This window comes from Eleutherodactylus coqui, chromosome 12, assembly GCF_035609145.1.
Source record: "Eleutherodactylus coqui strain aEleCoq1 chromosome 12, aEleCoq1.hap1, whole genome shotgun sequence".
NCBI lineage: Eukaryota > Metazoa > Chordata > Amphibia > Anura > Eleutherodactylidae > Eleutherodactylus > Eleutherodactylus coqui.
The window spans coordinates 31,855,739-32,144,096 of record NC_089848.1 but is presented as its reverse complement, the minus strand read 5'-3'; the positions used below and the strand labels follow the sequence as shown (position 1 = coordinate 32,144,096).

Sequence of the window (288,358 nt, the reverse complement as noted above, 5' to 3'; positions counted from 1 at the left end):
AGGCGGGCCGGGCAAGAAGCAACCTGGACAAACCCGAGGTTGTTCGCCCTCCTCTCCGTTCGGGTTTGATGGGGAGCGTCCTGCCTCTCCGTCTAACCCTGGCCCTTAAAACTAGCCCTAACGGGCACGACCGTCCTCCTACGAGACACTAAGCTAAAAACTGATTAGCCTGCTGTCGGCAGGAGGGATATAGCCAGAGGGCGGAGCTAACTTTTTGTGCTTAGTGTCGCCTCCTAGTGGCAGAAGCTATATCCCACGGTCTTTGCTGTGTACCCCAATGACACGAGCGAGAAATGTAAAATGACACTCACCAGTAATCACCGGTAAATGTAATTGTAACATTTGTAATATGTTATGAAGTATATGTATACGGTAACACTATACATATAGTATCACATCATCATCCTATTGGGCATGTGGTGCGTCTGACATGGTCAGGCACATCCTAATACCCCACATTAAAAAAAAAAAAAAGGTCCGGCCTCCTCCACCCCTTAATAGCCAGCCAGCTCTCACCTTATTTCCCCGTCGTCGATGATAATACTAATAGTTGTCATAGAGGAAGGGGAAATATAAAATTACACTCACCAGTAGCCACTGGTAAATGTAATTATATGTTTAGTAATTTATGGAGTATATATAAAGGGTAACACTCTATATATAGTACCATAATATCAATGTACTCTGGGCATGCGTTGCGTCTGACATAGTCAGGCACATCCTCATGCCATACATATTAAACAAGGTATACCACCTGTATGCCAGATATAGACACCCTGGCAGTTATCATCCAGCTTGATCTGATGGAATTGCTGGGCTGTCCTCGGCGTTCTTCTGCTTCTCTTGATGGTCTTCTTCTTCTTGACGGTCTTCTTGGGGCTTCAGAGATCTGGCTCTGATGATCTTAAAGAGCCGGTGTGCTGTCCGGGGTTTTCCAGTTAGTTCTGACAAATGAAAACCCTGTGAATAAGGCCTGGTGGTCTGCCGATATGGCGGAGTGGTGGGCTTCTGCTGCCTCCATCCTCTCGAGATTGAATGGTCTGGAGCCGCGCCGGATGTTGTTGGACTACAAGAAGAGGAAGCAGAGGGATTAGCTGGTATGGTAACTTCAAAAAGAAAAACTAATTCCAATATAATTGTATCACCCGAAGACTACCTGCACACGGACAAATGTAAACTTGTGCCTGAGATTCTTGGACGCAGCTCACATCAGACCGCACCCAGACATCATCCATGTACTGTCCGATGTGCGGGACATCACACATGTTTATGTGCCATTCTTGTTCAAAAATCAGACAAGATTAGGACATGCTGCAATTTTTTTACCATGGACTATTTGTCCAAGTAGTAAACATCCCCTGTAAATATATCCATTCCCATGAATGGGCTTCACAATCGGTCTGAAAGTCAGATGAAAAAATCTTCTGTATGAAAGTGGCCTAAATCAGGTTACTGGAAGTTATCACTGATACAGGAATTCAAGTGCTTTTCCTCTTAGGAAAAGGATATCACATCCTAAACATTCAAGACATATACAGTATATAGACCAAGAAAGCTCATGGAGGTGGTATTAGGGTCACCGCCCATGTCTAACGCCACAGTGAGGCTTCGGCATCTGCTACTCAGCTTCGTTAGCACTACTATGGCGCTATAACATACAAAGCTGAACCAATACAATCTCCACACTTCTACTTACTGGTACAGGGATGTGTGGTGGTCGCATCTTCAGGGATTCTACCAAATCCCAATTGATATGCCGGAAAAACTTCTGGGCTCTGATGTCACCGTGGATCCCTAAGCGCTTCGTAGGATCTTCCCGGAGGAGCTGAAAGGGAAACAAATTTAATCTAGTGGTTTGAAGTATTATTACTGCCCTGGTCTAGTATAACATGTATTACATAGAGAATATATTCACCTTCTTGATGATGTTCTTCGCCTCGATGTTGGAGGCATTAAATCGTCCTCGATGATACTTGGACCTGCTGGTAACCATGATATTTAGAATGATACCTAAAGCATACCAGTCGATGGCAGCATTGTACTCCTCCCCGCTTAGCATCTCAGGAGCCATGAAGCCCGGTGTTCCAGCATATCCGGAGGCTGTGCGGTCTCCATAGATGTCCTCGAGGGCCAACCCGAAGTCGGCGATCTTTAGATGGCCCGCTGAAGTCACCAGGATGTTATCCGGCTTGAGATCTCTGTGAAGTAGAGGAAACAATGGCTTATTCCCATTCATACTGCTAAGAAGGAATCCGTCACATTAGCTGGTTTGCTTTATAAGTATATGAAGATGTTACCTAATGTGCGCACAAACACTCATAATTAATATACCTAAGTATGTTTTATATCAGATTCCAAACCAGCCTCTATAATATGATCTGGGATTACAGACCGGGCCTGAGTCTATTACACCTAAAGAAGACAACAAGAATATATTTACCGGTGGACGATGCCCTTCGCATGCAGGTGTTGGATACCGCATACAAGTTCCGCTGAGTAGAAACTGGCACGAAGGGAAGACAATTAGTATCCGGAGGCTGACAGAAAGCTCTGAACAATACATAGTACAGAACAGAAGGGCAGAATATCTGAGCATGTGATGTATTACTATAGACTGGAGGGATCACACATCTCATTCTTCATGCTACATGTTCTCTAGTCCTATCTTATTCCACATACTAGAGACATGTGGTTAAGGACTCCTGCACAGGGCAGCGCCATATGTGTGACACCCTATAGAGCCTTGAGAAGATATAGTATCCACCGTATTTCCGGACGGCAAAATGCAGGCCCTATAGGTGCGGACAAATCTCCGCACCTGCCAGAGAAAGAACATATTGCTGGCAATGGAGCTGGTCATGCGGAGATTCGTCTGCATGCGGTGCGGGCATTTTGCTGTCTGGCAATACGGGCGGATCGCCGCCCGTGTGACTAAGCCCTTAGGGCTTTTACCCACTAGCGATATTTTTCCCAGCGATGATTATGATTTTCAATGGTTTCATACACATTTGCGATTTTTCACTCTAGCTTCATATCTCAGAGAAGAAATCTGCAATATCGCTCAGTGTTTTCAACGGGTCCAGCGGCAGCAGCGCTAGCCCCATTGAAAACATAGGGAGTATATCGCTGACTTCTGCTACAGCTGTGGCAGGGGTTTCCTTCATCCCCACAGGGATCGGGGATGAAGTCAGCGATATTATACCATTGCTTTCAATGGGGTCGGCGCTGCTGCTGACGACCCTATTGAAAGCTGTGGGTTGTAGGCAACCCCCACAGCTTGATTTTCGGGGGAAAGCTTGAAATATAAGCCTTTCCCTGAAAATCATTCCTAAGCGGTGAAAAAAAAAATTATATACTCCCCTCTCTGCCGCTCAGGCACGTCCTCCAACTGGCTCCCCTGCACTGCTGTCAAGCTTAGACAATTACAGGCAGCGCTTAGCTATGCATTGATGAGTATAACACTGTATTCTTCTGTACAGTCCCTTAATGAATGGAGGCCATCATTGGACCTTGTACGTGGGCAGGAAGGCTAACAATCTAAAGGTTCCTTTACACGGGACTACTATAGGTTGCATAAGCACCCAACAGCCATTCCACGAACAGCCACCCAACTATCGCTCCTGTGCTTTACAAGGGGTGATAGTCGTTCTGTGAATGGAGATGGGGCAGTTGGAGATCATTCTATCCCGCCACCTCCATTCACAGTTCTGCTAAAAACCAAACGACTCTGACCAGTGAGCGATTTCTTGCTCAGTACCCAGTACACGGGGCGGCTATTGCCCAAATTTGTTGTTTCCAGCGATAATTGCCCCGTGTAAAGGTAACTTTACTCATGTCCTCGTTATGTATAAACTGTTAATTAGCCTACGACTACATTACCGTGCACAGGGGCTGTCGAGACACCCCTTCCGCTGTAGAAGTTCATCGAAGTCTCCGCAGTTGATGTACTCCATTCCGAGCAGCACCAGGTCCTGCCATACAGAACAAAGATACAAGAATGTTGATGTCTATCATCAAGTTAGTTCAAAACCTTTTTTTTAGCCATGAGGGCATTTTTTGCTAGAAAAGTTGCATTTTTAATGTTATCATTTAGTTTACTATATAATATATTGTAACATTTTTACACATTTAAGTGGGGCGGAATAGGAAAAACACAATGATGCCATTTTCTTGCAGATCTTACAATATTCATGGTGCTGTGAGAATGGCATAATGTTGTTCTATGGGTCGGTACGAAGATGGCGATTAGCAAGCTTATATTAGTTTTTATTAAGTTTTACCTTTTTTAACATGGAATACCAAACTTTCAAAATTCTTAACACCAGAGGGCTATTAATTAAATTTCTTTTATGACACCAAAACTGTATTGAGCTTTCATTGGCTGCCGTTGTCTCGTAATTTCCTGTGATATCATGTGTCACAACAATCACCTGGACCACAGCAGGCTGCAGCGCTGGATCCCGGAGGCTGCATATGGGGTAAGTACATCTTAATGCAGGGGGTCTTATTGAAGAGGGATTGTCCAATAACTGGACAACCCCTTTAATTTCAAGTGACACAGGCTGCCATTTAGAATGCTATGTGAGAGAAATACAATGAGAGCAGCCTGTATTGTGGAGAGGGGGGTCTGCAGACCCTCAGCTTAGGGGCCTCATCACAACAATTACATACTGTGCTTCCCCAAAAGTAGCACCTATCCCGATAAGACCTAAGCCCGGTTTTCGGGGGAGGCTTGAAATATATGCCTTCCCCCGAAAATAGGACCTAGCTAACCTGCTTTAAAAAAAATCAATACTCACCTGGTCTGCAGCGTCCTGATGCCTCGCGATGGTCTCCGGCAGCACTGCGCCAAACTGCAGTGTCCTCTCCGTCTGACATCTCATTCATTGTGGATGTCAGTCAAGGTCAATGAGTGACGTCCACAGGAAAATCTGCACCAAAGTCTGCAAAATGTTTGGTGCAGATTTACTCCACGAAGTATGCACAAACCCTTAGGCTGTGGTCACATGGGGCGGATATCCCGCAGAATGTTAGCAGCGGGACCGCACAGAAATTTCGCAGCTTGAAGTCCCGCAGGTTATTAAGCAGCCTATTCCACTACATCCATAGAATGTCGGCTCCCTTATCCCTGTACAGCTATACTAGGACATTAATAAGCATAGCATTGTACACCTACAAACTGAATAGTGGGCATCCAATCTAATACAGTTATAGTATATTTAATGGCCCTCAGTGCGGCGGGGCCCATCCTGACTATTGCTATGTCAGCCTCAGATCTCTGTGTATGGACATGTGTTATTGTTACACGCTCACAGATACTTTGTATCACTACAGCATCAGGTACATATACTGGTGGTTGTTCATTTGGAAGTAGTCATAGATGTACCTTGGTCTGGAAAGCAAATTGTCCATGTAGAAGAAAGGGGCTGCCAGATGCCAGTTGTAGCACCCGCCGCTCCACCATCACGCGGTCCTCTCCTTCGGTAAGCAGGCTTCTCTTGGCGATGACTTTCACAGCAAACTTCTGGTGAGTAGAGTTGTTTTCTGCCAGCACCACCTAGAAAAATAGTCATTTATAAGGAAACTTCATGACCTTAAGGCCTTAGTCAGACGGGCGTTTTTTCGCGTGATTTGCGGATCGCATGACGGATGCGCATCCGCAAATCGCGTGACCGGTGTGCGCAAGTCGCCCGCAAATCGCCCGAAAATCTGCTCCTAGCCGCGTTTCATTAGAAACGGGCCGGAGCTGTCCAGCGCATTGCATTCAATGGAGACGGCAATAGAGCCGGCTCCATTTAAAGCAATGCGCTGCGGGCGAGCCCGGGATGAATTGTCGGGAGGGGCTTAAATATATAAGCCCTTCCCTGCAATTCATCCTAAAATGTGTAAAAAAAAAAATATATATATATGTACTCACCTTCTCCCGGCAGCCGGAGCTCCGCGCGGCCGTCCTGCAGTGGGTGTGAAGGGGGTGTGAGTCAGACCTGCCCCCTGATTGGCTCAGCGCTGAGCCAATCAGAGGCATGTCTCACTCACACCCATTCATGAATTCATGAATGGATGTGAGTCAGACCTGCCCCTGATTGGCTCAGCGCTGAGAGGCAGCAGTCACTCACCCATTCATGAATTCATGAGGAGACTTAATAGCAGTCTACAAATATCTGAAGGGCTGTCACAGTGCAGAGGGATCAGCCCTATTCTCATTTGTATAAGGAAAGACTAGAAGCAATGGGATGAAACTGAAAGGGAGGAGACACAGATTATATATTTGACAGTGAAGGGGATCAATGAGTGGAACAGGTTGCCACGGGAGGTGGGGAGTTCTCCTTCAATGGAAGTGTTCACACAAAGGCTGGACAGATATCTGTCTGGGATGATTTAGTAAATCCTGTACAGAGCAGGGGGTTGGACTAGATGACCCTGGAGGTCCCTTCCAACTCTACCATTCTAGGATTCTATGAGGGCTTATTTTTTTGCAGAATGAGCTTTAGTCTTCATTTATTCCTTTTTTGAGAAATATAATATTTTGATCCCTTTTTATTCCACTTTTTCTATAATTTTAATAAAATCTGCAGTTCTGGCATGTCCTCTTTTTTCCAGCTGTTCACAATATGTCAACCCATTATATTGGGCAAAAATAGTGACATTTTCAATAAATCAAAATCTATAATTAGGTTATCGGCACATTATAGATAAAACAATATGTGTTTTTATTTATTGGTGCGAGTCAATAACTCACAAATCCACCAGACATATATAGAGGCAGCATACAATATCATGTTATTCAGACATATAGAATAAATAAAACACCACATAGCATAACAGCGCATCACAAATAGTGTATATTTACATGTCAACGCAGGAAAGCAGATTTGTAAATCTGTTTAGACATACGAGACTCATGACAACGTTTATTATTATACTAACCAAGCGTATATGTAATATGTGTGATGCAAATACTAAATACATACAAAATGTGGATACCAATCATTCAATATGATAGTTGAACATGTATATAGTATAAATATCACGTGGGTACGGTACCATGTCATATTACATTATTGTACAGTGGAAAAACAAGATCATTCTCTCCATGGCGGCGAGCGCAGTTGCACATACCGCTGTGTGAAACCGCCCCAATAGGGCATCTCAAATCCATCCCACTAAGATCAAATATGCTTGAACACCACAAAGATGCTAATAAGCTCTATAGGACCCTAGGTAATCATGATAAAGCCATACCCTCCAGAGATATTCCATTATAAGATCACGCGGCGGCATTAGGAGTCACATGACACAATCCAAATTACATAGATACACATTCCAAAAACACTAAATATGGCAAAACATTTACATTGGGTCCAGAGAGGGGTAAATACAAAATGGTCAACCAAAATAAGATAATACAAATGGGAGGCCAAGACAGCAGAGAATACTTAGAATTTAACCCCCGCCCCTCCATCATCTCCCCACAGAGCAAAGTAGAGTCCAAACATGATCGTAGACAAAAGTTGGTCAGTTAATCCAAAAATCCTGAGGAGCGTCATAGTCCAAGTCTGAACAGTCCAATTAAGACCAAGGAATTGTCTTCGGAGCCCATGAAGTCCAAGATCACAAAGTTCCTTCAGCTTAAGGGACAATCCACCAATGATTCCAAGACCTGACAAAGTAGGGCCAGAAAGAAATCAGAACTCCAGCGGTCAAAGAGTATTACCGACGGGATCCCAAAGAGGCGGGAAAAGCCCCAAATAGGTGACCTGAGGGAGAATAGAGAGGAGACCTATAACAAATATATATACAGATGTAAGTGCCAAAACAGATCTATAACACAAGGGATCCTGGGAATAAGATCGGCATGGATCCCCGATAGGACAACGATTGGCACCTAAAATATCCACCTGGATTCATAGTTTTTACGCGGGTCATTATGGATGCAGCAATAGTGAGGGGGAAGGTCTCACACGGACAGAGTCTAATGGCGGAATGGCGGGACCGATCATTCTCACACACACGGGGCGGGACCGATCATTCTCACACACACGGGGCGGGACCGATCATTCTCACACACACGGGGCGGGACCGATCATTCTCACACACACGGAGCAGGACCAATCATTCTCACACACACGGGGCAGGACCGATCATTCTCACACACACGGGGCAGGACCGATCATTCTCACACACACGGGGCAGGACCGATCATTCTCACACACACGGGGCAGGACCGTTCATTCTCACACACACGGGGCAGGACCGATCATTCTCACACACACGGGGCAGGACCGATCATTCTCACACACACGGGGCAGGACCGATCATTCTCTCACACACGGGGCAGGACCGATCATTCTCTCACACACGGGGCAGGACCGATCATTCTCTCACACACGGGGCAGGACCGATCATTCTCTCACACACGGGGCAGGACCGATCATTCTCTCACACACGGGGCAGGACCGATCATTCTCTCACACACGGGGCAGGACCGATCATTCTCTCACACACGGGGCAGGACCGATCACTCTCACACATTGGGCAGGACCGATCATTCTCACACGGGGCAGGACCGATCACTCTCACACATTGAGCAGGACCGACAATCTTTCTGCTTTTCTTAACCGCGTGCAATAGGCCAAAATTTAAAGGGTAAAGGAAAAAGAACTTTTCACTGGTTCATGCGCAAAGACGCTCCGTGGCGGCACGTGTATTTGTACATGCCCTTCTGTGTATTAAAGCCCTCAGAAGCAGTAACTGATATTTTGGTTCAGTACATGATTTCTAACCTGTCCGAAACTACCCCGGCCGAGCACATGATGGAAAGTGAGTCTTCTGATGTCATCCAAGGTTGTGCTGCCGGGGTGCGATGGCCGAGCACCGATGTCTCCTACAAGGAAGAGAAAAGGGAGACATTAGGAAGAATGGACAATTTGCAGGTAGCTACAATAATAATATCACCGATGTAGAAGCATTGTAAACCCACATTATTGAGGATAAAGTGCCGGTTTTAGGAGAATACTGAGATTTTGGATAAAAATACATAATACCTGTTATCGATAAAAATGTGATTGTTCCCAGCAAGAGAAACCAAGTAATCTTGTAGATATGATACCTTGTAATGGCTAACAAAAATACATGATGTTACCGCGAGCTTCCAAACCAACGCAGGTTCTTCTTCAGGCTTAAATGGAATCGATCCAAAGAGCCATGAATATTACTGATGAGGAAGTGACAGATTTATGGTCCCTGAATTACTGTTGGGGGGTCACCAGGCTCACAAGATTACCTGGTTTCTCTTGCTGGGAACAATCACATTTTGCTCTACTGGCAAACACCGGACCAAACCGTTGTTCTCACTTTTACTGATGGGGACACACTTTGTTTCACAGTTTTCTCATTTATATTTGGTGAATCCTTAACCCTTAAACGCCATGTAATCATGAAGGGTGTATAAAGTGGGATCAGAAGCAGAGTGCGCACCATACCTGACAGCTATCGGCTGTTTTGGACAGCTGTCAACCATCGGCAACTGTTTACACACACTCAACTTTCATGCGGCATCTAAATAGTTACCGTATATTCCGGCATATAAGACGATCTTTTAACCCCCAAAAATCAGCTCTGCAGTTGGGGATCGTCTTACACGCCGGGTGTACAGTTGTCCGGAAAAAGAAATGAATACTCACCTCCCGCGGCGCTGCTACGGGCTGTCTCTCCTCTGTGCACACCGGCAAAGCATTGCTTTCTGCAAGTGGGGCTTGAAATCAATGACATCATTGAATGGCTGTGATTGGCTAACGCAGCACCAGCTTTCGTTGGCTGACACCGCCTGAGTTAGCCATTGAGAGCATTAGCTTTCTGCAAGCGGGGCATTCAAGCCCCGCTTGCAGAAAGCAATTCTCTGCCATCGTGTACGGGGGAGCGAGAGGCTGCAGCAACGCCGCCGGAGAAGAATATTCATTTTTTTTCACACTGTATTCCCGGCATATAAGATGAAAAGTCGGGGGTCGTCTTATACGTCCCTTCGTCTTATATACCGGAATATACGGTAAATTACCAACATCCAGAAGGAGGCCAATGTCTTCCCTATCGTACTTCCACCCCCACAGAATGCAATCATGGGTACCAATGGGCTAGCTTTGCAACGTGGAGACTATTAGTATATATTGCAATACTAAACTGATCATGAGTTCAAGTTCCCCATGGGGACTATTATAAACATTTACTAAACTTTTTTTTTATAGTTTTATAAACAGCAAAAGGTTCAAAAAACCACCAGATTTTTTGTCTTGCTGGGTTTGTAAAATTCCGAACTGTTAAAATATTGTACCATTCGCCCTGTGAACACTGTAAAAAAAGTACAGAATGCCAGAATTACTTTTTTTTTTGTTCAGCTTCCAAAAAATAGTGCAGACAAGATGTATGTACCCCAAAATGGGGCATTGGGATCGTTCGTAATCCCGTGACAAAGGATAAATATCTTTTAGTGGACACATTCGGTCCATCTCTGACTGTTCACGCATTAGAAAAGCTAATTAAACTATTCTCCCTGCCAAAACCAAGGCCCTCTTGTTACTTTACCATTTTTGAAAAAAGCCAAAAGAAGCAGAGAAAGTGGAACTGCGGCTCAGAACCCCTAACAAATCTCTTCTCATCTATAACCCCATCAATGTACTGTTTATTACATGGGCCAGTTACAGCTTTTGATACAAAGTTTAAAGGATTTGTCCGTCCGCGCAGAGCGACATTTTTTAGAATAATAATGCTTTCCTTTCACTAAGCATTGAAAAACTGCATACATGGGTTCAAAACGCCGGGCATATTACCAGTAATGTCTCTTACTTTGTAAACTGAGGTTGCAATCCCACAATGCCCTGCACCTCCCCCCTCTGTGTGTGCGCTACCGATGAAGGCAGGATGCGGTGAACAAAAAAAGCAGTCTCTCCTGGCCCCACCCACCTCCATTGAACTCATCCGTAGTGTCCTAGCCCCGCCCAACTCCTACCAACCTCAATTGAACCCATCCGTAGTGTCCTGGGCCGTTTCGTGACCCCCCCCCCCCCCCATAATTGCCCCAGAGGCAATAGTGACCCCCTATAATTGCCCCAGCGGTAATAGTGACCCGCCCCATAATTGCTCCAGCGGTAATAGTGACCCCCCATAATTGCCCCAGCAATAGAGACCCCCAATAATTGCTCCACCAGTAATAGAGACCCCAATAGTTGCCCCAGCAGTAATAGAGACCCCCAATAGTCGCTCCAGCAGTAATAGAAACCCCCAATAGTCGCTCCAGCAGTAATAGAGACCCTCAATAGTTGCGCCAGTAGTTATAGTGACACCTGACCCCATCCAACCCACTTATCCTTCAGCTGAGGACAGTCGGTCGGTGAACGCAGCTGTGAATCGGCTTCAGAGCTATAAGAAGGAGGAGGCAGACAAGAAAGAAGCTGCAATGAGGCAGCGATGGACTGTGCGTTCCTCAGAAGCCGACAAGCCGGCTCAGGTAAGTATATAGCTTCTGTATGGCTCGTTTACAAAGCACACATTATATTACAAGGTGCTTTGTAATGGCCATACAGAAGTGCTTACATGAACTCATCACGGCCAGGCAACCCCTTTACCAAGACTGCATTCACCTGCATTAGGGCTCAGTTCATGGTTTACATCCCTCCGCTCTGTTTTTGGAGGATAGAAACAGAAAAAAAGGATCTGATCTTTTTTTCCATTGAATTTAATGGAGTTTCAAAAAAAAAAAAAAAAAAGAAGGAACAGAAAGTAAACAGAAAGTAAACAGACGTCTCCCATTTGTTTCCATTCCGGCAGGTTTGTTTTTTTAGCAGGAAAAATAACGCTGCAGAATGCACTATTTTTCTATCCAAAAAGCATTCTATAAGTAACAGAATAGCTTCACCTTGTAGTTAGTCCCACTTGTGTATGAGCATCCATAGGTGTTCTGGCCCTCCATGCCCCCCAGCCTGTAGTTCCCTACCTGAGCTCCGGGGGTCTTCTGTCTTTTCCTCTTCTTTCTTGATTGCAGGGTTCTCCTCCTCACTTGAGTCCAAGATAAGGATCACCTCCGCTTCTCCACATCCTCCTCCTCTCTGGCCTTCATGATGTTCCTCCTGCCAGATCTGTCCTGAGCCAATCCTCCTCTTCCTCCCATGGCTCTTCTTCAGAGACATCTCCTCATCTTCCGATGAATCAATGACGTCTCTTCTCCGCTTCCCTCCTCTTCTTACAATCTCCTCCTCCATTTTTAGTCGCTGCTGCATAAAGCTGCTCTGCATCCAGTCTCTGACAACTGTCACCTGGACTGCCAACTGCCACTCAGGATTCAAACTGCCCGCATGCCGCTGGTCATGTGACTGATAACTGACCAATAGCAATCACTTATATGCGCTATATACTGTATACATGAAGCGTCATTTTATCTCTACAGGAATTATACACAGTCTTCATGTATCAATATAAACTCTAATGGTCTTCATTCCGATGTCTCCATCCATTTGGTCATCCTTTTATGTCATTGATTAAACCAGCTAGTCTTAGCAGAGACAAAGGGTTTTACGTTTTTTCTCTGTGGTTTATGACCACATTACCCCTGATAACGTTTTTACTGCAGTGTTTTTCAGGTTTTTTTAATTCTTTATTAAAAAATAGCCTTATGCAGCAAAAACTATTTTGGCAGGCAAGTAAAAAAAATAAATAGGGCAATAAAACCACCACAAGGGTAAAATCGCTTCGATGTGTTTGGTCCTTTAGAGGGTTAAAGGGGTTTCCAGGAAAATACTACTGACGGCGTATTCCCAGGATAAGTCATCAATAGCTGATCGGGTGGGCTGCACCACTGGGGATCTGGGCGATCAGCAGACTAGGCGCCCGCTGTCACAGGGATATAAAGCAGAAGCAGTTCGCTCCAACCGCTGTGTATTTGCCCAGAAAACCCCTTTAACCCCTTCCCTCTATAGGGCATAGATTTGCATCCTCTGGGGTCAGGGTATGTATGAAGGGAGATCGCGGGATGACTGCCCTTCATACAGTGCTGGTGGCGGCTGTTTATGATAGCCGACAACCGCTTTAGCCAGCCACATGGCTGAGCGGAGCCATTAACCCTTTAAATGCCGCTGTCAATTCTGACATTGGCATTTAAATCTCCCGAACGGCCCCGTGCAAAGAGATCGTAGGGAGCAGTGCGGATGTCACGGCAGCTGAGGCCTTCTGAAAGGCCCCAGGGATATCTTAGCAGACTGCCTATCAAGCTATCTCTGTGGGGTTGGCTTGATAGACCGCCTGCCCGAATGCAGTATGATGTGATGCTTTGTCATTTTTGCTGCACTTTCTGTACCGTAGAAACAAGAGGCACTGCAAGATGGCAGAATGTCATTTTTTCCCATTTTGCTCCACTTACAATTTTTTAAAAGTTTTTTTTAGTACATTATATGGTACATGAAATAGCACCATTGAAAAATACAATTCGTCCCACAAAAAGCCAGCCCTCAGATGGCGATGGATAAAGGAGTTACGATTTCTTAAAAGGGGGAGGGAAAAAAGAAAATGGAAAGAAAAACAAAGGGCCGCCTGGTTAAGGGTTAGAGCACTGCTCCGGTAGGTGCGCATACTGTATGTAGTACGGCTTTAATGCCGCTTATTGCCATTTTTGTCTAGATGTGTTTTGCTGCAGATCGAACTGACTGCTTAGCTGATAATGATGTTCTTTCATATTTTACTTTAATCTCTATTAGTGTTTTACACGACGAGAAAGAGCGGCTTGAATCAGGAGATCTCTTCGTTTATGAAAGAATGCAGGAGGACAGACCTTCTGATGGTTTCTGCAGGGCTCGTTGCTGAACCTGAGGACCACAACTGGTTAATATGGAGAGGTGAGCGGACGGATTCCTCCTAAAAGGAAAATAAAAATAATTGCCGTAAAATGAAATGAAAACAACCATAAAACATAAAAATACTAATAAAACAGGATGCTACTAATCTCATGGTTTGTGTCCTTAAAGGGAACCTGACATCACGTTTGGGCCACAAACTATGTTATGGGGTCCAAAATTGACCGAAGTGGGGGGGGGGGGGGTGTTGTTTTCGATCCACTGAACGCCCCGCTGCTGCGCTGTGTCTGATCTTTATTCATCTGGTGGGATTCTAATCATTTCAGACCAGTTCAGCAATAGGGGATACAGCTTTCATCACAATTCATGATTAAATTTAATCCGCCGAACAAGAAATCTTCAGAGTTAATCAAGTATTCCATCTCCTCCATTACGCATCTCTCCCACCACCAATTGCTAAACTCACTCTGTATAAAAGCGGCGTACGTCTGCAGGTCTCCTTCGGAGGGTGAACTTCTGCATACGCGGGGATGGGAGTCGCATCTGCAAATGTCCATGGAAAGATGAGGGGGAAAAGGGACTTGTTATTTGTATAGCGCCATCTTATTCTGCAGCGCTTACAGGTAATTTGTAGATTAACCCCCAGCAAGCTGGGTGCTCATTTTACCGACATTGGAAGGAAGGAAGACCGAGTCAATGTTGAGCCGGCTTCCTGAACCACGCGGGGATTGAACCTGCAAGCTTGGGCCACCGCCTGGTATGATAGTCCTGCCCTCTCCTAGCTTCTATGGTGGCAGGTAATGTCCGTTATGGTCCCTGGTTATGGCTGGAGCTCTAATATATGAGATCTTATGGGGTGCACGGCATATATGGGGGTGCTGTCATTGTCCCAAGTCTGGTGTTAGTATAACCGGAGCAGTGATTGTGGGTCTGTCTCTGCTGGGTAGTCCGCTGTAGAGTTGAATTCCTGGAAAGTGTATTGGTCATGGATGGAAACTACTTTAGTAACTTTAATAAGTGCAGACTATAAGTAAGGGTGGTTTCACATCTGTGGATTTTTTTGTTTTTTTTGCTCCGTTTAGGAAGCAGAAAAAGGGAATCCCGGACGGTTCCGTCCCTGGGCGTACCTCATTGACTATAGTGTGGTCCGTCTGCATTTCACACAGCTGCCTGACTTCTGGATGGAGGAAAAAGCGCAGCATGCATGGTTTGATAGGCAATCTTCAATCACAGCCCTAGGGCCTTTCAGAAGGCCCCCAGCTGCTATTGCAACAGCACATGGGGCAAGCTGGGAGCCCTGAACATCGGTCAAGTCATTTAAGGGGTTAACAGCTGCGATGAGCGGCGCAGCTTATCGGAGCTGTTGCAGGCTGGTGTCAGCTGTAAGAAACAGCCAGCACCTGCATTGTATGGAGCGGGATCGACCCATAATCCTCCTCCATACACACCCCACCCCTGCAGGACGTAACTGTATGGCTTGTAGCGTTAAGTGATAACATGTACATCCTTCTGTAGAATATAACAGTATTAGGGGTCAGTGAGATGAAAACATCCCGCTTCTCACCTGAATCTCTGATAGACCGCTCCCTGGATTCCAGTTTCTCCATAAATTCATGTTCCCGGGTCACTCGTACTGCGAATCTCAGACCCTTGAAGACCCTCAGGGATTTGGACCTCACTGGAGACGCTGTAGGGTCTGTCAGGATCATCAGCCATTGATTCAGTAATGATACGTCGTCTTCTGATCCTCCCACTCTGCATGTCCATGTAATCTAAAAAGTTCTCCAAACTGAGTGACTACTTCCTCTCTCCAGAGATAAGCAGACTTCTCATTACCACCGGGACAGCCTGGGCTTTACTGGTAGGTGAAGCACAGCCAAATGCACATGAGTTCTAGTAATAAACGGACTGGAGAGTCTATTGCGGAAGCGGAACATTCCCATTATTAGTAGACTCTTGCAGAGTGAAGGTTGTTTTTATGTTATACTTAACTCGTCCCACCAAAGTTAGTTATCTCCTTATGCCCTATCCACAAGATAGCGGACAACTTACTGTTCAGTGGGACCCTCGCCAATCCTAAATATGGCCATTCAAGTGTCCCTCTGTGACGTTATCGGGCTCTCCCGATGTAATCGCAGACAGCTGGTTGGTTGCCATGATAACAGGATGCCACCTACAGGCGTCCTGTATTACCATTGCCTATGATCGCTGTAATAAGCGATAAGACATTGCAGGAAAGAAGTCCTGCAATGCTTTATCATAGGGATCATCGGTGGTATGCTGTAAGTCCCCCACAGGGACACAAATGGTGTAAAAAAAAAAAAAGCTAAAAATGCCCTTTTGTGCTTTTTCTCATATTAGCATAAAAAAAATGTGAAATCCCACATAAATATGGCCATTCAAAAGTCCCTAAATAAACAAAGTAGCGGTCGCACAGGAGCATTGAAGCTCCATTAATTTCAATTGAACTGATTGAGAACAGCCATTCTGGAGATCAGTGGGGGTCTCAGTTGTCTTTCAAGGAAACATCTTCCCATCATTATGCTGATTGCAGACACCTCTACAGGGAAAGGTCACATCTTTGCGTCTTTCCATATGTGATATGAGCTCAGTGATGTTACATACCGATGTCCCTCTCGTTGTCATTTGGTGCCATAGCATGTATCCAGTAAACTCTTCCTCATCCGAGACGTCTGGATCTCCTGGACCTGTCCAGCTCCTCTCATCAGCCACATCACACTGAGGTCCGCGGGGCAGTTGGCCACTGTACAGTACAAGGCGGCTTCTTCTGCATCCATCAGCTTAGGAGGACCCTTAATGTCTCTTATGATGGAAGATCCAATAGCTGTAGGTACAGGATAAAATAATCAGACATTACATGTACAACAACATGAAGCCGCAGTATGGATATCCATCTGATATATTGTCACATGGGCTCATCAGAAGGTTCTCCTACTCTCTCTACATTACCTTTCCTCCTCAGTTTTAGTTTCCACCACAGCGCGGCAGTAATAATCATCAGTATGGACCCAATGATACGAGCAGGGCTGGTCCCGGCCGAGGACTCTACTGTGGAAATAACAGAAAAGCAGAATTATAGAGAGCGTAGATTTCTTCATAGTCAATATTAACTATTCTTCACCTATCTGTAATTTCTTCAATAACTTTCCCTTCATCATCAGTTTGGAGACAGCAATTTGTAAGATTAGATGGACCCCATACACTTCCTTCAGATGCTAACAGATAATCTACACCCAAGTGATTCCGATATATTCCAGGGTGTAGCTGATTATTCTGTTGTGCAAGCATCTTTAAAGCTTTCGCCCCTCCTGGGTCAAATCTCCAGACTCTGGGATCTCCGTGTCGGGCTATCACTGCAGTTTTCTTCCTGGACAATACCTGGCACTTTCCTAGCTGCCACCTCTCGACCCGCATCTCCTGCTACAACTCATCTTTCTCATTCCTGATTTGCTGTTGGTTCTTCAGTTGCTTCTCTACCGATCCTTGTGTAAAGTCTGCCTCTACTGTTTGCCGGTGGCAAGTCCTTGCAGGACCAGAGGATCGCAGACAGTGGAGACGAGTAGCTTCAAGTCCTGAGGAAGAGAAAGAATAAGATAATATTTTTCTCCTCCTCTTGAAAAATAAGAAGCAGAAGAATAAAGATGGAAGCTTGATGGCTCAGTGGCCAGCACTTCTGTATTGTCCTACTGGGATTCTAGGTTCATGTCTGACTACAGACAACATATGCATGGAGTTTGTATGTTCTCAATGTTTGGTGGCTCAGTTGTTAGCACTGTTGCCTTGTATCGCTGGAGTCTTAGTTTCAAGTCTGTCCAAGGACATCAACTGTGTTGAATTTTTATCTTCTCTTTGTAATCCTTATCCTGCTCTGAAGAAGCCTGGTGGCTCAGTTGTTAGCACTGCTGCCTTGCAGTGTTGCAGTTCTAGGATCAAATCTAACCAATGGAAAAATCAATGTGGAGTTTTTCAAAGTCCATGCAGATGTTGTTCTTGGCCTTGATGAGATTTGAACCTAGGATGATAGCACTCCAAGGCAACAGCGCTAACCCCTGAACCACATTAATTAAAGAGCCAGCATGTTCCGTAGATGTGCGATTGTATTCCCATTCAATTTGGGGGCATTTGGGACCTTCTAAAGGGCAAATGAGTGAATCTGACTTTTACTCCCATTGACTTTAATGGGAATTAGGATCAGGTCGTCCCGATTCCCTATTTTTGGAAGATTAAGCCGATCATTCCGGACTCAATTATTCCAATAACCGCTCATCACTACGTCTGACATTAGCAGTGATCACTTTTTATAACTATATGTATATACTCAGACATTAGTAACAAGCTGCCTTCATACACTGTGACCAGACGGAAGTCTTCCTGGAGAGGCTTTAGAGATTCATACTGGACTCTGCATGAAGTCCCGCTCTGTCCTCGGTGGATATTATGGTCACGATGCTGTCCATGCTGGACCTTCCATCTAAGTTCCTCCGGGGTTTATCCTCAGATATCTCGCTGCCCCTGAACCATTTAATGCTGATGTCTACGGGGTAGAATCCAGTGACGGGGCGGTGCAGGGCGCTCTTCATTCAGCACAGCGGTCTCACCTGTGGAGGAGCTGATAAACATGGGAAGACAGTTAGCATCTTCACACAGATACAATATTTGAAATATATTGTGGGACATAAAGAGGAAGATTTACTAAGACTGGTGTCTTATATGCTGGCGTTACTGCAATGCCTGTGGGTGTTAGATGGGACTAATTTATTAGGAGGCACCTGTAGAAGTCACAGCCAAAAACAGCACCCCAAATCCAGAGATTCAATGTAGAACCACGGTTGATATTGCTGTGCGGTTCTCAGCAGTGTGGCGCACCTCCACCCTGCACCATTATTGTGTCCGAGCTCCCGGAACAGATACATGTAAGACCCTGTACATAGTACAGCTTTCATTGCTGACCAAATATACACTAATCAGGTAAAATGTATTGTACTGCATATAGGAAACAATTCAGGCTCGGTGCTAGATAGGCTCAACTGTAGCAAGTTGTGCCAGGCAGCTGCTACTAAGCCCATAGGATCATGGGATGCAGATGACAAAAACACCACAATGGAGACTTCTGCTGCTATTTTACATTTTGTAGTAGTAGCAGCAAAATTATCTGTCATGTGTAACTTCGCTTTACCGCTGAGGTCACGCGGTTCGGCAGGGCACGCAGCCAAAGCCCCGCCCACCTGTGTTAGCCAAGGATTGTACAGTTTTACCACAAAATCGTTCGTCCATTGGCTGCCACTGGTGGGTGTGGCTTAGCCACATGCGGACAAGTTGGACCGTGTCCTTGGCCTACTTCTTCTCTGCACCAGTTCTGACAGATCTCCTCATAGTTTTCATTACTTTTATGTAATTATCTGCCCCGCAGATGAAACATTGTGTCCAGCGTTGGTCTCTGGGATCTAAAGGTAGTCTGGCAGCAGTTTTACCCCCCAAAACTTCTGAAAGTTGCCCTCGCCCCACGATCACAAGTGCCCCGGAGGCTGTCTCTTCATATGCAGTGCCTCGGCCCGCCGCCCCTTACCTCCGCGTCTCCTGATTGGATCTCACGGCCATGCACCCCTCATGATAATTACCTGAGGTCCCGATGTGACCTCCATCACTTTAGCTCAGATTTGGTTCAGGACTGCAATCTCTTATAAAAATATATACAATACAATAACATGACATGCCGGTACCAAGGCTTTCACTCACTGCAACGCACATCATAGCCACTGGGTGGCAGCAACAGACACACATAGGATAGAGATCTTGTGACAAATTATTGCAAACTCATGTTGTTGCGACACACATAAGCAGACATGTCCAGTATGCACCCCGGATAGTTATGGTACGTGGTTTGTTTCATACATACTGATGGCCTCCACCATCCTTCTACAGGCCCTGGGGATCTGCTTACTCTGGATTAAAGAGCGATCCCTGACAATCAGCTCATCGTCCGGCCTGCTGTCAGTGCAATGAGGCCAGACATAGTCATTGGTCCGGGGAGGAAGTGTAAGTGCTGCTTCGCTCCCATTTAAATCAATGGGGGCAATGCTTCATATAACACTTCTGGCTCCTGATTATGGACCGGACATTAGTCAGGACCAAAATGAGGAGCAGGAAGTGTAACAGAAGTGAAGCGATCCCGTTGAGTTCAACAGGAGTGAAGCTAGCGCTTACACTTCCTCTCCTGACCACTGATGACGGGCCGGACGATGAGCTGATCAACTGGGATCCCAACGAAAAGAAAGAAGAAAAAAAAGGAGATTGTTTTTTATGCGCAGTTAGAATGTGAATAGCAGCAGAGCGATGTTCTGCATGTGGCTGCTTGGAATCGAGGAGAATTGGAAGGGCTTTCATGGATGCACAAGGAACAAGAAGGAATCTGGGGATAAAATAACCATAGGTGTGTCTGCGAATGAAATACTTGTTTCCATTCCCATTGTCACTGCCGCTCCCACTTAGCTGTATTGTTGACACGTTATTGAGAAAAAGTGCAGCAATCAGTCAAGGTCCAGCTTAGGCCAATAATTGTATATACTAAAAAAGTATAATATATGAAGGAAAACCTATAAAGAAGAGTCCAGTGAGGCGACACATAGTAGTGACCCGAGGGGCCTTAGTGGCATGCATGGGCTCAGACGTATCCTGCCTCTCTGACTACTCAGTAATACACAATAGCGTTTCTCTATTACGCACTCAATCAGGACAGGATGAGAACAGTGACGCAGTGACGTCTTATATGCGTCCATCATGAATAGAGGAGAGGCGGAAAAGGCTTTTATGGGTGTAGAAGAAACAGGGGATTCAGTAAGGAGATATAATAAAAACAATCTCAAATAAACTATTAAAGCACAAAATGCTGCACTGTCTATAGTGAGCCGGGATATGTATGGGAACATAAGATGCCGCGATGTATCCCTATATCCTCCAGTGCTCCGTCATCCACTGCTCACATGAAACAATCCATTGCTGCGGCATCCAACAAGTAGATATATGAGGTTTAATATGGGATTTAGGAATAGATATATTTTAACATATTTATTGAAGACCTGTAACTAACCCGGGCGTGAATGACTGGAGTGCGGATCCACCCAGCGATTAGTCTGCAGCCGGCACAAGCGATCAAGCTCTACATCTGTTGGTCTTTAGACTTGGTTACATAAGACGGTTTGTCAGCGTGTGCATCGCTGTTGGAAAGGCTGCAGAACGAGCCGAAACGCCTCCAGCTCCTTGTCTATCTGTCTATGTGGTGTGTCTTCCCTGAAATAAAGAAGATTTTAGACATTGAAGCGACCTTTTTTCTTCGTTTATAGATCAACTGTGGAGGACGTATCCAGAGGAGAGATCACCAGTTGTAGAAGAGCAGAATACTCCTTTAGCTATAGGTAGATGGACAAACACATTTATATTTCTTCAGCCTCTCTAACATATAGGATAAATCACTGCAAATAACTGACTTACCTCCAATGTCCGACCTGACCTCCTTCCTGTCTGACCTGTAGATCACTGAACACTTGTACATCCCACCATCAGGTATTCGGATATTGGAAGCAGATCAGCGATCCTGGTTCTTAAAGCTTCGGTGCTCAGGGAATATCTAGAAGACGTTCTCCTCAGTTTCATTGCAGCTCAGGATTTCCTTATCTTGAAAAATTAGAACATAGTCAGATGTGTGAGATCTTCAGGACTGTCCAGTGTGAAGGTGCCGGGAACCAGAGCGTCAGATCCCAGCCTGGCGGGGTGTACAGATGGGCCAGTCAGAGCAAGTGATGACCCTGCTGACAATAACGTGTATATAGTCAGTATGTAATCACCAGCTATTACTGATGAAGTGTAAGGATGCGCAGAGCACTGAGGGATACACAAATATATATAACGCCCCGGCAGTCACCCGGCACAGTGTAACAGAACATGCTGCGGCAGCACTAACCTCCCAGCCTGGCGGGGTGTACAGATGGGCCAGTCAGGACAAGTGATGACCCTGCTGAGAATAACGTGTATATAGTCAGTATGTAATCACCGGCTATTACTGATGAAGTGTAAGGATGTGCAGAACACTGAGGCGGCCACTAATATATATATAACGCCCCGGCAGTCACCCGGCACAATGTAACAGAACATGCTGCGGCTGCACTAACCTCCCAGCCTGGCGGGGTGTACAGAAGGACCAGTCAGGACAAGTGGTGACCCTGCTGACAATAACGTGTATATAGTCAGTATGTAATCACCAGCTATTACTGATGAAGTGTAAGGATGTGCAGAGCACTGAGGGGGCCACTAATATATATATAACGCCCCGGCAGTCACCCGGGACAGTGTAACAGAACATGCTGTGGCTGCACTAACCTCCCAGCCTGGTGGGGTGTACAGATGGACCAGTCAGGACAAGTGGTGACCCTGCCGACAATAATGTGTATATAGTCAGTATGTAATCACCGGCTATGACTGATGAAGTGTAAGGATGTGCAGAACACTGAGGCGGCCACTAATATATATATAACGCCCCGGCAGTCACCCGGCACAGTGTAACAGAACATGCTGCGGCTGCACTAACCTCCCAGCCTGGCAGGGTGTACAGATGGGCCAGTCAGGACAAGTGATGACCCTGCCGACAATAACGTGTATATAGTCAGTATGTAATCACCGGCTATTACTGATGTAGCGTAAGGATGTGCAGAACATTGAGGGATACACTAATATATATAACGCCCGGCAGTCACCCGGCACAGTGTAACAGAACATGCTGCGGCTGCACTAACCTCCCAGCCTGGCAGGGTGTACAGATGGGCCAGTCAGGACAAGTGATGACCCTGCCGACAATAACGTGTATATAGTCAGTATGTAATCACCAGCTATTACTGATGAAGTGTAAGGATGTGCAGAGCACTGAGGGGGCCACTAATATATATATAGCGCCCCGGCAGTCACCCGGCACAGCGTAACAGAACATGCTGCGGCAGCACTAACCTCCCAGCCTGGCGGGGTATACAGATGGGCCAGTTAGGACAAGTGATGACCCTGCTGACAATAACGTGTATATAGTCAGTATGTAATCACCGGCTATTACTGATGAAGTGTAAGGATGTGCAGAACACTGAGGCGGCCACTAATATATATATAACGCCCCGGCAGTCACCCGGCACAGTGTAACAGAACATGCTACGGCAGCACTAACCTCCCAGCCTGGCGGGGTGTACAGATGGACCAGTCAGGACAAGTGATGACCCTGCCGACAATAACGTGTATATAGTCAGTATGTAATCACCGGCTATTACTGATGAAGTGTAAGGATGTGCAGAGCACTGAGGGGGCCACTAATATATATATAACGCCCCGGCAGTCATCCGACACAGTGTAACAGAACATGCTGTGGCTGCACTAACCTCCCAGCCTGGCGGGGTGTACAGATGGGCCAGTCAGGACAAGTGATGACCCTGCCGACAATAACGTGTATATAGTCAGTATGTAATCACCGGCTATTACTGATGAAGTGTAAGGATGTGCAGAACACTGAGGGATACACTAATATATATATAACGCCCCGGCAGTCACTCGGCACAATGTAACAGAACATGCTACAGCAGCATTAACCTCCCAGCCTGGCGGGGTAAACAGATGGACCAGTCAGGACAAGTGATGACCCTGCTAAGAATAACGTGTATATAGTCAGTATGTAATAACCAGCTATTACTGATGAAGTGTAATGATGTGCAGAACACTGAGGGATACACTAATATATATATAACGCCCCGGCAGTCACCCGGCACAGTGTAACAGAACATGCTACAGCAGCATTAACCTCCCAGCCTGGCAGGGTGTACAGATGGACCAGTCAGGACAAGTGATGACCCTGCTGACAATAACGTGTATATAGTCAGTATGTAATCACCGGCTATCACTGATGAAGTGTAAGGATGTGCAGAACACTGAGGGATACACTAATATATATATAACGCCCCGGCAGTCACCCGGCACAGTGTAACAGAACATGCTGCGGCAGCACTAACCTCCCAGCCTGGCGGGGTGTACAGATGGACCAGTCAGGACAAGTGATGACCCTGCCGACAATAACGTGTATATAGTCAGTATTAGAGATGAGCGAGCACCAAAATGCTCGGGTGCTCGTTACTCGAGACGAACTTTTCACGATGCTTGAGGGTTCGTTTCCACTAACGAACCCTATTGAAGTCAATGGGCGACTCGAGCATTTTTGTATATCGCCGATGCTCGCTAAGGTTTTCATTTGTGAAAATCGGGGCAATTCAAGAAAGTGATGGGAACGACACAGCAACGGATAGGGCAGGCGAGGGGCTACATGTTGGGCTGCATCTCAAGTTCCCAGGTCCCACTATTAAGCCACAATAGCGGCAAGAGTGGGCCCCCCCCCTCCCAACAACTTGTACTTCTGAAAAGCCCTCATTAGCAATGCATACCTTAGCTAAGCACCACACTACCTCCAACAAAGCACAATCACTGCCTGCATGACACTCCGCTGCCACTTCTCCTGGGTCACATGCTGACCAACCCCCCCCCCCCCCCCCCCCAGGGCAGCGACCCTCTTTAAAAGGGGCGGGACGATAGCCCACAGTGCTGTACAGAAGCAATGAAAAATATAATCCTGTGCCACCGCCATCAGGAGCTGCACACGTGGGCATAGCAATGGGGAACCTATGTGCCACACACTATTCATTCTGTCAAGGTGTCTGCATGCCCCAGTCAGACCGCGGTTTTTTATAAATAGTCACAGGCAGGTACAACTGGGAATCCCCAACTCCGCAATGGGAATTCCGTGTGCACCCACAGCATGGGTGGCTCCTTGGAACCCACCCGCTGTACATAAATGTATCCCATTGCAGTGCCCTGGACAGCAGAGCTAACGTCAGATGAAATGCAGGTGGGCTTCGGCCCACACTGCATGCCCCAGTCAGACTGGGGTTCTTTAGAAGTGGACACAGATGCATTTACAACTCCCTGTGGACCCACAGCATGGGTGGGTGCCAGGAACCCACCGGCGGTACATAAAAATATCCCATTGAATTGCCCATCACAGCTGATGTTACGTCAGCTGCAATGCAGGTGGGCAAAAAATTAATTGGATTACACTGTAGGCGAGGGCCCACAAAAATTGGTGTACCAACAGTACTAATGTACGTCAGAAAAATTGCCCATGCCCAACCGAGAGGGCAGGTGAAACCCATTAATCGCTTTGGTTAATGTGGCTTAATTGGTAACTAGGCCTGGAGGCAGCCCAGTTAAAATAAAAATTGGTTGAGGTGAAAGTTTCAACGCTTTAATGAGCATTGAAACGTATGTGGCCCTAAGAAAAATTGCCCGTTCGGCGTGATTACGTCAGGTTTCAGGAGGAGGAGCAGGAGGAGGAGGAGGAATATTATACACAGATTGATGAAGCAAAAAGGTCCCTGTTTTGGATGGTGATAGAGAACGATGCTTCCATCCGCGGGTGCAGCCTACGTATTGCTTAGGTATCGCTGCTGTCCGCTGGTGGAGAAGAGAAGTCTGGGGAAATCCAGGCTTTGTTCATCTTGATGAGTGTTAGCCTGTCGGCACTGTCAGTTGACAGGCGGGTACGCTTATCTGTGATGATTCCCCTAGCCGCACTAAACACCCTCTCTGACAAGACGCTAGCCACAGGACAAGCAAGCACCTCCAGGGCATACAGCGCGAGTTCAGGCCACGTGTGCAGCTGCAACACCCAGTAGTTGTAGGGGGCAGAGGCGTCACCGAGGACGGTCGTGCAATCGGCTACGTACTCCCTCACCATCCTTTTACAGTGCTCCCGCCGACTAAGCCTTGACTGGGGATCGGTGACACAGTCTTGCTGGGGAGCCATAAAGCTGTCAAAGGCCTTAGAGAGTGTTCCCCTGCCTGCGCTGTACATGCTGCCTGATCTCTGCGCCTCCCCTGCTACCTGGGCCGCGGAAATGCGCCTTCGGCCACTAGCGCTGTCGGATGGGAAGTTTACCATCAGCTTGTCCACCAGCGCCCTGTGGTATAGCATCATTCTCGAACCCCTTTCCTCTTCGGGAATGAGAGTGGAAAGGCTCTCCTTATACCGTGGGTCGAGCAGTGTGTACACCCAGTAATCCGTAGTGGCCAGAATGCGTGTAACGCGAGGGTCACGAGAAAGGCATCCTAACATGAAGTCAGCCATGTGTGCCTGGGTACCTGTACGCAACACATGGCTGTCCTCACTAGGAAGATCACTTTCAGGATCCTCCTCCTCCAGCCATACACGCTGAAAGGATGACAGGCAAGCTGCATCTGTACCCTCAGCAGTGGGCCAAGCTGTCTCTTCCCCCTCCTCCTCATGCTCATCCCCCTCCTCCTCCTCCTCCTCTGGCCATACACGCTGAAAGGATGACAGGCAAGCAGGCTCTGTCCCCTCAGCAGTGGGCCAAGCTGTCTCTTCCCCCTCCTCCTCATGCTCCTCCCCCACCTCCTCCTCCTCCTCCTCAGGCCATACACGCTGAAAGGATGACAGGCAAGCAGGCTCTGTCCCCTCAGCAGTGGGCCAAGCTGTCTCATCCCCCTCCTCCTCATGCTCCTCCCCCTCCTCCTCAACGCGCTGAGATATAGACATGAGGTTGCTCTGACTATCCAGCGACATACTGTCTTACCCCGCCTCCGTTTCTGATTCCAAAGCGTCTGCCTTTATGCTTTGCAGGGAACTTCTCAAGAGGCATAGCAGAGGAATGGTGACGCTAATGATTGCAGCATCCCCGCTCACCATCTGGTCATGTGACCGGCGCGATGACGTGGGCCTGCTATAACACGCCCCCAAGATGGCCGCTGACACCGGATCCCATCAGCACTGAGGGAATGTCATGTGACCGGCGTGATGACGCTGGAAAATTGAGACACACCTCCAATATGGCCGCGGCCACTGAGGAACATGCAATGTAAGTGACTCTTACACTATATATATGTAATGATCATACTGTCTTGTTATGGCTTGAGAAAGGTGCCTGTGCGCACTGAAACGCGTTGCCCATTATTTTACTGAAGTCTGAGAATAAAAGGTGTTATTGTTTCATCTCGTATACGTGTGGAAACATCTATTTGGAGACATCACTTCAAGGAGGGGGCTCATGGTCATCATACCCCCCTCCTCCCCAGTAAGTGTAACTCCTATGCATTTTCCTTGACAGATTACTATTTGTGGATGCGCACTATTTTGTGAGCGCAGAAAATATTCTTGTTTGCTGATAGCTTTTTTTGCGCTCACCATCTGGGTAGACTCCTCAAAGTTTCCAAGGACCTGGCAGATGGCTGCCAACCAGGCCCACTCTTCTGTAAATAATTGAGGAGGCTGACTCCCACTGCGCCGCCCATGTTGGAGTTGGTATTCCACTATAGCTCTACGCTGCTCATAGAGTCTGGCCAACATGTGGAGCGTAGAGTTCCACTGTGTGGGCACGTCGCACAGCAGTCGGTGCACTGGCCGATTAAACCGATGTTGCAGTGTTCGCAGGGTGGCAGCGTCCGTGTGGGATTTGCGGAAATGTGCGCAGAGCTGGCGCACCGTTCCGAGCAGGTATGACAAGTGGGGGTAGCTTTTCAGAAAGCGTTGAACCACCAAATTAAAGACATGGGCCAGGCATGGCACGTGCATGAGGCTGCCGAGCTGCAGAGCCGCCACCAGGTTACAGCCGTTGTCACACACGACCATGCCCGGTTGGAGGCTCAGCGGCGCAAGCCAGCGGTCGGTCTGCTCTGTCAGACCCTGCAGCAGTTCGTGGGCCGTGTGGCTCTTCTCTCCTAAGCTGAGTAGTTTCAGCACGGCCTGCTGACGCTTGCCCACCGCTGTGCTGCCACGCCGCGTGACACCGATTGCTGACGACGTGCTGCTGCTGCTGACACATCTTGATTGCGAGACAGAGGTTGCGTAGGAGGAGGAGGAGGGTGGTTTAGTGGAGGAAGCATACACCGCCGCAGATACCACCACCGAGCTGGGGCACGCAATTCTGGGAGTGGGTAGGACGTGAGCGGTCCCAGGCTCTGACTCTGTCCCAGCCTCCACTAAATTCACCCAATGTGCCGTCAGGGAGATATAGTGGCCCTGCCCGCCTGTGCTTGTCCACGTGTCTGTTGTTAAGTGGACCTTGGCAGTAACCGCGTTGGTGAGTGCGCGTACAATGTTGCGGGAGACGTGGTCGTGCAGGGCTGGGACGGCACATAGGGAAAAGTAGTGGCGACTGGGAACTGAGTAGCGCGGGGCCGCCGCCACCATCATGCTTTTGAAAGCCTCCGTTTCCACAAGCCTATACGGCAGTATCTCTAGGCTGATCAATTTTGCAATGTGCACGTTTAACGCTTGAGCGTGCGGGTGCGTGGCGGCGTACTTGCGCTTGCGCTCAAACTGTGGCGCTAGCGACGTCTGGACGCTACGCTGAGAGACATTGCTGGATGGGGCCGAGGACAGCGGAGGTGAGGGTGTGGGTGCAGGCCAGGAGACGGTACTGCCTGTGTCCTCAGAGGGGGGTTGGATCTCAGTGGCAGGTTGGGGCACAGGGGGAGAGGCAGTGGTGCAAACCGGAGGCGGTGAACGGGCATCGTCCCACCTTGTGGGGTGCTTGGCCATCACATGCCTGCGCATGCTGGTGGTGGTGCCTCCCCAGCTGATCTTGGCGCGACAAAGGTTGCACACCACTGTTCGTCGGTCGTCAGGCGTCTCTGTGAAAAACTGCCACACCGTAGAGCACCTTGACCTCTGCAGGGTGGCATGGCGCGAGGGGGCGCTTTGGGAACCAGTTGGTGGATTATTCGGTCTGGCCCTGCCTCTACCCCTGGCCACCGCACTGGCTCGGCCTGTGCCCACACCCTGACTTGGGCCTCTGCGTCCTCGCCCGCGTCCACGTCCTATAGGCCTACCCCTATCCCTCAGCATGGTGTATTAGCAGTAGTGCAGAAACAGAACGCTGTAATTAAATGTGCCGCTTATTGGCCTGTGGTTGGAGGCTGACTTCGTTTACGGAACGCCAGGAAATAATTTGGCGCACGCTTGCTGTAACACTTAGCTGGCTGCGTATTTATTTGTAGAACTACTACCCCCAGCACACACGGACCCAGAACACTGAGCACAGTGACAGGCAGGCCAAATAGATTTTTTGCCCAAGATTTTTTTCCAAAGGACCACTGCGTATATTCAATCTATAATATATGTCTTCTGGCCCTGCCTACACAATTCTATCCCTGGAGTATTACTGCAGGGCGCAATGCTCTGCACGGTCGATATACCAAAAAAAAAAAATTGTGCAACACTGCAAAAAAGCAGCCTCCACAGTACTGCACACGGTTAGATGTGGCCCTAAGAAGGACCGCTGGGGTTCTTGAAGCTCCTAACACTCTCCCTAAACTCCTAACACTCTCCCTACAGCAGCTCCAACACGATACCACTGTCCCTCAGCTATGTCACAACGCATCTGAGGCGAGCCGCGGGAGGGGCCGATTTTTATACTCGGGTGACACCTGATCTCGCCAGCCACTCACTGCAGGGGGGTGGTATAGGGCTTGAACGTCGCAGGGGGAAGTTGTAATGCCTTCCCTGTCTTTCAATTGGCCAGAAAAGCGCGCTAACTAGAGATGAGCGAACGTACTCAGATAAGCACTACTCGTCCGAGTAATGTGCCTTATCCGAGTGCCGCTGTACTCGTGCTGAAAGATTCGGGGGGCTCCGCTGCTGACAGGTGAGTCGCAGCGGGGAGCGGGGCAGAGCGGGCGGGAGAGAGGGAGAGAAAGATCTCCCCTCCGTTCCTCCCCGCTCTCCCCTGCAGCTCCCCGCTTTGCAGCGCGTCCCGAATCTTTCAGCACGAGTACAGCGGTACTCGGATAAGGCACATTACTCGGACGAGTAGTGCTTATCCGAGTACGTTCGCTCATCTCTAGCGCTAACGTCTCAGAGAAGAAAGTGAAAGTAACCCGAACATCGCGTGGTGCTCGTTACGAGTAACGAGCATCCCGAACACGCTAATACTCGAACGAGTATCAAGCTCGGACGAGTACGTTCGCTCATCTCTAGTCAGTATGTAATGACCAGCTATTACTGGGCTGGTTGAGTGGGGGCTGCATATAAGTCTGCAGTGGACACTGTAGCTCCTCTGGTTTATAGTCTGGCTTGCTGCACATTGTTCGGTCCTATGGCCATTGTGCCTGCTTAGCGGCTATCGTGCCTGCTCTGCACCTTATCAGGTATTGCATTTTTGGTTCTTTTTCAGTGAAATATGTTTTTGTATCCCCCCTCACCTCTGTGATTTTATATTATAATGTATATATTTATTTACAGCATCTCCCGCTGAAGAGGTTCCGCGTCGCGCTGCTCCTATGCCTGCTGACTACCGCATGTGCAATAATAATCTCCTGCAGTGCTTGGGCCTCTTTATTAAGAGGCGATGCCCAAAACTGGATATTCCTAGTGCCATAGAGCCCGTCATGTGGCTGAAGAATATTGACTATAATCTCTCTATGGAAGGTGCACAACACAGGAGCATATTCACCCCGAGGACCATCACATTCCTCTATATGCTTGCCGCGAACTGATCTCTCCAGAGATAGACAATGTAGCAGAGCTACTGGCAGCGCTATATGTATGTTTTTATTTAACATACTGCTATGTTGGCCAGGAAATCTCCTACCCAGTAAGGCCCTTCTTAGTAAAGAATTCTAGGCAGGACTTTTGGGACCGCTGCCTGTCTTACATTCAGAAAATGAGTTTCAAAATGCTGCTCATCCACAACAGCCGCAAGATTTACAAGTTTCTTCTTTATGAGCTGAAGGCCTACGGTACACATTGAATATACAATCTGTCACCACCACCCTGCCAAAGTTACCATCCGTCACCACCAGCCTGCCAAAGTTACCATCCGTCACCACCAGCCAAAATTACCATCTGTCACCACCACCAGCCAAAATTACCATCTGTCACCACCACCAGCCAAAATTACCATCTGTCACCAGCAGCTTGCCAAAATTACCATCCGTCACCACCAGCCAAAATTACCATCTGTCACCACCAGCCAAAATTACTATCCTTCACCACCAGCCAAAAATACCATCCGTCACCACCAGCCAAAATTACCATCCGTCACCACCAGCCTGCCAAAGTTACCATCCGTCACCACCAGCCAAAATTACCATCTGTCACCACCACCAGCCAAAATTACCATCTGTCACCACCACCAGCCAAAATTACCATCTGTCACCAGCAGCTTGCCAAAATTACCATCCGTCACCACCAGCCAAAATTACCATCTGTCACCACCAGCCAAAATTACTATCCTTCACCACCAGCCAAAAATACCATCCGTCACCACCAGCCAAAATTACCATCTGTCATCACCAGCCAAATTGACCATCTGTCACCACCAGCCAAAATTACCATCTGTCACCACCAGCGTACCAAAATTACCATCCATCACCACCAGCCAAAATTACCATCTGTCTCCACCAGCCAAATTTACCATCTGTCACCACCAGCCAAAATTACCATCTGTCACCACCAGCCAAAATTACCATCTGTCACCACCAGCGTACCAAAATTACCATCTATCACCACCAGCGTACCAAAGTTACCATCCATCACCACCAGCCAAAATTACCATCTGTCTCCACCAGCCAAAATTACCATCTGTCACCACCAGCCAAAATTACTATCCTTCACCACCAGCCAAAAATACCATCCGTCACCACCAGCCAAAATTACCATCTGTCATCACCAGCCAAATTGAGCATCTGTCACCACCAGCCAAAATTACCATCTGTCACCACCAGCCAAAATTACCATCTGTCACCACCAGCCAAAATTACCATCTGTCACCACCAGCCAAAATTACCATCTGTTTTCACCAGCGTACCAAAATTACCATCTATCACCACCAGTTAAAATTATCATCTGTGACCACCAGCGTACCAAAATTACCATCTGTCACCATCAGCCAAATTACCATCTGTCACCACCAGCCAAATTGACCGTCTGTCACCAGCAGCCAAAATTACCATCTGTCACCACCAGCCTGCCAAAATTACCATCTGTCACCACCAGCCTGCCAAAATTACCATCTATGACCACCAGCGTACCAAAATTACCATCTGTCACCATCAGCCAAATTACCATCTGTCACCATCAGCCAAATTACCATCTGTCACCACCAGCGTACTAAAATTACCATCTGTCACCACCAGCCAAAATTACCATCTGTCACCACCAGCCAAAATTACCATCTGTCACCAGCAGCCTGACAAAATTACGATCCCTCACCACCAGCCTGACAAAATTACCATCAGTTTCCACCTGTATATTCTACTAGAATATATTTTTATATTTATAACTTTTTTTGCAATTAATATACTCATTAAATATATATTTTGTGATATAAATAATATATTTTATAAAATAAATAATTTTGATTAAACCCTTTTCTCCTCTCTGCTGTATTTATCCCATCACATCTGCCACAAGAGAACACGGGGGGGTTAGGGGGCTTTACATGGGACAACTAGCAGCCGAAAAACATCTCAGATGAGTGCTAGTGTACATCCGGGACCCCGCAGGCCGCCATGTGAGGAAGCGCTCAGTAGTTGCTGGTCACTACTTTTCAGCTCACTTAGGGCTTAGTTAGGGTGACTACCCATTACAGCTCTTTTTCACTGCGAAATTCGCAGCGTTTTTTTTTCTCCAGGGGTCTATGGGACCTGTTAATGTTAAAATCGCATCTCGCAAAATCGCGATTTCGCTGTAAACTGCGGTTTTGCTGCAATGCATTTTTAACATTAAAAAGCCCCATAGACACCTAGGGGGAAAAAAACGCAGCAAATTCACAACAACGCTAGTGGGTAGTCACCCTTACACGAGCGTATATCGACTGGTGTTTTCACGGCCGGCTGATATGCGCTTCCATCTAAGCAGTTCCCCCCCTTCTCTCCCACTCACCGGCTCTCTGCCTCTCTCCTCCTCTCCGAGCGTTTTGCAAAGGGGGAAGGCGGAATGGGGGTGGAGCTAAGCTCCCACCCCCTCCCCACACCTTGTCTATTGCCACCTCTGCCCGCCTCTTATTGCAGACGCCGGATTGGAGGATAGAGGCAGAGAGTCGGTGAGTGGGAGAGAAGGGGGGGACTGTTTAGATGGACGTGTATATGGGCTGGCTATGAAAACGCCGGCTGATATACGCTTGTCTAAATAAGCCCTTAAACGAAGTGAATAGTGAGATCTCCCTAAGTGCAAACAGGCAGCCATTCATCAACAACTGCCTGTTCACGGCAAATGGAGGCGGACAGCTGAAGAAACCTCTGGCGAGCATCGCCTCTATTCACTGAAAAACTAGCTCTCCGGAGAGAAAATCTTGGCATTGAAATGGATGGAATCCACAGTGAATTCCCCACAAGTAGAGCATGCTGGGGACTGGAGAATCCACAGTGAATTCCCCACAAGTAGAGCATGCTGGGGACTGGAGAATCCACAGTGAATTCCCCACAAGTAGAGCATGCTGGGGACTGGAGAATCCACAGTGAATTCCCCACAAGTAGAGCATGCTGGGGACTGGAGAATCCACAGTGAATTCCCCACAAGTAGAGCATGCTGGGGACTGGAGAATCCACAGTGAATTCCCCACAAGTAGAGCATGCTGGGGACTGGAGAATCCACAGTGAATTCCCCACAAGTAGAGCATGCTGGGGACTGGAGAATCCACAGTGAATTCCCCACAAGTAGAGCATGCTGGGGACTGGAGAATCCACAGTGAATTTCCCACAAGTAGAGCATGCTGGGGACCGGAGAATCCACAGTGAATTCCCTACACGTAGAGCATGCTGGGGACCGGAGAATCCATAGTAAATTCCCCACAAGTAGAGCATGCTGGGGACTGGAGAATCCACAGTGAATTCCCCACAAGTAGAGCATGCTGGGGACTGGAGAATCCACAGTGAATTTCCCACAAGTAGAGCATGCTTTGGACTGGAGAATCCATAGTGAATTCCCCACAAGTAGAGCATGCTGGGGACTGGAGAATCCACAGTGAATTCCCCACAAGTAGAGCATGCTGGGGACTGGAGAATCCATAGTGAATTCCGGACAAGTAGAGCATGCTGGAACCAGAGAATCCACAGTGGATAGTTTACACTGTTAGTAAATAGGGGTTAAAACTGCGCATTGTTGCAGAATTTTGTGAATTGTAAGGGCTGGAATATATTTCTTCTGGTCGGACTGTTTTAACCCTTTGGTGATCGCCGATACACCTTTGGACAGCCTGGATCGGAGGTCTATGTATGAAGGGAGATCGCAGGGTGATCTTCCTCCATAAATGGCAGCTGCCGGCTGTTTATTAGAACTGACACCCAGCGGCAACAGCTCCGATCATCTGCGTAGCTGATCGGAGATGTGAGCCCTTTAAATGACATTGTCATTTCTGACAGCGGCATTTAAATCCCCCGAACATCTATGAGATTGCAGGGAGTCGTGCGGGTGTCATGGCAGCCGGGGGCCTTTTTAAAGCACCCCAGGGCTGTCATGGCAGAATGCCTATCAAGTAGGGATGAGCGAGTATACTCGCTAAAGGCAATTGCTCGAGCGAGCATTGCCTTTAGCGAGTACCTGCCCGCTCGAGACTGAAGGTTCGGGTGCCGGCGGCGGGCAGGGAGCTGCGGGGGAGAGCGGGGAGGAACGGAGGGGAGATCTCTCTCTCCCTCTCTCCCCCCTGCTCCCTCCAGCTGACTGCTGTTACTCACCGCTCCCCCGCACTGGCACCCGAACCTTCAGTCTCGATCGGGCAGGTACTCGCTAAAGGCAATGCTCGCTCGAGCAATTGCCTTTAGCGAGTATACTCGCTCATCTCTACTATCAAGTCATCCCCGTGGGGTCCCTGCCCAATCGCTTTACAATTTGCTGTTCCCTCTGGGAACAAAAAAAAAGGAAAAATAAGTGTTTTTGTTTTTTTTTAATAAAGTAATAAAAGTTTTAAAAAAACTAACTTTTGCCATTTTTATAATGAAAATCTAAATAAAACAAAAATACATTTGGTATCGCTGCATCCGTAAAGGTCCGATCTATCAAAGTAACGCATTATTTACCACATACGATGAACTTAGTCAGAAAGAAAAAGGTGGGAAGAAAAAACATATAAAAGCTCAGTCACTAAGTGGTTAAAGGCACGTCCAAGAAAAACATTTCTCTTAAAAAGATGTTCTCCATGATAGACAATAAACCTCTTTATACCCGCCCCTGGCAGCGCCCTGCACCTCCTGCGCCGATAGTGCCCTGTGACATAATATTACAGGATGCAGCAGCCTGTAATCACAGACCCAGCGAGGGGGAATATAAGGCGGCTTGTTATTTTCTATCATGGGGAACCTCTTTCTAATAGAAACATGTTATGTTGGACAACCCCTTTAATGGATAAAGTTGAAGGGTTAATCCCTTAGTGACCGCTGATACGCCTTATGACGACCTCACTGACTGGGCTCTATTCCACAAGGCCATCAACTGACAGCCTCACTGTGACAGCCCCGGGGTCTGTGTGACTGACAGCTCCCTACTATCGGCTGCTGTGGTGAGCAGCTCCTGGTCATGCCATCACTGGTATTCAATTGGGGGGGAGGCATTATTTTAGGGAGTCAATTTTTTTCTGCGCAACTGAACAATGGGGCCTGGAATTTATTCAGTTGTGCCCTGAAATCCAACGGGTGTTCCTACCATTATAGGCCGAGCCATGTGTCCTGTAAGTAGATTGGGGCCACAACGGAAATGTTTCTGAATGCGGGACAAACAGGGGGATCAATTTTGGGGCGGAAGTCTTCATTTATATGTGTGCTGTACAAAAAGAACGTTTGCCAATTGCCAAAAAAAATTAAAATCCTAATTTTCTTTTGTTCAACAACGGTGGGGTCAAAATATGCTTTACCCCTCTAGATGAATTCGTTAAGGGGGCTAGTTTCCAAAATGGGGTCATTTGTGGGGGTTCTCCATTGTTTAGGCCGCTCAGGGGCTCTACAAGTGGGCAATGGGGCTTAAAACACCTTCAAGCAAAATGTCTGTTCTGAAAGCCACCAGCTGCTCCTTTCGGTTTGGGCCCCATTGTGCATAAAGACATAATATTAGGGCCACAATGGGGATGTTTCTGAACACGGGACAAACAGGGGGATCCTATTTTGTGGTGTAAATCCTCATTTTCATGTGCATTATTGAAAAAAACTGCTTTTAAAATGGCATATTTGCAAATGTGTATGTTATTTTTTCTACTCTAAATTACATTAACTCCTGAAAAGAAACTGTGGGGTCAAAATACTCCTGACCCCCTCAGTGAATATATAAAATTGGGTCATTTGTGGGGGGATCCATCATTCTGACACCTATGAGCCTTTGCAATCTTGGCTTGGTGTAAGAAAACAAAACGTTCCTCAAAATGTAAATGTTAAATTTGTACGTCTCCTTAAAGGAGATGTCCCGAGGCAGCAAGTGGGGTTATACACTTCTGTATGGCCATAATAATGCACTTTGTAATGTACATTGTGCATTAATTATGAGCCATACAGAAGTTATAAAAAGTTTTATACTTACCTGCTCCGTTGCTAGCGTCCTCGTCTCCATGGTGCCGACTAATTTTCGGCCTCCGATGGCCAAATTAGCCGCGCTTGCGCAGTCCGGGTCTTCTGTAGTCTTCTATGGAGCCGCTCGTGCCAGAGAGCGGCTCCGTGTAGCTCCGCCCCGTCACGTGCCGATTCCAGCCAATCAGGAGGCTGGAATCGGCAGTGGACCGCACAGAAGAGCTGCGGTCCACGAAGACAGAGGATCCCGGCGGCCATCTTCAGCAGGTGAGTATGAAGACGCCGGACCGCTGGGATTCAGGTAAGCGCTGTGCGGGTGGGTTTTTTAACCCCTGCATCGGGGTTGTCTCGCGCCGAACGGGGGGGGGGTTTAAAAAAAAAAAAAACCCGTTTCGGCGCGGGACATCTCCTTTAATGGTTAAAAACACTAAAGTGTTTCCAATGTGCTTCCAGAATAAAGTAACCAGATGGAAGTAAACATCCTACAAACAGCTGGATCAGCACACTGGTGTAGAAAAAGTAAAACTTCTTAATTCCTCCAGCAAGTAAAAGCTGCAACGTTTGTGTGCAGAATGTTTGCACCTATTTGAGATATTGCAGTTGAAAATGTGAAATTTTTGATTTTTCTTTTTTTGCAAAAGATTGGCACTTTTAGTAAATATGCACAATTTGTACAATTTGGAGCAGGCAGTGAAATCAGTAGGACCCATTAGGTTTCCGATAACATCAGCATGTCTGAAATGGCTGATAACAGATAGTATGAACAACACAGAGATGGACTATAGGTTAAGAGAATCTAAAGGCCCATTTAGACCCAACGATCCTCGCTCAAAAATCACTCAAAGCTGTCTTTGGAGGGAGAATGGTTGGATCTAACTGCACGGACATCATACAGTTTTCGTTGACTAGTTGTTCATCATTCACTTTTAGCAAGCTGAAAGAGAATGATGAGCCTCATCAGTGCCATGCATTGAGTTCACAGCGGGATACCGCTGATACTATTGTTTCAGCTGGTTATACCGCTTTGTGTACACTGCAGGATTATAGGATGCCAGCACCTCTGCAGTGATTTTCGGGGGAAAATCATCCTTAGCTGGTGTAAAAAAAAATATTTGTATATACAGTATATATACTCACCTCTCTGCTACTGTCGGGGCTCAGGCGCATGTAGCTGTATCTTCTCCCTGCACTGCTCTAAAGTTCTTTCATCAGGTGGCGATTTAATATCTCCGCCTGCTGAAAGAGCTGTATCTGATTGGCTGAGCACTCAACCAATCACAGGCAGCGCTTGGCCATTCATTGTAACGGGTGATGAGGTGTGTTAAAAAGCTGTAAAATGCACAGAAAGAGTAGACAGCGCTTGAAAATCAAGGCGCTAGAAACGCAGCAGTGGAGCACAGGTCTGCAGAGCCCCAGTGAAATCAATGAAGGCATTGCACTGCAATTAGCGTGGAGCTTGAAATGCTGTGCTAATCAAGGTAAAAAGCGAGCTGTGTGACAGCGGCCATAGGCTACAAAAAAAAAAAGAGGGATCCGTCCATATAGTTCAGCCTATTACACCCCCAATGTTGATGCAGAGGAAGGCAAAAATCCACAATGAGGTAAAAGCCAATATTCCTTAACTAAAAAAAAAATCCTTCCCAATGTCAATCTGGCAAACAAAATAATCCCCGGATCACCGACCCTTCCGAGTAATCAGTGATATAATATTGTTAAAACTCAAGAAAGGCATCCAGGCCCCTTTTGGACTCTTAGTGAGTTTGCCATCACCATGTCCTCAGGCAATAGTCTCACTGCTCTTACAGTAAAGAACCCCTTTCTATGTTGGTGTAGAAACCTTTCCTCTAGACCATGGATTCCCAAACTGTACTCAGCAGAGCCCTTGGGGCTCCGCCAGCGATTGTCAGGGGCTCCGATGGAGGGTCTAGGTCCCCACTATACTCACCGCTGTAGTGGTGTCCCAACAGGCTGCGCTGAGGAAAGCAACCATATCTTCCTGCGATATCGCCTATTGTCCTCAATACGGGTGGCAGCAGTGCCAGCCACATTGAAAGCAATGGGAGAAGTCCGCAATCCTCTGCTGTGGCAGGGATTCCCATCAGCCACCAGTATAGGGGACACTATTCATACTGAGGCCATCGATATAGGAGGTCACTACTACTACTACCAGGGCCACCAATATAGGTGGTCACTACTGCTACTAACCCCATGGTCACCAATATAGGGGGTGGGTCACTACTACTACTACTGGGGCCACCAATATAGGGGGGTCACTACTACTTGGGCCACCAATATAGGGGATCACTACTACTACTACTGGGGCCACCAATATAGGGGATCACTATTACTAGTGATGTCTTTCTCTGAATGTCTTTGATTGGTTTAGACCCTTGGCTCCGATTGAGTCAGCCACGGTGCTCGATGAACCAATCACAGCACTCTCTTGCTGTAGGCAGGGTATTTATGCTCCGTTACTGGCAAGAGATGCTGTGTCAGCCCCAACGAGTACAATGAACCCTGCCGCAGCGCAGCAGCTCAGCGTGAGGGATCCAGACGCAGCCTGCTAGATAAGTATTTAGACCCCCCCAAAAAATAAGACACTGTACCTATTTTGAGGCAAAAATTAGTATAAGACAGTGTCTTATGTTTGGGGAAGCACGGTACCTGCCCATGTGCATAACCTTACATTTACCAGCGTTAAACCTAATTTATCACTTCTCTGCCCCAACTTATCCAGGTCCGTGTGCGGCTGCATTCTGTCCTCTCGTGTTAATTACTTTACATTGTTTTGTATCTGCTATTTTACTGTACAATCCCCCACAATGCAGTGAACAGTGACCCAATCAGAGCATGTACCATTAACCCTTTACAACCCAATTTCCCAGTGACCTGCACACTCCCCAACTCTCATTTAGGCCGGCTGCACACAGGTGTATTTGCATTGCAGAATCCAGGGTGGGCGTCCGCCTCCGCATCCCGCAGCAAATACTGCCCATAAACATGCTAGTGAAAATCGCTTTTTCCTGTTTACGAGCGGAAATCAATTGTGATTTTCCACTCGCGGAGGAGAAATCGCAGCATGTTCTATTTTGGCGCAGATGGCTTCCATTGAAGTCAATGGAAGCTGTCCGATCCGTGGCTGCGGAATCTCCGTCATAGCCTAGCGATGACACGGTGTCACTTGTACTGCCCATGTGCTCCGGCCGGGCACCGGGGCCATTTATCTACGCTGGAAATTAAATATCTATGAAAAAACTAAAGCAAAAAAAAAGCTATAAATTTCAGATCGTAGTAATCGTACCGACCCATAGAATAAAGTTATGTTTGTTGCAGTATGTGCGCCATAGAAACAAGAACCCCGGAGATGGCGGAATTTCGTTTTCTTTCCATTTCACTCCACTAATAATTTTTAAGAGGGTTTTTAGTACATGATATGGTACGACTGAAGCATACACCCCGTCCAGCAAACAACAAGCCCTAAGGCCTCCTGCCCACGGCCGTGACGGACTCCGCCAGTGGAATATTGTAGCGGAGTCTGTCCCGGCGCCCGCTAAAGACCCCATACTCCCCTCTCCGGATCCGCTGCACACGTTCCGCCTGGCGGGCCAGCACGCATGCGCAGTACAGCGTGTAATGTGCCTGCAGTGCAGGATGACGCGGTAGGGGGGACGCTACAGCAGAAGTATAGCGTGGCGGCCGGCTTCCATTGACTACAATGACTACAATGGAAGCCGGCTGCACATATGAGATTGCAGGGAGTCATTATGTTGCCCTGGCAACCGGGGGCCTTCTGAAAGCCTCCAGCGCTGCCTTTGCAGATTGCCTGTGGTAAGGCTTGATAGATTGCCGGATGGCGGTATTATGTAACACCACGGTACGCGGACGCTCTCACACAAGCTTTATACAGTGTTTAGCGCAGCGCTTGTAACACTCTCTAGCAGTAATATAAAGCGCCTCCACCGATGTCACTGGGGCTTCTCAGATGGGCATTTCACTATGGCGTTTCTAACGTTGCGCTTTTCAAATGCTGTTTGCTCTATTTTAGAGCGTTTCAGCTATTTTTAACGCATCCCATCACCCTCTACAATGATTGGATGCGTTAAAAATGCTGTCGAACACCTTAGCAAAAACACTGCTTGAAGACCCTATGAGAGCGGACTCACATCATACAGCAGGGGCGATCAGAACATCGCAAGTTCAGGTCCCACATGTGGACTACGAAAAACAGATGTAAGAGGTTAAAAAGTTTTATTAATTAAAATAAATTAAAAAGGTAGTAAAAGTCTTAACCCCGCCCCCGTCCATATTTATAATAGAATGTAAATAAAATAATAAATAAAAAACACACTTGTAGCAGAAAAGTGCGATCTATCAAAGTAACGCATTTACCGCACGGCGATTGTCAGGGAAAAAATACACGTTATAATTGCGCTTTTTTGGTCGCCCCCTCAAAAAAATAAATTAATAAAAAGTAATAAAAGTCATATGTACTACAAAAAAAAGAAACTACAGGACATTGCACTAAAAGCGACCCCGCGCACAACTAGGTCGACGGATAAATAACGTTACGGCTGTCAGAAGATGGCGCCAGAAAATACATCATCTTTGGGAAAAAATGTAAAAAGTAGCGCAGCAAATAAACCGAAGCCCCGATATAAATTTGGTGTGGTAGTAATCGTAAAGACCCTTAGAATAAAGTTACCATGCCATCTTCCCTGCCGTGTGCACGCCGTCAGAGCAAGATCCGCCCTCAGACATTTACGTTGATGGATAAATAAAGGGTTACATTTTTTTAACAGTGGGGGAGCAAAAACAAAAAAAATTGAAAAAAAAGGCCGCGTCCTTAAAGAGTTAAACACTTTCAAATAAAAAAAAAAACACACTTCTGACGTTCCATAGAGCATCCGATGCAACGCTCCCCACTGATAGCCAAATGGAACAGGCAGGAGTCACTCAGCAGCTGCTCCGAGCAGTCTACCGGCTCCATGTAAAGTCTCTACAGTCTGCACTCCGCACCCGCACCACCACTCAGCCAAACTTTTGGCAAGTCACTGATTTCTGCATTGCGTCTGACCGCCGCGGCTCGCAGTCGCTCATGTGCTGTACGGATTAATTCCCCCAATATTTATACTTCCCAAGCCGTCGCTTAGCGATGTCGTGGGTAACCGCGGCCCATATGCAATGTTAATTGCGCTGCGATTTATCCTCCCCTCGCCAAATACGCAATTTGTATCTGCGAATGTGAGACAAAAAACGAAAGTACATGCCTCCAATGTGTGCGATTTGCTGTGGATCCTGCAAGCGGACGCCCATCGGGGATCCACAATAGGAATGCAGTGGTGTGAGGCCGGCCTTAGGCCGTCATACTGGAGACACATTTCTGTAGTTTACAGGTTTGGGCACTATATGGCCAGAAGCCCAACTACAGGGTGAACACTCCCAACTGATAGCATAGGGAGCAGAGGGGACATTTGGCGGGGTTTTCCCGATACTAATCCAATGGGAACATTTGCTGATAGGTTTCCGACTGCTAGGATCCCCAGCGATCCCAAGGAATGGGCTACTGAACATTCTGAAGTGACGCGCATGCGCACCGATGCTTATCGGGTCTGAACAGCTCCACCAGAAACAGTGCAGTGCTTGAAGTCTATCGCCTGCTGCAGTCCCATTGACATGCATGGAGCCGTGTTCACATCTGCAGCCACTGCTGCCTTCATGGCAAGATTCAGGTTCTCGGGATCAGACGCCATCCCAGGAGTCAAACTTATCAGCAAGTTACCCCCCAACCTGTGGAAATGGTATCACCTGTCTTCATGGAACCCCCTAGAGGGTGTAGAACCCTTTTTATCATCTTGTCTGCAGTCGTTTCCTGCTCCGCACTAACAGACCTCTAAGGCCCAAGCTGTTTTTTTCCGCCACGGCCCATCGCGGTGTACGGCGGTGATATTGTACCGTATGGCAGTATCTCACACGCACCGCCATGCGCCGTCTTCCTGGTGTCACTTTACCACAGCACGTATACACGCTGCCCGCACGCATTGTACTTGTTCGTGGGTGCTGTTGATTACGTGCCATAGAGAACAATGGCGCTATCGCACAATCCGCAGCTAAACAGAACATACTGTGTTTTTGCATAATGTGTAATTCCTACATGCAAATGTGAGCGAAACTGTGTGAGACAATGCATCTGATGGCCGGTGATTAATGCCTATCACGCCGGCGTAATAAGTGGGAGCCCGGCCTACACTGCGATTTTCGAGCTCTGATGCTCTGTTTTCATGCATTCTGGCGCTTTTTAACACACACCCTCACCAGTCACAATGATGGGCTGCATGAGGAAACATGGTCAAGCGCTGTAACATGCGTTTTCGGATGTGGTGTTTTGCGCACGTATGTGTGGGAGGGGTTTAAGACTTGGATTTTGGTGCAGATTTGTCTGTGGCTGATTTTTTTCACGTCTTGGGGCATCCTTAGGCTGAATGCCCACGGCCATATTTGCACTGCGGGATCCGGAGCGGGCGTCCGCCTGCAGATCGCGCAGCAAATACTGCCCATAGCATGCTACGGAAAATCGCTTTTCCCTGCCCACGAGTGGAAATCAACAGCGATTGTTACTGCTCGCGGGAAGAAGATCGCAGCATGTTCTATTCTGTGCAGATTCCTGCCTAGACGGCTTCTATTGAAGTCTATGAAAGCTGCCCATCCCGCAGCCCTTCTGTAGTGAGCACTGCAGGAGTATCGTGAGAATCCGCGTCATAGCCCATCGCAGCCACCTACTGGGAATGTGCGCCGGAGCGCCGGCCAGCACATCCGCAGAACAGAAGCCGCAGCGCCAGACAGGTATGCAGGGGTCAACGCCGGGGCACAGGGTTGGGTTCTGCTGCAAGATTTCGCAGTGGGAATACGACCCGTCCGCGGGTAGGAGGCCTTAGGGCTCATGTCCACGGGCAAAATATGATTTAAGATCCGCAGCGGATCTCCCGCATGCGGATCCGCATCCCATAGGGATGCATTGACCACCCGCGGGTAGATAAATACCCGCGGATCGTCAATAAAAGGGATTTTTAAAAAAATGGAGCATGAAAAAATCCGGACCATGCTCCATTTTCGTGCGGGTCTCCCGCGGGGACGGCTCCCGCGGGCTTCTATTGAAGCCTATGGAAGCCGTCCGGATCCGCGGGAGACCTAAAATAGGAATTTAAAGTATTTACCATCCGGCGCGGGCGGGGAAGGTCAGCTGTTCCTCACGGCCGCATCTTCCTTGCTTCGGCTCGGCGGATGTGCCCGGCGCATGCGCGTCGGCGACGTGCCGGCGACGTGCCGCCGGCGTCAGGAATTCATCCGCCGGCCGAAAATGAAGATCCGGCCGTGAGGAACAGCTGATCTTCTCCGCCCGCGCCGGATGGTAAATACTTTTAAATTCTTATTTTCGGCGCTCATGTCCGCGGGGCAGGAGGGACCCGCTGCAGATTCTACATGTAGAATCTGCAGCGGATCTGATTTTCCCCGTGGACATGAGGCCTTAAAGGGAATATCAAGTAAAAAGTCTGATCTCAGGAAACACTAATTTCCAGAAGGAGAGTCTCCAGAGACCTCAAATACCTTGGAGACTCTTCTGTTAGCAACATGTTAGAATCCAAGCAATCCCTGAGTTTTGGTAAAAACCCTGCAGAATCCACTGCGACTCTCCGACTGCCCCGCACCTGGCAGTGCTGGCACTTACTGACAGCTTCACTTACTACCGGCAGCAGGCAAGAGCAGATACAAGCAGCACTACCCAGCAGATGTCCCTACAGACCCGCATGGCACAAGATACTGGTACTGTTGTATCTTGACACACCAGAAGTGGTGGGTGGAGACCACAGTTAGGCTGCTTGACAGCCAGGTGACGCCCCCAGTGCCTGATTGACCGGCTGCCGTGCCATGGTGCGTGGAGCGGGTGACCTCTCCTTGCTTCACCACTACCATATTTAGTGCACTTGTTGGCGTTGCCAGTGCAAATGATGTAGTCGGTGTGCAGCAGTCGGCGCCTTCCAAAATCCCCGCAGGAAAATAAAAGTCTAGTTGGCAGCAGAGGGGGCATGTATATTAGCCTCTTACTCCCCACTTCTACATGAGCCAAACCAAATAACCAATCACCATGAATGAGTAAATCCAAACAACCTATCAGGTTGCAAATGCTGTGCATTTGGGGAGTAATATAGATTTAGGCCCCCTGTCTACTGGCATTGCGGTACCCCGCAGTGAACCTTCGCCGCGGCAGCCGCCTGGTAGCAGGAGCCGCCACCGAATCCACCTCGGTCAGCCCTATCTGATAGATAGGCTGACTGCGGAGAATCGGGTCAATTTGCAGCACCTTCCAAAATCCCTGTGGTAAATGTAACTGTGTGAGATGTCATACGTAGTGCCAGCTCACACGGTGGCAGAACGTTACCTAATACACATACAGCCTGTGAGTGAGCCAGGAGGCTGTGGTCACACATTGCAGATCTTCCACAGAGCAAAAAAACTCCCCCAGGTAAAACAATGACAACTAGAAAGCACCATAAGTGAGAAAGTCCTGCTGGGACCGCTAGTAAGTTGTGTCAGACATAAAATCAGACAATAGATACCAAGCGGCACTTACTGTGAAGGAGGGGGCACTCCGCTTCCATCTTCACCGCAGGGAGGCTGATGGTGCCCTCATGGGGCTCTGTGTTCAGTGGCAGACCAGATGGGAGACCCTTCCCCGCTCTCACTCCCTTTTATACCCTCTCTCATACCACATGACAAGACAGACTGATACATTTACATGCAGGCTGTGGAGTTTATTAAACATTTAACCCTTCTAGCGCTGCAGCTGAGATGACAGGACAGGTTGGCACAGCGCACCCACATAAGACATACTTAATTTTTTTATGATAACAAGGAGAAAAAACGCATCAATTGTTTTTTGTTTTCAGCTCGTTAATCACGCAGCACAAATGACACAACACATCTTTTCTGCGGGTCGGTACGATTATGAAGATACCAAAATTCTTATTATTTTTAGGTCTTTCCACTTTTCCGCCTTACAAAAAGCCTTTTTTGGAAATGATTTTTTTTTTAAGTCGCTGCATTCAAAGTCTTATAACTGTTTTATTTTTCCATGGGCGGCGCTCTGTGAGGGCTTATTTTTTGCAAGACGAGCTGTAGTTTTTATTGGTACCATTTTGTTGTCATGGCAACCCGTCAGGCTCTCCACGATTACATCACAAGAGTCCAATGACGTTAGATGCCTGCAGTTTGGACAGTGTGTTCTAACACAAAGACTCCCCGTAAGTTGTACAGCACATATATACCCCAAAACAGTACTAATAAAAACTGCAGCTCGCCATGCAAAGCACCAGTCCTCACATGGCGATGCCAGCAGAACAAATACAAAACGTTATGCTTTTGAAAAGTGAATATGAAATTTCAGAAACAAAAAAAATATTGCCAAGTCTTAAGGTCTAAATAGGCCCCATCATTAAAGGGGTTTTCCCATTTTGGCTTTTCATAGCCAGAAAGGGAAAACCTGGCCCCTCCATTCTGGCCCCAGAGCTGAGCGCAGCGCTGTTCCCGGAGCGCCCACTGAAAGTCAACAGAAGCTAAGAAAAACAAAGTGTTGCGGTGAGCTGGGCTGATTCTGTAACTTGGCCCGTTACACAAATGGTGCAGTGCGCTGTACTACACTGTTTCTGTAGCGCCCATTCACTTCAATGAGAACTACAGAAATAGCACTTGTCTCTGTCCGTAGTGAGGCGCCCCAAGGATGTCTAACAACCTCCTAACTAGTTACACCGAGGTAGTGAGGCGCCCCAAGGATGTCTAACAACCACCTAACTAGTTACACCGAGGTAGTGAGGCGCCCCAAGGATGTCTAACAACCACCTCACTAGTTACACTGAGGTAGTGAGGTGCCCCAAGGATGTCTAACAACCACCTCACTAGTTACACCGAGGTAGTGAGGCGCCCCAAGGATGTCTAAGACCACCTAATTCGTTACACCGAGGTAGTGAGCCACCCCAAGGATGTCTAACAACCACCTAACTAGTTACACCGAGATAGTAAGGCGCCCCAAGGATGTCTAAGACCACCTAACTAGTTACACCGAGGTAGTGAGGCGCCCCAAGGATGTCTAACAACCACCTAACTAGTTACACCGAGGTAGTGAGGCCCCCAAGGATGTCTAAGACCACCTAATTCGTTACACCGAGGTAGTGAGCCACCCCAAGGATGTCTAACAACCACCTAACTAGTTACACCGAGATAGTAAGGCGCCCCAAGGATGTCTAAGACCACCTAACTAGTTACACCGAGGTAGTGAGGCGCCCCAAGGATGTCTAACAACCACCTAACTAGTTACACCGAGGTAGTGAGGCGCCCCCATGCCCAGCACCTTGTGAGCCAAAGCCAGGAGAAGAGAGAAAGTATAATGGAAAGATTAACATGTCTCCCCTATAATGGACCCGCTCCTGGCTCCGGACCGCCAAAAAAACCGAACACAAAAACCACCGTTCGAAATCGCTCCCAGCTGGTACACAAGCTAAATCCATCTATACACAGGTGCCAGTAACCAGGGGTACCACCTGGTTACCGGGGGTCTTACCATCCTGTAGAGCTTCACCTGTACCCTGTGCCGGCAGCAGCACAGGACTTGGTGTTGGCATCTGCTGGGCACTGTTCCTGCTGGCGTGGCATCTGCTGGGCACTGTTCCTGCTGGCGTGGCATCTGCTGGGCACTGTTCCTGCTGGCGTGGCATCTGCTGGGCACTGTCCCCACTGCCAGGTTTCAGTTGCCTCCGATCGGATGAAGGTAAAGGCAGCCCCTGCGTTCGCTTCCCTGGTGGTTCTCTACTGACAAGTCCTCCTCTGATACAAGCGTTCACACGATGTCCTCTGCAGCTCCTCCTGGCTGGCGCTTCTGACAAGTCCAGAGCTGAAGCGCAGGGGATTCCAGACATCTCCCTATCTATTTACACCAAGGTAGTGAGGCGCCCCAAGGATGTCTAACAACCACCTGACTAGTTACACCGAGGAAGTGAGGCGCCCCAAGGATGTCTAACAACCACCTGACTAGTTTCAAAGAGGTAGTGAGGCCCCCAAGGATGTCTAACAACCACCTAACTAGTTACACTGAGGTAGTGAGGCGCCCTAAGTATGTCTAAGACCACCTAATTAGTTACACCGAGGTAGTGAGGCGCCCCAAGGATCTCTAAGACCACCTAATTAGTTACACCGAGGTAGTGAGGCGCCCCAAGGATGTCTAAGACCACCTAAATAGTTACACCGAGGTAGTGAGGCGCCCCAAGGATGTCTAACAACCACCTAACTAGTCACACCGAGGTAGTGTGGTGCCCCAAGGATGTCTAACAACCACCTAACTAGTTACACCGAGGTAGTGAGGCGCCTCAAGGATGTCTAACAACCACCCAACTAGCTACACCGAGGTAGTGAGGCGCCCCAAGGATGTCTAAGACCACCTAATTAGTTACACCGAGGTAGTGAGGCGCCCAAGGATGTCTAACAACCACCTAACTAGTTACACCGAGGTAGTGAGGCGCCCCAAGGATGTCTAAGACCACCTAAATAGTTACACTGAGGTAGTGATGCGCCCCAAGGATGTCTAACAAACACCTAACATTTTACACCAAGGTAGTGAGGCGCCCCAAGGATGTCTAACAACCACCTGACTAGTTACACCGAGGTAGTGAGGCGCTCCAAGGATGTTTAACAACCACCTGACTTGTTACACCGAGGTAGTGAGGCCCCCAAGGATGTCTAACAACCACCCAACTAGTTACACCGAGGTGGTGAGGCGCCGCAAGTATGTCTAAGACCACCTAATTAGTTACACCGAGGTAGTGAGGCGCCCCAAGGATGTCTAAGACCACCTAATTAGTTACACCGAGGTAGTGAGGCGCCCCAAGGATGTCTAACAACCACCTAACTAGTCACACCGAGGTAGTGTGGCGCCCCAAGGATGTCTAACAACCACCTAACTAGTTACACCGATGTAGTGAGGCGCCCCAAGGATGTACAACAACCACCTAACTAGTTACACCGAGGTAGTGAGGCGCCTCAAGGATGTCTAACAACCACCTAACTAGTTACACCGAGGTAGTGAGGCGCCCCAAGGATGTCTAAGACCACCTAATTAGTTACACACGAGGTAGTGAGGCGCCCCAAGGATGTCTAACAACCACCTAACTAGTTACACCGAGGTAGTGAGGCGCCCCAAGGATGTCTAAGACCACCTAAATAGTTACACTGAGGTAGTGATGCGCCCCAAGGATGTCTAACAACCACCTAAGATTTTACACCAAGGTAGTGATGCGCCCCAAGGATGTCTAACAACACCTAACTATTTACACCAAGGTACTGAGGCGCCCTAAGGATGTCTAACAACCACGTGACGAGTTACACCGAGGTAGTGAGGTGCCCCAAGGATGTCTAACAACCACCTAACTAGTTACACCGAGGTAGTGAGGCCCCCAAGGATGTCTAACAACCACCCAACTAGTTACACCGAGGTAGTGAGGCGCCCCAAGTATGTCTAAGACCACCTAATTAGTTACACCGAGGTAGTGAGGCGCCCCAAGGATGTCTAACAACCAGCTAACTAGTTACACCGAGGTAGTGAGGCACCCCAAAGATGTCTAACAACCACCTAACTAGTTACACCGAGGCAGTGAGGCGCCCCAAGGATGTCTAACAACCACCTAACTAGTTACACCGAGGTAGTGAGTCGCCCCAAGGACGTCTAACAACCACTTGACTAGTCACACCGAGGAGGTGAGGCGCCCCAAGAATGTCTAACAACCTCCTAACTAGTTACACCAAGATAGGAAGGCGCCCCAAAGAAGTGTCTAACAACCACATAACTAGTTACACCGAGGTAGTGAGGTGCCCCAAGAATGTCTAACAACCACTTGACTAGTCACACCGAGGAAGTGAGGCGCCCCAAGAATGTCTAACAACCTCCTAACTAGTTACACCAAGGTAGTGAGGCGCCCCAAGGGTGTCTAACAACCACCTAACTAGTTACACCGAGGCAGTGAGGCGCCCCAAGGATGTCTAACAACCACCTAACTAGTTACACCGAGGTAGTGAGTCGCCCCAAGGACGTCTAACAACCACTTGACTAGTCACACCGAGGAGGTGAGGCGCCCCAAGAATGTCTAACAACCTCCTAACTAGTTACACCAAGATAGGAAGGCGCCCCAAAGAAGTGTCTAACAACCACATAACTAGTTACACCGAGGTAGTGAGGTGCCCCAAGAATGTCTAACAACCACTTGACTAGTCACACCGAGGAAGTGAGGCGCCCCAAGAATGTCTAACAACCTCCTAACTAGTTACACCAAGGTAGTGAGGCGCCCCAAGGGTGTCTAACAACCACATAACTAGTTACACCAAGGTAGTGAGGTACCCCAAGGATGTCTAACAACCTCCTAACTAGAAACACCGAGATAGTGAGGTGCCCCAAGGATGTCTAAGACCACCTAATTACTTACACCGAGGTAGTGAGGCGCCCAAGGATGTCTAACAACCACCTAACTAGTTACACCGAGGTAGTGAGGCGCCCCAAGGATGTCTAAGACCACCTAAATAGTTACACTGAGGTAGTGATGCGCCCCAAGGATGTCTAACAAACACCTAACATTTTACACCAAGGTAGTGAGGCGCCCCAAGGATGTCTAACAACCACCTGACTAGTTACACCGAGGTAGTGAGGCGCTCCAAGGATGTTTAACAACCACCTGACTTCTTACACCGAGGTAGTGAGGCCCCCAAGGATGTCTAACAACCACCCAACTTGTTACACCGAGGTAGTGAGGCGCCCCAAGTATGTCTAAGACCACCTAATTAGTTACACCGAGGTAGTGAGGCGCCCCAAGGATGTCTAAGACCACCTAATTAGTTACACCGAGGTAGTGAGGCGCCCCAAGGATGTCTAACAACCACCTAACTAGTTACACCGAGGTAGTGAGGCGCCCCAAGGATGTCTAACAACCACCTAACTAGTCACACCGAGGTAGTGTGGCGCCCCAAGGATGTCTAACAACCACCTAACTAGTTACACCGATGTAGTGAGGCGCCCCAAGGATGTACAACAACCACCTAACTAGTTACACCGAGGTAGTGAGGCGCCTCAAGGATGTCTAACAACCACCTAACTAGTTACACCGAGGTAGTGAGGTGCCCCAAGGATGTCTAAGACCACCTAATTAGTTACACACGAGGTAGTGAGGCGCCCCAAGGATGTCTAACAACCACCTAACTAGTTACACCGAGGTAGTGAGGCGCCCCAAGGATGTCTAAGACCACCTAAATAGTTACACTGAGGTAGTGATGCGCCCCAAGGATGTCTAACAACCACCTAAGATTTTACACCAAGGTAGTGATGCGCCCCAAGGATGTCTAACAACACCTAACTATTTACACCAAGGTACTGAGGCGCCCTAAGGATGTCTAACAACCACGTGACGAGTTACACCGAGGTAGTGAGGTGCCCCAAGGATGTCTAACAACCACCTAACTAGTTACACCGAGGTAGTGAGGCCCCCAAGGATGTCTAACAACCACCCAACTAGTTACACCGAGGTAGTGAGGCGCCCCAAGTATGTCTAAGACCATCTAATTAGTTACACCGAGGTAGTGAGGCGCCCCAAGGATGTCTAAGACCACCTAATTAGTTACACCGAGGTAGTGAGGTGCCCCAAGGATGTCCAACAACCACCTAACTAGTTACACCGAGGTAGTGAGGCGCCCCAAGGATGTCTAACAACCACCTAACTAGTTACACCGAGGTAGTGAGGCGCCTCAAGGATGTCTAACAACCACCTAACTAGTTACACCGAGGTAGTGAGGCGCCCCAAGGATGTCTAAGACCACCTAATTAGTTACACACGAGGTAGTGAGGCGCCCCAAGGATGTCTAACAACCACCTAACTAGTTACACCGAGGTAGTGAGGCGCCCCAAGGATGTCTAAGACCACCTAAATAGTTACACTGAGGTAGTGATGCACCCCAAGGATGTCTAACAACCACCTAAGATTTTACACCAAGGTAGTGAGGCGCCCCAAGGATGTCTAACAACCACCTGACTAGTTTCACCGAGGTAGTGAGGCGCTCCAAGGATGTCTAACAACCACCTGACTTGTTACACCGAGGTAGTGAGGCCCCCAAGGATGTCTAACAACCACCCAACTAGTTACACCGAGGTAGTGAGGCGCCCCAAGTATGTCTAAGACCATCTAATTAGTTACACCGAGGTAGTGAGGCGCCCCAAGGATGTCTAAGACCACCTAATTAGTTACACCGAGGTAGTGAGGTGCCCCAAGGATGTCCAACAACCACCTAACTAGTTACACCGAGGTAGTGAGGCGCCCCAAGGATGTCTAACAACCACCTAACTAGTTACACCGAGGTAGTGAGGCGCCTCAAGGATGTCTAACAACCACCTAACTAGTTACACCGAGGTAGTGAGGCGCCCCAAGGATGTCTAAGACCACCTAATTAGTTACACACGAGGTAGTGAGGCGCCCCAAGGATGTCTAACAACCACCTAACTAGTTACACCGAGGTAGTGAGGCGCCCCAAGGATGTCTAAGACCACCTAAATAGTTACACTGAGGTAGTGATGCACCCCAAGGATGTCTAACAACCACCTAAGATTTTACACCAAGGTAGTGATGCGCCAAAAGGATGTCTAACAACCACCTAACTATTTACACCAAGGTACTGAGGCGCCCTAAGGATGTCTAACAACCACCTGACGAGTTACACCGAGGTAGTGAGGTGCCCCAAGAATGTCTAACAACCACCTAACTAGTTACACCGAGGTAGTGAGGCCCCCAAGGATGTCTAACAACCACCCAACTAGTTACACCGAGGTAGTGAGGCGCCCCAAGTATGTCTAAGACCACCTAATTAGTTACACCGAGGTAGTGAGGCGCCCCAAGGATGTCTAACAACCAGCTAACTAGTTACACCGAGGTAGTGAGGCGCCCCAAAGATGTCTAACAACCACCTAACTAGTTACACCGAGGCAGTGAGGTGCCCCAAGGATGTCTAACAACCACCTAACTAGTTACACCGAGGTAGTGAGTCGCCCCAAGGACGTCTAACAACCACTTGACTAGTCACACCGAGGCAGTGAGGCGCCCCAAGGATGTCTAACAACCACCTAACTAGTCACACCGAGGTAGTGTGGCGCCCCAAGGATGTCTAACAGCCACCTAACTAGTTACACCGAGGTAGTGAGGCGCCCCAAGGATGTACAACAACCACCTAACTAGTTACACCGAGGTAGTGAGGCGCCTCAAGGATGTCTAACAACCACCTAACTAGTTACACCGAGGTAGTGAGGCGCCCCAAGAATGTCTAAGACCACCTAATTAGTTACACACGAGGTAGTGAGGCGCCCCAAGGATGTCTAACAACCACCTAACTAGTTACACCGAGGTAGTGAGGCGCCCCAAGGATGTCTAAGACCACCTAAATAGTTACACTGAGGTAGTGATGCGCCCCAAGGATGTCTAACAACCACCTAAGATTTTACACCAAGGTAGTGATGCGCCCCAAGGATGTCTAACAACCACCTAACTATTTACACCAAGCTACTGAGGCGCCCTAAGGATGTCTAACAACCACCTGACGAGTTACACCGAGGTAGTGAGGTGCCCCAAGGATGTCTAACAACCACCCAACTAGTTACACCGAGGTAGTGAGGCGCCCCAAGTATGTCTAAGACCACCTAATTAGTTACACCGAGGTAGTGAGGCGCCCCAAGGATGTCTAACAACCAGCTAACTAGTTACACCGAGGTAGTGAGGCGCCCCAAAGATGTCTAACAACCACCTAACTAGTTACACCGAGGGAACACCAGCATCCCGGTAACCATTATTAACCATCTCTGTTCCTCCGGTCATCATTAGATTCTGATTCTTTATATAAAAGTAACAGTTATAAAATAACAAGTAACTATAAACCAAATCTGATTAACAGCAGCAGCCGCCTCAACCACAGACTGCATACAGTGGCTACCTCACAGCTGACAGACTGCATACAGTGGCCATTTACCTCACAGCTGACAGTCTACATGCAGTGCTCAGCTACCTCAGCGCAGCGCTCAGTCACCTCAGAGCTCAGTTACCTCAGCGCAGCGCTCAGTCGCCCCAGAGCTCAGTTACCTCAGTGCAGCGCTCAGTTACCTCAGAGCTGACAGTCTCCTGCAGCGCCCAGCTACCTCAGTGCAGCACTCAGTTACCTCAGAGCTGATAGTCTCCTGCAGTGCTCAGCTACCTCAGTGCAGCGCTCAGTTACCTCAGTGCAGAGCTCAGTTACCTCAGTGCAGCGCTCAGTTACCTCAGTGCAGCGCTCAGTTACCTCAGTGCAGCGCTCAGCTACCTCAGTGCAGAGCTCAGTTACCTCAGTGCAGCGCTCAGTTACCTCAGTGCAGCTCTCAGTTACCTCAGTGCAGCGCTCAGTTACCTCAGTGCAGCGCTCAGTTAGCTCAGCTCAGACATGATACCATTAATAACACACAATTGTTAAGCAGACATACATTCCCCATCATCACCCTGACCAGCCCTTTCTTTACAGCCTAGTAAGGGTTAACACTAACACATTTAAAACTGACCAATCTACCTTAGGGGGCACTCACACGACGGCCCCCATGGCCAGCCCCTTGTGAGCCAAAGCCAGGAGCAGAGAGAAAGTCTAATGGAAAGATTCACATGTCTCCCCTATAATGGACCCGCTCCTGGCTCCGGACCGCCAAAAAAACCGAACACAAAAAGCACCGTGCGAAATCGCTCCCAGCTGGTACACAAGCTAAATCCATCTATACACAGGTGCCAGTAACCAGGGGTACCACCTGGTTACCGGGGGTCTTACCATCCTGTAGAGCTTCACCTGTACGCTGCGTCGGCAGCATCACAGGACTTGGTGTTAGCATCTGCTGGGCACTGTTCCTGCTGCCATGGTTTCTGCTGGGCACTGTTCCTGCTGGCGTGGCATCTGCTGGGCACTGTTTCTGCTGCCGTGGCATCTGCTGGGCACTGTCCCCGCTGCCAGGTTTCAGTTGCCTCCGATCGGATGAAGGTAAAGGCAGCCCCTGCGTTCGCTTCCCTGGTGGTTCTCTACTGACAAGTCCTCCTCTGATACAAGCGTTCACACGATGTCCTCTGCAGCTCCTCCTGGCCGGCGCTTCTGACAAGTCCTAAGCTGAAGCGCAGGGGATTCCAGACATCTCCCCAGCTATTCCTCACTGCCACTTCATACACGCCGACGCTGCAGAAGGTCCTCCATCTTCACAGAGGATCTAAAGCTGTGACAGGAATGGTGAGGGAAGCTGACAGGAACAGGGATCTGTCACCGGGATGCTGCATGCTGCTTTCTTTCCAGATGATGATGGCCCACATCTCTGCACCTCCATATCTCCCTGTTGCTCCTCTCAGCTTGTTCCTCTGGACCAATCACCAGCCACTGTCAGGCCACCAGATTCTGCCTGACAACCACAGGCATTTCCCGCCATTTTTCTTTAGCCAATCAGCTGCTGCTGCCAGCCACTCCATCACTGGGCAGAACTCACTCTGTGCCATCTCATCTGACCCAGTAATGACCTTTGTAACATATCATGGTAAACCAGAAAACCTCCTCTATAGAAGGTGACATATCATCCATCCATCATGTACATAAAGCTCCCAGATCCCATGAGGCTCCATAGAGAGTGACATATCATCCATCCATCATGTACATAAAGCTCCCAGATCCCATGAGGCTCCATAGAAGGTGACATATCATCCATCCATCATGTACATAAAGCTCCCAGATCCCACGAGGCTCCATAGAGAGTGAAATATCATCCATCCATCATGTACATAAAGCTCCCAGATCCCAGAGGCTTTCCCTCTAGAGATGAGCAAACGTACTCGTCCGAGCTTGATACTCGTTCGAGTATTAGCGTGTTCGAGATGCTCGTTACTCGTGACGAGTACTACGCAATGTTCGGGTTACTTTCACTTTCATCTCTGAGACGTTAGCGCGCTTTTCTGGCCAATAGAAAGACAGGGAAGGCATTACAACTTCCCCCTGCGACGTTCAAGCCCTATACCACCCCCCTGCAGTGAGTGCCTGGCGAGATCAGGTGTCACCCGAGTATAAAAATCGGCCCCTCCCGCGGCTCGCCTCAGATGCGTTGTGACATAGAGGAGGGAAAGTGCTATCTTGTTGGAGCTGCTATAGGGAGAGTGTTAGGAGTATTTTAGGCTTCAAGAACCCCAACGGTCCTTCTTAGGGTGACATCTAACCATGTGCAGTACTGTGGAGGCTGCTTTTTGCAGTGTTGCACTTTTTTTTTTTTTGGTATATCGGCCGTGCGGAGCATTGCGCCCTGCAGTAATACTCCAGGGCCAGAAGCGCTTAGGCAGGGACAGAAGACATATTTATTGATTATAGGCAGTGGGCCTTTGTAAAAAAATTTTGGGAAAAAAATCTATTTGGGCTGCCTGTGACTGTCCTCAGTGTTCTGGGTCTCTGCTGGGTGTAGTAGTTCTCCAAATTCATACGCAGCCAGCTAAGTGTTACAGCAGGCTTGCGCAAAATTATTTCCTGGCGTTCCGTAAGCGAAGTCCGCCTTCAACCACAGGCCAATAAGCGGCACATTTAATTACAGCGTTCTGTTTCTGCACTACTGGTAATACAGCATGCTGAGGGGTAGGGGTAGGCCTAGAGCAGTGTTGGCGAACCTATGGCACGCGTGCCGGAGAGGGCACGCCGAGCCCTTTCTGCCGGCACGCGTGCTGTTCGCTAGTATCACCCGCTCCTCCGCACTGCAGCTCAATAGGAGAGCTTCCTCCCCTGTCAGAAGTACAGGCGGGCAGTTCAAATCCAGAGCTGACGGCAGCCTGAGGTGAAGGGGATTGCCGGCACACGCTGTTATCTAGCAGCTCCTCGTTCCCCCCTCCCCTCCGCACAGCAGCCTAATCAGAGCGCTTCCTCCCCTGTCAGAACGAAGGCGGGCAATTCATATGCGGAGCCGACGGCAGCCTGCACTCAGTGTGATTGTCCTGTGAGCAGGGTGGAGCGGAGCTGGAGTGCAGCAGTAAGGAAAACCTGGGAGGAGGTTAAAAGGAAGACCAAGACGATAGCTGCCTGGGTAATGGAAGATAACAGCACGTACTGCAAAGATAAGGGCAGCATTAGTATAAGATCCTGTAAGAAACACCTGAATGTACAGAAGCTTGAGGAAGAAAGTAACTGACAGAAGGGTTTCACTTCTCAGCTCACCAACTGCCCGCTGCACACATGAGCACGGGCGGATTTGCACTGCGGAATCTGGAGCGGACATCCGCCTCCGGATTCCACAGCAAATACTGCGCAGACACGCTGTGGAAAATCACTTTTCCAAGTCCACGAGCGGAAGTCAATTGCGACTTTTCGCTCGCGGATGGAAAATCGCAGCATGTTCTATTTTGGCCAAACGCACACAGCGGATTTGCATTTCGGAGTCCACAGCGGGCGACCACCTCCGGACTCCACAGCAAATACCGCCCCATAGCATGCCAGGGAAATACGTGGTTTCACTTCCATTAACAGAAATTGCAATTTTCTGCTCGCAGAGGATAAATCGCAGCATGCAGCAATTCTGTGAGGGCTACGCACGGACGGCTCCATTGAAGTCAATGGAAGCAGTTTGTCCTGCACCCATTTTGCAGTCATGATTGCAGAATGGCCACAGGACCCGTGTCGACGCGACATAATCTGTACTGCCATACGTGCTGTCTGACACATCCGCTGTACAGATTATGAAGAATCCAGATAGGTACGCGGAGGTCACTGGCCAGGCACAGGGTTGGATTCCGCTGCGGGATCTGACCCAGCTGTGTGCAGGTGTCTCAAAGGTCACATTTAACCCCTTAATGACGCCGCCCCTTTTTTCCATTTTCGTTTTTTCCTCCCCCCCTTTTAAAAAATCGTAACTCCTTTATTTATGCATCGACGTCACTGTATAAGGGCTTGTTTTTGTGGGACGAGTTGTGTTTTTCAAGGGTGCTATTTAACGCACCATATAATGTGCTGAAAAACTTTTAAAAAATTCTAAGTGAAGTAAATGAAAAAAAAACTACATTCCGTCATCTTTCACTGCATTTTGATTCTACGGCGCACAAACTGCAACAAAAATGACCTGTTACCTTTATACTACGGATCAGTACAATTACTGCAATACCAAACTAATAGTTTATTTTTTCTGTATTTTTATTTTTTTTCAAACACATTAAATTTTTTAAAATTAAATAGCATTACATCATACTGTGATCTGACAGGCAGCCTATCAAGCCATCTCACACAGGAGGTGGGCGTACGGGACACCCAAACATCGTTTGCAGGAATTTAAAAGTTGCTGCCAATTGCATCTATTGCCCGTGGGATTCAGCTGTAGTAAACAGCTTTCACCCATGCTGTATGAAGTGAGGTCGCCCCGCAATCTCTCTTCATACATACCCCGCACCTGCGTGACCTAAATGTACGTTATATAGCAGGAAGGCGTTAATAAGCGAACTGTAAACATATCGGTGGGGTTCACACGGAGTGGTATTCTGCAATATTTACAGTATTGGCAAAGTGGACAAGAAAATCTCGTCCACAAGCTGCGGAAATAACCCGGACAAAACATGTGCGAAACTGACTTGTGGTGCGGAATTTAATCTGCGACCTGTCAATTTTATCGCTGTCTTTGTTGCACAGTTCACCCCTCTCAATGAGGGCGCACACCCACTTGTGTTTTTTTTAACGCTGCGATATCGCTGAGATTGTCAATGGGACTTTCTAATGTTAAAAACACATCACAAGTTGGTGCTTTGTGATTTTAGTGCAATGCGCTTTTAACATTAGAAAGTCCCATTGACAATCGCGTTAAAAAAACACAGCGATAACACAGCATTAAAAAAACGCAAGTGGGTGGGGGCCCTAAGCCTACCTTATCTCTGCCTACACAACTGAGCTGAAGACCAGAGTAGGCCATTTAGGGTGAAAACAGATGGCCGTATGCGCACCCCCGCTCACCAGTACAGGGCGTGGGTGCGCCTGAATGAGGGCAATTTCTTCCCTTTTGCTGGTCATTCACACTCTGCACCAGAGCGCAGGAGTTGGAAAAAAACTGTGGGAAATTAGGCATTGCCCGATCTTCCCCGCACAACCTATTTACTACAGAGCAGGGCTAATCTTTTCTCGGCCATAGTATTAAAGGGCAAGTAAAGAACTAGTTAAAACAAAACCACTGAAATCCATTGGCTTCAGTGGGTTTTTTGTCCCGTTATACGGCCGTGTATATTACAGCAGCATAAGGGGGGAAAGCATGTTCGCCTAAAAACTACCCCTAAGGGTTAAAACAGAAGGCCATATGTGTAATTATGTTCGCCACTACAGAGCATAGTTGCGCATGAACCGTTTGTTTTTTTTTAATCAGGCCATTCAAACTCCTCTGAAACCGCCCTTCTGGTTACATTGCCGTATTGGCACTTTGCAATAAATAAGTCGGTGTTGGGTTGCAAATTGGGCACTCGGTCTCTAAAAGGTTCGCCATCACTGGCCTAGAGGATGTGGATGCGGGCGAGGACGCGGAGGCCCAAGTCAGGGTGTGGGCACAGGCCGAGCCAGTGCGGTGGCCAGGGGTAGAGGCAGGGCCAGACCGAATAATCCACCAACTGTTTCCCAAAGCGCCCCCTCGCGCCATGCCACCCTGCAGAGGCCGAGGTGCTCTAAGGTCTGGCAGTTTTTCACAGAGACGCCTGACGACCGACGAACAGTGGTGTGCAACCTTTGTTGCGCCAAGATCAGCTGGGGAGCCACCACCACCAGCATGCGCAGGCATATGATGGCCAAGCCCCCCACAAGGTGGGACGAAGGCCGTTCACCGCCTCCGGTTTGCACCACTGCCTCTCCCCCTGTACCCCAACCTGCCACTGAGATCCAACCCCCCTCTGAGGACACAGGCAGTACCGTCTCCTGGCCTGCACCCACACCCTCACCTCCGCTGTCCTCGGCCCCATCCAGCAATGTCTCTCAGCGCAGCGTCCAGACATCGCTAGCGCCACTGTTTGAGCGCAAGCGCAAGTACGCCGCCACGCACCCCCACGCTCAAGCGTTAAACGTGCACATTGCCAAATTGATCAGCCTGGAGATGCTGCCGTATAGGCTTGTGGAAATGGAGGCTTTCAAAAGCATGATGGCGGCGGCGGCCCCTCGCTACTCGGTTCCCAGTTGCCACTACTTTTCCCGATGTGCCGTCCCAGCCCTGCACGACCACGTCTCCCGCAACATTGTACGCGCCCTCACCAACGCGGTTACTGCCAAGGTCCACTTAACAACAGACACGTGGACAAGCACAGGCGGGCAGGGCCACTATATCTCCCTGATGGCACATTGGGTGACTTTAGTGGAGGCTGGGACAGAGTCAGAGCCTGGGACCGCTCACGTCCTACCCACCCCCCGAATTGCGTGCCCCAGCTCGGTGGTGGTATCTGCGGCGGTGTATGCTTCCTCCACTAAACCACCCTCCTCCTCCTCCTACGCAACCTCTGTCTCGCAATCAACATGTGTCAGCAGCAGCACGTTGCCAGCAGTCGGTGTCGCGCGGCATGGCAGCACAGCGGTGGGCAAGCGTCAGCAGGCCGTGCTGAAACTACTCAGCTTAGGAGAGAAGAGGCAGACGACCCACGAACTGCTGCAGGGTCTGACAGAGCAGACCGACCGCTGGCTTGCGCCGCTGAGCCTCCAACCGGGCATGGTCGTGTGTGACAACGGCCGTAACCTGGTGGCGGCTCTGCAGCTCGGCAGCCTCACGCACATGCTATGCCTGGCCCACGTCTTTAATTTGGTGGTTCAGCGCTTTCTGAAAAGCTACCCACACTTGTCATACCTGCTCGGAAAGGTGCGCCGGGTCAGCGCACATTTCCGCAACTCCAAGACGGACGCTGCCACCCTGCGGACCCTGCAACATCGGTTTCATCTGCCAGTGCACCGATTGCTGTGCGATGTGCCCACACAGTGGAACTCTACGCTCCACATGTTGGCCAGGCTCTATGAGCAGCGTAGAGCTATTGCGGAATACCAACTCCAACATGGGCGACGTAGTGGGAGTCAGCCTCCTCAATTATTTACAGAAGAGTGGGCCTGGTTGGCAGACATCTGCCAGGTCCTTGGAAACCTTGAGGAGTCTACCCAGATGCTGAGCGGGGATGCTGCAATCATTAGCGTCACCATTCCTCTGCTATGCCTCTTGAGAAGTTCCCTGCAAAGCATAAAGGCAGGTGCTTTGCACTCGGAAACGGAGGCGGGGGAAGACAGTATGTCGCTGGATAGTCAGAGCACCCTCATGTCTATATCTCAGTGCGTTGAGGAGGAGGAGAAGGGGGAGGAGCATGAGGAGGAGAGGGAAGAGACAGCTTGGCCCACTGCTGAGGGTACACATGCTTCTTGCCTGTCATCCTTTCAGCGTGTATGGCCAGAGGAGGAGGAGGAGGAGGAGGAGGATCCTGAAAGTTATCTTCCGAGTGAGGACAGCCATGTGTTGCGTACAGGTACCCTGGCACACATGGCTGACTTCATGTTAGGATGCCTTTCTCGTGACCCTCGCGTTACACGCATTCTGGCCACTACGGATTACTGGGTGTACACACTGCTCGACCCACGGTATAAGGAGAGCCTTTCCACTCTCATTTCCGAAGAGGAAAGGGGTTCGAGAATGATGCTATACCACAGGGCGCTGGTGGACAAACTGATGGTAAACTTCCCATCCGACAGCGCTAGTGGCCGAAGGCGCATTTCCGCGGCCCAGGTAGCAGGGGAGGCGCAGAGATCAGGCAGCATGTACAGCGCAGGCAGGGGACCATTCTCCAAGGCCTTTGCCTTTGTGTCACCGATCCCCAGTCAAGACTGAGTTGGCGGGAGCACTGTAAAAGGATGGTGAGGGAGTACGTAGCCGATCGCATGACCGTCCTCGGTGATGCCTCTGCCCCCTACAACTACTGGGTGTCGAAGCTGGACACGTGGCCTGAACTCGCGCTGTATGCCCTGGGGGTGCTTGCTTGTCCTGCGGCTAGCGTCTTGTCAGAGAGTGTGTTTAGTGTGGCTGGGGGAATCATCACAGATAAGCGTACCCGCCTGTCAACCGACAGTGTCGACAGGCTTACACTCATCAAGATGAACAAAGCCTGGATTTCCCCAGACTTCTCTTCTCCACCAGCGGACAGCAGCGATACCTAAGCAATACGTAGGCTGCACCCGCGGATGGAAGCATCGTTCTGTATCCCCATCAAAACGGGGACCTTTTCGCTTCATCAATCTGTGTATAATATTCCTCCTCCTCCGCCTGCTCCTCCTCCTGAAACCTCACATAATCACGCCGAACGGGCAATTTTTCTTAGGCCCACAAGGCTCAGTCATATAATTTTTCTAAACAAGTTTTATACGTTTCAATGCTCATTAAAGCGTTGAAACTTTCACCTCAACCAATTTTTATTTTAACTGGGCTGCCTCCAGGCCTAGTTACCAATTAAGCCACATTAACCAAAGCGATTAATGGGTTTCACCTGGCCTCTTGGTTGGGCATGGGCAATTTTTCTCAGGTACATTAGTACTGTTGGTACACCAATTTTTGGGGGCCCTCGCCTACAGTGTAATCCAATTAATTTTTAGCCCACCTGCATTATAGCTGACGTTACATCAGCTGTGCTGGGCACTGCAATGGGATATATTTATGTACCGCCGGTGGCTTCCTGGCACCCACCCATGCTGTGGGTCCACAGGGAGTTGTAACTGCATGTGTCCACTTCTAAAGAACCCCAGTCTGACTGGGGCATGCAGTGTGGGCCGAAGCCCACCTGCATTAAACATGACATTACCTCAGCTGTGATGGGCAATGCAATGGGATATATTTATGTACCGCCGGTGGCTTCCTGGCACCCACCCATGCTGTCGGTCCACAGGGACTTCACAATAGGGAGTTGTACCTGCCTGTGTCTATGAATTAAAAACCCCGGTCAGGTTGGGGCATGCAGTGTGGGCCGAAGCCCACCTGCATTTAACATGACATTACCTCAGCTGTGATGGGCAATGCAATGGGATATATTTATGTACAGCTGGTGGGTTCCAGGGAGCCACCCATGCTGTGGGTGCACACGGAATTCCCATTGCGGAGTTGTACCTGCCTGTGACTATTTATAAAAAAAGCGGTCTGACTGGGGCATGCAGACACCTTGACAGAATGAATAGTGTGTGGCACATAGGTTCCCCATTGCTATGCCCACATGTGCAGCTCCAGATGGAGGTGGCACAGGATTGGATTTCTCATTGCTTCTGTACAGCATTGTGGGCTATCGCCCCGCCCCTTTTAAAGAGGGTCGCTGCCTAGCCGTGCCAACCCTCTGCAGTGTGTGCCTGCTTCTCGGGTCGCCCATTGACTTCAATGGGGTTTGTTACTCGAAACGAACCCTCGAGCATCGCGAAAAGTTCGTCTCGAGTAACGAGCACCCGAGCATTTTGGTGCTCGCTCATCTCTATTTCCCTCCTAACTGTCCCTCAAGCCTTACATTACATCTATCACCAAAATTACATTAAAAACATTTTTTTAAATCTAAATAGCAGTTTTCTATTCATTTCACTTCCCCAAAAGAGAAATCAAGTTTATAAAGTTTTACATCCCTCAAAATGGCACCAATAAAATGGCACCTACAAGTTCTTCCACAAAAAAGCACTCACTTCTTCATTTACATATTATGGTACATTTTTTCTACAGCAATTACAGCACCAAAATAACATAATTTTTGCAAAATTGGGGCAAAACTGCGGCATTTCGGTGCCTTTTAGGACTCCTTCACAGGAGCGTGCGGTAAATCGCCTGCAGATAGGGGGTCTCACCACTCACAGACCCACCGATGCCCTTCTGCCTGTCAGCTCTGGGGGGGAGGAAGGGGGGGGGGCGGCTCCTGCCCCGCAGTGACACCATTGTGAATAGGATACCAGCCAAGAAAGTCCTCCATACATGTCAGTGGGGCAGATGGACAGACCCAGCTAACAGTAGCCCCATGTACAATGTGTGAAGTGTCAGCACCCCCGTGTGACTGGCTATCAGCAGCCCCATGTAAAATGCGTGGAGTGTTAGCGCCCCTGTGTTCCTGGCTATCAGCAGCCCCATGTGAAGTGTTAGTGCCCCCGTGTGAGTGGATCTCCAGCATCCCAATGTAAAGAGTGTGGAGTTTTAGCACCCCTGTGTGATCGGCTATCAGCAGTCCCATGTAAAGTGTGTGAAATGTTAGCACCCCTGTGCTCCCAGCTATCAGCAGCCCAATGTAAAGTGCAAGGAGCATCAGCGCCCCGTGTGACCAGCTATCAGGAGCCACATATAAAGTGCGTGGAGTGTTAGTGCACCTGTGTGCCCGGCTATCAGCAGCCCCATGTAAAAAGCGAGGATTGTCAGGGCCCCTGTGGGCCCGGCTATCAGCAGCCCCATGTAAAGTGCGTGGAGTCTTAGCGTCCTTGTGTGCCCAGCTATCATCACCCCCATGTAAAGTGCGTGGAGTGTCAGCGCCCCGTATGATTGGCTATCAGCAGCCCCATGTAAAGTGTGTGGAGTGTTAGCGTCCCTGTGTTCCAGGCTATCAGCAGCCCCATGTAAGGGGAGTCTTAGCGCCCTTGTGTGCTCGGCTATCAGCAGCCCCATGTAAAGTGCATGGAGTGTTAGCGTCCCTGTGTTCCCGGCTATCAGCAGCCCCATGTAAAGTGCATGGAGTCTTAGCGCCCTTGTGTGCCCAGCTATCAGCAGTCCCATGTAAAGTGCATGGAATGTTAGCACCCCTGTGTTCCCGGCTATCAGCATCCCCATGTCAAGTGTGTGGTGTCTTAGCGCCCCTGTAAGCTTGCCTCTGCAGCGTCCCTGTGTGAAGTGCGTGGAGTGTTAGCGCACTTGTGTGCCCGGCTATCAGCAGGCGTCCTCCTGGTTCCGTGTTTTCCCGCTCGGTCGCCGGGTGACATTGCGTATAAACAGCGCACAGATGTGATATAATTGTGTACAGCGGTTTATACCCCGCCGTACAGAACAGTCCACCCCATGTAATACAACACGCTGCGCTCTATGTGTGTATTGTATGCAGTGAAGACAGAAGAACATATTCCACGGGGGCCCCACACACAATACACTGCTGTGAAGGGGCCCCGGGGAAGATGAAGGTACCTCACAGACAACGGCCATACTGCCTGTCAGCCTCTATCTCATTTATATGTATTTGTACATCTATCTCATATATCTACGGCTGGTATGAGTTATACACAACAGTGTATGCTGTGCGCCTCACGGGCTATGAGTGACTCTATGTGGGGTTCAGGGCTGCGGCCGCCATTGCTGGTCTTATTATAATGGAAGCCATAGCAGGTCTTACCTCAGTGTAGTTTATCATTGGCGGCAGTGTATGAGGAGCCTGTCTGACGTCAGGGCAGCTCCTGGGGGTCCTTATGTGTCAGCTGTGGGCAATCATTGGCCATCTTGGTCAGATATGTAATCTGGTTGTATGATACGGCCTACTCAGTACTGACAATACAACTACACCGCTCTGCAGCCCTACATGACCCCTGCGGTTGGGCTCTGTGTTGCCCGGTGGCTTAACTGCGTCACTGAGGTTGGATATTTTTGCGCTGTGTAGTTTGTTGTCATGGCAACTTACGACTAAATCTTCGACCCCATCGACCGCAGTGAGTGTGCGGTTGGAGGACGACACAAGATCTCTGGCCGCACGGCTACAAGCTGCTGTGTCCCTCTACACTTCAAGCGCCCCACCACCATGACTGATACATACTGTGCCGAGTACATATCCATAGTCCAAAGCCCCAGGCACACCGCCATGTTTGTGCGCACAATACGTGAATTTCATGGGCTCGTTCACATGTGCGCGTATTTGGCATACTCAATAAAATATGAAGCCGTTCCTGCGCATTTGTGCGCGGAGCGAACATTTTAACCCCATGAAACGATCGGCTGTTTAGATGGCGGGGAGCTCTGACGCCTGTTTTTTTGCACATGCCGAAAGTACTATAAATTACACCGATACGCACACAAATACGCAACTCCGTTCACGAATATGCTTACACTTGTGACTCCGACCGGAGATGCTACACACTGGTCTGAATGGGCGGCGCTGGTTCCTTGGGTGGAATGTCTCAGATGCACAGAGTGAAGCCGGTAATCCCAGAAACTGGTGTGGCCATCTTTATTTCTGTATCTCCTATCCACAGGAGCCCCCGTGAACGGCGCGCTCTGAACACACCATGTGACCGAAGTAGCGGTGTGCCTGCTTGAGCGCCATTCCATTCCCTTCTATGAGATGGAGGGAGCTTGCTCAGTCACGTGTGCACTGCTGCTCCTGTCCATGAGACATGGGGGTGCTGCTCTCTGGACCGATAGGGGTCTCAGCAGTTGGATCATCAGTGATCAGACATTTATTCTTTATTTTGTGGGGTTTTCTAGAAGTGAATTAACCCCTTGAGAACTTATTCACAGGAGCGTATATCAGTCGCTGTTTTCACAGCCGGCCGATATACGCTACCATCTGATGCATTGGATTCCAATGCATCAGATCACAAAGACGTATTCCCGCGGCGTAAAAGCGCCCAGCTGGGCAATATAGCGCCAGGTGCCTTTACACCAGGCAGGGAAGATAGTCCTGGAACTATCTTCCCGTCCAGAATAAGTCGTCCGCTGCATAGACTCCTATGGGAGCCAATGACAGCGGCCAGAGAAGGGAGGTGGGAGGGAGTTTAACAGCATGACTGCTAAACTCCCTCTCTCTTCCTCTCTCCTCCCCACCAGCTGTTTGCAATGGGAGGGGGCAGGGCTAAGCTCCCATTGCTGGCTGTGGACAAGGAGAGGGGGCGGAGCTGAGCTCTGCAAACAGCTAGGGGGGAGGAAAGTGGCAGAGAGTCAGCTAGGGGGAGGGAAGGGGGAGTTGGCGTAGGAGAGCTAAAACGTCTCCCAATGTCATTGCGGCCTCGGTGTATATGCACCGTGCCTGTGCAGTCTAAACAGGCGCGCAAACATTAGATTTGTGCGCCCATTCACGTGTTTTTAAGGCAGCGGCGGGCGCACATAAAAACGCCTACGGCCATGTGAAAGAGCCCAAAGGATGCATTCTGACAGGCAGTCTAGCAAGACATGCCACAGGCACACCTTGATGACGTTAACCCTATAAGGACATGGCTTTTATTTCCATCGTTTTTCCCCTCTCCCCGCCTCCCTCTCTTTAAAAAAAACTTTATTTTTCTAATCAATCGCCGTGGCTGTCTGAGGGCTTGTTCTTCGCGGGATGAGTTGTAATTTATAATGGTACTTATTAATGTATCATGTAATGTACTGAAAAACTTAAAAAAAATTAAGTGGAGTCAAATGGAAAAAAACTAAATTCCACCTTTTTAAGGGCTCATGTCCACGGGGAAAATAGGATTTAAGATCCGCAGCGGATCTCCCGCGCGCGGATCCGCACCCCATAGGGATGCATTGACCACCCGCGGGTACATAAATACCCGCGGATCGTCAATAAAAGTGATTTTAAAAAAAATGGAGCATGAAAAAATCTGGACCATGCTCCATTTTCATGCGGGTCTCCCGCGGGGACGGCTCCCGCGGGCTTCTATTGAAGCCTATGGAAGCCGTCCGGATCCGCGGGAGACCTAAAATAGGAATTTAAAGCATTTACTCACCCGCAGCGGACCGCGAAGCTCTTCTCTTCCTCACGGCCGCATCTTCCTTGCTTCGGCTCGGCGGATGTGCCCGGCGCATGCGCGCGGCACGTCGACGACGTGCCGCCGGCGTCAGGAATTCATCCGCCGGCCGAAAATGAAGATCCGGCCGTGAGGAACAGCTGACCTTCGTCGCCCGCGCCGGATAGGTAAATTCTTTTAAATTGCTATTTTCGGCGCTCATGTCCGCGGGGCAGGAGGGACCCGCTGCAGATTCTCCATGGAGAATCTGCAGCGGATCTGATTTTCCCCGTGGACATGAGGCCTAAGTGCATCTTGTTTCTACGGCGTGCACACTGCAACAACAATGGCGAGTTAATTCTATTCAGTGGGTCAGTGCGATCACTATAATAACAAACAGATATATTTTTTGCTACACTTTTTATTCAGAGATATTTAATGTTTTAACATTTTCTATCGCCGTCTTTTGACCGCAATAACTTCTTATTTTTCTGCTGACGCGCTTGTCTGAGGGCTCATTTTGTGCGGGACGTCCTGTGTCCATTGGTGACATTTTTTAATACATACAACTTTTTAATTGCTTTTTATTACTTTTTCACTTAGAATGACTTTTTGTTACAATTTTTTGAGACTGGGTGACCAAAAAAGCAAAATTCAGGCATTCTTTATTTTATTTTTTCTGATGTTCACCGTGCGGGGTAAATGCGTTACTTTGATAGATCGGACTTTTACGGACGCAGCGATAACAAATGTGTTTTGGTTTTATTTAGATTATTTTATTATAAATATAGCAAAATTTTTTTTATAAACTTTATTACTTTTTTTTTCTAATAATTAGTAAAACTCTTTTACTTTTTTTTTAGTCCCAAGAGGGGACAAGAACTTGCATGTCTCTGACGGCTCCTGTAGTATGATGTGCCATAGCATTACATTATACCGTGATCTTACAGGCATTCTATCAAGCCATGCCATAGGTATTCTGTCACGACAGCCCTCGGGCCTTTCAGAAGGATGCTTGCTGTCATGACAACCGCACGGCAGCCCGTGATCTCATAGCGGGTGGGGGAGGTCAGGACATTTAAATGCCGATGTGCATGGAGTAAGATTGGCTTCCGATCCCGCTCTATGCTAATCCCACAACCAGAGGACGTAACTGTAGGTTTATTTGGATGAAGGGGTTAATGAGCCTTCTGCTTGATGGCTCATTAACCCCCAGTATTTGATTGGTGTGGGTCTGTTGCTGAGTACCTGCCCCCCTCCCCCTTCCCTTCATGCTCAGCTGATTGCTAGGGTTGATTAAATGAAACTGTGCCTGCAATACCATCCCAGAAGGGTGCTGCAGTGTACAGAGATCCAGCAACACAGCAGCTCTACACACTGGTGCTGTGTCTGGTGCTCAGCGGGTCCACATGCTGGTGCAGAGGCCTGGGGCTCAGCGGGTCCACGTGCTGGTGCAGAGGCCTGGGGCTCAGCGGGTCCACGTGCTGGTGCAGAGGCCTGGGGCTCAGCGGGTCCACGTGCTGGTGCAGAGGCCTGGGGCTCAGCGGGTCCACGTGCTGGTGCAGAGGCCTGGGGCTCAGCGGGTCCACGTGCTGGTGCAGAGGCCTGGGGCTCAGCGGGTCCACGTGCTGGTGCAGAGGCCTGGTGCTCAGCGGGTCTACGTGCTGGTGCAGAGGCCTGGGGCTCAGCGGCTCCACACACTGGTGCGGAAGTCTGGTGCTCAGCAGGTCCACGTGCTGGTGCAGAGGCCTAGTGCTCAGTGGGTCTACATGCTGGTGCAGAGGCCTAGTGCTCAGCGGGTCCACACACTGGTGCAGAGGCCTGTGCTCAGCGGCTCCACACACTGGTGCGGAAGTCTGGTGCTCAGCAGGTCCACATGCTGGTGAAGAGGCCTGGGGCTCAGCGGGTCCACGCGCTGGTGCAGAGGCCTAGTGCTCAGTGGGTCTACATGCTGGTGCAGAGGCCTAGTGCTCAGTGGGTCTACATGCTGGTGCAGAGGCCTAGTGCTCAGTGGGTCTACATGCTGGTGCAGAGGCCTAGTGCTCAGTGGGTCTACATGCTGGTGCAAAGGCCTAGTGCTCAGTGGGTCTACGTGCTGGTGCAGAGGCCTAGTGCTCAGTGGGTCTACGTGCTGGTGCAGAGGCCTAGTGCTCAGTGGGTCTACGTGCTGGTGCAGAGGCCTAGTGCTCAGTGGGTCTACGTGCTGGCGCAGAGGCCTAGTGCTCAGCGGGTCTACGTGCTGGCGCAGAGGCCTAGTGCTCAGCGGGTCTACGTGCTGGCGCAGAGGCCTAGTGCTCAGCGGGTCTACGTGCTGGCGCAGAGGCCTGGAGCTCAGCGGGTCCACGTGCTGGCGCAGAGGCCTGGAGCTCAGCGGGTCCACGTGCTGGCGCAGAGGCCTGGAGCTCAGCGGGTCCACGTGCTGGCGCAGAGGCCTGGAGCTCAGCGGGTCCACGTGCTGGCGCAGAGGCCTGGAGCTCAGCGGGTCCACGTGCTGGCGCAGAGGCCTGGAGCTCAGCGGGTCCACGTGCTGGCGCAGAGGCCTGGAGCTCAGCGGGTCCACGTGCTGGCGCAGAGGCCTGGAGCTCAGCGGGTCCACGTGCTGGCGCAGAGGCCTGGAGCTCAGCGGGTCCACGTGCTGGCGCAGAGGCCTGGAGCTCAGCGGGTCCACGTGCTGGCGCAGAGGCCTGGAGCTCAGCGGGTCCACGTGCTGGCGCAGAGGCCTGGAGCTCAGCGGGTCCACGTGCTGGCGCAGAGGCCTGGAGCTCAGCGGGTCCACGTGCTGGCGCAGAGGCCTGGAGCTCAGCGGGTCCACGTGCTGGCGCAGAGGCCTGGAGCTCAGCGGGTCCACGTGCTGGCGCAGAGGCCTGGAGCTCAGCGGGTCCACGTGCTGGCGCAGAGGCCTGGAGCTCAGCGGGTCCACGTGCTGGCGCAGAGGCCTGGAGCTCAGCGGGTCCACGTGCTGGCGCAGAGGCCTGGAGCTCAGCGGGTCCACGTGCTGGCGCAGAGGCCTGGAGCTCAGCGGGTCCACGTGCTGGCGCAGAGGCCTGGAGCTCAGCGGGTCCACGTGCTGGCGCAGAGGCCTGGAGCTCAGCGGGTCCACGTGCTGGCGCAGAGGCCTGGAGCTCAGCGGGTCCACGTGCTGGCGCAGAGGCCTGGAGCTCAGCGGGTCCACGTGCTGGCGCAGAGGCCTGGAGCTCAGCGGGTCCACGTGCTGGCGCAGAGGCCTGGAGCTCAGCGGGTCCACGTGCTGGCGCAGAGGCCTGGAGCTCAGCGGGTCCACGTGCTGGCGCAGAGGCCTGGAGCTCAGCGGGTCCACGTGCTGGCGCAGAGGCCTGGAGCTCAGCGGGTCCACGTGCTGGCGCAGAGGCCTGGAGCTCAGCGGGTCCACGTGCTGGCGCAGAGGCCTGGAGCTCAGCGGGTCCACGTGCTGGCGCAGAGGCCTGGTGCTCAGCGGGTCCACGTGCTGGCGCAGAGGCCTGGAGCTCAGCGGGTCCACGTGCTGGCGCAGAGGCCTGGTGCTCAGCGGGTCCACGTGCTGGCGCAGAGGCCTGGTGCTCAGCGGGTCCACGTGCTGGCGCAGAGGCCTGGTGCTCAGCGGGTCCACGTGCTGGCGCAGAGGCCTGGTGCTCAGCGGGTCCACGTGCTGGCGCAGAGGCCTGGTGCTCAGCGGTTCCACACGCTGGCGCAGAGGCCTGGTGCTCAGCGGTTCCACACGCTGGCGCAGAGGCCTGGTGCTCAGCGGTTCCACACGCTGGCGCAGAGGCCTGGTGCTCAGCGGTTCCACACGCTGGCGCAGAGGCCTGGTGCTCAGCGGTTCCACACGCTGGCGCAGAGGCCTGGTGCTCAGCGGTTCCACACGCTGGCGCAGAGGCCTGGTGCTCAGCGGTTCCACACGCTGGCGCAGAGGCCTGGTGCTCAGCGGTTCCACACGCTGGCGCAGAGGCCTGGTGCTCAGCGGTTCCACACGCTGGTGCAGAAGGCTGATGATCAGCGCTCACATCTTGAGCACCGAAGCTGCAGTTTTGCATTGTCTAATCGGCAGCCTGCCTGTTTCAGTAGGGATTTCTCAAAGATTTCTGTCACCCTCCGCAGTGTAATGCGGGGCTCACGCGGCCGTAAACAGAACCCGCTGCAGGCCTCTTGCACCAGATTCCAGCTGTGAGCCTGATGGTGACCCTGCATACGGCTATTAAATTGTATTGCGCATGACCGCGTACTCACACAGGCGGTCATGTATAGTACAGCTTTTCTTTGTTTGTTTCATTTCCCGTCGATTAGCGATGGCGTGGATACCCGCCGTCCATACGCAATGTGATTGTGTATGTGCTGCAGGTATATCTGTGACCACAGGGAACAATGGGCTCTGTCGCGGGTATACACGGTAATATAGAACATGCTGCATTTTATTTTCTGCTTGAGGATTATGCAATTCCTAAACGCAAAAGTGATCGGAACTGAGTAAGTCAATGCATTTGTTTGATCCGAGTGTTACCAGGGATCATACGCTTGGGGAATCTGCAATTCAAATCCGGTTGTGTGAGAGCAGCCTAAATCGCCAATAAAATGAACATCTAACACATTTGCAGCAAAATCCAATGTCTGAATTCGCAATAACATTTCCCCCAAGGCAAGGTTCACACGGGGCGGAAATATGGCGGTATGATCCCCACATGCTGCCAGCATTAGTAAAAGTGACCCCCCCCCCAAATGGTGCCTTCAGTAGTAAAAGTTATCCCCAAATGGTGCCAGGATGAATAATAATGACCCATATGGTGCCTTCAGTAGTAAAAGTGATCCCTGCATGATACCAGCATTAGTAATAATCCCACATGGTGCCTTTAGTAGTAAAAGTGATTCCCACATGGTGCCAGCATTATTAATAGTAACCCCACATTCTGCCAGCATTAGTAATAGTGACCCCCCCCCCCCCCCCCATGGCGCCTTCAGTAGTAAAAGTGATTCCCACATAGTGCCAGCATTTGTAAAAGTAATCCCGCATGGTGCCAGCATTTGTAAAAGTAACCCCGCATGTTGCCAGCATTTGTAAAAGTAACCCCGCATGGTGCCAGCATTAGTAAAAGTGACCCTGCATGGTGCCTTTAGTAGTAAGAGTGATCCCCACATGGTACCAGCGTTAATAATAATGACCCCACATAGAACCTTTAGTAGTAAAAGTGATCCAACACAGTGCCAGTATTAGTAAAAGTGACCCCACATGGTGCCAGCATTAGTAATAATCACCCAATATGGTGCCTTCAGCAGTAAAAGTGACCCCACATAGTGCCTTCAGTAGTAAAAGTGACCCCACATGCTGCCTTTAGTAGTAAGAGTGATCCCCACATGGTACCAGCGTTAATAATAATGACCCCACATAGAACCTTTAGTAGTAAAAGTGATCCAACACGGTGCCAGTATTAGTAAAAGTGACCCCACATGGTGCCAGCATTAGTAATAATCACCCAATATGGTGCCTTCAGCAGTAAAAGTGACCCCACATACTGCCTTCAGTAGTAAAAGTGACCCCACATGCTACCTTTAGTAGTAAGAGTGATCCCCACATGGTAACAGCGTTAGTAATAATCACCCAATATGGTGCCTTCAGTAGTAAAATTGATTCCATATGCTGTGAGGTACAAATGCTCAATGCACCCCTTGATAAAATTCCTTGAGGGGGTCAAGCTTCCAAAAAGCGGTCACTTTTGAGGGGTTTCCACTGTACTGCTATCTTAGGAGGCTCTGTCAGTGTGGCATAGCAACCAGGCATTATTACAGCAAAATCTGTCCTCCAAAAACCAAATAAAAAGCAGTTTAAGGCCACATTTGGGACTTTGGAGAAATTGGGCAGCAAGCTGTGAAGTGCTTTTTTCCCTTCCTGTCTCTCCTCAAGATGAAATATTTGAGACTAAAACTACATATTGTGGAATATAACGCAATGTTAAACTCCTCGAAACACCAGTGGGGTCAAAATGGTCACATTGGCCATAGATGAAGTCATCGAGAGGTGGAGATTCCAAAATGTTTTTATTATGTGAGATTCCTTATGTTTTGTAACCTCATCGCCTCTGTAACCCTAAAATGCTGCCTAGAAAACACCATAATAATAAGGAGGCCTCCAACTCCACAAGGTGTTCCTTCAGTTTTCAGACCTTTGTTTGAGTCATCTTGTGTACTTCTTTCACTTCAATGGGAACTCTGCCTCTTGTACCCCGCGTGATCACTGCAGGGGGAACAGAGTTTATGTTTGATCATTAAAGCTTGTTTCCGGAATGCATCCTACACTGCATGTACCTGGCACCGGATGTACCTGGCGCCGGATACACCTAGCACTGGATGTACCTGGCGCCGGATATACCTAGCACTGGATGTACCTGGTGTGGGATGTACCTAGCACTGGATTTACCTGGCGTGGGATGTACCTGGCGCCGGATATACCTAGCGCGGGATGTACCTGGCACCGGATGTACCTGGCGCCGGATGTACCTGGCGCCGGATGTACCTGGCACTTGGCTTATGAACAGCTGGATACCTGAGCAATCTGCCTAAGAAATGGTTAAATTGCAGGGTTTCCATGACTGTGATTATAGCTTAGGACACCCTCCTCATCTGGGTGGTCGGCTGTCCCTATATGCTCATGTGACTGGTTACATCGCAGGCCTGTACACTCAGACGCCCAGGACAATTAGTAACGGCACCAGACAAGTGTCCCGCGTCCCACTAATATCTGTGCTAATAATGGCTACATTAGAACATCTTCAGACGTCTCCGTGATCCGTGTGGCACTAAAGAGCATCAAATAGCACTTTATGCTGATGGTTATTCTAGTTCTGACTCAGCCAATCACTTCCCTGTTAGCAAAGAACAGAAGTGAAACGTTTTCTGTGGTTTCTTCTTACAAGGTTAATACTTCTAAATCACAAATCCTTCATGTTGGTATTAAAAACTCCTAAATTATCGACCTCCTGCAGAAATATTGTTCGGTTGAATGTAACCCCCCCCCCCCCTTATCTAAACAGTTTGATCCCAATTTTAAGCCCCTCTCCTCATCTGTTATAATGAACTGAGCTCAGTAAGCCGTGTGGGATCTCTGGGCTGGGGAAGATTCAGCCATCACAGCGATGATTCTCCCAAAGATACTTTACTTTTTACTCAATCTCCTTTTTTCCTTACCAACTTCCTACCTCAAGAACATTCAAACCACTTGCACGAGTAGCCGAGAGCAGGGAGATGTCATCGGGCCGCAGTACGTGGTCACATGATCATCATTGTCCAATGGGTAACGGCAATCATGTAAAGTAAAAAAGAAAAGCTTAAAGGGGTTGTCCCGCGGCAGCAAGTGGGTCTATACACTTCTGTATGGCCATATTAATGCACTTTGTAATGTACATTGTGCATTAATTATGAGCCATACAGAAGTTATTCACTTACCTGTTCCGTTGCTAGCGTCCACGTCTCCATGGTGCCGTCTAATTTTCGGCGTCTAATCTCCAGATTAGACGCGCTTGCGCAGTCCGGTCTTCTGCTTTTCTCAATGGGGCCGCTCGTGCCGGAGAGCGGCTCCGTGTAGCTCCGCCCCGTCACGTGCCGATTCCAGCCAATCAGGAGGCTGGAATCGGCAATGGACCGCACAGAAGAGCTGCGGTCCACCGAGGGAGAAGATCCCGGCGGCCAGCTTCAACCGGTAAGTAAGAAGTCACCGGAGCGCGGGGATTCAGTTTTAGGTCCCTGCATCTGGTTTGTCTCGCGCCGAACGGGGGGGGCTGTTGAAAAAAAAAAAAAAACGTTTCGGCGCGGGACAACCCCTTTAAGTTACATCTCCCCTCATGAATCGTATCCGTGAGGGGAGATGAAGTTACGTACCTAAAGCCCCTGGATTTATCAGCGGACCTTACTCCAGCTTCTACGCATGCGCCTGTTAGCAAAATGGCGGACACATGCGCAAAAGCTGAGTATTGTTGGGGTAATTTAAATTCTTCCTGCTCCTACATAACGGAGAGCCTGGAGATTTCACGGGGGGCCACGGAATGCGGTCCCTGGTCATGTGATCTCCGTTATCCAATGGATAACAGCAATGATGTAAAGGTAAAAAAAAGTTAAAGTTTCACCTCTCGTCACAGATTGGATCCATGAGGGGAGGTGAAATTACTTACCTAAAGCCTCCTGTAATGTCCCCGGACAGGATCTGCATCTGTAGACCTTTTCCCAGCTTCTGCGCATGCTCCCGTTGCAAAATGGCGGATGCAAGCGCAGAAGTGCAACAGGTCCAGGGCGGACTATAGAACGCCACTGCTGCAAGCCCACTTACCATGGGTATGGCTGGAGGCCTAGTCCTTTGTCACGGAGTAACCGAGTGGTAACACAGGGGGAATATTTATGGAAGTCTATATGTATATCATGTCGTGACGCCTCCGTTCCCACACCATTATTTTCCATGCGGCGCAGTAATAAACACTGGACAAGTGTGTCCTACCTCGGGTCCTCAGGAACCCGAGGTACGACTGCTGGGGCCCAGTAAAACTTTACCTGAATAAACTTAGCATACAGGTGATTACAGGTAGATTCACGGCAGCAGTTACAGGCAGAAGCTCAGAGGTTGGGAGGAGAAATACACAGGAACAATACGGCCCTATAGTCCACGTTATCTATAGGTCACCGGTCCTGGACATGAAATATACTCTGGAGGAGGTAAAAAGACAAGATCCTCTCCACATACTCTCTGGGAAGACAAAATTACGTAGAAGAAGACTTGGCTTAAATGCACCCCGCATATTCTTCGCGTGGCTGTCACAATCACGTACCTCTGTGTGGAGATCCTATTGGCGGACAGCCACACAGGAAAATAATGCCTGTAGTGTGAATGGGGACCTGGTTTGTGTGAAGGAGGTTGGGGGTTGTGCGCTTTCTCTCTCTCTCTCAAATGGACTCACTCCTTCTACATCCACTTTACATGCACTACGGGTAGTCATTCCTCCTCTTCCATCTTCACCACCATGGAAGCTGAGGGTGCTCCCATGCAGCTCTGTTTTAGCTCCGAGCAGCAGGTAAGATGGAACCCTGCTCCAACACAGAAAGAAGAAGACCCCTTCCTGCTCTCAGACACTGACTCATTAACCTCACTTGTACCACATGACACTGTAAGATAGATACATTCAGCAGCAGACAGAGCTGACAGGCAATGATTTTAAGGGAGTTAACCCTTCAGATGCTACAGCTGTGCAACACATACAGAAAATAGACATAACAGATTTGCACAGTGCATCCACATAAGACAATACATGTATGACAATTATGTAGGGGACCAGGATGTTGCTCTGGGACACTACAGAAGCTAGGGAGGGCATGGGAAATTTAAAATCTCCTTGCTCCTGGCTACTAAAGGCACAGATTAACATATTACAGTTGAAAATGTGAAAAAATTAGATTTTTTTCAAAACTTTCCTAATTTTAATAAAAGTACACAATATTCATTGGTCTATTTTTACCACCTGAATGAAGTACAATCTGTTGTGAAAAAACAATGTCAGAATCACTTGGATATGCAAAACCTTTACAGTTATTCTATATTAAAGTGAAATGTCAGATTTCCAAAATTTGGCCCGGTCATTAAGGTGCAAATAGGCTTGGTCCCCAAGGGGTTGTCCAGGGTTAGAAAAACATAGCTGCTTTCTTCCAAACACAGCGCCACCCTTGACAGTAGGGTTGTGTGTGGTATTGCAGGTCAGCTCCATTGAAGAGAATGTGAGCTAAGCTGCAATACCAGACACAACCCACAGACAGAAGTGGCACTGACTTTAGAAGAAAGCAGACGTGTTTCTCTATCCCTGGACAACCTCTTGAAAGGGGTTCTGCCAGCTTGCATTCCCTGTCTACATGCCGTAGATGTAATTCCAGGATTAAAGTGCGGGAAAAAAGTGCAAGAAATCTCACCAATGTTCTGCTGTTATAAAAGCTATAAAAACTGCATTATTTGACAAAATCCGCATCTGTGCTGCATCCCGCAGCCTAATTCTGCCAGTAAAAAGCATCCTAAAGGGATTAATATTCTGTCAGGCTCAAAAGTTTTCAGACTCAAACTTTGGTTTTCACAAAATTTCCTGCTTCAGTGTTTTCAGATCTTTAAGGCTACAATCACAAGGGTGAGAATCTCGCATGAGTTGTGTGTTGTGAGACGCACTAAACGCGCACAAATATGACCTCCATTCTTGTGAATGGACTTATTCACATGAGCGACATGTTCTATCTTGTGGCGCTCCCTCGGAATGCTTCACTCATTGTTTTCAGCAGGACCTTAAAAGACGTTCCATGCCGTGCGATGTGCATGCCAGCGCAATGTTTCCAGTTATAACTATGGGAAACACTTGTGATCCCCTGACGAGCAGGAAATATGTGCCTGAGGATCGCAACTCCACAGAAGCAACGCAAGGAGATTTTAAACGTAAAATGCCTCTCATCAGCATGAAAAATGCACGTTGACAAGCGTGATATCCGACCTTGCTCAGATGTCTCTATGGCAGTGGTGGCGAACCTATTGCACGCATGCCAGAGGCGGCATGGAGAGCCCTCCCTGCTGGCACGCACTGCCGTCGGCCGCTCACCACTTTAGTGAATACCGGCAGGGCCACGGTTCCATGAGAGGAGCAGAAGAGAAGTGGTGCTTCCACGAGGAGGAGGTAAGTATATGGGAGTCAGGGGGCACTATTACTGCTGGGGCTATTGTGGGATGTCACTATTACTACTGGGGCCACTGTGAGGTGTTACTACTATTACTGGGGCCGCTGTGGGATGTCACTATTACACTGGGGCACTGTGGGGTGTCACTATTACTACTGGTGACTGCTGTGGGATGTCACTATTACTACTGGGGGCTGCTGTGGGATATCCCTATTACTACTGGGGCAGCTGTGAGGGTCACTATTACCATTGGGGTCGCTGTGGGAGGTAACTATTACTACTGGGGGCCACTGTGGGGGATTACTATTATTACTGGGGCCACTGTGGGGGGGGGGGAGGTCACTATTACCGCTGGGGCCACTGTGAGGGGTCACTATTACAGCATATTCTATTTTGTGCAGAAAATTCGCCTAGACAGATTACAGTGCAGTCAATGGAAGCCATCCGTCCTGCGATACTTCCACAATGAGCACAACTGTGGCAGAGGTCCGCAATGCTATCCCATTGCTTTCAATGGGGCCAGCGCTGCTGCCGCCCCAATGAGAGCAGTGGGTTGCAGACAAAGGGCTTGAAAATCATCCCTAGCTATGAAAAGAGATAAAAAAAAAAAATTTACTCACCTTCAAGAGCCGTGCAGCTCTTCACTGCGGCCCGGCAGTTGCCTTCTGGCTTTTGGAGGCCGGGAGTTGAAAAATTCCCAACTTCAAAAAGCGCTGTCTTTGATTGGCTGAGCGCTGTGACCAATCAGAGGCAGCGCACAGCAGTCATTGAATGACAGCTGAGCGCTGCCTGTGATTGGTCACAGCGCTCAGCCAATCATAAGCAGCACTCAGCCATTCATTGAATTCCCGCGGGGATGAAGGAATTCCCTGCCATTGCTGTCACAGATGTGTCAGGGGAACGCAGTGTATTCCCTATGATTTCAATGGGGCAGGCGCTGCTGCCTCTGGCCCCATTAAAAGGAATGGGTGATAGCACAGATTTTTCTTAGCGCTGCGAGGCTTGAATGCACAAATCGCAAATGAGTATGAAACCACTGAAAATCATTGGCTTCATAATCATGCATTTTCACTCGCTCTCGCATCACAAGAAAACCCATCGCTAGTGGATTAGAGCCCTAAGTGTTGTGTGGCTTCTGCCAATAATGTACTGGAATTTACAGATAAGTAAAAGTCCACTTCTGGGACTATAAATGTGTTAAACAAAAATAAATTAATACAAATAAAATTAGTGAAACAAGAATAATTTTTTAAGAAACTAATTTTATTAATTAAATAATTGGCACAAATATAAAAGCATACAGTTGGAAATAAGGTCCGGCCTCCTCCACCCCTCAATAGCCGGCCAGCTCTCACCTTATTTGCCCGTCGCTGATGTCAATACCAAGAAATGCCATAGCAGAGGAGCAAATATAAAACTACGCTCACCGGTAATCGGTAAATGTAATTGTATTCCTAATATCTTATGAAGTATAGATATAGTGTAATACTATACATATAGTACCATAATATCGTATTCTAAGCATGTGGTGCGCCCGGTACGGCACATCCTAATGCCAAACATTTATATTCCTGGAAACAAAATGTTATAGTAATTAAAAAAATAAAATAAAAGGTCCGGCCTCCTCCACCCCTTAATAGCCGGCCAGCTCTCACCTTATTTCCCTGTCGCCGATGACAAAACTAAGGAATGTCATAGAAGAGGGAGAAATGTAAAATGACACTCACCAGTAATCACCGGTAAATGTAATTGTAACATTTGTAATATGTTATGAAGTATATGTATACGGTAACACTATACATATAGTATCACATCATCATCCTATTGGGCATGTGGTGCGTCTGACATGGTCAGGCACATCCTAATACCCCACATTTAAAAAAAAAAAAAAAAAAAAAAAGGTCCGGCCTCCTCCACCCCTTAATAGCCGGCCAGCTCTCACCTTATTTCCCCGTCGTCGATGATAATACTAATAGTTGTCATAGAGGAAGGGGAAATATAAAATTACACTCACCAGTAGCCACTGGTAAAAGTAATTATATGTTTAGTAATTTATGGAGTATATATAAAGTGTAACACTGTATATATAGTACCATAATATCAATATACTCTGGGCATGCGTTGTGTCTGACATGCTCAGGCACATCCTCATGCCATACATATTAAAAGAAAGAAAGGTATACCACCTGTATGCCAGATATAGACACCCTGGCAGTTATCATCCAGCTTGATCTGATGGAATTGCTGGGCTGCTCCTGATGATGTTCTCGGCGTTCTTCTGCTTCTCTTGATGGTCTTCTTGGGGCTTCGGAGATCTGGCTCTGCTGATCTTAAAGAGCCGGTGTGCTGTCCGGGGTTTTCCAGTTAGTTCTGACAAATGAAAACCCTGTGAATAAGGCCTGGTGGTCTGCCGATATGGCGGAGTGGTGGGCTTCTGCTGCCTCCATCCTCTCGAGATTGAATGGTCTGGAGCCGCGCCGGATGTTGTTGGACTACAAGAAGAGGAAGCAGAGGGATTAGCTGGTATGGTAACTTCAAAAAGACAAACTAATTCCAATATAATTGTATCACCCGAAGACTACCTGCACACGGACAAATGTAAACTTGTGCCTGAGATTCTTGGACGCAGCTCACATCAGACCGCACCCAGACATCATCCATGTACTGTCCGATGTGCGGGACATCACACATGTTTATGTGCTATTCTTGTTCAAAAATCAGACAAGATTAGGACATGCTGCAATTTTTTTACCATGGACTATTTGTCCAAGTAGTAAACATCCCCTGTAAATATATCCATTCCCATGAATGGGCTTCACAATCGGTCTGAAAGTCAGATGAAAAAATCTTCTGTATGAAAGTGGCCTAAATCAGGTTACTGGAAGTTATCACTGATACAGAAATTCAAGTGCTTTTCCTCTTAGGATAAGGATATTACATCCGAAACATTCAAGACATATACAGTATATAGACCAAGAAAGCTCATGGAGGCAGTATTAGGGCGACCGCCCATGTCTAGCGCCACAGTGAGGCTTCGGCATCTGCTACTCAGCTTCGTTAGCACTACTATGGTGCTATAACATACAAAGCTGAACCAATACAATCTCCGCACTTCTACTTACTGGTACAGGGATGTGTGGTGGTCGCATCTTCAGGGATTCTACCAAATCCCAATTGATATGCCGGAAAAACTTCTGGGCTCTGATGTCACCGCGGACCCCTAAGCGCTTCGTAGGATCTTCCCGGAGGAGCTGAAAGGGAAACAAATTTCATCTAGTGCTCTGAGCTATTATTACTGCCCTGGTCTAGTATAACATGTATTACATAGAGAATATATTCACCTTCTTGATGATGTTCTTCGCCTCGATGTTGGAGGCATTAAATCGTCCTCGATGATACTTGGACCTGCTGGTAACCATGATATTTAGAATGATACCTAAAGCATACCAGTCGATGGCAGCATTGTACTCCTCCCCGCTCAGCATCTCAGGAGCCATGAAGCCCGGTGTTCCAGCATATCCGGAGGCTGTGCGGTCTCCATAGATGTCCTCGAGGGCCAACCCGAAGTCGGCGATCTTTAGATGGCCCGCTGAAGTCACCAGGATGTTATCCGGCTTGAGATCTCTGTGAAGTAGAGGAAACAATGGTTTATTCCCATTCATACTGCTAAGAAGGAATCCGTCACATTAGCTGGTTTGCTTTATAAGTATATGAAGATGTTACCTAATGTTACCTAATGTGCGCACAAACACTCATAATTAATATACCTAAGTATGTTTTATATCAGATTCCAAACCAGCCTCTATAATATGATCTGGGATTACAGACCGGGCCTGAGTCTATTACACCAAAAGAAGACAAGAATATATTTACCGGTGGACGATGCCCTTCGCATGCAGGTGTTGGATACCGCATACAAGTTCTGCTGTGTAGAAACTGGCACGAAGGGAAGGGAAGAGAATTAGTATCCGGAGGCTGACAGAAAGCTCTGAACAATACATAGTACAGAACAGAAGGGCAGAATATCTGAGCATGTGATGTATTACTATAGACTGGAGGGATCACACATCTCATTCTTCATGCTACATGTTCTCTAGTCCTATCTTATTCCACATACTAGAGACATGGGGTTAAGGACTCCTGCACAGGGCAGCCCATATGTGTGACACCCTATAGAGCCTTGAGAAGATATAGTATCCACCGTATTTCCGGACGGCAAAACGCAGGCACTATAGGTGCGGACAAATCTCCGCACCTGCCAGAGAAAGAACATATTGCTGGCAATGGAGCTGGTCATGCGGAGATTCGTCTGCATGCGGTGCGGGCATTTTGCTGTCTGGCAATACGTGCGGATCGCCGCCCGTGTGACTAAGCCCTTAGGGCTTTTACCCACTAGCGATATTTTTCCCAGCGATGATTATGATTTTCAATGGTTTCATACACATTTGCGATTTTTCACTCTAGCTTCATATCTCAGAGAAGAAATCTGCGATATCGCTCAGTGTTTTCAACGGGTCCAGCAGCAGAAGTGGTAGCCCCATTGAAAACATAGGGAGTATATCGCTGACTTCTGCTACAGCTGTGGCAGGGGTTTCCTTCATCCCCACAGGGATCAGGAATGAAGTCAGCGATATTATACTATTGCTTTCAATGGGGTCGGCGCTGCTGCTGACGACCCTATTGAAAGCTGTGGGTTGTAGGCAACCCCCACAGCTTGATTTTCGGGGGAAAGCTTGAAATATAAGCCTTTCCCTGAAAATCATTCCTAAGGGGTGAAAAAAAAATTATATACTCACCTCTCTGCGCTCAGGCACGTCCTCCAACTGGCTCCCCTGCACTGCTGTCAAGCTTAGACAATTACAGGCAGTGCTTAGCTATTCACTGATGAGTATAACACTGTATTCTATGTACAGTCCCTTAATGAATGGAGGCCATCATTGGACCTTGTACGTGGGCAGGAAGGCTAACAATCTAAAGGTTCCTTTACACGGGACTACTATAGGTTGCATAAGCACCCAACAGCCATTCCACGAACAGCCACCCAACTATCGCTCCTGTGCTTTACAAGGGGTGATAGTCGTTCTGTGAATGGAGATGGGGCAGTTGGAGATCATTCTATCCCGCCACCTCCATTCACAGTTCTGCTAAAAACCAAACGACTCTGACCAGTGAGCGATTTCTTGCTCAGTACCCAGTACACGGGGCGGCTATTGCCCAAATTTGTTGTTTCCAGCGATAATTGCCCCGTGTAAAGGTAACTTTACTTATGTCCTCGTTATGTATAAACTGTAGTGAGCTGTTAATTAGCCTACGACTACATTACCGTGCACAGGGGCTGTCGAGACACCCCTTCCGCTGTAGAAGTTCATCGAAGTCTCCGCAGTTGATGTACTCCATTCCGAGCAGCACCAGGTCCTGCCATACAGAACAAAGATACAAGAATGTTGATGTCTATCATCAAGTTAGTTCAAAACCTTTTTTTTAGCCATGAGGGCATTTTTTGCTAGAAAAGTTGCATTTTTAATGTTATCATTTAGTTTTCTATATAATATATTGTAACATTTTTACACATTTAAGTGGGGTGGAATAGGAAAAACACAATGATGCCATTTTCTTGCAGATCTTACAATATTCATGGTGCTGTGAGAATGGCATAATGTTGTTCTATGGGTCGGTACGAAGATGGCGATTAGCAAGCTTATATTAGTTTTTATTAAGTTTTATCTTTTTTAACATGGAATACCAAACTTTCAAAATTCTTAACAACAGATGGCTATTAATTAAATTTCTTTTATGACACCAAAACTGTATTGAGCTTTCATTGGCTGCCGTTGTCTCGTAATTTCCTGTGATATCATGTGTCACAACAATCACCTGGACCACAGCAGGCTGCAGCGCTGGATCCCGGAGGCTGCATAGGGGTAAGTACATCTTAATGCAGGGTGTCTTATTGAAGAGGGATTGTCCAATAACTGGACAACCCCTTTAATTTCAAGTGACACAGGCTGCCATTTAGAATGCTATGTGAGAGAAATACAATGAGAGCAGCCTGTATTGTGGAGAGGGGGGTCTGCAGACCCTCAGCTTAGGGGCCTCATCACAACAATTACATACTGTGCTTCCCCAAAAGTAGCACCTATCCCGATAAGACCTAAGCCCGGTTTTCGGGGGAGGCTTGAAATATATGCCTTCCCCCGAAAATAGGACCTAGCTAACCTGCTTTAAAAAAAATCAATACTCACCTGGTCTGCAGCGTCCTGATGCCTCGTGATGGTCTCCGGCGGCGCTGCACCAAACTGCAGTGTCCTCTCCGTCTGACATCTCATTCATTGTGGATGTCAGTCAAGGTCAATGAGTGACGTCCACAGGAAAATCTGCACCAAAGTCTGCAAAATGTTTGGTGAAGATTTACTCCACGAAGTATGCACAAACCCTTAGGCTGCGGTTACATGAGGCGGATATCCCGCAGAATGTTAGCAGCGGGACCGCACAGAAATTTCGCAGCTTGAAGTCCCGCAGGTTATTAAGCAGCCTATTCCACTGCATCCATAGAATGTCGACTCCCTTATCCCTGTACAGATATACTAGGACATTAATAAGCATAGCATTGTACACCTACAAACTGAATAGTGGGCATCCATTCTAATACAGTTATAGTATATTTAATGGCCCTCAGTGCGGCGGGGCCCATCCTGACTATTGCTGTGTCAGCCTCAGATCTCTGTGTATGGACATGTGTTATTGTTACGCGCTCACAGATACTTTGTATCACTACAGCATCAGGTACATATACTGGTGGTTGTTCATTTGGAAGTAGTCATAGATGTACCTTGGTCTGGAAAGCAAATTGTCCATGTAGAAGAAAGGGGCTGCCAGATGCCAGTTGTAGCACCCGCCGCTCCACCATCACGCGGTCCTCTCCTTCGGTAAGCAGGCTTCTCTTGGCGATGACTTTCACAGCAAACTTCTGGTGAGTAGAGTTGTTTTCTGCCAGCACCACCTAGAAAAATAGTCATTTATAAGGAAACTTCATGACCTTAAGGCCTTAGTCAGATGGGCGTTTTTTCGCGCGATTTGCGGATCGCATGACGGATGCGCATCCGCAAATCGCGTGACCGGTGCGCGCAAGTCGCCCGCAAATCGCCCGAAAATCTGCTCCTAGCCGCGTTTCATTAGAAACGGGCCGGAGCTGTCCAGCGCATTGCATTCAATGGAGACGGCAATAGAGCCGGCTCCATTTAAAGCAATGCGCTGCGGGCGAGCCCGGGATGAATTGTCGGGAGGGGCTTAAATATATAAGCCCTTCCCTGCAATTCATCCTAAAATGTGTAAAAAAAATATATATATGTACTCACCTTCTCCCGGCAGCCGGAGCTCCGCGCGGCCGTCCTGCAGTGGGTGTGAAGGGGGTGTGAGTGAGACCTGCCCCCTGATTGGCTCAGCGCTGAGCCAATCAGAGGCATGTCTCACTCACACCCATTCATGAATTCATGAATGGATGTGAGTCAGACCTGCCCCTGATTGGCTCAGCGCTGAGAGGCAGCAGTCACTCACCCATTCATGAATTCATGAGGAGACTTAATAGCAGTCTACAAATATCTGAAGGGCTGTCACAGTGCAGAGGGATCAGCCCTATTCTCATTTGTATAAGGAAAGACTAGAAGCAATGGGATGAAACTGAAAGGGAGGAGACACAGATTATATATTTGACAGTGAAGGGGATCAATGAGTGGAACAGGTTGCCACGGGAGGTGGGGAGTTCTCCTTCAATGGAAGTGTTCACACAAAGGCTGGACAGATATCTGTCTGGGATGATTTAGTAAATCCTGTACAGAGCAGGGGGTTGGACTAGATGACCCTGGAGGTCCCTTCCAACTCTACCATTCTAGGATTCTATGAGGGCTTATTTTTTTGCAGAATGAGCTTTAGTCTTCATTTATTCCTTTTTTGAGAAATATAATATTTTGATCCCTTTTTATTCCACTTTTTCTATAATTTTAATAAAATCTGCAGTTCTGGCATGTCCTCTTTTTTCCAGCTGTTCACAATATGTCAACCCATTATATTGGGCAAAAATAGTGACATTTTCAATAAATCAAAATCTATAATTAGGTTATCGGCACATTATAGATAAAACAATATGTGTTTTTATTTATTGGTGCGAGTCAATAACTCACAAATCCACCAGACATATATAGAGGCGGCATACAATATCATGTTATTCAGACATATAGAATAAATAAAACACCACATAGCATAACAGCGCATCACAAATAGTGTATATTTACATGTCAACGCAGGAAAGCAGATTTGTAAATCTGTTTAGACATACGAGACTCATGACAACGTTTATTATTATACTAACCAAGCGTATATGTAATATGTGTGATGCAAATACTAAATACATACAAAATGTGGATACCAATCATTCAATATGATAGTTGAACATGTATATAGTATAAATATCACGTGGGTACCGTACCATGTCATATTACATTATTGTACAGTGGAAAAACAAGATCATTCTCTCCATGGCGGCGAGCGCAGTTGCACATACCGCTGTGTGAAACCGCCCCAATAGGGCATCTCAAATCCAACCCACTAAGATCAAATATGCTTGAACACCACAAAGATGCTAATAAGCTCTATAGGACCCTAGGTAATCATGATAAAGCCATACCCTCCAGAGATATTCCATTATAAGATCACGCGGCGGCATTAGGAGTCACATGACACAATCCAAATTACATAGATACACATTCCAAAAACACTAAATATGGCAAAACATTTACAGAGGGTCGAGAGAGGGGTAAATACAAAATGGTCATGCAAAATAAGATAATACAAATGGGAGGCCAAGACAGCAGAGAATACTTAGAAGTTAACCCCCGCCCCTCCATCATCTCCCCACAGAGCAAAGTAGAGTCCAAACATGATCGGAGACAAAAGTTGGTCAGTTAATCCAAAAATCCTGAGGAGCGTCATAGTCCAAGTCTGAACAGCCCAATTAAGACCAAGGAATTGTCTTCGGAGCCCATGAAGTCCAAGATCACAAAGTTCCTTCAGCTTAAGGGACAATCCACCAATGAATTCAAGACCTGACAAAGCAGGGCCAGAAAGAAATCAGAACTCCAGCGGTCAAAGAGTATTACCGACGGGATCCCAAAGAGGCGGAAAAAGCCCCAAATAGGTGACCTGAGGGGGAACAGAGAGGAGACCTATAACAAATATATATACAGATGTAAGTGCCAAAACAGATCTAACACAAGGGATCCTGGGAATAAGATCGTCATGGATCCCCGATGGGACAACGATTGGCACCTAAAATATCCACCTGGATTCATAGTTTTTACGCGGGTCATTATGGATGCAGCAATAGTGAGGGGGAAGGTCTCACACGGACAGAGTCTAATGGAGGAATCTGCGATCGCCTTCCGTGCGGAGCCCATAGAACATGCTGGAATAGGATTGTGGAAATGGGAATATTCCTTTAAGAGGTCCGGTCTGTTGTATCAATTAGTTTAGAGGGTCTGAAGGAATTTGTATTCAAGGGCTTTGAGGTGGTCTGTATTTGTTTAGGGGGTCGTGCCTGGAGTTGTATAGATACATATATACTCGTTTTGGCATATTCTCTGTACAAATACAACTACATGGATATATATTTGTTGTTTTATTCCATCATTATTTGGACTGTTGACTAATTATTTTATGTTAGTAGATGATAAAGAATACATTTTTTGGAGCAAAGCATATTTCCAAATACAAACTGGCGCAATTTTAGCACACATAGTAGTTTCATGCAGGAACTGACCCATTTTGTGGTGCAAAATAAACTATATGAATAGAGTAGTTTTTTTTTATGTTTTTGCCTTTATTTTATGTGTTCAGATGAATAATTTGACGGCGGACTCATTTGTATATATTAGTAAATAAAGCAGAATTTAATTTGTGGTGCAAACATTTCAGAATACAAATTGGCGCATACTTTGGCACATTTTTCCTATTTTGGTGCCTCGTAAATTGTGGCAATTTTACAAGTTTATGCTTAACCTTTGTAAATTTGCCACAATTTAGGACTGTCGAGTTCCATAAACAATTGGTGCAAATGCGCCAATAGTTTATAAATGAGGGCCGATGGATAAATCTGCACCAAAGGCCACAAGAATATCTGCCAGTTGATTTTGGTGGGATTTCCTCCACAACATGTGACCGCACCCTGAGGGCGCTTTAGCAAGCAGATGATTTGCTGCAGATTTTCCGCAGCTAAAAAAAATGCAGCAATTCCACAACAAAATCTACGTCAAAATCTGCACCATGTGACACGGATTTTATGTGGATCCACAGCAGATTTCCTCCATTTGAAGGAGTGAAATCTGCTTCAATCCCCACCAACTAATTCTGCGCCTTTTGCTGCCTATTTTGGTGCAAATTTGCTGCAGACTTTTTTAGCAGCATAAAATCTGTAGCAAATCCCCCACATGAGAACTCATCTTATGGCCTGATGTCCACGGGCCCACACAATTTCCCCACACAGAATCCTGTAGTGGATCCACCTGGCCCGTAGACATGAGGCCAAAAAATACATTATACTCACCTGTCCGGGTGAGTGTCGCTGTCACTTCAGTCCATATCAAGCACAGTGCCACACTTTGTATATTGGCTTTGCCTGGTATTGCAGTCTGATTTGCTCTTAGCCCATGTGACTGATGAACATAACATGACTGGCCTGGGAAGAGGCTGCAGCATTCACCCGAGTGCATGCCCTCTTCAATCAACTGATCGCTGGAGAGTCCAAGCAACAGACCCCACTCATCTGATATTGATAGGCTATCCTGGGGATAGGGCATCAATATTGTAGTCCCAGAAAAACAATTTAAATGTGTTGCCCCATTTGGAAAATCCCTCAATGGTCATGACTCCATCATCGTAGTAGTTCTTGTGTTTGCCTGGGTGCCATGTATTACAGCATTCTCTGCATGGACACACGAGCGGCCGCAATAAGCATTATAAGCGATATCAGCTGACCATTGGCACAGCAAAATTCTACACAAGAAATGTCCTGATGGGTGAATGTCATTCACTGCAGAGTCTCAGGGCTCAAACAGAGGAGCGTGATGGCCGCAAGATGCGACAAAACCAAACCAATGATGTCAATAGTTTAGTTTTGACTAGAGTGATTCTGGCGTAATATTACTACAAGCGAGAAAAGATAGGTCTTCCCAATCATTCTCACACACACGGGGCAGGACCGATCATTCTCACACACACGGGGCAGGACCGATCATTCTCACACACACGGGGCAGGACCGATGATTCTCACACACACGGGGCAGGACCAATGATTCTCACACACACGGGGCAGGACCGATCATTCTCTCACACGGGGCAGGACCGATCATTCTCTCACACACGGGGCAGGACCGATCATTCTCTCACACACGGGGCAGGACCGGTCATTCTCACACACACGGGGCGGGACCGATCATTCTCACATACACGGGGCAGGACCGATCATTCTCACACACACGGGGCAGGACCGATCATTCTCACACACACGGGGCGGGACCGATCATTCTCACACACACGGGGCGGAACCGATCATTCTCACACACATGGGGCGGGACCGATCATTCTCACACACACGGGGCGGGACCGATCATTCTCACACACACGGGGCAGGACCGATCATTCTCACACACACGGGGCAGGACCGATCACTCTCACACACGGGGCAGGCCCGATCACTCTCACACACGGGGCAGGCCCGATCACTCTCACGCATTGGACAGGACCGATCACTCTCACGCATTAGGCAGGACCGATCATTCTCACGCATTGGGCAGGACCGATCATTCTCACGCATTGGGCAGGACCGATCATTCTCACGCATTGGGCAGGACCGATCTTTCTGCTTTTCTTAACCACGTGCAATAGGCCAAAATTTAAAGGGTAAAGGAAAAAGAACTTTTTACTGGTTCATGCGCAAAGACGCTCCGTGGCGGCACGTGTATTTGTGCATGCCCTTCTGTGTATTAAAGCCCTCAGAAGCAGTAACTGATATTTTGGTTCAGTACATGATTTCTAACCTGTCCGAAACTACCCCGGCCGAGCACATGATGGAAAGTGAGTCTTCTGATGTCATCCAAGGTTGTGCTGCCGGGGTGCGATGGCCGAGCACCGATGTCTCCTACAAGGAAGAGAAAAGGGAGACATTAGGAAGAATGGACAATTTGCAGGTAGCTACAATAATAATATCACCGATGTAGAAGCATTGTAAACCCACATTATTGAGGATAAAGTGCCGGTTTTAGGAGAATACTGAGATTTTGGATAAAAATACATAATACCTGTTATCGATAAAAATGTGATTGTTCCCAGCAAGAGAAACCAAGTAATCTTGTAGATATGATACCTTGTAATGGCTAACAAAAATACATGATGTTACAGCGAGCTTCCAAACCAACGCAGGGTTCTTCTTCAGGCTTAAATGGAATCGTTCCAAAGAGCCATGAATATTACTGATGAGGGAGTGACAGATTTGTGGTCCCTGAATTACTGTTGGGGGGTCACCAGGCTCACAAGATTACCTGTTTTCTCTTGCTGGGAACAATCACATTTTGCTCTACTGGCAAACACCGGACCAAACCTTTGTTCTCACTTTTACTGATGGGGACACACTTTGTTTCACAGTTTTCTCTTTTATATTTGGTGAATCCTTAACCCTTAAACGCCATGTAATCATGAAGGGTGTATAAAGTGGGATCAGATGCAGAGTGCGCACCATACCTGACAGCTATCGGCTGTTTTGGACAGCTGTCAACCATCGGCAACTGTTTACACACACTCAACTTTCATGCGGCATCCGAATAGTTACCGTATATTCCGGCATATAAGACGATCTTTTAACCCCAAAAAATCTGCTCTGCAGTCGAGGATCGTCTTACACGCCGGGTATACAGTTGTCAGGAAAAAGAAATGAATACTCACCTCCCGCGGTGCTGCTGCAGGCTGTCTCTCCTCTGTGCACACCGGCAGAGCATTGCTTTCTGCAAGCGGGGCTTGAAATCAATGACATCATTGAATGGCTGTGATTGGCTAACGCAGCACCAGCTTTCGTTGGCTGACACCGCCTGAATTAGCCATTCAGAGCATTAGCTTTCTGCAAGCGGGGTATTCAAGCCCCGCTTGCAGAAAGCAATTCTCTGCCATCGTGTACGGGGGAGCGAGAGTCTGCAGCAACGCCGCCGGAGAAGAATATTCATTTTTTTTCACACTGTATTCCCGGCATATAAGATGAAAAGTCGGGGGTCGTCTTATACGTCCCTTCGTCTTATATGCCAGAATATACGGTAAATTACCAACATCCAGAAGGAGGCCAACGTCTTCCCTATCATACCCCCACTCCCACAGAATGCAATCATGGGTACCAATGGGCTAGCATTGCAACGTGGAGACTATTAGTATATATTGCAATACTCAACTGATCATGAGTTCAAGTTCCCCATGGGGACTATTATAAACATTTACTAAACTTTTTTTTAATAGTTTTATAAACAGCAAAAGGTTCAAAAAACCACCAGATTTTTGCTGGGTTTGTAAAATTCCGAACTGTTAATATTGTACCATTCGCCCTGTGAACACTGTAAAAAAAGTACAGAATGCCAGAATTACTTTTTTTTTGTTCAGCTTCCAAAAAATAGCGCTCACAAGATGTATGTACCCCAAAATGGGGCATTGGGATCGTTCGTAATCCCGTGACAAAGGATAAATATCTTTTAGTGGACACATTCAGTCCATCTCTGACTGTTCACGCATTAGAAAAGCTAATTAAACTATTCTCCCTGCTAAACCAAGGCCCTCTTGTTACTTTGCCATTTTTGAAAAAAGCCAAAAGAAGCAGAGAAAGTGGAGCTGCGGCTCAGAACCCCTAACAAATCTCTTCTCATCTATAACCCCATCAATGTACTGTTTATTACATGGGCCAGTTACAGCTTTTGATACAAAGTTTAAAGGATTTGTCCGTCCGCGCAGAACGACATTTTTTAGAATAATAATGCTTTCCTTTCACTAAGCATTGAAAAACCGCATACATGGGTTCAAAACGCCGGGCATATTACCAGTAATGTCTCTTACTTTGTAAACTGAGGTTGCAATCCCACAATGCCCTGCGCCTCCCCCCTCTGTGTGCGCGCTACTGATGAAGGCAGGATGCGGTGAACAAAAAAAGCAGTCTCTCCTGGCCCCACCCACCTCCATTGAACTCATCCGTAGTGTCCTAGCCCCGTTCAGCTCCTACCAACCTCAATTGAACCCATCCGTAGTGTCCTGGGCCGTTTCGTGACCCCCCCCTATAATTGCCCCAGCGGCAATAGTGACCCCCTATAATTGCCCCAGCGGTAATAGTGACTCCCCCCATAATTGCTCCAGCGGTAATAGTGACCCCCCATAATTGCTCCAGCGGTAATAGTGACCCCCCATAATTGCCCCAGCAATAATAGAGACCCCCAATAATTGCTTCAGCAGTAATAGAGACCCCCAATAGTTGCCCCAGCAGTAATAGAGACCCCCAATAGTCGCTCCAGCAGTAATAGAAACCCCCAATAGTCGCCCCAGCAGTAATAGAGACCCTCAATAGTTGCCCCAGTAGTTATAGTGACACCTGACCCCATCCAACCCACTTATCCTTCAGCCGAGGACAGTCGGTCGGTGAACGCAGCTGTGAATCGGCTTCAGAGCTATTAGGAGGAGGAGGCAGACAAGAAAGAAGCTGCAATGAGGAAGCGATGGACTGCGCGTTCCCGAGAAGCCGACAAGCCGGGTTAGGTAAGTATATATCTTCTGTATGGCTCGTTTACAAAGCACACATTATATTACAAGGTGCTTTGTAATGGCCATACAGAAGTGCTTACATGAACTCATCAGGGCCGGACAACCCCTTTACCAAGACCGCATTCACCTGCATTAGGGCTCAGTTCAGGGTTTACATCCCTCCGCTCTGTTTTTGGAGGATAGAAACAGAAAAAAAGGATCTGATCTTTTTTTCCATTGAATTTAATGGAGTTTCAAAAAAAGAAAAAAAAAAAAAAGAAGGAACAGAAAGTAAACAGAAAGTAAACAGACGTCTCCCATTTGTTTCCATTCCGGCAGGTTTGTTTTTTTAGAGGGAAAAATAACGCTGCAGAATGCACTATTTTTCTATCCAAAAAGCATTCTATAAGTAACAGAATAGCTTCACCTTGTAGTTAGTCCCACTTGTGTATGAGCATCCATAGGTGTTCTGGCCCTCCATGCCCCCCAGCCTGTAGTTCCCTACCTGAGCTCCGGGGGTCTTCTGTCTTTTCCTCTTCTTTCTTGATTGCAGGGTTCTCCTCCTCACTTGAGTCCAAGATAAGGATCACCTCCGCTTCTCCACATCCTCCTCCTCTCTGGCCTTCATGATGTTCCTCCTGCCAGATCTGTCCTGAGCCAATCCTCCTCTTCCTCCCATGGCTCTTCTTCAGAGACGTCTCCTCATCTTCCGATGAATCAATGACGTCTCTTCTCCGCTTCCCTCCTCTTCTTACAATCTCCTCCTCCATTTTTAGTCGCTGCTGCATAAAGCTGCTCTGCATCCAGTCTCTGACAACTGTCACCTGGACTGCCAACTGCCACTCAGGATTCAAACTGCCCGCATGCCGCTGGTCATGTGACTGATAACTGACCAATAGCAATCACTTATATGCGCTACATACTGTATACATGAAGCGTCATTTCATCTCTACAGGAATTATACACAGTCTTCATGTATCAATATAAACTCTAATGGTCTTCATTCCGATGTCTCCATCCATTTGGTCATCCTTTTATGTCATTGATTAAACCAGCTAGTCTTAGCAGAGACAAAGGGTTTTACGTTTTTTCTCTGTGGTTTATGACCACATTACCCCTGATAATGGTTTTACTGCAATGTTTTTCAGTTTTTTTTATTCTTTATTAAAAAATAGCCTTATGCAGCAAAAACTATTTTGGCAGGCAAGTAAAAAAAATAAATAGGGCAATAAAACCACCACAAGGGTAAAATCGCTTCGATGTGTTTGGTCCTTTAGAGGGTTAACCCCTTGAGTGGCGGGTTTCCTACCACCCTGTCGTGCCCACCAGGGCAGGTTTTTTAAAATGGTCTAATCATTGAATTTCAACTAATTTTGCAGTTGCGTCTCAAGAGCCATTACTTTTTCATTTTTCCATTGACATGGCCATATAAGGGCTTGTTTTTTGCGGGACAAGTTGTGATTTTTTAAACAGGGGGGAGGAAAAAAAAATGGGGAAAAAGAAAAGAAGGGGCCATGTCATTAAGGGGTTAAATAATGTATTAACTTCCTTCTCTGGGTCATTACGACGCATGGATACCACATGTGTGATTGTATTTTTGATTTTTTTTACAAAGTAAAGGGAGACAAGTGTTTTTATTATTTTTTTTATAATTTTTTAACTTTTTTTTTTGTCCCTTTAGGGGTCTTCCACAGGGACCCATCAGGACCCCTGATCACATTCCGGGGGTCCGATGGTGACAGCCCTTTACATGCTGCAGTGACAGCCCTTTACATGCTGCAGTCACATATTCTGCAGCATGTAAAGGGTTAACACAGCAGAGATCGGAGGTTTTCTCTGATCTCTGCTGTAAGAGCAGGTACCTAGCTGTCCTCTGACAGCCAAGCACCAGCTCTCCCTGCCACAGAGACCATTGGCTTGCTTCTGACAAGCCGATGGTCTCTATGGCAACCTGTAAACAAAGCAGGAGATATTGCCGACATATCGGCAATATCTTCTGCTGGTTTTTCAAAGCCCTTGCTTTGTTCTCTGTGGGTCTGTGCAGGCAGAGCACACTGTCACAGCTTGTGGCATTGTGCTCTGCAGCTCCCATAGTGATACATAGCCCGGAAATCTTCCGGGGTATATCACTATGGGCAGTGGAGCTCGTCCCGGAAATTTTCCGGGCGTGCCACTCAAGGGGTTAAAGGGGTTTCCAGGAAAATACTACTGACGGCCTATTCCCAGGATAAGTCATCAATAGCTGATCGGGTGGGCTGCACCACTGGGGATCTGGGCGATCAGCAGACTAGGCGCCCGCTGTCACAGGGATATAAAGCAGAAGCAGTTCGCTCCAACCGCTGTGTATTTGCCCAGAAAACCTCTTTAACCCCTTCCCTCTAAAGGGCATAGATTTGCATCCTCTGGGGTCAGGGTATGTATGAAGGGAGATCGCGGGACGACTGCCCTTCATACAGTGCTGGTAGCGGCTGTTTATTATAGCTGTAGCCAGCCACATGGCTGAGTGGAGCCATTAACCCTTTAAATGCCGCTGTCAATTCTGACATTGGCATTTAAATCTCCCGAACGGCCCCGTGCAAAGAGATCGTAGGGAGCAGTGCGGATGTCACGGCAGCTGAGGCCTTCTGAAAGGCCCCAGGGATATCTTAGCAGACTGCCTATCAAGCCATCTCTGTGGGGTTGGCTTGATAGACCGCCTGCCGGATCGCAGTATGATGTACTGCTATGTCATTTTTGTTGCACTTTCTGCACCCTAGAAACAAGAGGCACTGCAATATGGCAGAATGTCGTTTTTTTTCCCATTTTGCTCCACTTACAATTTTTTAAAAGTTTTTTTAGTACATTATATGGTACATGAAATAGCACCATTGAAAAATACAACTCGTCCCACAAAAAGCCAGCCCTCAGATGGCGATGGATAAAGGAGTTACGATTTCTTAAAAGGGGGAGGGAAAAAAAGAAAATGGAAAGAAAAACAAAGGGCCGCCTGGTTAGGGGTTAAGCACTGCTCCGGTAGGTGCGCATACTGTATGTAGTACGGCTTTAATGCCGCTTATTGCCATTTTTGTCTAGATGTGTTTTGCTGCAGATCGAACTGACTGCTTAGCTGATAATGATGTTCTTTCATATTTTACTTTAATCTCTATTAGTGTTTTACACGACGAGAAAGAGCGGCTTGAATCAGGAGATCTCTTCGTTTATGAAAGAATGAAGGAGGACAGACCTTCTGATGGTTTCTGCAGGGCTCGTTGCTGAACCTGAGGACCACAACTGGTTAATATGGAGAGGTGAGCGGACGGATTCCTCCTAAAAGGAAAATAAAAATAATTGCCGTAAAATTAAATGAAAACAACCATAAAACATAAAAATACTAATAAAACAGGATGCTACTAATCTCATGGTTTGTGTCCTTAAAGGGAACCTGACATCACGTTTGGGCCACAAACTACGTTAAGGGGTTCAAAATTGACCGAAGTGGGGGGGATGTTGTTTTCGATCCACTGAACGCCCCGCTGCTGCGCTGTGTCTGATCTTTATTCATCTGGTGGGATTCTAATCATTTCAGACCAGTTCAGCAATAGGGGATACAGCTTTCATCACAATTCATGATTAAATTTAATCCGCCGAACAAGAAATCTTCAGAGTTAATCAAGTATTCCATCTCCTCCATTACGCATCTCTCCCACCACCAATTGCTAAACTCACTCTGTATAAAAGCGGCGTACGTCTGCAAATCTCCTTCGGAGGGTGAACTTCTGCATACGCGGGGATGGGAGTCGCATCTGCAAATGTCCATGGAAAGATGAGGGGGAAAAGGGACTTGTTATTTGTATAGCGCCAACTTATTCCGCAGTGCTTACAGGTAATTTGTATATTAACCCCCAGCAAGCTGGGTGCTCATTTTACCGACATTGGAAGGACGGAAGACCGAGTCAACGTTGAGCCGGCTTCCTGAACCATGCGGGGATTGAACCTGCAAGCTTGGGCCACCGCCTGGTATGATAGTCCTGCCCTCTCCTAGCTTCTATGGTGGCAGGTAATGTCCTTTATGGTCCCTGGTTATGGCTGGAGCTCTAATATATGAGATCTCATGGGGTGCACGGCATATATGGGTGTGCTGTCATTGTCCCAAGTCTGGTGTTAGTATAACCGGAGCAGTGATTGCGGGTCTGTCTCTGCTGGGTAGTCCGCTGTAGAGTTGAATTGCTGGAAAGTGTATTGGTCATGGATGGAAACTACTTTAGTAACTTTAATAAGTGCAGACTATAAGTAAGGGTGGTTTCACATCTGTGGATTGTTTTGTTTTTTTTGCTCCGTTTAGGAAGCAGAAAAAGGGAATCCCGGACGGTTCCGTCCCTGGGCGTACCTCATTGACTATAGTGTGGTCCGCCTGCATTTCACACAGCTGCCTGGATGGAAGAAAAAGCGCAGCATGCATGGTTTGATAGGCAATCGTCAATCACAGCCCTGGGGCCTTTCAGAAGGCCCCCAGCTGCTATTGCAACAGCACATGGGGCAAGCCGGGAGTCCTGAACATCGGTCAAGTCATTTAAGGGGTTAACAGCTGCGATGAGCGGCGCAGCTTATCGGAGCTGTTGCAGGCTGGTGTCAGCTGTAAGAAACAGACAGCACCTGCATTGTATGGAGCGGGATCGACCCATAATCCTCCTCCATACACACCCCACCCCTGCAGGACGTAACTGTATGGCTTGTAGCGTTAAGTGATAACATGTACATCCTTCTGTAGAACATAACAGTATTAGGGGTCAGTGAGATGAAAACATCCCGCTTCTCACCTGAATCTCTGATAGACGGCTCCCTGGATTCCAGTTTCTCCATAAATTCATGTTCCCGGGTCACTCGTACTGCGAATCCCAGACCCTTGAAGACCCTCAGGGATTTGGACCTCACTGGAGACGCTGTAGGGTCTGTCAGGATCATCAGCTATTGATTCAGTAATGATACGTCGTCTTCTGATCCTCCCACTCCGCACTTCCATGTAATCTAAAAAGTTCTCCAAACTGAGTGACTACTTCCTCTCTCCAGAGATAAGCAGACTTCTCATTACCATCGGGACAGCCTGGGCTTTACTGGAAGGTGAAGCAGAGCCAAATGCACATGAGTTCTAGTAATAAACGGACTGGAGAGTCTATTGCGGAAGCGGAACATTCCCATTATTAGTAGACTCTTGCAGAGTGAAGGTTGTTTTTATGTTATACTTAAAGGGGTTGTCCCGCGCCGAAACGTTTTTTTTTTTCTTTCAATAGCCCCCCCGTTCGGCGCGAGACAAACCCGATGCAGGGTTTTAAAAAAAAAAACGGATAGTACTTACCCGAATCCCCGCGCTCCGGTGACTTCTTACTTACCTTGCGAAGATGGCCGCCGGGATCTTCACCCTCGGTGGACTGCAGGTCTTCTGTGCGGTCCATTGCCGATTCCAGCCTCCTGATTGGCTGGAATCGGCACACGTGACGGGGCGGAGCTACGAGGAGCAGCTCTCTGGCACGAGCGGCCCCATTCAGAAGGGAGAAGACCGGACTGAAAATTAGACAGCACCATGGAGACGAGGACGCTAGCAACGGAACAGGTAAGTGAATAACTTCTGTTTGGCTCATATTTAATGCACGATGTATATTACAAAGTGCATTAATATGGCCATACAGAAGTGTATACCCCAACTTTGTTTCGCGGGACAACCCCTTTAACTCGTCCCACCACAGTAAGTTATCTCCTTATGTCCTATCCACAAGATAGCGGACAACTTACTGTTCAGTGGGACCCTCACCAATCCTAAATATGGCCATTCAAGCGTCCCTCTGTGATGTTATCAGGCTCTCACGATGTAATCCCAGACAGCTGGTTGGTTGCCATGGTAACAGGATGCCACCTACAGGCATCCTGTATTACCATTGCATATGATCGCTGTAATAAGCGATAAGGCATTGCAGGAGGGAAGTCCTGCAATGCTTTATCATAGCGATCATCGGTGGTATGCTGTAAGTCCCCCACAGGGACACAAATAGTGTAAGAAAAAAGTAAAAAATACCCTTTTGTGCTTTTTCTCATATTAGCATAAAAAAATGTAAAATCCCACATAAATATGGCCATTCAAGAGTCCCTGAATAAACAAAGTAGCGGTCGCACAGGAGCATTGAAGCTCCATTAATTTCAATTGAACTACCAGAGTTAGCCAAGTGCTTGAGCTTGACTATCTACAGCTATCCCATTAAAATGAATGGAGCTGCAATGCCCAAGTGCAACCACTACTGATTGAGAACGGCCATTCTTGAGATCAGTGGGGGTCTCAGTTGTCTTCCAGGGAAACATCTTCCCATCATTATGCTGATTGCAGACACCTCTACAGGGAAAGGTCACATCTTTGCGTCTTTCCATATGTGATATGAGCTCAGTGATGTTACATACCGATGTCCCTCCCGTTGTGATTTGATCCCATAGGATGTATCCAGTAAACTCTTACTCGTGTGAGACGTCTGGATCTCCTGGACCTGTCCAGCTCCTCTCATCAGCCACATCACACTGAGGTCCGCGGGGCAGTTGGCCACTGTACAGTACAAGGCGGCTTCTTCTGCATCCATCAGCTTAGGAGGACCCTTAATGTCTCTTATGATGGAAGATCCAATAGCTGTAGGTACAGGATAAAATAATCAGACATTACATGTACAACAACATGAAGCCGCAGTATGGATATCCATCTGATATATTGTCACATGGGCTCATCAGAAGGTTCTCCTACTCTCTCTACATTACCTTTCCTCCTCAGTTTTAGTTTCCACCACAGCGCGGCAGTAATAATCATCAGTATGGACCCAATGATACGAGCAGCGCTGGTCCCGGCCGAGGACTCTACTGCGGAAATAACAGAAATGCAGAATTATAGAGAGCGTAGATTTCTTCATAGTCAATATTAACTATTCTTCACCTATCTGTAATTTCTTCAATAACTTTGCCTTCATCAATTTGGAGACAGCAATTTGTAAGATTAGATGGACCCCATACACTTCCTTCAGATGCTAACAGATAATCTACACCCAAGTGATTCCGATATATTCCAGGGTGTAGCTGGTTATTCTGTTGTGCAAGCATCTTTAAAGCTTTTGCCCCTCCTGGGTCAAATCTCCAGACTCTGGGATCTCCGTGTCGGGCTATCACTGCAGTTTTCTTCCTGGACAATACCTGGCACTTTCCTAGCTGCCACCTCTCGCCCCCTCATCTCCTGCTACAACTCATCTTTCTCATTTCCGATCTGCTGTTGGTTCTTCAGTTGCTTCTCTACCGATCCTTGTGTGAAGTCTGCCTCTGCTGTTTGCCGGCGCAGATCCTTGCAGACCATTTTTCTCCTCCTCTTCTTGAGAAATAAGAAGCAGGAGGATGAAGATGGAAGAAGCTTGATGGCTCAGTGGCCAGCACTTCTGTATTGTCCTACTGGGGTTCTAGGTTCATGTCTGACTACAGACAACATATGCATGGAGTTTGTATGTTCTCGGTGTTTATTTCTTCTTTCTCTTCTCCTTATCCGCCTCTGGAGAAGGAAGGAGTGTGGTGTCTCAGTTGTTAGCACTGTTGCCTTGCATCGCTGGAGTCCCAGTTTCAAGTCTGTCCAAGGACATCAACTGTGTTGAATTTTTATCTTCTCTTTGTAATCCTTATCCTGCTCTGAAGAAGCCTGGTGGCTCAGTTGTTAGCACTGCTGCCTTGCAGTGTTGCAGTTCTAGGATCAAATCTAAACAATGGCAAAATCAATGTAGAGGTTTCCAAGTTCATGCAGATGTTGTTCTTGACCTTGATGAGATTTGAACCTAGGATGATAGCACTGCAAGGCAACAGTGCTAACCCCTGAACCACATTAATTAAAGAGCCACCATAACATTCCAGCATGTTCCGTAGATGTGCGATTGTATTCCCATTCAATTTGGGGGCATATGGGACCTTCTGAAGGGCAAATGAGTGAATCTAACTTTTACTCCCATTGACTTTAATGGGAATTAGGATCAGGTCGTCCCGATTCCCTATTTTTGGAAAATCAGGCCGATCATTCCGGACTCAATTATTCCAATAACCGCTCATCACTACGTCTGACATTAGCAGTGATCACTTTTTATAACTATATGTATATACTCAGACATTAGTAACAAGCTGCCTTCATACACTGTGACCAGACGGAAGTCTTCCTGGAGAGGCTTTAGAGATTCATACTGGACTCTGCATGAAGTCCCGCTCTGTCCTCGGTGGATATTATGGCCACGATGCTGTCCATGCTGGACCTTCCATCTGAGTTCCTTCGGGGTTCATCCTCAGACATCTCGCTGCCCCTGAACCATTTAATGCTGATGTCTACGGGGTAGAATCCAGTGACGGGGCGATGCAGGGCGCTCTTCATTCAGCACAGCGGTCTCACCTGTGGAGGAGCTGATAAACATGGGAAGACAGTTAGCATTTTCACACAGATACAATATTTGAAATATATTGTGGGACATGAAGAGGAAGATTTACTAAGACTGGTGTCTTATATGCTGGCGTTACTGCAATGCCTGTGGGTGTTAGATGGGACTAATTTATTAGGAGGCACCTGCAGAAGTCACATCCAAAAACAGAACCCCAAATCCAGAGATTCAATGTAGAACCACGGTTGATATTGCTGTGCGGTTGTCAGCAGTGTGGCGCACTTCCACCCTGCACCATTATTGTGTCCGAGCTCCCGGAACAGATACATGTAAGACCCTGTACATAGTACAGCTTTCACTGCTGACCAAATATACACTAATCAGGTAAAATGTATTGTACTGCATATAGGAAACAATTCAGGCTCAGTGCTAGATAGGCTCAACTGTAGCAAGTTGTGCCAGGCAGCTGCTACTAAGCCCATAAGATCACGGGATGCAGATGACAAAAACATCACAATGGAGACTTCTGCTGCTATTTTACATTTTGTAGTAGTAGCAGCAAAATTATCTGTCATGTGCAACTTCGCTTTACCGCTGAGGTCACGCGGTTCGGCACGGCACGCAGCCAAAGCCCCGCCACCTGTGTTAGCCAAGGATTGTACAGTTTTACCACAAAATCGTTCGTCTATTGGCTGCCACTGGTGGGTGTGGCTTAGCCACATGCGGACAAGTTGGACCGTGTCCTTGGCCTACTTCTTCTCTGCACCAGTTCTGACAGATCTCCTCATAGTTTTCATTACTTTTATGTAATTATCTGACCCGCAGATAAAACATTGTGTCCAGCGTTGGTCTCTGGGATCTAAAGGTAGTCTGGCAGCAGTTTTACCCCCCAAAACTTCTGAAAGTTGCCCCCGCCCCACGATCACAAGTGCCCCGGAGGCTGTCTCTTCATATGCAGTGCCTCGGCCCGCCGCCCCTTACCTCCGCGTCTCCTGATTGGATCTCACGGCCATGCACCCCTCATGATAATCACCTGAGGTCCCGATGTGCCCTCCATCACTTTAGCTCAGATTTGGTTCAGGACTGCAATTTTTTATAAAAATATATACAATACAATAACATGACATGCCGGCACCAAGGCTTTCACTCACCGCAACGCACATCATAGCCACTGGGTGGCAGCAACAGACACACATAGGATAGAGATCTTGTGACAAATTATTGCAAACTCATGTTGTTGCGACACACATAAGCAGATATGTCCAGTATGCACCCCGGATAGTTATGGTACGTGGTTTGTTTCATACATACTGATGGCCTCCACCATCCTTTTACCGGCCCTGGGGATCTGCTTACTCTGGATTAAAGAGCGATCCCTGACAATCAGCTCATCGTCCGGTCCGCTGTCAGTGCAATGAGGCCAGACATAGTCATTGGTCCGGGGAGGAAGTGTAAGTGCTGCTTCACTCCCATTTAAATCAATGGGGGCAATGCTTCATATAACACTCCTGGCTCCTGATTATGGACCGGACATTAGTCAGGACCAAAATGAGGAGCAGGAAGTGTAACAGAAGTGAAGCGATCCCGTTGAGTTCAACAGGAGTGAAGCTAGCGCTTACACTTCCTCTCCTGACCACTGATGACGGGCCGGACGATGAGCTGATCAACTGGCATCCCAACGAAAAGAAAGAAGAAAAAAAAGGAGATTGTTTTTTATGCGCAGTTAGAATGTGAATAGCAGCAGAGCGATGTTCTGCATGTGGCTGCTTGGAATCGAGGAGAATTGGAAGGGCTTTCATGGATGCACAAGGAACAAGAAGGGATCTGGGGATAAAATAACCATAGATGTGTCTGCGAATGAAATACTTGTTTCCATTCCCATTGTCACTGCCGCTCCCACTTAGCTATATTGTTGACACGTTATTGAGAAAAAGTGTAGCAATCAGTCAAGGTCCAGCTTAGGCCAATAATTGTATATACTAAAAAAGTATAATATATGAAGGAAAACCTATAAAGAAGAGTCCAGTGAGGCGACACATAGTAGTGACCCGAGGGGCCTTAGTGGCATGCATGGGCTCAGACGTATCCTGTCTCTCTGACTACTCAGTAATACACATGACCCGGGTATAACGTAGTCGTTGCTGCTAATGACCTTACCTCCCCTTTACCCCCCCCCCCCCCCCACCATTCGTCGAACAAACCACCGACACCGTCTGTTGGATAAATTTGGCCACAGCAGCCATTTATTAACACAAACAACATAAAATACATTTTAACTTATTTCAACATCAACCTTAATGATGACCATATCCCGGTACCTGGGAAGGACCTTGGAGCCCACCCCTGTGCCTGCCACCTACTGCCGCCTCACCCCTACAAGGAGATAGCTGTCCCGGTCACCCGCCGCAACTTGGCCGACTCAGGCGACGCTATCCCCAAGAACTTTTTTAACTATTTCCTCCCGCCGCAGGTCGGCAGACTCGGGAGCGCAACGACACTCCCCATTAACCTCTGGCTGCCATCTCTTACCGACCCCGAGGCCGGCTAGCCAGGCCTGGCTAGCCTCTCCTACCGCCTATCAGGGCTCCGCCCTATACCCTGGAGGCGACAGGTCCCAAATTCGAAAAAGGAGAGGAACGGGGGGGGCTAGGTAGCCCCCACTATTCCCCTCACTACCTTCTATACGGGCTCCAAGGGTCCCTCTCCATCCCCCGCCACCGCAAGCGAGGCTCGACCCCCTTGAGCCTGCGCCGCCCTCCACACTGACAGCGCTCGCTCAATGCCTTCTTGTAAACCTTCCATCCATAGGTCCATCCCTATGTCGTTCAGATGAACGCCGTCCGACCTCCAATAGTTGCCCGTGCCTTTCTCCAGGTCTATGTGCCGCACTGCTATGCCCCCTTTTCCACCCACAAAACGAGAGACTTCTTTATTTAGCTTTACTCTCGCCCTGTTCAGCCCCTTTTCTGAGCGCGCTCCCCTCCATACTTTTCTCGGCACTAGCTCCGACCAAACCACGACTATTCCCGGGTATGACTCCTGTAACCTAAGGAAGTCATACCGAATGTCTCTCGATAGGTCCCTAAATCTCCTCTTCCCCAAGTCATTCCCCCCCGCATGAATGACTAATACGTCCGCTGCTCTATCCCATCTCACCCTCCTTTCTACCTCCTCCAAGACCGCGCCCCAGGACATGCCTCTAATGCCCATCCACCTTATCCGTGCTTCGTTCTTAGGGAACCGTAATTGCCTGCCGTTGGGCCGTGCCCCCGCTCTCTCAGCCCCCCAGAAGACATAAGAATGGCCTAAGATCCACACTAACGCTGGATGCCCATCTGTAAAACAAAATTACTGGTATAATTTAGTAACGGTCGCTCCTACTTTTTTACTCCCCCCCCCCCCACCCTCACCCTGACCCTTAGCCTTAAAGTAGGTGAGGGCGTACATAGGATCCAAAACGTCTTGACTCCCATCGACCTATTCTTTTTATAGCTTCCACCCCCATACCTCTCACTGATGCCTCTGTCGCTGCTCCCACCCTAAATGAATGTGACCCAAACTGTTCCTTATTAAACCCTGCTGTTTCCAGTGTACGCTTAAATATAGTTATAAATTGGAAGCGAGATAAAAATTGGCCATTCTCATGGCACAACAGGGGGCCTGTTCTAGATTCTAACCCTCCCCTATACTGCTCCCATGTCCTCTTAGGGCACATGAGGGCCCCTGGCACCTCGCCCAATTTAATTATCTTTCCCCGCCCTTGCTGATCCGTCTTCGACCGACGGATCCGCAACTCCAGCCTCCCTTCAACTAACCTTACGTCCTCCGCCTGCAAACCCCCCCCGGACTTTTTGCTGGGAGACACCAATTCATTTATCCTGAATGCTCCAAAGAATGCCAGAGAAAACGCCGTCCTGAACAACCGCCTCTCAAATTCGCTTCCGCACACAGTATCTAATGCTCTACCCAATTTTTCTAATATGTCAAAGGAAACCGGTCGCCTAGTGTCTACACTCTCCCTACCTCTCCTGAACCCCTTCAGCGCCTGTGTTACTAAAAACTTTTTAGTCACATCCCCCATCCCCCTTAACTTAAACCCAAATGCTAGCCCTGCTATAAATTGGTTTACTTGCGCCACTGACCTACCCCCTTCCGCACTTCTACCCAACCAACTCAGCAGCAGACCTACTCTGTCTTCCTCTGAGTGCGCGCCCCCCTCCTTTCTCACCCATTCTTCCCACTCGTTCCACGCTGCGCTATACGCTACCCTGGTTCGCCGAGCCAATGACCGCTCTAACAGGCCCCCCACTGCTCGCTTACCACGCTCCAAATTAGATCCGGGCACTCTCTTCCTTTCCTCTCTGCACCCGGCGCCAGTGTCCGGAACCGCTCCCACTGAAACCGAGAGAGAGCATCCGCAATTGAATTTTCAACACCGGGAACATGAGCCGCCACTATCCACATGTTTAGCGACAATGCTTCGAGCACTAAGTGACGCAGCAAGTTTACCACCGGGGGGGATGATGCCGAAAGGGTGTTAATCACTTGCACCACCCCCAAGTTGTCACAGTGAAATTTTACTTTTTTGTCCCGGAACTGGTCCCCCCACAGCATGATGGCCACCACTATTGGAAATAACTCCAGTAGCACTAAGTTCCGTATCAATCCTTCCTGCTTCCACTTCTCCGGCCACTCCCCCGCGCACCATTTCCCTTGGAAATAGGCCCCGAACCCAGCGCTGCCTGCCGCGTCAGTATATAGCTCCCAGTCCACATTGTTACTAACCTCGCCCATGATTACCGACCTGCCATTATATTTATCCAGGAAGGTAGACCATATCGTCAGGTCTGCCTTGTGGCTGGCCAGCAAACGAATGAAATGGTGGGGTGCCCGAATGCCCGCTGTTGCTGACGCCAGCCGTCTACAAAACACCCGACCCATGGGCATGATCCTGCAGGCAAAGTTCAGTTTGCCTAACAGTGACTGCAGCCCTCTTAGCGTAATTTTCTTACTTCCTAGCGCCGCGCGCACCTCCTCCCGTAAGTCATCCAATTTATTCTTAGGTAAACGACAGACCATCGCAATTGAATCGATGGTGATGCCCAGAAAGCTTAAACACGTAGTAGGCCCCTCCGTCTTATCGGGAGCTAACGGCACCCCGAACTGCCTTGTCACACATTGTAAAGTACCCAGCAGGCTCGCACACACGGGCGATCCCCCAGGGCCCACACACAGAAAATCATCTAAGTAATGAATGATCGACTGCACCGCAGCCGCATCCTTCACCACCCATTCTAAAAAGGAACTGAACGCTTCGAAGTATGCACACGAGATGGAACATCCCATGGGTAAACAACGATCCGCAAAATAATCCCCTTCCCAAAAGCACCCCAACAACCTCACGCTTTCCTGTGAAACCGGGAGCAGGCGAAAAGCCGATTCTACGTCAGCCTTTGCCATCAATGCTCCCTTCCTGTACCTTCTTATCCATTGCAATGCCGCATCGAACGACGTATACACCACCGAACAAAGCTCCGGGTCTATTCCGTCGTTCACCGATGCGCCCTTTGGATAAGATAAGTGGTGTATAAGCCGAAATTTTTTCGGCTCCTTCTTTGGGACCACCCCCAAAGGAGACACCACGAAATCTTGCACCAGCGGTTCTTTAAACGGCCCTGCCATGCGCCCCAACCTTACTTCCTTTCTTATCTTCTCCGTCACCACCTCCGGATACTCTAACGCTGATCGCAAGTTTTTTAACGAAAAGGGGACCCCATGCAACGGGGCTGGGATGTGAAACCCATCCCTAAAACCCTTAAACAGCAATTCCGCCTTCTCTCTATCAGTGTACCTACTTAGATGAGGTACCATCTCTTCCAAAATCACCGGGGTCATCCCTTTTTGTAAAACCGCCGGGACCTTTTCCCTTTCCTTTCTTAAAACACCGTGCCGCTCCGTGGGAGCCTGCACTGCAATGGGAGCAGGCATGACGAAACTTGCATGTTGCCCCAAACTTACACTGTCCCTCATTGTACTGCCAACAGTACCCGAGCCTGTTCCCCCCCGCTGTGCTGCCTTGGCCCCCTGCTGAACTAGGGGCCAGGCCGAATGACCCGGCACTTCCCTGAAAGGGCTGTCCAAATCGTGCGGGGGCCATTACCCTCAACCATAGGCCTATATCTTTGTGCTCCCATCTGATAGATGGGCGCACCGCCTTACGCTGCCTAAATTGCTCATCGTAGCGTAGCCATGTCTGCCCCCCGTATACCCTATAAGCCTCCCCTATTGAGTCCATGTAGCAAAAAAGGCCGGAACAATTTTCCGGTGCTTTTTCTCCTATCACGCTGGCTAAAATGGCGAACGCTTGTAGCCAATTAGCAAACGTCTGGGGAATCAAGCGCCATCTCCTCTTCTCTTCCTCCTCTTTTTTAAAGTCCGTTCTCTTCCCCTTGTCCAAATTAAATTTTTCCAAGGGGAGGAGGGAGAATATCTCAACATATTCATCCTTCCAAATCTTTTCCCTCACCTCTTTTTTGAGATGCGCACCCAGAGGTCCCTCAAAGCAGACGTATACTTCGCCCTTCGCTTTGTCGTCTAACCTTACTCCCTCCCCGTCTTTTTCTGTCTGTACTGCCACCGCGACGCCTGCTGCTGCACCTACCTCTGTAGCCCCCAATATTGCCCCCGTCTGGAGGTTTTCCCCGGCAACAAATGATGTCGCCGTGGCTACCCGCTCTACTGTAAGGGGGGTTTGTGTGCTTCCTACCGCCTGTCCTGCCCCAGTCCCCCCAGCAAGGGGTCCTATCCGACCTTCCTCTATGCTGGATGACGCACTGCCCGGTGAGCTCCATGCAGTGACAGGCGATGGGTTAACAACCCCCCCCCCCCCTGACGTCTCAAAAATTCTACCATGATACCAAGCAGCGCAGATGCATCGCTGCTTACGCTTGTTGTAGCTGCCCTACCCCCAGATCGTTGCCCAAAAATGCTCCCAGCAAGCACCCCCCGGTTAACATTACTAGGCATCCCGCACATATCCCCCACATGTTCAGCAAGGTTAACATTACTAGGCATGGTATACATATCCCCCACATTTTCTGCACGGTTAACATTACTAAACATCGTATACATATTACCCACATTTTCTGTATTATTAATATTACTAGACATACTGTACATGGAGCGTGACTCACCTGGCCGCGTGGGAGCTGTGGGCCCACCAGCCGCCGGACCTCCAGATCGAGCTTCTTCCTGACCCCCGCTGCGCTGCGACCGCTCTGCTGGCCCTGCAACCGCCTCCCTTCTTCTTGTGTCCGCTAGACCATGGGGCACTTCTGTAACCGAACACCGCCTTCCCGATGGGGTTGCCGCCAGACCCGTAGATGTCCCGGGCCGCTGTACTCCTGACTCGCTGCAGGGTTGTTCTTGCTCTGCAGCGCCGCCTCCTTCTCTCCTTCTGCTCTTTGCCTGCCGACTAGCGGTAGGTCCCGCCCCCCTCTCAGCACGGGACCCAGCGCTGCCCGCCGTCCTCCTTTTCCTCGCAGGAGTTCTCCCCGCCTTGCTTCCCCTGCCTGTTGGTGTTGCCGGCGGAAGCGTGCTATGTGGGGGGGCCGGGGAGCCACTCCGCCTCCTTTGGCCCCGCGAGGGACCGTGCTCGGGGCTAAACCTTTCTGGTGCACGGGCCCTCCGCGGCCTTAGCTCTTTCGTGTGCCCCGCTGGTGCTGCCGCCGCCGGCCCCGCACCCTTTGCCAACCTGCTTTCCTCCACAGGTATTGCTCCTGAAGCCTCGACGCTCCCTGCCGTCATGTCCTGTGTTGCTGCGTCCCTCATGTCCGCAGACATTGCAGTTGCTCCATCCCCTGTGCTGAGTCCATGGGCTGAGAGCTGTAGTAGCCATTCCAGCCCTCTTTCCTCCGCCGCCGCCCGAATTCGTGCCAGAACCGCCTCCATTCCTTCAGCTGCTGAGATCTTCGGGTGCTTCCTTTTTTCTTCTGTGACTTCCGGTTCTTCGATTTAGCTCCGCCTCCTCCGGACTCCTTCCGCTTGTGGATCAATGCCCAGACTAGGCCGCTCTTGACTTTAGTCGCTTGCCGCCTTCCGATCGCCGCTACTGACTCTACCTTCAGCGCTCAGCCTTCTTCAGCACGTTCACCCGACAATTCCAGCTTCAGCGCACCCCGGCCTCTTCAGCGCTCGCCGCTCCGCTGCCGCACTCCCGATCTTCGTTCTTCGTTCTCCGCTCGCCACTCTCCGCTCTCCTAACTCCGCTGTGCTTCTCCTGTCGTCTTCTCTCTCTTGCCTTCACTCTTTTGCTTGTTCTCCTCTTCTTCTTTTCGCCGCTCTGAGCTCTCCCGTGCTTGCTCCCCCTTATATAGGGCCTCCCGACGGAGGCCCCGCCCCCTCCCAGAATCCACTGCGCCCGATGACGTCACTCCTCCCCATTCACCCTTTCATGCCGCCTCCCGCCTATCGCTCTGCGGGCTTCCGGCTCCGGCGGTTCTATAGCGTTTCTCTATTACGCACTCAATCAGGACAGGATGAGAACAGTGACGCAATGACGTCTTATATGTGTCCATCATGAATAGAGGAGAGACGGAAAAGGCTTTTATGGGTGTAGAAGAAACAGGGGATTCAGTAAGGAGATATAATAAAAACAATCTCAAATAAACTATTAAAGCACAAAATGCTGCACTGTCTATAGTGAGCGGGGATATGTATGGGAACATAAGATGCCGCGATGTATCCCAATATCCTCCAGTGCTCCGTCATCCACTGCTCACATGAAACAATCCATTGCTGCGGCATCCAACAAGTAGATATATGAGGTTTAATATGGGATTTAGGAATAGATATATTTTAACATATTTATTGAAGACCTGTAACTAACCCGGGCGTGAATGACTGGAGTGCGGATCCACCCAGCGATTAGTCTGCAGCCGGCACAAGTGATCAAGCTCTACATCTGTTGGTCTTTAGACTTGGTTACATAAGACGGTTTGTCAGCGTGTGCATCGCTGTTGGAAAGGCTGCAGAACGCGCCGAAACGCCTCCAGCTCCTTGTCTATCTGTCTATGTGGTGTGTCTTCCCTGAAATAAAGAAGATTTTAGACATTGAAGCGACCTTTTTTCTTCGTTTATAGATCAACTGTGGAGGACGTATCCAGAGGAGAGATCACCAGTTGTAGAAGAGCAGAATACTCCTTTAGCTATAGGTAGATGGACATACACATTTATATTTCTTCAGCCTCTCTAACAAAGCTGATTTAGGATAAATCACTGAAAATAACTGACTTACCTCCAATGTCCGACCTGACCTCCTTCCTGTCTGACCTGTAGATCACTGAACACTTGTACATCCCACCATCAGGTATTCGGATATTGGAAGCAGATCAGCGATCCTGGTTCTTAAAGCTTCGGTGCTCAGGGAATATCTAGAAGACGTTCTCCTCAGTTTCATTGCAGCTCAGGATTTCCTTACCTTGAAAAATTAGAACATAGTCAGATGTGTGAGATCTGCAGGACTGTCCAGTGAGAAGGTGCCGGGAACCAGAGCGTCAGATCCCAGCCTGGCGGGGTGTACAGATGGGCCAGTCAGAGCAAGTGATGACCCTGCTCACCGGTTATTACTGATGAAGTGTAAGGATGTGCAGAACACTGAGGGATACACTAATATATATAACGCCCCAGCAGTCACCCGGCACAGTGTAACAGAACATGCTGCGGCAGCACTAACCTCCCAGCCTGCTTCCATTTACACTCCTGCTAATTCATTTATCATTGCTTCGTGAAACTAAACAAGAAAAATGACATCATAGCTGCCAAGTAGTCACTTCTCAGGCCGACTGGCGCTATGGGTAATAGGCTAATCAAAGCAAAGTGTCCAGAAATGTATCCACAATAAGATATTTAGGAGCCCGAGTCCTTCCTGAGGAACAAGCTGACACCAACCAGCAGTCTGGGTTCTTCATCTTCTCAGCATGGAACATACTGATCACTCAAGGGGCCAGACACTCAGTGCTCAGGGCCCGAGAGGACAATGAGAGGACAAAGGCTACAAGATACATGCCTGATAACAAATACACACATTTACGTCCCCAACACCAGATATAGATTACACAAACTAGAATCCCTGAAGAATCCGCCTCGGTGTCTTTGGATCCTGCAACAAGCTTGCCCTGCTGAATCCACATCCCATCAGTAATATGTGACGCTCCGGGGTAGACTCCAGCGACGGGGTTATACCTGCACGTTACTGGCACGGCCCCGGCTATAGCAGAGTCTAAATCCAGACCCACTTATTCTCTCCAGCCCAAAGAACTGGTGCAGAAGCAAAGGTTACATCCTCCACATTCTCCCCAATACACCCAGATTATTAGTCTTGTAGAACATCACTTACTTCTCGTCTCAGGATGGGATTTTACATAAAAAATGTGAGCAGCGGTTTTCACGGCGCAACAAAAAACCCCTCTGAATTTGGGCAATCTTGTCTCCGAGTCTCTTTAAATCCTGACAATTCTGTTCCTCCTGGTTCCAGTATGAAGGTTGCTTTAGGTGTGGATACAGTCAGTGGGGAACCTGAAAATACATGTAAAAATCTACTATTTTCACATCAGATCTTACTAGGAAATCATATCCTGTCAAGAAGAAGATTAATGCTGCCCCATCTTGTGCAGTAGGTCTCATTGTGCCATGTTCAGCATATGGGATGTAACATGTAAGCTTCGGGTTAGACTATCGGCCATGTGCTGGCGGCCCCCCGTTACCCCACGCAGGCAGTATGGGGCCTCTTCACCATCTGGGTAATACAAGTTGGTTATGTTATTTGCTCATACCTACAACTGTGACATGCCCATCAGACAGAAGAGCCCCAGAGAAAGAGCTTGAATTCTGCATTAGCTGGCATTATTGGCACAGATGACTCCAGAATGATCACTGAGTCAGCCGCCCAGATGATCACAACTCTAGTTACCGCAGGAGCTCTACTGCTTTGTTATGTGATACGGGGGCCAGAGATAATCCTTTATGGATACGGTAGACTCACTTACATATGATGTGGCACGGTCCAAAATGGAACAGATATTGGCTGGAAGTACACCGCTTAATTAATGCTGTATAAAGGGTTAACTTGGACCTTACTCTATTAGTATGACTACTTGTATATGTACAAGATTTACCAGCAGAGGAGCAGATAGCAATAGCAAGGCTCCTGTACACTGCAAGGAAATTAATAGCCTGTGTCTGAGAGATAGGAGGGATCTGTAGAAGGGATCTATCTCTCAGACATGGCACACCAATACAGCGTGCCCGTGCCTCATTCAAACCCTTCCCCTAACTATGACGTGGCACGTATATCCCACGTGACCAAGATGCCGATTAGGCCACGCCCCCCGCAATTCACACGGCCCAATTTTCTCCACAATGACGCGGCACAGAAACAACACGTGACCGCAGCGCAGCAGGCCACGCCCCCCGCAGTTTACACGGCCCGCTTTCTTATATCCCCACAATTTCCTTCAACTGCCCTCTTTTACTCATATGTGGGCACAACCACATTGGTATACCCCCTCTCCCAATTTTCCCCCTTTCCCCTCCCCCCCTTGGCTCTTCATGCGTTCCAACGCTGGCTCCTCCCCCACCATTACGTCATACGCTGTCACAGTTGATCCCGCCCACAATATGGCGCTACCCACGGATGTAATGAGGTTTCATTTTCAGTTTTATTATAAAAGTGAGTATGCTATGTATATGTCTTTTATACTTCATTGACTTGAGAAAGGTGTCACTTAGACACCGAAACGCGTTGCCTGTTACGTTTTCCACAATCGGTGGATTATGAAATAAACCTTGGATTTTACCCAGTACACCGGTGTGTACCTTCGTCAGTGATTGGAGTCAGCACTTCAAGGAGGGGGCTTCTGTACCTCACACACCCCCCTCCTTCCCAGGATGTGTCTTTTCTTCTTATACCGCTACTCGCCTTTATGCTTACCGCTAAAGATAAAGAGTACCCACACATATAACTCAAGTACCACGCAGCGCGGAGACATATCTTCTAACATCACTGTGTTATATATTTCTTTGTGAGGGTCACCTTCCATGAGGGAAACCCTTTTTAATGTCCTGCAGCTCTCCTGTTAATACGCGGATCGGGTACTTGTGATGCTACGTCGGAGTTTTGAAGACCCTGTGGCGCATTCCTACCCTACTTAGTTGTTACCAAATAGAGAATGACTGTCCTTGTTACACCTAATGATGAACAGTTAGATCTGGGTTATTCCAAGGAGAAATACCCAAACTGTCCCTCTGCGCCCGTCGCCTCCACCGCATGCAGCTGCATTAACTCTTTAAAGGGGTTGTCCCGCGCCGAAACGGGTTTTTTTTTTTTTCAACCCCCCCCTTCCCCCCCGTTCGGCGCGAGACAACCCCGATGCAGGGACGTACAGAAAGCTTACCGGAGCGCTTACCTTAATCCCGGCGCTCCGGTGACTTCTATACTTACCTGTGAAGATGGCCGCCGGAATCCTCTTCCTCCGTGGACCGCAGCTCTTCTGTGCGGTCCATTGCCGATTCCAGCCTCCTGATTGGCTGGAATCGGCACGTGACGGGACGGAGCTACACGGAGCTACACGGAGCCCCATAGAGAACAGGAGAAGACCCGGACTGCGCAAGCGCGGCTAATTTGGCCATCGGAGGGCGAAAATTAGTCGGCACCATGGAGACGAGGACGCTAGCAACGGAGCAGGTAAGTAAAAAACTTTTTATAACTTCTGTATGGCTCATAATTAATGCACAATGTACATTACAAAGTGCATTAATATGGCCATACAGAAGTGTATAGACCCACTTGCTGCCGCGGGACAACCCCTTTAAATGCCCTAAACGTTTAAGTAAAAGGAAGCCCCGTTCTGGACCTCAGCAAAGTGGGGAGAAGCTACAGTACATGTTTGGCACGGATTTTGGGAATGTTAGATAAAAGTCAATGGATCCATATTTTCAGGCTGCCGGCAGTGCAGCTAACATTGTAATGTGCGCCGCTCACATGTCTGCAGTGTTGGAACTGATACATTGTGGCATGCAGATGTAAATTGTTGGGAGACTTGCAACACCTTGTAGTAGATATATATATACCCTTATAATGTAACCATGTGGCTCCTATCAGACAACAAACTGGAAGAGAACATTTTGTAGCGCATTTCATCTTCCATATTGACCGATAGCGAACATCTGGACGCCGGTGTCAAAACCACAAAAAACATGATATTTGTGAAGAGACTTCATGTGACAGCGGTCTGGGAAAGGATTCCACTTGATGATACTGCGCCTTTAAGAAAAGCCCTTCCAGTAACTCTCTGCGCTGTGATGTCAGTGACGATTGTTCTGTATGCGGTTCTAGAACACTGACCGCCAGAACATATGTGACCGACACATGGATATTCCTCACACTTTATCCTTTACCGGTGAAGTGAATACACCCCGTGTGTACCCACCTGCGACCGCTTCATTCCTGAAGTTCCGTGATTTGTCTATCCGCGAGCCAGAAGTGATCTCCACATCTGATAAGGTACAGTAGAGGTGTAATAACTGCATTACATCACTTGTGGGTTTATTTGAATGCAGATTTCTCAATCCTTATTGATTTCAAAGGGGAAAATCTGCAACAAATCTGCCCTCATCGCTGTGGAAACGGACATATTGTGGATATAATAATCCGCACTACGCGCCAATTTCCGCAGCCGGTGGATATTTGTTGGGATCTCATCGACTTTACTGCTACTGAATTCTGGGCATTTTCTGTCCACAAATTCTGTATAATTTCTGTCCCATATGGATGTTCTTAGGCGAACGGGAGCGCCAGGAGGCGGGGCTTACGCAGATTTTCTTAGTAGGACATTTAGAGTGAATGTTCTGTCATTTTGTATCAAGGTGTGAGAAATAAATATTGTGCGGATTAACAATTTCTCTTCCACAAAAAAGGATTCCACTTAATGATGATTGGTGCCCCATTACAAAACAACAGCTAACTGACAGGTGCTGTTGCCATAGCAACGGCTGTCATTGTTCTGTATTTGAATATTAACCATGAGGTGACTGACAAAGCTTTTCTTTCCACTTCATACATTACTGTGCAGTGAGCGTATCCTCCGTGTATCCCTACCGTGTGACTGCGCCACTATTACTGACGGGAAGGTTCTAGAACTATTGCTGTTATGTATGTAATATATATAGTCAGGAATGCTGATGTCCAGATTTCTCCACCTCCCTTGGCTTCAATACGGAGAATCCGCAGCATGCTGCACTTAATTACTTTTAGGACATTTTTCAAGATAGACTTAAGAAAATGCTACAAGTACAAAATCACAGGCATTAAAGTAGTTCTAGGGGTCGTAGAGGATGCAACTGCTACCGGGTCCCTATGCTTGGGGGGCTGCAGCCCACCTTTAAACATTATGTTTAGTATGGTTTAGTTGGGCAGATTACTATGGGGGGCACTGAGAGGGTTATTAGATGTAGCGGCTGGATGGGGACAATGTGCAGAGCTGAACTACGGCTGGAAGAAATGTTCATGGCGGTCTGCAACCAGATAGTGAAGAAAAACGGAGACGTCACCTGTGAACACTGGCGGAATCTATGTAATCACTATCGGGCCAGTTGTAGACAAGTAGAATGTGGATGAGTGTTTTGGCCCAATCGTAGTCCGCTAACCAAAACTCCCGAAAGCTAACGACTAGAGATGAGCGAACGCGTTCGTCCGAGCTTGATATTCGTGCGAATATTAGGGTGTTCGGGATGTTCGTTATTCGTAACGAACACCATGCGGTGTTCTGGTTACTTTCACTTCCTTCCCTGAGACGTTAGCGCGCTTTTCTGGCCAATTGAAAGACAGGGAAGGCATTACAACTTCCCCCTGCAACGTTTAAGCCCTATACCACCCCCCTGCTGTGAGTGGCTGGCGAGATCAGGTGTTCGCCTAATATAAAAGTCGGCCCCTCCCGCGGCTCGCCTCAGATGCGGTGTGAGTTAGATGAGGGACAGTGCTGTTTATACCGGAGCTGCTGTAGGGAAAGAATTGGTAGTTAGTGTAGGCTTCAAGACCCCCCAAAGGTCCTTATTAGGGCCACTGATAGCTGTGTGTTGGCTGCCGTTAGCAGTGGAATTTTTTTTTCTCTCAAAATCGGCTCTGCAGAGCGTTGCACCTGGCATTAGGGACAGAAGTGCTGCATAGGCAGGGAGAGTGTTAGGAGTGAGTGTAGCCTTCAAGAACCTCAACGGTCCTTTCTAGGGCCATATTTATCCGTGTGCAGTACTGTCCAGGCTGCTGTTAGCTGTGCTGCATTTTTTTTGGGCTTCTCAAAATCGCCTCTGCAGAGCATTCCACCCTCCATTGATACTGCAGGGAAAGAATTGTATAGGCAGGGCCACAACACAGTTATTATTCATAGAATATACGCAGTGCTGCCTTTTGGTGGAAAAACAAGTGGAAACAAATCTATTTGTCCAGCCTGTGTCCGTCCTTACGGGCGGTGGAGACGTGTGAGCTGCGTGAAAAACATTGCTAAATCATACGCACCCAGCTACGCTTTACTGCTGGCTTCGCCATTTGCTTTCCTTAATTGGGAAAAAAAATACCTGCTCTGCCAGAGTTATAATAACTCTGCTACCCCCACGTTCTGTGACACATAAGCAGGGACACAGCACAGTTATTACACTTCTCATGTTCATTGAATATACGCAGTGCTGCCTTTTGGTGGGAAAAAACTGAAAACAAATCTATTTGTCCAGCCTCTGTCCGTCCTAACGCCTGTGGACACGTGTGAGCTGCGTGAAAAACATTGCTAAATCATACGCACCCAGCTACGCTTTACTGCTGGCTTCGCCATTTGCTTTCCTTAATTGGGAAAAAAAATACCTGCTCTGCCAGAGTTATAATAACTCTGCTACCCTCACGTTCTGTGACACATAAGCAGGGACACAGCACAGTTATTACACTTCTCATGTTCATTGAATATACGCAGTGCTGCCTTTTGGTGGGAAAAAACTGAAAACAAATCTATTTGTCCAGCCTCTGTCCGTCCTAACGCCTGTGGACACGTGTGAGCTGCGTGAAAAACATTGCTAAATCATACGCACCCAGCTACGCTTTACTGCTGGCTTCGCCATTTGCTTTCCTTAATTGGGAAAAAAAATACCTGCTCTGCCAGAGTTATAATAACTCTGCTACCCTCACGTTCTGTGACACATAAGCAGGGACACAGCACAGTTATTAAACTTAGATTATTCATTCACTAGAGGCAGTGGGGCCTTTCGTTTTCCCAAAAGGGCAAAAATTATATTTGGCCTGCAGTCTTGCGCCAATTTATTTCCTGCCTGTTAAATCAAATCACTGGTAATACAGCATGCTGAGGGGTAGGGGTAGGCCTAGAGGACGTGGACGCGGCCGAGGACGCGGAGGGCCAAGTCAGGGTGTGGGCACAGCCCGAGCTCCTGATCCCGGTGTGTCGCAGCCGACTGCTGCGCGATTAGGAGAGAGGCACGTTTCTGGCGTCCCCACATTCATCGCCCAATTAATGGGTCCACGCGGGAGACGGTTATTAGAAAATGAGCAGTGTGAGCAGGTCCTGTCCTGGATGGCAGAAAGTGCTTCGAGCAACCTATCGTCAACACGCAGTTCTGCGCCGTCCACTGCTGCAAATCCGAATCCTCTGTCTGCTGCTCCTCCTTCCTCCCAGCCTCCTCACTCCACTACAATGACACCTGCTCAGGAGCGGGAACACTCCCAGGAACTGTTCTCGGGCCCCTGCTTAGATTGGGCAGCAGCGGTTCCTCTCCCACCAGAGGAGTTTATCGTCACTGATGCCCAACCATTCGAAAGTTCCCGGGGTCCGAGGGAAGAGGCTGGGGACTTCCGCCAACTGTCTCAACAACTTTCTGTGGGTGAGGAGGATGATGACGATCAGACACAGTTGTCTTGCAGTGAGGTAGTAGTAAGGGCAGTAAGTCCAAGGGAGCAGCGCACAGAGGATTCGGAGGAAGAGCAGCAGGACGATGAGGTGACTGACCCCACCTGGTGTGCAACGCTTACTCAGGAGGACAGGTCTTCAGAGGGGGAGTCAAGGGCATCAGCAGGGCAGGTTGCAAGAGGCAGTGCGGTGTCCAGGGGTAGAGGCAGGGCCAGACCGAATAATCCACCAAGTGTTTCCCAAAGCGCCCCCTCGCGCCATGCCACCCTGCAGAGGCCGAGGTGCTCTAAGGTCTGGCAGTTTTTCACAGAGACGCCTGACGACCGACGAACAGTGGTGTGCAACCTTTGTTGCGCAAAGCTCAGCCGGGGAGCCAACACCAACAGCCTCACCACCACCACCATGCGCAGACATATGATGGCCAAGCACCCCACAAGGTGGGACGAAGGCCGTTCACCGCCTCCGGTTTGCACCCCTGCCTCTCCCCCTGTGCCCCAACCTGCCACTGAGATGCAACCCCCCTCTCAGGACACAGGCACTACCGCCTCATGGCCTGCACCCACACCCTCATCTCCGCTGTCCTCGGCCCCATCCAGCAGTGTAGTTCAGCGCACCGTTCAGCCGTCGCTTGCGCAAGTGTTCGAGCGCAAGCGCAAGTACGCCGCCACGCACCCGCACGCTCAAACGTTAACCGTCCGCATAGCAAAATTCATCAGCCTTGAGATGCTGCCGTATAGGGTTGTGGAAACTGAGTCCTTCAAAAGTATCATGGAGGCGGCGGCTCCGCGCTACTCAGTTCCCAGTCGCCACTACTTTTCCCGATGTGCCGTCCCAGCCCTGCACGACCACGTCTCCCGCAACATTGTGCGCGCCCTCACCAACGCGGTTACTGCCACAGTCCACTTAACTACGGACACGTGGACAAGCACAGGCGGGCAGGGCCACTACATCTCCCTGACGGCACATTGGGTGAATTTAGTGGAGGCTGGGACAGAGTCAGAGCCTGGGACCGCTCACGTCCTACCCACCCCCAGAATTGCGGGCCCCAGCTCGGTGGTGGTATCTGCGGAGGTGTATGCTTCCTCCACTAAAGCACCCTCCTCCTCCTCCTCCTCTGTCTCGCAATCAAGATGTGTTAGCAGCAGCATGTCGCCAGCAGTCGGTGTCGCGCGGTGTGGCAGCACAGCGGTGGGCAAGCGTCAGCAGGCCGTGCTGAAACTACTCAGCTTAGGCGATAAGAGGCACACGGCCCACGAACTGCTGCAGGGTCTGACACAGCAGACCGACCGCTGGCTTGCGCCGCTGAGCCTCCAACCGGGCATGGTCGTGTGTGACAACGGGCGTAACCTGGTGGCGGCTCTGCAGCTTGGCAGCCTCACGCACGTGCCATGCCTGGCCCACGTCTTTAATTTGGTGGTTCAGCGGTTTCTGAAAAGCTACCCACGCTTGTCAGACCTGCTCGTAAAGGCGCGCCGGCTCTGCGCACATTTCCGCAAGTCCCACACGGACGCTGCCACCCTGCGCACCCTGCAACATCACTTTAAGCTGCCAGTGCACCGACTGCTGTGCGACGTGCCCACACGGTGGAACTCTACGCTCCACATGTTGGCCAGGCTCTATGAACAACGTAGAGCTATAGTCGAATACCAACTCCAACATGGGCGGCGCAGTGGGAGTCAGCCTCCTCAATTCCTTTCAGAAGAGTGGGCCTGGTTGGCAGACATCTGCCATGTCCTTGGTAATTTTGAGGAGTCTACCCAGGTGGTGAGCGGCGATGCTACAATCATTAGCGTCACCATTCCTCTGCTATGCATCTTGAGAAATTCCCTGCAAACCATAAAGGCAGCTGCTTTGCGCTCGGAAACGGGGGCGGGGGAAGACAGTATGCCGCTGGATAGTCAGGGCACCCTCCTGTCTATTTCTCAGCGCGTACAGGAGGAGGAGGAGGAGCATGAGGAGGATGAGGGGGAAGAGACAGCTTGGGCCGCTGCTGACGGTACACCGGCTGATTGCCTGTCATCCTTTCAGCGTGTATGGCCTGAGGAGGAGGAGGAGGAGGAGGATCCTGAAAGTGATCTTCCTAGTGAGGACAGCCATGTGTTGCGTACTGGTACCCTGGCACACATGGCTGACTTCATGTTAGGATGCCTTTCTCGTGACCCTCGCGTTGCACGCATTCTGGCCACGACGGATTACTGGGTGTACACACTGCTCGATCCACGGTATAAGGAGAACCTGCCCACTCTGATTCCCGAAGAGGAAAGGGGTTCGAGAGTGTTGCTATACCACAGGACCCTTGCGGACAAGCTGATGGTAAAATTCCCAGCCGACAGCGCTAGTGGCAGAAGGCGCAGTTCCGAGGGCCATGTTGCAGGGGATGTGCGTAGATCGAGCAGCATGTACATCCCAGGCAGTGCAACAGTCTTTAAGGGCCTGGCCAGCTTTATGGCTCCCCACCAAGACTGTGTCACCGCTCCCCAGTCACGGCTGAGTCGGCGGGAGCACTGCAAAAGGATGGTGAGGGAGTACGTAGCGGATCGCACGACCATCCTTGGTGACGCCTCTGCCCCCTACAACTACTGGGTGTCGAAGCTGGACACGTGGCCTGAACTAGCCCTGTATGCCCTTGAGGTGCTTGCTTGTCCTGCGGCTAGCGTCTTGTCGGAAAGGGTGTTTAGTGCGGCTGGGGGAATCATCACAGATAAGCGTAGCCGCTTGTCAACCGACAGTGCCGACAGGCTAACACTCATCAAGATGAACAAAGGCTGGATTTCCCCAGACTTCTGTTCTCCACCAGCGGACAGCAGCGATACGTAAGCAATACGTAGGCTGCACCCGCGGATGGAAGCTACGTTCTCTCTCACCATCCAAAACGGGGACATTTCTGCTTCATCAATCTGTGTCTAATATTCCTCCTCCTCCTCCTCCTGCTCCTCCTCCTGAAACCTCACGTAATCACGCTGAACGGGCAATTTTTCTTAGGCCCACAAGGCTCACTCAAATAATTTTTCAGAACAATTTTTATAAGTTTCAATTAGCTTAAAAGCGTTGGAACTTTAACTTGAACCAATTTTTCGTTACACTGGGCTGCCTCCAGGCCTAGTTACCACTTAAGCCACATTAACCAAAGCGATTCACCTGCCATCTTGGTTGGGCATGGCCAATTTTTACTGAGGTACATTAGTACTGTTGGTACACCAATTTTTTGGGGCCCTCACCTACAGTGTAATCATAGTAATTTCTATGTTCTTCGCCTGCACTCATGGTACAGAAAGGTGTGTGGGGTTGGCCTACACTTTAGCTACATAAATGTCACTTGTGCCTTGGCTATACTAAGGCTACTGAAATGGAACTAAGACTGCGCTCCCGCTATACTGCTGCTTCAGAATTGTTACTGGGGCCTGTCTTGAGTGCTACTATTGCTTACATGGAACGAAGACTGCGCTCCCGCTATACTGCTGCTTCAGAATTGTTACTGGGGCCTGTCTTGAGTGCTACTATTGCTTACATGGAACGGACACGTGGAGAGGACACGTAGTGCCTCAAAAACATCCCCCTCCTCCTCCAACAGGGAAAACATTGTTGGCAAATGCCTTTGCATTGGTTCGTCTGGTGGCAGTCCAAGAATTTCACCTTTACCGACACTACAAGAGAGCCCCCCCACCATCCCCCCGCCACGGCCCACTTAATCCTGGCCACATTCCGAAAACCAACAAAATACAACCGTGGTACTAGGTCCGCAGTCACCACCACATTACCACCAACGCGGTTACTGTTAAGGTGCATATAACCACGGACACGTGGAGAGGACACGTAGTGCCTCAAAAACATCCCCCTCCTCCTCCAACAGGGAAAACATTGTTGGCAAATGCCTTTGCATTGGTTCGTCTGGTGGCAGTCCAAGAATTTCACCTTTACCGACACTACAAGAGAGCCCCCCCACCATCCCCCCGCCACGGCCCACTTAATCCTGGCCACATTCCGAAAACCAACAAAATACAACCGTGGTACTAGGTCCGCAGTCACCACCACATTACCACCAACGCGGTTACTGTTAAGGTGCATATAACCAGTCTGACTGGGGCATGCAGACACCTTGACAGAATGAATAGTGTGTGGCACATAGGTTCCCCATTGCTATGCCCACGTGTGCAGCTCCTGATGGCGGTGGCACAGGATTATATTTCTCATTGCTTCTGTACAGCATTGTGGGCTATCGCCCCGCCCCTTTTAAAGAGGGTCGCTGCCTAGCCGTGCCAACCCTGTGCAGTGTGTGCCTGCGGTCCCTCGTCGTGGCAGACGCACTTCTAAATAGACATGAGGGTGGTGTGGCATGAGGGCAGCTGAAGGCTGCGCAGGGACAGTTTGGTGTGCGCTGTGGGGGGGAGGGGGTGTGGTTGGGCAGCATGTAACACAGGAGAAGTGGCAGTGGAGTGTCATGCAGGCGGTGATTGTGCTTTGTTGGAGGTAGTGTGGTGCTTAGCAAAGGTATGCCATGCTAATGAGGGCTTTTCAGAAGTAAAAGTTGTTGGGGGGGGGGGGGGCCACTCTTGCCGCTATTGTGGCTTAATAGTGGGACCTGTGAACTTGAGATGCAGCCCAACATGTAGCCCCTCGCCTGCCCTATCCGTTTCTGTGTCATTCCCATCACTTTCCTGAATTGCCCAGATTTTCACACATGAAAACCTTAGCGAGCATCGGCGAAATACAAAAATGTTCTGGTCGCCCATTGACTTCAATGGGGTTCGTTGTTCGAAACGAACCCTCGAGCATCGCGGGAAGTTCGTTCCGAATCACGAACACCCGAACATTTTGGTGTTCGCTCATCTCTACTAACGACGTCTTTGTTTCAAACTCTGCAGATGGGAAATCTAGTCGGCAAATGTTTCTCTGGTCAGCCAGATGAAACTGAAGGTCCCAAGCCACTGACCATCAGCGAAGACGTCACCTGTAAGTCACATTTATTGTTTCTTCTGCATCTAGTCAGTATTTTATTACGCCTCTAGTCTGCAGAGGGGTGATGCTCTGCAGCCGCCTGGGTGGTATTGGACCACTACATGATCGCTGCAGTCAGCCTCATGGTGGGGGTTATATTCTCGTAGTGTTCTTACTCATAGTGGTATTATTCCCTCCCATTATGGCAGCATTGTACAGCACCTGTATGATGGCATTATTTAGTCACTTCATGATAGTGATTAACAGTCACGGTCTGACGATGCTGTTCGGTATGGCGATGTTATCTAGTCACAGTATGGCAGTAATGTGGAGCGGTGGGGTAAGCTGAATGTTTGCCCACGGGCCTGTAGCTCCATCCTGGATGAAAGGCCTCATGATATAACAGGCAAAGTGCCCCCATTAGCAGTGCACTCAGGGGGCCCCCCATACACAGTATCAGCAGAGTCCCCCCTAACTGCTGTAATGGAGTAAGCAGCAAGTTGGAAGTCGTCTTCTTATTGTATAAATGTATTGGTCTCAGTGATAGCAATGATGAATCCATATGTAGCGAGCTCCTCCTCATGGCGTCTGCCCGCTCTTCCATTATTTTTGAAATCTCGGACAATCGAAGCGCAGACAAGTACAATATACAGAAGTAGCAAACTTTAACATGACTTTTCTTGATGGCTTGTGTTTTCTATGTCAATTTAAAGTTTGATACAATTCTGTATTTAACGCTTTGTTGCCAAGTGAACGCTTTCTACAGTTTGTCTGTAATCCAACCCCGCTGACTTGTTGGCCGGTCACTAAGGTAATATCACAGGGACCGGACTGAATTATAATAGATTATTATGGGGCATTAAAATGAAAGGAAAATGAACTTTGTTTAGAGTTTTGCCAGTTCAGGGAAGCAGCAGCAAATACTAGTACATTTTTAACCTAAAAACCGCGGGTGAAAGTGAGTACCGGTGATAATGAAGACCCCCTTCCCTGCGAGGTCATTGTATCACATGGATTGGTTTATGAGTGTTCCTCTTATAATGTATATTTCACTGAAAAAGAACCAAATATGCAATACCTAATAAGGTGCAGAGCCGGCATGATCGCCATAAGACTGACACAATGGCCATAGGACCTAACAATAAGCAGCAAGCCATACTATAAACCAGAGGAGCTACACTGTCCACTGCAGACTTATATGCAGCCCCCACTCAACCAGCCCAGATTGGGGAGGAGGGACTGCATGCAACTAAATCTGCAATGTGACGATACCACAGAAGGCAGCCAACAGATGGGTGCATCCCACAATACAGGATTACAGCTCACACTGACATGGCAGTGGGTTGCCCCGTATCTCAGCAGTGGGCCGCACTGGCTGACATCTTGGGCTCCCCTAGAAGTCCACAGCAAATTGCATAAAGGAACTATTGATACACACTAATAAAATGTGGGTGTTAGTTAGCATTTTGGCCAAGACACATAAGCTGACGGGCCTGACGCATCCATCTATTGGCTGGCTTCTGTGGTATCGTTCACATTGCAGATTTAGTTGCATGCAGTCCCTCCTCCCCAATCTGGGCTGGTTGAGTGGGGGCTGCATATAAGTCTGCAGTGGACAGTGTAGCTCCTCTGGTTTATAGTCTGGCTTGCTGCACATTGTTCGGTCCTATGGCCATTGTGCCTGCTTAGCGGCTATCGTGCCTGCTCTGCACCTTATCAGGTATTGCATTTTTGGTTCTTTTTCAGTGAAATATGTTTTTGTATCCCCCCCTCACCTCTGTGATTTTATATTATAATGTATATATTTATTTACAGCATCTCTCGCTGAAGAGGTTCCGCGTTGCGCTGCTCCTATATAGGCCTGCTGACTACCGCATGTGCAATAATGATCTCCTGCAATGCTTGGGCCTCTTTATTAAGAGGCGATGCCCAAAAGTGGATATTCCTAGTGCCATAGAGCCCGTCATGTGGCTGAAGAATATTGACTATAATCTCTCTATGGAAGGCGCACAACACAGGAGCATATTCACCCCCAGGACCATCACATTCCTCTATATGCTGTGCCGCGAACTGATCTCTCCAGAGATAGACAATGTAACAGAGCTACGGGCAGCGCTATATGTATGTTTTTATTTAACATACTGCTATGTTGGCCAGGAAATCTCCTACCCAGTAAGGACCTTCTTAGTAAAGAATTCCAGGCAGGACTTTTGGGACCGCTGCCTGTCTTACATTCAGAAAATGAGTTTCAAAATGCTGCTCATCCACAACAGCCGCAAGATTTACAAGTTTCTTCTTTATGAGCTGAAGGCCTACGGTACACATTGAATATACAATCTGTCACCACCACCCTGCCAAAGTTACCATCCGTCACCACCAGCCAAAATTACCATCTGTCACCACCACCAGCCAAAATTACCATCTGTCACCACCAGCCAAAATTACCATCTGTCACCAGCAGCTTGCCAAAATTACCATCTGTCACCACCAGCCAAAATTACCATCCGTCACCACCAGCCAAAATTACCATCTGTCACCACCAGCCAAAATTACCATCTGTCACCACCAGCGTACCAGAATTACCATCTGTCTCCACCAGCCTGCCAAAATTACCATCTGTCACCATCATCACCACCAGCGTACTAAAATTACCATCTGTTACCATCAGCCTCTCAAAATTACCATCTGTCACCACCAGCCAAAATTACCATGTGTCACCACCAGCCAAAATTACTATCCTTCACCACCAGCCAAAAATACCATCCGTCACCACCAGCCAAAATTACCATCTGTCATCACCAGCCAAATTGACCTTTAGTCACCACCAGCCAAAATTACCATCCGTCACCACCAGCGTACCAAATTTACCATCCATCACCACCAGCCAAAATTACCATCTGTCTCCACCAGCCAAATTTACCATCTGTCACCACCAGCCAAAATTACCATCTGTCACCACCAGCGTACCAAAATTACGATCTATCACTACCAGCGTACCAAAATTACCATCTGTCTCCACCAGCCTGCCAAAATTACCATCTGTCACCATCATCACCACCAGCGTACTAAAATTACCATCTGTTACCATCAGCCTCTCAAAATTACCATCTGTCACCACCAGCCAAAATTACCATCTGTCACCACCAGCGTACCAAAATTACCATCCATCACCACCAGCCAAAATTACCATCTGTCTCCACCAGCCAAAATTACCATCTGTCACCACCAGCCAAAATTACCATCTGTCACCACCAGCCAAAATTTCCATCTGTCACCACCAGCCAAAATTACCATCTGTCACCACCAGCGTACCAAAATTACCATCTATCACCACCAGCGTACCAAAGTTACCATCCATCACCACCAGCCAAAATTACCATCTGTCACCACCAGCGTACCAAAATTACCATCTGTCTCCACCAGCCTGCCAAAATTACCATCTGTCACCACCAGCGTACCAAAATTACCATCTGTCTCCACCAGCCTGCCAAAATTACCATCTGTCACCACCAGCCAAAATTACCATCTGTCACCAGCAGCTTGCCAAAATTACCATCCGTCACCACCAGCCAAAATTACCATCCGTCACCACCAGCCAAAATTACCATCAGTCACCACCAGCCAAAATTACCATCTGTCACCACCAGCGTACCAAAATTACCATCCATCACCACCAGCCAAAATTACCATCTGTCACCACCAGCCAAATTTACCATCTGTCACCACCAGCCATATTTACCATCTGTCACCACCAGCCAAAATTACCATCTGTCACCACCAGCCAAAATTACCATCTGTCACCACCAGCCAAAATTACCATCTGTCACCACCAGCGTACCAAAATTACCATCTGTCTCCACCAGCCTGCCAAAATTACCATCTGTTACCATCAGCCTCTCAAAATTAACATCTGTCACCACCAGCCAAATTTACCATCGGTCACCACCAGCCAAAATTACCATCTGTCACCACCAGCCAAAATTACCATCTGTCACCACCAGCCAAAATTACCATCTGTCACCACCAGCCAAAATTACCATCTGTCACCACCAGCCAAAATTACCATCTGTCACCACCAGCCAAAATTACCATCTGTCACCACCAGCGTACCAAAATTACCATCTGTCTCCACCAGCCTGCCAAAATTACCATCTGTTACCATCAGCCTCTCAAAATTAACATCTGTCACCACCAGCCAAAATTACTATCTGTCACCACCAGCCAAAATTACTATCCTTCACCACCAGCCAAAATTACCATCTGTCACCACCAGCCAAAATTACCATCTGTCATCACCAGCCAAATTGACCATCTGTCATCACCAGCCAAAATTACCATCTGTCACCACCAGCGTACCAAAATTACCATCCATCACCACCAGCCAAAATTACCATCTGTCTCCACCAGCCAAAATTACCATCTGTCACCACCAGCCAAAATTACCATCTGTCACCACCAGCCAAAATTTCCATCTGTCACCACCAGCCAAAATTTCCATCTGTCACCACCAGCCAAAATTACCATCTGTCACCACCAGCGTACCAAAATTACCATCCATCACCACCAGCCAAAATTACCATCCATCACCACCAGCCAAAATTACCATCTGTCACCACCAGCCAAAATTACCATCTGTCACCACCAGCCAAAATTTCCATCTGTCACCACCAGCCAAAATTACCATCTGTCACCACCAGCGTACCAAAATTACCATCCATCACCACCAGCCAAAATTACCATCTGTCTCCACCAGCCAAATTAACCATCTGCCACCACCAGCCAAATTTACCATCTGCCACCACCAGCCAAAAGTACCATCTGTCACCACCAGCCAAAATTACCATCTGTCTTCACCAGCGTACCAAAATTAACATCCATCACCACCAGTCAAAATTATCATCTGTCTCCACCAGCGTACCAAAATTACCATCTGTCACCATCAGCCAAATTACCATCTGTCACCATCAGCCAAATTGACCGTCTGTCACCACCAGCCAAAATTACCATCTGTCACCACCCGCCAAATTGACCGTCTGTCACCACCAGCCAAAATTATCATCTGTCACCACCAGCCTGCCAAAACTACCATCTATCACCACCAGCCAAAATTATCATCTGTGACCACCAGCGTACCAAAATTACCATCTGTCACCATCAGCCAAATTACCATCTGTCACCACCAGCCTGACAAAATTACCATCCCTCACCACCAGCCTGACAAAATTACCATCAGTTTCCACCTGTATATTTTACTAGAATATATTTTTATATTTATAACTTTTTTTTTCAATTAATATACTCATTAAATATATATTTTGTGATATAAATAATATATTTTATAAAATAAATAATTTTGACTAAACCCTTTTCTCCTCTCTGCTGTATTTATCCCATCACATCTGCCACAAGAGAACACGGGGTTAGGGAGCTTTACATGGGACAACTAGCAGCCAAAAAACATCTCAGATGAGCGATAGTGTACATCCGGGACCCCGCAGGCCGCCATGTGAGGAAGCGCTCAGTAGTTGCCGGTCACTACTTTTCAGCTCACTTAGGGCTTATTTAGGGTGACTACCCACTACAGCTCTTTTTCACTGCGAAATTCGCAGCGTTTTTTTTTCTCCAGGGGTCTATGGCACTTGTTAATGTTAAAACCGCATCGCGCAAAATCGCAATTTCGCTGTAAACTGCGGTTTTGCTGCAATGCATTTTTAACATTAGAAAGCCCCATAGACACCTGGGGGGAAAAAAACGCAGCAAATTCACAAAAACGCTCGTGGGTAGTCACCCTTACACGAGCGTATATCGACTGGTGTTTTCACGGCCGGCTGATATGCGCTTCCATCTAAGCAGTTCCCCCCCTTCTCTCCCACTCACCGGCTCTCTGCCTCTCTCCTCCTCTCCGAGTGTTTTGCAAAGGGTGAAGGCAGAATGGGGGTGGAGCTAAGCTCCCACCCCCTCCCCACACCTTGTCTATTGCCACCCCTGCCCGCCTCTCATTGCAGACGCCGGATTGGAGGAGAGAGGCAGAGAGTCTGTGAGTGGGAGAGAAGGGGGGGACTGTTTAGATGGAAGTGTATATGGGCTGGCTATGAAAACGCCGGCTGATATACGCTTGTCTAAATAAGCCCTTAAACGAAGTGAATAGTGAGATCTCCCTCAGTGCAAACAGGCAGCCATTCATCAACAACTGCCTGTTCATGGCAAATGGAGGCGGACAGCTGAAGAAACCTCTGGCGAGCATCGCCTCTATTCACTGAAAAACTAGCTCTCTGGAGAGAAAATATTGGCATTGAAATGGGTGGAATCCACAGTGAATTCCCCACAAGTAGAGCATGCTGGGGACTGGAGAATCCACAGTGAATTCTCCACAAGTAGAGCATGCTGGGGACTGGAGAATCCACAGTGAATTCCCCACAAGTAGAGCATGCTGGGGACTGGAGAATCCACAGTGAATTCCCCACACGTAGAGCATGCTGGGGACCGGAGAATCCACAGTAAATTCCCCACAAGTAGAGCATGCTGGGGACTGGAGAATCCACAGTGAATTCCCCACAAGTAGAGCATGCTGGGGACTGGAGAATCCATAGTGAATTCCCCACAAGTAGAGCATGCTGGGGACTGGAGAATCCATAGTGAATTCCCCACAAGTAGAGCATGCTGGGGACTGGAGAATCCACAGTGAATTCCCACAAGTAGAGCATGCTGGGGACTAGAGAATCCATAGTGAATTCCGCACAAGTAGAGCATGCTGGGGACCGGAGAATCCACAGTGGATTGTTTACACTGTTAGTGAATAGGGGTTAAAACTGCGCATTGTTGCAGAATTTTGTGAATTGAAAGGGCTGGAATATATTCTGGTCGGACTGTTTTAACCCTTTGGTGATCGCCGATACGCCTTTGGACAGCCTGGATCGCAGGGTGATCTTCCTCCATAAATTGCAGCTGCCAGCTGTTTATTAGAGCTGACACCCAGCGGCAACAGCTCCGATCATCCGCGTAGCTGAGCGGAGATGTGAGCCCTTTAAATGACATTGTCATTTCTGACAGTGGCATTTAAATCCCCCGAACATCTATGAGATTGCAGGGAGTCGTGCGGGTGTCATGGCAGCCGGGGGCCTTTTTAAAGCACCCCAGGGCTGTCATGGCAGAATGCCTATCAAGTAGGGAGGAGCGAGTATACTCGCTAAAGGCAATTGCTCGAGCGAGCATTGCCTTTAGCGAGTACCTGCCCGCTCGAGACTGAAGATTCGTGTGCCGGCGGCGTGCAGGGAGCTGCGGGGGAGAGCGGGGATGAACCGAGGGGAGATCTTTCTCTCCCTCTCTCCCCCCTGCTCCCTCCAGCTGACTGCTGCTACTCACCGCTCCCCCGCGCTGGCACCCGAACCTTCAGTCTCGATCGGGCAAGTACTCGCTAAAGGCAATGCTCGCTCGAGCAATTGCCTTTAGCGAGTATACTCGCTCATCTCTACTATCAAGTCATCCCCGTGGGGTCCCTGCCCAATCACTTTACAATTTGCTGTCCCCTCTGGGAACAAAAAAAAAGTAAAAATAAGTTTTGTTTTTTTTTTTAATAAAGTAATAAAAGTTTAAAAAAAACTAACTTTTGCCATTTTTATAATGAAAATCTAGATAAAACAAAAATACATTTGGTATCGCCGCATCCGTAAAGGTCCGATCTATCAAAGTAACGCATTATTTACCACATACGATGAACTTAGTCAGAAAGAAAAAGGTGGGACGAAAAGACATATAAAAGCTCAGTCACTAAGTGGTTAAAGGCACGTCCAAGAAAAACATTTTTCTTAAAAAGATGTTCTCCATGATAGACAATAAACCTCTTTATACCCGCCCCTGGCAGCGCCCTGCACCTCCTGCGCCGATAGTGCCCTGTGACATAATATTACATGTTGCAACCTGTAATCACAGACCCAGCGAGAGGGAATATAAGGCGGCTTGTTATTTTCTATCATGGGGAACCTCTTTCTAATAGAAACATGTTATGTTGGACAACCCCTTTAATGGATAAAGTTGAAGGGTTAACCTCTCAGTGACCGCTGATACGCCTTATGACGACCTCACTGACTGGGCTCTATTCCACAAGGCCATCAACTGACAGCCTCACTGTGACAGCCCCGGGGTCTGTGTGACTGACAGCTCCCTACTATCGGCTGCTGTGGTGAGCAGCTCCTGGTCATGCCATCACTGGTATTCAATTGGGGGGGAGGCATTATTTTTAGGGAGTCAATTTTTTCTGCGCAAGTGAGCAATGGGGCCTGGAATTTATTCAGTTGTGCCCTGAAATCCAACGGGTGTTCCTACCATTATAGGCCGAGCCATGTGTCTTGTAAGTAGATGGGGGCCACAACGGAAATGTTTCTGAATGCGGGACAAACAGGGGGATCAATTTTGGGGCGGAAGACTTCATTTATATGTGTGCTGTACAAAAAGAACATTTGCCAATTGCCAAAAAAAATTAAAATCCTAATTTTCTTTTGTTCAACAACGGTGGGGTCAAAATATGCTTTACCCCTCTAGATGAATTCGTTAAGGGGGCTAGTTTCCAAAATGGGGTCATTTGTGGGGGTTCTCCATTGTTTAGGCCGCTCAGGGGCTCTACAAGTGGGCAATGGGGCTTAAAACACCTTCAAGCAAAATGTCTGTTCTGAAAGCCACCAGCTGCTCCTTTTGGTTTGGGCCCCGTTGTGCATAAAGACATAATATTAGGGCCACAATGGGGATGTTTCTGAACACGGGACAAACAGGGGGATCCCATTTTGTGGTGTAAATCCTCATTTTCATGTGCATTATAGAAAAAAACTGCTTTTAAAATGACATATTTGCAAATGTGTATGTTATTTTTTCTACTCTAAATTACATTAACTCCTGAAAAGAAACTGTGGGGTCAAAATACTCCTGACCCCCTCAGTGAATATATAAAATTGGGTCATTTGTGGGGGGATCCATCATTCTGACACCTATGAGCCTTTGCAATCTTGGCTTGGTGTAAGAAAACAAAACGTTCCTCAAAATGTTAATGTTAAATTTGTACGTCTCCTTAATGGTTAAAAACACTAAAGTGTTTCCAATGTGCTTCCAGAATAAAGTAACCAGATGGAAGTAAACATCCTACAAACAGCTGGATCAGCACACTGGTGTAGAAAAAGTAAAACTTCTTAATTCCTCCAGCAAGTAAAAGCTGCAACGTTTGTGTGCAGAATGTTTGCACCTATTTGAGATATTGCAGTTGAAAATGTGAAATTTTTGATTTTTCTTTTTTTGCAAAAGATTGGCACTTTTAGTAAATATGCACAATTTGTACAATTTGGAGCAGGCAGTGAAATCAGAAGGACCCATTAGGTTTCTGATAACATCAGCATGTCTGAAATGGCTGATAACAGATAGTATGAACAACACAGAGATGGACTATAGGTTAAGAGAATCTAAAGGCCCATTTAGACCCAACGATCCTCGCTCAAAAATCACTCAAAGCTGTCTTTGGAGGGAGAATGGTTGGATCTAACTGCACGGACATCATACAGTTTTCGTTGACTAGTTGTTCATCATTCACTTTCAGCAAGCTGAAAGAGAATGATGAGCCTCATCAGTGCCACGCATTGAGTTCACAGCAGGATACCGCTGATACTATTGTTTCAGCTGGTTATACCGCTTTGTGTACACTGCAGGATTATAGGATGCCAGCACCTCTGCAGTGATTTTCGGGGGAGGTCTTTAAAAAAAAGGCCCTTCCCTGAAAATCATCCTTAGCTGGTGTAAAAAAAAATATTTGTATATACAGTATATATACTCACCTCTCTGCTACTGTCGGGGCTCAGGCGCATGTAGCTGTATCTTCTCCCTGCACTGCTCTAAAGTTCTTTCATCAGGTGGCGATTTAATATCTCCGCCTGCTGAAAGAGCTGTATCTGATTGGCTGAGCGCTCAACCAATCACAGGCAGCGCTTGGCCATTCATTGTAACGGGTGATGAGGTGTTTTAATAAGCTGTAAAATGCACAGAAAGAGTAGACAGTGCTTGAAAATCAAGGCGCTAGAAACGCAGCAGTGGAGCACAGGTCTGCAGAGCCCCAGTGAAATCAATGAAGGCATTGCACTGCAATTAGCGTGGAGCTAGAAATGCTGTGCTAATCAAGGTAAAAAGCGGGCTGTGTGACAGCGGCCATAGGCTACAAAAAAAAACCGGATCCGTCCATATAGTTCAGCCCATTACACCCCCAATGTTGATGCAGAGGAAGGCAAAAATCCACAATGAGGTAAAAGCCAATATTCCTTTACTAAAAAAAAAATCCTTCCCAACGTCAATCTGGCAAACAGAATAATCCCCGGATCACCGACCCTTCCGAGTAATATAATATTGATATAATATTGTTAAAACTCAAGAAAGGCATCCAGGCCCCTTTTGGACTCTTAGTGAGTTCGCCATTACCACGTCCTCAGGCAATAGTCTCACTGCTCTTACAGTAAAGAACCCCTTTCTATGTTGGTGTAGAAACCTTTCCTCTAGACCATGGATTCCCAAACTGTACTCCGCAGAGCCCTTGGGGCTCCGCCAGCGATTGTCAGGGGCTCCGATGGAGGGTCTAGGTCCCCACTATACTCACCGCTGTAGTGGTGTCCCAACAGGCTGCGCTGAGGAAAGCAACCATGTCTTCCTGCGATATCGCCTATTGTCCTCAATACGGGCGGCAGCAGCGCCAGCCACATTGAAAGCAATGGGAGAAGTCCGCAATCCTCTGCTGTGGCAGGGATTCCCGTCAGCCACCAGTATAGGGGACACTATTCATACTGAGGCCATCAATATAGGAGGTCACTACTACTACTACCAGGGCCACCAATAAAGGTGGTCACTACTACTACTACCACCATGGTCACCAATATAGGGGGGGGGCACTACTACTTGGGCCACCAATATAGGGGATCACTACTACTACTACTACTGGGGCCACCAATATAGGGGATTACTATTACTAGTGGGGCCACCAATATAGGTCACTATTACTAGTGGAGCCACCAATATAGGGGGGTCACTAATACTACTACTGGGGCCACCAATATAGGGGATCACTATTACTGGTGGGGCCACCAATATAGGAAGTCACTATTACTAGTGGAGCCACCAATATAGGGGGGTCACTATTACTAGTGGGGCCACCAATATAGGAAAAGCCATTACTACAGGGCCCACCAACATAGGGAATGCCACTACTAATGGGGCCAATATAAAAAACGCTATTACTACTGGGGCCACCAGTATAGAGGGTCACTATTACTACATGGGGTGGATTTGCTGTGATATTTAGAGAAGCTGTAGTAGCGAAGCAGATAAGATTTTGAAAATCTTATCCCCACTCTGTAAGAAATCTGCAGAAAACCAATGCAGATATTATCATGTGGTGCGGGATTTAATTCCACAGGATGTTAATTTTACATATAATGTATATCAGTAGCCCATCCAGAGCTCCACCATTCCTGCTTGGTTTTTTTAAATGGCCCTGTCCTTTATATAACGATGGAGGTAAAAATCATATGCTGTGATAAGCCACGCCCCTAACTCCTCCCTTGACCACACCCTCCGTCCTGCTTTGTGGCTTTATGAGCAACTTGCTTCAAAAAGGGCTCCATGGCTGAAAAAGTTTGTGAATCACTGCTCTAGACGCGCAGAGGGCACTCCTTTTTCAGTCCTGGTCCTGGGCATAAAGATGGATGAGATCTCTGATATATCTATACAGAGTTATTAGAGCGCCCCTTGTTACAGTCCTGGGTATAATAGATAATGGGAGAGATCTCTGTACTGACCCCTAATATATCTATACATAGTTATTAGACTAAATAATCCAGTAGTGATGACCTCTCTGGGTATTGTAGTCCGCCCATTCCATTTATTATTTAATTGCCCTCCTTTGTACCCGCTCAAGCTCTGATATCTCCTTCTTGAGTAGCGGTGTCCAAAACTGACCCCTGTCTCCGATTGAGTCAGCCACGGTGCTCGATGAACCAATCACAGCACTCTCTTGCTGTAGGCAGGGTATTTATGCTCCGTTACTGGCAAGAGATGCTGTGTCAGCCCCAACGAGTACAATGAACCCTGCCGCAGCGCAGCAGCTCAGCGTGAGGGATCCAGACGCAGCCTGCTAGATAAGTATTTAGACCCCCCCCAAAAATAAGACACTGTACCTATTTTGAGGCAAAAATTAGTATAAGACAGTGTCTTATGTTTGGGGAAGCACGGTACCTGCCCATGTGCATAACCTTACATTTACCAGCGTTAAACCTAATTTATCACTTCTCTGCCCCAACTTATCCAGGTCCGTGTGCGGCTGCATTCTGTCCTCTCGTGTTAATTACTTTATATTGTTTTGTATCTGCTATTTTACTGTACAATCCCCCACAATGCAGTGAACGGTGACCCAATCAGAGCATGTACCATTAACCCTTTACAACCCAATTTCCCAGTGACCTGCACACTCCCCAACTCTCATTTAGGCCGGCTGCACACAGATGTATTTGCATTGCAGAATCCGGAGTGGGCGTCCGCCTCCGCATCCCGCAGCAAATACTGCCCATAAACATGCTAGTGGAAAATCGCTTTTTCCTGTCTACGAGCGGAAATCAATTGTGATTTTCCACTCGCGGAGGAGAAATCGCAGCATGTTCTATTTTGGCGCAGATGGCTTCCATTGAAGTCAATGGAAGCTGTCCGATCAGTGGCTGCGGAATCTCCGTCATAGCCTAGCGATGACACGGCGTCACTTGTACTGCCCATGTGCTCCGGCCGGGCACCGGGGCCATTTATCTGCGTTGGAAATTAAACATCTATGAAAAAACAAAAGCAAAAAAAAAAAGCTATAAATTTGAGATCGTAGTAATCGTACCGACCCATAGAATAAAGTTATGTTTGTTGCAGTATGTGCGCCATAGAAACAAGAACCCCGGAGATGGCGGAATTTCGTTTTCTTTCCATTTCACTCCACTAATAATTTTTAAGAGGGTTTTTAGTACATGATATGGTACGACTGAAGCATACACCCCGTCCAGCAAACAACAAGCCCTAAGGCCTCCTGCCCACGGCCGTGACGGACTCCGCCAGTGGAATATCGTAGCGGAGTCTGTCACGGCGCCCGCTAAAGACCCCATACTCCCCTCTCCGGATCCGCTGCACACGTTTCGCCTGGCGGGCCGGCACGCATGCGCAGTACAGCGTGTAATGTGCCTGCAGTGCAGGATGACGCGGTAGGGGGGACGCTACAGCAGAAGTATAGCGTGGCGGCCGGCTTCCATTGACTACAATGACTACAATGGAAGCCGGCTGCGCATATGAGATTGCAGGGAGTCTGTTGCCATGGCAGCCGAGGGCCTTCTGAAAGCCTCCAGGGCTGCCTTTGCAGATTGCCTGTGGTAAGGCTTGATAGATTGCCGGATGACGGTATTATGTAACACTACGGTACGCTCTCACACAAGCTTTATACAGTGTTTAGCGCAGCGCTTGTAACACTCTCTAGCAGTAATATAAAGCGCCTCCACCGATGTCACTGGGGCTTCTCAGATGGGCATTTCACTATGGCGTTTCTAACGTTGCGCTTTTCAAATGCTGTTTGCTCTATTTTAGAGCGTTTCAGCTATTTTTAACGCATCCCATCACCCTCTTCAATGATTGGATGCGTTAAAAATGCTGTCAAACACCTTAGCAAAAACACTGCTTGAAGACCCTATGAGAGCGGACTCACATCATACAGCAGGGGCGATCAGAACATCGCAAGTTCAGGTCCCACATGTGGACTACGAAAAACAGATGTAAGAGGTTAAAAAGTTTTATTAATTAAAAGAAATTAAAAAGGTAGTAAAGTCTTAACCCCGCCCCCGTCCATATTTATAATAGAATGTAAATAAAATAATAAATAAAAAACACACTTGTAGCAGAAAAGTGCGATCTATCAAAGTAACGCATTTACCGCACGGCGATTGTCAGGGAAAAAATACACGTTATAATTGCGCTTTTTTGGACGCTCCCTCAAAAAAATAAATTAATAAAAAGTAATCCAAGTCATATGTACTACAAAAAAAAGAAACTACAGGACATTGCACTAAAAGCGACCCCGCGCACAACTAGGTCGACGGATAAATAACGTTACGGCTGTCAGAAGATGGCGCCAGAAAATACATCATCTTTGGGAAAAAATGTAAAAAGTAGCGCAGCAAATAAACCGAAGCCCCGATATAAATGTGGTGTGGTAGTAATCGTAAAGACCCTTAGAATAAAGTTACCATGCCATCTTCCCTGCCGTGTGCACGCCGTCAGAGCAAGATCCGCCCTCAGACATTTACGTTGATGGATAAATAAAAGGGTTATATTTTTTTAACAGTGGGGGAGCAAAAACAGAAAAAAAATGAAAAAAAAGGCCGTGTCCTTAAAGAGTTAAACAGTAAACACTTTCAAACAAAAAAAAAAAAATACACTTCTGACGTTCCAAAGAGCATCCGATGCAACGCTCCCCACTGATAGCCAAAAGGAACAGGCAGGAGTCATTCAGCAGCTGCTCCGAGCAGTCTACCGGCTCCATGTAAAGTCTCTACAGTCTGCACTCCGCACCCGCATCACCACTCAGCCAAACTTTTGGCAAGTCACTGATTTCTGCATTGCGTATGACCGCCGCGGCTCGCAGTCGCTCATGTGCTGTACGGATTAATTCCCCCAATATTTATACTTCCCAAGCCGTCGCTTAGCGATGTCGTGGGTAACCGTGGCCCATATGCAATGTTAATTGCGCTGCGATTTATCCTCCACTCGCCGAATACGCAATTTGTATCTGCGAATGTGAGACAAAAAACGAAAGTACATGCCTTCAATGTGTGCGATTTGCTGTGGATCCTGCAAGTGGACGCCTATCGGGGATCCACAATAGGAATGCAGTGGTGTGAGGCCGGCCTTAGGCCGTCATACTGGAGACACATTTCTGTAGTCTATAGGTTTGGGCACTATATGGCCAGAAGCCCAACTACAGGGTGAACACTCCCAACTGATAGCATAGGTAGCAGCGGGGACATTTGGCGGGGTTTTCCCGATACTAATCCAATGGGAACATTTGCTGATAAGTTTCCGACTGCTAGGATCCCCAGCGATCCCAAAGAATGGGCTACTGAATATTCTGAAGTGACGCGCATGCGCACCGATGCTTATTGGGTCTGAACAGCTACACCAGAAACAGTGCAGTGCTTGAAGTCTATCGCCTGCTGCAGTCCCATTGACATGCATGGAGCCGTGTTCACATCTGCAGCCACTGCTGCCTTCATGGCAAGATTCAGGTTCTCGGGATCAGACGCCATCCCAGGAGTCAAACTTATCAGCAAGTTACCCCCCATCCTGTGGAAATGGTATCACCCGTCTTCATGGAACCCCCTAGAGGGTGTAGAATCCTTTTTATCATCTTGTCTGCAGTTGCTTCCTGCTCCTCACTAACAGACCTCTGTGAGGGGTTAATTCTAGATTTTCCCCTGTCTCAGAATAAATAAGAAAAATACATTTAATTTCTCTTCCAAACTTACTCTTTATCTGTATTTTCTTCCCACTATGTGACCCTGAAACTTGTCTTATCTGTCCTTTCACATGTTGTCCTGTTTTCCTAATAATGTTCTGAGAATCTTATCCAAGGACATATTCTGCTTTGATACAACTGTCACCGAGTGTTGATATATTGTTTATGTAGGAGACGTCTTTGAAAGACGTATTGTTCATTAAAATTTCCAGATGTCCAGCGACCTCGGGCATGCGCAGTAATTAAATCATTACGTCAGCAAACTTCTTCTATAAAGTTCTGTAAGCTCTGTCAAATAAACTACTTCTTCTTTGGCTAACCGCATACCGTGTGGTCATCCATCTAAGTCGTCTCAGTACTCATATCTTTGACTAATTCGGAAGCAGACAGCATCAGCCGAACGGTCCGTTTGACCCCCTACAATACTTTGCGCTCCAACGAGGGACAGAGGTTAACTCCTTACCTGCAGCCGATACCTGACGACCCTACCTGCCGACCAGCCGGACCAGAGGCCACGGGACCCCAGATCTACAAAACACCGGTGCAAGGTAAGCCCTTGACTTACCACTCCAGCTCTGGGTTCCCCTGACTTCAGTCACGTGTCGACAGAAGGTTAGTCACTGCATGTTTATAGGACACTTCTGCCTGTTATTTACGGTGTTCTTAGTAACCGTGCTAGACGGAAGAACCCTTGTGTGTATATTGCCATGCTGTCTGCTGTGTGCTGTAGAAATTATTGCTTTTTGCCGGACTCATAATGTTAGCTGTAATTTGTAATAAGATTACTAAAAGTCGCCCAGCAAGGGAAGCCATTGTCCTTCCTCTATCCCCGCAAGTATAGTAGTAATATATTCGTAATATATATTGCGAATAAATATCCTGCCCATTGCGGACGTGGCAGAAGGGACTGAAAAGTCCAAAAGTATTTCTGCCAGTTGCGGACTCGCAGAAGAGATTGAGAATAAATATTCTGCCCATTGTGGACGTGGCAGAAGGGAATAAAAAGTCCAAAAGTATTTCTGCCAGTTGTGGACTAACAGAAGAGAAATATCCTGCCAATGCTTGGCAGGAGGGCCCTCAAATATCCTGCCCCGTTGCGGACATAGGCAGAAGGGACAATAGTGGTAAATCAAGAGGTAAGTCCATAGTTAGAATGGGGTCTCAGACTTTCCTGACACCCATTGAGATAATAAGATTGGGGGAAGGGAAGGACATCTGTAGGCAAGCCTATAAAATATATAAACAGATGGGTAAAACGGCGGGAACCTTTAACTATGAGTTCTGGCAATAGTACGGGAGAAAGCAAGTTAGCCGTGGGGAGAGAATCTAGCAAGTTGTTGAGAAAAGCAGGTTAGAATTTTGGGAATCTTAGACCAACAAGTTTGGGAAAGATTCAGAGATTGTCAAAGGTTGGATAGAAGTATGTCAGACAGATGGATTGAGGCAAGTGTAGATACGGCAGTTATCAGAGAAAGGGAATCCTTTATAGTCTGTGTTCCTTTGGGACATAAAGCAAGTTCATGCAGAATCTGTGGATAATTATGTGACAAATAACCAATATTGTTTGTCTTGTATGTCTTGATGTTATGTAATCTAATCTTTGTTATACGTCTTAGTCTTCTACAAGAAAGTTATATCCCCACTCACATCTGTGGGGGCTTTAAGAATACAAGGGTTAAAAATGCTGCACTGTTAGAAGCGCTTAGCATGTTGTCCTTTTTTTTATGTGCTTAACTATTCCCCCACCATCTGTGTTTGATAGTCTGTGCAGAGAAATATACCTCTTATAATTACTAATGATTAATGTTGTTAGAGTCTGAATGTTCTGGCTGCTTTCCAAAAATCTGCTTTCATAGAGAGATACAATTCAAAGTCATAGAAGAAAGACAGACGTTGATGAAATAAGAAACTTGTAATGAATTACGTGAATTATACGGTTTTAAAAATAGAAAATATATATAGGGATTTTAAGGTATATTTTTGCTTTTTATGTAAATGTCAGTTCTGTGATTGGTTGGACGTGTGCATGATTGCAAAATGTGTGTTCCTTTTTTTTTGGAAAATATCAGTGATGAAGTGGTTGTTGTAGAATCTGGTATACTTCTCTAGTGTTACAAACAGTTAAAGTTTGACTGATTCCAGGGGGAGGTGGGAGTGATTGAATGCATTTGTTTGCAAGATGAGGACAGTTGCATCATACGTCCTGTGTGAACTCTTACTAACATTTGAATGAGACTTGACCGCATGAACGGATGAGAGTTAATGACCCGTGTTCAGACTGTAATGAATGTAAAATGTGTGATGTAGGTGTTGTGTGCTGATGAGGTGTTAGTCAGCCACCCACCGCATGTAGGTGCTGTGTGCTGATAATTTGGAAGCCTGCCAACAAGCCACAATTATACTGTCTCTGAGAGAATGTTCTGTAGAAGAAACGCGCAAACGGCCATACCTGTACTTACACCTGCTGCAAAACTCCGCACCTTTCTGGGCCTTGTTTCATACTGCCGCCCATGGATCCACTCTGTTTCCTCTCTTATGCAACTACTCATTTCTCACCCTTTTACACTTTATCCTTTATTCTTTTCTGTACTGAATTTTCTGGCCATGTGACAACAGTATTGACATAAAAGCACGGAGGACAACCACGGACACTTGGATATTACTCCATGAGGCTAGATCCAGTGGCTCGAGGAGCTCCCTCATGTGTTTGTGCGGTGGCAGCAGTACAGGCAATGGTTGACAAATCTTCGGAGTTGGTATTGAACTACCCCGAGTGGTCCCCGGAGCATATACACGCAAGTGCAACTCAAGCACTTATTTCTGGCCCGTCAAATCCAGCTACAATGTGCTCTTGTCATTCTTTTTAATGTTGCTACTACATTGAACCCGGCTACTTTTCCAATTAAGTACCCTAGTTCAAAGGGGGGGGGGGGGAGGAGAAGACATAGGTGATCTAGGTGTTGCAGGTCAGCTATTTTTAAATTTTTTTTTTTTTTTTGCAACAAGGTTATGATTAGAGATGAGCGAGCACCAAAATGCTCGGATGTTCGTTACTCGGGACAAAAATTTCGCGATGCTCGAGGGTTCGTTTCGAATAACGAACCCCATTGAAGTCAATGGGCGACCTGAGCATTTTTGTATATCGCCGATGCTCGCTAAGGTTTCCATTTGTGAAAATCTGGGCAATTCAAGAAAGTGATGGGAACGACACAGCAACAGATAGGGCAGGCGAGGGGCTACATGTTGGGCTGCATCTCAAGTTCCCAGGTCCCACTATTAAGCCACAATAGCGGCAAGAGTGGGCCCCCCCCTCCCAACAATTTTTACTTCTGAAAAGCCCTCATTAGCAGTGCATACCTTAGCTAAGCACCACACTACCTCCAACAAAGCACAATCACTTCCTGCATGACACTCCGCTGCCACTTCTCCTGGGTTACATGCTGCCCACCCCCACCCCCCCCCCCCCGCATGGCCCAGTGTCCACAGCACACACCAAAGTGTCCCTGCGCAGCATTCAGCTGCCCTCATGTCTATTTATAAGTGCGTCTGCCATGAGGAGGAACCGCAGGCACACACTGCAGAGGGTTGGCATGGCTAGGCAGCAACTCTCTTTAAAAGGGGCAGGACGATAGCCCACAATGCTGTACAGAAGCAATAAGAAATATAATCCTGTGCCACCGCCATCAGGAGCTGCACACGTGGGCATAGCAATGGGGAACCTATGTGCCACACACTATTCATTCTGTCAAGGTGTCTGCATACCCCAGTCAGACCGGGGTTTTTTATAAATAGTCACAGGCAGGTACAACTCCGCAATGGGAATTCCATGTGCACCCACAGCATGGGTGGCTCCCTGGAACCCACCGGCTGTACATAAATGTATGCCATTGCAGTGCCCTGGACAGCAGAGCTAACGTCAGATTAAATGCAGGTGGGCTTCGGCCCACACTGCATGCCCCAGTCAGACTGGGGTTTTTTATAAGTAGACACAGGCAGGTACAACTCCCTATTGTGAAGTCCGTGTGGACAAACAGCATGGGTGGCTCCCTGGAACCCACCGGCGGTACATAAATATATCCCATTGCATTGCCCATCACAGCTGTGGTAATGTCATGTTTAATGCAGGTGGGCTTGGGCCGACACTGCATGCCCCAGTCAGACTGGGGTTCTTTAGAAGTGGACACATGCAGTTACAACTCCGTGTGGACCGACAGCATGGGTGGGTGCCAGGAAGCCACCGGCGGTACATAAATATATCCCATTGCAGTGTCCAGCACAGCTGAGGTAATGTCATGTTTAATGCAGGTGGTCTTCGGCCCACACTGCATGCCCCAGTCAGACTGGGGTTCTTTAGAAGTGGTCACATGCAGTTACAACTCCGTGTGGACCGACAGCATGGGTGGCTCCCTGGAACCCACCGGCGGCACATAAATATATCCCATTGCAGTGCCCAGCACAGCTGATGTAACGTCAGCTTTAATGCAGGTGGGCAAAAAATTAATTGGATTACACTGTAGGCGAGGGCCCAAAAAAATTGGTGTACCAACAGTACTAATGTACCTCAGAAAAATTGCCCATGCCCAACCAAGAGGGCAGGTGAAAAGAATTAATCGCTTTGGTTAATGTGGCTTAATTTGTAACTAGGCCTGGAGGCAGCCCAGTTAAAATAAAAATTGGTTCAGGTGAAAGTTTCAACGCTTTAATGAGCATTGAAACGTATAAAAATTGTTTACAAAAATTATATGACTGAGCCTTGTGGGCTCACGCCCATTCGGCGTGATTACGTCAGGTTTCAGGAGGAGGAGCAGGAGGAGGAGGATGAATATTATACACAGATTGATGAAGCTAAAAGGTCCACGTTTTTGATGGTGAGAGAGAACGATGCTTCCATCTGCGGGTGCAGCCTACGTATTGTTTAGGTATCGCTGCTGTCCGCTGGTGGAGAAGAGAAGTCTGGGGAAATCTAGGCTTTGTTCATCTTGATGAGTGTAAGCCTGTCGGCACTGTCGGTTGACAGGCGGGTACGCTTATCTGTGATGATTCCCCCAGCCGCACTAAACACCCTCTCTGACAAGACGCTAGCCACAGGACAAGCAAGCACCTCCAGGGCATACAGCGCGAGTTCAGGCCACGTGTCCAGCTTCGACACCCAGTAGTTGTAGGGGGCAGAGGCGTCACGGAGGACGGTCGTGCGATCGGCTACGTACTCCCTCACCATCCTTTTACAGTGCTCCCGCCGACTAAGCCTTGACTGGGGAGCGGTGACACAGTCTTGCTGGGGAGCCAGAAAGCTGTCAAAGGCCTTAGAGAGTGTTCCCCTGCCTGTGCTGTACATGCTGCCTGATCTCTGCGCCTCCCCTGCTACCTGGCCCTCGGAACTGCGCCTTCGGCCACTAGCGCTGTCGGATGGGAATTTTACCATCAGTTTGTCCGCCAGGGTCCTGTGGTATAGCATCACTCTCGAACCCCTTTCCTCTTCGGGTATGAGAGTGGAAGGTTCTCCTTATACCGTGGGTCGAGCAGTGTGTACACCCAGTAATCCGTAGTGGCCAGAATGCGTGTAATGCAAGGGTCACGAGAAAGGCATCCTAACATGAAGTCAGCCATGTGTGCCAGGGTACCTGTACGCAACACATGGCTGTCCTCACTAGGAAGATCACTTTCAGGATCCTCCTCCTCCTCCTCCTCCTCCTCAGGCCATACATGCTGAAAGGATGACAGGCAAGCAGCATGTGTACCCTCAGCAGTGGGCCAAGCTGTCTCTTCCCCCTCCTCCTTATCCTCCTCATGCTCCTCCTCAACGCGCTGAGATATAGACAGGAGGGTGCTCTGACTATCCAGCGACATACTGTCTTCCCCCGCCTCTGTTTCCGAGCGCAAAGCGTCTGCCTTTATGCTTTGCAGGGAACTTCTCAAGAGGCATAGCAGAGCAATGGTGACGCTAATGATTGCAGCATCGCCGCTCACCATCTGGGTAGACTCCTCAAAGTTTCCAAGGACCTGGCAGATGTCTGCCCACCAGGCCCACTCTTCTGTAAAGAATTGAGGAGGCTGACTCCCACTGCGCCGCCCATGTTGGAGTTGGTATTCCACTATAGCTCTACGCTGCTCATAGAGCCTGGCCAACATGTGGAGCGTAGAGTTCCACCGTGTGGGCACGTCGCACAGCAGTCGGTGCACTGGCAGATTAAACCGATGTTGCAGGGTGCGCAGGGTGGCAGCGTCCGTGTGGGACTTGTGGAAATGTGCGCAGAGCCGGCGCACCTTTCCGAGCAGGTCTGACAAGCGTGGGTAGCTTTTCAGAAAGCGCTGAACCACCAAATTAAAGACGTGGGCCAGGCATGGCACGTGCGTGAGGCTGCCGAGCTGCAGAGCCGCCACCAGGTTACGGCCGTTGTCACACACGACCATGCCCGGTTGGAGGCTCAGCAGCGCAAGCCAGCGGTCGGTCTGCTCTGTCAGACCCTGCAGCAGTTCATGGGCCGTGTGCCTCTTATCTCCTAAGCTGAGTAGTTTCAGCACGGCCTGCTGACGCTTGCCCACCGCTGTGCTGCCATGCCGCGCGACACCGACTGCTGGCGACGTGCTGCTGCTGACACATCTTGATTGCGAGACAGAGGTTGCGTAGGAGGAGGAGGGTGGTTTAGTGGAGGAAGCATTCACCGCCGCAGATACCACCACCGAGCTGGGGCCCGCAATTCTGGGGGTGGGTAGGACGTGAGCGGTCCCAGGCTCTGACTCTGTCCCAGCCTCCACTAAATTCACCCAATGTGCCGTCAGGGAGATATAGTGGCCCTGCCCGCCTGTGCTTGTCCACGTGTCCGTTGTTAAGTGGACCTTGCCAGTAACCGCGTTGGTGAGGGCGCGTACAATGTTGCGGGAGACGTGGTCGTGCAGGGCTGGGACAGCACATCGGGAAAAGTAGTGGCGACTGGGAACTGAGTAGCGCGGGGCCGCCGCCGCTATCATACTTTTGAAAGACTCCGTTTCCACAAGCCTATACGGCAGCATCTCCAGGCTGATAAATTTGGCTATGTGCACGTTTAACGCTTGAGCGTGCGGGTGCGTGGCGGCGTACTTGCGCTTGCGCTCCAACACTTGCGCTAGGGACGGCTGGACGGTGCGCTGACAGACATTGGTGGATGGGGCCGAGGACAGCGGAGGTGAGGGTGTGGGTGCAGGCCAGGAGACGGTAGTGCCTGTGTCCTGAGAGGGGGGTTGGATCTCAGTGGCAGGTTGGGGCACAGGGGGAGAGGCAGCGGTGCAAACCGGAGGCGGTGAACGGCCTTCGTCCCACCTTGTGGGGTGCTTGGCCATCATATGTCTGCGCATGCTAGTGGTGGTGAGGCTGGTGGTGGTGGCTCCCTGGCTGATCTTGGCGCGACAAAGGTTGCACACCACTGTTCGTCGGTCGTCTGCACTCTCAGTGAAAAACTGCCAGACCTTTGAGCACCTCGGCCTCTGCAGGGTGGCATGGCGCGAGGGGGTGCTTTGGGAAACAGTTGGTGGATTATTCGGCCTGACCTGCCTCTACCCCTGGACACCGCACTGCCTCTTCCAACCTTCCCTGCTGCTGCCCTTGCCTCCCCTTCAGAAGACCTGTCCTCAGTAGGCGTAGCAAACCAGGTGGGGTCAGTCACCTCATCGTCCTGCTGCTCTTCCTCCAAATCCTCTGTGCGCTCCTCCCTCGGACTTACTGCCCTTACTACTACCTTACTGATAGACAACTGTGTCTCATCGTCATCGTCCTCCTCACCCACTGAAAGGTCTTGAGACAGTTGCCGGAAGTCCCCAGCCTCATCCCCCGGACCCCGGGAACTTTCCAAAGGTTGGGCATCAGTCACGATAAACTCCTCTGGTGGGAGAGGAACCATTTTTTCTGGCCAAATAACATAAGGATCAGGCCAGTGGAACATGGACTGCATATCCTGATCCTTATGTTATTTGGCTTGAAAAAGACCTAATTATAGGTCGAAACGTTGCCTATCTTAACTTGGATGCAATAAACATGTTCTTTTGTATGACATAATTTTCTGCATCATTTTATGCTGCCACCTCCTCCACTCGTCTACTCTACATGCCTTATCGCTTCTACAGCGATCCCAGGCACTGGCAACACAGGACGCCAGTATCTGGCATCCTATTGCCACGGCAACAGGCCGGGCTCTCTGCGATTATATATCGCTCCCTCTGTGAATCCTTCCCATGCCGCGATCTATGTAGATCGTGGCAGAGAAGGGGCTAACAGCGGGGAGCGCATCTCCGATGCACCCCCGCTGCTGCAGCAGGAGGCCGGCCATGACTGACAGCCGGTTCCCACTGTGGGATAGCGCGAGATCAGTCATGATCTCGCGCTATCCCCATGACGTAAGGGTACGTCATTTTGCGGGAAGTACCCCGCTCCCATGACGTACCCTTACGTCATGGGGCTGGAAGGGGTTAAACACAGCCTGTCATTTTTCATCACCTGCGGCAACCTCATATTTGCCCTCCTTTAAATGCTGCCTGCAAACTTTTGTCGCCCGGTGGCAATAGTAATTTCAGTCTCCTGACTCTTTAACTGCACCCAGCAGCAAATACTCACACCTGACATCCATTTTACACCTTGTAGTTCTTTGTGCGCAATTTTGTGCCAGAGCATTCACCACATGTGGCAAGCCATGGTTACTCGTCTGTGGGATCGCCGACCTCTCGGTCCAGAAATGGGCACCAAACATATAAAGGCTCCAGAAGACTTTACTTTAAAACTGGCACCTGCGCGCATTTTTTTCACAGTACAGAAAATAACTTGTGCCACATACAATACAGTCCAGGGTTCACAACCCACAGGGTCACTGACCCTAACTCCCGTCCGGGGTTCTAGAGGGCGTCCTCTTTCAGACAGGTCCACCCTGGACCCTAGGCTTGCTGCCCTTACAGCTTTGCTAGGCCTTTAGTATATATTTAGGGATAGTGCTTACACAAGAAGTAATGCAATCTGTTTAAAATGCATATATAAAGAAAAAAGCTTACCTGGCACCTGCAGGGGAGACCGTGCTAGCAAACCCAGCCTGCTGGCACCCAGAATCCTTGTATGCTTTGAGGCTGGAGACCTTACAGCCCACAGAAAAAATATACCCAGATAGCGCCTCAGGATCGTCATTCAGCTATGTGAAACTGTACAATTCTGATCCTCCAAGGGGGGAGAGCTGCGGAAATAATTGGGGTCTCTCATAAGAGAGTGGTCCCAAAAGAATACAATAGAAAATAGCTATTAGCACAAAAAAACTTTTCTGCGCTCAAAGAATTGTTTGTTTCAACAAGTGGTGGTTGTCCAATAATAAACAGGAGTTACACTTACTCGGGAGGAGGGGGGTATGAAGACAAAAGCCCCCTCCTTAGAGTGATGTCTCCTTTCTGTCCAAGTAAACGTCACGTTCCAAGCGTTAGGCAGGATAATATCACTTTTTATTCCAATGTGTGATAAAACGGACAACGCGTTTCTGTGCTCACAGGCACCTTTCTCAAGCCATGTTTAAATAATGCAATAGACATACATATATAGTAATACAAGTTAACTTACATTAAGAATCATCTGTGTCTGCCGGTAGTCGCGGCGGTATTGGGGGCGTGTCTGAATTTGCAAACGTCATCACGGCCGTCACGTCATATTGTATTATTTAAAAATAATAAAAACCATTTTTTTGGAAGTCTTTTTTTTTTTCTAAATTGCTGCATTCAAAGTCCTGTAACTTTTTTATTTTTTGATGTACGGAGCTCTATGAGGGCTTATTTTTTGCGAGACGAGCTGTAGTTTTTATTGGTACCATTTTGGGGTACATACGGCTCTTTTGATCACTTTTATTGTGTTTTTATTTGATCACTTTTATTGCCTCAGTTTTTTAGCGTTTTTTTTTTTGCGTTTTTTTCCATGCACAGTCAAAAGCATGTGCATCTTTTTGTACACGTCGTTATGGACGCGACAATGCCAAATATGTGGGGTTTTATTTTTTTTAAATCTTTTTTATGCTAATCTGAGAAAAAGGATAAAAAAATGTTTTTTTACTCTTTTTTTACATTTTTTTAAAATTCATATTCTTAATCTTTGTTTTTTTAACAACATTTGTGTCCCCCTGGGGGACTTACAACACTGCCCTGATGATCGCTGTCATAAGGCATGGCAGAGCTACTGCTCTGCCATGCCTTATCGCTTATACAGCGATCTCAGGCACTGCTAACACAGGACTCCAGTGTCTGGCATCCTGTTACCATGGCGACAGGCCGAGCCCAGTGGGTGGGCGCCCTAATGCTGCATGATTAACGCTGTAAAAAAAATTTTAAAAGTCTATGGCAGAATTGATGCGTTTTCTCTCCCTGTGATCATAAAAAAAATATATAGTTAATGTACCCAAAAATGACGCCAATAAAAACTACAGTTCGCCACGCAAAAAACAAGCAGGTTGCTAGATATGCCTGCGACTTGCGATGTTTTGTAGCCCATTTTTCCCTATAGACCCTTCCTTTCTGTTGCATCCCATCATATGAAAACACAGTTTTCGTGTGATGCAACTTTTACAGTAGGAAATCCTACTGTAAATTCCCTAAAATAAGCCCTAGCTACATAAAATAAAAACCAACATCCCCTAAGAGGCGCTGTCTGGCTCCGGCATACACCTCCCAAAGCTCCCCGGCTGAGCTTCATCGTCAGGAAGCGCTGACTCTGATTAGCTGATCGCCGCAGCTCAGCCAATCAGAACCAGTGCTTGAGGAACCAATCACAGCCATTTATTTCGACATGTGAAAAAGGCCTAAAAAAAATTTCTGCAACAAGCTATTTTTTTTGCAACCTGCAGGTGATGGTTGGTGGCACACGGTGACTGCACTCCGACCCCAGAGTATGATATCACAGGGCTACACAGCGATCTTTGGTCTTGCAACCCTTGTCATGGCCGTTGTCCTGTGACCCCGGCCTTATGAGTGCACCCACACCACTTTTTAATGCTTTTTTTTTCTCAGATGTGTTGCATGAGGGGCAGACAGGATGGTGATGGCGGGCCCTAAATGTGCTGCTAGTCCCTTTCACTGTTTTACTAACACATAGCAAAACGTTCCTGACACATCTTGCTAGCATTTAGTTTGCACTGGGGCTGCAGTCCAGTTAGCGGTGACCTCTGGCTCACAGTTAGGCCAGAGTCACACGGACATATTCGTGCAGCATATTGCGCACTCAATGCGCAGTGAATAGAACCCATTGATTTTAATATATAAATAGAATCTGGCCTGTAATTAGGGGAGCCGCGTCGGTCATCAGGCACATGGGTCTTATAGCCCCCTCCCCTTTATAAGCCTGAGCGGAGAGGCGCTCAAACGGTATTCTCACTCTGGTCCGTCCTTGTGGTAAATGGTGGTCCATTCCTTTACATGGCACCCCCAACGTGGCTGTATTCGTGGCCGAACTGATTTAATCATCCTGACCCACTCAGCTAATACTTATCCTGGGATGTAAACTATTAATATTCCTGAGCAGGTCCACCTGCGTGCTCCGCTATACAGAACAGAGTCAGGTACCTGCAGGGCAGAGCAGTCAGGAAGAATGAAAGTAATGTATTCTAATCACACCATATAGGCATCCGGCGGCACGTGGCTGTGCGGCATGGGAATGTCCGGCGGCTGTGCGGCAGGGAGTGTCCAGCGGCACGTGGCTGCACGGCGTAGGAGTGTCCAGCAGCAGCGCCGCATGGGAGTTTCCAGTGGCTGCACCGCATGGGAGTGACCGGCGGCATGTGGCGTAGGAATGTCAGGCGGCACTTTGCGTGGGAGTGTCAGGCGGCACGTTGCGTGGGAGTGTCAGGTGGCACGTTGCGTGGGAGTGTACGGCGGCACGTTGCGTGGGAGTGTACAGCGGCACATTGCGTGGGAGTGTACGGCGGCATGTGGCTGCGCGGCGTGGGAGTGTCCGGCGGCACGTGGCTGCGCGGCGTCGAGGTGTCCAGCGGCATTTCTTCCAGATTACTCGTATCGTCCTGCAGTGAAGATCTACTTAAGGCCGTCTGCACACAAGGATTTCTGCTGCGGACACCGGACATTGCACGCTATGGAAAACCGCTATTCCTGCGGACTTGCGGAAACCAATTGCCGTTTCTGTGAACAGAGGAAAAAAATAAAAGAATAATCGCAGCATGCTCCATTGTCGTGTGATACCGCGATTATCCCCCCATACTGGCTCAGTACTACCAGTCTGGTTTTATTTTTTAGACCTACCCCTTTCTCTATAGCCTTGGCATGGCAACATAAACACTGACTGTAGCCATCCAGGCGTGTTATGGCGCCCCCCACCTGTCCAAGACTCTCCCCGGCCCCCACTTATGTTACTTATATCCATTTACTTACAATTTAGAAACAAGTCATAATATCTGGATGTATGATTTCAGACCCCCGGCTCAGGCTTTACAGATTCTACTGCAGCGGTTTTATCCTTTATTGTTTCATGCAGTGCACGCACCGTTATGTTTCTCTGGATCCTGATATCGCCTCATTAGTCGGTCCCTCCTGGTCACAGGCCTCCAAGTGACTTTATAACACACATTTTACTAGACTTCCACACGGAGATATTGTCTGTTCCATCAAACGAGTTCCTATATACCAGCTTAATGTATTACTAACATCATGACTGTTTATTATATAGTTGATTACTTTTATTATCATTACGACTATCTCTAGACTCTATTTTATGTCTTTTCTTCCCACCTTCCCTGTAATTATCATCTTCTATTCCATGTTATCGATACTTTTAATGTACATGTGTTCCTATGTGCTGTAGCATACTGCGCCCCGGCATTTACTGACAGAGGTCTGTCCGCACAATGTGTTTTTCTGCTGATTATGCTCCATACTTAATAAAATCTTATTGTGCCAGCATCACCTTTCTTTAGAGTCGTTGGGCCTTGAGCGATTTGACTTTCATCTCCGCTGTGCGCTGCTATGTACAACTGCTATCCAGATGCAATGAATGGATCAAGAAGGACAGAGTATGTGGAGAAACAAAATCTGACTTTGAAAAGAGGCAAACAGCACTCAGCAAGGGACAACGACCGCTGACTGCGACGCTGTATGGCAACTCAAAGGTGCTTCAGCCCGAGGCAAAGAATATCCAGAAAGGAAAGATAAGAAGGCGGCAGCCCTGGTATGCCGCACTTTATGGCAAATCAAAAATAGCTGGTAAAGCGGAGGCCACGGCGCACACGGGGAGTTATTAAGCTGCACGTCCTCTTTTGTAGCTCGGGGCCCTGTCCGTATCACATCTTGTATTCAAGCTAGAGGAGGTACAACAGGGTACTAGAGCCTCCATGCCTGCCTGTATCACATCTTGTATCCAAGCTAGAGGCGGTACAACAGGCTACTAGAGCCTACATGTCCACCCGTATCACATCTTGTATCCAAGCTAGAGGCGGCACAACAGGCTACTAGAGCCTCCATGCCCGCCTGTATCACATCTTGTATCCAAGCTAGAGGCGGTACAACAGGCTACTAGAGCCTACATGTCCACCCGTATCACATCTTGTATCCAAGCTAGAGGCGGTACAACAGGCTACTAGAGCCTACATGTCCACCCGTATCACATCTTGTATCCAAGCTAGAGGCGGCACAACAGGCTACTAGAGCCTCCATGCCCGCCTGTATCACATCTTGTATCCAAGCTAGAAGCGGTACAACAGGCTACTAAAGCCTCCATGCCCACCTGTATGACATCTTGTATCCAAGCTAGCCATTAACTTACTCATAACAAGGTTACATTCACCCAGATAGTTTTATCCCGACACTTCCTAGGGGAGGGATGTTACTGACAGTGAATAGATATAAAGTGTATATACTCCCTCTAGTGGAGGGCTGGGGTATAATACCCTGTAGCCAGGATCCCCTCGGGCGGTATTCATCCCGCTTGTGACTCGACCCAACCCAAACAAGCAATCACTGTGAATCAGCCAACCCAAACAACCAATCAGGTTGCGAATTGAGCAGAAGTGTTGTAGAAGATAATAATACACCCTTCGGCGGTATCCCCCCTTCAGCATATTCCGCTTGTAGGTCTGGGGAGATCACATCACAGACAGTGTATATATACTCCCTCTAGTGGAAAGCTGGGGTATAACACCTTGTAGCCACCAGCCACCCCCCTCCCCAGGGGGTGTATATATCCCGCTTGCATATTTGGTATTTCAGCCGCACTTAAGCAGCGCTGCTGATTAGAGCCACCTGATTGGCTCTTCGGCACCACGTGACTACACTGCGTGCACGCGGATTGCCTTAAGCAGCCGTGCACTACACACTACAGTTAAGCAGCCATGCACAGACCCCCCTTTGGAGATCTGCATGAGTGCTACTTCACGAGACCCGCGGGGGGTTAGGGTTACGGGTTAGGTTTAGGGTTAGCATGGCTCTTCGTGCACGGCTGCTTAAGTGTAGTATATAGTGCGTAGTGCACGGCTGCTTAAGGCAATCCGCTTGCACACAGTGTAGTCACGTGGTGCCGAAGAGCCAAACAGGTGGCTCTAATCAGCAGCGCTGCTTAAGTTCGGCTGAAATCCCAAATATGCATCCCGCTTGTAGCTCAGGGAAGATCACATACCTGGCAAGGTGTATATACTCCCTCTTGTGGAGGGCTGGGGTATGACACCCTGTAGCCAGCAGCCCCTCGGAGTGGTGTATACATCTTGCTTGTAGCTCCGAGGAGATCACATCACTGACAGGGTGTATATACTCCCTCTAGTGGAGGGCTGGGGTATGACACCCTGTTGCCAGCAGCCCCTGGGGGTGGTGTTTACATCCCGCTTGTAGTTCTGAGGAGATCACATCACTGACAGTGTTTATCTACTTCCTCTAGTGGAGGGCAGGGGTATAACACCCTGTAGCCAGCAGCCCCTTGGGGTGGTGTATACATCTCGCTTGTAGCTCCGGGGAGCATATTTACCAATTCAGCATTGACTGAGTTGTGCTGCCGATTGCAGCCACCTGATTGGTTGTTGGGTACACACCCCCTTTGGAGATCTGCACGAGTGGTCGGCCCACTAAATAAGCAGCAGCAGGGCCGTAGGAGGGTCGGCAACTAACCCCAACCCTAAACCCTAACCCTAACCCTAAACCCTAACCCTAAACACTAAACCCTAAACCTAACCCTAAACCTAAACCTAACCATAACCCTAAACTCTAACCCTAAACCAAACCCTAACCCCTAGACCTAACCCTAAACATAACCCTAAACCCCAACCCTAAACCCTAACCACCCGCTGGTCTCGTGAAGTTGCACTCGTGCAGATCTCGTAAGGGGGATGTGTTCCCAAAAAACAATCCAGTGGCTGGAATAGGCAGCGCTACTCAGTGCACTACTCAGTCAATGCTGAATTGCTATATATGCCTCCGGGGAGATCACATCACTGACAGTGTATATATCCTCCCTCTAGTGGAGGGCGGGGGTATGACACCCTGTAGCCAGCAGCCCCTCCGGCGGTGTATGCATCCCGCTTGTAACTCCGAGGTGATTACATCACTGACAGCATATATATGCTCTCTCTAGTGGAGGGCTGGGGTATGACACCCTGTAGCCAGTGGCCCCTCCGACAGTGTATACATCCCGTTTGTAGCTCCGGGGTGATCACATCACTGACAGTGTATATCTACTTCCTCTAGTGGAGGGAAGGGGTATGACACCCTGTAGCCAGCAGCCCCTCGTGGTGGTGTATACATCTCGCTTGTAGCTCCGGGGAGCATATTTACCAATTCAGCATTGAGTGAGTTGTGCTGCCGATTCCAGCCACCTGATTGGTTGTTGGGTACACACCCCCTTTGGAGATCTGCACGAGTGGACGGCCCGCTAAATAAGCAGCAGCAGGGCCGTAGGAGGGTTGGCAACTAACCCCTACCCTAAACCCTAACCCTAAAACCTAACCCTAAACCCTAACCCTAAACTCTAACCCTAAACCCTAACCCTTAACCCTAAACCTAACCCTAAACCCCAACCCTAAACCCTAACCCCCCGCTGGTCTCGTGAAGTTGCACTCGTGCAGATCTCCTAAGGGGGGGGGGTTTACGCAACATCCCATCAGGTGGCTGGAATCGGCAGTGCTACTCAGTCAATGCTGAATTGGTATATATGCCTCCGGGGAGATCACATCACTGACAGTGTATATATCCTCCCTGTAGTGGAGGGCTGGGGTATGACACCCTGTAGCCAGCAGCCCCTCAGGGTGGTGTATACATCCAGCTTGTAGCTCCGAGGTGATCACATCACTGACAGCGTATATATCCTCCATCTAGTGGAGGGCTGGGGTATGACACCCTGTAGCCAGCAGCCCCTCGGGGTGGTGTATACATCTTGCTTGTAGCTCCGAGGTGATCACATCACTGACAGTGTATATATACTCCCTCTAGTGGAGGCCAGGGGTATGACACCCTGTAGCCAGCAGCCCCTCGGGGTGGTGTATACATCCAGCTTGTAGCTCCGAGGTGATCACATCACTGACAGCGTATATATCCTCCATCTAGTGGAGGGCTGGGGTATGACACCCTGTAGCCAGCAGCCCCTCGGGGTGGTGTATACATCTTGCTTGTAGCTCCGAGGTGATCACATCACTGACAGTGTATATATACTCCCTCTAGTGGAGGCCAGGGGTATGACACCCTGTAGTCAGCAGCCCCTCTGGCGGTGTATGCCTCCCCGTTTGCATATTAACACATTCTGCCGCAGTTCTCCAGCGCGGCCGATTCACCCAATCAGCTGGCTGGAATCGGCACATGTGACTACACAGCGTGCACGCGGATTGCCTGCAGCAGCCGTGTGCACTACACAGTACAGTTAAGCAGCCGTGTACTACACACTCCACTTAAGCAGCACGGGGTTAGGGTTTAGGGTTAGGTTTAGGGTTAGGTTTACGGTTAGGTTTAGGGTTAGTGTTTAGGGTTAGGGTTGGGGTTAGGGTTAAGCTTTAGGGTTAAGGTTTAGGATTAGTGTTTAGGGTTAGGTTTAGGGTTGGGGTTAGGGTTAGGTTTAGTTAACCCTAACCCTAAACCTAACCCTAAACCTAACCCCGTGCTGCTTAAGTGGAGTGTGTAGTACACGGCTGCTTAACTGTACTGTGTAGTGCACACGGCTGCTGCAGGCAATCCGCGTGCACGCTGTGTAGTCACATGTGCCGATTCCAGCCAGCTGATTGGGTGAATCGGCCGCGCTGGAGAACTGCGGCAGAATGTGTTAATATGCCTCCCGTTTGTAGCTCCGGGATGAACACATCACTGACAGGGTGTATATACTCCCTCTAGTGGAGGGCTGGGGTATGACACCCTGTAGCCAGCAGCCACTCGGGGTGGTGTATACATCTCGCTTGTAGCTCCAGGGAGATCACATCACTGACAGTGTATATACTCCCTCTAGTGGAGGGCTGGGGTATGACACCCTGTAGCCAGCAGCCCCTCCGGCGGTGTATACATCTCGCTTGTAGCTCCGGGGAGATGACATCACTGTCAGTGTATATATCCCCCCTCTAGTGGAGGGCTGGGGTATAACAGCATGTAGCCAGTAGCCCCTCCGGCGGTGTATGCAACCCGCTTGCATATTTCTGTTTTCAGCTGCACTTAAGCAACGCAGCTGATTAGAGCCACCTGATTGGCTCTTCGGCACCACGTGACTACACAGCGTGCACGCGGATTGCTTTCAGCAGCCGTGCACTACACACTACACTTAAGCAGCACGGGCTTAGGGTTAGGGTTACCTAAACCTAACCCTATACCTAACCCTAAACCTGACCCTAAACCGAACCGCGTGCTTAACTGTAGTGTGTAGTGCACGTCTGCTGAAGGCAATCCGCGTGCACGCTGTGTAGTCACGTGGTGCCGAAGAGCCAATCAGGTGGCTCTAATCAGCTGCGCTGCTTAAGTGCAGCTGAAAACAGAAATATGCTGTATCTACTCCCTCTAGTGGAGGGCTGGGGTATGACACCCTGTAGCCAGCAGCCCCTCCGGCGGTGTATACATCCAGCTTGTAGCTCCGGGATGAACACATCACTGACAGGGTGTATATACTCCCTCTAGTGGAGGGCTGGGGTATGACACCCTGTAGCCAGCAGCCCCTCGGAGTGGTGTATACATCCAGCTTGTAGCTTCGGGGTGATCACATCACTGACAGGGTGCATATACTCCCTCTAGTGGAGGCCAGGGGTATGACACCCTGTAGCCAGCAGCCCCTCGGGGTGGTGTATACATCTCGCTTGTAGCTCCAGGGAGATCACATCACTGACAGTGTATATATACTCCCTCTAGTGGAGGCCTGGGGTATGACACCCTGTAGCCAGCAGCCCCTCCGGCGGTGTATGCATCCCGCTTGTAGCTCCAGAGAGATCACATCACTCACAGGGTGTATATACTCCCTCTAGTGGAGGGCTGGGGTATGACACCCTGTAGCCAGCAGCCCCTCTGGCAGTATCTCCCCTCCACCACATCCCGTTTGTAGCTGCGGGGTGATCACATCCCTGACTTCTATCAGCCAGATTTCTTCGTGCGCGCTTGATATTACGTCAGAGCACAGTGCTGCCGACCAATCAGAAGCCTTGTCTTATAGATGTGGCGGAGGATGTGCCTGAAGACTGTAGTGTCATTGGCTGCTTGTAGAGATGCTGCTGATTGGCCGCAAGTGCAACAGTGGGGCGGAGACAAATGCAGCAGGGAAGTGTTTCCAGATCTGCTCATTGTGCCCGGTAGCGGATCGTGAGCTGCCGGTCAGAGCGCCGTCGCGCGGTCCTGTCCAGTGACGGTACTGCAGCGCACAGCCTCTCATGTGTCCCGCCGGCGCCCGCTGCCGCCCCCGTCCCGGACTGCTCTGATCTCCGCCGGTGTGCTGCAGGGATTACATTGTAGAATGGCCGCGGAAGGAAAGTCCCGGCACAAAGATGTCTCCAACAAGTCCAAGGAGCAGAGTGGCTCAACGGATGGGCACCCGAGGCACCGGCAGCGGGGCGCAGCGCCCCCTAGAGGCAGGAGCAGGACTGTGCAGCCCGGCGCGGAGAGCGCCCCGTCCAGGAGTCGGGGAGCAGCGTACCTCAGCGCCGGCAGAGTGAAGGTCGGGAGCAGCCTGCTCATCGGTAAGACCCGGGCAGACTGCCGGCCGGCTGCTGTTAACCCCTTGGGGGCTGCACTGCTTCACACCTTACAGGGATGTCCGCTCCGGCTGCTCCCAGCAGTGCGGCGGGTCCGTTCTCTTCCTCCGTTCAGGCAGCAGGCGAGGGAAACCCCCTGGCTGAGCAGAACCGTCTTACGACCGAACTTATTAGTGAGTAATGGACCCCGCTGGCTGTAATGGGGTCCGCTGCATGCAGGACTTTCTGCCAGTATTTTGTGCCTGATCTGCGACAGTTCAGACCGGCGCTGGGGTCAGTTTTGGGGGAGGCTGCCGCCAGACCGGCGCTGGGGTCAGTTTTGGGGGAGGCCGCCGCCAGACCGCCGCCGGGGTCAGTTTTGGGGGAGGCCGCCGCCAGACCGGCGCTGGGGTCAGTTTTGGGGGAGGCCGCCGCCAGACCGGCGCATTACAGCTGCATTAGGAATTTCTGTTCGGAAATTCGGCACAAAATACCGGAAGGAATAGCGCAGCGCGGAGGACGGTCATCCGGTAGGACAGCGGGCAGCTGAGTGGAAGCTGACCCCATTCTAGTCAGTGGGGTGCATTCGGTTCGGTCATCAGACGGACCTGCTCGGCTGCGGGGACGCCTTGCTCCCTACGTATTTCTTTCCTCTGTCTCGCCCTACGGGGGATGGTTTTGTAGGACGTATTGTTCTAATTGTATCACTGTGACGTTCATGTAATCAATCCAAGAAACCGGCAGCGTCGCCGCTATAACAGGAACTAATGTGCGGCGCTCGCCTCTGAGGGACGGGGGCCGAAGTCCCCAATGGAAGTCCAAAGAATAATGTGGGAAGGGGCCGCACCAAATAAAGTGGTCCGCGCCTGCAGCAACGTTGCAACCCACAATGGGTCTTTTACAGCTTGAAACGCTGCTGGCGCTCGGACCGCGGGCTGAAGAAAGGGGTTTTTATCCTAATTTGCGCTTTATCTGGTGCGGCCCCTTCCTACATTATTCTTTTGACGTAATGTAATTATGTACTCATCAGTGTTTGGCAGATATCGGTGAATGACTGTACATACAGAGAAAGCCGTCAATCACTGATGGCTCCGCCCACTGGACTGTACATACAGAGAAAGCCGTCAATCACTGATGGCTCCGCCCACTGGACTGTACATACAGAGAAAGCCGTCAATCACTGATGGCTCCGCCCACTGGACTGTACATACAGAGAAAGCCGTCAATCACTGATGGCTCCGCCCACTGGACTGTACATACAGAGAAAGCCGTCAATCACTGATGGCTCCGCCCACTGGACTGTTCATACAGAGAAAGCCGTCAATCACTGATGGCTCCGCCCACTGGACTGTTCATACAGATAGCTGATAATCACTGGCTCCTCCCACTTGACTATTTAGCTCACAATGTGTAGTGCTTTACTGGAATAAAATGCAAGTTAGGGCTCATGGCGTACCTCATGGTGTTCCCGCGCGGCTGATCCACAGTTCAAGCCGCCCATAGACAATCATGGGCGCCCGCAGCTTAATTAAAGCATGCGGATTTGTTTTGCGGACCTTCCGGTCTGGAAAACAAATCGCAGCGTGCTCTATTTGCCGCGGATCCCACAGAGACGGCTTCCATTGAAGTGGCCTGATACGGGTATACAACGCGTTTCGGCCTATGTGTGGCCCTTCTCAAGCATGCTACAAGCTTACGCCTGCGAGATGTAAATAGCTGGTCATCTGCTCACCAAACCCGCAGCGGTGCTCGATGTTCCGGCGCCTGGTGGTGACACAGTGAAAGCACGCTGTGCGTTCCAGAAATACGGCCGCTGTTGTGATAACGTCTCCCACTGCATCACCGCGGGCGCCGGAACACCAAGGAACGCTGCGGCTCGGGAAGTAGATGGCCAGCTACTTACATGTCACAGCTCTCGGGTGACGACCCACTGCAGCTCTTCTTCACTGTGAAATTCACAGCGTTTTTTCCCCAGGCGTCTATGGGACTTGTAATGTTAAAATCGCACCGCGCAAAATTGTGATTTTGCGGTAAATTGCAATTTTTGCCGCAATGCGTTTTTAAGATTAGAAAGTCCCATAGACTCCTGGGGGGAAAACACGGCAAATTCACAAACGCTAGTGGGTCGTCACCCTAAGCTTGTAGCATGGGTGAGAAGGGCCATACATAGACCGAAACGCATTGCATACCCGTATTAGACCGCGCAGTCCTGGGTATAAACAGATCATGGGAGAGATCCTTGTATTGTCCCCTCATGTATTTATACAGAGTTATTTGGTCACCCCTTAGCTGTCTTTTTTCCGGGGTAAATAATCCCAGTTTTGGTGCCTCTCTGGGTATTCCAGTCCCGTCATTCCATGTATTAGTTTAGTTGCCCTTCTTTGAATCCCCTCAAGCACTGTGACATCTTTCCTGAGCACCGGTGTCCAGAACTGTGCGCAGTATTCCATGTGGGGCCTGACAAGTGCCTTATATAGTGGAAGGATAATGTTCTCGTCCTTCGCCCCTATACCTCTTTTAATGCACCCCAAGACTTTATTAGCCTTTGCAGCAGCTGACTGGCATTGGTTACTCCAGTTAAGTCTACACCCCACTAATACCCCCAGATCCTTTTCCATATCACTTTTCCCTAGCAGTACCCCATTTAGTGTATATTGGTGACATCCGTTTCTCCTGCCCATGTGCATAACCTTACATTTATCAACATTGAACTTCATTTGCCATTTTCCTGCCCAAGCCCCCATCTTATCCAGGTCCGTTTGTAGCCGCACATTGCCCTCCGTTGCATTAATTATATTGTATAATTTTGTATCATCTGTAAATGTTGATATTTTGCTGTGCAGCCCCTCTATCAGGTCGTTATTAAATATGTTGAACAGAGTGGGGCCTAGTACTGAACCCTGTGGCACCCCGCTAGCGATGGGGGCCAATGAAAAACCACTTCTCTTCATATATGAAGTTTCATCTGTTACTTTTTATTTCCATTTGTAACTTTAATCTATTTTCCTGTTATTAATAGTTTAGAAGTTAATAATAAATTCAACAGTTTAAAGTTTTTTACCTTATTTTTCCTGATTGTTGCTTTATTTACCCCAGACCTGTTTTATTTTATACAGCGTTTTAAAAGTCGAAATATCGATAGTTTTCCACCGATATTTTACAATAATCGATAGTTCAGCAGTAGTCGAGATTATCAATATTTTTGTGTCGCTGTCCCAACCTTAATCTGGTGGGATGTCCAGGACAATGGACTGGGCATGGGCACTTCACGTGTCAGGAATGCGGCACATCCACACTGTTCCTGCGCCCCTGGGCACTGGGTGAGTCAAGGTTCACCTTTGCATGGGAAACCTCATTGGAGGTTAGAATCATAGAATGGTAGAGTTGGAAGGGACCTCCAGGGTCATCGGGTCCAACCCCCTGCTCAGTGCAGGATTTACTAAATCATCCCAGATAGATGTCTGTCCAGCCTTTGTTTGAAGACTTCCATTGAAGGAGAACTCCCCACCTCCTGTGGTAACCTGTTCCACTCATTGATCTCCCTCACTGTCTAATATCTAATCTGTGTCTCCTCCCTTGCAGTTTCATCCCATTGCTTCTAGTCTTTCCTTGTGCAGATGAGAATAGGGCTGATCCCTCTGCACTGTGACAGCCCTTCAGATATTTGTAGACAGCTATTAAGTCTCCTCTCAGCCTTCTCTTCTGCAAGCTAAACATTCCCAGATAATTTAAAGGGGTTGTCTCGCGGCGAAAGCGAAAATTTTTTTTTTTTCACTTACCCCCACATTCTGCCCTGTTAAAAAGAAAGCATGTGTTAGTTTTTAAAAAGCACATTGCACTTACCTGCATCAGCGTTCTGCAGCTTCTTCTATTCTTTTAAAGATGGCGCCGCTGGTCTTCTCCCACGGTGCACCGCGGGTCTTCTCCCATGGTGCACCGTGGATTTTCTTCTCCTTCCTTGCGTTCCATTGCCGATTCCAGCCTCCTGATTGGCTGGAATCGGCACACGTGACGGGGCGGAGCTACGATGACGACGCGGTGAGCAGCTCTCCGACACGAGCGGCCCCATTCACCAGGCAGAAGACCGTACAGCGCAAGCGCGTCTAAAAAAGCAAGAAGCCAGCGAAATTAGACGGAGCCATGGAGACGGGGACGCCAGCAACGGAGCAGGTAAGTGAATAACTTCTGTATGGCTCATATTTAATGCACGATGTATATTACAAAGTGCATTAATATGGCCATACAGAAGTGTATGACCCCACTTGCTGCCGCGAGACAACCCCTTTAAGGCTAAGTTCACACGTGCGCAATTGCCATGCAGAACGTCCGCACGACAATTCCGCCCGCGGCTCCTAATCCCGAGATTAGCCAGCAAAGTGGACGAGATTGTGCAAAAATCTCGTGCAAACGCTGCAGCCAAGCTGCACAAAAACTGAATTCAATTCTGCAGCATGTCAATTCTTCCCTCTTTTCCGCAGTGGCCACTCTCCTCTCTGAGGGGAGAAAGCCGCAGCAAAATGTAGATGGCGAAACCGCTCCAATACGCGAGGCTCAGTGCCGCAAGTTTTGAAACTGCGTTTTTCCAGCTGAGTTCTTATGGTTTTTCGTTGCGGCCATTCTTTGAGAATTTTGCTGAAATTCTGTCCTGACCTTCTCGATAGCCTGCGTCTCCCCCCCCCTCCCCCCACCGTACCCTGTTCTGCTAGTGATTTGAGGCGTTCTTACGTTAGCGCTGCTGTGGTCTACATTTCGTGCATGCACCACAGGCATCGTAATCAGTGCATGTGCAGTTCATCTGGTTACTGATCTGGGTAGCTGCATGAAATCAACTGCGCATGCACTGATCACGTTTCTTGCAGCACTTGTGCAAGATTTAGAGCATGGTGGCTGTGATGTGCACAGAATAGGGCGGTGTTCGGTGAGGCATGCAGGCGTCCTGAGACAGTCAGGACAGCCCACCTCTGATGTCCGGGACACCCACCGGACTGATCACCCATCATTTGTATGTGGCGTGTGAACATTTAAACTGCTGATTTTACAAGTGTGCTAAGACCTGCATGGTAAGAAAACTGCCTATGTAAATGCCCATTTTATCACCTATTAAACGATATAGACGGTTTAATAAGTGTAAAAATCGTGCAGGTTCCCTTAAAGGGTGTGTTCTCATCTAATTTCATCCTCCCTCTCTGGTTTTTGTCTGGAGGCTCCGTCGGTGGTATTGTACCTTGATGCCACCGGAACTAGGGGTTTGACAGGAGAAACGCCCTTGTCACACCCCTAGCTCCTGATAGGGTAAAGGCAGGAAGGTGCTATCAGTACGTGGATACATTTCTGCTGGCCGTGGAGGGTTAGCCTGAGGGTTACTGTTCTTCATAGGCTTACAGTATTACCTGTAAATGCTGCCATGTTACCGCTATAACATGCCAGCATTTACATGTTATAATTAGAGATGAGCGAGCATACTTGCTAAGGGCAATTACTCGAGCGAGCATTGCCCTTAGCGAGTACCTACCCGCTTGGAAGAAAAGATTCGGCTGCCGGCGCGGGGGAGTGGTGAGTTGCGGGAGTGAGCAGGAGGGGCAGAGAGAACTGCCCCCGCTCTCCCCCGCCGCTCCACGCCCCCCGTCGGCACCCGACTCTCTTCTTCCGGGCGGGCAGGTACTTGCTAAAGGCAATGCTCGCTCGAGTAATTGCCCTTAGCGAGTATGCTCACTCATCTCTAGTTATAATGTAAGCCTAACAAGAACAGTAACCCTCAGGCTAACCCTCCACGGCCGGCAGAAATCTATGGAGACAGTGCAGGATCTCTGTTCAGTCCTTCACAGGATTTCAGCCATGCGTCCCACCCTCCATCCTGGCCGCCGGCTGTCATCTCCGTGCCAGCGGCAGCATGTGTGCTCCGTGATGGCCGCTCCCCCACTCACAGCTGCCAATCCATACGCATTCTGTCGGGAAAGCACAGTACGTTCGCTTTGGCCTCCTGAGACCGTGCAGCGCTTCTACACTAAGGGGGGTTCTTCCTCCTGGGGCGCTGCTAGGAAATGTACTTGCAGCTCAGGTGGGCAGTTTATCCCTTTTAAATAAATCTTTAGTGCCCTTCCAGGACCTGCTGCTGAAGAAGCTGTGCAGCCAATCACGTTCAGGGGGCGTCACCCCCCCCCCCCCTCCCCCCCGTCAATCTTGGCTCCACTAGGAATTCCTGGTGGCGTCAAGATACAATAATACCGTCTCCGTCTCTATTGCTTAAAACTACATCCAGATAGAAGCCCGGACAGACGCATAGGCTTTCGTTAGTGAAGCGGAGACCAGTAAGCTCTCCATCTGATTTAGTTTTCCATTCCTTTCAATTTTCTTTTCGTAGAGACCGAACGCTGCAGTTCTCGCATCGGTTTTCTTTTTCTGATGGCATTTACCATGTGGAATAAATAATGCAATATTTTAGTAAATGGGACTCCTACAGACGCAGCAAGTTCAGTTACGTTTTCTTTAATCGTGTTAATTTATTTCTGTGTATACTAGGAACAGCCGCGAGGCGGTGAATGGGGGGGGGGGGGGGGGGTGAACCTTTTGCTTTATATTTAAAATAAGTTTGTTTTTTTTTTTGCTTTTTTTTTTGTCCCCATCGGGGACTTGAACTAGCGATCGTGTGGTTACTTACACAATATACTGCAATACTTAACGCAGTATAATAATCCACTGTTAATTATCCCTGGATTGGTTAATAATATGGCTTTGGATAAAGCTGCCGGTACGTGCCACCGTTAACCTGGCAGTGATATGATTCATTCTGCGATTACCGCGGGCGGCTGGCACAGAGCGGCGGCTATCTGGACTGTTCTTAAAAAAGGAAAGATCTGTTAATCTCTAAAAAGCATTCTGCCACGCTGGAAAACCTGCAGGACCGAGCGCTCGGATGTCAGAGGAGCGCGATCATTATGCCTCGCCTCGCACCGAGCGCTGTGAAGCCATCTGGACTCTGAATCTGCTGCTTCGTATCGTCAGTTCATTTCTATGTAGAAGAATATAAAAACCGGATAATAACATTTGTCTTTCTAATGCAGCAATGATTGAGAAGCGGCTGGAGGCATTAGATACAATGTTGCATATTCTTCTTTCTGTCGGGGTGCTGAGGAGCTGCGGAGCCTCACTGCTGCCAGAGCGTGCCATCTAGGGCAACTTAACCAAAGCTGTTCTCATACCATAAAGAGGACCTGGTACTGGTGGGGGTGGTCACCCAGAGCCCACGGCTCACCCTCAATGGGCAACATCGAGCTTCAGTGACAGTCTGACATGAGCCATTGAGGGGGAGCAGTGAGGACTGCCCACTTGACACATTAAGAGCGCCAACTTCGGATATAAGAAGCGCCTATTCTGGTATATATGGGAGTAAGAATAATGGGGATAGCCTCAGCAGGGCTGCAGGGCCACGCACGCACGCCGCTGACCTTATGCAGTAAGAGGTGCTCCTTAAAGGTGGTGTTTGTTTTGTTCTTTTTTTTTTTTAACAGCCTTAAAATCAATAAAAATTGAATACTCGCCTCTCGCTTCCGATCCCCGTCCAGCGCGGTAATCCCAGTGCCTGCTGCATGGATCCCTGAAGAAGCCGCAGGCGGTCATATGCCGTACGGCGCTTCGCAAGCATCAGCAGCCATACAAGAATCACCGCTGAAGCCTGCAACTGGTCTCGCACACAATGAATGACACGCGACCGCCCGCCGATTCTTCCGGGTTCCGTGTGACGGGCACCGGGGCTGCAGCGCTGGATGGGGAGCGGGGCGACACGTCAGTATTCAATTTGTATCGTTTTTAAAGACAGCTTAACATGTTTTGGTTTTTTTTTTTTTTTTCAATTAACGTCCAGACGGCCCCTTGCTTGCGCCGTAGTTGACACGGACACTGAAACCACCAACGCTTGGTAAATATTATGTATAAAAGTGATTACAAGACAACGAGGCCGTCTGTTATATAGGAGTATTATATACCAGCTTGTATTCACTGAGGCTGCTGAGTTCCATGCCGATTTGCCGCAGTTTGATGATGTTGATGCAGTTGCGTTTTCTACCACCGCTGTATCGGGGGCGCGTTGACTTTCTCAGTCTCCACATGTGAATACGGCTTAAAGGGGTTTCCAGAGTTCTACCATTTCTGCACTTAAAATGCAGGAGGAGGTTCAGTCCTTCCAGCCGGCAGCTCAGTGATTATGAGCCGTCCAGCTGCCGGCTGTGATGAGTGAAGCTCCTCCTGCATTTCTCACTGTAGTAATAGTAGTCTTAGGCCGCTCTCGCACACCGCTCGAAACTGCTGCATTTTACCGAAATATGGAGCAGCGGTTTGGAATGCATGTCACAGCGTCTGGCAGCTCTTTTTAACGCACCCCATCGAAAACGCAGAAAAATAGAACAAACAGTATTTTAAAATCGTGGCGTTAGAATCGCTGTGTTCGAGCGCAGGTCGGCGAGGCCCCATTGAAATCAATAGGAGCGTTGTACTGCAATAATGGCTAATCACAGTAATAAGGGTCTGTGAGCCCCACCTAACACTGATTGTTGATTGGTAGAGACAAGATTAAGAAAATCTACAATTCTTGCACTTTTTTTTTTATTTTTAATGTTGCATTTTTTCTAATTCATACCAAAATTATACTTTTTTTTTTTTTCTCAAACTTTCACACTGTGTGGCAATACCAGGTTTTAATGTTCTTAATTCCATAGTAAAGGGGTGAAGGTGCGGTTTTGACGGGTTTTACTTTTAATTTGTATTGTAATTTTATGAACCTAAATATCACCATTTTTTATAACTTTTATAATGCCCTACTATACGTCATTATAAAGCCCAGGAAGCTCAGCCAGAGCCTCATAGGCCAACATAGCTGGCAGACCCAGACGTGATATTCAAGACTCCAGGTCCCATAGCAACCCATCGGCACCCCATGATAACATTACAGGGGTCCGACGGGTGACTAGGCGAGCTCCTTCCTCTGTCAGCCTTCTTATAGGCGGGGGCCGCATTGACTAGTGTAAAGAGTTAAACAGCAGATCTCTGAGGGTTCTCCGCTCGCCAATGTTGGAGCAAGGGCCATGCCAGGCTGTTATCTAGCAGCCGAGCACCAGCCTTCCCTGGCATAGGAGACCTGTGCCAGGCTTCTGATGCAAGCTGTAAAAAGGTGATTGCATCAGAATAAAGCCTCTTAACGGCCGTTGTAAAAAGCCATGTAGACGGTCATTAAGGGGACAACCAGCCTCTCGTTAACCCTTCTGCCTCTTCTTTCTATACATCAAATCTTGAAGATGTCTGTTTTATACCACAGTAAATTCGGCGTTGTGTGCGGAGGCCGGAGTGTGACGGCGGCGGCTGCAAGGCTTTCTCTAAATATCCAGATGTGACGGTCTAGTATTGGGTTCTGTGGCCCGAAGAAAAATGCAGGATTTTAGGAGCGGGTCATCTTCTGATGCCGCCTTCCCTATAACGCCGCCGGCAGCCATTCTTGCTTTTAGACAAGAACTTTTCAATAGAATGTTCATTTTTAGTTGCTCATTTGCGGATGCAATTAAAACTTGGGCTCCAGTATGAAATGACTTATTAGACCCTAAAACTAAAGCACAAAACCAACTTCACCTTGTATTACCGTGTGCGACACGAAGCACTTTACAGCGGCCTGAGGATACAATATCGTGAACACACACCAGTCTTTTATGGGCCGTTGCAACTTGAAACCAGACTCTATATATAATCCTCCCGCCAGTCGGGATCTGCAGCATGTATACACCGCTGGGTATTGCAGCCAATCGGCATGGATATTTCACTGGTAAATCTCTATTACTGAGGTGTATGCGCTATTCGTCTATTAGCGCCCCCTCTCCGGTACTACATGTTCTGTCCCACTGGATGGGCAGTTACTTTGGACCCTCTCCAGAGTGATTCTGCTTTACTTCTCTGGTTCGCACAACCAAGGAAGCTGCTGTCCTAGAAAGTGATTTCCAGCAGCTCTACCTGGCCTTATGTAATCTTCATCTTGTATTCCTTTTGGGGGATATCTTGGAGCCTTGAGAACCAATCAGCAGTTTTCTATAGTTCTGGCCTCCGCATACAACGGTCATCCCGGTACCAACTAATGTATGTTGAGGGACCGCTGTCGTGTCCTACCGCGCCATCCATTACAACAGAAGGATTCGCTGTTGACAGATGGAATGAAAAAAAGAATGCAGGGATTTGTCTCATCTAACCATATTTTATTCACAGTAGAACACAGAACATACCCGAGGGGAGGGAGACCTTTCTCCATTTCGTTTAACCCTTTCCACTCCAATGTCGGGCCTGCCCCAACATCATCATTTTCCTCCACAGCTCTGATGTCGGGGCAGGTCTGAAACTGCAGTGCAGGGGTGCATCTGCACCCAATCGTCAGACACATCAGGTGCAGATACACTCCTGCACTGGTCCTCATCGAGGACCCCCAAGGAGAAGGCAAAAAGGGCTTTTAACCCTTTCTGCCTTCTCCTTTACAGATTATATAGCGCTATGTAATGCACAGAGATTCCGCCCGGCGATCATGTGACCGAGTGTCACCTGACCTCAGCTATCACGGGATCGCCGAGTCGGGAGGCTGAAGGGATGACTGTGATGTGACTACTGGCACCCTCCTGAACTCTGTCAGATCAGGAGGGTGAAGGGAGGATTTATTTTTTCTCATCCTTTCTTCCCAGCTTCAATTTATTTGGAGCTGTGGAGAATGGATGAGAAAAAATAAATGGAAAGGGTTAAACATGTAAGCCCTCGTGTCCACCTGCACGCACGGACATTAGGAGAAAAAAAACATTTTTTTACCTGTCCTGCTCCAGCGCGGGTCTCCACTGTTCTGTCCGGATCTTCTTTCTTCAGCACGGTGGGTGCGTCCAGACGTGCCGGACGCATACGCCATGCGATATATAATTTTAAATGTCCTGCTTTCCTGCTGATCCATGGCAGGTCCACAGTGATAGCTGTGGCTGTGCCACAAATCAGACGGCTTCCATCGACTTCCATAGAAGCCGTCCCGCGGGATCCGCAGAAAAACGGAGCATGCTGTGATTTCTTCCCACGTGTGTGATCCGCACGCCGAGAAAAAAAATCACATCCGCATGCTTTAAATTGTCTTGCGGATGCTAATGCATCCCTATGGATGGATTTTGTAATTCTAATCCGCCTGTGGACATTGGGCCTTACTGCTTTAGAAAATGATGGCAGCAACACATCTCACAAAAGTCTTCCCAGGCCGTGTCTGCCGTTGTGTAGCATCCCCTCTTCTGGGAAGTGAGGAGGTGAGTGCTGGAGTTTGGGGAGAGAAGGTTGTCCCGTTCTTGTCTGATGGAGGATTCTTGCTGCTCAGCGGTCCGCGGGCGTCTCTGATAGATATTTTATGTTGTAATGTACCAAATGCCTTCTAGTACTGACAGGTCTGGGCTGTCGCCGTCTGGTTCACCCCCGGACTCTTTTGGGAATCCATGCTGTTATGATGGATGCAGCATGGGGTTTAGCCTTACTGATATATAGCTGGCCTTCCCTGAAAGAGGCATTGTCTGGATGGGAGGATATGTTCTAAACCCTCTATATACGGCTCAGCATTAATAGTGCCTTTCAAGAGGTGTGCGCTGTCCATGTCATAGGCACTAATGCAACCCCATACTATCAGAGATGGTGGCTTTTGAACTGTGCACTGATGACAAGCTGGATGGTCCCTCTCCTCTTGAGTCTGCAGGACACGGGGTCCGTGGTTTCCTAAATTAAATTCAAATTTTGTTTCATCTGACCACAGAAGTTTTCCTTTTTTGCCTCAGTTAGTTTAAATGATCTTTGGCCTAGAAAAGACGCCGGTGTTTCTGGATTATTTTGATATATGGCTTCTTTTTTGTATGATAGAGTTTGACTTACATTTGCGGAGTGTCTGGTGAACTGTGTTCAGACAGTGACTTCTGGAAGTATTCCTGAGCCCATGCAGGGATTTGGTTTTAATGCAGTGACGCCTGAAGCATCCAATACTGACCGCCGGCCTTGTCCCTCGTGCACATGAATGTCTCCAGATTCTCTGAATCTGTTGATATTATGTACTGTAGATGGTGAGATATTCAAAGCCTTCACAGTTTTACATTGAGAACATTTTTCTGAAGTTGTTCCATGATTTTTAGATGCAGTTTTTCACATATCGGTGACCTCTGACCATCTCTGCTTCTGAGAGACTCGGCCTCTCTAACATGCTCTTTTATACACAGTTATGTCTCTTAGTAGAAAATTGACCCTCTAGCAGCTCTTCATTACTACCACTTTTCCAACCTTTTGTTATCCCTGGCCCAACTTTTGTGAGATGTGTTAGGCCTCGTTCACATGGGCGACATGGCATCGCCGTGAGAAAAGCGCAGCGATATCGCATCGCTGGTCTGTGCGATTCGCAAGGATTTTCGGGAGTAAGCTTGAAATGTAAGTCCTACCCCAAAAGTAAGCCATAGCTGAAGAAAAAAAAAATAAAGTATGCATAACCTAGAAGCGCTGTCCGTGGCTCCACTGCAGCTTCCTGACGGTCCCCAGCACTGGTCTTTTTCTTCTCTTCTTGCCAGGGATTAGCCAATCACAGCCAGCACTCGATGAATGGCTGTGATTGGCTGACGCTTAGACAATCACAGCCAGCGCTTCCAGGAGGTGGGTGTCACGTAGCAGCAGGGCGAGGAGAAGGAAGGAAGTGTGGAGTGACTGGTACTCAACTTTCTGAGACACTGGACAAGTGACCATCACCTACAGCCAAACACTGCAGCAATCCGCCTGGCCCTGCACTGTAAACCAACTTTTCCCGAACTCTTTATCCATCTCTTTATACTATAGCAGCTAGAAGATGATTAAGAGAAATAGTGTCGTGACCCGGGGAGAAGACATGGGCTGACAGCGCTTTAGGTGATGTATACTGTTTTTTTTTTTTTTTCCTCCAGCTAGGGCTTAGGTTATGGCTTTGACAGTCCAGCTAGGGCTTAGGTTATGGCTTTGACGGTCCAGCCAGGGCTTAGGTTATGGCTTTGACGGTCCAGCCAGGGCTTAGGTTATGGCTTTGACGGTCCAGCCAGGGCTTAGGTTATGGCTTTGACGGTCCAGCCAGGGCTTAGGTTATGGCTTTGACGGTCCAGCCAGGGCTTAGGTTATGGCTTTGACGGTCCAGCCAGGGCTTAGGTTATGGCTTTGACGGTCCAGCCAGGGCTTAGGTTATGGCTTTGACGGTCCAGCCAGGGCTTAGGTTATGGCTTTGACGGTCCAGCCAGGGCTTAGGTTATGGCTTTGACGGTCCAGCCAGGGCTTAGGTTATGGCTTTGACGGTCCAGCCAGGGCTTAGGTTATGGCTTTGACGGTCCAGCCAGGGCTTAGGTTATGGCTTTGACGGTCCAGCCAGGGCTTAGGTTATGGCTTTGACGGTCCAGCCAGGGCTTAGGTTATGGCTTTGACGGTCCAGCCAGGGCTTAGGTTATGGCTTTGACGGTCCAGCCAGGCCTTAGGTTATGGCTTTGACGGTCCAGCCAGGCCTTAGGTTATGGCTTTGACGGTCCAGCCAGGCCTTAGGTTATGGCTTTGACGGTCCAGCCAGGCCTTAGGTTATGGCTTTGACGGTCCAGCCAGGCCTTAGGTTATGGCTTTGACGGTCCAGCCAGGCCTTAGGTTATGGCTTTGACGGTCCAGCCAGGCCTTAGGTTATGGCTTTGACGGTCCAGCCAGGCCTTAGGTTATGGCTTTGACGGTCCAGCCAGGCCTTAGGTTATGGCTTTGACGGTCCAGCCAGGCCTTAGGTTATGGCTTTGACGGTCCAGCCAGGCCTTAGGTTATGGCTTTGACGGTCCAGCCAGGCCTTAGGTTATGGCTTTGACGGTCCAGCCAGGCCTTAGGTTATGGCTTTGACGGTCCAGCCAGGCCTTAGGTTATGGCTTTGACGGTCCAGCCAGGCCTTAGGTTATGGCTTTGACGGTCCAGCCAGGCCTTAGGTTATGGCTTTGACGGTCCAGCCAGGCCTTAGGTTATGGCTTTGACGGTCCAGCCAGGCCTTAGGTTATGGCTTTGACGGTCCAGCCAGGCCTTAGGTTATGGCTTTGACGGTCCAGCCAGGCCTTAGGTTATGGCTTTGACGGTCCAGCCAGGCCTTAGGTTATGGCTTTGACGGTCCAGCCAGGCCTTAGGTTATGGCTTTGACGGTCCAGCCAGGCCTTAGGTTATGGCTTTGACGGTCCAGCCAGGCCTTAGGTTATGGCTTTGACGGTCCAGCCAGGCCTTAGGTTATGGCTTTGACGGTCCAGCCAGGCCTTAGGTTATGGCTTTGACGGTCCAGCCAGGCCTTAGGTTATGGCTTTGACGGTCCAGCCAGGCCTTAGGTTATGGCTTTGACGGTCCAGCCAGGCCTTAGGTTATGGCTTTGACGGTCCAGCCAGGCCTTAGGTTATGGCTTTGACGGTCCAGCCAGGCCTTAGGTTATGGCTTTGACGGTCCAGCCAGGCCTTAGGTTATGGCTTTGACGGTCCAGCCAGGCCTTAGGTTATGGCTTTGACGGTCCAGCCAGGCCTTAGGTTATGGCTTTGACGGTCCAGCCAGGCCTTAGGTTATGGCTTTGACGGTCCAGCCAGGCCTTAGGTTATGGCTTTGACGGTCCAGCCAGGGCTTAGGTTATGGCTTTGACAGGAGGATTTTCTACTGTCAAAGTTGCATCTCACTGTGCGAAAATTGCGTTTTCATGCGATGCAACACAGAGAAAGGCTCTATAAGGAAACATGAGCTACAAAACCTCATGAGCCGCGTGCATATCGCCGGACCCGCGAGGTTTTTGTGTCAGGTTGTTACATGTTACAAAACATCGCATTTGGGAAGGAAAGCATGGGCTTCACATAGATGCAGTTTGTAGCATCGTGACTTTGCTGCCCGTGTGAACGAGGCCTTACTGCCATCACATTCTAAATTGGTTCGTTTTTTAAAATGAAACAGATAAACGTCTCCCCTTCTGATATGTTCTGGATTGTACTGTGAGTAACATATGGTCAGATGAGATTCCCAAACCATCGCATTCTTTTTTCTTTACACTGATTTTACATTTTACACAACGGCCCAGCTTTTTCAGAATTGGGGTTGTAGTATTTTTGAATGCGCGTCCCTTTAAGACGGCCTTCTGGAAAGTAAACGGGGGCACAAAGTGTGTTCATGTATGGTTTGCATCAATTGCTCTGGGTAATGGCTGGCCCGTGAGTCACCGATCACTCTCGGAGACGTATCCTAATGATGTTTACACGCGGTGTGGTGTGTATGCATATTAACACCTACTTAATACCGCTACCTCGCCGCGCAGCACATTCTCTAATTTAAATTGCAGGTGAGAATGAAGCTTTAGTGATTTGTGGCGCTGGATGCCGGCGGATGAGTCTGATTTACAGCCTTAATGGCCGCATGTATTTCTTCCTAGAGTTGGATCACTGCCTGGTCTGATGTTCTCATTACACCGATATGTTTCTGTAAGAACATTTCACACCTGGTTTTCACTGCCAACAAAATGATGAATTAAGAAGCTTTTTTATTATAATTTGAGTGGGGACGGCGGGGGGAGGGTGATCGGCGGACCAATACCGTCTCCGGCACAAAGCCTCATTACCTCTTCACTACAAAGCAGAACATGTTTAAATCTTGGAGACTTTTAAGTGGTTTAAAGTGAATCAGGGCAGCACGAACCTGGTGACCATCTAAGGCCAGCATCCAGTAGTGATGGACATCATTATTATGGCAGTGCGCCACCTACTGGGCGATGTGCAGTAGTTATCATACAATCAGTTTCAGGTGTATCTGCAGAAATCTTCGCATTAAAGATTAGGGGGGGAGCTCCATAGAATCATAGAGTGGTAGAGTTGGAAGGGACCTCCAGGGTCACCAGGTCCAACCCCCTGCTCGGTGCAGGATCCCTAAATCATCCCAGACAGATATTTGTCCAGCCTTTGTTTGAACACTTCCATTGAAGGAGAACTCACCGCCTCCCGTGGTAACCTGTTCCACTCATTGATCCCCCTCACTGTCTAATATCTAATCTGTGTCTCCTCCCTTTCAGTTTCATCCCATTGCTTCTAGTCTTTCCTTGTGCAGATGAGAATAGGGCTGATCCCTCTGCACTGTGACAGCCCTTCAGATATTTGTAGACTGCTATTAAGTCTCCTCTCAGCCTTCTCTTCTGCAAGCTAAACATTCCCAGATCATTTAACCGTTCCTCATAGGACATGATTTGCAGACCACTCACCATCTTGGTAACTCTTCTCTGAACTTGATGCAGTTTGTCTGTCTTTTTTAAAGTGGGGTGCCCAGAACTGAACACAGTATTCCAGATGAGGTCTGACTGAGGAAGAGTAGAGGGGATAATGACCTCACATGATCTAGACTCAATGCTTCTCTTATTACATCCCAGAATTGTTTGCCTTTTTGGCTGCTGCCTCACATTGTTGACTCATGTTCAGTCTATGATCTATTAGTATACCCGAGTTTTTTTCACATTTGCTGCTGCTCAGCTCAATTCCTCCCATTCGGTATGTGCTTGTTTCATTTTTCTTGCCCAAATGTAGGACTTTGTATTTCTCCCTGTTAAATCCTATTCTGTTAGTTGCTGCCCACTGTTCAAGCTTTTCTAGATCTTTTTGAATACTCTCCCTCTCTTCCCCAGTGTTAGCTATCCCTCCTAGCTTTGTGTCATCTGCAAATTTGATCAGTTTCCCATCAATTCTCTTCTGCAGATCATTTATAAAAATGTTGACCAACACTGGGCCCAGAACAGAGCCTTGTGGTACCCCACGTGATACATTCTTCCACTTGGATGTTCAGCCATTTACAACCACTCTTTGAGTACGATCACTGAGCCAGTTGTGAATCCACCTAACAGTTGCCTTGTCAATCCCATATTTGGTCATTTTTTCAATAAGTATGGTATGAGATACTTTGTCAAATGCTTTACTAAAGTCAAGATATACTATATCCACCACATTTCTCTGATCAACCCATTCAGTGATTCTGTCATAGAAGGAAATTAGATTAGTCTAACATGACTTGTTTGTTACAAACCCATGCTGGCTCTGGTTAATTACTCCATTTTCATCAAAGTACTTGCATACATGCTGTTCAATAATTTGTTCAAAGATCTTTCCCGGTATAGAAGTCAGGCTCACAGGCCTGTAGTTTCCTGGATCCACCTTCTTCCCTTTTTTGAAGATGGGGACGACATTTGGCCATTTCCAGTCTTCTGGGACTTCTCCTGTTCTCCAGGAATTTTCAAAGATTATGGCGAGTGGTTCAGCAATTACCTCCGCTGTTTCCTTTAGTATCCTAGGATGTAATTCATCTGGACCTTGAGACTTCAATTCATTTAAGTTAGCTAAGTATTCCCTCACCATCTCTCTGCTTATAGATAGCCTGCATTCTTTTATTCCCCCAATAGCACAGGGAAGATCAGTTGATGTTCCATCTACTTTCTAAGAGAAAACAAATGCAAAAGCTCCACTCCAGCTGCTAGTTGATCACCCAGTTATTTTTTGCATGGGGAGAAGGCTGTCAATTAGTAGCAGGTAGGCGGGTTTTCACAAAGCTCATGAATATGGAGGATTCGAGAGTTCATGCACATCATTGAGCAGACTCCCGGTGATATGTGGCTTTGTGAAAACTATTGCATATTGGCGGGTCATTGACCCATCTCTATATTCGGGTGTTACTACTTCATTCTGCTGATAAGTAGGGCAGCATAAACCTAGGGACAGATTCCATTTTAAACAGGTAAATCAGAATCATTTCTCAGACTCCTTGGGGCTGATTTATGAAACTGCAACAGAATATCAGTCTTTCTTGCCCATAGCAACCAATTAGTGCAGCTTTTGTATTTTGCACTTAAAAATGAAAGCTGCACTGTGATTGGTTGCTATGGATAAAAAGTCGTCTTTTCGTTGACAGTTGTCATAAACCAGCCCCCCTTCAGGCTGTAACCTGTGTAATTCCTTTAACCCTTTGCAATCCAATTTTGGATTCAGGGTTTCCTAGGGGGTTTTCTCTTTCTGCCATTATGCAATGGCACCATCTGCTGGCTAGAGCCAGTATTGCGGTATGTGACATGCTGGAGAGGCCCCCGACAACAGAGCGGCCAGTAATCTACAGTAAGAATACCCTGCCGGACGTCTTCCAACATCGGAGCTGTACAGCCTTCAATCAGAATGTCTTTAGACGTCAGACAGTGGATTGGAAAGGGTTAAACCCTTTCTGCTTCATGTTCATCTTGGTAAGGAATCTGATAGTGCAAACTGCCGTACATGTATGGCACATAAATGGTGCGGGCTCAGGAACTGAGCCTGTGCCATCTGCAGCAGGAGCCAGCTGTATATGACAGGCAGGGATTGGAGATAACTCTGATCCCTGCTGTTAACTCCTTACATACTAAGCAACAAAGAAATACTTCGGCAGCATATAAAGGGGCTAAAATAGAGGTGAATTTATTTCCCCATAACACAAAAACGCGGCGACGTTTCGACCGTAAGGTCTTTCTCAAGCTTCTGTTTTATATTGTTTGTCTGTACTTGTAGTTCCTTATCTTTATGTAATTCTTTTTTTTTTCTCCTTGAATACTTTAAGGGATACATAACTTCAAAGTGTGGTGACTGTACGGTGGCTGACCTACCTGTTGGAAACGCTCAGTGGTGGCAGCGAGATGTGTTAGGGTGTGTTAGGCCTTGCAGAGGGCAATTAAGGCTCCATCTTGCGCGAGTGCCGGATCCGGGAAGCTGGAACTAAATCTACCTTACAGGTCTGCCCCGAGTGTCGACGTCAGAGTGGTGACTGTCGATCCATAAACCGCCAGTCGTGACGCCACCACCTTGTCATTTAATCTAGCGGTAGCACTGCCTTGTAATCAACTATACCATGATTATCTGTTCACTGCCAATCTCTCCCCCAGTAGTAAATGGTATGAACAAACCTGAGCGATAATCTTGCAGTGTAAATGCACAAAAGTCGCTCACTGTTCGTTCACAGGTTTTCATCGCTGACCTTCAGTCAGCTTAAAGACCATCGCTGGATTGCAGGCTTGTCGTTGCGTGTAAACGCTCCTCGCTCAGCGCTTTACTTAGAAGGTGAAGCGCTGAGCGAAAACCCAGCGATCCTGCTGTGAAGTCTCTCAGTCTAAACGCTCTGCACAAGCGCTAACTACCTTAGCGGTGCATTTACCCCACGACCCGTGTAAGAGGGCCATATCTGTTCCACCACCAATCTCTACCCTAATAGTAAATGGTAAAGGTGAGATAGCATTGTGGAGTAGTGAGTGGGTGTGGAACGGGGAGGAGGAAGCTAAGCTTCTGCTGATCTGGAGGACTTAAGGCATTGCAAGTATGAGGGTTTCTAACTGCATAAGAAGGAAAACTCAAAACAGACAAGAGCATCATTTTGTTCTGCAGCGGCGTAGAAAGATTTGTATTGGTTTTCATGCACAAGGGTTTCCATGGCCTTTCTATGCCTTCTGTTGGTTGTGTGGTGTGAATACCCCTCTCTCAGTAGACTGTGGGTGCGTGAGAGAGGAGTTACTCTTACAATGGTTACAATTTGATACATTTTGCTGTTGCGGAATGTTAGAGGTCCTTGAAAGTTCCCTTTGAATGACTGAAACAGAGATGTTTAAAACCGTGAGATTGACACAGAATATTGATACTCTGTACCTTCTCACTATACAATGAATAGGCTTCATGTGGGAGGAGGAGGAGGAGGAGGAGGAGGATCAGCCCCCTCCCCCGCACCGCTTATACTTGTCTCTTCCACTTGTATTAGTTTCATACTCGGTAAAGTCATTATCATTGTAGTGTTTTTAGTCACTTGACCATGAGAATGCGTGACGAACCCTTTCTGGCTCGCCCACGCATCGGTTTGTACGCGGCGCGCACGTGTTCATGGACTATTTAATGGGTTTAATTGCAAGGACGCGTTCCACCCAATCCCGGGCCGCACACAGCTGTGTACCGGAGTGCCGCTGCCTAATATATACGTGTCCTTCAGCTCTCGTTCCCACCGCCGCTAAAAGCAGATAGATGCAATGAAAAAATAGTGTTTTCTGTAAAGTGGAACAAATAACATCTCTTCACGTTTCCAAAGACACATCGTTTAGAGAAAAAAAAAGACTTTTTGCTTTTCTTTGTTTATCCTGATTGTTTGGTTTCTATTCTTGTACAGATGGGAGGATTGACATTTTAGCAAAACCCCTCGGTGCCTTGAAATGGGTGATTTCTATGCATGAGTTCCGTCTGATAGCGATATGGGCAGAACTCGCAGGTGAAAATGCCACATTGATTTCGATGTTTTATTCACATGAGCGTCCGTTCCCCCCCCCCCCCTCTCTCAGCGATGCCGCGTGATTGGAGAATTGTCGCACATTCCATTATTTCCTGTGGGAATAAGCATGCAAGTACAATGAGATTTTTACCACTGAAAACTGTTGGTAGCACTTTTTTTTTTTTTTTTTTTTTTAAGCCACACGTGTGAAAAATGCAAGTACATAGATGTGATTCGTTTTTGTTTTTTTTTTGTTTTTTTTAAAAATCAAAATGGCATTGTGCTCACATCCAGAGTTACAATTTTACAAGTACAATACTGCTCCGAGTTTCTGGATCTCCACTGAATGCTCCCACCGTGAGAGTAAACATCAGACACATATGTCACATGCACCCGTACCCATTTTAAAATAGCGACTCGGTACGTTCCTGCTGCTCTGTATACACATGTGGGGGCTTCAATCCTCCATATCCTGGCATGATGGGAGTCAGCCTGGGGACTGTTATGGCCTGATCTGTGATCCATAAACCCTTTAGTCCATAGGAGCTGCAGAAGGTTTGGAATTTTACTATCTTCATAGATGTTTTATTTCCCTTATGTAATAAAGATTGTGCTTTTACTCCTGTGGGGTCAAAACCAACAAGATTTTAGTTACACTGTGACAACTTTGTCTATTCCTTCCTATGCAGTTAGAGACCCTCATACTTGAAATGCCTTAAAGGGGTTTTGTCATTAGAAGAAAAAAAAAATCAGTGCTTACCTATTCCTCCCCGGTCAGTCTTCTTACTGCATCTTCTCTCGGCTCCTCATTCAGTTCCCCGAGTCACTTCACCTCCAGCCGGCCAGAACCTCCTCTTCCTCTTATGTAGCGTTGATTCGTGGCTATGTCGCTAGTAACGTAGCATTCACTGCCAAGGTATCTCCGAGACTGCGCATGCGAGGATTCATATACTATTGTCGCGAGACCGCATGCATGCGTAGTCTCGCCGGTAGCTCTGCATTCCCTGATAGGCTGTGAACGCTATGTCATTAGTGAGCGGGTATGCGGATCTGAAGGGAAGAGACTGCCGAGAATGGACACTTCGTCCCAGGAAGAAGAATCGGCCGGCTTGCAGGGAGTTGACTCGGTGAACTGCAGGACCCAGGAAAAGAGACGGTAAGAAGACTGCCTGGGTAGGAATAGGGAAGTATTGATTTATTAGTAACCCCTTTCCTCTGTCTGAGGCTGTGTAGCCACCCCACTCGATACTACACAGCTATCTCTCTCTTACCATTTACTGATACAGATAAGTACAGTATAGTTGATTCCTAGATGAAATGACAAGGGGGTGGGAGCTGAGCTCCACTAAGAACAAAGCCTAATTGTACGGGGTGGTCCAAAGGTAGGGAGACGCCTAAATAATTGGAAAGCGGTAGACGGGAGCGCCATCCTGTGTGTGGAATGTTGCTAGGGGGGACGGTGTTATTTGCACGCTATTAGTCTAATAGCCTGGTTTGACCCTGGGCAATTCTTCAGTTTGTTTTGTAACTGCATAAGGAGGAAAACGCAATGCAATAAAGGGATAAGTGCGTCATTTTGTTCTGCAGGGATTTAGTAATGCAGCGATTCCCACTTAAGACGTTTTTCAGGGGACCAAGCAAATTAAACTTAAGAGGGAAAACTTATTAGGCAGAGGCCCTCTTAAGACGTTTTTAATGGAAATAAATAAAATAAACTTGTTAAGCAGGAAATGCCAAAACAATATTTGATTAAACCCCCTGCACACGGGCAGAAATGCTGCGGCGGGATTTCCGGCAGAATCTCCACCCCTGCCGGCCTGCATAGGACTGCATTACAAGACGCAATCCTAGGCAGACGGCCAAGACTTGTCCGCGTGAAAATACACGGGAAAACCAATTGCGGCATGCTCTATTTCTGTGCGGGTCTCGCAGAGGCCCGCACAGAAGTGTCACTCCCCTGCCACCGCTCTGCGCATGCGCCGGATGGCCAGCAGCTGGCACATCAGAGAGCTGGAGCCGCAGGAGAGGTGAGCGCCGCACTGGTCCCTGCAGGGGCGCGGGTCAGGTCCTGCTGCGAGAAATCTTGTAGGGTATCCGACCCGTCCGTCTGCAGGCGGCCTCAGTAGTACTTCGTACCTGAAATAGTTCAATACAAGAATATAGAGCGCGGCCCAGACGCTACAGAAGTGACGGCACTGCACACTGTCTTTCTTCAGGACCTCCTCCGGCGTGGTTTGTCTTCCCGTGTAGTACTCCGGTGCCGACCGGCTTCTCATTCAGTGTTCAGGAACTTCTGCTTTTGTACTTGTGAACTTACTTGCAATGCCCCCATTGGTTCACCTGATCGAGAAGGTGACAGAAGCTTCCGGATTGGTCAAGGGGCTCTGATTGGTGAATGGATTACATTGGTAAAAAAAATTGGTATAAAACATTTTATACGAGAAACTTTTCCGCCCGGAACCTACAAAATTCCACTTCTTAAGCGAAAAGGTTTTGGGTAAGGAAAAATATATTGATCTTTGTGGACCGAAGCGAAGCGACTTCTCGAGCTGGAAAACCTCTCATGTGGGAACGTCTTAAGTGGGAATCGCTTGTATGTGAGTGTATTCTTCATGCATGAGTCTGTTGGTTCTGCGGTGCGAATACACGCCTGCCAGTAGCCTGCGGGTGCGAGAGAGTAGTAATGTTTACGATGGTTACTATGTGCTACATTTTGCTGAAGGTGACCTGAGAGGTCGTTGTGCAAAAGGAGAACCGTTCCATTAATATCTCTTTACTAGATGCAGAACTTCCCCACTTCCCGTCTTTGGTTATAAATAACCGTTTGCCCCGTGAGGCAGAGGATGCACCAGCATTATAATTGGGGAATGATTCAGACTTGACAAGGTAATTGGTCGTCACGCTGATCATTCTGCCCACGCGCTGATTAGCTTGCCGCAGGGTGAAGCCGCCTGTCTGCAGGTGGGGTACGGACGGACAATTCAATAGCATTTCTACGGCTGCTTCCGCTTGGCTTTAGGATTGCATTTTTTTTCTGAGTTCCTTCAGCATTCCTACTGCGTTTTTGATGTGCACGTTGATTGCAAAATGCCGCAGCGCTACCATGTGGCGTGTCGCTGTTAATTACGTGGAGCTTTCCTACGGAGCTTTTGATGTGCAGCGAAAATACAATACTGTGTAAAAGTTTCAGGTAGGCGGGGAGAGAATGCTGAAAAGTGATCTTGTGTGTGTGTGTGTGTGTGTGTGTGTGTGTGTGTGTGTGTGTGTGTGTGTGTGTGTTTTTTTTTTTCTTTCAAAAATAGTACCGTATTTTCTGGCATATAAGACGACCCCCAACTTTTCCAGTTAAAATATAGAGTTGGGATACCTGTCGTCTTATACACTGGACTAACCTGTAGGGGAAAAAAAATCAATGCTCCCTTTCCACGGCGTTCTGCAATGATCTGCGGCGCTGCTGCGTCGTCCTCCATGCTGACAGAGCATTGCTTTCTGGATGCCGGGCTTGAATGCCCCACCTCCTAGCAAGCTAATGCTCTGATTGGCTAACTCAGCGCGGCGTCTGCCAATAAAAGCCGGAGCTGCATTAACCAATCACAGCCATTCAATGATGTCCTCCAGAAAGCAATGCTCTGTCAGCGTGGAGGAGGGAGCAACAGCCTGCAGCAGCGCCGCAAATCATCGCAGAACGCCACAGGAGGTGAGTATTGATTTTTATTTATTTTTCCCTACATGTTAGTCCGGTGTATAAGACGACGGGTATCCCAACTCTATATTTTAACTGGAAAAGTTGAGAGTTGTCTACACCCAGTCGTCTTATACGCCGGAAAATATGGTACCTCGCGGGAGGTGAGTATTGTTTTTTTCCTTTCTCTCTCTACAGGTAGTTAGTCCGGCGTATAAGACGACCCGCGACTTCTGAGAAGATTTTCCTGGGTTAAAAAGTCGTCTTATACGCCAGAAAATCCGGTAGGTGTCTGACTCCAAATGTATTCTGCAGCAGAACAACCCCAAACGTGAAACCAATGTCCTTGATAACTATATTCAGAGAAAAGAATAGGGAGTCCTGGAAGTTATGATTTGGCCCGAGAGAGCCCTGATCTCGTATCATCCAGTCTGCCTGGAATTACATGGAGACAGAAGGATTGGAGTGAGCTGACATCCACAGAACATCTGTGCTTAGTCCTTCAAGATGTTTAAAAACCTCCCTACCGAGTTCCTTTAAAAACTGTGTGCAAGTGTCCCAGAAGAACGGATGCTGTTTAGAAGGCAAAGGGCGGTCACACACAATTAAAATTCCTGTTTTGTTCAGTCACTTTTCTGCATTTTGTTTGACACAGAAGAGCTATTAACGCTTCTATTTTTGAAACCGTTCTAAAGGCCCGTTTACACGCAACGATTATCACTCAAAATGTGTTAAAATGATGGTATATGAGCGATAATTGTTGCGTGTAAATGCTACCATTCTGCACTTTTCGTCTGAGCAATGAGTTTTAGGTGAGCTTAAAAACCATCCTTCAGATCGCATGCTGTGTTCTCCATGGGAGCAGGAGATTACATTGTATACTCTCTGTAGGCCGTAGCTGAACAAAAGACCTAATTGCAGGGCTCAGACCATCTGCTGTGTTCTGCAAGCAGCTCCTGGAGGCTCATTTGCACGCAAATGAAACTGATAAGGTACTAATAGGCATTAGTGCTCATTAATACTTTATTTAAAATGATTGCTAAAACGCTGCATTCAGTCTAAAAGCCAGGCAACTGAGCGGACTCCAAATAGACCCCATTATAGTCACTGAGTCCAGCGCTGTTGGTATCCATCCTGAGATGGAGCCGTTCAGCCGCAGAGATTCCTTTTTCCTGCTCCCCGAATCTAGGCCGTTTCCACACGGAAGTCTATCTGATTTCGATGCGTTTTTTTCAGGTGATATCACAATTTTGTGTCGTTACAAAGTCGCGTGACTTTGTAGCACCATGTGTGAGGATTTTTGGGTGTAGGGATAGGGCTTGAAATGTAAGCCCTACCCCAAAAATTAGCCCTAGCTGCATAAAAAAACCCTCATACGTTACCTAAGAAGCACTGTCAGCTCCACCGCGTCTCTTCTCCAGCTCCCCGGCACTTGTCTTCAGGCATCTCTTCCTGGTCAGGAGTTTAAAAATCCCAACCTCCAGGAAGCGCTGCCTCTGATTTTGGCTGAGCGCCACGGGCAGCCATTCATTTATTGAGCCCTGGCTCTGATTGGCTGAGCCGCGGCGCTCGAGGACTAATCACAGCCAGCGCTTCCTGGAGGCGTGGGTTTTCAAACTCCTGACCAGAAAGCGCTGAGGGAAAACTACAAGCAAGTTTGAGGAGACCTGAGGAGACGTGCGGTGGAGCCGGACAGCGCCTCTTAGGTGGTGAATTTTTTTTTTCTTTTTGTATGCAGCTAGGGTTTATTTTAGTGCTTCTATAGTGGGATTTCCTACATCGCATCACACGAAAACCACGTTATCATGCAATGAAACGCATAGGAAGGTTCCATGGGGAAACATGGACTACCCGCAAATTATTTATTTATTTATTGCAATGTTGCAGGCTACAAAACATCGCAAATGGAAAAGAACCCGTTGGCAAACATGGGCTTCACATACATGTGATTTGTAGCAACTGTCGCATCACGAGAAAATTGCACAATTTGTCGCCCTTAGGAAACCGGTCTTAAAAACACAAATTAACTGCAGGTTCACGGTGAAAGTACTAGAGATCAAGTGCTTCTAAAAGCAGTAAACCTGCTGATGACCAGTAGCCATATATAAAGGGTTTAGTATTAAAGGCCCTTTTACACGGAACGATTATCGATCAAAAACTTGTTTAAAGAATTTAGAGAAAATGACCGATAATTGTTGCAGCTAACACAGCCGACGATCCAAGATGAATGATGAATTGTTCGCAGACATAAAAATCATCGTTGGCTCGTTCACTAATCGTTCTGTTTAACTACAGGTTGTTCACTTGTACAGCGAATGTGAACGACTGAAGGAGCCAACGATGTATCTGCTGTAGAAACAGGATGTCCGAGCGAACTCGCATTCAAACCAGATCTGGCTTGGTGTAACCGGACCCCAAGGCTACGAGCCGATATTGTGCTTGCCGATGTGTGTTTCACATACGTCAGAGGGTCGCCAGTGGTTCACATGGGAACATCGCCTCGCACTCGTATGCACCTCGCCGGGCTGCACAGTGCCATGGGATGCTGGTAAAGGTCCCATTGAAAACAATGGGTGAGGCGTTCCAACGGACACAAAAAAAATAGGACATGCAGCGATTTTTAACATCGCTGTTAGGGAAAAAATAGTTTGTGAATAACTCCATTCAGAGTCTATATTTGCAGGAGGTTTTTGTGTCTCACAACGCACAAAGCTTTTGCGAGATCCGCGCTCGTGTCCATGTACCTAAAGCTGTCGAATTGCCACACTCCAATATTAACCCATATGGATAATAGTGAGGCGATGCGTCCTCCCGGACACGCATTTCAGATGGGCTTCACTAATGGGCGACTGTTGTGTGGGAGAATAGAGACTAGCTGGAAAGGTAAACCGGGATCTCTTTTAGTTTGTGGTTGTTACTCTTTTCCAAGCTAGTGAAACCTTCACTTTTTGCACGTTGCCCCCTTTTTTCTCATTATCTGCATTTTATCTCATAGTAACAGTTATGTAAGGCCAAAAAAGACATGCCTTCCAGTTCAGCCCATTACCCCCCAATGTTGATCCAGAGGAAGGCAAAAAACCCCAAGTAGCTAGAAGTCAATTTTCCCCATTTAAGAGGAAAACAAATAAAGAATGGGGCATCCAACAGGGGCACAGAATAATTCACATAAACCACATATTCTACACCAAAAAATCACAATACAGTAACGGCAAAGAAGATGAGATTCTAACATCCTATGTGCACTTTCTTCACGTGTCATTTGACCTGTGGTACGGATTCTGAAATTGGTGTTGATTTTACCCTAAGTACTACAAAGTGTAATGTATGCGGATTCACCCCATATGCAGGTATATGGAATGCTACTGTAAATATATAAAAACACATCCTCCTTATTGATATACACAGGGAATCAATTGTATCAAAGTGCCAACAAACAAATGTTCATGAATGTGTGTGTGAGTGCTTCACATGTATCGCCCCTGATCACATGACGGTGATGTCATCGCAGGTCCTAAAGCATATATAAAACAGAGCCTAACGGCAGGCATATTAGTCTTTTACTCTCCAGCTCAGTACTATGAAGCAATTCCAGCAACCTGATTGGTTCTGATTCACAATTCCAGCAACCTGATTGGTTGTTTGGGTTTTTTGATTCAACCTGATTGGTTGTTTGGGTTCACTGATTCAACCTCTTTGGTTGTTAGTACTGAGCTAGAGAGTAAAAGGCTAATATGCTAACAGCACAGCCGTGTGCTCACGCGACCTGTGGTGATGTCACGGTCACGTGATCAGTCACATGGTCTCTGAGCTCCGCCTCTGATCACTTGATGGTGACATCCTTGCAGGCCCTTATTAAAAACCTGCAGAGCCGGACAGCAGCTGTGAGCTGACAGGACCTGTGATGTCACCGTCATGTGATCAGTCACATGGCCTCTGAGCTCTGCCCCTGATCACATGATGGTGACATCATTGCAGGTACTAAACCAGCAGAGCCAGATGACATGGCAGTTAAGTCATCACAGGCCCTTCATCCTTGTACACTGAATGTGGCATTATGGGCGGACTACATCACCCACAAACCCATGTGGCTTCAGTTGCTATGGATACAGCAGTACTCAGTCTGGCAGTTTGTAGCTGGTTGTGAGACAGGAGTGTCCAATAAATGACACCTTACAAATGTCCACATACATAGTTGGCGGTTGATATAGACCAACAATCTTGGCGCATAGTCCTTCGCCACTATCGTCACATCTCCTGAACGTGATATCATGTCCTTTCAAGTGTTAATACCGCCAACACAAGTCCAGTCTTCAACTAATCGTCAACCGTTCTCGAGTGTTGAAACAAACCGTCGTGCAAACGTCACCACAAGAGGGTTCAACGCCGCTGTGAAGCCACTACAGCTGACCTGACACAGCGACAAACCACGATTTCACCTGAGCCACCAGCTGAGTCTGTAAATCTTGCGCAGCTCACATGGGAAAGCAACAAGCAAACATGTCTCCTCAGCGAGCTGCTGAAGTTTGTAAATCACATGCAGCTTATATGTGAAAGCTACAAGCGAACATGTCTCCTCAGTGAGCTGCTGAAGTTTGTAAATCACTGTTTGCAATGTTCAAGAAAATTGTAAATAATGCCAATAGCCTACTATTTGCACTGAAATACTTGTGCCAACTCCAATTCCTTACAGTGTATATTAGTACGTGGCGCATCGCGCCACCAGGAACTGGTTGTATCCCTCTGGAATGTTCACAGGTTTAAATGTTGCCGTATCGGTGTTGCTATTTTGTACATTTCCTGATGTTTTCTTGTTCATAGCTGTTTGCACTGCTCAGCAAAATTACAAATAATGGCAATAGCTTACTATTTGCACGGACATATTTTGACCAATCCTTTTCACTATTTATTACATTAGTAAGTGGTAACACTGGGACTATTGATAATATTAATAACTAGTAACTAAAAGCTCAGGACCATGTGGGAAACCACTTTCAACACGTGTCTCCACACTGTGCAGTCTGCAAGGTTCCCCCGTCTTGGCGCAGGGTGGAGGAGCCATCTAGAACTGCTGTTGGCTTCACAATTAGAGCCTCCCCTGTTCTCACCCAGGCTTCTACAGGAATTGTCTATAAGAACAACACTTGGGTCTGTTTGGAGGCGGGATTCCTTTATTCACTGAGACAGGAAGTGATGTCATTTGAGAGATTCAGGGAGGAGGACATCATTTAGGACTGTTCCCTGGAAGAGGCCAACCATTGTGTTACATAGAAAACATTGTTTTTTGCATTCAACTTGGCTGTTAAATTATTTTGATTTTTCAATGACTTGTATCTGCTTCATTATGGAAGATTATAGATTGATTTGTAGAAAACCTAATATATGTCTTCTTCCTTTTCAGCTGCTTTTGTTGGTGTTTTGCACTGGTAAGTGATATTTTTTTCCCCCATTTAGAAGGGAATGATAGATCCCATGTGTGACCATCGCTTCATTCAAACTCTTCCAAAGTAGGAGACTAGGAACTCCTGTTCTGCTGATGGTGGGGGCCCTAGCAATCATACACTTGTCACCTATCTTGTGGGTAGGTGATCGTTTTTGTTGTACGTTTAGCCCCTTTTAAACAAGGACTTTTAAACCTGATGGCCATCAATACCTGATTACGGGGCTCTGAGTCTCTGCATCTTTGCTGCATCCCTATTCAGTTTTTACATTGGCTTGCAATCTAATTAGTTCTTAGAGCACAAAACTTTCCGTAATGACTGTTCCAAGTATGCATCTCCAGCTGATGGGCCGCATCGGCGTGCAGACAGGCCGATCCCCACCAATCAGATATTGAGGATCAGCCATCAACTGTTAAGAGCCTAAATACCACTTTTAATTACCTGCTTTTATTATTATAGTTTCGTCAGTGAATAGATGAAGCGGGTGATAAAGACTTTATATACTGTATCAATCTTTATAACCCCCAGCGTGTCCCCCGAGGTCTTGTTCTCTCTGGCCGGGCTCCTCTAGCATCATGACGTCCTTACCATTTTTCAGGGGAAAAACTGAATTTTATTTGATACTTTTGGGTCCGCTTTTACTGATTTATCGTAGAATTAAAACACTGAATATAGCAGAATTGGCAAAACAGACATTTAGCTTTCTTGTTTATAAAAAAAAAGTTGAAAATGGTGAATTTATTACTTAAGGTTAATTTCCTTTCCTTATTTCCTCCCAGGGGTTACATATCAACGCTTTTTGAAAATGACCGTCATTTTTCTCACCTTTCTACTTTAGAGCGAGAAATGGCCTTCCGCACTGAAATGGTTAGTTCTCAGCATCTGGAATAAATGTCTGTTTGGCAATGATGATTTTTTGGTAGATTGTTTTGTTTAATGTTTGTAGACGTTTATGATTGAAATGATACGGCTCTACGATTCCATAATGTACAATTATCCCACATTAGTTCAAAAATATTTCTCATTCCTGTCATTGCGAGACACAAATCAAGACCATGGGAATAGCTGCTGCCGCCAGGAGGCGGGCACGAGGTCCTACCAGAAATACCCCTCCTGAAAACATGGAGTTAAACTAATTTTTAGCTTAGGCCCATCTCGCACTGGCACAATGGGGCCTCGCCAACCTGCATGGTGGGGCAGGGTGCATACATTTTGCATGCTCAGAAGCCTCTCGGTGGCAGCGATCTGCAGATGGCAGTACACCAACCGCATGCGCCATCCTTTTTTTTTTTTTTTTTTTTTTTCCTCTCCCCTAGAGACTGTTTTTTAAAGTCTCAAGGTCATCGTCTGTTTCTCAATGTCATGGACCAGAGAATTGGATTTTTGTTCCCCATAAGCTCCCTTTCATGGTTGGATACTGCACCCACCCCATTTGTTCCTTCAGCAGCTATGACTGTTCTTTCCAAGAGGAGGTTTTTTTCCTCCGGGGGTCACATAGTTTAGTTGTACTCTGTATTAGTTATAATATGTCTGACATTTATAGATTTTCTTCTGCTTTTCTTGATGATTATCTACAAAACTGTTTTCTGGCCGTGTCTGCAGGGGAGTTTATAGCTTATAGGAGGAGCTAACCCGCTTTTGGTTAGTGTCCGCCCAGTGGCGGCAGCTATATTAAAGTATACCCAAGTCTAGGTATAATCCTCATCTGTGTCCCCCAAGAAATGTGACAAGAGGAGGATTTTACTGTATCAAAAATCCAATTATTCAGCACATTAAAGGGGTTTTACAGAAAAAATCCTGTTGATGACCAATCCATAGCTAACTGCAGGCACAGCTCTCACTGAAATCCATGGGAGCCCGACCTGCAGTTACAAGTGCCAGCCACTACACAGCGTCCGGAGCTGCTTCTGCTACGACCCCATGTAATTGTGCGCCTGCTGACAGGGCCACAATCAGCTGATCGGTCGGGCCCTGAGTGACGGCGAATAGATCATCAATAGTATTTTCCCCGGTAAACCGCTTTAATAACTTTTGCTGGTTACAATTTTTCTAAAACTAACAGATATATAATTTTATTCTATTTCATTTATGTGCCACACTGCCGTCTTCTAGGGTTTTAATTCCAGGGTAAGAAATGGCGAAAACATAAAGTTTTTCCCAAGAACAACATCAATGTAAAGGATAGTCTTAGGGCCACATACCACAAAGCAAAAAAAAAAAATGCTATCTAAGGCTTATTCATGCAAGCATATATCTGCCAGGTTTTCATGCCCGGCCGATATACGTTGCCCCTCTGATGCATTGGTTATAATGCATCAGTGCACAGCGGCGTATATATGCAGCGTAAAAGCGCACAGCTGGGCGCTTTTATGCTGCTGGCGGAGGCTGCATAGACTCCTATGGGAGCCAATGACAGCTGCCGGAGAAGGGAGGTAGGAGGGAGTTTAGCAGCGTCACTGCTACATTTGCTCCCCCTTCTCTTCTCTCTGCCGCCTCCCATTGCAAACAGCAGCAAGGGGCGGAGAGGGCGGGGGGACTTGGCACACTAGCTCCCGCCCCATCCTGCCTCCTTCCCTTGCAGAGAGTCGGGGAGGGAAGGGGGAGATGGCTCAGCAGAGCTAAATTGTCTTCCCTCGCCAGACGGCATATATGCCGAGCCCTGCATCACATGGTGGCGTATATCGGCTGACCGTGAAAACACCGGCTGATATACGCTCATGTGAATGAGCCCTAAGAGTAAAGGAACCACAAATAGAGCTTATTAGGAAGTTAAATCAAATTTTGTAATTCATAAAGTATTGCTTCTTATGTTAAGTTTATTTTTTTCTTCCAGGGTCTTTACTATTCATACTTCAAGTCCATCACTGAAGCTCCATCCTATTTTTCTGGGTTGCTGTTGATCATGAATGATAATGTTACAGAGTATCCTAGTGTGATAAATACTTTGAAAAGATTTAATCTCTACCCCGAGGTAAACTTCGCCTGCTTCCCGTATCTATTGCTGTTATCTCTGGCCTGCTATATGGTTATCTCTGCTATTTCCATTGATGCAGTAACTCACAGTTGAGCTTTGATGGTTTTCCTTCTCTGTAAGTAATAATGAAAGTCCTCATCTGACTCTGCTAAGCCTATTGACTTATGAACTGAAGGTGGATGTCCACCAGCTGAGTGGGGAGCAGAGAGGTCTGTATCTTATTTTATACCATGGTAGGCCATCTCACTGGGTCCTTCATAACTTGGACAAACCCCTTTAATTGTATCCATTTCCCTTTTAGCACATACCAGCTAGGGTATACATGTATATGTCCTTGTCCTTCCCTTAGGATGAGTTCACATGTTGCGGATTTGTTGCAGAATATGCCCAGAAATCTCCTAACAAAGTACCTCAGTGGGTTAGCGAATGGGGTTTTCACATTCTAATCAAAAAGTATGAAGCAGATTCTAGGCAAGCTGTGGATTTCCAATGGAAAGATTGAACAAAACTTCTGCAGCGCCACCTATTGGAAGGCAGCTTTCTTGCAAGTCAATTTCAGACTTTTTAAACAAGCCTTCTAACAATCACTGGGAATTATGAGCAAAAACAGGATAACCATACACAGACAGCTGTTTCAGGGTATTTGCCCCTCATTAGTGTGCAGCAGGTTTCTGGCTTAGCTAGTGAAAAGCCTATAGACTGGGTCAGGAAGGGTATCCTCTCTCCTTAAGGAGGAGACTTATAAAGCCACTCCTCTGGGAAATATGCAAATCGAGGATTAAACCATACCTCTGCAGCAATGCTGCCTCCCAATAGGTGGATTTCTAAGTCACCAGCATGCCATGTTGCAGAAATACCGGAGATCTCATACAATCTGTAGATATATCCACCACAAATTGTGCGTGTTATACGTGGTGCATGTTTTCATTCCAGATAAACCGTCTAGTTTTCACGTTGTGTGTGTGGACCTACCGTGCTGCTAATGCCCATATAGTGGGAATTGAACCGTACAACTCCTCCAACCCAAACCAGCTGACTCCTACAGTGAAGTGGCAGCTGCACCCTTTGTGGCTGGGCAGTACATCAAATGAATTTGATTAATTCATCCTTTAGGAGCCCCAAAGGTTCTATAGTGAATTTTCACATGTAAGATATAGCACAGTCCAGTGTGTGTTGTAGTGAAGAAGTAACCTTAGAGCATCCCCATGGCTGGCTCCGCCCTCAGGGCATTAGAACGCTGCCTCTGTCACTATAGGTCAATTCTGTTGAGTAAACTGGAAAATCCACACCAAAATCCAAGTGAAATTCTGCGTCAAAAGCTGCATTAAAATTTGAACTATTGGTACGGGTTTTGATGTGGATCTACAGCAGACTATAGCCCTTTAATTGAAAGGGTGGAATCTGCTGCAGATCTGCGTCAAAAATCAACCCAATCAGTGTGGATGTGAATTTGGGTGCGGATCCTCACCAAATTTTATTATGTGCGCATGTTATATTCGTTGTCCCATATGGGAAAAGGCAAAACAAATAAAAATGCCAGGTTTGCTATTTTTCATTCATCCGCTTCCCAAAAAGCTTAATAAGATCAAAAAGTGAAATCTACCCCAGAATGCCTCCACTAGAAACTACAAGTCATCCCACAAAAAAAGACCTCCCACAGCTCCATTGGCAAGAACATAAAAATGTAACGCATCTTGGAATGCAAAGATGTAAATAAACACTTAAAAAAACATTATTCTGGAAACAATAGTAAAACATGGGAAAAAAACGTTATTGCTATAATGGTAACGATCCACAGAGGTAACCTTTTAGTTATACTGGATGGGGACCAACGTAAAAACAAAGAAATGTTTACTAAAAAGTAAGTTAAACTCTGTCCACCCACTGGGCCCGGGCTAAAACAAAAAAAGGATCGCATACTCGCCCGTCCTGGAGCTCCAGTACGCAGCTGAATCCCACCGCAGGTATTACCGGTACCTCTGGTGAGTATGTACGTAACACTGCGGCCTCTGATTGGCTGCAGGGGGCACCTGACGTCACCCAGCTGTCTGCCCACAAATTGATGGCTTCTCTCATCTGCATACTAGGCGCTTCAGGACAGGCCAGGATGCGATCGTTTTTTATTTTAGGCCGGGCCCCAGCGTATGGATGGGGTTTTGTCGTAATGACAAAACCCCTTTTATTAAAAGTTAGGCAATACATTATAAGTATTCCAAAGTCGTGCGAATAAAACGTACGGCTCATCATGCGAAAAACGAGGCCTCATATGGCTACTTTTTTCAGTTTATGTAGCCCAAAAAGTTTGAGATAAAAATAAAGAATCGCCCATAAGTTTAAAAACTCAATTTTCCATTTTTGCCCAAATTGCCCAGCCTGGCGCTGGATAGACACGGCGTCCTTCTGTCTCCTGACGGCAGCTCAGTGTTTCTTGGAGGCCCACTGCTCATCCATTCATATACAATGTCTGATGATGTGGCTATTGAGTGTGAATCCCCCTCCGATCCCGCCTGCACCCCTGTAGTCACCCTTCATGATTCGGGTGTAGTTTGCACTAGACGTCCTCCTTGACAATTGTTACCCTTAATCCATGTTAACGATTGCTTGCCAGCCTCGTCTGCAGTAAATCCCCACAACCGCTGTCAGCGCATCGGCGCACATGTTACCGCCGTATCTTCGTCTTATTTTCCTTTATAATTTGCTGAAAAAGTATTTTTGCAGCCTAAAAATAATAGTTAAAGAGAAAAAAAAATCAATCTTTTGAAATGTCACTTGAAAGGTTCTGTTCTGTGACTGCGCAGACAGACATGAATGCTTTGCCTCGTTCTACTTCTATATTCTGCTGCACTTGTTTTGATTACAAAACATGTCATTTGTTTCAAATTGGCAGAGGATACAAAAATTACCCTTTTTGGCAGGCGTGTCTGGACTGTTCTGAAGGTTTTCTCCACATGATTGCAAATCCCATTCTTCACGCAGGTGATCCTAGCCGGCTTGTTCCGCATCTATACGGCTACCATGAGGGCTGTTGGCATCGAGACCAAGATATGCTGGACAGTAAATCGGGGCAACGACCTGAGTCCTGTGGAGAGCTGTGAAGGTGCGTCATCCACAAGGACAATGCTAGATTAGATGGGAAGCGCTCCGGTCATGGAGGTGATAAATAAGGAGCTGCTTAGGAGATCGAGATGGAATTCAGTAAGATACCCTGCAGTATAAAGTCACATGAAAGTCTACACTAGTATATTTCCTGCCCTTGCAAGAATAAAGGGCAGATGCCCATGCAAAGTGATTGGCAGGTTCACCTGTTGGAGTATTGATACCAGGGAAACTGGGAAATACAGATTTCTTAAAGATGCACTCCGGTTTTCTCATTCATTATGTAACTAGCCCCCCCACCCCCGCCCCCCATATATGTCAGCTGGTATTACCTTGGTTAGTTATTTCTTTTGTATCTGAAACTTCTTGGAGTTCTCCTCAGATGGTTATGTGATCTCATTCTGACCAGCTAAGGGTTACTTGACTTTAGGTTCCTCTCAAGAAGTCAGTTTTTCAGTCGGCACGCTTCCTGTATAATGGACAATACCGTATGTTCTCTTTTAGATGGGGGCACCAAAACTCCTATCGCAGTTACTGGTATTGATTAGATACCCCTGTCACACAGCTATAATGAAGGAGATCACAGCTCATCCTTCTGGCCTGAATATAGAGTAGTAATAATCATACTATCCTCGCAGCAGTCAGAGATGGTACAAGCTCTAGCTCGTCTTGTTATGCTATGCTGATGCATCGTGGAATTGCCATACGCAAACATTGCATCACAATCTGCATTTAACATGAGGGGTTTCGCTGGATCTGTGGCTGCATCCACAAAGAGAGCTTCTCCAGACAATTAGAAATTGGCACGAAACTGCTATAACCGGGAAACGTATACATTTTGCATGTGAGGCAGGCGACAACTTCATTTAACGCCAAACATTTCAGCCTCACGATTCATTGTGATCCTCCGATCAGAAACTGCTTTCTTTTAAAAATGAGTTGTCCAGTGGGGCCAACCGCTCTACGGCCTCATTCAGACGAGCATGTGTTTTTGTGCGCCTATGTGAAAGGCAAAGTTTGCGCATGAAACTTTGACCGGTCACAGCACTCAGCCAATCAGAGGCAGTGACTTCAGGAGGCGGAGATTTTTAAATCCCCGGCCAGAAGAAAATGCTTTAGAACCGTGCCGGGGAGAAGACGCGCTGGAGCCCCAACAGCGCTACTAGGTGATGTATAATTTTTTTCCCAGCAGCTAGAGATTATTTATAGGGAAGGGCTTATATTTCAAACCCTTCCCCAAAAATCCCTGTGAAGGGTTCCCTTCATACCATTGCTTTCAATGGGGCGACAGCAGCGCCAGCCCCATTGAAAGCAATGGAATAGCATTGCGGTCCTCTGCCACAGCTGTGGCAGGGGATTCTTTCATCCCTGCTGCAGTCCCCTCATCACTGAACACTGCTGTCAAAGTGTTCAGTGATGAGGGGAATCCCCTTGAGGATTAACGGAACCCTCAGGAAGTCCTCTCATCCCCGTTGGAACTAAGGGGTTAACAGCAGGACATAAAAGAGGCTTCTGGCCAGAAGCCCCTTTTTAAATGCCCCGCTGTAAGCAGTGTGGAAGCTTTTGGCAGCGCAGGAGTTTCCAGTAACTCCTGCTCCCATAGGAGTCAATGGAAGCTTCTGAAAACCGCGCAGCTATGTCTTATTTTTTTTAGGTGTGCGCTGTTTTGCGCTTCAGATTCAGCACATATTAACGCTTCTATAGGAACCCATTGGTTCTATTAGAAGCGTGCATTCTGCACACGCAGACCACACGGTCGTCTGAATGAAGCCTCAGAGGCGGTACGTTACGCTGTACCGGACGCGGTATTATTTTATGTTGCTTTTAGTTGGATTTTTCTCCTTTTGTGATTTCTGCAGGTTTACACGAATGTCTTCCTAACCGATTTGTGTGTTTTCTGCCTTATTCCCCAGGCCTCGGGGACCCCGCCTACTTCTATGTCACGCTGATCTTCATCCTGAATGGAGTGATGATGTCCTTATTCTACATCTACGGAACATATTTAAGGTGGGGATTTCAAGGCTTCAGTGAAGTTAACAGAAAGCACAAACTGTCTGATACTTCATTGTTAAAAGGGAAAAAAAAATCAGCATCTGCCAACCTCTGCCTGCAGTTACATCTCCTGCCAGCGGGGCGCGTCCCAGCGAGGCTATCACCTTAACCCCTTAAGGACATGACCTTTTTTGGCCATAAGGACGCAACAATAGTTTGGTTACTTTTATTTCTACTTTACAAAACCCATAATGTTTTTGTTTTCCTGCAGACGCGGCGGTAGGAGGGTTTAGTATTTGCGAGGCGCAGCGGGGTTTTAATTGGTGCCATTTTTTTTACCATTAACTACATTAATTTGTTTTGGAGGGCAGGGAGAAAAAACACATGAACTCTGTTTTTTTTTTTTTTTTTTTTTACAGCGTTAGGCCGCCTGCAGACGAGCGGAAATCCCGCCGCGGGATTTCCGCCGCTGAAGGTCTGCATAGGAGTGCATTACAATACGCACTCCTATGCAGACGGCCGCGGTTTGGCCGCGCGAAATCTCGCGCGGCAAACAAACCGCGGCAAGTTCTAATTTTGTGCGGAGCACGCACTCACCTGGCCGCCGGCTCCGGTCTGCGCATCGCCGGCTGCGCGGCAGCCGGCACATCAAAGAGCCGGGGCCGCCAGGCGCGGGTGAGTACGCGCTCGCCCCTGCAGGCTCTGGGGTCGGATCGCGCGGCGAGATTTCTCGCTGCCGGATCCGACCCGCTCGTCTGCAGGCGGCCATAATCATGAGGCATTTTGCCTTTTTTTTTCTTTTTCTTTTTTTCCTTAGTTTTTGCTGTGCAGGATAGCGTGTTCAATTTATTGTACCGGTTGTATCAGATAAGAGGATACCAAATGTGTTTTTTGGGTTTTTTTGTTCCCGCCCCCCCCCCCCACCTTTTTATTTATTTTTTTATACAAAGGGAAAAGTGCACAAAAAAGGTTGGTTTTCTTTTGTTTTCATTTTTGCTTTTCTGGTTGCAATGACAACTCATTGTTTATGTAGTGGCGTGCCGATGACCTCACAGAGGGAGTGGGCTCCCTCTGTGAACCCTTTACATGGTGTGATCTACATTGATCACAGTATGTATGGGGTCAACAGCGGGGTTCGGTGTTCTTACCGATACCTATTGTTGCAGCAGGAGGCCGCTGTCAGTCGTAGCCTGTTCCTGCTGTGGGATGGTGCGGACTTTCTTCTGAGTCTGTGCTCTCCACAGGACATACGTTTACGTCCTTTTGCGTTAACTTCCATCTTGCCAGGCCGTAAACTTGCGTCCTGTGGCATTACAGGAGTATTCCTATCTCAGACTTTTTATGGCCTAGTCACAGGATGTACCATAAAAGTCATATAAGTATGGAGATCCATAGTTGTCTCTATCTCTGGCCCCCAGCCCAGCCTTATAAGTGGTTATGGAAACAGCCGAGTGGGCTTGGCTATGCTGTTTACGCTGTGCTACACTGTTTTCATAACTGCCATTGACTCCCATAGACTGCATTTACTCTGTAGTCTCTGGCCACCTTGTATGGACGGTGTTCTCGTCATGGCGGAGATGGGGCCAGCTCTCCAAGGGCCTCGTACACCTGGCAGCGGCGGTCTGAGATGCTGGCCACAACCCCACTAACACTTCCCTTTGGCTATTAGTTGTGATGTGAATAAGCTCTGAATCCGATAATACTTATTGTTTAGCGGGATTGTATTTGCATGGAGCGACCTTTAAGGGTTGTCTACAGGCGCGTCGCCCTTCCTGCTGGCGTAGACAATCCCTTACGGCTCTATACCTTTATTCTGCCCGCCGGCTCCAGAGATAAGGAGGACCTGTTCTTTGGGGCGACTTGTAAAGGCAGATTTACCTTGGAGCACTCAAGTACACACAACGGCTTTCTGAAAATCCCCCGGCAATAATCGGTAATGTCCCGGTGAGAGGAGGGGAGCTTCGATCTGGGTAAATAAAGATCTATTTAGGATTTTTTTTTCAAGTTTGCAATAATGAGTGGATATTTTAACCCCTTAGTGAGCAGCTTGTTTCGCACCTCAATGTAAAAATGAAAAAAAAAAATGCCTGGTCATTATTACAGTCTAAGAACCGTAACATTTCATTGCTCGTAGACCTGATCTCGTGGAACAAGTTGTATCTTCCAGGCAGGGGTGTTAAACTCATGTTCACCGACTGCCATATCATTCAACGGGCTCTTTATAAGGGCTCATTCATCCGGGCGTATTTGTCCTCCGTATCACATGTGTAATATGGACAGCTTGATCCCCATTGATTTGCGTTGTTTTTTTTTACTCAAGTATTTTTAATTTTCCGCATGACTTAATGGGATTGCGTAAATCTGCAACGGCTACTAACGCTGCAGGCGTATTCACTGTATACTGATGAATGCAGGCGCGAGAAATCTCTGGGACCTTCTTACATTTTATGTGTACTTGAAAAAAACTGTGAATATGCGCGAAAAAAATGGAAGGAGGTCCAAATACGCCCCATTCCGGTCCATGAAAACGCTGCGTATTTCACGGACTGAAACGGCACACCCCTGTGTGAATGAGCCCTAAATGTAACGACTGATGGGTTCCTTCTTCTCTCCCACCTCTTTTGCACCGAGCTGCCTACCTTGGCTGGTGGCTTGGGTGCCGGGTAGGGGTTCAGAGTTGCCACCCCCTGTGAGTTGCTGAATGGAGGCGTGTGGCGGAGGATGCACTGGAATTCGGAATCCAAGATGGCACCCGCTACCTGTGCTGGTGCCGCCCCACCGCCTATCCCTGCCAAGTGTTGGCTGCGTTCTCCAGGAAAATAGTGAGCCGGTCCTTCTCTATCTCGGGCCAAATAAATTGTAGCAGGCCGGATTTTAACTTTTGAGGGGATGGAAGGAAAAAAAATTCTGCCATTGTTTTTCACGATTTTCTTTTATGGGTTTCACCATAGGGCGTAAATGAAATGGTTCTGTGTTGCCAGCTGTATAAGCGATAAGGCATGGCAGGGCAGTAGCTCTGCCATGCCTTATCACAGCGATCATCAGGGCAGTGTTGTAAGCCCCTCAGAGGGACACAAATTGTGTTTAAAAATAAAAAAAAAGTTTAAAAAAAGCCCTTTTGTTGTGCTTTTTCTCATATTAGCATAAAGTTTAAAAAAATTAAACCCCACATATTTAGTATTGTCGCGTCCGTAACGACGCGTACAATAAGCTGCACATGCTTTTGACTGTGCACGATTTTCCGCCAAAGGAGATATGTGAGGTATTGTTCTTGTTGGATGAGTTGTAGTCTGAATTATTATTTTGGGGCAACTGCTTTTTTTTTGACTTAGTTTTTTTTGTTGCAACCTTTTTATTGTTTACCGTGTGATAATAATATGTTAACTTTATTCTTTTGTATCAATGCGATTATGGAAATACCAAATTTATATATATTTTTTACATTTTTTATTGCTTAGAGCCGGGCAGTGTAGCCTAAAATAAAAACCTCAATTTTTTAAAAAATTTTTTTATTTTTTTCTTCCCAAAATTTAAGATTCAATTTTCATCTCGATGTTTTTGTTTATTTGCTGAACAAGCTAAAAGAATTCCCAAATTAATTTTCTCACATAAGGGGCCTGCATGCATGGAGATTGCTTAATGTACACTGATATGAATTGTCTAGCACCCTCAGATTAGACCGCCCTCAGAACACGGCAGCCCAGCCTCAGGCCCCTTCGTAACTAGGAGTTCTTTATTCCAGCAGTGATTGACGCCCTCGTGCCATCAGTGGATGTCAGGCAGTTAAACTGCCCATAGACGTCAGACTAAAAATTGGTAGAAACAGACTATTTCAACTAAAAGAATCATTCGTTGGGTGAATTTTCAGGACAATTGTTTTGTTTTGGCCAACTGATAATATACAATGTTAATCTGGAGAGAAGTTGTCCATGCCTCAAATTTTTGTCTTGGAGTCGGGGGGGAAATGACTTTAAGGTGTGTTTACACACAAAGATGATTGCTCAAAAGATGGCTTTTGAGCGATCATTTTGCATAAACTACTACTTGGTATTAATGCCTATTAGTACCAATTAGTAGCGTGTGAGTCGTCGGGAGCTGTAATCAAGAAACAGACCGCCCGCTGTTCTCTGAATAAATTCCTTTAGTTCTGCTGCGGGGGTGACAGCTGAGAACAGCTGATACAATTTAATCAGCAGTATTCAGCTCTCCCTGGGCAGAGCACAGCATGCGGTCCGTCTTATCAGCTGTTCTGCCGAAAGATGGATTACAGGCTGAACTGAAATTCATCGTTCGTCAGAAAAGTGAACAATGGGCACATTTACACGCAACGATTATCGCTTAAAAGATGGCTTTTGAGCGAATTTTAAACGATAATCGTTGTCTGAATGGGTCTTTTCATGAAAGATCTTTCGTTGATTACAATCTTGGTTTGAAAGAACATTCGCAGAAAGAGATTCTGTTCATCATTGAACATGTACGGCCAGTTTGAACAACTTTAGCAACCAATATGGACTAGAATGTACATGGCTGCATCTGTGAAACGCGTGTACCAGACGATTGTTAAACGATTGTTCAACCATCAGCCTGCTGCGGAGGCCGGCTCTACCGGATGATCATCTGTTCTTTTCTTCTCCACTGGTATTCTAGTTGCTTGTAGATACTAATCCTCCTGTCCTGATGAACATTATGGCACACGTGTATCCTTCCCTCTGCTGAGCTGCTATACTTCAGTATACTTTTTTTTTCTTTTTGATAAATAGTCATTCGCACAGCCAACTAGGATATTCCATACAGAGACATCCATTAAAAAATGTATATTCCATAGTATACATTTTTCTTCCCTTTACCCTCTTGGTGACACCATAGGAAGGGGATGGTTAAGGCACAATACTGTACATTTCCAGGGTCCTGCTTCAAATCGGGTTCAGTTGCAATGATGGAGGTAGTTGTTCTCACCAAACCCTACTGTTGACCGTTCGCATGGCATGGAGGAGGTTAAAAGAAGCAGGGCACCCCCTCTGTAACCTCATCGGCTCTCTAACATGATCTGCAATGAAATCTTAGATTGTGGTTACCGCAGTTTTGACTGCATTTTCAGCTGCGTTTTTTCAGTTCTGGCATTATCAGCTTGCTTGGCTGCCGTTTATAACTGTGGGGAAAACGCTGTCAGAAGCCCACAACGTACTGAAAACACAGTAAATGCCTTGGGGTCCTCTCACATGAATGCGGCAAAATATTAAAAGGTCGGGAAAAGACAGCTGACTGCGCTCACGGGCTTATAGATTTTATTTTTATAATAGAGCGACGCGTTTCGGCAGATATAAGCTGCCTTTATCAAGCTCAATGTTATTTTACAACGAAAACAGACATTTATAAACACACGTTTGTTCACAACAGCCGGCATTAATTGCCGGGATTAATTAGCTATGCAAGGAGCAGAGCCGCTCCACCCAGATAGACGTGATAGTACTATTACAAACTGTGGGTGATATCCATACATTTAAATAGAATGACTAAGACATGAAATATAATTTATCTTGTTTTTCTACCACTAACATTATTAGTTGCCGTTTTTTTTCTTATAACACGGCTCAACTCACTTATTTGTATACCACACTATATCGGGTGTTACAAGCATTTGGGATTGACACGGCTCAACGAATTAAAAACACGGGTTATAATGACCACCGCCTGAATATCAAAAAGAATTTGAGAAAACATAGCCTATCACGGCATTTTAATGATGTACACAATGGACATTTTTCCCAAATGCTTGTAACACCCCTTGAATGCATAGAGGAAAAATCAATTAGTACCCTGAGAAAGAAGGAAATGTATTGTATCCATCTATTGAATACATTAACCCCTTGTGGGTTAAACGAAGTTTTAGAGAAATTTTAGTGAAATATTAGTATCCTTTTTATAGTTCATATTGAGATAAATAAATATATATTAAGCCAATTCGATATATTCTATTTATATATATAAAAAATTTTCTATATAAAAATTTTTTTTATTAGAAATGAAATTTTTATATACTTAATAATCCAATATGGTTACCATCTTTTATATATTTTTTGATAATAACTATGTGATTTTGTTGTATTATATTGATATCTTGCAATCATATTTGTAGATATTGTTTAGGTATGGTTTTATTTTTTGTTTCAAATATAAAAGAGAAACTTTATTATAACACCACACCGATATAGTGTGGTATACATATAAGTGAGTTGAGCCGTGTCAATCCCAAATGCTTGTAACACCCGATATAGTGTGGTATACAAATAAGTGAGTTGAGCCGTGTTATAAGAAAAAAAACGGCAACTAATAATGTTAGTGGTAGAAAAACAAGATAAATTATATTTCATGTCTTAGTCATTCTATTTAAATGTATGGATATCACCCACAGTTTGTAATAGTACTATCACGTCTATCTGGGTGGAGCGGCTCTGCTCCTTGCATAGCTAATTAATCCCGGCAATTAATGCCGGCTGTTGTGAACAAACGTGTGTTTATAAATGTCTGTTTTCGTTGTAAAATAACATTGAGCTTGATAAAGGCAGCTTATATCTGCCGAAACGCGTCGCTCTATTATAAAAATAAAATCTATAAGCCCGTGAGCGCAGTCAGCTGTCTTTTCCCGACCTTTTAATACTTTCTCAAGCACCTTGCAAGGTGCTTTGTCCGGCTGAACACTGCTGCTCTCCGTTGTTCCACGGATCAGGGAGTTAAACAATCTATTCAAAGCCGTCCTGGACATCGGTGCCAGCAGGGTTTGTCTGCTAGACTCTCCCTGCTAGGCACCAGGTGAGTGCACAGATATCTATTTGCACTTATATTTTCTTCTGTTATTTTTGATTAACCTGGCGCACCCCTCACCTATATATTTTCTATGAATGCGGCAAAGAGATTTTACTTTTGCTTTCAGCTGCAGCTCCCTGCAGCCAACAGCGTGTTTTCACGCACCCCATCTCTGTCTGTCTAGCGCACATCATCACCCACCACAAAGATAGAACTGACGGCGCCCAAATTGTGGTGCTAGAAAGCTCTGTCCAGCGCCACAATGGGACGCATGTCTGCGAGTCTCCACTGATTTTAATGGGAGCGGTATACCGTGATTAACGCAGCATTCAGGACACCACGTTAATTCCGTGAAAAAGCTCCTGTGTGAGAGAAGCCTTAGATGTGTGATTAAATTCATCATCATTTTGAAACCCCATCATGAAGGTTCGAGCCCACATGAAGACGTCTGCATCATCTTTTACCTAGTTTAAACCTTTTGCCATTTTTTTTCTCTCCGCACATCCTGGTAGTTTTGTAAAGTTTGATAAACACTCTTAAATAAATGTTTCAGCCTCTACAAAACATTTAGAAATGGGAGATGTATGTTTTCTAACTCGCCACTAGATGGCAGCATTTCTTTATGCAAACAGTGAACGCTGCTCTTGTAAAGGCATATATGCCGCTTGTCCCAAGGGAAATGCATCTCCGGATGGAACCTTTTACTTCAACGGTGAAATCAGGAAGCAGGTGCTTCTGTGGTCTGGAGCTGGGGAATACTTTAATCCTTTTTACCTGTAAAGCTGAAACCAACGTATTAGTCTAAATTCACATCTGTGCTGGGGATTCCATTATGGGAGTAGGAAAATGGAACCCCCCAAAACTGTGCTGACTGGAACCCTTGGACTATAATGGGGTCTATTCGCTTCCTGCACCTCTCCAGGATTTTTACTGGGCGAAAAAGTCCTGCATGCACAACTTTTCCGCCTGGCATTTCATGCCAGAGCCTCCGACGCAGATATGGATAGAGCCGTATGGCACTTTGACCTAAGGGAAACTTGTCTGGAGTTCTGTGCTGCCCAAACCACAGGTAGCAGGAAACCCCCAAATCCTGAGAAGCACGCACATTACAGACATCCATGATTTTCTCTGAAACCCTTCACCTTCAGGCAGAACCATGGTGTAAGGAGAAGCTGATAATGTGAAGAAGAGTCCTTGAAGTGGCTGTTCTGTATATTATGTTGTCTTCCACCTTGCAGACGGCAGCGCTCCCTCTGGACGTACAGCCCTATCTGCGGGCGGTGTTATAGAGTGGACGTTTAACCGCGATATACTCCATGACAATTGGTTGCGTCGTGGAGGTTCGGTTTGGGGGCGGGGCTCCAACTCCATACAATACTGACAGTGGTGTTTGAATGCTCCGATCAGATGAGATCGCGGGGTGTTTTTCGATTTGCCATGACAGCCGAGGACCTTCTGAAGGATCTCAGGGTTGCCATTGCAGATTGCCTATGAAGCCATTCCCATGACGTGGCGTGCTAGACAGCCTGCCCTATTGTGGTATAATGTAGTACTGTGGTGTTACATTATACTGCAGGAACAATCAAACAATTGCAAGTTCAAGTCTGCTATAGGGGCTAAAAAAAAGAGTAAAAAATGTATTAATTATTAAAAAAAAGTGAAAAGTAGGGAAAAAAAATTGAACAACCTTTTTGCACATTTATAATTAAAAAAACCCTATTTGGTATCACTGCGTCCGTAAAAGTCCGATCTATTGAAGGAACACATTATTATCCTGCACCGTGAACATCATCAGAAAAAAAATAAAGCACAACGCCAGAATCGCGCTTCTTTGGTCGGCCAGTCTCCGAGAGAAAATGTAATAAAAGCAATCAGAGCGTTGTGTGTACTCCAAGATGGTAACTAGAGATGAGCGAATGTACTCGTTTCGAGTAATTACTCGATCGAGCACCGCGATTTTCGAGTACTTCCGTACTTAGGTGCAAAGATTCGGGGGGAGGCGTGGAGGAGCGGGGGGTAGCAGCAGGGAACAGGGGGGAGCCCTCTCTCTCTCCCTCTCTCCCCGCTGCAACCCCCCACTCGCCCACGGCGCCCCCCGAATCTTTTCACCCGAGTACGGAAGTACTCGAAAATCACGGCGTGGCCGAGTAGGTTCGCTTATCTCTAATGGTAACCATAGAAATTTCAGGATGTCCCGCCGAAAATGAGCGCACAACTAGATCAACTATTCTCTAACTGCACTTAAAGGGGTTGTCCCGCGCCGAAACGGGTTTTTTTTTTTTTTTAAACCCCCCCCCCCCCCCCCCCCCCGTTCGGCGCGAGACAACCCCGATGCAGGGGTTAAAAAAACCACCCGCACAGCGTTTACCTGAATCCCGGCGGTCCGGCGTCTTCATACTCACCTGCTGAAGATGGCCGCCGGGATCCTCTGTCTTCATGGACCGCAGGGCTTCTGTGCGGTCCATTGCCGATTCCAGCCTCCTGATTGGCTGGAATCGGCACGTGACGGGGCGGAGCTACACGGAGCCCCATTCAGAAAAGAAGAAGACCCGGACTGCGCAAGCGCGGCTAATTTGGCCATCGGAGGGCGAAAATTAGTCGGCACCATGGAGACGAGGACGCCAGCAACGGAGCAGGTAAGTATAAAACTTTTTATAACTTCTGTATGGCTCATAATTAATGCACAATGTATATTACAAAGTGCATTAATATGGCCATACAGAAGTGTATAGACCCACTTGCTGCCGCGGGACAACCCCTTTAAATGTTTTTTTAAGGTTTTTCAGTATATTATAAGGTATATTACAGAATGTCATTAAAATACAAACTCTGAGACCTGTACATTGATGGATCAATAAGAATTATGATTTCTTTGAAGTGGGGAGGGGAAAAAAAGACCAGTCCTTTTTGGGTGGGTTCACACAAGCAAATGTGGGATGGCACGTGCCTCAGTGCCGCGTATTTGCGCTATGAACGTTTTTTCTGCATGTGTCGGCATATTTTACTGCACGTTTTAGGCCTGCAGGGCGTGTTCATTTGTGTGCGGCAGACTGATATATATTAGTCCGCTCGGCTCCTCCGGCTCTATTACCTGCTGCCCCAACATGGCAGGTTTCCTAAGTGGTATTCCAAGTTAGGTAAACAATGGGCAGAGGGCCAGAAAGAGCTAAAAACAAAACTAAGGGTGCGTTTAGATGGAGAAAGAAATGGTTTGCCGGAGCGAATGAACAAATGATGACACGGTTGGCTCGGGCGCTCGGCATTAACCACAAAGATAAGTGGTTTATATATTGTCTTTAGCCGGGTCGTTCAGTTCGGTTCGCTCTACAAGTAAATAATTGGTTAACGAGCCAACCATTATCTGCCTGCCTGCATGAAATGAACAATATGTGAACGGATTACATCGGCCAACACCGTTTTCGTTGACTTGGATCTTACACTTGTGTTTTTTAGTAACTTTTGGCTTCTGAATGCAGTAATGACCCCAGTTTTTCTTTATTGCACCTACTTTTTCAGATACAGGATACCGTCCATTTTTCTCAAAAATCATATGAAATTTACATACAATGGAGAATCACAAACTTACCTGAATGTAACGTTTATGTAAAGTTATCTTGTCCATACAAAGGATATATTGTGTTTGTACATCGAATTGTGTGCAAGTAGTAGCAGTTGAGGTAAACATTGACGCCTATAGCTTTTCCTGGAGTGTTCAGTCTATGGCCAGTCATGCCCGATGCTCCAACAATAGGCGGCCATCATATGTACATCCCATCCACACTGATGCCGTCCCTCCATGACCTTCACATCTTGGTGGATCCGTTCACTTTGCTCATCACTGGCCAAATCATTCAGCTCATGCTGATCAAATCCCTTACGAATGAAGCCCTCTTCAATTTCAAAATCCTCATCATTGCTGTCACTTGGTTCTTCACCATAATCATGTTCTTCAAGAGAGGGTAGTTCAACGAAAACTGACCCTGGGATTTCAGCTGCTGGTAGACCCGGGGACGGGCGGCTGCTGGTAGACCCGGGGACGGGCGGCTGCTGGTAGACCCGGGGACGGGCGGCTGCTGGTAGACCCGGGGACGGGCGGCTGCTGGTAGACCCGGGGACGGGCGGCTGCTGGTAGACCCGGGGACGGGCGGCTGCTGGTAGACCCGGGGACGGGCGGCTGCTGGTAGACCCGGGGACGGGCGGCTGCTGGTAGACCCGGGGACGGGCGGCTGCTGGTAGACCCGGGGACGGGCGGCTGCTGGTAGACCCGGGGACGGGCGGCTGCTGGTAGACCCGGGGACGGGCGGCTGCTGGTAGTCCCGGGGACGGGCGGCTGCCGATAGACCCGGGGACGGGCGGCTGCCGATAGACCCGGGGACGGGCGGCTGCCGGTAGTCCCGGGGACGGGCGGCTGCTGGTAGACCCAGACACTCTATATTTTACATTAATTTTTCTTGTTCTATGCTGAAGTTTTCACTAGACACAAGTAACAGTCACTGGAATGCTCTCTCAGCTCTCGCCAAACCATAGGTATACCAAATGGCAACTGATCATACGTTCCCTTCATCCACATCCGTAAACTCTGGACACGCTGCTTGCACAGCTTGTGCGCTGATGTTCGCCCGTTGACTGAGAATGCTGAAACATTAGAAAGTCCCATTGAAAGAAAAAAAGCTGCGATATCACACCGTTAAAAAAAAAAAAAAAGACCGCTAGCGGGTAAAAGCCCTGAGGGAGAGGAAAGCAGTGTGGAAATAAAATACATTTTGCTAACTGACTATGTAGCGCGGCACACAACTCCTCACCACACACAGCCTAGACACATACCAACCGGTGGCCAAGGTCCTCTCCACCCCTCCGCACTCCAGGGAGGTCCGCTCTCGGCCAACACTCGTGCTCCACCCAGACTGGCGTAATCACATTAAAGGAGATGTCTCGAGGAAGCAGTTAAATTTTTTTTTTTGCCCAGTCCCCCCCATTAAGTACACATTACTAAGCCCCCCTGTAAATGACATTTCTAGCTGGTTCGTACTTACCGTTCCAGCGTTTCAGCAACTTATAAAAGTTTCCTCAAGATGGCCGCCGTCTCTTTCCCCGTCGCTCGCTGCAGCCCGACGTGCGCGCTCCCGAGACGCCGCCAGCTGTGTCTCCATGGCAACCGGACGCATCGCAGCCGCCGACCAGACGCCCACCGCCAGGCAGCAGGTAACCGGCGCTAGCCCCCGGCTCCCCAGCGCTAGACCCTCAGCCCAGGTGAAGGCCCCGGAGCCCAGCGCTAGGTTCCGGAGCCCAGCGCTAGTTCCCCCGGCCTAGCGGCAGCCCCCCCCGGCCTGGCGGCAGCCCCCCCATCGCAGCGACAGCCCCCCCCCCGGCCTAGCGACAGCCCCCCCATCGCAGCGACAGCCCCCCCCCCGGCCTAGCGACAGCCCCCCCATCGCAGCGACAGCCCCCCCATCGCAGCGACAGCCCCCCCCCGGCCTAGCGACAGCCCCCCCATCGTAGCGGCAGCCCCCCCCGGCCTAGCGGCAGCCCCCCCCCGGCCTAGCGACAGCCCCCCCATCGCAGCGACAGCCCCCCCGGCCTGGCGCTAGTTCCCCCATCGCAGCGACAGCCCCCCCGGCGCAGCGGCAGCCCGGCGCAGCGGCAGCCCCCCCCCCCCTCGGCGCAGCGACAGCCCCCCCCGGCGCAGCCCGGCGCAGCGGCAGCCCCCCCCCCCCGACAAATCACTTACCTGGGAGGCTTCTCGGGGCTGCTGGGCTGGGCTGGGCTGGGCTTCTCCGCTGGGCAGCTCCAGTTTCTGCACCTTCCTCTAACAGAGGAAGGTACAGAATGGCCGCTCCAGCGCGCTCCCGAGCAGTGACAGCTCGTCTGCGCATGCGCAGAAGAGCTGTAGCGGGGAGCACACTGAAGCGGCTCGTGCTGAAAGGAGAAGACCGGACTGCGCAAGCGCGTCTAAAAAAGCAAGCTGCCAGCGAATTTAGACGGAACCATGGAGACAAGGACGCTAGCAACGGAGCAGGTAAGTGAATAACTTCTGTATGGCTCATATTTAATGCACGATGTACATTACAAAGTGCATTAATATGGCCATACGGAAGTGCTTAACCCCACTTTGTTTCGCGAGACCACCCCTTTAAGCTGTAGAGTAAAAACCTGACGGGACCGAAGAAATCTAACTGCGTTTTTTAAAAGATGCCTGTTTTAGTCTAAATCACCTGAAAAACCGAAGTCCACAAGAATTCATCTATAGTTCAATCGTTGGCCGTGTTTACTCTGACTGTCGTGCAGATTCGGGCGGTCCCGCTATTGTTTTCTCTTTCTGAGATAATCATTCTGTGTTAAAGCCCCTTTCACCTGGCCGAGGAACTTGTGCAAGATTTGTGGGTTGTGAGACTCTCCCTCTTCTGAATCCTACACATGGGCGATGTCCTATCTTTTCGTGTTCCTCGGAACGCATTGCCCATTATTTATAATGGGACAGTACAACTCCTGGCACGGCCCGTAATGTGCTCACAAGAGCCCTGCCAGGTTTCCCATTGAAAACGATGGGAAGGACTCGCCGATCCTCTAGTGATGGGAGGCGGTTTTGCTAGAAAAATGCACTGCATTGGTGTAAAGTGTGTGTGTGTGTGTGTGTGGTCTTACTCACTGCTCCAGTACCCGCTGTCCAGTGCCGCCAGTCTTCTGTACATTGACCGCAGCGGTGACGTTCCGTGTACACATGACCACTGCAGCCCATCACAGGCCACAACAATATATGACCAGTGGTTGTTCTATATACTCACGGTCACGTGTGCATAGAACATCCCTGCTGCAGTGCATGAGGACTGGGGGCGGCGCAGGACTGGGGGGATCCTCTTGTTACCCCTCACACGGTCTGTACTGGATGTGTAGAATGTCTGGTTGCTCACCATGTTGTTTATAATACTATGTGCTCCATTCCTAAACATTGCCCCCTTTCCTCTTGCAGTGGGAGTCGGCTTGGCGGCTGTCTGACAGTCCTGTGCTTCTTCTATAACCACGGTGAAGTAAGTGCGGCTCTAAAGCTAATATCTAGACGGTTAAACCGCTGTCCTGTTTACTTCCATGAAGTTTGTGGGAAGTCTGCTGCTACTTAAGAAAAGCGCCTTCCTTAAAGGGACCTGCTGGATCGTACTATAATGATTGCCTGCCTGGAAGAGAACTACAAGACCGGCATAATTAGGGCACAATGGGGGTGGGGTGGGGCCTGCAGGAACCATTTGGGTTGATGTTTTTATTTTCCAAAGGGCCCCTAAAGAAAGGAAAACTGGTATTTAAAGGGTTGTTCTTGGAAACAACTAAAAAGGTTCTTGCTTTCCTGTTTTTAACCCCTTAGTAGCATGGTCTATTTTAGGCTTAAGGACGTAACAATTTTTTTTTTCTTTAAATTTTTATCTTCAATTTTCAAAAGCCATAACTTTGGTGAACATGGCCGGATGAGGGCTCGTTTTTACATGACAAGCCGTAGTTTTTATTGGTACATCTAATGGATTGTACAACTTTTATTTATTACATTTTTTGGATGGCAGGGAGAGGGAAAAAAAGCCTCAATTCTGCCATTGTTTTTGGTGTGTTTTTTTTCCCCTGCTGGTTGGTATGATTACAACAATACCAAATTTACATATATTTTCTTTTAGGTTTTTTTTCCTTTTCTATTTTTTAACCTTTTTTTTTTTATTTGATTCTTTTTTTTTTTTTTTAATACATTTTTTTATGTCCCCGTTGGGGATTTGAACCCATGATTGTGTGATCGCTATGATAATACATTTCAGAACATCTGTTTTGCTGCAGCAGTCTCGTGCTTCTACTTGGCTATCCATACGGAAGCCGGGACAGTGTGCGCTGCTCAGCTCCTCTTTGGGGTCCGAGAAGAGGGGAGTATGATCCTTTTTTATTATTAGTGTACAATGGGCCCAGCTGCTGGAGAAGATTTTCTAGTCCTGATAGAAGCCTCTATAAACCTTTTATACCTTCCTCTGTGCTGCGATTTTGTTTTTTATGGGGGCGAAGCTTTAAACCGTTTTCTCCTATTTGGACCGATGAGGCTATGGGCTTATCTTAGTTGGTGTCCTCTCATTGTAGCGGCTCCTTGACACCGTTGTATGGGGGTATACACAGTGGTGATTGGCTCTCTGGGGAAGGATGCTTTTCTCTACTTGCGTCGTTAGGCTTATCTTTTGCTTGCCGCTGCATATAATATCTGTACAAGGCCGTATGTATTACGCTGACTCTGCAGTTGTTTACTCTGCGTTATCCTTCAATAAAATGAGTTAATAAATTGCATTAAGGTCACCAGTAAAGTGCGGACCTCAGAAACGGATCCAGTGAGAACGGCTTTTAGATGCCAAACTGTAACACCGCAGTTATTTTTCACATGTTCTTCGTTTTGCAGAGCACAAGAGTAATGTGGACCCCACCTCTACGGGAAAGTTTTTCGTATCCATTCCTTGCCCTTCAGATGTTCCTCCTGACATACATTCTAAGGTATTCTCTCTACATTGTCTTTGGAAACCTGTGTTAGAGGCACCTGCCCCCCCGGACAGGCCCTTCTATATTTTCTTATATGGACAAGCTGGTGGAATTGTGCTTAGTAAGCTAAACATGAAGTCCTGTACATTATATGCCCCTTCCTCTCAGTCCTTCCTGTTATTTTGTGGCCCTAAGAGAAGCCATATGTACTTTCCTTCTGCTCAGGTAGATTGGTTTCGATGGCACTTGGAGAAAGGTGCTCACTTCTGCTTGCCAAGCGGTCTTTCGCTGACTATCTTGTGGGTACAGGAGAACTCAGTGGGGGTTATTTACTAACAATGTCTAAAAATGAGTCTTAAAATGTGCCAGATTTATCCCAGTGGCTTTGTTGAATGATAAATCTGTCGTTTTTTTAGACCACCTATTACTTGGCTTAGTTTAGGACAAAAATTGCACCAAAGTTTTGGTGGAAATTGTGGCAATTTGGCTCAACGTTGGATGCAATTTAGGCCAATGTCGCAAGAACGGTCTAAAAGTGTCTAAAAAACCCACCCAGTAAATGTGGCACAAAGCATTTAGGACCGTTTTCTGGTGTCATTTTCACAAGCAAACCTGTATTTTGAATAGTAAATCAGCCCCAGCATGTTGGCTTCAAAGATATATCTTTATAGCATATTCACCGAATGTGCCCTAAATGTAAGATAGCTGCAGGTCCCCCCATGGCTCGACATCCATTTCTATGTGTGGTTTCGGAAACAGCCGAGCAGCAGTTACGTAAGACTCTAATATACTGTACTTTGTTGCACTTCCTCACCATTTCAGTATATAGATTTTTGCACTCGGTGAACTAGAAGACTCTTGTTTGTATTTAAAGGCTACAAACCCTACCTGGTTAGTCCTGTTCTCAGCTGAGAGCTCAGTGCAGTTGGATCAAGTCTAGGCAATGCTCTGTGAGCTCAATGCATGGTAGTTTGCAACAATCTATCAGTCTGGAGTCACAGAGAATTGTCTAGAGCAGGATTAGGCGGTATTAGTGTATCTTGACGCCACTGGAAGCTAGGGGTTTGACAGGAGGAACGCCCCTCTCACACCCCTAGCTCCCGATAGGGTCAAGAGCTGAAGGTCCTACTACCCTGAATTTGTCGCCGAAACCATCAGCACTCGGCGAAATACGCTGCACTAAAACGCTCCTTTTCCCCTGTCTCAGCTCTGTGGTCGGCCGATCGCACTGCTCACCTCACCACTGCCTGCTCTGCAGCCTCCGGCGGTGCACTTCAGGCCATTGCTCAGCTCCCCTCTGCCTCCGCTTGTCCTTGCTGCGCTGGTCTCTTGTGGTGGCTCAGCGCCTCCGCTCCCCAGTCCTGCCCAGTGTGCCGCTCTGTCACCCGCTGCGCTCCATGCTCACCACTCCGCTGTTGGGTTCTGGAGTCTGAGCTGGTGCCAGCTGCAGTCTCCTCTCTGCTCCGCTGCAGGCTCCGCCCTTCCTACGTCCGCGACGCTGCTCCCCAATGCCGCTGGGCCTCCCCGTTCCTCCAGCCCTGCAGTAGGAGGCCTCAGAGAAGGCCGCCGCCGCACCACAAGCAGCACCCAACCGAGCCGTGCAGTACCAGAGACCAACGAGACTGCCGCCTGGTGAGTAACACTGCTGCGGGGGCATGGCACAACACGGTCAGTAACAGCCAATGCGGAGGTAGGGATGTGACAGGGCTATCCCTCTGTATAAGCCCTGTCCTACCCCTACCTTTCAGTGGCGTCAAGATATACTAATAACGGATTAGGCTATCTTCATATCTGCGTTCAGGGTTCAGCTTTCCTCTGAGCAGGATAGAGGAAACCCTTGGCCAAACGGATCCGTCTTATGATGGAACCGAACAGTGCCAAACTGATCTCATTGACTATAATGGTGTCTGCTGGGTCTCCATTCAGCTGGCCGGCATTTTACTGGACGAGTAAGTCCTTCCTGCAGGACTTTCTTCTGGCATTTTGTGCTGCTTTTTTGATCGAACCTCCAAGCTTGAGGTTCTTAACGCAGATGTGAACATAGCCTTAGGCCGCTGTCACACCTGTGTCGAGGCTCAGTTCAGGGGTTTTGTCTTTCTGTTCTGTCTTTGGAAGAGAGAGACTGGGGAAAAAAATGCCCCCCCCACTCCCCATTGATTTCAATGGTGTTTAAAAAAACAAAAAATACGGGAAAGCTTCCGTTTGCTTCCATTCCCTCAGATTTCCATTTTTTTGAATGGGAAAAATAGCCCAGTCTGCAGCGTTATTGTATTAAAAAATGGTAGTCTGACAGAACCGACATAATAGAAGCCTTTCCGCTACTTTAAGACCCCATTAAAATCAATGCTGAAAAAAACATTCCTTTTTTACCTGGTTTATTTCAGTTTCTCCCCTCCAAAAATGGAGCAGAGAGACAGAAAGCCTGAACTGACCCGAACGGCGATGTGGAAGCGGCCTTACAGGTACGGCCTGCTGCCTGTGAAGGTCAACAGAAGGGTTCTTCTATAACCTAACCCATCTCTTGGAAGCGCAGCCGCCAGTAAGTGCCACGTGGGGCCATTGGGGCCACTGATTGTGTTCACATGCCAGGATGACAATCCATTGCTTTCGGGATATAAGCAAAGACCAGCAGGGATCCACTAGCGTTATGGGGGAGTTTATAGAATACAGAATTACAATTCCTGCTAGTTTTTTCCTTAATACCCTCAGACACCCCAGGAAGCTCTATTGACTTAACCCTTTCCAATCCAATTTGTATCCTGGTTTTCCTAGGGGGTCTTACTCTTTTTCTGCTGTTACACAACAGCGCTATATGCTGGCTAAAGCCAGTACTGCATGAGGTGACACATTGGATAGGCTCCAACAGCAGAGAGGCTGGAAATATACAGTAAGAGAACCCCGACGGACATCTTCCAACATCGGAGCTCTACAGCCTTCAATCATAATGTCTTTAGACGTCAGATGGTGGATTGGAAAGGGTTAAAACGACAAAACAAAACCTTCTAAATAGCGGATGATCCGCATGCTGTTATATAATGTCAGCTCCTACTGACTGGAGTTGAGCGTAGATCTGGAAAGCAGAGCGGTATATACCATATTAAAAATGTAAAAGCGCCAATTTTGCAACCTCAGCAACCAAATATTTGCTTCCTTTGTCTAAATGTGACTCTTCTTGTAGTTCAGTGTGGCAGATTAGTAATTGTTGGTGATTGCTGAATGTGTGCTTACTGTCAGAAGTGCAGCGATAGGCACATTCTGCACTACTTTTAGCAGGACAAGAGCTAATTTTGATCTTAAAGATCTATTTTCCCGCTGGCCATAAATCTGGGGCACGAGCGGGCGGAAGGAATATATTCTGATTCGTGGAGGTTTCATAAGTCAGAATAAGTTATTTGAAGCCTTCTCTGTGCTCAACTGCAAATGTTCTGTTCGAAGTCATTTGGCTCCATCATCAAACTTAATTAGTCATTGGGGAGTAGTCAGACACAACGGCACATGCGGAAAATTACCTTGTTCAAGACTTTTCAAATTATTTATGATCTAGCTACCGGCGGTGCAGTTTTTGGCCAATTCCTTGCTAGAAGTAGCAACTTTTGCACGGATGCTATTATAAAACTAGGTATATAGCTGAGATGTACTAGAAGGTCATTTTAAAGGAGTTATTCCTCAAAAAAACAGTTGTCACCCAACCACAGGAGAGGCAGTGAATGCCTGAGCGCTGGGATCATGAGAACAAACCCCCTGCTGCCTCCAGAACATTCAGGAGTTGGGGGGATAGGTCATCAATAGAGATGAGCGAGCACCAAAATGCTCGAGTGCTCGTTACTCGAGTCGAACTTTCAGTGATGCTCGAGAGTTCGTTTCCAGTAACGAACCCCATTGAAGTCAATGGGCGACCCGAGCATTTTTGTATATGACTGGTGCTCCGCTAAGGTTTTCATTTGTGAAAATCTTAGCAAATCACCAAAGTCATGTAAAAAACACAGACATGGATAGGGCAGGCGAGGAGCAACATGCAGGGCTGCATTTCGGGCTCCGAGGTCTCACTATTAAGCCACAATAGTGGCAAGAGTGAGACCCCCCCCCCACTGTCAGCATAACGGCAATACAGCCGGCTCCATTGAAAGCAACGGGCTGCCGGCGAGCGCGGGATAAATTTTCGGGAAGGGCTTAAAAATATAAGCCCTTCCCTGAAAAAGAAAGATTTTAGTGTAAAAAAGAATAAAAATGCAGGCATTCTCTTCAATGGAGCTGCTGGCACACCTGAATTCTTTTTCAGGGAAGGGCTTTACATATAAGCCATTCCCTGGAAATGAATTAAAAGTGATTTAAAAAACAACAAAAAAAAAAGATACTCACCTCCCTTCAGCTGCCGGGGCACAGCCGCGTCCTCTCCTGCTGTCCCCTGCACTGTGGTGCTGAACCGCTGTCATTCAGCTGAGAGCTGCGCTGAGCCAATCAGAGGCAGCAGTCACTCACCCATTCATGAATTGATGAATGGGTGTGAGTGAGATCTGCCTCTGATTGGTCAGGCTGTGACCAATCAGGGGCATGTCTGACTCACACCCACTGCAGGCCAGCCGCGCTGAACTCCGTCTGCCGGGACAAGGTGTGTGTGTGTGTGTGTGTGTGTGTGTGTGTGTGTTTACACATTTCTGGATGAATTGCAGGGGAGAGCTTATATATTTAACCCCTTCCTGACAATTCATCCCACGATCGCCGGCAGCCCATTGCTTTCAATGGAGCCGGCTGTATTGCCGGCTTCATTGAATTCAATAGTCAGTGCTCGTTTAATCGAGACGAGTACCGCGTGGTGAGCATCTCGAGCACCCTAATACTCGAACGAGCATCAAGCTCGGACGAGTATGCTCGCTCATCTCTAGTCATCAATTAATATAGCCTGGAATACCCCTTTAACTAAACCTCTGAGGTGCCGGAGCGATACTCTGTAGCGGACGGCTATTTTGTTTTATGAACAGCTTTGTTACCTTTATGAATTAGAGATTTCCTCGTTCCTTGCTAAATACATACAGGTGCAGGGTTCATAGGCGTCATGTAAACCCTGAACTTGATGAAAGTCATGGAATACCTGGAAACGTCATGGAATCTTCTAATTCGTCATGGATTTTTGTCTTGCTAAGATCAGATCGGTGCTTTTTTCACTTGTATCACTGAGAGATTAATTTTTCTTGTATTTAAGTTAATTGACTGCAGTTCATCCGCTAAAGAGGGGAGGACGGTTGGGGGATCGACAGAATCAAAGAGGCTCGTTTGTCAAAATATTCCAAGTTCTGTCTGAGAGTAAAGTCTGTAAAAAAAATTTAAAAAAACTTTTGGCAAAGGCTCTTAATTTAACCCATTAAGGACCAAGTGCGGTAAATATACAGCGCCTGGTCCTGGGCTTAAAGCCCCGTCGGTAGTAAATTACAGTGGGAGCCTCCTTTTTTTTTTCTCCCCCCCCCCCCCCCACCTCCCTCCCCCTCTATTATAATGGTTAGACGAATCATTCCGAGTTTGTGGTGCTCCAATACCGCCCCGACCTGCACAATGTGGATGGAGGAACTCCACTCTCTTATGCATTTTGGGGAGTTGGGGGCAGAGGAGCCGAAGGCATGGGGAAAGTATTGTGGCACCCGGCAGGCATGGGTGGCTTTTAGGTCTTCTGATGGGCTTGGCAGGTGGATAGAGATGGGCACTCCCTGAAAAGCCAGGATTCGGAGTGAGGCTCTGCCAAGGGGGGGACCGGATCTAGGATCTGGGTCTCTGTCACCTCTTTGCCCGTTCCTGTCCCCTATGTTCAATCCTGGATGAGACCCTTCCTGGTCTCCGTATTTGTCTGATGTCCTCCCTATGTTTATATGTTTATCTGTTTGGATTCTATTATTGGATTTATTGTTAGAGGAGCAGGTTTGTGGGAGACTGGTTGGAGGAAGGGCACGTTGCCGGGAGAGAGGAGAAAGCTTAGCTGAAAGGGTCCGTATGGGAAAGTTCAAACTGACACCCAAAAGGGTGCTGGCCTACCCCAGCACTGATGGTTTTCTCCACTCGGATTCTTAGGGGTCAAGTTGATTGAGTCTATTTTCAGTCTGACCCCTGAGGGTATAGTTTTATTCTTTGCGAGCCTGTCAAATTAATAGTCTGTATTGTCCGATCGGGAGGTTTCCCTTTTCTGTTTCGTCGTTTCACTACCGATGAAACTATAATACTAAGTAAGGCTTATGAATGCCCTCACTATCCTTACCTTACCCAATTCCCTTAACCTTTGTTAATGTTATTATGTATGTCAAAAAATGTTTAATAAAACCTTTTTAAATAAAAAAAAAAGTACGGCGGGGATTTAAGCTATTAGTAACCGCTGATAAGCCGGAGAAGGCAGGAGAGGTTTTTAACCCTTTCTGCCTTTTCCTTCCCTGAGCACACAGCACTCAATGAGCACTGTGAACTAGAAAGTGGAAGTGTAACTTCCACTACGGAAGTTCGGGTGTCATGTGACCGCTGGGATTCCCTGCTACAGCAGAGCTACAGGGTCCCAGAAGACCCTGACCAGCTCTGCCAGTGACTAATGTCACTACAGGGGATGTTTTTACCTGCACATTTACCTATAGATGCCCCAGCTACAGTGGGAAAGTGTAAAAAAAAAACAACCCAAAACATGTGAATGTCCCCCAGAGGTCTTATATGGCGTCATAGGGGACATAGATAGTGAAAAACATAATTACAGAATAAAACAATAATATATACATAAAAGAATAACCCAAAGCCGACGCCAACCAAAACAGTCACTGTATGCGTCCTGTAAACCAAAACCATACATATTATATATCAAACTGTTCAAAACAAATAGAGGAACCCGTTCCCATAGTTTGTTTTAGCATTAATATACGAACCAAAAAAAATCTAACTATAAATGTTAAAATAATTTTTTTTAGCTTTTTACCCCCAATAAAACTAAAAAAAACGGGGGAAAAAAGTCAGTGAAAAAGATATTTTAAAAATCGCCCTATATGTCATGGGGGAAAAAACCCAGTAAAAATAATTTTGGTAGCTGAAGAAAACAAAATAGGGCAGTAAAACCACCAAATGGGTAAAATCCCTAAAAAGTGTCTGGTCCTTAAGGTACAAAACGGCCTGGTCCTTAAGGGGTTAATTCTGTTGTAGTGCCGGTCTAGATCCTGTAATGTTTAGGTTAACTACCGGCAGAACAAGAGTTCACGTAAACATTACAGGTTTTTTTTAAGTGTTCCTTGTAAAAAATCATTTTTTAAAGTATATATTGCGTACTTAACACAAAGGAACAAAGAAGAATCTCAATACTCAGTCCTAAAAACATAAAACATATTTCAGATGTTAAACTGCAGTGACGTTTTGTTTTCAACCAACCTCTCATGGTTGGGGATTTTAAAAAAAAAAGATAGAGAGATTGAGATTTAACTGGCAATAGCCTGACCCGGCAGGGTGTGTGTATTATTATTATTATTTTTGTATATAAAACAATAAAAAAAACGAAAAACTTTGATTGCGTGTATTTTGAGTTCCACGGGTTTCATTAAAAATCAAGATTTTATCATAGAAATGTTACGGAAAATTTCATTTAGAGACCTGTATGACCCGTGGGATGTCGCTCTCCTGCACACAGCCCCTCCCCACTGAAGAATACGGGCAATGCAGTGGCAGTCAGCAGTACCCGGGCACCGCTGCTCAGGGGGCCTGTGCTCAGAGGTAGACTGTTCCCATTGTCCTTGCCATCCTATGCTGTAGCTCATGATGACCTGGCACTGTGTAGGGATCCTTCAGGACAGACGGTGGCTCCGCAGCATTAGTGCCAAGGAGGACAGGCACAAGTAGGGAATAAGCTTCACTCGTATCTCTTACATTCTGTGTTCTTGCTGTGATTTCCGCAGGCATATTTTAGTTTGCGGTCCGATATTCATCAGGTGTAAACAGTCTGATCTCTCACAGATTTGTAGAAATGGTTTGAAAGGGAATGGTTAATAGTTCCTATTGCTGTTGCAGCCGTGTGTTGTGTGCGGTGGTTGCACATAGTGAGTGGCAATGCCAGTAGAAGGAGTTATCCGCTTCCTGATTACCTTTTTTTAAGCCTCACTTGGGTGGTGGGAGAACATAATAAAGGTCCCACTTCCTGTTCTCCGGTGCCCAGCAGTGACCTCACGGACTCCAGGAACATCATTGCTGCTGCAGCGGGGACCAGGTGAGGTGAGGATGACTCTTTTTAATGCTTTCTCACCACACTTGGAAGTTTGTGAAAAACTTTTTTATTGCCACTTTTTTAAGGCTGTATAACCCTTTAACCCCCTAGTGACCAAGCCTGTTTGTGCCTTAATGACCAGGCCAAATTTTGCAAGTCTGACACGTGTCACTTTAATATGGAAAAACACCAGAAAGGTTTTGCATATCCAAGCGATTCTGACATTGTTTTTTCGCCACATGTTGTACTTCATTTAGGCGAAAAAAAAGATCGATAGAATTTGTGTTTATTTATTAAAAGCGCCAAAATTGGGAAAATTTTGAAAAAATCGTCATTTTTTTCACAATTCCAACTGCAATATCTCAAATATGTGCAAACATAATATAGAAATTTTTGCTAAGATATATATTTCCATCCGTTTACTTTATTTTGGGCGCACATTGGAAAAACTTTCGTTTTTCTTTTAACCATTTAGGAGACGTACAAATTTAACATTACTTTTCAGCATTTTGAGGAACACTTTGTTTTCCTACACCAAGCCAAGATTGGAAAGGCTAATAGGAGTCAAAATGATAGATACCCCCATAAGTGACCGTATTTTAAAAACTACACCCCTTAATGTATTCACTGAGGGGTGTCATGAGTGTTTTAACCCCACAGTTTTTTTTAGGAGTCAATGCAATTTAGAGGAGAAAAACTAAAATTTCATATTTTTGCAAATATGTCATTTTGAAGACAGGACTTTGTTCTATAGTACACATGAAAATGAGGATTTGCACCCCAGAATGGATACCTCTGTTTGTCCCGTGCTCAGAAACATACCCATTGTGGCCCTAGTATTACGTCTGTATGCACAATGGGGCCCAAAATGAAAGGAGCAACCGGTGGCTTTCGGAACAGAAATTTTGCTTGAAGGAGATTTGGGCCCTATTGCCCACTTATAGAGCCATTTAGTGACCAAAACGATGGAGAACCCCCACAAGTGACCCCATTTTGAAAAGTAGACCCCTTAACGAATTTATCTAGGGGTACGATGACTTTTTTGACTTCACAGTTTTTGAATGAATCTAAGCCAAGCAGAAGGAAAAAATTATGATTTTCATTTTTTTGGCAATTGTGTCAATTTAAAAACAGTTTTTTTTGTACAGTGTACATAGAATGAAGACGTTCACCCCAAAATGGATACCCCCGTTTGTCCCGTGTTCAGACACATACCCATTGTGGCCCTAATCTACTTAAAGGAAACATGGCTAGGCCTATAATGGAAGGAGCACCCGTTGGATTTCAGTGTACAACGGAATAAATTCCAGTCCCCATTGTCCACTTGTAGAGCCATTGAGCGGCCAAAACAATAGAGAACCCCCACAAATGACCCCATTTTGAAAACTAGACCCCTTAACAAATTCATCTAGGGGTGTACTGCGTATTTTGACCCCACAGTATTTGAATGAATCTGAGCAAAGCAGAAGGAAAAAATTATGATTTTCATTTTTTTGGCAATTTTATCAATTTAAAAACTGTTTTTTTTTTGTACAGTGTACAAAGGAATGAAGACTTTCACCCCAAAATGGATACCCCCGTTTGTCCCGTGTTCAGAAACATACCCATTGTGGCCCTAATATACTTACAGGACACATGTCAAGGCCTGTAATGGAGGGAATGCCCGCTGGATTTCAGGGCAGAACTGAATAAATTCCAGGCCCCATTGCCCACTTATACGGAAAAAAAATTGACTTCCTAAAAATAATCCCCCCACCACCACCATCCCCATTTTTTGGCGTTCCCTAATTATTAGATAAAGGTAATAATATAAACTGCGTTTTATGTCCAAAGACAAGGGAAATTATGGAGGCTGGTTGGGTTAGGCACATGGGGCAAGAAAACCGGGTATCCCCCTCCTCTCATGCTTTTTGGGGGGTATTTTGTGACCTCAGTAGCGGGTATGGGGTGTAAAAAGTGGCGTTCCGTGAGTCTACGTAAGCTTGCGGAGGTGCAGCGGTCTCACAGAGAAGGCGCTCAACAAGCTGCTCCTGGAACTGCAGGAAGGCGAGCGTTCCCGGGACTTCTTGTAAAATACGTATCACAGGTAGCGGTCTGAATAACGCCGGGCTCTCGCAGCTGTAGGTGGAATCCGCTTGCGGAGGCCCGCAGCGGATCCCAGCTGTGATCCTGCGTACGGACGCGTAATGTACTGCACATAACTGCCTACTCACACAGGCGGTCATTCGCAGTACACCTTTTTTTTTGTTTGTATTTCCCGCACCGTCGCTTAGCGATGACGTGGGTACCCGCAGCCCGTATACAAGGTAGTTGCGTATAGGCAGCGGGTATATCCGCGACCATGGAGCACAATGGGTGCTATGCTGCGTTCTCTTTTCTGCGAGTGGATTACGTAATTCCAACCCACTAATGTGAGCGGAATTGTGTAATCCAATGCGATTTGATCTGCATATTACCGCGGATCAGACGCATGCGGAATCCATAATTCCTATCCGGTCATGTGAGACCGACCTATGTTAGAGTGCTACTTTTTTATTACGTGACCGGGGACCGCTCAACGAGGTCACCTGTAACTGCTCACGGTGACCGTTGGTCGCCGAGAGCAAGCAGATTTTACGTTTCCTTGGCTCCCCGACTCCTGCGCACGTGTCCGGTGTTTTGCCGGCGGTCACATGTGCAGAATCCGGGTAAGTTCACGGATGAGGATTTCGTCGGGGGCAAATACGGAGGCCTCCGGTAAAAAGTTTCATCTCCTCTCACCGATCGCATCGGTGAGGGGAGATAAAACTAACTTTTTTTTTCTTAACTTTTACGTGATCGCCATTATCCATTGGATAATGGGGAACACGTGATCAGGAACCGCTCACCGCTGCCCCCCGTGAAATTTCCAGGCTCTTGGCTAAGTTTTGTAGCCAGGAGCAGGGAGATTTTCAGTTATCCTGGCAATCCACAGCTTTTGCGCATGCGTCCGCCACTTTGGCGATGGCCGTGTGCTCAGAAGCTGTGGTAAGGTCCGCGGATAAATCCGGGGGCCTTAGGTACGTAATTTCATCCTCCCTCACGGATATGATCTGTGAGGGGAAATGAAATGTAAGCGTTTTAAACTTTTTTTTTTTTACTTTTTTACACTTTTTTTTTACTTTAAATGATCACTTCTATCCATTGGATAACAGTGATCATCTCTGCCGGGACATCCCTCTGCTCTTGGCTACATATGGCAGCCAGGAGCAGAGGGATTTTAAATTTCCCAGGTCCTGAGCCCCTCTGTGCACGTGCAGAAGGCGGCTCAGGTCCCGGAAGAACGGGACGCCGCTGAGGACCGGGGGTGAGTATTTTCACCTCCCCTCATGGATCCGATCCATGAGGGGAGGTGAAATTAACCTTATTTTTACTTTTTTTTAAAAACTTTTTTGCGATCGCCGCGGTCCCCGGGGACATCCCCTGGTTCCCGGCTACCTTCAGGAGCCGGGAACCAGGAGATTTTAAACTCCCCGGGGCTCCCATTCTTCTGCGCATGCGTGTGATGTCATTCGTCTGGTGCGCATGCACAGAAGAGCCGCGCTGGGTCCCGGAGGACCCATTCTCCTCGGCAGACATCGGGGAAGCCGGGTAACTACTTTCAGCTGCCCTGATGGATCCGATCCATCAGGGCAGCTGAATCTTTAACTTTTTAAAATTTTTTTTTTACACTTTATTGCGATCGGCGCTATCCATTGGATAGCCAATCGCAATGCCGGGGGGGGGGGGGGGTCCCCGCAGCCCAGTATGACGGCTTCATGCTGTCGGCTACCTGCGGGCACCGACAGCATGGAGCTGTCACGTCCAGAGCCCACGGGGCTTTATTCTCTGTAGGACGCATGTTTTTACGTCCTCAGAGAATAAAGCCCACTTGGGCAGGACGTAAAAACACTATGGGCGGGTCGTTAAGCGGTTAAGTGTCTGTCCATTTACTGATTTAACCATCAGGTTGTACTTTTGTAACATTTATTCTATGTTTTTAGTTTTCTATGATCTGGTAAGCAATGTGATTGTTTCCTGCTTTGTGTTTGCATCAGTTCCTGGTAATACGTAGAACGCTTCATCATAAATGTGGGCCAAGGATTAGTAAACTTACATCTCTAAATGGGAATGTTTAGGGGGTGGCCACTTCCTAGTAAAACTTTCTTCTGGGCCATAAATGATTGGGTTGTATTGTAGGGAGCACTAGAGCATCACGGTGCTTTCTCCATTTTTTTTATTTATTGGAAGACCCCCTGCTGTTCACTGTAAGCGTTGGATTCTCTCTGTCCATAAGGATGAAGTTGGTGGTATTCACGTATTCAGCTGTTTCCTCGGCTTCATCCAGTTCTTCAGACATCGGTCCTTTGGCTTCCTGTATTTGCACATGCATCACATGAGTTTGGCACTTATTCAGGAGGCCTTCAGGTAAAGATTGGGGTGATCTAGTATTCCCTGGAGTAAGACCTAATCATTTATGGCGCAGCAGAAGTTCTTGTTAGAAAGTGGTCAAACCCTTTAAATGAACTGAACGATGGCTGATAGAACGCTTGGAGGCGGTTTGCTTTCTAAAGGACCGATCAGAATTGTGCTCTACATGAGCGATCGGGTGCCGTTAGTTCAGTGCTAGTATCTGACACATCTGATGAACGCATTAGTAGTAATCGTTCCTGATGACTTCAATGAAAGTTCCGACTCGCCTACAATGAGTACAAGGTAGGTTTCCTGTATGTCCCTCCAGCACACCAGGGATCCCATCAGCTCTGAATGAATCATAATATGCTTTTAATTGTCAAAGTAAAGCAAAGTGTAATTAAGTTAACGGCGCTTCACAACGTTCAGCTTTTACTATCATTTTCTGAGCTTTCAATTATCCTTCGTACGCCTGTTAATACAAGTGAGCCGTTTCTTCTGATTTCGGCACAGTTTGTCATTGAAGGAACACTTTACTTGTAACTATAAAACCCGGACAACTTCACATTCTTTTTCTTTTTTCCAGAACCCCAAATATCGGCAGAAGAAGCCTGTTTGGACTTTGTCTTTTCAATATCTTTTTTATGCTTCCGTGGCAATTTGCGCAGTTTGTTCTTCTAACGCAGGTAAATCTTCCAAAAAACCTTCTAAATTATCCAAACAAAACCTGAAGGCCGTGTATCTTAAAGGGAAGCTGTGGCCGGGGTCATGCTGCCAGGACAGGGGTGCTCTGCACCCTCGGATGTGTTATGTGAAAGGCTGCAGCATTTTAGAATAAATGCACTTTAAGGTTTGACATGGAACGGCGCTCCGAAGTCAAAGAGGCGGGCAGTGCCAGCCGCTACCCGCCTGCAGCACTCCTAAACGACCACAGAGAGGAGCCATTAGTCTTCATGATGCTCCGGTCTCTTTTGGTTTGTGTAGTTGTTGGAGAGACATTGGGGCAATTTAAATAGCTTAGAACTGAATTGGGCCACTTTGACATCTGCACTAGAACCTTCATTCGGAGATTCCTTTGCAGATCCGGCATAATATACCGCTGCATGAAGCATGTTTTCATCTGGTAAAATGCCAAACAGCTAAGCAGAAACCAAACTGACCTCCAATATAGTCAATGGGGTCAGTTCGGCGCTATTTGGTTTTGTCATGGATCCGTTCCGTCCCAAAAGCAGCAGCAAAACGGAACCCCGATGCAGATCTGAAAGCAGCCTTAACCCTTTCCAATCCAATTTGTATTCTGGTTTTCCTAGGGGGCTTACTCTTTTTCTGCTGTTATACAATGGCGCTATCTGCTGGCTGAACCTAGTACTGCATGAGGTGACACATTGGATAGCCTCCGACAGCAGAGAGGCTGGAAATATACAGTAAGAGAACCCCAATGGACGTCTTCCAACATCGGAGCTGTACAGCCTTAAATAATGTCTTCAGACGTCAGACAGTGGATTGGAAAGGGTTAAATGCTCCAAATCTACTCCAGCCTCACACCGTATAATACATTCAAAGCAACTTAAGAAACTTGTCTAAATTTGTGCCAACTTTTGGTGACATATTTTGCACCACAGTTTTAACACATGGTGCATTTCTAGCCGAGCCCCTTTGTGCTAAGCCACACCCCTTACCTATAAGCCCCACCCCTTGTCTGATGAGGTGTAAAAGTGCATATAACAGAATAAATGTGGTGCCAGGTGTGGACACCAGTCTTGTGGCACACGTGGCTTCAGTATTCTAGCACATTCCGCTGAGTGGATGGAAGTAAAGTAGAAGCCTTGCAGTCATAAGCCGGCTACTACTAGATATTCTAGTGCAGAAGGTCTGTCCAATCCGACCTCCTGGGTGTTATGTATGTATTAAAGTGTGGCCATTACTGTAGCTACAGGCCGATACAAGCTGAATCCTAAAGCCGTGTATTGGCCCTCAGCGGTTCGTATGTTTAGAGGACAAAGCTTTTACCTTTCGTTGTTTTTTCGGCAGATTGCCTCACTTTTTGCTATCTATTTGATTGGCTACCTTGACTCTAAGAAGTTTCTGCAAGTCCTGTACTCTCACATGGTAAGTATTTAGTGTTTTTCAGAAAACGTCTTTTTGTAGTATTCTGTACTGTTAATCGACCTATTAAGATAACCAGCGAGGATGCGTTCGCATGTAACGGATTTGCTGTGGATTTTCCGGAGCTGAAATAATCCACAGAAACGGTGCAGATTTTGGCGCAGATCTGCAGCTGAATTCACTTGTCCAGTTGCAGGGGGACGTCTGCTGCAGATCCGCCTCACAATCCTCACCAAATGGGATTTTTTTGTGCAGATTTCCTGCAGAAAATCAGCTGCAATTGCGCTGTGTGCGAACGCCGCCTGACGGAGAGTAGAACGTGGTACGGAGCAATGGCCACATTATTTATGGTCAGTAACGCAGACAACGGCACCGTTATACAGGTGCTATCATTCGCATATAAAGGACAGAAATATCAAGGAACGCTCCAGGCACAATCAATACCGCATGCTGGAGGGACGGTGCGCGGCATAGGAATTCGGAGAATCTGAAAGGAAGCGTCCCTGTGTCACGCCCTGAGGCTCTACCCCAAACATAAGACCGCGTATGGTGGCTATTTTGCCTGGAGCGCTACTTGATATTTCTGACAGCTATATGCAGATTAGGGAAGCGCTGCAATGCATGACACAGGCATCAGAAGTATCAAACGTGAGGAGGACCGCGTCTCAGAAAGGTGCAGAGGCCTTACCTGGCACAAGTGGGGAGGCCGTCCAAAGGGACCGGCCTGCCAGCGCCTGAAGTGAGACAACCATCACTTCTTGTGCCCCGTAGGGCATCCAAAGCATATGGAGAGCAGCAGAGGGCCCAAAAATCAAAAAAAAAATCCGTATAGTAGAATGATGTACGACACAAAATAGCTGCTCTTATAAGTTGGTGTAGAAAGATAAAAAATAATAACTTATGAGCGCAGTTATTTTTATTTTTTCAAAGGGCCTGAAAGAATGAATCATGCGCTGCATTGGCCTCCTCAGGTGCCGTGTAGCAGTCAGCAGCATCAAGGAACACTCCAGGCAAAATCCGCAGCATCCGCTGTTTTCTGTCCGGCACAGCGCCTGAAGGGACAGTGCGTGACACGGGGACTTGCTTAGGGTTCCCTGTGCCATGCGCTGCACCCTCCGGCCCTACACCAGATATTCCACAGGTGTCATTTTTGACTGCAGTGATGTTTTGCCCTTGAAAAAGACCCGAGAGGCCAAAACGGCGCCTGTAATCTTATGAGGAGGTAAATAAACTTTAAGAAGGTATCCCCTCTGGATGTTACGCCAGGCAGGTGCCTAAATATGACCTCACGCCAGCCCTGTTGGCCCTTGCCTATGGGACTAAAAAAAAATGGGGAACCTGAAGTAGCGACAAAAGACTCATTACAGTGATCTATTTGTTTTATGTATCACTGAAATAGTTTGTCATGAACTTACATTGTATCAGTAGCAGCACAGAAGTGGAGGACTAGAAGGAAGCAGTTCTCCATAGACCTGACCTGCAGTGCTAGCCCCGCCCCCTCCACTGATTGACAGCAGTCTCCCTATGCACAGTGAAGGGAAGGATGCTGTCAATAAGATGTAAGAAGGTGGGCTAGAGTGAGTGAGTGCTGATGGGCTCCATGGAGAGAAGGGGAGGTATCGATCATTCTCCTGTCCTTTTATAACCCTAGATTACCTCAGGAAGAGGGGTGACATGGACTTTTGTTCATGTTTTCACCCCTTCGTATCAATCAGAGCTGTAGCCTTTAAGGAGGACAGTCACCAGGATCACCTTATCTGTTTTAATTAAAGAATCCCCTTTTAAGGAAAATGATCCTTATCATGTCACTGAGTAATTAATGCTGTTTTAATAGAAATTAGTTAATTAAAACCTGGTGTATTATGTGGTAGGAGGCCATTGTTTTCCGGAGTTCTTCCCCTCCAGATTCTCTTGCCTTCCATGGACTTTTCTTTTGAAGTTGCAATGAATTTTAATTGGTATAATATTTCGCTCAGCAATGCGGTGATCCGGTTGTTCAAAACAAATGTGCTTTATTGATTAGCCCAACATCCTCATCCTCATTCGTATTCCGCAGGGCGCGAGTCGCACGAGAATGACGGCTGTATTGTTTCTCTGCAGTGCTGAACAAACTTCAAATGTCATGAGCAATGCGAACGACTGTAACTAATCTAGGAGAAGCCCCCAGTGACCGGCCAAGCCTGATGTTATGGTGGTCAGGGCCTTGGCGCGCTTTACACGGAACGATTATCATTCAGTTTATCGCTGGAACTTGGGAAACTGAACAATAACCGTTCAATGTAAACTCTGCCAGCAGCTGCTAAATGCCGAATGATCATTCACTCATCGCTTGTTCAGTTTATGCAGGCATATCAATCAAACAACGATCAGCCCGAATAAACAGCAGTCGTCCTTCTATAAAGGCCGGAAGGGTCTAATAGGGAAACTGTCAAAAGCATGCTACACTGCATAGGTAATGCAGTGCAGTATACCGGTGATGGAACAATAGCATCTTCAGCTCCTCTTAAAGGGTCAAAAAAAAGTGTGAAAGGGAGAAAAATAAATACGTTTTCCCCCACAGAACCCCCTTTTCATGGTATCTCTGCATTCGTAATCGCCCAAACTATAAAATATACGATGTTCTTGATCCCACGCAGTGAACAACGTAAACCTTATAAACCAATGCCGAATCTTCATTCACCCACCACTCCAACAATGCAGTTGAGGTGCTGATTTCTGCTGCAGCTATGAGAATGTATGGCTGTGGATTTAGTCCTCTTTTACTGGGAAAATATGCTTGTGGATTTCCCAACGCGAAAATGGCTCAGAATCCACGGCAAGAAGTGATCGAACACTTGTTCTATGTTCAGAAAAGAATCTGTGCGGTATAGGCTACAACATGGAGTCCCACTAAGAGTAATGGGAGCCAGATATGATGCAGAATGTTCTGCATTGTGAGCGGGATCATACCATGTACCACAGTCTAAGATGGGGAATGGGATATGACTTCAGTCTAAGTTCCTCTTTTCTGTGATGGGCAGTACGGTTACAATCCAAGATTCATTGGTTGCTGCACGCAGAAATACCAGTGAACTGCGGGTGTAGACCCCCATCTCTTACTGCTGTGTTAGCCGTATGCTTGTGAAAATACATTTAGATGGAAGACCCCATTGGTTTTTACAATGGATATTCTCTGGGAAGGAGGTTTATATTTCTTTTTGCATGCATCCCACAACTTACAAGTCTTGGAGAGATGCAGAATCGACCATTAGGATCACTTAGTTTACTCTGGTTCTGCAAACAGTCTTTTTCTTACTCATAAGATGATCTGATTCTTCAGGTTTCCCTGGGGCTGTGCTTCATATCGATGTTTGGGAATTCCATGTTGCTGACCTCTTATTATGCATCTTCACTGATCGTTATTTGTGTAAGTAGGTTTTTTTTATGTATTAAAACCCAGTATTGCAATATGTGAGGCTTGTTAACCACAACTAACTAGTGCCAGGGTCAAATATGCAGCCCAGTAATCTTAGTCATTCATGAACGCAGTTCCATCATTCCACCATAGAGGGAGCCACACTTTTGTAAATTACATCTACAATATGAATTTGTTATTGAGTATAGATGCCATAACTCAACAATTAGAAGGATTTTAAATTAGTTTTTCAGAACGTCTACTCGGGACAGTTCGCCAATGGTTGATTGTCGTGGATCCATCGCCCAGTACCCCTGTCAGTCAGATGGTCGCTGGGCTATATGGAGCCAATGTTTTGCCAGAAACTCCCAACTCTATGTACAGTGCAGTGACTCGAGATGTATACAGAGTTGTGTGTTTCCTCCAACCCATCTGCTCTGTATGGCCTGTTGATGAGCTGATCAATAGGGGTCAGCTATATTGAGGATAGGCCAGCAGTAGATAACCCGCTGTCAGGTCCCCTATTCTACAATCGATAAGGCGGGGTACACTGAGCTGGAGGCGAGATGCTTTCAGGGGAGCGTGGGAAACTTGACATAGCTGATTTATTCGGGAAAAGTCCTATTTTGTAGCTGTTTTATTAGTCATGTGGCTTTTTCATACGTTTTGTTTTCACAGGTCATTGTGACGTTCAAAGACTTTCTTAAACTTGAAGTCATGGCATTAATGAGTTGGGTAGGTTTTGCATATTTTCCTGTTGTGTCATTCCTTATACGTTTTTATTATTTTTTTAAAGCTTGTTCCTATTTAACGAACACCTATAGTGCGTATACTTGTATCATCAGCCAGACTTCATTTAGAACGTAGCATTCTGATGTGTCGATGACGGTCAATGAACATAGACACATTCAAACACAAACATACACTTACCTGACCTACATTTCCAGTAAAGGAGAGGGGCAGAATTATTCAAGAGATTGGACATAAATGAAGGATGAGACAAAATGTCCCACTTAACCCCTTTCCGCTCCAGGACATAAGGGTACGTCACGGCAGCAGGGTACTTCCCACAACTGGACATACCCTTACGTTATGCAGATAGTACGAGATCAGAAGAGATTTTGCGCTATCCAGCAGTGGGAGCGGGCTGTTACTGATAGCCGGCCTCCCGCTGCAACAGCCGGGGTGCATCAGAGATGCGCACCCTGCTGTTAAGCCCTTCCCTGCTGCAATCTATGTAGATCGCGGCATGAGAAGGGTTCACAGAGGAAGCGCGCTCCCTCGGTGACGCCATGTCCTTAAGGGGTTAAAGAGTACCTGCAGTTTTTTCCTTTTTTAATGTACAGAATAGGCGATTCATAGCATTTATGTAATATGTCTAATTAGCCTATTCTGTACATTTTTCCTCTATGTATCTTGGTGAGGATGGGACTGAGGAATCTGTTTTCTCCTAGCTGTATAGAGGGCGCTCCACCCAGATGACACTACTGTACTGTTTTGTATAACAAGGTATGACGGGTCTCTATTGTGTATTCTTTATTTTCTCTAATGCTGTGCCCCATGTGCTTCTACCCCCCCAACGTGTTGTACAGCTCTCCCCACTCATATGCAGCTGCCATCCCCGGGGCGCTGTGAAGGAAAGTCGGTTTATCCTACAGACAGCTTCTTCCCTGACAGCACACTTTCTCCCCCCCGCCTAACCTGGTGTACTGACGGGGCTCTCAGTGCATCAGGCTATGACATATAGTAGTGTACAGCCGATGCACTGAGAGCCCTGACAGTGCATTGGGTCTGGTGGGGAGTGAGCGCTGTCAGGGAAGAAGCTGTCTGTAGAATAGAACGGCTTCCCTTCACAGTGCCTGGGGACGGCTGCTTCGTATGAGCGGAGAGAGCTGTACAACACAAGGCGGGTCTCGCTGCGTTAGAGACAATAGAGTATATTTAATAAAGACCCTTCATACACAACAGTGCAGGTACTCTTTAACAGAATGTATGAAAGCTGAAGAAGAGGCGCGTAGGGTTGTCTTGTAAAGGGACTTTACAGCTGTGGTGAAGGACAAAGTGCTGCTTAAAGGACTATCAGATCTTCCAGATCAGCTTTTTTCTTTCCTCTGTTCTTTGACATTATAGAAATGTTGGCAAATAAAGTCAAAGTTCAAATGTTACAATGTAATAAAAACCATTTAAATGTCCAGCCAGCCGTCTGATGAAGAGCTCTGTGCACCTTGAAACACTTTACCCGCTGCTTCGAAATAAAGCAACAATTTTATTTAACATCCTTGGCTTTATTCTCCTGCTAACAGCGCCTGCCAGAGCCTCCTTACATGTGCAGCAGACCGGCACATGTCTGGTCCAGGCTCGCTGCCGAGGATCTGTGGCTTTTTCTTTTGAATATATATTTGAGCTCAGATTCAAACCCAATATACTAGAAGTATTATATATGTGTGTCGGCCCCATGCCTGAGCCGGCACGACGGGGAGACTAGTAGTCCTCTGCCATGTAGAATGTCTCTGAACTCGGCGCCCACAGAAAAGATCTGGCTTTACAGTTATTAGCTCTAATCACCTGCAAGTACTTGCCAGAGACGAGCCGGACCCTGCAGAGGGGAGCGATTATTTCATGTTCCCATTATTCTAGCATAGAGCGATTTATGTAGTATGCAGAATATTGGGATTTCTGAACCTCAGGGTGCTGGATAAGTAATGAAATTCACTGCACTATAGTGTGTGTGTGTGTGTGTGTGTGTGTGTAATATATATATATAAGTATGTATAATATATATGTGTGTGTGTGTGTGTGTGTGTGTGTATATATATACATGTGTGTGTGTGTGTGTGTGTGTGTGTGTGTGTGTATGTGTGTATATATATACATGTGTGTGTGTGTGTGTGTATGTATGTATATATATATATATATATATATATATGTATACATGTGTGTATATATGTATATGTGTGTGTGTATATGTATGTATATGTGTGTGTGTGTATAATATATATATATATATATATATATATATATATATATATATATATATAGTGTGTGTGTATATATATGTTCTCAATAAATTTTATAATCTGATCATATAGGAATAGATGTACAGTGTTGCATAGCATATCTATAATATTTGTGACTATTTGGCATTGGTAAGTGAGACTGCGTATAATATACTATGACCGTAACTGTGGGATAATTGAAAAACATTGTCACAATAGGGAACACTAGTTTAAGGGTAAAGACTTATGGCCCAAGACTATGCTAATATTTCAGTAGATAAAAATTTGTCCCAATTATGTGATGAACACAGGTACCATATATTTCTGAACGTAAGACATATTTTTTTCAGCAAGTAGCAATCTTGTGGAACGGTGATAACATGGCTCCTCCCTCCTAGAGCCCCACAGAACGGTGATAACGTGGCTCCTCCCTCCTAGAGCCCCACAGAACGGTGATAACGTGGCTCCTCCCTCCTAGAGCCCCGCAGAACGGCGATAATGTGGCTCCTCCCTCCTAGAGCCCCGCAGAACGGCAATAACGTGGCTCCTCCCTCCCAGAGCCCCGCAGAGCGGCGAGAACACGGCTCCTCCCTCCCAGAGCCCCGCGGAGCGGCGAGAACACGGCTCCTCCCTCCCAGAGCCCCGCGGAGCGGCGAGAACACGGCTCCTCCCTCCCAGAGCCCCGCAGAGCGGCGAGAACACGGCTCCTCCCTCCCAGAGCCCCGCAGAGCGGCGAGAACACGGCTCCTCCCTCCCAGAGCCCCGCAGAGCGGCGAGAACACGGCTCCTCCCTCCCAGAGCCCCGCAGAGCGGCGAGAACACGGCTCCTCCCTCCCAGAGCCCCGCAGAGCGGCGAGAACACGGCTCCTCCCTCCCAGAGCCCCGCAGAGCGGCGAGAACACGGCTCCTCCCTCCCAGAGCCCCGCAGAGCGGCGAGAACACGGCTCCTCGCTTCTACATCCTTGCCTAAGTGAAAAGGCAGTGATGTGCAAGTGAATGGAAGTGGACCGAGATCTTCACTGCTACAATATGTCAGGAATGGAGGTGGCCAGTTCACAGTGAACTCTCAGTGCACAGAGATGGTGCAAGGGAATCTACAAGTGTGCAGTAAGACATACGAAGGGTTGCCCTAAAGAAGCGGGAATCTTCTGTTGGTGGGGCCTTACTACTGCAGGCTTCTGTTACAAGATGAATGTCTGTAGACCCCGTCTGAGGTGGTATGCCAGCTGACGTTGTTGCGTTCGGCCTTAGTGATTTATTTTTTTCAACGAGTTGCTCAGTTTTTCACTTTTTTTCCTGTTGGCTGATTTCTTATGAATAACGTGCAGCTGTGAAATTGTGTTCCTTTTGGGGGGAAAAAGCAGCATATACGGTTGTTATGCTACAAAGAGCCTATAAGGAAGCTGCCATGTGTAAGATACAAGCTTACGAATGGTTCTCCCATTTCAAACAAGGTAAAATGTCACAATATACAGAGAAAACCTCCATCATGGCAGCTCCTGCCCACACAGCGCTGAGTGTTAAGCAAGTTTTGATGAACTATGGCAGGACACCCTCGCCTCACCCTCCGTATTCGCCTGATCTCTATTTCCTCGGGTTAAAAGAGACCTCAAAGGAATAGGTTTTTCTAATGTTGAAAAGATGAACCAAAAAATAATTACTAAAATACATCAATAACAGTGAGTTAAAAAAAAAATTATTTCAGCAGTCGAAAAAAGGTCTGGACAAATATATTGCTCCAGATGGAGAGGATTCTGATGGGGACTGGAGGTACAAGATCTACAAATAGATTATTTATAATAAAATCCAAATCTTTTGGGTTCCCCCTCGTCTACCAGTTTGTGGTTCTGGAGCACCAGTGAAGAACAAGCATGTATTAGAACATCTGACTACAAACATAGGATTCATCCACATGGAGACTTCATCCGTGCTGGAGAACTATGTAGGGCCCATACAGATAGGCGTGCGCATGTTGAGAACCTCTGATGCAACGCTCATTGGACAACACACGGACACCCATCCATGTGCCGTTTGATCTGCACGATGGCATGACCAATTTTTTTTTTTTTTTTTCCCCCATGATGCAGTGGTCCGTTCAGGCTATAACTGGTCCATGTGTAGTTTGTGGAACGCACGGATCATAAATGTACCTTCTGAATGGGCCCTTACTGCTGTTATGGAAGGTACAAGTGAAGAGCCATCGATACCCAGCATCTTCATCCTCTACAGGACTTCACATACTACAACTCCCAGTATCTCGCGGGAGCCGTCCTCTATCCTCAGTACCATGCTTGAGATAAATTGCACTTTCGCAGTATAAACAACTTTAACGTGAAGAAATCTCTGAGCAAATGTGGACACAACACAGAAAGAGGAACTTGTGAAAACCCGGACCACAAGGTAGACCCTAATATACCAGTCTAATGGCCAAGATATCGAAGCCTCATCCTTCAGGGGTGGTAAATGATACCAGCACCATGGACAGTTCAGTCCATAGATAAGCGGATAGTCTGTGAAGCTCTCACAAAAAGTCCCTAAGTCAAAGGGAGTGTGAAAATAGGCAGTGAATACACACGGTACATGCCTATGTATGCATGAACTCAATGGAGCGCTCTTGCAATGAGCATGGTCACAAAAAAACACAATAAGCTGAGGTTCAGTGCGTGATAATAGTGTGTACTTCACGGACCAAACTGAATGCGGCTGTAAGTGAGCGCTAAGGCTGCGTCCGCCGTATACAGAGGGGGCGCTGTATACGGCTGTAAGTAAGCGCTAAGGCTGCGTCCGCCGCATACAGAGGGGGCGCTGTATACGGCTGTAAGTAAGCGCTAAGGCTGCGTCCGCCGTATACAGAGGGGGCGCTGTATACGGCTGTAAGTGAGCGCTAAGGCTGCGTCCGCCGTATACAGAGGGGGCGCTGTATACGGCTGTAAGTAAGCGCTAAGGCTGTGTCCGCCGTATACAGAGGGGGCGCTGTATACGGCTGTAAGTGAGCGCTAAGGCTGCGTCCGCCGCATACAGAGGGGGCGCTGTATACGGCTGTAAGTGAGCGCTAAGGCTGCGTCCGCCGTATACAGAGGGGGCGCTGTATACGGCTGTAAGTAAGCGCTAAGGCTGTGTCCGCCGCATACAGAGGGGCCGCTGTATACGGCTGTAAGTCAGCGCTAAGGCTGCGTCCGCCGCATACAGAGGGGGCGCTGAATACGGCTGTAAGTGAGTGCTAAGGCTGTGTCCGCCGTATACAGAGGGGGCGCTGTATACGGCTGTAAGTAAGCGCTAAGGCTGCGTCCGCCGTATACAGAGGGCTTTAAACTAACACATTCCTTCTTTTTAGCTCTTTGATTTTTTGGTGATTTCTGCAGTATTCAGGAACAGATCCGCTTGGAGAAAGATAAACTTTTATAGGATTTTGTGTTTTATGCTATTTTTGTTCCATTGTTTTTATAGAAAAAAATAAACCTTTCTAGTGTCGAAGTGTAAATGAGGTGTAATTAATGCCGCCCGCATGATGTGAGCGTGCACCACATGCGGCACGCAGGATGCCGTGAAGTCCTACATCTTCTAACACGGTCTCCTTGTGTTGTCAGATACTCCAGGTGTTGGTTTGGATCCTGGGGACCGTCGCTCTGAAGGCCCTGACATCGGCGCTGCTCGGGGTTACGGATGATGTGAGTACGCTTGTACTTGGGTTCCTATGGTTTGTAAATGTTGATAATTGCTTTTACCATCTGTCAAGTGTGATTCATGGGGCTAGAAAGCCAATGTAGGAGGATCTGTTTTATGAAACCTTCTTGTTTTCTCCTTGGATAAACTTCACTGGCAACTTTAAAGGGGAATATTTGATAAAACAATAAATGAAGCATTACTCATGTATTCCCCCAGTTCTGCTGGTTCTGTGCTTCCCACCAGTAAGTGATTTACGGCACAAGACCATTGAGGCCAGTGATTGGCTGCAGTGGTCACATGGGCACATCAGTGCTTCTGTCAACAAGCGCTGACCTGGCAGCACAGGAGCAGGGTGGGAATAAATAGTTTATATGCTGCTTTTATTGTTTTAGCACATTCCCCCTACCCCCCCACCCCTGCAATTTTTTTTGTCCCAACTAAGAAAAATCCCTTCTACGTCCGTGAATGGTCTTATTCTTGCTAAAAATTGTAGTATTCAATGGTTATTGCCAGGGCTTCCATGTGGGGGGGGGGGGGGGTCGCTCATGAGTAACCTCAGCTAAGTAGTGAGACATATTCTCTAGTACCCTGTTGTACTGCCTCTAGCTTGGATACAATATGTGATACAGGTGGGCATGGAGGCTCTAGTACCCTGTTGTACCCCCTCTAGCTTGGTTACAAGAAGTTATAATTGCGAGCATTCAGACTCTAGTACCCTCTAGATTGGATACAGGATGTGATAGAGGAAACATGGAGGCTCTAGTACCCTGTTGTACCGCCTCTAGCTTGGATACAAGATGTGATACAGGAAGCATGGAGGCTCCAGTACCCTGTTGTACCCCCTCTAGCTTGGTTACAAGATGTGATAATTGCGAGCATGCAGACTCTAGTACCCTCTAGATTGGATACAGGATGTGATAGAGGAAACATGGAGGTTCTAGTACCCTGTTGTACCGCCTCTAGCTTGGATACAAGATGTAATACAGGAAGCATGAAGGTTCTAGTACCCTGTTGTATCGCCAGTTTGGATACAAGATGTGATACGGATGGGCATGGAGGCTCTAGTACCCTGTTGTACCGCCTCTAGCTTGGATACATAATGTGATACAGACAGGCATGGAACGTCTAGTACCCTGTTGTACCACCCCTAGCTTGGATACAAGATGTAATACAGTGCGAATGGAGGCTCTAGTACCCTGTTGTGCCACCCCTAGCTTGGATACAAGATGTGATACGGGGGCATGGAGGCATACAGGTTCTGTATGGTATCCTGCAGTGTATCACTCCACATTTGTGTAACTGAGCCTCTAGATTATGCAAACTCGTAGGCTGTGGAAGTTGGCATCCTTGATGGTCTCATGCATGTTCTGTTGGTGAGAAATCTGGTGACCGGGCAGCCACGGAAGTGTGACAATGTTGTGGGGGCTTCCTCTGACCCCCTTGTGCGTGGGGCCGAGTATTATCCTACTGGAAGATGCCTCTTGGAACCCGCTATGAGAAGAACACATGTGGCTGTAGGATGTCTTGAACAGATCGCTGAGCTGTCCCTCATACCACTACTACTACGAATGACCAAGTGTCGTATGCAACAATAACTTGAGTATATGGATGGGAGTACTTTTATTAACTGTTCTTGGAGTAATCCAATGGATGGCCCATTTTCGGACTGCAGAGGCCGCACTAAGCAAAACTGTCTCCACCCTAGTTGTAATCCAAAAGATGAGATTCCTGATTTGTTTCCAGTCAAGAAAACATAAGTGGACTGAAAGTTCCTAGAGGGTTCCTTATAGTGTGACAGCAAGTTACCTTTCATAATGTCTTATCAGCAGGTTGGTAATATGGTGACCGCTGGGCATCATAAGGGTACTTCTTTTTGGGTCCTCCCACATGACTGTCAATTATTGATTTAAAATTGACAATGGAGCTGTTTTGGGGAATATCTTGCAAACATTGTAGTTCTGTGTCAAAGGCATTCTGCTGACATTATGTATTACAATTAGCTCACTTAGGGCAATGCGCTCTGGCAGTCATTCTCATTATGGTAGCATTATACAACGTGGACTTAGGCTGGGTTCACACAGGGCGGATTTGCCGCGAAAATTCCGTCCGGAATTTCGCCGCAGCAAATCCACATGCGGACACTAATCCCGGGATTAGCCAGCCATGTGGATGAGAAGACTGACTTCAGGATGAATCTCTGGATCATCGTTGGGGTCTTGGAGACTAAACATGCCATTAGTAGAAGCATCTTCAGTGTAATTCGGCAGGAACTCTGGACCTGTCCATCAAGAAAAATTTTCAAAGGCCCAAGCAGATGCCGGCCCGGTGGTCTGATCTGCAGGGTTATGGTGTTATGGTAAATTTCATTTCTTCCCATAATTCATCTGGAGTTTTTTCCAGTTGTGCTGAGTAACTCCAATCTGTTTTTTACCTCTACCACATAATCCGCTGGGATGTTGCTGGTGTCGAAGCGTTTCCTTGCAGGTGATCTTTCTGTGTTGTTGAAGAGCAGTTTGACTTTCGCAACGAGCACCTGGTGGTCAGTACTACAATCGGCACCAGGTAGCATTTTGAGTTCTTGTACTGAGCTCTTCCAATGTTGGCAGATGTAATAGTCAATCTGGTTGCGATGCTGTCCATTCTGAGCTGTCCGTGTGTATAAATGGCGTTTTGGCTGCTCAAACCATGCATTTGCAATCAATCGATTTTCTTGACCGCATTGAACCAAACGATCACCTGCCACATTCCCTTCTCCTGATCTGAACTTGCCTATGACTGGAAGTCCTTCTCCCATGCCTACTTTTGCGCTGAAGTCCCGCTTCATAAAAATGTCTTCGGTGGGAACTTGATTGATTGCTTGTTGAAGATCTGCATAAAATCTTCAATGTCCTCTTCTTTTGCATCAGTGCCGGGTGCATAGATCTGCAACTGTGAGCCAACGAGTCTTCCCATGGAAGCGTAGGGATGGGATTCTGTCATTTATGGCATTAAAACACTTAACAGCTCTAGCCGTTTTCTTGTTTGTGATGAGGGCTACTCCGTTGTGTCTGGTGTCTTCATTCCCAGAGTAGTAAACCGTGGAGTTGTTGCTGTTAAAGTAGCCACTGCTTGTCCAGTGTAACTCGCTGATGCCAACAATATCGATGTTGAGCCATTTCAGTTTTTTTACTTTTTCCGATTTGCCTATATTCATGCCGCAGCTGTTCCAATACTGCGTACCTTTGTGAAACGCATGGGGCTACATCAATAGACCAGAGTCCTTGCAGATTTGTCCAGTCTGTGTCATAAATGCCCGAGCTACTCGAACTTGGCTCCTGTTCTTCCTCGGCTGCTTGTTGGTTGCTTTCTGGTCCAGCGGGCCACCTTTCGGTACCATGTTTTTGTCAGCGCTAAAAAAAAAGGGAATACTTACCTAGCTTGTGCTGTCTGGGTCCCTGCTGCTGTTCTCCGGAGTTCCCGGCAGGCTACCGGGTACTTGTTAAGCCAACAAAGCATCTGTTGCTAGTGACGTCCCTGCCTCCCAGCGAGAGACTGCTCTGATTTGGTTCAGGTGCGCCGACTCTGATTGGCTAAACCTGCTGACACTCAGCGGGCTTAGCCAATCAAGCAATCTCTTGCTGGATGCAGGGTCTTCAAACCCCGTCACTAGCAAAAGATCCTTTGTCGGCAATGATAACTGCTGGGAGCTCCGGAGAGCAGCGGGATGGACCCAGATGGTGCCAGCTAGGCGAGTATTCATTTTTTTATTCTTCATCCTTGGCTGCATTTTCAGCGGTGCTGAATATGCAGCCAAAACATTGTCAAGAATGCATGACAACACTGCTGAAAACACAGTAAAGGCAGCATTGAAAAACGCTGTGTTTCTGCAATCGCCTGTGTGAGGGAGGCCTAAATAGGCAAAAATTGGCAGAAATGGTGAAATAGTTTGTCATTGCTTTCTCTACCCCTTCTCATCCATTCGGGCTTGGGATCTGCAGGGAGCAGCTACACATCTGGGTCTGTTACTGAGTAATCTACTCAAGTGGGGCTTCAGAGACTCCCTGCGTCCTGCGCCTATTCCGTCCCATGCAAAAAAAAACTTTGATAAGTCATGAAGGAAAGGACTTGTCTTCAAGACACTATCCTCGTACTGAAGTGGTTACACATAATGTACATGTACTGTTAGACATTCCTTTGAAGATACCTCACAGCGAGAACATCGTACTTCAGCTAAAATGACACGAAGTTAAACGGGAGGCAGAAGCGTAGCAGTTAGTGCCGGCTGTAATGACTGCCGCTTCAGCAGTGACATATCTTGAGCAACAAGAACTGTAATATTTCCATCTTCTGTAATTGTGAAATGCCTTTACTATATGAATGCCAGCTCTAACTTTCTTTTTTTCAGGCGCATATCTTCAATATACTCAAGTCAAAGTTTACAAGCTACAAGGATTTTGACACATTGATGTATACCTGCGCACCCGAATTTGATTTTATGGAAAATGAGGTAAGGTTTCATAGCTAACATATCAGCAGTCAGTTCAGACAACTGTTCACAATGAGGGCTCTTTTACACGGGGCGACCTGTCAGGCACAGATGCCTCACGGATGTCTTGGCAATAAACGTTCCTACGCTTTTACACAGGAGCGATCCTCAGGAAGTGCAGAGCATATTAAAAATATTGAAATGGACAAATCGCCGGGTCCCGATGGCATACACCCCCGGGTTTATGGGGAATTAAGTAATGTGATAGGCAGAACCTTGTTTCTTCTATCTAAGGACTCTATAGTGACGGGGTCTGTCCCACTGGATTGACGCACAGCCAATGTGGTGCTGATATTCAAAAAGGGGTCAAAAGTGACCCCAGAAACTGCTGGCCGGTAAGCCTTACTTTGATTTTGGGTGAAATGTTTGAAGGTTTTCTAAGAGATGTTATCCTTGAGGACCTCAAGAAAATAACTGCATAACTCCGTATGGGAGGGTTGCTCCTGTCAACCCACCTTGATCAGCTTCTATGTGGAGGTAAGTTCTAGACTGGACCTGTGAGTCATTGAGTCTTGTATCACTGGACTTTGGGTTGGTATATAAAATGAGAATGCTTGGTCTGGGCAGGAATGTGTGTAAGTCTGTGAGTAAGTGGTCAGTGATAGAGTTTGTACCATTTATAACCCCCCTCTGCCTTCTAATTGGGTCACCGTTACTAGTAGGGTACCACAGGGGTTGGTTTTGGGACCTTATTCTTTTTAGTACATTTTGTCTTTATTAAACAGGTTATGACAAACATTCAGCATTTCAACAATTTTGCAAGGTTTCTTCTTTGTGTGTCCATGAATTGTCTCAACCTGCCTTTTTTTTTTTTTTTAATTATATAAAACCTAATTAAAAAAAAAAAGTTAACTCTCAAACAAATTGCATACATTAAATTAAAGTTTTGACCCATTATGACCACAGATGTTTTTTGGTCTACTGACCTGCGCATTGAAGATCTTCAAAGTTTATGGAGGCCCCACATGGCTACGGCACGGTCCGTGTTTCACCCTAAATAGGTGTGTCTCCTACTGCCACCTGTTCCTGGAACCAGCAGGTGTAATAGAAACAGTTCTTAATTTGTCTTTTACCCTTTGTGGTAGTAATTGAATGAAGCCCCCCCCCCCCCCCCAAGTTTCAAAAAAAGGCTTGTACCATCTTTTCTTTAAAGAGTGATGTTTCTACCCAGTCCATTTGGAACAGGAACGCTAGTTTGTCCACGAACAGTCTAAATGGGGGCCCTGTTGGTTGTATCCATGTCTGTAAGATGGCTTTAAGTCCTGCTGCTGCTATAAAGTGTAGTAGTTTTCTAACACCTCTTGAGCAGTGATATGTTTCTGGGTCTAAATAGCCGAACACAGCCCATGTTGGCTCTTGTGGGCAAAAATTTGTTAGGTGTGTTTTTGTGTATTCGCCTATTCGTGTCCAGAAGTCCTGTATTGAGGGGCATGTCCACAAGCTGTGGTATAGGTTTGTGTTGGGTGCCTGACATTTAAAGCAGTTTGCGGTATCGTAGATTCCTATGTGGAATCCCCTACTTGGGGTTATATACGACCTGTGAGCGATTTGCAATCTCATCTCCAGGAACCTAGCCGATGGTAGGTACCTGTGTGCCGAGGTCAGAGATTTCGTTATCAGTGTTGGTGTGAAGTCAGGATTATCCATGGCCCACTTTCCCACCCCCGGGTCAGTGTCGTCCTGCTCTCTCATGTTTCTTATTGCCCTGTACAACTTGGAGGTCATGCCCCGTGGACCTGTTTTCCTGGTCATCCATGTATCGCCTGTTTGTACCCAGTCGGGTTCTTGGAATCGTGGTATGAGTCCTGTGATGTAATGTCTGACTTGCAGTTATGAGAATAGTGGAATTCGGAGTTCGGGGTATTTTTGTTTCATTTCGTCGTATGTTAAGACTCGTCGTTCCCTTATGTGTAATAGTTTTTCTATTGTCTGTATTCCTTGGGCCTCCCATTCCACAAATATGTTGTGGGGGTTACCGTCTTGGAAGTTGGGGTTGTTTATTAGTGACAAGTAGGGTGATGCTTGTGGCGATGTTTGACTATCTTTACGCAGTTTATTCCATGTCTTCCAGGCTGTTAGTATCAGGGGGTTCTTTTTAATTTTTTCTGGGAGTTCCGCATATGTGTGATGGAGGATGTTCTGAAGTCGTGTTGGGCCGGCCATTTCCTGTTCAAGTGATTTTGTTTGTGAAATATGACTTAGAATGGATCCAGTCATGGATGATTCGCGTCTGTGCTGCTAAATTGTAGTCTCGGATGTTTGGCAGGTTGGTTCCTCCGTTCTCTCTATGTTTATGTAATACTTTGAGCGCGATGCGCGGTCTTCTCCCCCCCCCCCCCCCCCCCCCCCCCCCCCCATATAAAATTCCTATATAGGTAGTTTATTTTTTTTTATGTCTTTTAGTTTTAAAAATATGGGTAGTGAGTGTAAGATGTATAGTAGGTGTGCGAATTCTATCATTTTTAATAGGCTTATCCTCCCCAGAAAGGAAATCCGTAAAGTTTTTCCATGTGTTTATGGTCATTTCTAGTTTTTTGATGTGTGGTTCTATGTTTGTGTTATATAGTTTGGAAGGGTTTCTTGTGATTTGTACTCCCAAATATTGTATAGCATGCTTTTCCCATTTGAATGGGTATTGCGTTGCCCATGGGGGTTTGGCTGGTCCTCTGAGGAGTAGGGCTTCTGTTTTGTCTAGATTTAAAGTATAGCCCGAGAGTTTGCCGATTTTCTCGACATCTTGTAGTAGGGGTGTTAATGTTTCCCTAGGATTGTCTATCACCAGCAGGAGATCGTCTGCAAATGCTTCTACTTTTATTTTAGTGTCCCCACAGGTCGCTCCTGTAAAAATTGTCGTTTGTGTCAGGTATCTAAGCAATGGGTCTATTGATAGGGTAAATAGCAGTGGCGAAAGTGGGCAACCTTGTCTGGCCCCTCTAAATAGGTCTGTATTGGGGGTGTTAAGGCCGTTAACTGTGAGGGTCGTGGTGGCATTTGTCTGCGTTGTCTATATAGTTCACAAAAATCTGTCCAAAACCCCTTTTTTCCAGCAGTCTGTTTAAGAATGGCCAGGCCATCTTATCGAAGGCTTTTTCTGCGTCTAGACTCGGCAACATTGTGGTCTGGTTCTCGGGGTTTTGTGCTGCGACCGTCGCCGCTATGGCGGCTCTAATATTTTTTAGGGCACTCCTCCCTTGTGTGAAGCCTTTCTGTGCTGGGTCTAGTATGGATGGGAGGATTAGCTGGAGTCCGCTAGTATTTTGGACAGAAATTTGTAGTCGCAGTTCAGCAGCGCTATTGGCCTGTAGGATCTTGGGTCTGTTAGGTCTTTGTTCGGTTTAGGGAGCAATATCGTTCTCGATGTTCCAAAGTCTTCTGCTTGTGTGTCTTTTATGTATACTGTATTGTAAAGTTGTGTCAGAACTGGCACGATGTCTGTTATTAGTATTTTATAATATTCTGTCGAGAATCCGTCAGGGCCCGGTGTTTTTCCCCCTGGTGCCGTTGTAATCACCTCTCGTACCTCTTCCTCCCGTATGTCAGTGTCTAGTAGGGATTTTTGCTCTTCTGTTAATTTTGGTAACTTCATAGATTCTAAGAAGTCATTTATATTTTGTATGTTTGTTGGTTCTGCCCTATATAGGTTTTCAAAGTACTCATGTAGTATTTGAGCCACCTCTTGTTTTGTTGTAAGATTGTCCCCGTTAGTGTGTCTTAGAGTCAATATTGGTTTGTGTGGTTGTCTTTGCTTGGCCAAGTTGGCTAGCAAGCGTCCCGTCTTATTACCCCACCTGTAGAATTTATTTTTTGTTAATTGGGTTTGCCAATGTGCGTGGGTATGTACGAACGTGTTTAGTAGGTGTTTTGCTGTGAGAAAGGTTTGGTATGAGTTGTCACCGTAGGTGTTCATATGTTCTTTTTGTGCTTCCAGGAGGGAGTGGTGTAGTGTCTCGAATTCTGTTTGAAATGTTTTCCTCCTATGGGACAGGTAGCTTATGATGTGGCCCCTCATCACTGCCTTTGAAGCCTGCCAGAATAGGTTTATGTTGTCTATGTGCGCACTATTGTCGTCTGCATAATTGTTCCAGTGGATTTTCAGGTACGCTCTAAAGTCTTCCGATTCCCGCAAGAATGAGGGGAATCGCCATATTTTGGTTAGCCTTTGCGGGCTTATCAATTGTAATCTCATTGCTATCGCCGCGTGGTCGCTGAGGGATATTGGGTGGATTACCGATTGATGGTGGTATTCGAAAATGCTGTTTTGATATTAGAAAGAAATCAATGCGTGAAAATGAGTGATGGGTGTTAGAACAGCATGTGTATTCTTTGTGATGGGGTTCTGGAGTCGCCTCGGGTCACATACACGGAGTTGCTCTTTTAATGTTAGTAGTGCGTGTGTAGTTGACGTTGTTTGGGTGGATGGCCCTGTTCTGTCCAGTGTTTCCTCTTGTGTGCTGTTGAAATTTCCTCCCAATATTATTCTGCTGTTTAAGTATGGTTGTAGTTTTTCTATTAATGGGGCATAGAATGTTGGTTGATCTGTGTTGGGGGCACAGATCTTTACCAGGGTGTATGTTTGTTCATCTATTTTAATTCTCACTATTAGGTATCTGCCCTGCGGGTCGGCTATGCTTTGCAGTATTGTGTGTGGCATGTTTTTCCTAGTCAATATAGCTACCCCTCGTGATGCCGTGTAACATGCGTCTATCCATGGTGCTCTCAGTTCTCCCTTCCCCTCTCTTTTCCAGTGTGTTTCCTGTAGAAACACTATGTCTGGTTTATGTCGTTTCAGGTGTGTGAGTACTTTTTTCCGTTTAATGGGTGTGTTTAGTCCGTCTACGTTCCAAGATAGTATTTGTATCGTGGTGGGTGTTTGATATTCTATAGGCATGTTGGTGAGTGTGAGTTGGTCATAGTTAGCGTAGTTTCTGCCTCTTTGTTGCTGTCGCATCCTGCGGTCCCAGCGAGCCGCTGATGTGACTGGATGTTGATCGTGCCGTGCCTGTGGGGCTCTCCGGTCTTCCTAGTAATCTGTTTTCTAAAGGTCAAATGGGTCAGAAAAAAAAAAAAACATGAAAAACGTGAGAAATCTAGTGATAAACATGTAAACGTTTAACATCAATTTTTCCTTTTCTTTTACGTGACATGCGCCACATCCACGGTACTCGGAACAGGGTTGTAGTAAAGAGCAACTGTGTTGTTCGTTCTTCCAGTCTTTTCAGCCTTGTTCTCCGTTCTCTTCCATATGTAGATGTCTTCTTGCATCCTCCGCGGTGTTGAATATCAGGGATTTGATGCCATCTTGAATCCGTAGTTTTGCTGGGTGTAGCAGTTGGAAGCCTGTGTTTCGTTCGTGTAAAGCTTGGCAGATTGGGGTGAATAGCTTGCGTTTTTGTGATACCGCCACCGAGAAGTTTTGGAACAGCAGAATCTTTGATCCTTGTATAGTTAGTTCTCCTTGTCGTCTGTAGGCTTGCAGAATTGCTTCTTTTGTTGCCCAGTGCATGTATTTTGCCATCACTGGGCGAGGTCTATTTCTGTTGTTATGCCCTTCCCCTGGTGGGCCAATTCTGTGGGCTCTTTCTATTGTTAGGGGGTCGTTGGGTATGTCAAGTTGGAGTGCCTGTGGTAGCTCGGTGGTTAAGTAGGTTAAGAGCTGGTTGTTGTTTATTGTCTCAGGTATTCCCACAAAACGGAGGTTATTGCGGCGATGTCTATTCTCTAGGTCGTCGATTTTCTTCTTTTTTTTTTTTCCCCGGAGCATTTCGGTTTCTGACTGACTTCTTTGTAGCGAAGCTTCTAAGGTTGCAATGGTTTGTTCTGTGTTCTGGGTTTTCGTTTCTAGTTCTGTTAGCCTTTGCGTGTTGTCCGTAATTTGGGACAGTGCTGAGTTTATGGATTTGTGCAGTGTCTCTAGTCTATTGTCAAATAGGGGGAGGAGCGGTTTTGAGACCTCTTGTGCCACTAGTGTCGCCTGTGTCATGTCCACGCTGTTGTTCTTTGATTGCTCGCTGGTTTGTGTGGAAGGTGTGTCCATTGCTTCTGGATCGCGCTCTGGTGATACCATGGCACGCTGTGGAGTGTTCTTTAAGGGGGGACACAGGTTGCTGTGTAGTCTTGCTCTTTTTCTTTGGTGTTTTTGCCAAGTTTATTCTTCTGTTGTCCTCCTGTGGTTGTTTTGTCTGTATTTGGCTGACGTGTTGCTCTCGTTGAGGTGCCAGCGTTTCTTTCGTTTAGATATTGGTCCATGTTTTGGCTATTTCAAAATCAAAAAGTTATGCGGGTTGTTCGCTTTAAGGGGTCTCTCCCTATTTCTCGAGTTGTTCCTGTTTGGTTGCGGTTTATTTTTGGTGTGGATGTGGCTTTTCGTCTGGTTTCTATATCTCCATTTCTGCTTGTCTGAAGTTTAGTACAGCTCACCGTCTGTATTTTTATTGGATTCGTTTTGTCTCCCTTGTCTTCTTTTCCTTATTCCAAGATGTTTGGTTGTTTTGTTTTGCGTAGTTTAGGTTTTCTTTTTCCTTCTTTCTCCTATTATGTTGTCCAGATTTTGTCAGAAGTTGTATTTGTATGAGGGTCGCGTATGTTTTTTTTTGTTGCGTGTTGTTGTTGTTTTTTTTTTTAATTTCCTTTTTGTATGTATGTCTTTGACTTTTTGTGGTTTTTGTTGGGGTTGGAGTGAAGCCCGTGGGGGGGCAGCGGTTCCCCACTGTTTTTTTGTTTTGTTTTGTCTGGTTTTGGGGCTTTTGTGCTGGGTTTCTGGGCCTCTTGTGATCCTGTTGTGTCCTGGGGGTCTGCTCTGTAGCACCAGTATGGATGTATGGTATCTCCCCCCTCCGTTAATGTCTCTCGGCCCCTCCCCTTGCCTGTTGAGGTGGGCGGGGTTTGCTGTGGGCTTCTCAGCCAAAAATTTAGGCCGCAATGTCCACGCCAATTTTCGGGGACGATCGCTGGTCCGGGAAGGTTCCTCGGGTCGTCCGGGTGCCCTCCCGGGTTTCTCACCTCTCACGGTGCCGAGTGGAGCCTGTCGCGGCTGGGGGGGCTGTGACGCGGCTCCCCCCGCTGTTCGGCCCTGGTGTTCTGGTGGTCTTCCCGCGGTCTCGTCACCCCTGGAGGGTCTCCCGTGCCCCTCTGTAGTGCCCCGGAGTCTTCTCCTCCGCTCGCGGCCCCGGCCAGTGTTGGTCGCGGCCTTAGCGACCGGAAGTTCAGGCCGCGGCCCCGCGTGAAGTTCAGGACGCAGCGCCCTGGAGGCCCCTGGTATGTCTCGGGTGAAGGCTGGTGTGTCGGCGGGTCTTACCGGGATCTTCGGTGGAGGTAAGGTCCCGGCTGGCTGCAAGGTCTGCGTCCCCTATTGCCGTGCGTCCGCCCTCCGGTTCCCTGTTCCCGCGGGCCGCGTTGTGGGGTTCACCGAGGGTCTTTTCTGGCTCTTCTGCGATGTGGGGAGTTCCGCCAAGCAAGCAGGGGAGATGTCCGTCCCCCGCAGCTTTTTTGTTTTCAGAGGGTCCCGGTGTCTCTGGGAATGTGCCTGGCAGGAGCTCTGTGAGACACGTCCTGCTCCCTCTGTGTCCCGGGCGGAAGTCCCTTTTTAGTACATTTATTAATGATCTTGTAGAAGGATTATGCAGTAAAATATCAATATCTGAAGATGATACAAAACTATGTAAAGAAATTAACATGCGAGGACGCAAGGCGGTTGCAAGAGGATCTGGATAAGTTGGGGGGCAGAAAAGTGCAAATAAAGTTTAAAACTGATAAATGTAAGGTTCTGCACACGGGCAGGAAATACACGTCACCAATATACACTAAATGGGAAACCACTGGGGAACACTGACATGGAAAAGGACTCAGGGATTTTAGTAATTGTAAGATTAACTGGAGCAACCAGTGTCAGGCAGCTGCTGCCAAGGCAAGTAGGATCGGGGGTGCATCACAAGAGGTCATAGGGCACATGACGAGAACATTATTCTTCCTCTTTACAAGTCACTGGCCAGATCACACATGGAATACTGGGGACAGTTTTGGGTATCCATACTCAAGAAGGACATATCAGAGCTTGAGCGGGTACAAAGGTGGGCAACTAAAGTAATGTAATAGGCGGACTACAATACCCAGAGAGGGTATGAACATTGGGATTAGTTAGTTTAGAAAAAAGACTGCTGAGGGGGCGACCTAATAACTATGTATAGATATATCGGGTCAGTACAGAGATCTCTCCCATCTTTTATTTATACCCAGGACTGTAACAAGGGGGGCGCTCTAATAACTATGTATAAATATATCAGGGGTCAGTACAGAGATCTCTCCCATGATCTGTTTATACCCAGGACTACGACTGTAACAAGGGGGCACCATCTACATCTAGAGGAAAGACGGTTTTTCCACCATCACAGACGGGGGTTCTTTACTGTACGAGCAGTGAGACTGGAATTCTCTGCCTGAGGATATGGTGGTGATGAATTCGATGAGAGTTCAAGATGGGCTTGAATGTCTTTCTTGAGCGTTACAGTATTACATATAGTCACTAATTCAGAAGTCAGTCCGTGCATTATTCCAAATGCTAGATTGGAGTCAGGAAGGAATGTTTTTTTCCTTAAATGGGAAAAATTGGCTTTTACCTCATTGGAGCTTTTTTGCCTTCTTCTGGATCAACATTGGGGGGGGGAGGGGGCAGGCTGAACTGGATGGATATATGTCTTTTTTCGGCCTAACATACTATGTTACCATCACACATTGAAGGGAGGCAAAGTTTGCAGGAATCGCCCTGGCCTGTCCGCATCCATTCACAGTAAACAGGCAGTCTGGATGTGGGAATCTAAATGATTTATAGGCCCATGTAAAAGGGTGCTAAGCTGTCATATGTAGATGAGGAGTAGCACTATTTCTGGCCATTGTATGACTTGTATATGGAATTTCTTTTGCAGTTTTCACTTCTCCTTGCACTCTCTGAATCTCTGCCTTTCCTGAGCCAGTGGGTGTAGACTAGCTGCCATGTTTCCCATTTACTGTACACACAGAAGAGAAGCTCCTGCACTCCTATCTCTCTGTAGCACATGGAGGACATTATTCAGCAGTGTCGTGGATTTCCTTTTTGCGTCCACGGCCTACTTAATTAGGAATGTTTATACCCTTCCAGATTAATTATGAATTGATTATGCGCATAAGAAGATTTCACACTGACACAGGTTCAGCATGTATAAGCTTCCTCAATTCTGCTTTATTGTTGGGCGCGCAGCCTCTTTTAAAGAGTTTAACATATCTGCCCATCTGGGCAGGTCAAAGATTACATAGATACAACGTATTGTTTAATTATTGGATAAGCATCTTGAAATTCTTCCATCCTCCGGTCATCTGCCATTGGCCATCATGTGGTAGCAGGACGAGATGAGTGGGTTGTCTTGGACCCACGTGTGGTTCCTCCGATATGATTGGATATGACAGTTTGAACTATTAATTGCACAAACCTCCCATGTTATTTGCATAAGTTTCCAGTAAAACTGCTTGGGTTATTATTGCGGTAGCTGCTTCAGACTGCGGTTATTTATGTCTGATTTTACTTCTTCTAGAGTTACTAACCGCTAGCTCTGTTTACAGAGTTTAGTAAGCGGAAAGTTTCACGATATGAGGAAGTAGATATATTGGATACATGAAAGAATATGTATCTATATTCATAGGAAAACAGACAACAATGGAAAGTACTGTCATTTGGTATACAGAATACTTAACATATAAAAACAGGTTCACTGTCCACTATCCAAAATATAGATATATTGGATTTCCACTACAGCAGCACTAAGCAATGTACCTGTGAACCCCACTGGGGTGAGGTAAAACACTTAAAGGGGTTGTCCCGCGGCAGCAAGTGGGTCTATACACTTCTGTATGGCCATAATAATGCACTTTGTAATATACATTGTGCATTAATTATGAGCCATACAGAAGTTATAAAAAGTTTTATACTTACCTGCTCCGTTGCTAGCGTCCTCGTTCCCATGGAGCCGACTAATTTTCGCCCTCTGATGGCCAAATTAGCCGCGCTTGCGCAGTCCAGGTCTCCTGTTCTCTATGGGGCTCCGTGTAGCTCCGCCCCGTCACGTGCCGATTCCAGCCAATCAGGAGGCTGGAATCGGCAATGGACCGCACAGAAGAGCTGCGGTCCACGGAGGAAGAGGATTCCGGCGGCCATCTTCACAGGTAAGTAGAGAAGTCACCGGAGCGCGGGGATTAAGGTAAGCGCTCCGGTAAGCTTTCTGTACGTCCCTGCATCGGGGTTGTCTCGCGCCGAACGGGGGGGGGGGGTTGAAAAAAAAAAAACCCCGTTTTGGCGCGGGACAACCCCTTTAATGCTACAGCAGCATCTGTGTGTCTTTTCTTTCTGATCCTGCAGCTAATTCCTGCACCCTCACTTATCTGCATAGATTTCTCTGGGTAACATGTAACCTGATCCCCCAGTGCCTGACAATCCATCTTGTCTTGTCTTGCCCAGTAGAGATTAATAGTGACTTGAATGATCAGTGCAGGTCAGGGGGAAGCGAAGAAGTGGCTGATACATAGAAGCATATACAATGTTTCTTACATTCGCTTATAGTAATGATTTATGCACAGTTTGCTCAAAGTACAGCGCCTATCTAAGAGTATTACACGTACCCTAATCCTTGGACCACCAGTGTTGCTGAATGTCATAGGTAGCGATTAGATAACCTGCTTGGACAACCAATCTGTATTGGTTGTTACACAGCTGGGGTAAGTGTTCATGTGCACCGAGGAGTAAATTAGTGTCAAAGTTCCTCTTGAGTTTGAACATCAGATGTCAAATCTAGGTGGCTTCATTCCTTTATAGTCAATAACTGAAACTAGGTTAAACTGAATGAAATGCATGCCATGTCGTACTGGAAGATGGTCCCCTGATAAAGCTAGTGTGAAGGGATGTATAGCTTCAGGACCGATTTGTGGTAGATCTTTAATCCTGCTCTAATTCTTTTTTTCTATACTCTGGTCATTTATTTTTACCTTGTGATTCTGAACTTTTGTTTTGTTTTTATGGGATTTGGGGTATGTGGACCATCAGGAGTTGTGCTTTACACACATTAGTAATTTGTCAGTACTGTAATGTAATATGTTGGTTTTATTATAAGAGGGGGTAGTACCAAGATTGCAAGTTATACCCTACCCATAAGATCGGGAATAACTTGCTAATTGGTAGGGGTCTCACTACGGAGACCCCCAGCAATCTCCAGAATGGGGCTTCCATGTCCTGTTCTCACTGTCACTGCAGTGACGTCAGCATGAAGAGCGTGCTGGCTGAGCAGTGTAAAGAGTGCTCAATTCATTTCGATTGGGCTGACAGTAATAGCTGAGCGGGTGCCGCTTGGGTATCTCCGCAGCCCCATTACAGTTGCGCAACCAGCGCTACATTCAGTGTCGTCCTCATTTGGGAGAGTCCAGTAGCTCTGCAATAAGGGGGACAGGGGACACCCACCAGTTAGCAGGTTATCCCCTATCCTATGGATAGAGGATAACATGCAGTCTTGGTTCATACCTTTAATATTACTGGTCTTCTATATCGGTACAGATGCAGCATGCGTCAAATTGTTTGTGCTGTATCTGTTTTATTGGTGTAGCCATTGACGTATATTTACTATCGGGCTACACAGAATGCATAGGCGCTCCATGTTAGCTGCGTAGCACTTTGCAAAGTTAAATTTTAAAGTATTGTATATGTATGTACTTGTTCTTGATTTTTGGCTTCTGGATCCAATTTTTGTACTAGAGTACGCCTTTAATTTCTTTGGATAAGCACTACATAATTTTTTTCCCAATGTTATATAGCCATTAAAGGAATTGTACTAGAATTTCAAGTTATCCCTGCTCTACAAGAACTTGCTGATCAATGGGCTTTCACTGCACTTGCACGGGTACCGTCTTTTAAAAAAAGAAAATCTGGCCCCTAGATGGAGTTGTCATCTTGCTGCAAAACTCTGCGTGCCGTTACATCGTAGGCTGATATGCAAATGATTAGTGTTGTGGTGTGATTAGATGAACGGTCTTGGCGCCTCAGGCCCTAAAAGTGGTTCCAACCTATAAAACGGCTCTCGGAGGCTCCTTGTGTGTAGTGACCTCGTCTTCTGCTTATGTAGAGATTGTTGACCACTAGACGCCTCTACAATGAAATTAAAGAGATTTTGCCAGTTTAACAGAGTTTGAGATGGAGCGCATTATTGGAATGCGAGAAACTGGATGGTCGTATCAGTGAATTGCTGCCACCTAGACCGTTCTGACCAGAACACAAGGTGACCGGGCTCAGGATGCCATTGACAGACCATCGGTAGAGAGGATTGTCTGATTGTTAAACAATCATGAGCAGCTCCAACTGTTTGTCTGTCATCCACACACAGGTGGCGCCATCGTTACAGGCCCCTGAGTCTGTCAGTTTCCAGGTGCTTAGTCTCGTGGCACCCATTACTTGTACTGCCCTTGACATCCACCCACCATCCACTCTGGTGTCGTAAACGATGAAACTGGACTGCTACGAAGTGGAAGCAGGTTGTCTTCAGTGTTAAATCCAGCATTAGTTTGGACACATATGATGTTGTGTCTGGAGACCTAGGGATAAGGACCTCAATTCTTATCCACTGACCCTACTAGTGGGGTGATGGACTGGGAGGCCATCGCATACGACAGTCGACCCCCCCCCCCCCCCCCCCCCCAGTAGTGGTACGAAGAACCACAGGTCAGCGATATGTTCAGGACATCCTGCAGCCACATGTGTTCCTCTCATGGCGGCTTCCAAGAGGCAGCAGGATAATGCTCAGCCGCACACACAAGGGGGTCACAGGAAGCCCCCACAACATTCACATATCCATGGCTGCTCAGCTTCCAGATTTATTCCTAATGAACCATCTGGGTCTCTAACTTTGACAGTCTGAGTTTTCACGATCTAGAGGCTCAGTTACAGCAACTGTAGACCGATATGCCACAGGATGCCATACGGAACCTGTATGCCTGCATGCCCACCCATATCACCTCTTAGTCCCACAGTGACAGTGAGTCCCGTTACCGTGATCGGCAGAGGTCTCCGCACTAAGACCCCCACGATCAGCAAGTCGTACCCCATCCTCTACATAGGAGATAATTTGAAGTTCTGGTGCAACCCCTTTAAACCCAGTAAAATGTATTGTATTTTAGTCATTATTGCCGGGTGCTTTTACCATGGCACATGGTGTGTGTTCATTTACCGCAGCGGGCACAGCTTTGATGTGTTTTTAGATTTGTTTCCTATTACTGTATACATATAAACCAGAGATCTCTTTGTATTGTCTGCAGAGCCTAATGGTGAGTGCCATTATAGGAAGTAATATAGTGTGGTCCTGATAGACGCTTATGTGCACTGACCCTCCTGTATACTGGGTGATATTTTGTGCATCACTGAACAAAGAATGCAAATAAGGGAGATTGAACACTACCTCAACAGCGCCACCTATTGGAAGGCAGCATTCCTGTAAATCAATGTTAGACTCTTTATACAAGCCTTTTTAACAATGTCCCAGAGGAGCATGAATGGCCTTATAAGTCTCCTCGCTCACCTTCTAGGTCCCTCCCTAAGGAGAAAAGATAGGAATAGGACAATGTCACGGGTCATACTGCTGCTTTTAGCATGTAGACTATTTTCAGAGCAATACTTTCTGTAAATGTGTTATTTTCAGATTCTACAGGTTTTAGAGATTATTCTATGGTAAGAGTTTGAGAAAGTCAACCCTTTGGAGCCCAGAACTGGTGTGCGCTCCAGTGATGTTCTGCTTCCTGTAAATGGCTTACTGCACTGTGCACAAGGATAAGCTGCTGCTTCCCTTGGGTTTATGTAATGCATGTTTTCCTTCACTTCGCAAATGGATGTATCTGTAACTGAATCTTACTTTATTTTTAGACTCCCTGGAGATACTTAAAGACCCTGTTACTTCCAGTCGTTCTCCTTGTGTTTATAGTCATATGTGTGCAGGTAAGAGCTACAGAACCGATAATGAAAAGGTGCAAACAAATTCACTCAGACTAAAGTGAAGTCTATTGGACTCTTTTTACATTTGAGATATTAAAAAAAAATAGAAAAAATATGTTTTATAATCTAATTTTCTAGACTGGAAGGTGGTCCAAAATAAAACGTTAGCTCAGACTTTGGCTCTGTCCATCGATCGTGATATGGTTACACCTCAATAGCACATAATATTACAGGTTGAAAGTCTTTTAATATCTGCTTGAGATTTTCACTTCAGAACCATTTTGCACAGCGTTTAGCCATAAACGCTGCACTAAGCCTCCATTCATTTCAATGGGGCATCTCAAATGAGCGCGTTAGCGCAGCGTTTATAACGCATGCCAAAACAAACGCTGTATGTAACGTTGCGGCGTTGCAGGGTATCAAAAACACGTCACATCACCCATTGAAATGAATGGGGTGCGTTAACGCTGTGTTCAGTGTTTTACAGCGTTTCCAACTACCACTGGGAGGGATGGAAAAAAATGGTGGCGTCGGCATGCTTTGCTACTGCACGGTAAAAACACTGGCATACGGTCACAAAAACGCTGTAAAACACGGCAATCGACCTCAAGAAATGCAGAGTCGTTACAAAAACGCTTGTGTGGGAGTGGCCTGAGGGCGCGTTCACACGGAGTTGATTTGCTGCTGATTTCTCCCCCTTGAACTGAAGAACTGTAGAAATCTGTCGCACAACCGCATCAAAATCCGCCCCATTAGTGCAGATTTCAATGTGGATTTTCGATGCAGTAATCTGTGGAACTGCAGCCATATCTGTCACGTGTGAATACTTCTGACAGCAGAGAAAATTGGCGAGGATTTAAATAATACAGGTTTTGTTTTGGCCCAATTTGCTTCTTTCTTTTTTTCAGGCATTTAGAGATATTCTCACGTTGAGCAGACAAAAAACCAGCAAGGGACAAGATAACGGAAGGTATTTTTCTTTTACTTTCTCTCAAACACTACTAAACAAAGAAATGTGTAGATCTATTTATAAAAGCTTTAACACAACAACAACTGCGATGCAACGGGAGGGAGGGATTCTGAACAACGGGAGCTTTGCTTACTTTGTCACTTTAACCCTTTCATGGCTTGAAGTTTTGGGATTTTCTTAAAATAAATCCACAGTGCTCACAAATACCTACTTATATCCTCAAAGTAGACACAGAACCCCTTGGGAAAATGTCATTAAGCGTGTCTGACTGATGTACAATACAAAAAAAAGGGGAAAAAACTCCTGTTCAGCCAAAACCCACAGCAGAGTCTTAGACACACAGAGCCTAAAAAATAAAAGTTTCAAGATGTGCAGACTTTATACAAGATACTTACTGTGTGCTTACATGCACATATCTTCAAGAATCAGGAAACCTGAAAGTTGGGTTTTAAGTTTTAAAAATAAGCATTAAGTAGACTCCTTAAAAAGTACAGTGGCTTCAATTTTGGTAAAGTCTCTCACGTCTCATGATACAAAAGCGATACATTTTCACACTATCCTGTAAAACAGAGAAAAATTTTACGTAAAAACTACCTGTTTGTTTCATTACGAAACATTAAGAAATGTATGCGCTTTATAATTATTTTTTTTAGCATCTCTTGCCACACATCTTGGGACATGTTGAGTTAATGGAGGACACATCTGTGCCCAGTGGTTTATACAGCGCTGTAAGAACCAAGCAACAGCTGTTGCGTTATTATAGCCTCAATTATAGCCTCAGCTGGTGCATTAAATTCCTATTTTGTATTTGTTTTCTCTCAGAAAGTAGAAGGAACATCAACTGATCTTCCCTGTGCTGTTGGGGGAATAAAATAATGCAGGCAGAGAGATGGTGAGGGAACACTTAGCTAACTTAAATATATTCAAGTCTCAAGGTCCAGATGAATCACATCCTACGATACTAAAGGAAGCAGGTAATTGCTGAACCACTCACCATAATCTTTGAAAAATCCTGGAGAACAGGAGAAGTCCCAGAAGATTGGAAAATGGCAAATGTTGTCCCTATCTTCAAAAAAGGGAAGTAGGTGAATCCAGCAAACTACAGGCCTGTGAGCCTGACTTCTATACTGGGAAAGATCTTTGAACAAATTATTCAACTGCATGTATGCAAGTACTTGGATAAAAATTGAGTAATTAACCAGAGCCAGCATGGGTTTGAAACAAACAAGTCATGCCAGACTAATCTAATTTCCTTCTATGACAGAATCACTAACTGGGTTGATCAGGGAAATGCGGTGGATATAGTATATCTTGACTTTAGTAAAGCATTTGACAAAGTAGCTCATACCATACTAAAAAAAAAAATGACTGACTAAACATGGGATTGACAAGGCAACAGTTTGGTGGATTCACAACTGGCTGAGTGATTGTACTGAAAGAGTGGTCATAAATGGCTGCACATCAAAGTGGAAGAATGTATCAGGTGGGGTACCACAAGGCTCTGTCCTAGGCCCAATGGTATTTATTTTTTTATAAATGATCTGAAGGAGGGAATTGAAGGGAAACTGATCAAATTTGCCGACGACACAAAGCTAGGAGGGATAGCTAACACTAGGGAAAAGAGAGAGTATTCCAAAAGATCTAGAAAAGCTTGAACAGTGGGCAGCAACTAACAGAATAGTATTTAAAGGGGTTGTCCCGCGGCCAAAACGAAAAAATTTTTACACCCCAGTTCCCCTTGTTAAGCAAGCATTACAAACTACCCATGTAAATCGTTTTTTTAGAGCGTTTCTACTCACCATGAAGCTGTTTCATGAAGTTATAAAAATCTTCTTACAAGATGGCTGCCGTCTTTTCCCAAGGTGCACCACTGGTCTTCTCCCATGGTGCACTGCGGGTCTTCTCCCATAGTGCACCGTGGACGTTCTTCTCCAGTCTGAGCTCCACTGCCGATTACAGTCACCTCATTGGCTGATCGGCACCACGTGACGGTGGTGGAGCTACACGATGACACTGAGAAGGGGGAGGAGCCAGGACGCAGCTCGTGAGCCCGGAGCCACCAGGAGATGATTCTTTTCTGCACAAGCGCGACTGTTGCGGCGACCAGAGAAGAAGGCTTCAGTCGTCGCCATGGAGACAGGGACGCCAGCACCGGAGGGGGTAAGTGTATAACTTCTGTATGGCCAATATTTAATGTACGATGTATATTACAAAAGGCATTAATATGGCCATACAGAAGTGCATAACTGCACTTGCTTCTGCGGGACAACCCCTTTAACAAGTAGAAATGCAAAGTCCTACATCTGGGCAAGAAAAATGAATAAAGCACATACAGAATGGGATGAATTGGGCCATGTAGCAGCACATGTGAAAGACTTGGGTATACTGATAGATCATAGACTGAACATGAGTCAACAATGTGATGCAGCTGCCAAAAAAGCAAACACAATTCTGGGATGTATTAAGAGAAGCATAGAGTCTAGATCACGGGAGGTCATTATCCCCCTCTACTCTTCCTTAGTCAGACCTCATCTGGAATACTGTGTCCCCACTTTAAAAAAGACATAGACAAACAGGAGCATGTTCAGAGAAGCGTTACCAAGATGGTGAGCGGTCTGCAAATCAAGTCCTATGAGGAACGGTTAAAGGATCTGGGAATGTTTAGGCTAAGAGGAGACTTAATAGCTGTCTACAAATATCTGATAGGGCTGTCACAGTGCAGAGGGATCAGCCCTGTTCTCATCTGCATCCCTGAAATGTACCTACCAGGTTATCCCCCCTGTACCCTCACTCACTTTTCCATCCTTTGAAGTACATGTGCTACGGCTTTTCCGTCCGCTGTCCATGCGAGTAGCAGTTATCTACCGCCCCCCAGGTGCTCCTCGCCTGTTTTTGGACCACTTTGCTGCCTGGCTCCCCCACTTCCTATCCTGTGAAATTCCAACCCTCATCTTAGGTGATTTTAACATCCCCACTAACGACCCCAACTCCCCATCTGCCTCTCAGCTTCTTTCGCTCACCTCCTCCCTTGGTCTCTCTCAACTCACAGCCTCTCCCAGGGATGGCAACACTCTTGATCTGCTCTTCTTCCGTCTCTGCTCTATTTCCAAATTCACTAAATCTCCTCTCCCGCTCTCAGATCATAACCTCCTCTCTTTCTCTGTCACGCTCCCTAACTTCTCTCCAGACCCACCTACCTACTGTACTCACAGGAACCTTAGGGCCATTCACACCCAGGACTTTGCTGAATCCCTACAGTCCTCTCTGTCCCCTATCTCTCGCCTCACCTGCCCCAACCTGGCTGCCGCTCGCTACAACACCGCTCTCAAACATGCCCTGGATGAAGCAGCGCCCCCCAGGACCCAAGCCATCCGATGTAGACCGCGGCAACCCTGGCTCACGCCTCAAATGCGCTTCATCCGGCGGTGCTCTAGTAGGGATGAACGGCTGTGGAGGAAGTCACAAACGTCCGCAGACTTCCTCCACTACAAATTCATGCTCAGAACCTACAACCTCGCCCTCCACCGCGCCAAACAAGTCTATTTCACCTCTCTAGTCTCCTCATTATCACACAACCCTAAACGGCTCTTTGATACTTTTCACTCCCTTCTCAGCCCTAAACCGCAGCCCCCTGTGACGGATCTCAGTGCTGTGGAGTTGGCTGCTTACTTCAAAAAGAAAATAGATGACATCCGTCAGGAAATAACTTACCAATCCCAGACCAGCCCTGACCCTAGTCTTGTCAGCACTGCATCTAGCTCCTGCTCACTGTCTGTACTCAGACCAGCGACAGAGGAAGAAGTCTCCAAATTGCTCTTCTCTGCTCGCCCCACCACCTGCGCTAGCGACCCTCTCCCCTCACACCTCCTCCGTTCCTTCTCCCCAGTGGTCATCTCCCATCTCACCACTATATTCAACCTCTCTCTGACCTCTGGCATCTTTCCCTCTACTTTCAAACACGCCATCATATCCCCACTGCTAAAAAAGCCGAATCTGGACGCGACTGATGCTACAACTACCGACCCATCTCAAACTTCCCCTTCATCTCCAAACTACTAGAACGCCTGTCTTACTCCCGCCTTGTAAGCTACCTATCAGAGCACTCTCTCCTAGACCCTCTACAGTCTGGCTTCCAACCTCAACACTCGACAGAAACTGCCCTTACTATGGTATCCAATGACCTACTGACAGCCAAATCGAGGAGCGATTACTCCCTACTGATCCTCCTCGACTTTTCCGCAGCGTTTGACACTGTTGACCACAAACTCCTCCTCAGTATGCTTCGCTCCATTGGCCTAAAGGACATTGCTCTCTCCTGGTTCTCCTCCTACCTATCTGACCGCTCTTTCAGTGTCTCCTTTGCTGGCTCTACCTCCCCTCCTCTTCCCCTTGCTGTTGGGGTCCCCCAGGGCTCGATCCTCGGCCCCCTTCTTTTCTCAATCAACACAGCACCTATTGGACAAACCATCAGGAGATTTGGCCTCCAATACCACCAGTATGCTGACGACACCCAGCATACACCTCTTCCCGTGACATCTCTGCACCTTTACTCCAAAACATCACCAACTATCTGTCTGCTGTCTCTAACACCATGTCCTCTCTCAACCTAAAACTAAACCTCTCTAAAACTGACCTGCTGGTGTTTCCACCCTCCACTAACCGACCTCCCCTTGACATCTCCATCACAGTGTGTGGCGCCACCATAACTCCTAGACAACATGCCCGCTGCCTCGGGGTCATATTTGACTCTGATCTCTCATTTACCGCCTACATCCAATCTCTGGCCCGAACATGTCAGCTGCACCTCAAGAACATCGCAAGAATCCGCTCTTTTCTCACTGTGGACACGCTAAAAATGCTCATTGTTGCCCTCATCCACTCCCGGCTCGATTATTGCAACTCGTTTCTGATCGGCCTCCCCTGCACCAGACTCTACCCTCTCCAATCCATCCTGAATGCGGCAGCCAGGCTCATCTTCCTGTCCAGCCGCTACTCTGACGCCTCTGCCCTGTGCCGGTCACTGCACTGGCTGCCCGTTAAATACAGAATTCAATTTAAACTCGCTACCTTCATCCACAAAGCCCTCCACAGTGCAGTGCCCCCCTATATTGCCTCGCTCATCTCAATCCATCACCCAGCCCGGGCTCTCCGCTCTGCTAACGAAACCAGACTGAGTGCCCCTTTATTCGAACTTCTCATTCCCGCCTCCAAGACTTCTCCAGAGCAGCACCGGTCCTCTGGAACACACTACCAAAGGCTACCCGAGCAATCCAGGACTCGCAGAACTTCAGGCGTGCTCTCAAAATGCACCTCTTCAGGGAGGCATACCGCATTCCCTAAACAAACCCCTCTGTCTGCCTGGTAACATGCTCCCTGACCTACTGACTGCAATCCCTGCTAGCCATCATAAACCGCTCCTGCCGTCACACGGCTAAATGTCTGACCTTTGTCTGTGTATAACATCGCTCACTCTTCCACTTCGCCACACCGTGCACATCTCCAGCCCCTTTACCTTCTGTATCACCCCACTATTCGTAGTATGTAAGCTCGTTGGAGCAGGACCCTCACCCCTATTGTACCAATCAACTGATTACTATATGTAACCGTGGTTCTGTAATTTTTGTATTTTGTCTTTCTATATTCCCCCTGTCTATGTAAGCGCTGCGAAATATGTTGGCGCTATACAAATAAAGTTTATTATCTGCACAAAAAGACTAGAAGCAATGGGATGAAACTGAAAGGAAGGAGGCACAGATTAGATATTAGACAGTGAGGGGGATCAATGAATGGAACAGGTTGCCATTGGAGGTGGGGAGTTCTCCTTCAATGCAAGTGTTCAAACAAAGGCTGGACAAATATCTGTCTGGCATGATTTAGTGAATCCTGCACTGAGCAGAGGGTTGGACTAGATGACCCTGGAGGTCCCTTCAAACTCTACCATTCTAGGATTCGATGATAAATGTGAAACTGAAAACAACAAATTTTAGTCTCAAGATGGTGGTTAATAAGCATCAGACTAGGGGCTACACTGCATGGAAGTGGCTGCAATACAGAGAGGAGACCTCTAGAGTGTGACAGGGTATCGGGTGAGGAAGACAGGGATGGAATAATGTGTTTTTCCCAAGTGGTCCTTAAAGTTTTGACACATGCAAATTGATGTTTGCTAATAAAATCCTGACCTTACCAGACTATTGTGTAAAGTTAAACATATTACACTTACTTTTTTTTTTTAAACTAAGGGACTGGGATTTCTTTTTTTTTTTTTTTTTTGGCACTTTTTTTTTTTTTTTTTTTTTTTTACTGTTTTTTCATCTTTTTAAAATGTTTTTCTTCATTTCTTTGGTGCATCAAATAGCCAAAATAAATCCCATATTACTGGATGGCACATCTTTTGGGGCGGATTTAAAGTATGACTGATCTCCTTTCCACACAAGTTGCCTGTCACTCTTTTTCTTACCCCCTTGGAAGATTGTACAACTTATTCTGCCTTTGGAATCCGATGTCCTGTGAACATTGGAGGTTTGATGGCCGCATGCCAAGAGAAGCTGAGACAGAGAGAATACCTTGAGCAGCTTCATCTCCTACTGCTTAAAGCCCTACAGCTGCTACATGATCATTGTGCCTGAAGGACTTCATCACTTGATACAAGATCAGTTATATCTGAACAGCAGGATGTGTACTTTTAGCCGTTATTAGTACACTTCACAGGCGGCGAGTCGGTTGACACTGGCAGTCGCATCTTTTTTTATTCACTAACCTCTGAAGATTCTCAGTTCCATAAGAGATTGGAAACATATGGGGGAGAATTATTAAAACTCTCTAAAATGCCCACTGTCTTTGTTGTCCGTAGCAACCCATCGCAGCGCAGCTTTCATTTCATACTCTGCCTTTGAAATATGAAAGCTGCGCTGTGATTGGTTGATACGGACAAAAAGACAGTTGGCATTTTGACAGTTTTATAACCCCCCCCCCCCCCCCCCCCCTCTCCCTATTGCTTTGGGCTTATTTTTTTTCTTCCTTTGATCAATGTTGTGTTCTAGCTCTATAAGTCAATGCGTTCAACTAGCATGAGGAACGGAATAATTTCTTTCTTGTACAGTTTCCTGAATTCACTCTTCAGCTCAACCTCTTACATTGACTGAATTGGAATAAAACGGGAGATTACGTCCGGGTGGAAACAGGATTTTCTGTGGGAATATTCCAAAGAAGTTCTATAAAGTAGAAGCTCACTGTATCAGGGGGTGTTTAAAACCAGCTCCTTGATTCTTTTACCCCCACCCCCTTCTCCACCATTATTATCCCTGTATTTAGGCACAGTGAAAAATATGGAGAACTGTTTGCCCAAGCAGTAAAGGTCTCCACTAGTATTTCAGGTGGGGGAGCCGTATACTTACGGCCCTTTTACACACAACGAGATCTCATTCGCGCTCGTGCAGCTTGTTTAGACTGGCAGATCATCGTTGACCATTGTGAACTTCTCATTCAGTGTTTTACATTCCTATGTGAAACGCTGACCAATCGTTGTTTAAACGCAACAAGAAGTGAACGAGCCAACGATGATTTGTAGGCCGGGTGAAGCTGAATGATGAGTGTGAAGTGACCAATTCTTGTTTGTTTGCTGCATTTTAACTGAATGATACTTATCGTTCATCTGAGGGATTTCTTGCCCTCTAAGCTCACCTTAAGTTGCACTTTCTGCTCATCCCTTTCCTGTCCTTTGCAGTTTCCTTACACCCCCTCGTCTTCATGCGCTTCCTCCACTTCTAGTTACTCCCCTTTTCTCCACTGTCCAAGACATTGTGGGTGCGTTGGAGCGGCTGCATGTCATAACGCCCGCCACAGCCTCCTTACTGCGGTATTATGGGGTACTAACTGCACAATATGCATAAAAGCTGTAATACAACATTTGGTTTGGAGACCCAAGTTCAGTATTAGTGCAGCTCAGTTCAGGCTTCTCCATTTTTCTTGTTCCGCCTACAAGGCTGTATTTCGCCGGACAGCACAGAGCTGCATCCAGTATTGTTTTGGGCAGCCAACTTTGCCAGAACAGACAGCACAAACTTGTGAACCCTCTCCAGGGCTCAAAGAAAGAAGCAATAAAAACTGCATAGAAAGCATAAACAACTAGGCAATAAAAGCATAATACAATTATTTATGAAATTCATGTTACTCGACCACATATAACCTCTACATATTTACTATCCACATAACCATAATAGACCAACAAAAATCATGTATAGCATTCAGCCAATAGCATAATGGCAAATTATATATATATATATATATATATATATATATATATATATATATATATATATATATATATATATATATATATATATATATATATATATATATATATATGCAAATGTACATGGATCAATGAAAATCAATGTACTATCATTGGATCCATTCGCTGTGGATTATATGCACATACATTGCGCACAGAATACGCAATTAAATTACACTCGTGTGAGCCTGCGCTAAAAGTGAATAAATGTTTGTAAGCTTTAGCTTTTTTTTCTCTCAATTTGGATAATTCTTTGTATGGATTTAACTTGTTTTTCTAATAGTTTTCTTTCTTTTTTAGGTGGGAACGTTCCACAAGCGGTGAGGTAAATTAATTTAGATCACAAACGTCTTTCATGTTTACAAAATCCTTTTTTTCTACAGATTACTTTGTGTACTCGAGTTTCTTTAAATGCATGAAATTACCTTTCTGTGCCAGAAAATAAGCTATGAAATTAAACGGTAAAACAATATGTGGAGATCTGCCTGAGGAAGAAGTCGGTTCTGCTTTGAAATGCATAACGCTTTTTCCCCATAGTTTTCCATAGCCAAGGGTGTATGAGACGTGTCTTTACCTAAAACTGTACTGCAGATAAAGCTTTAAAATAAGATCAAGAGCAGCTCTCTACCTGCAGTACAGTCTGAGATAGCTGCTTGAGCTCAAGACAGATGCAATCAACAGTTTGGCTGCTTTCAGGAAATTTATACGGTTTAGGGATGCACTTAATTTTGAAGGTGTGTAGTGCCTGTTAATCCAAAATGCCAGCTCAGCGCATGGAATTTTGGAAGATTTTTCTTTTTTAGCTGTGATATCAAAATAAAACACTGTTTTTATCCTGGTGTCCACGGAAGTGCACATTTTATTAATAAAGCAGGACGTTCGATACACAAGCAGTATCCTGATCATGAATCTTTATTTGTCTACTGACGTCTTCGCTGCAACTCTGGATACCTAAAGTTAGGGCTCATTAACATGAGCGTATTTGCACAGCGAATAGAACCTATTGGTTTCAGTGGGTTTGTTCATGTGTGTATTTTTTCACGTAATGTTCGATCATGTGGAAAAAAAATTGCAGCGTGTCGTATTTTGGTGTGTATTACGCACCCCAGTAGGCCATTGTACTGAATGGGCCAGTGCAAATATACAGTGAATACACCCGAAACTTGCATATACCCTGCAAATTTGCGCAACAAATCAATGGGCCCTTTTTTTTTGCACCCATACATACGTGGCATATGTACTTACATAAATTTGCAGGAACGGTCAAACTCTGCTGGCAATGGCGATTTTCCAAGTCACAGCTTGTTTAGGCGACTAAAGTCTACATACAGCCGTGGAAATGAGACCATAAGCTGAATTCAAGAATTGCACCTTTTATGCGATCGTGTGGAATTTTCCACTGATGTGTGGAGGTCTGACTCCTAGATCTCCTTTAACCCCGCCCCTCGCCACTATTTGCAATGGGAGGGGCAGGACAGGGGCGGAGCTAAGCATCTGGACTTAGCCCCACCCCCATCTCGCCCCCTCCTATTGCAAATAGTGGCAAGGGGCGGAGAGGGGGCGGGAGCTCAGTTCCTGCTCCTGGCTCTTCCACCCCCCCCCCCCCCTTGCAGACAAGGACATGAAAAAGGGCGTGAAAACCCGGCCGATATACGGTCGTCTAAATAAGCCCTTAGGCTAATGATTACACTATAAGTTTCATTTCTTGTTGTTTCTTGGAAATTGCATGCAAGTTTTGGTAGTAACACGCACTTTAAGGCGTTAACATATGGTAATCGTTAGAAACTAAAACCTCTCCTAAGCTTTTATGACCTTAATGCCCAATGTCTATGTTTTAGGTTTTTTTACATTTTTTATGTCCTTGTAGGGAACTTGAACCATAACACTATGATCACTATGATGATGCATTGCAGACATGAGTATCTAGCATCCTGTTGCTATAGCAACCAATCAGCACTCTGCGATGACATTGTGGTGGTCCGATGACGTTACAGAGGGAGTGTGCTCCCTCTGTGAACCCTTTACACGTCGCGATTTGCAAAGATCGCTCTATGTAGGGGCTTAACAGTGGAGATCGATATTTTCATTGATCTCCGGTGTTTAAGCCGGAGGCTGAGTATCTGTCACAGCGGCTCCTGCTGCGGGATAGCGTGGGCTCTGCTAACTTTTTGTCCTGATGCATTAAATACCACCCTGCTAGTTTGTAGATGTGTCATATAGCGTTAAGGGGTTAATGAGCAGTACAAAGGGATTTGCTGCATCAAATATGGTGATCGCTTCACTGATCACTGATCACTGATCCCAGGTACAACTACATGTGCAAAAGTACCGCTGGGTCTGATAATGGTAAAGGGGCTGTGGAACTGCAGCAGCCACTGCAGGTCATTCGCTCTACTAGTCGGCGGGTAGGGCGCCGTTAATTAGTCCAATGCATAGCAACCTCGGCGCAATCCGTAATCCATAGAATTCCTGCAACAGTTTGGAAATCTGGAGAAGGAAAGGTTTCTACTAATAGAACTATTGTTCTCTGCCTGGACTGCAAGTAACCTTCATTTACAGGAGGCTATTCATATATAAACATTGTATCACTGGTTGCATCCACTTTCCCACAGGTGTAATTTAACAGCAACATTTTAAACATTACGTTTAGCATCATTATACAATGTCTCATTGCTCTCTGCCGTTTGCATAGTCTTTAATGTTGCCAGCCTCCTTATTAACCAGTTAGTGTAACTGTAAGCGGTAATGCTGATAAAAGGCAATTAGTGTACCCAAAAGACCTAATTAGAATAATTCATGAACTACCTTTAGTTTGTTATTCTTAGTGATTATTGGAATGATACATTTCTGCGACTCCTGACAGTAATGAATGTATAAATAGTACTAAGAAAACAATAATGGGAAAAAAATCTGACTCACTAGAGAAAACTACAGAACTCATTAACATACCAAAAGACTCCCAACTGGGTTTCCATTATCACAGATAAGGGCATTCAGTGTAAATGTGCTTGGATACACAGCCGTCTCATAAATGTTCTGCATTTCTTAGCTGCAGTTTGACTGTTCTTCACCTGGAATGTTAACCTGAAAACAATTACAGACCATGGCCATATACTTACTGACTGAGGAGGGCAGATAGCTGCATCCTCTCACCATGCAGGTAGCAGACTACCAAATGAGGGAGCTAATTACACCTGTGAGGGACACCGATGAAACAGCACTCACACTGCCTCTTGATATAGAGGGGGGGTAGCTGCTTGGTGTATACAGCTATGTGCCCTCATTAGTCAGTAAGTATATGGCCATGTTCTGTGATCGTTTTTATATTTCCCCTTCTGGAATGTTAACCTGAGATCTTTGTAAAGTTGCAAAAACCAAAATCATTAAATTTCAGTTGCAGTGGAGATGTAACATTGCATGGCAGCCTTTTAAATGATGTCCATGTAATACATGAATGTTGTAGAACGACCGTAAGAAAAGCCTCTTAGAGAGACGCTTTGTAGACAGGGAGCCCAAGTATGGAACCTCATTTGATATCCATATGCCCTAACAACCCATTTAAAGAAGCCCATCGTTTATGTAACTAGATTGACACGATGTTCGCTACGTGAACATAAAATGGGTTCATTGACATTTAAGACAGCTGCGCCCGGGGAATTCCTTCAGCCCCGCAGAGATGCAAGGCTGTTTTCATGTGAAAACACCTTGCATCCAAAGGTTTCCACATGGATCGAGAGGGCGATATCAGGTTGCGATTCACAGCCCAATATCGCCCCCTCCCCTGTGAAGGAGCCCTGACTCCCTCTAGCAGCGCTGTTGGCTGAAGCACAACATCACTGCTAGACTTAACATAGGAGCGTTGACCTGGCCTGATAGTCACTCAATGTATATTGGGAACGCCCCACTAAACCTGCGGTTTTGGCGATGCTCTGTTGTCTAGCCATTGCAATTTGGCGCATGTTAAAGTCGCTCAGATCCTTACATTTGCCCATTTCCTGTTTCCAATGTATAAATTTCAAGAAGAGTGTTCACTTCCAGCTGCTACAGATGCCATTGTTGCGAGATAATTGGTGTTCTTGACTTCACGTGTCAGTGCTTTTACGTTATGACTGATAATAGTATATGAAGAGCTTAATTTTGCCTTTCTTTCAGCTCTGTCCATAGGGTGAAGCAGCTAGATTTGGCAGTGCAAGCACAGCTCTCATTGACTTCAGTGGGAGCTGCGCTTGCAATGCCGTCTTGTCGCTACACTACGGACAGAGCTGTCTGCTTTCGGCTCTATCCACAATGATGGTGGACTCCTGCAATAAAGTATTGATGACCTATGTTGAGGATGGGTCATCAGTAGTAAAGTCCCACATAACCCCTAGAATAGTAACCTGCAAGCAGTTTAAACCATACGAACTACAGAGGCAGAGCCCCGAATTGGAGCAATTTCCATAAATAACTATCTTTACTTTTGAAAGCATACCTGCATAAAATGGCTTTTAGAATCTCCCGTGCCGCGTGCAGATGTCCGTGGTCCGATCCGCTCGAGCGCTTTGATCTCTCACTTATGCATCGGAAGTTCTCAGACTGGCGCATGGGAGCTACGAATCTGCCCCCAAAAAGGGATACCTGGCCTGTGCATGAGCCAGTCTGCAGACTACTAGTGCCTTTATGTAGAGTTGAAGCCACTCTAGTAGATGACATGAACCCGGCAGCCAAGGTGGGCGGGGCTTATGCTAACTCCTCCAGCCAGAAGATATGTCCGGGACCACCCATCAGACAACAGACCTTTGCATGCCACGCTGGAGATTTTAAGTCATTTTATGCAGGTAAGCTTTCAAGAGGAAGGATAATCGTTATTTGTGGACATTGCTCTAATTCTCTGCTCTGCCCCGTAGTTAGTTTGTAGGGTTTAAATTGCTGACAGCTTCCCTCTAAAAGGAAAAGCCAGCTTTTGAATGAATCCTTTGTTTTTGTCCTTCTCCTCTCAGCTGGTGTACCATGCATTGCAGCTCGTGGCATTTGCTGTCCTTGCCATTTTAATTATGAGACTGAAGTTGTTTCTGACCCCCCACATGTGTGTGATGGCCTCCCTGCTCTGCTCCAGACCGGTAAGGGCATGTCGTATGTTATTAATTCATCTATTCATTCTTTATATGTCCATGGTCAAAAACTGCAATTAAACTCCTGTATTGATCATGTCACACATACGGTTTTATGGACCATCCAATCCTCCTTAGATTATAGTTTATCCATCTTTGCATTCTCCTTATTTACAGATAATTCGGTATTCATTCCTAACCCATTATTCTTCTTATCGCCTTTAATACTTTTTTCCCTTATGACAAGCAGTCTGCTGGCTCCCTGTGTAAAGTCTTCATTATGTAACATTTTATCAGTGTTTAGGAGGTCATATATTGCAAGTTGATTAGCTTACAATTACTGGAGGCATTAGGAGGCTATAGATGTGCGCCCCTGTTGGTAACCTCATGCTAACATATTAGGGAACCGTGTAGCTGCAGATTTATCCATTCTTGCCCTTTTTCTTCATTAAAAATATATTTGAGATGTATGACTTGCGCATATTATATAAAATACCAAAGAGGCGGGCAGCAGAGTGTATGCTGTAAACAAAAGGGGTGCCAGCAGTCATAACCCCAATACTGCATATAAATCAAGAACTCCATAGCACTCCCAAAAAAGATAAATTCTAGCATTTTTGTAATTCACCCAGCGCAATGTTTTAGCTCGCCTATACTATATTGGGGTGCACTCCACTCAAGATTAAAGTTTTTTAAAAACAATTTTAATCCAAAAATATTAGATGCGTTTGGGGAGAATTGGTTGATATTTAGGTGTGCTTAAAAGCAACTGAACTTTTCTGCATTATAAGGGCTTATTCACATGATTGATATCAACCGGCATTTTCACGACTGGCTATATACACTACCATCTTATGCACTAATTCTGCGTATATGCCGGTGGTGGTGGTGGTGGTGGTGGTGGTGGGTGGGGGGGGGGGGGGGGGCGTTGTTGATGGCTTAGCTGTTTCCCCCTAACCTCCCCCTCTCCAGCTCCCCACCGCTCTCCTCCTCTCTGGGTGTTTGCAACGGGAGGGGTGGGACCAGAAGACCTTAGCCCCCCCCCCCCCCCCCCCCCGCTCCCTCTCATTGCAAACAGCCGGAGGAGAAAAGGGGGAGGGGATTTAGCAGTCACACTGCTAAACTACCTCCCTTCTCTGGCCGCTGTCATCCGCACCCATAGGAGTCTATGGCAGCGGCTGTAGTCTGGCCAGGATGATAGTTCCAGGGCTATCTTTTCTACCTGGCATAAAAGTGCCCGGCTGGGTGCTTTTACACTGTGGGAATACGTCTGTGTGATCTGATGCATTGGAATCCAATGCATCATATGGTAGCGTATATCGGCCGGCCATGAAAAATACAGCCAATATACGCTTGTGTGAATAGGCGCTAAGCATGATGAAGATAAATACTAATATTCCAAATCCCAATAGTTATTGCCAGTTTTATTGCATTCCCTCTAAAATTGTCAGTTTGGGTTTTGCTGTCAGCGCTTTTCACTACTTGTAGAAGGTTCTGCTGTTCTTCTTGGTTAATTAACAGAGCACTGAAAGATTGCAGCCACAATGGCATTTAATTGATACATTAAGTGCTTGGAGATTGCCGACTCGGTTCGGCTGGTTGAAGTCCTACTTATTTTCCCAGGTAATAAGATCAGCATCCAGCAATTAATCAGAGACCTTGAATCTATAGATTCTTGATTTAATTATTTTTTCCCTAATCTTAACTCTTTGTTGAATGGAATCCCCCCTTGTTTGTCTGAAGATGCTATGACTACTTTCTTCTCTGCACACGGTTTCCTTGAAAAACACAAAACTAATCATTTATTTCAGATACCACATATTACCAGAAAAGTTCTTGATTGCAGCATTTGTAACCGTTTCTTGGGTTGTCTCTCACAATACAAGATTCTGTAGTATTTCAAGGTAACCATGACTTTATTTAGAAGTGTAGAGCAAACAGGTTGAATTCACGAAGACAGAATAGCGATAGTTCTCGAACTGTTAGATGAAATGGAGATTAAAACAAATGTAGCCGTATATGAGTTTTGCCATCCACCTGGCTCTATGTGAAGCATCTGGACCATGTATGAAAGAAGCCTCTAAGGCCCCCTGTCCACGGGCGATTCGAAGTCCCACGGCGGAGATCTGCCGTGGGAGCCATCGCCGAATCTCCACCGGTCAGCCCTATCTGATAGGCCGGCCGCAGAGAATCGGGGCAATTCACAGCATGCTGCCAATTGCCCGCCACGAGTGGAGAATCGCAATGATTTTCTGCTCGTGGACAGGGGCCGGCACTTTCCATAGCAACGCTAGTTAGTCAGAGCAGGAAGTGTGTGGGGCCCCCCCCAGTGTACACAGTTGGAGATACAGCATGATGAACTGACATTTGTACGTCTACTGCTATGGCCTCTCTGCGCTGTTTTGTTGCCTTTTAATAATAACAATCAGACAAATCTGAAGCTACAAGAGTCTTGAGGCACCTGTAGATTTTGTAATCAAGCGAGGAAAGATAACCACTTTTGCTACAAATGAACAAATTTAGAAATGCAAGGGGGAGAAAGAAATGCATACTCAGAATTATTCTATGTGTAAATAGAAAGTTTTTCAACTTTTGCACGCTTCATACTTCAGCCTTGCATACTCTCCGAATGTGTTGGATCAACTTTTCCACTTTTCGGTCAGGATGCATTTCCATTCCTGGTGGAAAACTTCCCAAAGTTGTCTGTCTAGTGATTTGCTGTTCAGTATGGGGGGGTTTCCAAACTTCTGGAGAGTACTGTAAGTGTATGTATAATGCACACACACATATGGCTATGTAGATTCTCTACATCATAAGACATATAAACTTCTGCTACCTTGGTGTTGCTCAGAGCAGCTGACTATATGCGCTTTTTTTTTAGTTCTGAATAGCATAGCGGAGTATGTCCTGTCACACTTGGGTTGTACTAACGGCGCTGTCATAGATCGGCAGCTGTTACAGCAGATGGGTTTGGTTTAAAAGGTTGCAAATTCGTTTACTGACGAAAATCAATTTTCGGAAGACAATCTCTTTCAGAAACAAAACTAATAAAATCTATTGGAGAAAAGGTAAGAACTGGAAGAGAAATAACCAATTCAGTATGATGCAGCCAAGCATTCTGAAGCAGACTAAATGGAGCTGCTGACATTTCACTAAGCTTGATAGAAGGGGTGTAAAGCTGGTATAATCTGCCCAATTTGTCTCCGATCTGAACAGCATTCTGATGATATTTTTCCCCGTCTGAATTCTGGTTATTTTCCACCGATTATCTCCGTAATGGAAACTACTTTCCGTTAGAAAAATGATTCCCCCTGTTGTTGATGTCCCAGGTTTTTTTTTGGTTTTTTTTTTAAGAATATTGCAACATAACAGTAATTCATGTTAAATGACGGACCCTATATATACTGAAAATATACAATCCGCTAGTATGCACAAGGCTAGCAGGACATATTGTCAATAAAAACCTCTAATGTTCAGAAAAATAAAGTGTTTATATAAATGAAATGCGCAAAAATTACGTTTAAAAAGAAAAAATATCTATTCTATTAAATCCGCGGTGGACCCGTCATGTGGCCGTACCTAAAAGGTTAAAGAAATAGTTTCTCTTTGCAACCATTTTTTATTCCTCCAATGCCTATATAATAAGAAATGAAGCAACTGCGTAAAATGCTAGAAAACCAATCTACTGCTGCGCGAATGAAGCTTTTCCACGTTGCTGCGTGTCTTTACGGTTACAGACTGCAGCAAAGCCCGCTGTGTACTGTGATTCTGCGCTCCATTTATTTGTCTGCTCGTAGCCAATATATGTCTTACGTAATCTTTGTCATTTTAACCTCGCAGCTCTTTGGGTGGATCTTCAGCCGGATGAATCGTCCAGTCTTTATCCTCATCGTAGTAATGTTGATGTCTATACAAGGTATCAGCAACATCCAAACTCAGCTGAATATAAAAGGGGAGTTCAGCAACATAGCTCAGGAGGAACTTCTGGAGTGGATAAAATTTAGTACAAAACCAAGTAAGTTTTCTACATTTAATTTTGTTTTCCCCCCTCTAAATTGCATCCTGTTCTCTATTAACCGTTCCACAGCCAGGGGTGTTTTGGGTGTTTTTTTTCCCCCATGCTATATGTAAACTCCCCGCCATTCACTACTTTATCACGGCTAAATTTCTAAACCTGCTACCTCTCACAGAAACGTGGATACAGCATTCCGATACGGCCTCCCCTGCTGCATTGACTTATAATGGTCTGCAGTTCTCCCACACCCCAAGACCGGAAAACAGGCGTGCTAGAGAATTAGGTTGCTCTTCTCCCCTGAAATGTATCTACCAGGTCATTCTCCCCGTACCTTAACTCACTTTCTCATCGTTGGAGGTACATACACTACGACTTTTCCGTCCGCTGTCCATGCGAGTAGCAGTTATCGCCCTCTACCATGCCAAACAAGTCTACTTGTTTGGCATGGTAGGCTGGAATCGGCACACATGACGGGGCGGAGCTACACGATGACGTGTAGATGGGGGCGAAGCCAAAACGCCGCTGCTACCGAACAGGCCGGAAGGCAGAAGACCCTTCTGCGCAAGCGCGTCTAATCGGGCGATTAGACGCTGAAGTTAGACGGAGCCATGGAGACGGGGACGCCAGCGCAGGGAAGGTAAGTGAATAACTTCTGTATGGCTCATATTTAATGCACGATGTATATTACAAAGTGCATTAATATGGCCATACAGAAGTGCTTAACCCCACTTGCTTTCGCGAGACAACCCCTTTAATAGTATCTCCCAACTTTCCATAAATGAAAACTATTAGATGGTTTAGTTAATATTGTCTGTGCAAATCCAAAAAACTAAAACTAATAAATAACTTATAATGATGACCGAAGTGTAAATTAGTGCAGAGCTCCGTCTGTCCTGCCAAGTGCTGCAACAGTTTTTCTTCTGTGTAGAACCTTAAAGGGGTTCTGACATTAAAAAAAAAAATCCTCTACTTATCTATTCCTCCCCCATCAGTCTACTTAACAGATCTTCACCTCCCCTATTTCTCCTGCAGTCCAGGGGCTCACTTCACCTCCAGCTGCCTGATTCTTCTCCTTCCTGTGAGGTTATGTACATTACGTTGGCAGTCTGCCAATGTACCTTACATCACAGCTCACAGGCCAGCAGGAGGACTGCCTATCTTCTTCAGAGATTGCTCATGCCAGCTGTCTCTGAAATAGATTACAATTCCTTCCTAGGCAGTGAAGCTACAGCACAGGGACCTGACCTTCACTGACCCAGCTGAAAGGAATTTGTGATAAGCAGCCCTCATAACAAGCTGGGCCCAGCCTGCAGTGAGCTGACCTGGGACACTGGAGAAGCTCAACCAGGAGAAGATGTGATAAGGAGACAGACAGGGAAGGTATAGGTAAGTTTAGATAATTTTTCTTTTAAAGACAAAACCCCTTTAAACTGCAACATTGTAATGAATTCTGTATCTCATGTCCATGCTTTGCTTCCTGTTCCCCAGATGCAGTATTTGCTGGAGCCATGCCTACCATGGCAAGTGTTAAACTGTCCACAGGACGGCCCGTTGTTAACCACCCTCATTATGAAGATGCTGGTTTAAGGTACGTTTCTTTATGGATTAATACGTTGATTCCATTTTTTTGTGTATTCTTTATGAGCGTCGTATATTCTCTCGGGGGCGAATAAACATTGTGAGGAAAATACTAGATTTTAAATATGCATGACTAGAAACAAAAACAAAGGCACTGATTCCTGTGGCTTTTTGTTGTTCAGTATGAACGCCTTTTTTTCTTGTATTAGCTCTCCGTGTCCCAATAGTGCATTGTCTTTATGACTTGAATTAAATGGCTGTGTCATATTAACATTTTTTTGCTCCTACAATGTCATGTTCAGAGTGTGTATTTGACATTGGTGCCGTTGAAGTCTGCATCATCATTTGGATTTTGCAGACGACCCTCACTAAATGAGAATTCTTACCTAGCCATACCAAAAATAATATAATGGATAATATTAACCCACTGCTGGGAAATGTCAAAAACAAACTCGAGCGATGGTCTAAATTACCGCTTTCGGTAGCCGGCCGCATAAACCTGGTAAAAATGGCTATTCAACCTAAGTGCCTGTACACACTACAGCACATGCCAATAATTGTACCCAGGCGCATCTTCCAAGCCCTCAACTCCCTCATTATATCTTTCATTTGGAACTCCACACGATCAAAGCTTAGTCTCTCGACCCTCCAGAGACCGAAGGAGCAGGCTGGAATGGCGCTTCCAGACCTACATGCATATTACCTAGCCGGACAGCTGCGTAACGTCCGGAGCTGGTTCCTAGAACGGGAAATGCCCATTGCGGACCAATACCTGGCTAAACAAGTGAAGGGTAACAACCTTTTAAGCTTCCTGGAATTCCCAGAACATACCAATCCCTCCGACACATTGCCACTTCACAAACTTGCCTTAAAGGTGTGGAAGGAGACTAAGGCCATCCAACGGTACAAAGGAATAATGTGCGAAATTCCCTTATGGAATAATCCTGGCCTTAAGGCCCTGCAGTCGGTCCCAGACCCCCAATATTGGAGATCTATAGGGGTGGTGTCGGTGGGAGACGTCTATACGGACGGGAACCTCCTTACATTCAACCAATTACGGGAAAAAATACAGTCCCCACAACTTCAACTGTTTAGATACTTTCAGCTGAGGCACGCCCTGAACTCCCAATTCCCACCCATCTCCACAAGCATATCCAAATTCCCCACAATCGGCATTCTCAGATCTCAAGGACCCAGGGGCCTAATCTCAGTGCTCTACACGCACCTCCTTTCAGCAAAAACCGACCATGGTCAACTCCCAGCTTACGATAAATGGTAGACTGCCATCCCGTCCTTATCACCGGAAGACTGGACAGACATATCTGAATCCCATCTCTTGGTCTCCCCTGCAGTCAATAACAAATTAACCCAACTATATATTATTCACCAAGCATACCTCACACCCAACCGACTATATAAAATGGGCAGTTCTTCCTCAAACTCCTGTCACAGATGCCGCCGGCCAGAGGCTGATTTTTGGCATCTGATTTGGGACTGCCCCCTGGTAAATGGATTCTGGTCTGAGATCGTATCCTTCACAAATTCACTATTACCATCTCCCCTTAACATTGGGATGGATCCTAAGACGATCCTATTTGGCCTACTGGAGGAGGAGGAGTGGCTGTACCACATTCGCATCTTTCTACAGAAGATATTATTTTTGGCACGCAAAACGATAGCCACCTACTGGATGGCGGCGGAAACTCCCACGATCTCATGCTGGGTTCGGTCGGTGAATACAGTAATCTCCTACGAGAAAATTATCCATCAAAATAGAGGATGCCCAAACAAATTCCACAAAATATGGGACATCTGGATGGATACCAACTCTACCTTATCCGCGGACTGAACTCCCAGACTCGTATCCCTTCTCTCTCCCCCCCCCCCCCTTCCCTCCCTCTCCCCACATACACTCCTATGCCCCTATTTACCTAACAAATAACGAGAGCAGAGCCTTATCTCACAAAGAATCCAACCAATCGGCATGGGTGGATCGAGTTTATTGGTTAAACGTTTATTGTTATCTACAGAAAAAATATACAAGGAAAATGTTATGTTATTATGTCTAAGCAAACTGTAGCACAACATGTACTCTATGCAACATTGAGTCTATACTTTTATATAATTTACTGTGTACTGTGCAATTTCTCCTTAATAAAGAAAATAAATAAAAAAAAAAATAATATAATGTGCCTCGTGTATCAAAACTGTCTAAGAGAGAAGGGGTCCGTGTCACTTATAGTAATTGGATTTCAGTTTCATTGTTGCGATCTTGCTCCTAAGATAAAGTTGATTAGCTCATGTATAGTGTTCAATGTAGTAGACGATACGCGAACGTCCACTCTAAAGACAACACCCTAGGCACTGGACCGCAGGATCTAGTGGTAAAGTTTCACCATCACCAACTTTTGGTGTGTAATCCAAATCATTAGCAGTCCATCTGCATGCACACATTCAGTGACATCATATATTTTACTTTGTCTCTTCCTTGCCATTTTTCATTAGCATTCACTTCGAAGTGAATAAGTCGAAAGGATGGACTTATGTCTGATCGTGTCTAAAGGCAGTCGCTGCGGTGAAGGCTCTAAACGATCAGATTCAGCGTTGATCCGTAGAGTATCATGTGAGGTCACACGACTAACCAAACAGCCACTAATTCCTGAATTCTAATAGGGTTCCTAAATATTCATCAGTAGTCATTTGTCAAAAGGGGTCTCTGACTTGTATTTATTTACTTAAAATGAGCAGCTGATGGGGTTAAATAGTACAAGAGCCTATACTTGCCCATCCCGGGCCCCTACAGTTTCAGCTGCACTTCTCTCCTCTTGCTTTGTTCACATTATGCAGTCAGTGTGTATGCATAACCCCACAGACTGCTGCAGCCAAGCAGACCTCTGCCGTGTACCAGTGCCACATCTCCCGTTCTCCCATTGGCTGTATCTGTGAATGGAATGTCCTAGACTGTTGCAGCCAATCAGAGCTCAGCAGTGCACTTCTGTATGTGTTTGGCTGCAGGAGCCTGTGGTGTTCTGTATACAGACTGACTGCAGCATGTAAACAGACCAGACAGGGAGAACAAGATGTGGTGTTCAAGCTACGGGAGCCTGAGCTCAGTGAGCATAGATACTACTATTATTTAACCCCATCACTTGCTCATTGTTTAAAAAGAATTAAATAAACATAAAAACATTCTGTAAACCCCTTTTAAGATATAGACTGAGGCTGGGTTCCCACTCTGTGGCAACCTCATGCAGCCAAAGCCATGCCCACATGCAGTAGCCAATTGGTGACCACAATTTTGTCATTAATACTGCCCTCTTGCAGTACCTGCAAAATCTTGCAGCCATTGGCCACCACATATGGCAACTGATATTGTGGCTAGCCAGTGGGTACCAAGATAAAAATGACATATTTGGAATGGTCGTCTCTTCCCCTATGCAGCTATTACCATGTTAACTTCAGCACTTGACCTATATATCATTGTGCTTTTGCATTTTGTACCCATAGAAGATCGTTATCCTGTTTTCTTGTGGTTCAGTATGTTCTATATGTATATTAAAAACTATGGACAACTTTTTTAAATACTCCTTTATTGCATTGGCTTTTACATATAAATCAATTTGTAATTGGATTTTTTTTTTTAATTCTTTAATTTGATTCCTATAGTCTGCATGTAAAACAAGACAATATGAGCCGTGTAATCCCGTTCTGTCTTCAGTCCATCAGACGTCTGTGGTCCCACTCTCGCCTCTCTTGAAAGCTAATCTAAGCTCAAATTTGATTTCCTATAGATTTTTAGTTTTGAGCTTAGATTACCTTTTCATTAGAGATCAGAGATGTCTGACAGAACGGGACCGAGCTGCCTGCACTGCATTGTATCATTACATGCAAGCTGTCCAAGCCAAATGGAAGAAGCAGCAATTCAAGGTCTACCTGATATGAATGATCAAACCAAGCTGCTGCTTATCATATGCAGATAAAATGATCTAGTGAAAGCGACATACCTCCGTATTAAAAGGGGTGTTTCCAGTTATTTCTTTCCCTAAACTATAAGAAATATATTCAGTGCAGCGCCGGACTGCCGTTTCAGCAGTTCAGTGCTACGGCATCTTAACAGGTTCTGTAACCCGGCCTGACGGTCTGGTGACATCCCTTAAAACCGTCGCGTGTGCCGAAGCCCTGAGGCAGGGTTACAGGACGTCACTGATGATGTACCTGCCCGACTCCCATTGGCTGCAGCTATCGCCACTGTCGCCGCTGTAAACAGAGAACCAAGGGAAACCGCGCGGAGTAGGTGTTGTTTTTTGTTCACATAACTCGCCCCCCCCCCCCCCCAATAATAAATGGATAGATAGATATGTAACATAGTATGTAAGGCCGAATGAAGACAATGTTCATCTAGTCCAGCCTGTCTATCCTCCTGTGTTGATCCAGAGGAAGGCAAAAAACCCCAAGAGCAGAAGCCAATTAGCCCTTTTGGAGAAAAAATTCCTTCCCGACTCCCTAATGGCAATCAGACTGTTCCCTGGATCAACCCCTAATAGTTTCTACCTGCCTGTATACCCGGATTAACAATTAACCTAAGATTTATATCCTATAATATCCTTCCTCTCCAGAAAGACATCAAGTCCCCTTTTAAACTCCTCTATGGATTTTGCCATCACCACTTCCTCTGGCAGAGAGTTCCACAGTCTCACTGCTCTTACAGTAAAGAACCCCTTTCTATGTTGGTGATGAAACTTGCTTTCTTCTAGGCGTAGCGGATGCCCTCTTGTTACCGTCGTAGTCCTGGGTGTAAACAGATCCTGGGAGAGATCCTTGTATTGTCCCCTCATGGATTTATACATAGTTATTTGATCTATGTGATGGATAGATATGTCAGAAAACCTTTTTAACTTCACTTTTATACTCCTTTTTAGAGCGCGAACAAAAATGGTTTACTCAATGTACAGCCGTAAACCAGCTAAAGAAGTGAAAAAACTCCTGATTGACATGGGTGTGCAGTATTTTATACTGGAAGATGCATGGTGCACAAGGAGGACAAAGTGAGTATTTGGGAATATCCTTATTAATCAATAGAATCTATGCTTTTGTAAATTAAAGCAGGAAGTCGGACGCGCCATTGTTGCTGTGAAATTTGTAGACGTGTTATCTTGAAAGATATCTACATTATAGCCAACTTCTATGGAATTCAGTTTTTACACATATAACTCGGTTGTGAAATGCTCTTGTAATGTGTAATGGGCTGGAGATATAAAACAGTCCTAGCACTTTGTGTTTATTCCTGGATTCCGTTATTCTACTGGCTGCCATGTTCTTGTTCCACATTGGAAGAGAAAACGGAACCCAGAAGAACGAATATAAACGATCACTTACCTTGGCAAGCCATTTTTAAAATAAAGTTGGCATGCCAATCATTTGATGCCAGTCAGTCTTCTGTACCCTTGATGATCGGCTGTAACTGCTGGGGGAAGTGGCAGCCAGCCTTCTGCACATTTTCACTGGCGAACAAAATATTGTATTGCATCGAAGCCATTATTGTAGATATCATAAATGGCCAATCTGAATCTATCAGCCACTAATACTTAGTTCTCTGACCATTTGGAAAGGGGTTGCCTTAGTGAGTTCTATATGTGGTTTGCCTACATATTTGAATACTAGCGTTCGGCTTGAAGCGTGTAGTTGTTTATAGGACACTTGGGCCAGAACAAAACTGCAACTTAACGGGGTATGTGAAGTTGTACCCATGAACGTACAGAGCCGGGTGAAGGAGGCTTTTTTCCTGTGGAAGTTGTATTTTTAATGGCACTATTTTGGGTCGCATTGTATAACCTTTTTTTTTTTTTTTTTTTAGCAGGGGAGGTGGAAAAGTGGGGCGACCTTGTTCTTACTACGTTTACCATACAGTACTAATAACATGATAACTTTCTTCTGCAGGCCGTAGCGATTAGGAAAATATTATATAAGTTTTGTTTTCTTGTCTTTCTACTTTTGCACAATAAAAACAGTTTGTTCTTGAAGGATTTTGTGCGCTCAGAGACCCAGAACATTATTACTTTGCCATCAAGGGAGTGTTAATATTTTATGATGTAATGAACACAAAGGTTTGGTCCGGTGTCGCCAGTAGAGCAAAATGTGATTGTAACCAGCAAGAGAAACCAAGTAATCTTGTAGATATGATACCTTTTAATGGTTAACAAAAATACATGATGTTACAGCGAGCTTGCGAACCTCTCGGGCTCTTCGTCAGGCTAAAAATGGAATAGATCTGAAGAGGCATGGATATTTATACACACTTATAACATACATACTTATGACAAGGCACAGATATGGATGGGACTGGTTCACACTTAAAAGGAATTCTGCAACAGAAAACGAACGTAATCACAGAAAGAGAGAATTTCCTGTGGCACTTTTCTAACCATGGACATGACATAGGGGATATGAGAGTTTTGATATTGAAGGGTGGTTTCAAGTCACAAAACCACAGAAGAATTTGGGAATATAAATTGATAACTCTTGACACTCTGAATACTGGGTTAAATTATTCATGAGGCTTTATGGGTGAATGGCAGATATGAGACATCTATAACACAGATAAGACTGCTGGCCTGGTGAAAACCCCCATCAACAGTAATTCAAGGACCATAAACTTATTATCCCTTATCAGTGTCAAGTTAAAAATGTTTGTGTACCTCTTGCAGCATTTCTGGCTTGACGACCCCCCCCCCCCCCAACAGTAATTTAGGGACCATAAAACTTTTATTCCGTTATCAGTGCCTAGACAAAAAAGTTTGTTTGCTGTTGCAGCATTCCTTTTAAGTGCGAACCAATCCCATCCGTGTCTGTGCCTTGTCATAAGTATGTATGTTATAAGTGTGTATAAATATCCATGCCTCTTCAGATCCAATCCATAAGCCTGAAGAAGAACCCTGCGTTGGTTCGCAAGCTCACTATTACATCATGTATTTTTGTTAGCCATTAAAAGGTATCATATCTACAAGATTACGTGGTTTCTCTTGCTGGAGACAATCACATTTTATTTTAAAGTGTTTATGCGGAATAAATGTGATTTGGTTCATTACAGTTGTAGCAATACCAAAAACCTTTGGGTTTTTCTATTGACACTCTTTTTAAACTATTTTATTTTTTATATCCCAGCAAGAGACTTGAACATATGTTCCCTTCTATCACTCTTATAATTTAATCATAATGTATTGTGTTTTTTAGTGTAACACTCACTTGCAGTCTATTGGGTTCTGCCTTTTGAAGGGCCTGATAGACTTCCATTAATGGGCCTAGAGGATATTTTTAGATCTTCAGTGTGGAAGACAAGTCTGTTAAACGCACCCGATGACCCCTTCTCAGACATAGTGCAAGGACATGTCCGTAGTTGGATCTAATTCTTCTCCCTGCTAGGGGTAAAGGCAGTCTGGTCTTCTGCAGCAGAAAAGAGAGGTCCAGAGTCTATGACTAGGGAATAAGAGCAGGAGCAGTCTGCAAGACTTGGTGGCTGCTGGAGATTTGCCAAACATCACGGCTAGAGGGCTCAAATATGGCATGGTGGAGGAAGGCTGACACAAATAGAGCAGAAACTGATGTCCCTGGCTGGAGACCTGAAGCAGCAGTCACAACAGCTGTGGTGATCAGGAAGAGACCCCATATTTGGTGAAGTTCACTTCCTGCCTAAGCAGAGTAACAGATCGGGAGGAGAGGAAGCCTCCTGCATGCCCAGAACAGATATAACCAGGGGACAGACACATGCCAGAACTGATGTGGCACCTGCTCAGGTATGTCCATTGATTCCATTGAAATGAATAGAGCGCTGAGGACGCATGCTCAGCCAGCACTCCATTTGGAATGACATCGCTGACGAAGAACAAGCGACCCCTGCAGTGACATTAGAACGGGACATTGGAGTCTTGCCCTTGAGATTAGCAGGGATCTCAGTTGTGAGACTTCCACTGATCAGCAAGTTATCCCCTAACCTATGGAATAGCGATAACTTGTAAGTCTGGTAAAACCTCTTAAATAGCAGAGACTGTGTCGTTGATAAAGCTGTGTAAAAGCAACGCGACTTAGTTAAGCCTCGGAGAGTTAACTCGTGCTGGGACTATCTTCAGACATGCTCCCTTGCTAGAAACCTCCTTCCTTTGGAAGAGTGGTACAAGAAAGAGGGTTGAATAGAGAATGTGACTAAGTATGGGTCTGCTACAGTTGAAAGACCACTTTTTAGGGACTATGATGGGCTGTGGGCAACATGTCTGAAACGGTAGGGAGCGAAGGAGGCCGGAACCAAGTAACTGAGTGTAGCTGAAGAGAAGGGATTATACCAAAACTGCCACCCCGGGGACCTTTGCACTGTACAACCTGTTACTCAAATAATAGGCCTGTACAAAACAATTGTGTGAATATCTATTACGTCCACAAATGGCTACACAGAACCAAAACGGAAGCCAATAATTCATCTTTATTTCTATTAATAATATAAAAGAAGGAACCCGTGTCCATCTGAATGTGGTTCTACATGGGAATCAGAATAATCCTGCCATCTCAGTGCCTAATATATCCAAGGATATCCAAATTCATATATACATCATGTAAGAAGGCACGTGGAGATTTGGCAGCAGTACAAAGCAGCTAGTATACCACAATCAGAGACACCCAGATGGACACTGGACCTCTTTTTAAACTTTTTATATTTATTATTAATTGAAACAAAGATGAATAACTTTACAACCTGTGTAACAAGTATGGGCCTACCCTTCTGGAGAGTAATGATGGGAACAGTCAGTTCAACAATATGCATTAAAACCACCAAAGTGATCTGAATGTTACTGGCATTAAGAGACTGGCCCTAAGGGTGGATTCAGACGACCGTATATCGGCTCGGTTTTCACGCCCAGCTGATATACGGTGTCCTCATCTGCGGGGGAGGGGGGGATGGAAGAGCCAGGAGCAGGAACTGAGCTCCCGCCCCCTCTCTGCCTACTCTCCACCCCCTCTCCGCCCCTCTGCACTATTTGCAATGTGCGGAGGCGGGCTAAATTCCATGAATTAGCCCCGCCCCTGCCCCGCCTCTCCTCATTGCAAGAGGAGGCAGAGAGGGGGCGGGAGCTGAGAGCACTGCTCCCGACTCTTCCAGCCTCCCCAACCCAGCCGATATACGTTCGTCTGAATCCAGCCTAAGGGGACAAAAACTGGTTGGGACTGTTTTAAATCTTTGGCTATTTTATGTTGTTCTGTAAGTAAAAGTTCAAAGTTCTGCCCTGTCCCTTATGCCCGATCTCTCCATGATTACTCCTAAGGGTGTCTGGAATACTACTAAACCAGTATTACTCCTAAGGTAGTCTGGAATACTACTAACCAGTATTAATCTACTTAGGGAGGGGGGGGGGGGGCTGGGATTTATAAACCTTTCATCATCATGTATGTTTATTGATACCTTTTTTTTTTTTTTTCCAGAACTGGTTGCACCATGTCCGAGATCTGGGATATAGAGGATCCTTCTAATGCTGGAAAGACTCCCTTATGCTCTATTTTGGCCAAGGAATCATTGCCGCACTTTGTGACTTTATTTGAGAATAATGTTTACAAAGTTTTAAAAGTTGGCATTTAAGTATAAAAAAAAAAAAAATCCCATTTCATATCGGATAAATTCTGTTTTTAATCCCGGTCTAACCTGGTTTTACAGATGTTTGTAGTCTAAGATTTTGTAACATACACAATGCTATGCAAATCTTTATTGCTAAGAAAATGGTTTAAAATGACATGAGATCCTTTTATGGAGCGCTGCAATTATTTTGTTTAGTATTGCTAAAATGGCGAGTGAATGAGGAGAACAAAAGACCTACAAAAACTGCCTTAAAGTGTTTTCATTTGGCAGAAGTTTGTTAAGAAACAATATTACCGTCGAGCACCAAAGAATATGAAATCTGTATATTTGTGTGATCGTGATTAGTGTTCAGGTACAGCAGTGCTTTATGTTGGCGTGTTTTATTATTCCACAGTTTTTTTTACATCAATCCGTGCCGATTCCATTTCATGACCGGTGCTGGCGGGAAAGTGGTGTTTGCTACAGTGCCAAAATGAGTACTTTATAAAGCTTGTAACCTTCAGGGCCAATTCTAGAGCAGTATACCTCACACTATGGGTCATTGGTACATGGGGCCAAGGCAGGTATGCCCATATTCTGTTCAAACCACACTGATTGGCACATACCATTTCTCCCAAGGCCACACCATTATAACCACTGTGAATTGGAAGTTTGTAGGGAAATCACCATTGTTAGGTAGAATGAAGTGACTTTTTTTTACATTTTCTTCATGGTTTTGATATTCTTTTGTAACGCTGTTATATGCAGTATTAGTACATTTTATGTTTACATTCGACTGAAGACCTTGACAGAGGCTAATGTAAAGAAAACCAATGGGCGGCAAGCAGTTACATTCCAGATCGTCCTTCTGAAGTAAGGAAAGTAGCCCTTTTCTAACCATATTTAGCACTTGTTTATAGAAGTGTTCTCCAGTATATTTTTAGTGTTTTTTGTTAGATATCATGTTTTTAGCTGCACCTACAAGCTGAACTGTATGCCAGTAATAACCTTTTTCTCTTTGATAAATAAATGAAGAATCTAACTTTCAGTGTTGGTCAGGTTTTTCTAGGATATTTTGCTGAGTGAAATAATTGAAGGGGTATTCCCATCTTGAACTTTATGATCTATCCATAGACTATGCCCTAAATGTCTGATGGGTATGGGTTTCAGAGGTGGGACTCGCACCTATCTTGAGTTGTGACCCCCCCCCCCCCCATCCCCCAATGTCCTCAACCCAGCTGATTGCAGTGATCAGCAATTACCGAAATAGTTGACCGCACTGTGCTACACTGTTTCCATAACGCTCATAAAAGTAAATGGAAATTACAGATACAGCTCAGCGGCCCACATTTTTTCAGCTGCCTTTGAGTTACAGAAACAGTGTAGCTTGCTGTTCTAAGCAGTTTCCATAACTCCCATTCACTTTTATGGGACTTACAGAAAGAGTGCAGCCCAGCTGGCCACCCCACAGGCAGCATTGTTTTCATCGTGCCCGTGTTTGACCGAAATGGGAACACCGGTTTCAAGCAAGCAAATATTTCAAATTTTGGGACGCACCTGACAACAGGTCGCATCCACGCTTAGACAGCAAAAAAAGGAGAAAAATATGTCATATTAATTAAAACCTTTCAGATATAACGAGGTGAATGGGTTAATGTTACAAACGTTGGTGTTTTGGGGTAAAAGAAAGGGCCAATATAATAGTGGTCATAGAAGTAGGGATTCATACTTGTGGACTAGGTTATGTTGGGGGTTAATACATTTTTGTCTGGTGGCCTAATGTCCTCATTCTAAAGTGTTATTTATCACCCTACCCCCTCAAAGGTCACAATATTGCATCTCCAGGCGTTACTGATGCCTATAAAGGCTTCTGAATGCTTTAAACTCTTGTGTAGTCTTATGCATGAGATTGGTTTGACTTGGGGTGAAAGGATAGCACTGAGGGCTCAAGAGAGGGAGGTGCTCAGAAACTCTTCTTCACTTCTCCTATTTACTTGCCTCTAGTTCTGGACCATCGGGTGGCTCCTAATTATGTCATTTCGGACATAATTAGGCTTGAGTACACCTGTGTGACATCATTAAGGGGTCACTCTGTGGCCCCGTGCTGGCAGCTCCGCGAGAGCCTAACGTTTGGTCACTGTGGAGAAGCGGACAAAGAAATGTATCACTATTAGAGCCGGAGTCTTGATAATATGTCCAGCCCAGTGATAACAAAGCTTATTAGTTGCCAAGGGTGAAGCCTAAGATCCCTAGCTAGACTTGTTTCTGCTTGCTAGGTGACGAGTGGCCTTCCGGTTGGCCTGTCATTCGGGATGCTAGTTAGCTGGGAGGATAGACTGAGTCTGCTTGTAGTGATGGATCCTGCGCTGTGTGGGTCAGTTGACCCGTCTATGTATAAACCTTCTGCTGGGAATGCTGCTAAGGGAATCCTTTTTTACTCTGCTGAAAACTATTGAATGTGATTTCTGCTGTGTCCCGATGTCTTCCTCTTAAGTCACTCAGGTTAGTTAGGAGGTGTCTCGCGTGTCCCTCGCTGTCACTCCTGCCCTATTTATTGACCTCCAGTTTAACCAGAGCTGAACCGAACTTACCGTATATGCATGAAACAATAATATTTTGACTAAGGAATAGTATATATTCAACAGCTGCAATCAAGAAGTGGCAAAAAGAGAGGGAAATGTTTAATTCGAGAAATTGCATTTGGTAAATCGTATATGACTAATCAAATGCTGTCCGTAGATGAAAGATCTACCCCAGATCTGACATTTGACTGTTTGAACCCTCATCCGTACGGTACGCACATTTTCATGTAAAAATCACTTCCGCTATTACTGATATTTGGGGGGGGGGGGGGGGGGTTAATGCCACAAGGCCTTCAGGATTTGGATGTGTTGTTTGCTTACCTCCCCTGGCTCCAGCACAGTTCACATTGCATTCAGCTTCTCTTCCTACCCTGCACTGATCATACACATCAATACCATGCAACAAGACAGAGGATTCTGCGTCTATAATGGCTGCAGAGTTATACCAATGACCGAAAGCTGAACATATTGTGCACATCTAGTTCAGCTTCACCTAGTGGCCTGCACTGATTAAACGTGTCTCAATAGTCAGGTACAACACTTTGAGCTTTTTGCCCAATCATCAAAGAAGCAGTCAGGGGGGTCTGGTACTGTCTGACACCTGACTGCAAACTATAAGATGCAGAGACTTGTAAGCAAGATTTTCTATAAAATATGGTACTTGGCAATGTATGGAAAGAAAATATACTGTATAGGAAAAATGTGAAACAAGCTTGCTTATCTGTGCATGGAGTTGCAGTGTTCTAGTGACCTCATGGCAACACTTATCTTAACCCTTTCCAATCCACTGTCTGACGTCTAAAGACATTCTCATTGGAGGCTGTACAGCTTCGATGTCGGAAGATGTCCGGTAGGGTATTCTTACTGTAGATTACTGGCCGCTCTGCTTTCAGGGGCTTCTCCAGCATGTCCCATACCACAGTACTGGCTCTAGCCATCAGATGGCGCCATTATATAATGGCAGAAAGAGAGAGCCCCCCAGGGAAACCCTGAATCTAAAATTGGATTGCAAAGGGTTAAATAGTTCATTGGGTAGGCTTCCTTACATTTTAAGACATCATTTTATATAACGCCCCTAAACAGTAAAAGTACTTAATGAAATGAGCCATTATTAATTATTGTGCATGCTAATAATAAACTGCAAATACGTCAGTACCAGAAGATTCTTCATTATATATTAACCATGGTGCCTTAAATCATGCTGCTTCTATATATTCTGGGACATTCATAAAGACCATCATGGATAACTAAATGTGATTAATAGTAAAATTAAGCAATTGAGGCAGTAGTTTAAAGCCTGGTTGCACCAACCATGCTGCTGTTTCAGGTTTAGTGAAGCTGCAATCATCTGTTGAAGTTTGATTTAAGTGAAAGTGTCGCACTGACCCTTTTTGACCTAAGATTTGCAAAATCAAGTTCACTTGATTTGCAATCAATGGTTGAATGTAGAAGAAATTTATTGTGCACGGTGATTGGGGACTGTGGTCAGGTGATCCCAGCATTCAAACATGGCCGCTAACAGCAGCAATTGTGGGTATAATTTCACATGGATTTCAACTGCTAAATGAAGTTCAACTAAAAATTGGGTGGTCCAATAAACTTAGACCTGAACTAAGACCATGGGCTAAACCATGTTGGTGCAACGTCCTTCTACTTGATCTTCAATCAACTCTTGTTGATCTAAGATACAAATTTGGTGCAACCGGCCCTTAACCTTTCAAGATGTCTGTTGTGATGTTGATTTATAATGTCCTACACTATATATGTGTTATAATGCAAATTATAAACTAAATATTCTAAAACATTCCTTAAAAACCTAAATTGTAGAGGTGCAGTCACTTACAATTCTGTGCATGTGAATTTGAACCATTGTACAGTAGCAGGAGAATGCCCAAGATTAAAGGAGATCTACCAGTAAAACAATGAAGAGGGCCGTTACTATGCATGATAAATGTGGATGGGGGGTGGGGACACATTTTAATATCAAACCGGTTTGGTGTGATCATTTGAAATACAGGTCCTTAACTTGGAGAGACTCTAATGATAACATGTTTCCTACCGATGTCTCCTGGGTACAGGGTAGATCATGGAGATCTTGTGTGGCTTTGAATTACCAAATACCTACACCCTTCCAGTATTGTATATTGTGGGTTTTTTGTTGGAATGCCTTTGTATTTGGTGATTAGGATCAACACAAGGTCTTTCTGACAATAGAAATGACACCAGGACATGTCATTAAAATCATTTTATCACCATAGGGCAGTCTGCTTTGGACAATTTTCTTTCTGTTCGAAGGACCTGCTAAAAATGAACTGATTAGGGGATCAGTGGTAATCTATGCGAAAACCTGGAAGCAAGTCCTAAGATTCAAGGAATTCCATCACTTGAGGTTGACTTCTGTGCTGGAGGCTCCATTACAAGCTTCTATTGCAGATTCCATCCTAAGAGCTGGAAAAGATACCAGAGCAGCGGGTTGCCATTTGTTTCTTGTGAAATGTTATTGTCCACAGCTGTAAATCTGCGTTCTCTACTCACCATCTTGTGTGGATTT

General features: G+C 47.1%; 1 protein-coding gene across 1 annotated transcript; it reads left to right on the top strand.

Annotated features, from left to right (window-relative positions):
- Window positions 1-157,206: 157,206 nt before the first annotated feature.
- DPY19L1 (dpy-19 like C-mannosyltransferase 1) lies at window positions 157,207-284,273 on the top strand. Its single transcript, XM_066584832.1, has 22 exons — window positions 157,207-157,617; window positions 187,005-187,029; window positions 187,824-187,911; window positions 189,878-190,015; window positions 192,995-193,115; window positions 195,028-195,121; window positions 208,878-208,935; window positions 210,321-210,412; window positions 223,600-223,699; window positions 225,045-225,122; window positions 228,439-228,525; window positions 229,192-229,248; window positions 235,097-235,177; window positions 239,560-239,661; window positions 253,619-253,690; window positions 254,596-254,657; window positions 263,248-263,272; window positions 267,927-268,046; window positions 271,878-272,052; window positions 273,541-273,640; window positions 278,550-278,675; window positions 283,096-284,273. Exons 1-22 carry the CDS (start codon window positions 157,395-157,397, stop codon window positions 283,247-283,249), a joined length of 2,178 nt encoding a protein of 725 aa, XP_066440929.1. The 5' UTR covers window positions 157,207-157,394; the 3' UTR covers window positions 283,250-284,273.
- Window positions 284,274-288,358: the final 4,085 nt, after the last annotated feature.

What these genes read in the sequence shown, in the direction of transcription:
- DPY19L1 (XM_066584832.1), top strand. Translation starts at nt 157,395, where the DNA reads ATGGCCGCGGAAGGAAAGTCCCGGCACAAAGATGTCTCCAACAAGTCC. An exon ending in TCCTGTGGAGAGCTGTGAAG is followed by an intron (nt 193,116 to 195,027) that starts GTGCGTCATCCA and finishes CTTATTCCCCAG; the next exon opens with GCCTCGGGGACCCCGCCTAC. An exon ending in ATCTACGGAACATATTTAAG is followed by an intron (nt 195,122 to 208,877) that starts GTGGGGATTTCA and finishes TTCCTCTTGCAG; the next exon opens with TGGGAGTCGGCTTGGCGGCT.